Source organism: Phacochoerus africanus, chromosome 2 (assembly GCF_016906955.1).
Source record: "Phacochoerus africanus isolate WHEZ1 chromosome 2, ROS_Pafr_v1, whole genome shotgun sequence".
Lineage (NCBI taxonomy): Eukaryota > Metazoa > Chordata > Mammalia > Artiodactyla > Suidae > Phacochoerus > Phacochoerus africanus.
The window spans coordinates 137,829,868-138,032,444 of NC_062545.1; the positions used below are offsets into that span (position 1 = coordinate 137,829,868).

The following is a 202,577-nucleotide window of genomic DNA, read 5'->3' on the forward strand; positions in this document are numbered from 1 at the left end:
TGATAAGACAGTGGCTGCTTAGAATGAACTAGGGGGAAGTAACTAAAAAGAAGAGACAAGGACAAGACTCTGCTTCCCAGCCTTGGACAATAGAGTGGCTAGATGACATTTCCCAAGATGAGGAAAAGGTATTTAGTAGGGAAGGTGGCAAGTTTATTTTTGGATATGCTAAGTTGTTTAAAGCATCAATTTGCTATATCCTGGGTTTCATACTGATTCCCTTTTCCTACACCCCCAAACTAGATTTGCACACATCCACTGCAAACAGACAAACTCAAGTACCTATCATAGTAATTATGAGTGTACTTTGCTTATTATATATGACATAAGTTGCATAAAAATATTCTTCTTCCCTCATAAAAGCCTTTTTGAAATGCAAAGGTATACAAAGAGTAAACTATTTTTAAGAGTTAATCATTGTAACTATCCTGAGTTGTGCTAGTCAGTGAAAAGCATGATACCACAAACCAAGTCACAACAAATGATGTGCTATGCCCTTAAGGGGTTATTTATAAGTGTATCTGTATAGGTAAATATACTTCAGTATTTTTGCATTTATAGTTGTATGACATGCAGGGATGGAAGTTATAAGTTGAGTTGAATGTATATGTCTACATATGTTTTTGAATATAATATCATTTTTAATTTTTTCTGTTTTTGGTTCTACAAAAGATATTAAAATAAAGATACAAAACGTACTCAAAATGAAAACATACAGAGTTCCTGTTGTGGCTCAGCAGTAGCCAACCTGACTGATATCCACGAGGAGGCAGGTTTGACCCCTGGATTTGCTCAGTGGGTTAAGGATCCAGCGCTGCTGTGAGCTGTGGTGTAGGTCACAGATGCAGCTCGGATCTGGCACTGCTATGGCTGTGGCGTAGGTTGACAGCTGCAGCTCCAATTAGGAACCTCCATATGCTTTGGATATGCCCCCCCCAAAAAAAAGCAAACATATGTAAATAGACTCTTACTTTATCTTGGTAATTATGGGCAACAATTATTACTCAATTGATTAAAATTAATTAAGAGCTAGTAACAGAAATACTTTATATGTCACCTGTATTTCAAACTGTTTCCATTTATTGGATAATTAATCAATTTACTAAATTCTTACTCAAATATGTATATGTAAAGCTAATACAGTTTCTGAAATATAGCCAATCCATGCTGACATCAATGTCCTGATTGTTTTCTTTTATTTCTAGAAAGAACACAAGTGTCATGGCAATGCCAAGGCCACAGGTAGAGTCCAGGGGGTAGTGGCAGTTCCTCAGCTCACTAGAGATGCTGCCTTTGAGTGGCATGTCATTGTGGTGGCAGATGAACCATCTAGAAGGAAGCATTTTGCTTTGAAGAAGAACTCTGAGGGTTTTCAAACCAAATGTGAAGCTATGACTTCCAGTGAGTCTGTGTCCATTACTTTAATGTGGACATCAACATTTTTTTCCTCACCTGACTTATACAGGACTCTGGAAGACCTGATGACTATGTTTGTGTATGTAAGAAGATTGAAGACAACCAAGCTGCACCACTGTATTTTAGAACATTCCGTGAAAAGTATAGCATTAATGTCCATGTACTACCAGCAGGTAAGAGAGCTATTAGAGAAGTGAATAGTAAGTTCAGACTGGAGTCACATCATATATGCTTCTCAGAGAGAGTTTGAGAGAAAGAATAACAGAGGTAGCATGTAGATATTTGTCCCCAGTCCAGTTAGTGAAAGTGAGCGTGAGACGGGAGATGGGAATCCAGAGTTGCCTCTGTTGATCTCAGCTCTCATGCCTTTGTGTGAACTTCTCACTATCCTACAAATGATTCTAGTGTTTAAAGATATTTTTCCTACTGTATAACCCTCTGTATTATATCCAAACCCTGTTGTACACATAAGCACTTAGACATACATATTAGTGAAGAGGTTTGTGTGCACAGTACCATGAATGTTCTGCTTTAGAGAAGACTTATTGGATTTAGAGCAACAGCATGGAAATCTGACTCCATGATATAGGCACATATAAATGGGAGCTGCAATGCGAGCCCCACTACTCGTGTTCCAAAAGCATTTTACTAATATGGCTTTGATACATCCTTCTAAGAGATAGAAACAACAAATGTGCACTTGCCGTATTTCAGCAGGTGGCTTAGTTATCAAAACAAGGGGTCTGCATGATGGCAGATAATACAATAAAGGGAATGTATATACACATATATAAATACGGCTGGGTCATTTGCTATACAGCAGAAATTGGCACGACATTGTGAATCGACTATACTTTAAAAAAGAGATAATTCTATATATGACCAGTTTAGGCTTCAGTGGGCATCTATGAATAAAATCTTGAAAATTTTGGGAAAACAAAACAAAATAAAACAAAAACAAGAGGTCTAAACCAAAGGGTACAACTCATTCTCATCAAGCAAGTCATGGTCAAGAGTCAGAATGTGTACTTACCAACTGGTTAATTTTCAATTTGAGTAGTGGTGAGATCATCGCACTAGTTTTGGTTTTCATTGGACCAGTCTCATGTAAATAGGACTGACTGAATTTGATTCAGAATGATCAATGCCAATTTGATATACTACTGCTTTATTGTATTAGCCTAAATTGTGTGCAAACACCTCAGTGGGTTTCCAAATGCAGTTGTACCCCAGGCCTTGCTCTAGGTGAATCTGAATTCAATTATTTGCAAAGTGAATGGTGTTTTGAACATTTTATGGAAGTTAGCTTTTAAAATGCATTGCTTCTTATATCAGATAATTCTTAAGATAACTAACTCTCTGCTCCTTTATTTTTTCTTTAAATACAGATTTAATATATAGAATATGTTTAAAGCAAGAACCTTTCTGTAGCTAACATCTTCTCTCTAGTCTTTTGGTGATTGTTTCTGGCAGACTGAACAGAATAATAACACTATATCACACTAATAATAACATTATCTTTATAACATGAAGAAGAGACCAAGTCGCAAATGGTTCTGGTTACCATTCCAAGAATTAGTCACCTGGTTCCTTAGTGGCTGGTAAGATGTCCTTGTTATCTGAATTCTGATTCAGTGTCCTCTTCACTACTCCAGGGTCTGCTACAAAGAAGAAAGGGGAAATAAGTGTATGGAAAATGGAGAAGTGGCTGCTTCCACATGATATAGGAAAGCCTATTGATGGCTTTAAATTGTCTCATAAAGGGAAACACAGAGACTATACTAATAAACTCAGTGCCTAATGAGCATAACTACATCTTTTTGCAGGCTTGGGATTTTCCACAGTTTAATCTTTTGTGAAATAAAATGCACCATAATGGCCGTAACATACCACCCTTGAACAACTTCAGTTTTGGAGAAATACTTACTACATTTGTCTTCATAAAAATAATTCTGGACATATCTCTTTTACCTGAATGCTAGTATTTAAGGAAAGAGTCTGTTCGCATTTTTATGAATATGAATATGACATGAAATATTGATCTGTTTTAACTTAATAATGTAAAAGATGGTGCTCTAAGGGCCCAGTATCCTATTTTTTCCTACTTAACCTGAAGCAATATTAAGAGGAAATTCAACCTGACATTCTTTAATATACTTAAAACATAAGATAAAGAAAGCAATGAAAATGTAGCAAAGAACAAGCTCCTCTCATTCAGGAACAAAGGAGTAAACAGAGCCTGACAGAATCTGGTGGTTGTTCTACAAGGACTAGTTTTAGGAGAAAAAAAAATCAACCAGGTAAAATGTATTTTCTTACTGCAGCATACCTGCTTGATTGCTGACAATCCGCAATCTCTCATAAGATTTTCTGAATAAATTATCCTCACTTTGTTTGAAAAAGAAGTTTAACATGTATTTAAACAGGGCAGTTTTGTGGTGGAGAGGAACCGTGCTGAGCTATGCGTTATACTAATGGCATTGGGTGTAGAATGAGTCATCATGGTTTTTATTTATTCATTCATCCTTAGATCCTTTTAAAAGTCTCCAAGGCCCTAATGACCATCATCATTATCATCAGTAAAAACTGCTTTCTGGTGAAAAGGCAATAGGCATTAAATTTAGAGGCAGCATTAAATTATCAGTAAAAAGGAATTGAAATAATACTGCATGCATATTCCAGGACACGATACATCGAAAGTTCACACAGCACCAGTCAAGCACTCTTCTTTGGAAAATCTGAGATTAAGTTGTCCTCTTCTCCTTTACAAGGTAATATCATTTGACTCAGGAGAAAATAAAATATAGGACAATTCCTTTCCAGCATTGAATTTTGGAAGTCAAAAGTATCAGTCGTAAGAAGGTTCTTAATTAATAATAAAATTTTAAGAATTATCAGTATCAAAACTTTATTTTGATCCTTTCCTCTACCCACTATAGTTCCTCAGATGTATTAAATAAACACTGTCTAGTGAGTGAAAAAAATCTGTGAGAAGTGTTTTGAACTAAACCTTAAGTACTTTCTGTCTCAGAAGTATTTTAAATATTCCATTGTCATTCGGCAAACATAATAGAGGCTTTACTTCCCTGTGTAATCTCCAGCAAAAGAACTAAAGCTAATTTCAAAGGGTCAAATCCCACTCATTTGGGGATGAATTTAGTGTGTTATCTGAAAACAGGGAAAGTTACTGCCTAGTGATTAATCCAGAGGGTCGTAATGCTTGGCTGTCCCTATCCCTCCCCTTCCTCATAATCCCACCACAATTTGGGCAGTAGATGCAGTTATGAAGTTATCATGAAGAGAGCAGACCAGAGAAGATGACTTCATTCCAACATTGCAGGTGAGTGCAAAGTGTTCTGAATTTGGAGCAAGGCTGTTAGAAATCATTTTCTGCTGTAAATGGACCAGTCCCTTAAACTCTCCATCTAAGCATAGGGTTGTCGGATTTCTGATTTTGAAGCAAGTGGACAGGTATTTGAACTTACTGCTTTATAAAGACACACAAAAAGCCAACAGACATAAAACCCCATTATAAAGCAAAAGAAATACCCTGTGATGTACAATATAACTTTTAGTACAGGCTATTGGTAAATTTTCCATCTCTATGAATATGGCTCTTTTTAATTTGATCAAACAGTTTTTTAATCCAGAGTGACAGAACTGGCAATTTCTTCAAAGCTTCATTCAGTGTCCTTTTTTATAAAATGAAAATGCTAACAAGGTGAACTGAGATGACATATATGAAAGTGTTCTTATTCATTGTTAAGTATTGTACAAATGCAAATTGTCCTTGTGTTTGCTGCTATTCTTCTGAGATTCATAATAGCTCTAAAAAAGATATCACTGGGGATTCACTCTGTATCACATTCTCTAATAAACAGGATTTTGTTTACCACTATATTTAAAAGCATAGTTTAAAGACACATTTAGTTTTATTGTTGGTCTTTATAAATGAATTTTCCTAATCCAGGCCTATACTGAAATAGAGGTCCTCAAAGAGAACTGACTTCCATTCACACTCCTAATGGCTCCTTAGTACTTCTAAAAAGACGGAAAATAGGAGTTCGCATTGTGGCTCAGCAGGTTAAAAACACAACATATTGTCCGTGAGGATGTGGATTCGATCCCTGGCCTCATTCAGTGGGTTAAGGATCCGGCGTTGCCATAAACTGTGGCATAGGTCACAGATTCAGCTCAGATGTAGTATTGCTATGGCTGTGGTGTAGGCCAGCAGCTGTAGCTCTGATTTGACCCCTAGCCCAGGAATTTCCATATGCCATATGCCTCATGCCACACTGTGGCCCTAAGAAGAAAAAAAGAAAAAAAATGGAAAATATTTCCTTCTTCGATTAGAACCTTTCCTTCTATTGCCATTTGCAAAGAGGCTTATTTCCCTTAAACTCCTCTTTCTCATTGCTTGAGAGGGATAGGATTTCCAAGGTCTAGTGGGCCTGGGCTTCTCTTACCAGAGCAGACTGGCCAGTGCCGTGTCCCAAGTAGCAGACTTATGACAGGCTCCTTCTTGGGAAAAGAGACCTGCAATTCGATGTTTTCCAATATTCTTTTCATTGGGATTCTTAACATCAGAATCCCAGCATTTCCTCTTTTTTTTTTTTTTTAACCCAATGAATTGTATTACATTAACAGTTGTACAATGATCATCACAACCCAATTTTATAGCATTTCCTTCCCAAACCCCCAGCCCATCCTCCCACCCCCCAACCTGTCTCCTTTGGAAACCATAAGTTTTCAAAGTCTGTGAGTCAGTATCTGTTCTGCAAAGAAGTTCATTGTGTCCTATTTTTAGATTGCACATGTGATAGCATATGATGTTGGTGTCTCACTGTCTAACTTCACTTAGCATGATAATTTCTAGGTCCATCCATGTTGCTGCAAATGCCATAATTTCTTTCCTTTTAATGGCCGAGTAATATTCCATTGTATATATGTACCCCATCTTCTTTATCCACTCCTCTGTCTATAGACATTTAGGTTACTTCCATGTCTTGGCTTTTGCATATAGGGCTGCAGTGAACATTGGGGTACATGTATCTTTTCAAGTCATGGTTTTCTCTGGAGTGGGATTGCTGGCTCAAATGGTAATTCTATTTTTAGTTTTTTGAGGAATCTCCATAGTGTTTTCCTCAGTGATTGCACCAATTTACAATCCTACCAACAGTGTAAGAGGGTTCCCTTTTCTCCACACTCTCTTCAGCATTTATTGTCTGTAGACTTTTTGTTGATGGCCATTCTGGCTGGTGTAAGGTGGTACCACATAGTAGTTTTGATTTGCATTTTTCTAATAATGAGTGATGTTGAACATCTTTCCCTGTGTTTTTTGGCATTTCCTCATTTTTTTAAAGGAACTTTGAACAAAGTGTAGAGAGGGCTTCTTTCTGCATTCTTCCCCATACACTGGAGTGTTGTTATCATCTTTTTGTGGGTTTTGTTATGTTTATTGGCATGATTGGGTTTTTCAGGTGCTGAAACCCAGGAATTACCCATTATTATCTTTTTTAGCTCTATAAAATGTTAATGGGGGCATAAGTGAGATGTCGTATTTCTGTGATTAATGGTTTGGGGCTGGAAAAATTATTCTTAATTACTGATTTCAAATGTGAAATAATGCCCCATTTTGTCATCAATTTTAGTGTGTGTTAAGAATCCAGTCTATAAAAGTCCTCTTAATGATGTTTTGACAGTAATTGGATTATTTTTTTACTATAAGACTCAAAGTTATTTGAGATGAGATGTGTAATAGACTTTGTAGACACATAGAATTTTACTAAACTCTGGAAGTTTCTGAACAGCTCAGAGCTTTCTAAATCTTATATGTGCTTCAGTCTTCTGAAGTAAAATTGCAGTTCTGCAATTTAGGTGTTTCAGAATTTTAGGCTAAGAGTAGCTGGCTAGGTAGACTTCAGTCTTCAAATTACTGATCATAGTGACTTAACCGAACATGTTTAAACTAATTAAAGGTTTAAGCTGTGTTTGCAGTTAAAATAACTTCTGAGCTCAGCATTTGGTTTATTTTACCATACTAGGAGCATGGCAAAAGAATCCTCAAAATAGAATGAGTGCTGGCAAATTCAATTTAATTCAGAATCTACAAGTATATGTATATAGAAATGAAATTAATTTGTAGAACAATTGAGTTTCAATCTCTGTGGTTATGAGACTTGAAACTGAAAAACAAAGAGTACTTATTATTATTGATATACTTGAAAAGTTCCCCACTAATCCTACCCTGCTTGGCAGATTTTTACATGGTTTTAAAAAAGTTCTTCTCTCCAAAATTAATTTTAGTTTCCTATCAGTAAATCAAAGGGTATTTTCTGCCAGAGTGAACCATATAAGATGAAGTGTTGTTTCAACTGCACAAAACTCAGAATTCAACTTAACAAAATTCACTGTGATACAAAGATTAATAACCCCTTCCCACTTGTAAGTCTTATGAAAGTGTTAGACTGAGGGTTTAACTCAGTTTGTATGGCTACTGTGTGGGGGCAATACTAGTCATCCTAATACTAATCTGGAAGTTGGCCTATAGAGCATTTATCAACCATTCCTTTACTCATGATGAAAGACAATTCTTATTTTAAGGCCAGATAAGAAAAATTTAAACATAACATTTTTTTCTTTGCCTGTTTGGGCCTCCTCCCTCCCCTGTAATGTGCCCTGTTGTATGATCAGGCCACTCAAGTTGGCCCTTCTCTTGCTCTCTGCACGGCTCCTGCTTGACCGGGCCCTGCTTCCGATCCTTTTAATCATAGCGCTTAATTAGTAACTGCCTACGTGCTTGCTCTCTGCCCCAGCTGTTGGTTTCCCTGGTAACCTGAGTTCCCTTCCCCCTATAAATGGTAGCCTCCTCTTCAGAGTAGGGAGGGTTGCGGCTGTGTTCTATTCTGTGTTGTACATAGCACTATGTCTCTCCAGGACCTTTGCCTTTGACAAGTAAGATCCCCTGTCCATTAAACCATTGAGGTCTCCATCACTGACTCTAGGATCTTTCTTTGGTCTTGACGCAGGACAACTACAAGACTGGCAGGCCTGCAGGGTGCCGCCCAACAGTTGGCAAGCCAGCTAGGAGGCCAAGAAAGCTCCCATGAGTGCCAGGATGTCAGAAAATAAGAAGGGGAAACAAAGTTGGTAGCCTATGCCCGACCATCCACCAGCAGCTGAATGGGGCCCTGTAGCAGCTGAATATAATGAGAGAAGTCTTTTCTTGTTCATTGTATTGATGATGTTTGTGGCTCATCTGACTGCACAGGGATGGCTGGTGAATACAGACAAAATGCAAGGACCTGGATTATCTATCAAATACTTAGGTGTTATTGGCTTGGGCAAGGCAAGTATACCTCCAACTCACCCCCCTTAAACAATTACAGACACAGGCATTAGGAATATTAACCTGGGGTCAAGCTTGTGAATTGGATGTGGCCAGCTACCAGGAAGGGTTGGGTTGACGCCTGTGGCAATGGCAAAGTAATGAGTACCCTTGGGCTTCTGGTGCCAGCTCTGGAAGCGGGCAGAGCCCCAATGCAGCATGATGGACAACAGCTACATGCTGTCTGCAATGTGTTACAACAGGTGGAAGACATTACCAAAGGCCCACCTGGGTCATTGAGCCACACAAAAAACATGAACGGCATAAGGGACCCCACCCACTCATGGTGGACATTGATAGCAACCAAGGAACCCGCTTTACCATCCCTGAAGTTCAAGAATGGGCCAGTAAAAGTGCCACACACTGGTATTTTCACTGGTTCTACAATCGCACAGCTGCCAGGCTCATGGAGGTGATGAATGGACTACTTAGACAATTATGAGATGGGACAGCCCTTGTTCACTCGACGTGTGAACCAGAGGCTAACTCAAGCCCTATCAACTACAACCAAACATCCCAGGAGCAATCATCCCACTCTCAATCATGTTAACCTAGAGGCAACTAGTCAATGCCAAGTTCAGCTGTTGACCACCGAAGGACTGTTGCTAACTCTCAGAAAGGACAATAACTCACTTTGGGCCTTACTGCAGGATCTACCCTCAGGAGAGCACACTGTAAAATGGCCCTGGGACTGACAGGTAAGTGCCAGGCGGTTTGGGGTTTGCTGCCTCATGAGGAATAGGATTAGAAAGGGACTAAGAGTTGTTCCTGTTGTGGCTCAGTGGGTTAAGGACCCAATGTTGTCTCTGTGAGGATGTGGGTACAATCCCTGCCTTAGCTCAGTGGGTTAAGGATCTGGTATTGCTGTGCCTGTGGCATAGGGCAGCAGCTGCAGCTCTGATTCAGCCTCGTTCTTGGAAACTTCCACATGCCATGGGTGTGGCCCTAAAAAGAAAAAAAGAGAAAGAATGAAGGGGACTTAGAGGCCTCGCCTGTCTTCTACCTGCCCCAGCTAAGCTACTAAGGTAATTAATCAGGCTCCTATTGGAGAAAGGCACCATTATATTAACCCTGTGTTCTGTCGTTACACTGCCACTCCAGTGTCTGGCACTGGCTGTGGGGACTAGGAGTGGCCAGGTGAGGTGGTACTATGGGCCAGCACAAAACCACAGGTGGGGCAGGTATTATCTCACAATGCTGTTACTGCTTGTATTTTGGTTAATGGTCATAATTTTCCTGTATTGCACCTGATAAACACCTTACATGTGGTCTGTAGTCTGTTCATGGCCTGGATGTCAATGGTAGAGTCACTGGGAAATGAGTCTGACTGTAGAATCTATACAGAGATTCCATGGTTGTGTTCTGGACTCCCATGAAATAAGTGACTGGATAAGCACCTGGCTTACCCTTAATACTCTGTAGCTGCTGGTCTTTGTATTGCATTTGTGGTATTTGGTGGCAGTGCACCTCTATATACCCAACCCACGGTATTGTCGAAGAGGGGCCAGCCAAGGTTATAAGAGTCATGCAGGGTCAGTATGGGGTGGAGTGTATGGCAAGGCCATTCAGTTGGCTGTTCTCTTGTTCCTTGTACATCCCCTGCTCTACCAGGCCCTGCTTCACTCACATGACTATCCAATCCTCTTTAATTACAAGGTTTAATTAGTAACTGCCTACACACTGGCCCCTTGCTGCAGCCGTTGGTTCCCCTAGTAACTAATGAGCCAATAAATGATAGCCTCCTTCTCCTCCAGTAGCAAAGATTGCTGCCATGTCCTGCCTGCTATCGGCAGTATATGGTGGGGTGTCTCTCCAGGACCTTTTCCTCTGACATGGGGAGGAAATCTTACAATAAACCATTGATGTCTCTATCACTGTCTTGGGCTCTTTCTTAGGTCTTGAGGCTGGGCAACTACAAGGCTGGCAGGCCTGCAGTGTGCAGCCCAACAGTTGTGCATGTTCATTAGCCAGACCTCACCAATGGCAGAAATAACTGCTCAGCCATAATGATCAATTTATTTTTCTGGCACTAGCCATGTAACTCTGTAGAAGATACCATTCCTTTCTCAATCCTATAAGGGGTCATAATGACCTACCACTTGCTTCTGTACAGGAATAACTTTATTACAATGCCTATATATTATTTCCTATAAAGATAGTAATTTGTGTGGAACAGACTGGGTCAGACAACCTGGGGAAATACTGGGCTGCACCTAGCAGAAGTTCTTAGCTTAAATACTTATGACCTTATTAATGTTACTAGCTATATCACTTGTATTCTGCCTATTTTACATTATTGTTTCTTGTATTACCAAATGTGTGACTGACCGCCAATACAAACAACGATGACTAGACAACTTGAGACAATTGACTAAATATTTATATATAAGATCAGCGGTTGTGGTGCAGTGGTTAATGAATCCGACTAGGAACCATGAGGTTGCAGGTTCGATCCCTGCCCTCGCTCAGTGGGTTAAGGATCCGGCGTTGCCGTGAGCTGTGGTATAGGTCGCAGACGCGGTTCGAATCCCGTGTTGCTGTGGCTCTGGTGTAGGCCGGCGGCTACAGCTCTGATTCGACCCCTAGCCTGGGAACCTCCATATGCTGCAGGAGCGGCACCAGAAAAGGCAAAAAAAAAAAAAAAAAAAAATCAGCGGTTGTAAGAGTGTAACTCTAGATAGGGGAAATAGCCACAAGAGGAAACCATTTCCCAGACCATAAGAGACTAGTAAGACAGGAGGTCCAGAGGCTTTGGGCTTCTATCAACAGGGCCTAGTCCAGTAATAGCATAGTGAGTGGCTTATCATGAAATCCTCCCCTGACCTGGGAATGAGCAGTCCTAGTGCTAGGGGACCAATTGATCATGAAATATCTCCCAAATCTTGGTCAAAATTATGATCCAAACAGGAGGGGACTGTAAAATAAAGAATGTTGTCCACCATCCAGTTCTACAAGAATCAAATCATTGGCCACTGCCATTGCTGACCTATATAGCACACACCCTAGAAAGGAATTCAAGGTGAAGTTCAGGATGAGGCACTTTGTGCTCTGGGAAAACTGGCAGAAATGGCCCTTAAGTAGTTAGGTATTTTCAGGAGAAAATTTTATGAACCTGGTTTGTTGTATCTTCCCATATATAGAAAAGCACTAAAACCATTAACTAAAATGCCTGCTCCCTGTGAATAGCAATAACCAAGACTAGTGCTTGATTGTATAAACCCCTTCACCAAAATGTCATATATACTCTTCTCTCTGCTTACCTCTTCAGGACAGTCCTCAGAGTTGTCTGAAAGACTGTCTCCTGGGTTATAATCCTCAGGTTGGTGTGAGTAAAATTCTGTGTCTTATAAGTTGACCATTAATTTTTCAACAACCCTCACAATTGAGATTGGCCTCTCTTTTTGCAGAAAATGTTATGTATGTAAATTTACCAAACAGATAAGGTGGGGGGAGGGGAGGGAAAGGGTAAACTTCCTCCATTATAAAACAGGGAGGTCAAGCTCTTGCCTAAAAATTTTATTGTTAAGATCACTTAAGTAGCAAATGCCTGTGGTGGCATTAGCATAGAATCAATTTTACAAAAATTCAACTTAATTCAATTTTCTAAAAGATGAAGGCTCATAAGAGCAAAGCCTAGAATGGTGATGGTTATAGAGTGAAATTCTGTAATAAGGGGACATCTTTCATAAGACAACATACTTAGTTGGCATTATTAACTCAAACTGGCAATATACCTAATCACCTCAGCCAACGCTAAAGGATGGCAATAAGACACAGGGCAAAAATATGGCATGTGACCCTTCTAAAATTTGGCTTTTCTTCCCACCCCCTTAAAAAATATTACATTATGACTGAAAACAGAATATGGGCAATGAACCATTTTTCATACCAAACTGTTAAGATGAAAGCCTTTAAGATTAAAAATTGGAAAACAGTTGCTGATTGCATAAAGGAGGAAATTTCACTGCTGATTCTTAGTTTTTTGTTAAGAAAGCAGCGATTTTGCCAAGTTTCATAGTTCAAGCATCAGAACTCTGCTGCTGTTCCAAAAAATAAAAATAAATAATAACTAGTTAAATTAGTGTTTGGGGAAATGGATTAGATTGTAATGTATGCAAGCAATTAAGCAACACGGACTTGATTCACTGTGATGTCTAAAATGGCATTTTAAAAAATGAAAGTAGCTAAATTTGGCCCTGATAAAATATATAGCAGCAATGGGTTAGGAATTTTGCGGTTTTGCCCAAAGAGTCCAATCAAACAACCCATATATTAGGTGGCTGTTAACATGCTGGCAGCTGAATTTTTTACATCAGTTTCCAAGGTTGCACAGTAATTACATCTACTGTGAGTCATTTTTGCAGCATATTTTATAAAACTTTTACAGGTTTGCTGGGAAGGGATTATTCAAAGTCACCTTTCATAGATTCTGCCATGAATATTAGACAGTTCTTTGAAAATGTTAGTGTTTACCACTTACATTGCTTCTGGTTTAAGCCTAGTAGGCATTTGAGGGTTCAGTGTACTATATTAGTGGAGCTTCCTTTTCTGTGTAGACCTTCTGTTGCCTAGCATGGCTAGTTTATGTCCCCACTGAGCTGCCGCCAGAGCAAAATAAATCCAGTTGTCTTTTGCTCAAGGCCAACTTAGTAACTATGGAAAGAATTAGTTCTTCTGAGCACTTGTCCTAGGATGTCATTAGAAGGTAGTGATGTGCAGTTTCATGATCAATACAGTCCACAAAGGGTTTACTCATTTGAACGACTAATTTAGATTTAATATTTTTGTCCTTGCTCTTTATTATTATTCTCAATTATATCCAGTCAGTGCCCAGCGATGTACTGAAGACTGTATTGGATAAACTACTAAGCATAACGTTTAGATCCACTGCTCATTAAATCAATTGTGCTTTAGTTTATACTACTTGCATTAGTACATTTTCACACCTGAGTGAAAAGTTCTGGGTTGTTTATTCAAATTAATATTTTAAACTTATATTACTGTTTTATTTCATGGATGGTGTTGTATGTATTTTAGAATAAAAGGCCTGGTAAGAAATGTAATGTTACACCTGATCTTACTGGGAGGTGATGGCAGTATTGCAGTTTAGGATGGAGGAAGATAAATGACAAGGAAGCTGGGGCTCTACAGAAAGCTAAAAGACAAGAGGGAAGGAAGCAAGCTGGTCTTCTCTGCTGGAGTCATTAGCATCCTCAACACAGTCTTCAGAAAAGCTCAAATGAGATGTGATGACTCTAGTTCAAAAGACCTACAGGTGTGGTTGCACAGTAGGACCAACCTCTTTCACTCTGCTGCTCACTCAAGGATCAAAAAATATGTGTACTTTTTGTGATTAATAAAAACACATGTAATTTTGTTTTCTACATTTAACTTTGCATTCTCACATTTTCTGTGGACATTGCAAATTCTGCTGCTATCTCTACCATTGCCAAATTGAATCTTTTTGTCTGACAAATAACTAGTCCTGGCTATTGTGCCATTTGAATTTTTTTTTCAATTCAAAGGAGAATACATTTCAAAGGGAAGCATACTAATACATTTTTGAAAATTTCAAACCTTAAAATTCATAATTAGTCATTTCAGTATCTTTGGCAACACATTTGAAAGCTTCATTCAACACATACTTATTCAACACATCTGTTCTTTAGTGGATGTTCTTCCAGGCACTGGGGATTCAGACATAAACAGGACAGAGATCTTGGCCTCATGGAGCTTATATTCTGGTGGAAGAGAAAGTTGATAAAGAAATGTGTAAGTGCAATGGAGGTAAGTAGAGCAGAGCAAGGGAGAAATACAGGATGGTGACTATTTTAGACATGATGCTCAAGGGAAGCCTTTGGGAAGAGGTGCCACTTGAGCAGAGACCTAAAAGAAATGAGGGCATGAGTGCAGCATAGCTCTGGGAGAAGAGTGTGTCAGAAGGAGTAAGGAGCTCCCACCAAGTCCAAGGCAAGAACGAGATGGGCATACTTGGAAGCAGCAGATTGAGCAAGAAGCAGCAGATGAAGCAAGGGCAAAGCAAATACACAAAAATATAGAAGGAAATAAGAATGGAGATGTAAATGGCCAGATTATGGAGAACCTTCAAGGTCACACTTAAGTATGATTTTAAAATCCAACAGATAGGTTGGATTTCATTCTGAACGTCTTAAGATACCACAGAATTTTTCATGCAGAGGTAACAGTTTCTGATTTAACTAATATATATCTGCCTGTTGTGTGGAGAATATTGGGTTGGTTTGCAGGGTGGAGATATGAAAGAGTGGAAGTAGGAAGATCTGCTGAGAGACGTTGCAATAGTCTATGCTAAAGATGTATATTGGGTGAGGCTGGCAGCAGTTGAGGTGCTAAGAAAAGGTCAAGATTCAGGATATATTTTAAAAGAAGACCTGATAGGATTTGTTGGTGGATTTGGATGAGGAGGGAGAGGAAGAGTTGAGGATGACATCTGCCTCCCTGGCCCAAGCAAGTAGATCCATACTGGTGCTGCTCATGAAAATGGGGCAGGCTGGGGAGGATCAGGTTGGAAGACAAAGAGAAGCATATTAATCAGCACAAACTGCCATAAGAAGATCCTATATACTGAGCTTAAACAGTAGAAAAATATTTCTCATAGTTCAGAGGGCTGGGAAGTTTGGAATGAAGATGCCAGTCACTTTTGGTTTCTGTGATGTGCTTTCTTCCTGGCTAGTGGATGGCCACCTTCTTACTGTGTTCTCACATGGCAGAGAGATAGTGCAAGCTCCCTCATGTCTCTTTTTTTTTTTTGTCTTTTGTTGTTGTTATTGTTGTTGTTGTTGTTGTTGCTATTTCTTGGGCCGCTCCCACGGCATATGGAGGTTCCCAGGCTAGGTGTCGAATCAGAGCTGTAGCCTATGCCAGAGCCACAGCAACGCGGGATCCGAGCTGCGTCTGCAACCTACACCACAGCTCCCGGCAATGCCGGATCGTTAACCCACTGAGCAAGGACAGGGACCGAACCCGCAACCTCATGGTTCCTAGTTGGATTCGTTAACCACTGCCCCCTCATGTCTCTTTTTATAAGGGCACTGATCCTGTCAGAGTAGAGCCCCACCCTCGAGACTTCATTTAGACCTAATTATCTCCAAAAAGCCCATCTCTGAATATAATCACCTTAGGATTTAGGACTTTGACAGAGTCATTTTGAGCAGTCATTTGGAGGGGACATGAAAACTCGGTCCTTAAAAGGGAGATTTGGTTTTGGCCATTTTTCTGCTTTTCTTTGCTTCAGCAAATAGAGGGGTTGGGCTCACATTGGAACAAATTTCCCCAATATAAGGGAGAAAAGGCAGGGTACAGGGAGGCAGATTTCATAGTGGGAACATGAAGTAATTCTCTTATTTCTCAATTTTGAATTGAAATCAGTGGTAAGATCACTAGCTGAGAGTAAGAAGAGACAAGTGTTAGAAGTTGGAGGAAAAATGCAAGAGTGTGGGTGTGGCACTGTTAGCTTAGAAAATAGAAGAATAAACTGACTAGGTAAGTAAGTATGGCAGGACTGTTGAAGGCCCATTTAAAACCAGTGAATATAAATCTAAGACCTTGAGAATTTCTCTATTTTAAATTAGGTTACCTGTGTTTTTTTCCTAACCACCTTTGCTGTTTGGTATAGGCAGGGGTAGGTGGAAAGTTGAGTTTTAAGAGAATTAAGGTTTTACTAGGTGAATAAGAATGGATTTTCTTCTTTTATTGTTTCTAGTTGTCTTTTGCTAAAACCAATTTCACTAACTAAACCCACTGTGTATGCTGGTATGTAGGCGTTCGATCTTTTTTCTTAGTCATGCCATAACTAAAAATCTCAAAAACTGAAAAATAGCTTTCCCAACATAAGCACTATAATTTTTTTTCTCTCTCTCACTTATTTAATTCAAGTTGAGGACTCTATTTTTTAAATTCTTTTTTACCAGTTTTTCTTACATAATACATAACAGCATAAGTCATAGAGAAATAATTATGGATGTTATTAACATTGGTACTTTTGAGTTTCAAAACAACTTGTTAAAAGAATGTTCAGAAAAATATGCTATTCATACAAGGAAGTTTATTTAAAATTATTCAGATTAGACTAAGTGAATTCATCTAACTCCATAATTCCATGAAAACTAGAGTGAATGTAGTTTTATTGAGCATGTGAAGGCAGCAATTCAAAACTGATCAAGCAAATTCAGGGGGTGGGAGTGGGGGAGGGGCTGTGGCTATACAGCCTAACCAAGACATAAAAAGCAGAGATCTTAGTTCATTTGAAATGTGGCCTATTGTTCTCACTTCTTTTTTTTCCCCCCTCATTCCTGCCCTTCTGTCCCCTCTAGAGAGGGGCCAGGATGCAAACTGGGCACATATAAAGAATTGGACACCAGAGTAATATAAAGACATTTGTTGTCACAATTGGAGCCTAGGCATTGGCAGATATTCCCTTTCCTTCCTGCCTTGTTGGAATATGGTGGTATTTAAGTATTACGTAGGGATCCTAAGAGTCAAAGGGAAAGCTTTTTTAATAGGAAAATCAAAGAGATTATAAATCTAGAACACTTGATAAAGGGTTTTTTGTTGCACAGATTTTGGGTCCTGTTAGTAAGTGCCTTTGACTTTTGATTACTGTAGCTTCATGTCCAGGCCTAAAATTCAGAAAACTGACTTGCTCTAGACTATTAAGAAGGGGAGTGTAGAAGAAAACTTCCTTTCTTCGTTGTCCAACTAATTCATCAAAAGCAGAAATGACAGTTACAATTCAGGGGGATACCTTATTCAGAATTAAAAAGTAGGCATCCAATAGAAGTAGCCATTCTGTATGTCTCTCATTATTAACTTGATTATGCTTGCATAGAAGCATCAAACCAAGAATGAACCTCAACACTTAGCACAGTGGAGAAGATTGAAAGAAGAGCCAGGAAATAAGGGGAAGGAGTAGTTAAATAGTCTCTAAGAACTTCTGTTTTAATAGTTTCAGGCAAACTTGTCTGCTTATTTATTATCAGTGGTTCTTAACTTCTGGGGGGTAGGGGCAGTCATGGATTCCTCTGAGAATCTAATAAAGGCTATGGTCCACTCATACACAAAATTTTATACATATACTCAAAACTTAATGTCACAAGTTCATGAACCCCAGAGTAGGAATACCTGCATTATGTTCTTAAAAATGCAAATAGCCAGGAGTTCCCATTGTGGCTCAGCGGGTTAACAACCTGACCAGTATCCATGATGATGAGGGTTGGATCCCTGGCCTTGCTCAGTGGGGTAAGGATCCAGTGTTGCTGCAAGCTCCAGCACAGGTCTAAGAGGCAGCTTGAATCTGGTATTGCTGTGACTGTGGTGTAGGCTCCAATTCGACCTCTAGCTTGGAAACTTCCATATGCTGTGGGTGCAAGCCTAAGAAAAAAAAAGACTAAAAAAAATGCAAACGGCCAGTAAGTTATTTATGATGTGACATCCTGAATTTAATATGAGGATATAATGATGTCTTGGGTACATGGTTTTTTTGTGAATCACTTTTTTTAATTTGAAAGGTTTATATGCTAAAACAGAAAAATTACAACAATCAGAAACTGAAAAGTTTATAGCAGATAAAAGAATACCATCAGAAATATTCCCAGATAGTCTTAAGTCCTAACAATTTGTATTGCCCTTCTCAGTCCCACCTAATGCTACAGAAACTGTTTTTCTGAAATAGATTGTGTAATAATTCTGGGCAATCAAGATCCAGTCTTCAAACTCAAAATCAGAGTAGAGTCTGTCAAGGACCTCAAAAGATAATGTTTTTTCAAATCTCCAAAACAGAGTCAAAAGGAGCCTTTTCTCCAGTGGAATGGACCTATTCTGGTTCTGTAAACTGTGATATTCAGAAAGTTCCAACTCTGTGACAGACATCTGCCTCACAAATGTTTAAATTAACACCTATCTTCAAAACAAAGCACCTGTAAACTCTATTCTCCATTCATGGTCCACTGGGGGCTTTCCTGTGCATCAGACTTCAAATAGCGATATGATTGTTGGGACAAAGGGAAAAAGGATAATCAGATCCAGGCAGATGATCCATGTCTAAAAAACAAAATAAATGTATAAACAGCCTTTCTCAAATGACATGAATGAGTTTGCATTTCCTAGTCTTTATACCACCATATCGGCCTCATGTAAATGTGCCCATTCCATCCTGTACCCCTCCCCCCACAGCCTTGCACATTCAGGTAGAAAGTTCAGTAGTGCTGTCTTAACCTTAAACTAAAGAGAAGGTATTATTATTATTACAACTCTTTTCTCACATATCATCTACTTCAAATAAGGGGATTTTTTTTTTTTGGTCTTTTTGGGGCCATACCCACTGCATATGGAGGTTCCCAGGCTAGGGGTTGAATCAGAGCTACAGCTGCTGGCCTACACCACAGCCACAGCAATGCCAGATCTGCAGCCTACACTACAGCTCACAGCAACACTGAATCCTTAACCCACTAATCGTGGCCAGGGACTGAATCCACGTCCTCATGGATACTAGTTGGGTTCATTAACCACTGAGCCATGATGAGAACTCCCAAATAAGAGGATTTAAATGTTAACATTCCAGATGTTTAAAAAAGTAAACATTTAGTTTATGCTTTAGAAATTAATTTTTGTTTTTTAATTGTAAAATAAACTTGATATAGGCCTTGTATTTCATATTTAATATGAGAAAAATGTCATGGTTTCCTTAAGTCTGGTCTGGGTTTCTGTAAGAGGGAACCAAGGGTCATTAAGCATTCCAGATGCCCTTGACTTCTCAAATGTGAATCTCAATAGAGGTGAAAAAAGATAAAGTCATTTGAATGTTGCCTGTGGAAGGGACCTTAGTCAGACACCAAGTTTGCTCTGTATCTTTAGAAAAGATGGGTGATTCTGTAACAACTTTCAACATAAATTTTACTTAAACTGTTTTAAATGATGCCCAGAAAATATAAACATTTAAAAATTGGTACAGGTCCAAGTAATTCAGTGAAGCAAATACATGATTCCAAGTAACAATAGTAGCATCTCATAAAATAGTGCCTTTCTCATGAAAGAATACATGATTCAAACAAGATTGAACTTCATCTGTACTTACCTTTTTCATAAATATGACCCTCAAGCTGAGTGTCACTTTTACATGCACATTCAAACATGATAAATGTCATCTTGGCATGTGTTTCACATAAGGACAGTCAAGCCCTTGGCTAACCCGTGCAGGCCTGGAGATGTGGTCTCCCTTTGCCCTTTACCCTGGGGATTCCTGGACCAAGACTGGAAAATGTGCTAGAAAAAGCAGTGGACCAAGAGTTGAAAGACCTCATCTATCCCACCTCAGCACTTTCTAACCACATGAAAGTAGATGAAACCTTTCATCTCTCGGTTTCTATATGCTTCTCTGTAAAATGGAGGTCAGTTATGCCTGCCTGCCTCATAGAGTTGTTACAGGAATCAAATGAGATAATGTAAACAACACATTTTAAAAACTGCAGTCCGCACACATACAAGGTAAAGGAAAATCTGTACTCAAACTTTTATAGTTCTCTGGCTCTTATTTGAGTTATGAGGAGTTTCATAAATCCAGTCCTTTTTTTATGGTTAGCTCTAATACTTTATATGACGCAAAAAGGATTGGAAATGTGTGCTATTATCATGCAGGAGATCTGGCACTTTTTCTTTTCCATCTCAATTAACCTCTGCTGAAGGTCACAGACAGGCCAGAGCCAAAGGTCTGCTTTCCTTTTTGATCTTGTCATGCCTTGAAATGTAAAGAGAAGTAGCAGCCAGTTGTAGAATGCTCAGTTTTCTGAACTACTCTGAGGGAAAAAAAGAACATTTTCCTCATGTGGCTCCTTTATTCACGTTTTTCTTAAATGAATAGATTTTTTTTCTGCTATCTTCTTTGCCTCTTTATCTCAATCAAACTTGTGAGTGTCTGATTATAGTCATCAATGGTCTGTGATATTTCTGCGTGATATCTTACAACAGTGTAGGGCCAATGTGTCTCCAGGGCCTCATAGGCTTGATAACGTTAAGGCTACTGTAAGTAAAAGGAACTTACTACTATAATAATCCCAATTTCATAATGGTTCAGGCAATTTGTCTTATTGGTGCTCCTTTCAGTCATAATCAAAATGTAAAAGCGCAGCACTTTTTAAAAAGTATACATTGTTTCATACTGGTTTAACATCTGTCAAGAAGAGAAAATTTTTCTACTTTATGTGCAACAAATTCTATTTGAACACCTACTATGTGCCTGACAATATGCTGAGAATGATGAAATCCAAGAGTAATGGTAACAATAATATTAACTTAGTTAACACCCTACTATGTGCCATAATCAGGGCTATAAGCTTTATATGAATGATCTCATTTAATCCTCACAAGTAAATGTTCTTGTCCCCACTTAGCAGCGAAGAAATTAGACTTATCAAAGTTAAATAACTTGTGCAAGCTCACTATTCAACAAGAATTTATTGATCGTACAAGTCAGATATCAGCTGCGCCATCCTTCCCCTAGAGAGCTAGGTGAGACTGTCTTGAACCACTCAATTGTGCAGTTTTTGAATCCCAGTACCTCCACAAACATTCCTACTAATTCCTGTCTTTCTATGCCTCTTGGGTTCCAGCTATGCCTCATCTCAAATAAGAAACCCCATCCTTTCTGGCTTTTCACAACAAAATCCCCTGCATTAAGCACTGATGTCATCTGCTGACTTTTGGCAGGTTTTGAGGACTCTTCTGAAGGGCTGACATTACTCGTAAATCTTCCATTTCTTCATATTCTCTCTCTTCCTCTCTTCTCTTTTTCCCCAGGACTGTGCAGATTTTTCTTCCTTTCTTCTACAAAGCTCTATCACTCTCCACAATTCCTGGGTCAAACTTAGATTCTAAACCCACTGTGATGCTCTGCAGAGCCAAGGTCTTCCATCTCACAAGCTCTGTGCTTCTTCAGAAAGATGTTGTAATCACACAAATAACGTGGACTCCTGATGTAAATTCTTCTTGGGCATTAAACCCAGAAATAATCATATACAAATACTGATTACACATTTTTTTTCAGTTCAACAACATTATTAAACAAAATAATAAGGGCCAGATTCTACTGATTCTCAGGAAATAAATTGTTTTTAAACTTAACAACTGGGAGGAAGAAGAAAAATAATATATCAAAAACCCATATGTCCTCCACCTTTTCCTCTTGTTTTTTGTTGTTGTTGTTGTTCTGTAGGTCCATTATGGAATTAGTCAGCACATATTTTTCTGTAAAAGAATAAATAGTAATTTTTTATTTTTTAACTTTCAGGCCATAGTCCCAGTTTCAGTGACTTCTTTCCTACAGTGGCAGCAGCCATAAACAATGCATTGAAAAATGGGTAGGGCTTCAATAAGACTTTACTTATAAACACTGAAATTTGAGTGTCCCATAATTTTGCATGTCATTAAATACCCTTCTTTTGTTTTTTTCCATCCACTTAAGATATGAAAATTTTAACATAAAATTTATTTAAATTTATATTTAAATAAAAGCCATCCTTAGCTTCATACCCCAAAAATGACCATGTGGGCTATTTTGCCAACACCTATATCATAATATCTTTTATAGTTGTGAAAGAAACATACCAACCATTGTTAAATTTTTTTCCTGCCCTGCCCTAGCTAAATCTCAGAAGAGTTCATATACATTCTAGAAAAAAAAATTATACTCTTCCCTCTAAGTACAAGAAGCCCATCATTTTTTACCCCTTCCTCTCATCTCAAAAATGAAATATAATAATTTTTCTCAAGAAATAGATTTTGGAGTAATGGCTTAAAATGGATATACTCTTCTTTGGGCTAGTATCTTCTCAAGTGTATACCCTAGAACTCATACTCCCCTTGATTTTAATGTGTTACCAAAAAAAGTATGCTATAGTAGTTACCATTTAAGTTAAGTAATGCTCACAGGAGTAAAGCTAAACATGTGTTCTTTTTACAGACCCTTAGGTTTTCCAGAGCTTTTAATATCAATATCAGTTATGACTAATATCAATTATGGCTCTTCAGTAGATGATAGAGTGTTCAGTGATTCCTGACTATTAGCTATAGTACTCCCCTTTCTTGAAGCATTTCAAGGAACTAATATTCTCAAATCTAGATATCTGATGCTCAAATGTGGTCCATGAACCAGCAGCGCCAGTTACATCTAGGAACTTGTTAAAAATCCTCTCAAGCCACACCCCAGATCTACTGAGTGAGAATCTTCATGTTAATAGGACCCAGGTGGTTTGAATGTACATTAAATGTATAAAACACTGCTATAGACTGTTATTTTGTAAATGGTACTTTAAACTAAAAGAACGGCAGAGATCCAGAAGCTAAAACAAATGACAACATGAATTACTAGAAGTTTTGGCTACTATGAACATAAAATCCATTTCCATGGGTTAAAGTTTAGTACTTCAAACTTCTTACTTATTTTTTAACTTTTTTCTTTCTCATCACGTGCTAATACATGCTTTTATTTCTTTTTCGTTTTTGTAGGGTTAGAGCAGGAGAGAGAAAAGGCAATTGAAAAATACAACTTAACAAAAGATACAGTAATTGATTCCATGTTCTGAATATCTTCAAAACCTTAAACAAAAATCATCATCATCTCAGAGCTAGAAATGTAAACTAGAAAGAAGTCTCTGTTTTTGTTTCTGATTCTTAATAGAAACACTAATCATCATCACATCGTCATCTTTGATATATCCACAATTCTCTCAAGGAGCATCTAAATCTTTATTATTTGTATTACTTTGAGTGAATACAATGATTTTCCAGGTAAAAGTCCTAACACATGTATTTCAGCACAAGCTTGCGTATGTAGTAAGTAGGAGTAACAGCTAAATTTGCCTATTTACAGAGAGTAAAATTCCAAGGGCCTTGTATAAAATTTACAACACAAGCTCTGCCTTCCAGACATATATCTGTTAAAAACCTCCATGATCCATGGGCAAATAGGTTTCTTATATTTATAAGTGCTTATTATGAATAACAACTGTGAGGTTGTTCTGTGCATCACTATTGGCAGATACGGTTTGGAAACCAAATGAGATTCTTAAATGGATTCATATAAATTCTCATTGTGTACCACTAGTTCAGATAGCTTAAGGAACTTCTCTATTGCTATTCTCAAGACCCCCTTTTGTTAATACTGTTTTTAAATTGTACCATATGATAAGAAATATGTTCCTGATTTTATTTTCCAGTTATAACTTTGGTTTTGTCATTCTCTCTCTCTCTCTGATACCTAGGAAAAAGTAGTCAGACTTTAAAAGAGGACCTAGGGCACAATTGAAAATACATTCACATTGTCTGTATTTGTGAAAATCTTTCCAATTTCCAATTTGTTGGTCCCTTTTGTAAAATGGTTCATCATATAAGATTAAAAAGTCCTCTATCTAAGACTCCCAATGGACCATATCCTCATACTCCTTAGAGAAAGTCATTGAGAGTCTTCAGCATTAAAGAGATGCGGGCGATGGAGCAGAACAAGCATCTGGGCCACATATGTAGTTAACATGGATGGATATATGTAATAAAAATATGTCTGCATCCACTGTGCAGTAGTAGCACTGAAAAGAACCTAACTCTAGCAATAAGTCTTTTACACAACTCTAGTGCAATGATAGCCTGTGAACAGTTGACCCTGGCTGTGGCCTATTGCAGAATACTAAAGTGAGGCTTGTTCTTGTGTACATTCCCTGATGTTTAAGGTTTTCAGTTATTATAAAGCTCATCTGCTCAAATAAGATTCCTATAAAACTCGAACCTTTGGATTATATTTGACCATTCTAAAATAGTCAATAACTAGTTGTTCAGGTATCTTAAGGGGGCAAAACTGAATTAAACCTCAAGTTCATAAAGGACAAACATGTGACCCATGTTGATGTTTTTTTTTAATTCAATTTGTCTAAACTAGAGAAGAAACAGCTCACCCACTTTTCCTACCCTCCATCCCCCACCTCAGGCAACCACCAATGTCTTCTCTGTATCTGTGACCTTGATATATATGAAGATATATTTTATATTCCACATATAAGGGAGATAATACAGCATTTGTCTTTTTTTATCTGACTGATTTTAGTTAGCACAATGCCCTGGAGGTCCATTACATGTTGTCATAAACAGCAAAATTTCATTTTTTCTATGGCTCAGTAATATTCCATTGTGTGCGTGTGCATATGCACCTGTGCACCCGCACACACCTCACAATTTTTTTACTCATTCATCCATCTCTGGGCATTTGTGTTGCTTCCACATCTTGGCTATTGTAAATTATGCTGCAGTGGACATGGGGGTACATATATCTGTTCAAGTTAGTGTTTTTTTCTTCAAATAAATACCCAGATGTGGAAATACTGACACATATGGTAGTTCTATTTTGTATTTTTTGAGGAACCTCTATACAGTTTTTGATAGTTCCTGCACCAATTTACATTCCTACCAACAGTGCACAAGCATTCATGTTTCTCCATATCATCACAAACACTTGTTACAGCTAGTCTTTTTGGTAATCGCCATTCTAATGGGTGTGAGATAATAACCTCCTTGTGGTTTTGATTTGCTTTCCCTGATGATTAATGATGTTGAGCATCTTTTCATGTACCACTTGGCCATCTGTATGTCTTCTTTGGAAAAAAGACTACTCAGATCTTCTGGCCATTTTTTGATTGGATTGTTTAATTTTTTCCCTTTGAGTTGCATGAATTCTTTATGTATTTTGGATATAGCTCTTATCAGCTATCTGATTTGAAAATATTTTCTGCCATTCAGTAGGTTGCCTTCTCATTTTGCTAATGGTTTCCTTGGCTGTGCAGAAGCTTTTTAATTTTATTGGAATATAGTTGACTTACAATGTTATATTAGTTTCAGGTGTACAGCAATGTTAATCAGTTACACATTACATATATATAAGGAATATATATATTCTTTTTCCCATACAGGTATTACAAACTATTGAGGCAGAAACTTTTTAGTTTGATGTAGTTCCACTCATTTTTCCTATTTTTTTGCTTTAATTTTTGGTTTCAGATTCTAAAAATCAATGCCAAAACCTACGTCAAGGAGCTTACTGCCTGTGTTTTCTTCTAGGAATTTTAGAGGCTTTAGGTCTTAATCCATTTCAAGTTAATTTCTGTATATGGTGTAAGATAGTCCAATTTCTTTTCTTTTTCTTTCTTTCTTTCCTTTTTTTGCATGTGGTTGTCCAATTTTCCCACCATCATTTATTGAAAAGACTTCCTTTCTCCATTACAATTCTTGGATCCTTTGTCATAAATTGGTAATTTTTGTATGGGTTTATTTCTGGACTCTATTCCATTAATCTATGTCTGTTTTTATGCCAATACCATATGTTTTAATTATTATAGCTTTGAAATATAGTTTGAAATCAAGGAGTGTGCTGCCTTTGCCTTTGTTCTTTCTCAAGATTATTTTGGTTATTTGGGGTATTTATGGTTCCATACAAATTTTAGGATTTTTGTTCTATTTATGTGAAAAATGCCATTGGCATTTTGATAGGGATTGCATTGAATCTAGGTTATTTTGGGTAGTATGGCCATTTTAACAATATTAATTATTCTAATTCATGAGCAAGGAATATCTTTTCATTTATTTTTATCTTCTTAAACACTTCATTAATCTTATAACTATCAATATACAGATATCTTACCTTCTTGATTAAATTTATCCCTAGGTATTTTGTTCTTTTTAATACAGTTGCAAATAGGATTTAAAAATTTTTTCTTTCTGATAGTTCACTATTAGTGTATAGAAATGCAACATATTTTGTGTATTGGCTTTTTGTATCCTGCAACTTTACTGAATTCTTTATTCTAACAGTTTTTTGATGGAATCTTTAGAGTTTTCTATACATATATAATACCATGTGATAAGCAAACAGTGACATTTTATCTTTTCTTTTCACTCTGGATGCCTTTTCTTTATTTTTCTTGCCTGGTTCCTCTGGCTAGGACTTCCAGTACTAAATTGAAGAAGCATGATAAAAGTATGCACCCCTCTTTTTTTCCTGATCTCAGAGGTAATGCTTTCAGCTTTTCATCATTGAATATGATGTCAGCTATGGCTCTGTCATATATGGCCTTTATTATGTTGAGGTATATTCCCTCTATACTTTATTTACTGATACTTTTATCATAAATGAATGTTGAATTTTGTCAAATGCTTTTTATGCACCTTTGAGGTGACTGTATAATTTTTATCTTTAATTTTGTCAGTGTTATGTATTACATTATCTGGTTTGTGTATGTTGAACCATCCTTGCATCTCTGGAGTTTATGATCTTTTTAATGCTTACTGTTAAATTCAATTTGCTAATATTTTATTGAGGGTTTGTTTTTTTAATCTGGTTCATCAGGGATATTGGTCTGTAATTTTCTTTTCCTTGTCTGGTTTTGGTAATCAGGGTAATGCTGGCTTTGTAAAATAAGTTTGGAAGAGTTCCTTCATTTTCTGTTTTTTGGAGGAGTTTGAGAAGATTGGTATTCTTTTTTTTAATATTTGGTAGAATTCATCACTGAAACTGTCTGGCTCTAGGCTTTCATTTGGGCAAAGTTTTTGATTACTAATTCAGTTTCTTGTAAGTAAGTAATTGATCTGTTCAGACTTTCTGTTGCATCATGAATTAACCTTGGTAGGCTGTGTGATTCTAGCAATATATCCATTTATTCTAGGTGGTCTAATTTGTTAGCATATAGTTGTTCATAGTAGTCTCTTATTATCTTTCGTATTTCAATAATATCAACTATAATATCCCCTCTTTCATTTCTGAGTCCTCTCTCTTCTTTTCTTGGTGATTCTACATACAGGTTTGTAAATTTGTCTTATCCTTTCAGAGAAACAGTTCTTAGTTTCAATGACCTTTTCTATTGTCTTTTCAGTCTCTATTTCACTTATTTCTGCTCTAAAATTGTTATTTTACTTCCTTCTACTAATATTGGGCTTTGTTTTTCTTCTTCTGGTTTCTTGAGGTGTAAAGTAGGTTGTTTGAGATTTTTGTTTCTTGAGGTAGGTGTTAATCACTACAAACTTCCCTCTTAGAACTAATTTTGCTGCATACTACATATTTTGGTATATTACATTTCCATTTTTATTTGTCTCAAGGTTTTTTATTTCTCTTTGGATTTCTTCTTTGACACACTGGTATTCAGCACATTTAATCTCCACATATATGTAAAGTTTCCAGGTTTTTTTAATGTAATTAATTTCTAGTTTCAAACTGCTGAGGTCAGGAGAGATACTATGATTTAATGCCCTTAAGTTTATTAAGATTTGTTTTGTGGCCTAATGTATGATCTACTTTGGAAATTTTTTCTTGTGCACTTGAAAGAAAAGTTTGTTCTGTTTGCTTTTGGATGGAATGTTCAGCAAATATCTGTTAAGTCCACCTGGTCTAATGTGTAGCTTAAGCCAGATGTTCCCCTCTTGATTTTTATCTGGATGATTTATCATTGATGTAAGTGGAGTATTAAAGTCCCCTACTATTATTGTAATGCTAGTTCCTCCTTTTGGTCTGTTAAAATTTGCTCTATATATATTAGGTGCACCTATATTGGGTACTTAACTATTTACAAATGCCTCTATATGCCTTTTATTACAGTTTTTGTTTTAAAGTCTATTTTGTCTGATATAGTATCAGCTTTTTGTTTTGTTTTGTTTCTCTTAGCATCAAATACCTTTTTCTTTTTGGTTTGTTTATATTTATTTATTTATTTATTTATTTGCTTTTTAGGGCCACACCTGCAGCATATGGAGGTTTCCTGGCTAGGGGTCAAATTGGAGCTACAACTGCCAGCCTGCACCACAGTCACATCAACACCAGATCTGAGCCACATCTGCAGCCTACACCACAGCTCACAGCAATGCCAGATCCTTAACCCACTGAGTGAGGCCAGGGATCAAACCCACAACCTCATGGTTCCTAGTCTGATTTGTTTCCATTGTGTCACAATGGGAACTCCAAATATCTTTTTCCATTCCTTCACTTTCTATCTGTGTGTGACTTCACATCTAAAGTGAGTCTCTAAATACTGTAGGCAACGTATAGATGGGTTTTGTTTTTTATACATTCAGCCACTCTTTGATTGAAAATTTAGTCCATTTAAGTAATTATTGATAGGTATTGCTTATTGCCATTTTGTTCTTGCTTTCTGGATGTTTTTATAGTTCCTGTTTCTTTCTTCTTTGCCTGCTCTTTGTAGTTTGATGACTTTCTCTAGTGGTATACTTATTCCTTTCCCTTTTTGCTTTGTGGTTACTATGAGGCTTACATATAACAACTTTTATCTATAACAGTCTGAAGTTAATGACAACTGACGTTCGATCCTATTGTAAAGCTCAATATTATTATTCTCCCCCACAACGTTTTATTCTTATGTCACATTTTACATCTTTTTATCTTGTGTATCTCTTAAGTAATTGATGTAATCATGGTTATTTTTTACTGCTTTTGTTTCTTAACATTTATACTAGCTTTATAAGTGATTAATCCACTATCTTTACTATATATTTACCTTTACAATAAGATTTATTATAGTGTTCTTGTTACTCATTAGTGTCCTTTCTTTTCAGCTTAAAAAAGTCCCTTCATGACATTTCTTGTAATGCTAGTTTAGTAGTGATGAACTCAGGTTTTTGCTTGTCTGGAATACTATCACTCCTTCTCTTCTAATGATAACTTTGTCAGGTAGGATATTTTTGGTTTGAAGTTTTTTGTTTTGGGTATTTTTTTTTTTGGTATTTTCTAGGGCCACACTTGTGGCATATGGAGGTTCCCAGGTTAAGGATCTAATCAGAGCTGTAGCTGCTGGCCTTTGCCAGAGCCACAGCAATGCCAGATCTGAGCCACATCTGTGACCTACACCACAGCTCATGGCAATGCTGGATCCTTTACCCACTGAGTGAGGCAAGGGATCAAACCTGCAACCTCATCGTTCCTAGTTGGATTTGTTAAGCACTGAGCCATGACAGGAACTCCCCTGAAGATGTTTTCTGTAAGCACTTTGAGTATATCATGCTACTCCCTTCTGGCCTGCAAAATTTCTTCTGAAAAATCTGTCGATAGATTTATAGAGGTTCCCTTGTATGTAACAAGCCGTTTTTCTCTTGCTGCTTTTAAGATTCTCATATTCTCTTTAAATTTTGCATTGAGTTATAATGTACCTTGCTATGGGTGTCTTTGGGTTCCTCTTATGTGAACCCTCTGGACTGCCTGGATATGTATATCTGTTTTCTTCCCCAGGTTAGGGAAGTTTTGAGCCATTATTTCTTCAAATAAGATTTCTACTCCTTCCTTTCTGTCTTCCTCTTCTGGGAGCCCTATGATGTGAATGTTAAACCATTTGATATTGTCCCATAAGTCCTTTAAACTACCTTCACTTTTTTCATTCTTTTTTCTTTTTGCAGTGGGTGAGTTCCACTGCCTTGTCCTCAAGTTAACTGATCCTTCCTCTGTTTCATCTAGTCTACTGTTGAACTTATCTAGTATATTTTTCAGTTCAGTTTTTATATTCTTCAGCTCTGTAACTTCTCTTTGATACTTTCTTAGATTTTCCATCTCTCTGTTGGAGTTGTTCTTCCCAGTTCAGTGAGCATTTTTATGACCATTTCTTTGAATTCTTCATCAGATAAGTTAATTCTCTCTTTCAGTAAGATTTTTTTCCTTAGTTTTTTTTATTTGGAACATACTTCTCTGTTTCTTCATTTTTCTTGACTCTCTGTGTTGGTTTTTATATAGTAGATGAAACAACCACCTCTCCCAGTCTTGAAGGAATGGCCTTGTGCAGGAAATGAAGCTTGACATTCAACCCTGCCTCAAGTCTTGCTTGTATCTCAAACATTTGTGTTTGTCCAAGCAGCCTACTACACCTTTAATAGCTCCCAGTAAGTAAGTGAGGATGTGCCAATACCTGTCAGTGCCCCAAAAGGGATAACCTTAGCACATAGATTCAGGCTGACTGGAAGCCAGATCTTTAGACATAAGCTTTTAATAGTATGCAAATATATGCAATCCTGTGGGTCTACAAGTTTTGTAAGTCCCAGTGGCCACCAGAGCCAGGCAATCTGGAGGTGCCTGGCAGTAGTCATAGTAACATGTCTTCAAACAAATACAGAATCTCTTTTCAGGGTGATACCAAGCGAGCTGGAGCAACACAGTGGGGAGGCCAAGATGGTGGTGCTCTTGAGAGCACTGAGATGATATCCACAGCCCTCATTCCTTGAGAGCAGTTTGGTAGGCTAAATATATGTCAAATCTGAAGCCTACTCCTCACAATGAATCTCCAAGGCAAGCTAAGAGAAAGACTGTCTGTTCAGGGCCCTAAGGGGGATAGCTAGCCAAGAATTCTGTCTGCCATAGTTGTGAGGGATCCAGGAATATAAACCTCTTCAGCCACTTGAGCCAGGAGATCAAGGAATGTCCCTTGGATAGGAGCTGGAAAAACTGTGGCACCAGACATACAAGCCAGAGTACCTAATACATGTAAAGCTTCCCTCCAAGAGACACTGGTGCTCAAGAGCACAGAAGAAGGTGAACACAAAGATAGAACCTGCCCTCTGAGGTCTTTGGAAAGGACTACAGTTGGCCTCAAGATTCAGGTTTAATTAGAAGCCTGCCCCTCAAGCCATATCATGATGATTAGCTAGTAGGCCTCCTTCACAGAAAGACTGAGCTCTTAGTTCTGTTGCTCTTGATGTGCTCTGGGGGTGGGAGTTGTTTAAAAACACTTTCTCTTCTGATTGTAGTCCTGTGGGTCCCACAAGAGTAAGCCCTGATGACCATCAGAACCCAGTGATATAGAAGCGTTCCCTGGCAGCAGTCACAAAAATTGCAGCACAAGGCAGGGGTATGAACTCTTTTTTGTGTGGCTCTGATCATTACAACCTATGAGGTCAGTATCACCAGTTTTCCTCGCCTCCAAAGCCAAGCAATCAAGGTATCACTATGTGGCAGCCACAAAAGTTGTAGCATCAGACATATGTAAAAGCTCCCTTCCAGGAGATACTGATGTTCTAAAGAACAGCAAAAGGAGAGAACCAAGATGGTACCCACCAGTCTCCATTCCAAGAGTGTTCCAGTGGGCTCTTAAATGTGTGTGTTAAATAAGATGCTGGCCCCTCAGGCTAATACTTTAATATAAGCAGGAGAGCTTGTTACTTCAAGTCTGGGTGCAGTTGGGTGCCTCAGAGTTGAGCCCTGGTGTGGGTGAGTCCAGGTGAGTGAGCATTTTAAGAGGCATTTCTGAGATCACTACAATTTTTTTGGGTCTTGGGATGCAAGCCTTGCTGTTTTTCAGAGTTTGATGTTTTGAAGGCTCATTTTCAAGTATATGTCTTAGAAGTTTTGATGCCAGACAAGGGGGTTGAATGCTTCACTCCTCAAAGGAGAAGCTCTAAGTTCTCTTCCAGTCATGGGGTGTTGCACTAAGTGTGGGGTTTATGGCAAGATTGTGACCCAGTCTCTCTTACCCACTTTGATGTGCTTTTCTTATCATTTGCCCAATATGTAGTCATCACTCAGCTAGCCTGTGGGGGTTTTTTTGTTTTTTTGTTTTTAATTTTATTTTTTTGTCTTTTTGCCATTTCTTGGGCCGCTCCCATGGCATGTGGAGGTTCCCAGGCTAGAGGTCGAATCGGAACTGTAGCCACCGGCCTACTCCAGAGCCACAGCAACACAGGATCCGAGCCGCGTCTGCAACGTACACCACAGCTCACAGCAACGCCGGATCCTTAACCCACTTAGCAAGGGCAGGGACCGAACCCGCCACCTCAGGGTTCCTAGTCGGATTCGTTAACCACTGCGCCACAAAGGGAACTCCCCTGTGGGGTTTTTTAAGAGGAAATTATTCTGTATGTAGCTATAGACTCTGTGTCCATGGGATGTGAGTTTGGATCTTCCTATGCCTCCACCCAAGCGCTTATACCTGGGATACCTTATGTTGACTGAATTAGGACTTAGACAGGATTTTCACCCTTTTACTGACCACCTTACATTTTTTTGGACATACCTCAGATTCTGCTGTTTCCATTACATTATTTTTATTTCCCCAATCTGATAGCTATTCCTCTTTTGAATCATTAAAATATGTTGTGTCTCTCTCAGTGAACATATAATGGCGTTCTGCCTTGTCCTATGTTTATGTTCACATGGAATTAATGAGTACCCAATTCAAATGGTTGTTACAAGGATTAAATAATATATGTAAAATTCTTAGAACAGTGTCTTGCACATAGTACTTGCTATGGAAGTATTGGCTTCTAACATCATCAATTGTAATATTTTGGAGTTTCTGACATGGCTCAGTAGAAACAAATCTGACTAGTAACCATGAGGATGCAAGTTCAGTCCCTGGCCTTGCTCAGTGGGTTAAAAGATCCAGCACTGCCGTGAGCTGTGGTGCAGACAGCAGACACAGCTCAGATCCCACGTTGCTGTGGCTGTAGCGTAGGCCTGGCTATAGCTCCAAAGCAACCCCTAGCCTGGGAAACTCCACATGCTGCAGGTACAGCCAAAAAATAAAAAATAAAAATAAAAACCCAAAAAAATCATTGATTGTAATATTTAGAAGGCCCTTTATCCTTCAGATTTGGAAAGGGATTTTCTTGTGGTTTTTTTTTTTTTCCATAGAATGCTTTTTTAAAAATTTTTTTATTAGGATGTTTGATCTGTTTTTACATTTAAATATTTGATTCACTTTGTCTTTTGTTCATTAAGTATAAATTTTCTATTTCTCCACACTGCCGTTACACAACTTCACAATCATTTATTGTCTTCTGCTTCTCCCCCACTCATCTGACAAGTCATTTTATATACTAAATTCCTGTAGGTAACCTGAGTCTTTTTCATATGCCAGAATAACACAATTCTTAGTTTATATTGTGTCTGGGAATCTGACAGGTAGAGTCTCCCCATCATTGATCTTCCACTTGTGACCCTTGCAGCAAGTTCACAAATGACTGAAATTAGCTTGTTTAGATTAGGGGGATGGGAAGAACAACAAAAACTGGTAGAATATTTTAGGTGAGGATATTATTACATTTACAAACATGTTTGTGTCACTGTGCTTCCCTAAGTACATGACTTGTCTGCACATTTGTTTCAAGTGTATGTCTGTTTGCGCACATGGGTGTCTTACATATTTTGTAGTATTTATTCCTAAATGTTTTACCTCTTTGCTACTTTTTTTATTTTTTTAGGGCTGAACCTGAGGCATATGAGTTTCCTAGGCTAGGGGTGGAACTGGAGTTGTAGCCGCTGGCCTACACCAAAGCTATAGCAACACCAGATCTAACCTGCATCTATGACTACATCACAGCTCAGGGCAATGCCGAATCCTTAACCCACTGAATGAGGCCAGGGATCAAACCTGCGTCCTCATGGATACTAGTCAGATTGGTTTCTGCTGAGCCACGAGAGGAACGTCTTTGTTACTATTTTAATTAGTATTTCCTTTATTTTTATCTTCTAAATGGATATTTGTGTCATGAAGCCTTTTTTTAGTATATTGATTTAACACCAACCATCTTCCTAAACTATCTTATTGTATATTGTGGTTTTTTCAGCCAAGTTTCTTGGGTCTTCCAGGTATATAATCATATCATCTACAAATAGAGAGCTCTGCACCCTCGTTTACAACTTTTACACCTCTTATATGATTTTACGTCTTTCTCTATACAGCTCAATAATATAGTATAATGTAATATTATTATAATCTTATATAACCACCTTCTCTTATACAACTGTGTTGTCTACTATCCCAGGTGACTGTTAAATATCAGTATGATGGTAGGTATCCTTGCCTTGTATCTAACTTTAGGAAGTATCTCCAGCATTTCCCCATTAGGTTAGATGTTGGCTTTGGGCTGAGATATATGCATTTTGTTGTCAGTGAAGTATATTGATGCCTTTTGTATTGAGTGCTTTAAAAAATAGGTGCTTAATTCTGTCAAATGCCTTCTGAGAGTCTTATGGAGATGATGATCATGATTTCCTCCTTAGATTTGTAAGGACGATGAGGATGATAATAAGGATTTATAATGATGAATAATAACTTATTTTCTAATATAGAACCATTCTTGCATGTCTGGCATAAATTTTCTAAAGACATACATGATTCCATAGTTAAGAGTTGGATTCTATTTGCTAATATCTTATTTTTTGCAGTAATATTTAAAATGAGATGTTCCGAGGATTTTTTTTGTATAGTATTTGCCTAGATCCATTATTTCATAAAGACTGAGCAAGATAATAATATTTTAATTCTATAATTATTAATCATTCATTTAATTCATTATTAGACGAACTACTTCTAAAAGCAGAAATTTTCTTTCATCAACTACTTGGTTACATAGAGGTCTAGATAATACTGAAAAGGCAAGTTAAGTGCTCCATTTACCATTTTTTTTTAGAATAATGAATTTGTTTCCCATTATCTCCAAAGGTAACCAATGAGGTTTTATGGATTTCCTTCAGTATGTCTATGAATTCATGAATTTTTAATGTATTTGATGTGTTTTAAACCATTGCCATTATTATTCTTAATCAATACTCAAAGTATCCCATTTTTGGCCAGTGGAAGTTTCTTCGGCTTGGCTTCAGAGCCTTTGATTAGTGTCCCTGCTTTCCTGTGTGTCTAAGTTTCCAGATTCATCTTGTACAATTTTCCTCTTAGGCCAGAGCAGCCAGATCTTCTCACTTACCCTTGCTCAGCCGTTGGATCTCGTCCTACAAGAGAGGCAGTAATATTTAAATGATGAATTCAAAGCTAGGTCATAGGTAATCTTAATAGTCTTTTACATAAACTATTACTGGTTGGTATTTCAGTGCCTTTTTTCTAACGCTTGCAAGGAACTTGTGTTTATACTATTTTTTATTGCATAGTTACCTACTGAGACATGAGAATGAAAACAAAGCCCTTCTCTAAAAACATTAGAGCAAAAAAAAAATAGTATATAAATAAAAATAAAAACATTATAGCAGATCAGAGAGGGCTGAACCAGGAATCAGAAAACCCAGGTTCTAGGCTCAGCAGGACCACACAGGCCTCTGGGTCCATAGAAAGGATTAGCCTATATGAATTGTACACATTTAAAAGATGTTTAAGAGATATAATCAAGAGCACATGTTGATTAGATATGAAATGGGACGGGAGAGGTGAAAATCAAGAATGACTTCCAGTTTATAATTTTGAATAACTAGATGGGTGGTAGAAATACTGAAGAGAAAATAATAATACCAGATTATTAGGGTCAATTGAGATAATATATATATTTAATCTATACATAAATTCTCCAAAGACAGTAATGTTAAGAAACTGATACATACTGTTCACTGAAAATATGAAATATATAGAATAAATTATAATGAGCTAAAATGAGGAGCCAACTATAATACAGTCTTATAGCATGTGAGGTAAGTGGAAGAAAAATGAACTAATCTTACTGTTAACTTAAAAGAGACGGCAGGAATGGATATAGACGATTTCTAATGATTTAAATTTTCCTATATTTTTATTTATTCTCAGGTGCCATTGGTCTTGTTATTTAACTTACCCATTATTTCATCTGAAACAATTGCATCACAGTAAGAGTAGTTAAATACAGCCCTTTAGCACTGTAGATCACTGAAATGTTGGTTGCTTTAAACAAAAAGACGTATCGAACCAAGTCAGTTTCTAGATTGCTATTCTCCTGGGCACTGGTTCATTGTTCTGGATTGTCAAAGGGTCTTGTCACTTCCAAGCTTCTGTGACATGAAGGACTAATTGTCTGCAGCCCAAGGCATTGCATGTCCCACTTTTAAAGACATCCAGCATCTTCTGAAATACCTGATCACTCTAATTCTTCTGTATTAATGGCACAGTAATGGTGTTTTAAATTCCTTTGTTTTTTCGTTAGTAATTCTCACTCACCTGCTAGGGTTTAATCAAGTACTCACTCTACCCACAGATGATTCAAATTATTTCAAACCATCTGTCAGTGATTTTCAGATGCATTTTTAGGCTATTCATATTTTGGATAACTTTCTTTATAGAGCATAAAAAGCATCTCAATCCTGTGGTCCAAACCTATCAAAAGTTCTGATATATAAAGTATTTCCAAATTTCCCCCTGCCTTTAGTGATCTGGCTACTTTCAAAATCCTAGAGAACTCATCTGAATAATTCCTTTATCACAGCTTCTACTGCCTGGTACTGTTTATAGCTTTACATTGTTTACCCTGTCTAACTAGATTGAAAACATTTAAGGACAGAAAAAAAACTAATACCTTGTTTTTACATCCTTGCGCATAACATAATACTCTTTGTATCTTTAAAAATATGACCAATTGGAGTTCCCGTCGTGGCGCAGTGGTTAACGAATCCGACTAGGAACCATGAGGTGGCGGGTTCAGTCCCTGCCCTTGCTCAGTGGGTTAAGGATCCGGCGTTGCCGTGAGCTGTGGTGTAGGTTGCAGACGCGGCTTGGATCCCGAGTTGCTGTGGCTCTGGCGTAGGCCAGTGGCTGTGGCTCCAATTCGACCCCCAGCCTGGGAACCTCCATATGCCGCAGTCCAAAGAAATAGCAAAATGACAAAAAAAAAAAGTAAAATAAAATGTTAAAAAAAAATATGACCAAATACTTAACTGATAATATAATACTGTAGGATAGCACTGGGATTGAGAGAAGAGCCTCTGGAAGTCATCTGTCTGGTATGAAATGCTGCTCTGCTCCATAGGAGCACCTTGACTTTGGATAAGTTCTCTAAGATTCCTGCTCCTTGGTTTCCTCATCTATTAAACAAGGATTATACTGTACCTATTCATAGGGCTATTAGAGGAAGAAACAAGTTAATATTTAGATCAAATTATTGCCATATACAAGTACCATATAAATGCTTGACAGTGATAATAATCTCTATTTAGCTCTGTTTAATTTTAGAGCTTAATTTATTCAATAATGTGACACCACTATATGTAATATACATTAAGCATTATTTCTTTCAGGAAAAAAAAATAATCAGGAGCATCATACCCACATAAATTTTTCTAGAATTAGCAACAACTGTCCCCAAGACATCTGTGAACAGACTAACATTAAGCTAGATCAGCGGGATAGTCTGATTAGCTGCTTGGAGACATGTTGGATGATAAAGTAATGGTGGACATTCAGCAAATTAACACCATTTTAAACAAAGGAATCTACCCAATTGAGAGGCTTAATATACCACTAATGTATAGACCAAAGCAATGCCAAGACTCTATGATGAAAAACACTGTCAAGTTTTTCCAGTTCACCTTTAGCAGCACCATTAGTTGGTCAACATGCTTATTCTAGGAAAGATAGGGAAAGGGGGAAGGAAGAGAAGGGAAAGAAGATATAGAAGGGCAAAGAATGATAAAAAGGACCCAGACACATGCACGCACACACAAAACTATGTTATATGCATCTAACCTTTATATACATTTTGGTGTTTACCTTAAAGTGCTTTGGGTTTTTGTTTGTTTTTATTTGGGTACACATATATGAAATATTACACAGATACTACTGCAAAGAGGACTTAAATATGTCATTACGCTATTTGTTTTTAAAACCATTCCTTATTTTCAAAAATGAAGCTATTTAAGAGAAGTGGGAGTTCCCATCATGGCTCAGCAGTTAATGAATCTGACTAGTATCCCTGAGGATGCAGTTATGATCCCTGACCTTGCTCAGTGGGTTAAGGATCTGGCATTGCCATGAGCTGTGGTTTAGGTCACAGATGTGGCTAAGATCCTGAGTTTCTGTGGCTGTGGCATAGGCTAGCAGCTACAACTCCAATTCTACCCCTAGCCTGGAAATCTCCATATGCCGAAGGTGTGGCCCTAAAACAGCAGGAAAAAAAAAGAGAGAGAGAGAAGTATTTTGTACCTCAAAAATTACATAGATAGATAGGTGGGTAGATAAAAATATCTCCAGCCATCCCTTTCATAGGGCATAAATAAAATTGTTCTCTGACTGCTGGTTAAGGTCACTTTGGAACTTGAAGCTATTTTCATTTCTGTGTATTCCAGTGCCAACAGTAACTGTTAAGTGTTTGGGACTATCATGCAGCAAAGGGAGAAATGGCAGAAGAATTTTGACAAACTGAAGGGATTTGTCACAAGCAGACAGGAAGAGGGAACATGTGTTTCTGAGAAAGTGTGTCCTTAGCTTTCTAGAGGAGGCTGCCAGCTTGAGAACACAGCAAGAGCTGTCTCCCCAGAACATTCACCTTGTCTGTATCGGCTAGCCAGCTCCCCACACAGGATGTCCACCTTCTAACTCCTCCAAAGGAGAGTAATGTCAATCATTGGTCTTTTAAATACAGGCCAGTTGTTTTATATAGAGAGGAAGTTTAGTTAAGGGACACAAGGAAAGCAAAAAACAAACAAACAAAAACAACAACAAAAAACCCCCACAAAAAACTAAAACTCACTGCAAGTGTAAAACATATAAAACATAGAACCTCCATGCTATGAAATCTACAATGAGTCACATGGTAATGTAGGCTTGCACCCAAAAGGCTGAAAGGAAATTCACCAAATGTTAAGAGGTTATCTCTATAAAGGTGGAATTAAGATGATTTTGTTTTTGTCTTTATATGTGTCTGTATATCACAGAGAGAACATACTATAACAAAAAGAAGAATTATTTTCATGGATAACCTAGAGAAGAAACAAGATTAAGATGTAATTAACCATAAAGTTCGGGTTACTTCCCCATACTTAGATCTCAACAAAAATCTTTGCCTTGGACTCCTTAAAATTCAGAGTTCTTATCAAGAAAAGGAAAAGGAATTCCCATTGTGGTGCAGTGGTTAATGAATCCGACTAGGAACCATGAGGTTGCGGGTTCGATCCCTCACCTTGCTCAGTGGGTTAAGGACCTGGCGTTGCCGTGAGCTGTGGTGTAGGTTGTAGACACGGCTTGGATCCTGCGTTGCTGTGGCTCTGGTGTAGACCAGAGGCTACAGCTCCAATTAGACTCCTAGCCTGGGAACCTCCATATGCCATATGCTGCGAGAGCGGCCCTAGAAAACGCAAAAAGACAAAAAGGAAAAAGAAAAGGAAAAGGAGAAGCCAAAATTCACTAAAAACAATATACATTTATTATAGAAAAAGCTTTACTCATTGCTTTTGTTTTATTTATGTTAACCATTTTAGTCAGGTTCTAACTAGGCCAAGAACTCAATTCCTAAAGCCCTTGGTTTGTTGGTTAATATGGCCCACAAGCCCAGATTAACAATTGTGGAAAAATTCCTATTTATTGGCATTGGTTTGAAATAAATTAAGTTGGATTTCTGAGAAAAAGGAGACAGAGAGAGAAAGTCTAATTCTCAGGGTAAATGAAAAAGATATCTAACAAAAGATAGCTTTCCCATAAAATAATGTGTACTTTACTGGAGGTGATAGAAAGTAAGGCTTTGGGGAATGGCCCCTAAAATAAGAAAATAATTAATATTTTAAATTAAAATTAAAAATCTAAGAACCCTAAGGCAATTTCTAACCTTAAAAATCTTAGGAGTTTAACAGCTTCATGAGGTTATTAATAAAACAGATTTCCATTTTTCTTAATAGTTTACACTTAAAAAAAAAAAGAATCCTGTAGAATATAAGTGATTTTCAACTATGCTAAGCCTCTCAGAGTTAACAGTGAGGGCTTTCTTTTTTATGTTGTTTTGTTGTTCTTGTTGCTGTTGTTGGTGGTTTTTTTGTTCGTGTTCTGGTCCAGTTTATATCAAATTTAAGTTAAATCAGTTCTTCAGTCATTCTCAAAATGAGCCTTCTTCAAGGAAGAATTGAGGGTAAGACCTAATCACATTCTCCTTGTATTGCTATGATGAGATTTATATTTAGACCAGGTATATTTTAAGTCTAAGTTTATTTAAAGTTGAATGTAGATGGGTTTAGTGGGCCATGAATCAATCCTGGGTGCCTTCATTTTTTTTTATCATTTATTTATATATATATATATATTTTTCCTTACTGTACAGCATGGTAACCAAGTTACACTTACATGTATACATTCATTTTTCTCACATTATGTGCTCCATCATAAGTGACTAGACAGAGTTCCCAGTGCTACACAGCAGGATCCCATTGCTAATCCATCCCAAAGGCAACATTCTGCATCTATTTACCCCAAGCTCCCAGTCCCTCCCCTTAGTTTTGAAATTTCATTTAAAAATCTTCATTTTGCCTGTGAAATGTCACAGTAAGAAAAAATCCCAAGGCTCATACCAACAAAGGGAGGATGGTTAAGTTAGAAGATCCAATATGAAGGTCTTAGATCAGGGTCGGGGGCAGGTGAGGTCCCCAGAGGCAATAAAGGAGATGGTAAGAGGGTCAGGTGGGCCTAGCAGTAGGAGAGAAGAGTCTGTCAGTGTCCACACACTCCCTTACTCTCAGAAATCAGAATTTCCTCCACTCTTTGAAGAATGTAAATTTTTAGAATATAATTTTTAGGATAGAAATTACATCCTTGGTGAAACTATTGTTCTGCTAATCTTCGCAAGGATCACATTGTTCTTGAGAAACCAAGGGAAACTGAATGATTATGAAGTTGCTTGAGAAGTCTGTCCTGAGGTCCCTGAAGCACTCGCTTGGTGGATTTACCCCAACCTTGCTTTCATGTGTCCTCAGTCCTCTCTGCACTTATGCTGTGAGTCTGATTTCCACTTTGCTTCGAGGGTATCAACCCTGAGGGCTTCATGATAGAGACAAGTTGTGTGTACACATGCCCAACACCTTGAGGAAGGGCCCTCCAGTCCCAGCCCTCCCTGAAGAGGGCTGGCTAGCTGAGAAGTGGACACCTCACCAAGCACCTCACTACATCATCTGACCTAGTCTCCCTCCTTATTTCAAGCAGATTTCAGGCATCTCTGTCTGGGTCCCAGTCTCATTTAACTCACACTAGCACTTCAGCAAAACTGTTGTATCTTTAACTTTTAAAATGTAGGGTTTTCAAGGTTTTTATTTCTTTTTTTTTTTAGAGTGGTGCATCTATTGGAAGAGCTATATAGCATTGCCCAGTAATAAATAACTCCTTGGGGGAAAAAAGAGATGCTTAAGATGGATATTCTACAAAACTCCAGAATTATTGTGAAATCACATTTTTATCTGCCATTTTTAGAGCCCATTTGATTTATCCCAGCTCGGCATATTAGAATAGACATGGGGATACAAACAGCCTGATAGTTAAAATTTTGCCTGCATATGAATCTCCTCTGGCTTCCTTCTCTGCCAGGAAAATTTTTCCTGTTGTCAGTCAACTGATCCTAATATCTTCTTGGAACAGAGCAAACATTTTAAAGTGCAAAGAAAAAGTCCTCCCCCCAGCCCTGGAGAGAAAACTTTTTTTTCCTTAAGCTGTTGATGTCTTTAAGAGAAATGACTTTAGTTGGTTCAGTCTGATGATAGAGGACACAGCTAACTCCATATAAAGGAAAAATGTTGAATACCAGTACCGCTGATTTCAAGGAAGGTTTATTTGGGTAACACTGTTTAAGAAGATAATCTGAGTCATAAATTGCCCGGGGGCTAAATCCCTCTTAAGCAACAGCAGAAGACCAGTTTTGCTGTAATTTTGAATTTTATATCTATACTTTGAAAAAGTCCCACATTAGTATGTATTTTGAAATAATTTATCAGTTTAGAAAGGAACTCAGTCATTCTGACCAGGGACTGCATTGCTTTAATTAACTGATCATTTTAATTAACTGATCAATTCTTCCTAAGAGTTTTGGTCAGAATTAGTCACTCTGAACCTAAAGAAGAAAATGAAGACAAATTTTTATCTTAAACACGAGTAAAGGGTCATGTTTTAAGGCAGACAAAGCAACTCTTCTCAAGACAACCTTATGGTAATTGATCCAGAGTCTTTGAGCTTATTTCAGCTATTGTCCCAGCACACATTATTTTAACTATTGGCTAAACACAAATTGATAGAAAATAGTCACCAGGGAAAATACTTAAAAACCAAAACATACTAGTCATAGTCACAGAAAAGAAATTTAAACCAAAATAAAACAAAACAAAAACTATGTTTGAATGTCTGTACAGCTCTGCAATGATCTTGTACTTTAGAAAAATGAAGTAAGTGTTAGGGATGATTCATGGACTGGACAGAAAAGTGGTGAGGAGCTGGGTGGAGGTGGAGAAAGAAGCTCAGGGGACAGAAATATTGGGTAGAAAGAATAAACTCTTTTTAAAAGTTTTCATCATTAGTTTGAGTTAAAAGGAGTAAAATATTTTTGATTCATTTAAATAAAGCAAGTGAATGGTGCCCAAAATTAGACTATAGAAATTTTTTTAGAAGTAACTAAGGTTATTAGCTCATTTGCAAGATATCTGGGCAATAATATCTATTTAGGCAGGGTTTTCCTGAGGAACAGAACCACTAGGAGATGGATCTATCTATCAATCTGTCTACAGAAAGAGAGAGAGATTTTAAAGAACTGACTTAGGTGATTTAAGGGGCTAGAAAGTCTGAAATCCATAGGGCAGGCCAGCAGGCGAGAAACTCAAGTAGGAATTGATGTTGCAGTCTTGAGTCAGAATCTGCAATGCAGGCCAACAGGTGTGGAACTCAGGCAGTGTTTCTATGCTGCAATAAAGAATTAATTGCTTTTTACTCCAGAAACCTTCGCCTTTGCTCTTAAGGCCTTCAACTAGTTAGATGAGGCCCAACCAGATAATGGAAAATAATCTGCTTTATTCACAGTATACTGATTGTAAATGTTAATTACATCTAAAAACTATTTTGATAACAATATCTACACTGGTGTTGGACCAAATATCTGGGCACCATAGCACAGCCAAGTTTACACATCACAACAGCTTTTAGAGACTACCTTTAATTTCATACATTTTAGTTTCTTGCAGTGTCTAGGATGAATGAGATGCTGTAGTAAGTACTAAATAGAATGTTAAATAGTATATTATTTCTGAGATTTGGGAGTTTGGTGCACATCTGTGTGTTAAAGTCTGTGTGTTGAAGTTTGTGCTGTATGTTCAAAATTATTAGTGGGTGTCTCTAACTTATACTCTCAAAACAACTATATGCTACCACAGCATTTCTCCTGCAACTTTCCAAAGGAATAGAATCTATACATTTCAAATATACAGTTGAATATACCTCTAATAATAACATTTAATAAAACTTCACTCCAGATTCTGAATCATATGGCTAACATCATCAAGGGGGAGGGTACCTAAACATAAAAGAAATAAATGGTCCATTAGAATACATGACTTTAGAAATTGAGACATTGCTCTTTTGTCCTTTGTTTTAACATTAGCAAGATGAAAAATATGAGAAGGTTCATTCAAGCCACTTGCATCACTTTTCAAAAGTGCTTATAAACTTTAAATGCTTTGCTTTATTTCATTTTATTTTTTTGTTTTTACTTACGTTTATGTTTGCAGAGTGAGTCATTTGGTTGGTTGAGTGATTGGTTGGTTTGTTTCTAGGCTTGAATTAAATACTTTATCCAGACTAGAAAAAAGGAACCTATGAATATAAATGGGAATTTAGAGAATTATTTTGAAGAAAATGATCATATATTTTAGTTGGTTTTATTGAAAGTACCATATCTTAATAAGTATAAACAATTTCACTAGCATCCATAAAATAATGCATTTTCTCTCTCCAATATTTACCATTTTGTTAAAACTGGATAAATAGTATATAAAGAAAAACCATCAACAGTAATCATAATACATATGTTAAATAAACCAAACCTATCTTACAATTTATATGATGGAGATAAAGTTTTTAAAAATGCACCAAAAGATCAGAATAATGGGTTTAAATCATTTAAATGATTAATAAAATTAATCACATTAGTAATTTAAGTATCGCTTTAAGTTTGGTACATATATTCAAATCTTTTCTAAATATTCAGACTTATATCCATCCATATTGTAGTTCAAGCCAACAAATAAAAGTATTGTCTTTCTTTGCTAAGTTTATAAATATTTATTTTACTTGAAAATACATATAAGGAAATTTTTAGCATTATCCTTAGGGATTATTTTATTCCCTTCATACTGTGATAATATTTCTATTTTTAAAGTATATATTCCATAGCTGTTATAAAAAATTACCTTAAACTTACTGGCTTAAAAAAACATAAACCATAAGTAAGAAATCTGAAATAGACCTCACTAGGCTATGATCAAAGTGTGAACAGGCCTCCGATCTATCAGGACACTGAGGGGAGAATCTGTTTCCTTGCCTTTCTCAGCTTTTTCAGCTCATCAACATTCCTTGGCTCAAGGCCCCGTTTATCCATCTCCATTCAGAAGCATCAGGCTGACACCATCTCACATGGCCTTCTCTCTGGGTCTCTTACTCCTCTGCTCCCTCTAGCACTTACAAAGATGCATGTGATTAGATTGTTCCCACCTAGAGAATCAGGATAATCTGCCCTATCTCAAGGTCAACTGTAGAGCAACCTTAATTCCATCTGAAACCATAATTCTTGCTTACCTGTGTAACCTAACATACCCACAAGTTCCAGGCCTTAGGACATGGATGTCTTTGTGGGAGGGCCTTTATTCTGCCCTTTTAGTTAATAATTCTTGCAGGTGATGGGCACATAGGATTCATTAAACTAATCTATCAGTTTTTAAGGGGTTTAAATTTTCCAAAATAAAAAGGTAACACATAAATAAATTTAGGTTCCTTTATCACCCAAGGAACTGTGTCCAGAAGAGAATTCTAAATTCAGTTACAACCTCATTAGTATTCAGCCTCTTAGTAAATTTCCATATTTATTTCCAGTGAGCTATCTGAAAAAGAGAAAATAATGCACAATTTTAAAACTTAAAAGTATAAAAACATAGGCATGCATTTTGCCTCCAGCAAACAGCCCTTCCTCAGATTTCATGCCAAAAAAAAAAAAATGTTTAAAATAATTTTTTTAAATACTCATTACAGATTCTTAGAACTTTTAAGTTTAGAGAGCTCTTTCATATCATCTGGTCCAAGTATTCTCTGACACATGACTTTCCTGCCAAATGATCATCCACACTTTACTGAATATCTTCAGGGGTGGGAGGTTTGGGAGTCACACCCTCCGAAGTAGTCTAATGGACAAATGCGATTACTAAAATTTTGTCCCACCTATATGGGCTTTGGAAAATAAGTAGTCTACTACTTTTTTTTTTTTTTTTTTGCTTTTTAAGGCCACACCTGTGGCATATGGAGGTTCCCAGGCTAGGGGTCGAATCAGAGCTACAGCCACCGGCCTTCACCACAGCCACAGCAGTGCAGGATCTGAGCCACATCTGTGACCTACACCACAGCTCATACCAACGGTGGATCCTTAACCCACTAGCAAGGCCAAGGATCAAAACTGCATCCTCATGGATCCTAGTCAGGTTTGTTAACTGTTGAGCCATGAAGGGAACTCCTAAGCATGCTACTACTTCTAAACAGTCTACAAATATTTGAAAGTAGCTCATATGACACCCTGAGGCTAAATACCTTTAGGTCCTCTAGGCATTAGTGACAACCTGAAATTGGTAAAGAATGAAGACTGTGTCCTTATGGAACTTCATATTGAAGGGAAATTTGCTATTTAAATGAGAATTCCTCAACAACTCATTGATTTGAGATATTAAGTAACAATAAATTGGGGGAATGTAGAGAAAATTTTACCCATGCTCTACTCCAAAAGCCAGCCCCACAGATTTTCTGGGATTCTTATATTCCATGGAATGGATATTCCAACTGTGTGGTAAGTAACCACTTTTGTCCTGAGTTAGTCCTGCATATAGCTGCTATGAACATAGATGATTGAACAAAGAGGTCAGTGGAGCCCAAAGTGTGGTACGATAGACTTGAAGGGTTTACTGCCTTCACGAGGATCTTCATTTAATAAAGACCAACTGAATTTCTGCCCTTGTAACTTGAGAGAAAAGCTGATCTCTTTCCACCAATTAGATGATGTGAAAACCAGAGTTCCCACTGTGGTGCAGTGGAAATGAATCCAATTAGGAACCATGAGGCTGCAGGTTCAATCCCTGGCCTTGTTCAGTGGGTTAAGCATCTGGCATTGCCACGAGCTGTGGTGTAGGTTGAGCTGTGGTGTAGGTCACAGATACAGCTCGGATTTGGTGTTGCTATGGCTGTGGTATAGGCTGGCAGCTGTAGCTCTGATTAGACCCCTGGCCTGGGGACCTCCATATGCCACAGGTGCAGCCCTAAAAAGCTCCCCTCCCAAAAACAGATGTGAAAACCAATTTTACCTGAAAAATAAAATTAGAAAATGCAGTAAGATAGCTAGCTTGACAAGATTTGTTGAGAAGCTTACAGTAACAAAACTAAAGAGGCCATGGCCTTGCAAAAATTTAAAGCTTCTAAAGTTTAACACACTTTATTATCACAAGAAAGCCCTAGTTCTAATAGAACCTATAGAACTATAGGCAGACCAGAGCCATGCTATTATATTTCATTAGACAATGCAGATAAATAATAAACAGTTACAGGTATGAAATGAGTGGGGGAAAAATTATGGAGACCCAACTGATAGGTAGGAAGCTCAACTTCTGCTAATCAGGACCTGATCCTGTACAGCTGATTGAAAATATAAACCAATAAAAGCCCTGGTTAAGACATTTTGCCCTCAAAGCCACTCAACGACTTTTCAGAACTGAGATCTTCCATTTCAATGGCACGTTTTACACGTTTATTGACTCTGGGTACAGTAGCTCCTTGTTTCATTTATTCCATTTTCAGAAAGGATCACATCTGTTCCCCTAAATCATACACAACCCACATGCCTGACCAAGTAGTAGCCTTAGTTACTCAGGCCTTTAAACTTAGCTACAAACAGCTACCATACTATCCTGCCACTTGCCACTGCATGGCAATAGCTACCAGGAGTGTTTTCAGAGTACAAATAAGTACACCTTTTATCAACTTTTGCCTCTGTGACAGGAATTAGTTAGGAGTCAAAAAACATGAGCTCAACATATACCATTTTCCTCACTCTATTCCTATGTTTACACCAAAACAGTCGGATTACTGATACAAGAGTTAGCATTAGTCAGGATGATCTTTTAACACAGCACTTTATTTTTTCAGTTTGTGTTCCCCTCTTCTTTCAAATATGCTTCTAAACAATCTTAGAAGTATGTCTGGATACACTCCATTAAAACTTCCTTATAACAGAAGCTACTTTGCTGATGCAGTTTAAGTCAGACTAGCCTGAACAGTCAACTGCCCCTGCTGCTAATCACTGTCAAAAGGAAAGATTGCATGTCAGCCATCCTAAAACCAAAGTTAGTGTATTTGTTAGGTGTTGTTTAAAAATAACAAGCCAACAAGTAAGTTAACATATTTATTTGGATTAGTGCAAGTGTCACAAATTAAGTCACCTTGGCAAATAGGCAGTAGAATTACTAAAGATAGGCATTACATGAGTACTTTCTTAAGATTACGTTTTGGCGAAGGGGATATCTGGTTATAACTCCTTCAAAAAAAGATCTTTTCAGAGTTCCCGTCATGGCACAGCGGAAACGAATCTGACTAGGAACCATGAGGTTGTGGGTTCGATCCCTGGCCTCGCTCAGTGGGTTAAGGATCTGGTGTTGCTGTGAGCTGTGGTGTAGGTCGCAGACACAGCTCAGATCTGGTGTTGCTGTGGCTCTGGTTTAGGCCGATAACAACAGCTCCGATTAGACCCGTAGTCTGGGAACCTCCATATGCCATGGGTGTGGCCCTAAAAAGACAAAAGACAAAAATATATATATTTTCACACAAAAAAATCACATCCACTATCCTGTAAGAAATAGCACATTAGAGCTTCTATCACCCATCTGTCCATCTTTCAAAATGACTCCAAAATCATTATTTTGTAATACCCTGGCTTTTCCAGTGGGTACAATTTCAGCTCACTTGGAAGGGGTTGGGGGTGGCTTGGCTTTCTCTCCTCTTGGCTTTTTAAAGTCCATGCAGAGATGTAAAATAACTCCTGTGTCCACCAAGACTGACCAAAGTCTGCTCAACTAGCCTTATTCTTAACTCCATTATATCATCTCCGTCATCTTTTTCTCTTCTTTCACTCTCATTTTTACTCATTCTATATAAGATTTCTGTGTGCTGCTAAAAATCTTCTATGTATATATTTAATAAATGCATAGATGCACAGAGGAGTAGATGGAAAAATTTTTCCTGCTTAAGAATGAACCTGAGCCCTCTTCTATAACACAACTTCGTGTTTACTATACACACTCCTGAAGACCTTGCTAATCTCATCTCTGGACATTGTCCACCACAGATTTGCTCAACAACCAGTACAGTGAAGTGGTCACCACCTCATGAACATACCAGTTCTTCTTTAGGACAAGTTTTGTAACTATTTGGGACTTGAGAGTCTCATTAGAAAAATGGGATCACACATACCCTTCAGGGTGGTCGTAAAGATTAAAAACAGTAATTTATGAAAAGCTTATAACATGGTGCCCGGCACATACTAAGTGCCCAACATTGTGATTGTTGCAGGAGTGATGATGATGGTGTTTTTCCCAAATCCATGGTTTTGAACATATTGTTTTCTTCTTCCTAAAATATTTCCTTGTTCACGGGGCAAATCTGTATTTTTTCCTCAGTGAGGCCCTTCCTAATCCCTATAGGACAAGTTAGGGTCTTCCTTCTCTGTACTCTAAAACGTTTTTATAGACATTGTTGTACTTAATACATTGTACTCTACTGAGGTCTGATGTCTTCTTTTCCCCACTAGATTGTTAAAGGTGGGGGACATGTCTCTTTAAGTGGCCCTGACACTTAGACTATCAATATAGGGGAAGAACAGAAGGGAATAAAGGGAGGAAGGGGACTGGAAGGGTAGAAGGAAAGGAGGAAGGGAAGGGAGAAAGGAAAAAGAGGAAAGAAGGAGCAAGCAAATGCACGAATCCAGTCTTCTGGCAGCTATTCTGTCCTCCATCATTCCTGGAAGATCCCCAACAGTGATGCATTGATCTCATTTACAAATTCTGTCAGTGCTCTGATGAACAGTTCCCAAGTTTATCACTCAGGGCATAAATAACTCTGGTTCTGCAAGATATTAATTCATTTGCAATGACTAATTTGCCTCCTATTTGATAATAATGCCAACTATTGACTAAGGCAAAATCCCTCAGCTTGCCAACCCCCAAAATCACTTATTCAGAATATGGCTCGTATAGGAAAGATGCAGCTGCTTTTGAAATTGACAGAAATGAGCCAAAATTTGTTTCTTTAGGAAGAAAATTTTATTCCAATGATTCATTTAGCTACAGTGGTGAGGTTTTGGTAAAGACAAGTAGAAAATGAAGGATAAGGAAGCACGGAGTAAGTAAGCATATCGATTTTCATCATCATTTGCTTTCGCTCCGATGATTTTCCCTGTCTAGGTTTTCTAAGTTACAGATGTAGGGTTCTTATTGATCTAGCTTGTTATAGCAGTGAAAGAAACTTCAGTCAGAAAAATGAAATTAATTGTAAACTGGAAACATTTTCTCATAAAGAACAACAGTTTTTTTTCCCTTGATGTGATGAAGATCCTCTTTACAAATATCCGGTTTTTGGACACACTCTTCATTGGCAATAGAACACATGAAAGTGTGTAAAATTTTCCCATTTTGTGAACCAATATTTCAAGCTCTGAAAATGCTACAAATTATAAATTTTATCCGATAGCCTATTAGATGATATTAATGGTAATAAAGATTGCCAAATTTTTTGCTATGTTGAAAAGTTGTGTGGTAACTAAAATGTAAATGAGGCTGCACCACACACACACACATATTCTCTTGCCATCAGTGGTGGGAATGACCAAATGTAGATCACCAGGTCTTCTCTATTCTTTCAGTCCAGGTTCTTTTCCAGGCCAGTTTGTCTGTGGGACCCAAGCATAGCTGGTGAACTGCCACCCTTTGGAGCAGGCTCAGCCCTCCTCTCAGGAGCTTGCTGTACTTGCTCCTTTCTGCTTTCTGCATCCTCGTCTCAGAAATACCAACTAAGGAGCCTTTTATGGTTAGTCCTAGTCCATTATTACTCTTTCATCTTCAAATAAACACTTGTGTTTTCTATCTGTATTTTGTTTGACCTCTTTTCCTAAAAAACTCTTTTATGATTATTCTTGTGACTTTTAACTGTTTCTCTCATATCCTCTTCCTCCTCCCTCCCAGTCTTACTCCCCAAATCCTATTACAGGCATGTTATTTCTACCCCTTGCAGCCCATACTATGCACAATGGTATAGTATGTTTCCTAAGTCACAATTCAGAAAGAGAACAAATTTCTTAACTCTTACTGTAAGCCTTTTGCAGTCTGGCCACAGTAGCCTATCATTTCAGCCACAGCACCCACCTTTTGTACTGCTGATTTCCAACCTCCTCACCCAAACCTTCTCCCTCTCCAGTCTTCTCTAGATCGGTAATGATATGACCAGCCAGCCAGTTACTCAAGTGAAAAAAATCTAGGAATTTTCCTTGAGTCCTCTCTTGCACCCCGACCTCCAATCCATTCCCCAGCCCCTTCACACTACCTCCATAACATGCTCACCCTGTTCATTTCTGTCCATTTGCACTATTGTCTATCTAAGCCACCATCATCATTCAACAGGCCTGTGACAGTATTTCCTATGTGGTCTCTCTTGCCTCTCTAAAATCCAGCTCCCAGACAACATCTGAAGAGAGCTTTGTGAAAACAGAAATCGCATCACATCATGGCCCTTACCCTACTTCTTCCTCTGTGTCATCTGCCTCATGTGAACCTCTTTGACCCCAGCCTTTGCCACTTTATCTTCTCCTACTTCTCCATCAGCCACACTGGCCTTCTTTACATTCTTCTTATACACATTTTCACTGACAGCCTTGACACTAGCTGTTCCTTCTTCCTGTGATGCTATTCCCCCTAAACTTTGCATGGCCACTTATCCTTGGTATTCAAGCATCAGCTTAAATGTCACTATATTTTTTAACTATCAATACAAAGTAGCTGTTACTGCACTGTCACCATATTCTACATGAAATTTATCTGGTATTTCTTTTTGGTTTTCATTTGTATGCTTATTTTTACTTGTTCACTACTGAATTCCCTCATATCTAGAACAGTGCTTGGCTCTCAATAAATGTGTCTTTAATGAATGCATGAAACTTGCTTTCCCATCTCTATGCCCTGTCCACAACACTGGACAATATTCCTGATGGAGAATAACAGGATTCACAACCAGAGGTGAGTTGAGTTAGTATGGAGACAGTAAAGTTGAGGAAGAGGAAAAGAAAAACAGCCTGACTAGATTAGAGTGTCTTTGTTGAATGACAGTTATGAAACAAGGTCAGCTAGGATCTTCAACATCAGATTCAGAAAGTTTGGATCAAATATGATGTTATAGAGGATTCTTCTTAATCCTGAGGAAAGAAAAACTATGAACTCCATGAGGTCAGTGATGTTTGTTTTGATCAATACTATAAGCCCAATTCCTAAAACTGTACTTGACACACATTGGGTGTTCAATAAGTGGTTAAGGACATAAATGAGTAAATGAATGAACATGATCTAATCTTCAGGACTCTTATTTAGAAAGAGTTTATAAGACTCAAAAGAAATAAGACTGTAGAAATTTCTCAAAATCTGGGAAGCGGATTATATTAAAGTGATTTCCTAAAATTCAGTTTGCTGTGCCTTTCCTAAGGCCTACTGTGTCATCTTAGACTGGGATCAAGAGTTGAATATTATGAGTTTCCTGCGTATTTCTTATATGACACTAAAGTTTGCTAATGACTGCCCTAGAAGGGGTAAGATGATGAAATATCCAAAGTAGGATCTATATTTGAGGGAATTAGTGAAAGACAAGTTGCCAGACTTTTGTGAAGTAGGCGAAAGAGTCAAAATGACTATTTTCAACCTGGCAGGCAGAGAGAATTACACCACCATTGGTTAAAACAGAGGAGACTTGTGTATCATTTAAAAAACATATAAGGGGATAGATTTTTACCTTCTGGAATACAATGTAAAGGCATATGTAAAGATGAGCTGTGAGACTAAACAAAGAAAATTATGTGTTCCCAAAACCAAGGGAGTATTGCACTATAGCAAGCAGCAAAGGTACTGCCACTGCGTTCTGTACTGTGAGAGTGCTAAAGACAAATATGTCTCATTTCTTATTGTCAAAACCTTATTAAAGTTATGTTACTCCTGTTTATTTCATAGAAAAAGCACTTCATATGTCTCAGGGAATAGTTCTTTGTGCAATAGATCCTTGAAATTGGCTTCCTCCCAGCTATAACATTGGAGCACTGCTAGAAAGCTGGAAAGGAATGCCAGAGATCTAATTAGAGAAAAGATCTGAGTGCAAATGTCTCCTGTAAATAGTAACATTTTAAAAAGTTGTTCTATTTTCCATAGTTTGGATTTTATTCATAACTTGTAGGCTTCAGAATCTAGAATCCACACTTAGAATCAGATTTTTTTTTTTTTTATGTAAAGATGGGCTGAGGCCAGTGAATGTGGCTTATGAGAAGAAATCTTAAAACTTGACTACTTTCAGCACGTTAGCCTCTGTATTTTGTGTTATGAGTAGACAAAAGTATTCTGACATTTAAAACACCTAGTAACTTTAATACCCAAAAGTAAATTAGCTCTTCCCACCATGATGGACAGATGTTCAATATATACTTGCTGAATGATCATCACGAAACTATAAGTTCCTCTTGCTATATTCCAGTTAATCACTACCATGTGAAAGAAGTAAAAGAAAGGGCAGCTGATAGAGGAAGGGTTGCTCCATAACTTGCACCTATGCTCATGAGACCACTTCCTTTACTGTGACCACTGTGGAGACTGATTTTTTAGTCTGTTGCAAAAGTAAAGGCAGCATATTAAGAGATTCTATATGAACTGCTCTGCTGTTAAGACTTTCTGGGAGTTCCCATCATGGCGCAGTGGTTAACGAATCCAACTAGGAACCATGAGGTTGTGGGTTCAATCCCTGGCCTTACTCAGTGGGTTAACGACCAGGTGTTGCCGCGAACTGTGGTGTAGCTCGCAGACACGGCTCGGATCCCGCATTGCTGTGGCTCTGGAGTAGGCCAGCGGCTACAGCTCTGATTAGACCCCTAGCCTGGGAACCTCCATATGCCGCAGGAGCAGCCCTAGAAAACGCAAAAAGACAAAAAAAAAAAAAAAGACTTTCTGGGCTTTTTTTTCTCTAACTTAAACAAGAAGTAATGTTGACCCCAATTTTAAAAAAAAGAGAAAAAAATGAGACAACTATAATGTAAAAAAAAAAATCATTAAAATATAAATTAAAAAAATTAAATAGATTTACAAGGAGATCCTGCTGAATAGCATTGAGAACTTTAGATACTCATGTTGCAACAGAAGAAAGGGTGGGGGGAAAAATGTAATTGTAATGTATACATGTGAGAATAACCTGACCCCCTTGCTGTACAGTGGGAAAATAAAAAAAAATTATTAAAAAAAAAAAAGACCTAACGAGCGTCTCATCAAAGAGTATTCCCAAACGGCCAGTAAACATTTGAAAAACTAAAAATTAATTAATTAATTTAAAAAATTAAAACAAACAAAAAAAAGAAACTACTGCTTGAAAATTTATGCCACAAGATTTGGGTCATAGATTAGTAAGGTGTGGGACACAATAACTAATCACTTCATTGCTACTGTCAAAGTAGCTATGACTGTATCTTGCCAAAAAAAAGCCAAAAGCTACATAAGGCAGTATGCCTGACAGTAACAATTCTCCCCCGGCCAACACCCAGTAATATCTGGTGAAATCAACGTATCAATGAAGAGAACATATATTTAAATATAAAAGAGGACCAGAATTTGCTTCATGAAGTTCTTTGCTTCATAGATGACCATTCCTACGGCACCTTTCATATAGGAATTTTAGATCAAGAAACTGACAGCTAATGAAGGAAATTTAGTTCAAACTCTTATTTTTTTAAGTTCTGGGTTTTCTTTTTTTATAGGTTTTTATTTTTTCTATTATGATTGATTTACATTGTTTTGTCAATTTCTGTTGTACAGCAAAGTGACCCAGTCTCTCTCACACACACACACACACACACATTCTTTTTCTCACATTATCCTCCATCATGTTCCATCACAAGTGTCCAGAATCAGTTCCCTGGGTTATACAGCAGGATCTCATTGCTTAAAGTGTGCTAAAAACTACTACTGAACAATATCCATTCAAATACTGAAAGAAGGATCTTGAGGTTATTTATGCATGCTGTCAGGAAATATTTGTGTACAACTTTACCTCTGCATGAATATAATTATGTTTCAGTATCAACTATCAGAATCTTACTCAGTTTGATCTGCAAAAAGAAGAAAATTACTCCTTGAAGATCCTCAGATCCTTCAGATAGCCTAAACCACTAATCAGCATACAGCCTGGGGCCTCTTTTGCTTGGTTCCCTCAAGTGCCTATGCTATCCAGGGGATGTCCAATGCAAGAGCAGAGGAAGAGGAAGGAAGGGATTCTCATCCAGAGGCTCAGACCATTGGGCATAAGGTTGAGTCAAATGTTTCAAAAGAGAAAGCCCTTCTCTGTGTCCTTGGCTTGTTGTGAAATGGCTAACTTAAAAAATATGATGACTCTCTTCCTTCATATTAATACTGTAATCTATCATTTTTATAATTTTCCACCACATGGATAAATATCTAGTCCTACACCAGAAGAAAAAAAGTGTTTTCTTTCTGAAGAGAGATGTTCTCAATGTGTCAAGGACAATTGAGCTCAGAAGGCAGAAATTAGATTTATTTAGAGGCAGTTAAATTTATACAAGACTAAATTGTGATATTTTACTTCCCCCAGATTTGGCCTTAAAACCATGCCACTTTGTTTTGAAGTATATTTTTGTATTTATAGATATTAGACCTTTTGTGAATGACAGTTTAATTTTATTAAGTTTATGTATATTTTAATAATTTAGCAATGTGCCAATGGCCAGCTACATTTAGTGAATGAATTTTTTTAAACTTCAAAACTTAACTCTTTTTAAATCTGCTGTGTTAGTATTTACATTTATTCATCAGAGTGGTTGTGCTACAATTACCTGGAAATCAACAGCCCCCTAACTAATTCTGCCTCATGTCCAGTCCTCCTTTCAACAATACCTAAGAAAATATGTTTAGAAAGTGAAAAATAAAAGTAAATTTCATTCATTATGCTTGAGAACTAAAAAACGCTTTTTAAAAAAATTTTAGGCAGAAAATTATACTGTTTTTCAAAAGGCATTAAAAAGTACAGTACCAGAGACAAATATAAGAGAAATAAGTCACTTTCAATAATTTAGTTTAACAATTAACTTTGGGTAATTTCTCAAAGTCAGCCTTCTAGGTCAGGGAGACACAAAGTAATTTAGAGAAGCATAATACCTTTTGCTAAATATTTCAAACCCAGGACTTCTATCTATATTATAAGCAGGTAGAGAAAGAATTATTTAACAGCAGTTCAGGCACTACCAAGCTACGAACACCCATCTTGCACACATCAACCTATGAGTAATGGGGTGTATACTTTCCTCTCCCCACTGCAACAAAGCAAAATTGGTGCTGGCCATGGGAAATTTGTTGCTTGCATCTCTTCTCTATCTGTCCCATTCTTTATCGCCAGGAAGACTGTGCACAGCCAGCTGGTTAGCAGGCTTCTCCAAGGTCGAGAGGTACTCAGAGCCCTTCCGTTTCTTGAGGCTCCCAGTATGTTAAAAATTCAAAATGCATTAAAACGAGGTTACAAAATTTGCAGTATATTTTAAAAGTTCCATCCTGAAAATGAATCTCAGTGACAGTGTGGAAAACCTCATTAGGAGACAACTTCAAGAATCTGAATTTGAGGCCCTCATGCAGATGAGAACAGACCAAATGGCTCTCCAAGCTCTCTCTATAATTAGCCCTGCTATTTACTCCCAGCTTTCCTGCTCTTGCGGTTTTCTAACAGGTTTCCCTGCCACCAGTATTTCACACCTTCAATCCATCTTCCACAGTGCTGCCAGAGTGATCTTTCTCAAATGCTCGTTTGATCGTGTTATCCACTGCTGAAGTCTCTCCTTAGATTTCCAGGCATCTGCAGTATAAATCAAGCTGCTTCACATGGGGACCACAGCCCAGCCTTGCTGACTCTCGTTTCCATCTCTCAGCACTCTGCCTTTCTTCTATCCTGCTCAGCCTCTGTACTCTGCACACTTTCATTTGCTCACACTGTTCCCGGAGCCTCCATTGTTCTTGTTCTCTTCTTCTGCCTGCAAAGTCGCCACTCCTCCTTCGGGATTCAAGCACTCCTTTGGGAGGCTCTGGCCACCTTTTCTTTTTTCTGCCCCTTGTAGCCCAGTTACATTTATTACAGTGTGTCATGACTATTGTGCTTTGTTGCTTATGTATTTGACGCACCTTACTGAACTTGAGGTTTCTTGAGGGCAGGGATTGTGTTTATCCATTTTTGTATCCTCAGCATCTGGAGCACAGAGAGTACTATATTAATTCATATTACAATCTTTTCATGTCTGTTGCTACTGCTCAGTTTATTTGATTTTTCTTTACATGTTTCTTCCTTTTCCTCATTTCACCATTCTATTTTTGAATTTTAAAAAGCACTTTAATCTTGGCTGATAAGAGTTAAAATAGTGTTATTCAAAGGCTTTTTATCATGAAGAAGCAGAATTATGTTTTGAAGGGGAATTCTACATAATTTTTTAAAAGCCATCAGCTTCTAAGCTCCTTGAGAATATAAGCCTCCCTATGATAATTTCCATACATCTCTTCATCTTCTCATACTTAAATCTGCTTGCCTTCAAGCACTGAGAGACAAGAAAATTTTAAGTTTTTATTCGGTTTTATTATTTCTATCTTTAGTTTTATTACTGCAGTATTTTTTTTCCTGCTACTTGTTCATTTCAAATGTATAATGTTTCTGCTACACTATAGATTAAGTGACTTTAATGGGCTGGCCTGCCAACCCCCATACCATTCATTATAGCTTTTCCTGTGAGGAAATATATCTTAAGTTGCAAATAATATGTCTCAAAATTCTCTTGGAATTTAGCACATTGGTAGGTTGTGGATTCTGCACTGAGATTAGAAAACTTGATATGTACTAACTTGTTATTTAGTCAACAAGTATTTATAGATTAACAACATTTGTCAGGATGAGCTTTAGGCTCCGAGGATAGTAAATGAGATGAATTAGGTCCCTGCCTTCAAGGGGTTTGCCATCTACACACAAATTTTGCTAAAAATCAGCCTGCCTCTCCAGTATTTATTGCCCCTGTGAAAACAGATAAATTCTATTTATGATCTTAATGATAGAAAATAGCTATTATGAGAATAATAACAACTTTCATCCTTCTGAGAAACACTTCATAGATACAAGAAATATTTTGTCATGTTTCCTTACTCAGTTGAGTCATAATCATCCAAGAATGTTTTCCTTTTTAATGAGCTTCCTTTCATCTCAAAGAAATTTGTGATATTTTGTTATTTCATAATATCTACATTGATCCTTTCCTGGATGGATTCCTCGAAGTGTACACTTATTTTTGTAGCCCTCATTTTCTTTGGTCTCAATGGATGGATGCATCTACTATTTAAGGCTCTCGTTTATTGTCTTCTACCAAGAGAAAAAGGATAATGGGTCTGGAGATGTATGTATCTTTAACAATGTACAATCCTAAGCATTTAATATGTGAATTAGTGGTCTTAAATGGTTATCCTTTAATCATATCAGAATTATTCTTGGCAACTAATGGATGTATCTGTAAAATGAACTTTGTTCATTAATGATAGAAAGGTTTCTAAAGATCCTTTAACATCAGATAAATAAAGCAATAGATCAAAAGAAGATAGGTATATTTCATAATAATCACTCTGAAAGAGCTATTTCGAGTAGTAATTACCTACTCAGGAATGATGGGGAATTTTTAATGGCTATAAGAATCACTTACCATGTGGCAAGAAAAACCTGCTATTTCTCCAAGCTTAAAATGGAAACATTCTTTAATGGGGAAATAATGTCTTAATTCACTCTCTTAAAATGTTTTAAATAAATTTTAAAAATGCAATGTTTTCATCTATACAATTTTACTCATTACTTTCCTAAGGGTAATATTTTTTAAATTTATCCTCCCAAGAATTAAAACCTGGCAAAATAGTACATGCCTTTTCTGTTTCCGTGGAAGCCTTCCTTAAGACATAGCTTACTCCTGATAAACTTTAATCTTTGCAGCTTTTGATAGTCTTTTCCCCTAAATCTTCAGTTTATGTTTTGTGGCTTATCTAATTGTAGAGACCTCCTTCTCTGCAACTGGTCACAGTACCCAATAAAAAACAAAGAATACAGGTTTTCTGGTGCCTGTCCAGGAGCAACAAAGAGGTCAGCTCCTACTATTAGAGTTGAATAAAGTGAAGGAAAGTAGTGCCATCTTTCTTTATTCATTCAACTAGTATTTACTGAGTGTCTATTCTAGATGAGTACTATGAGCTCAGGGAACTGAAGTGAAGCCGGGGAATGTTAACACACAAGGAAAAATACCGTACAATACAGGACCAAACACTGGAACTTTATGTGTAGTCTCCATCTTAAGGAGAGAGCACTAAACTTTCACAACACTGTTATAATTATTATTAGTCTTTGTCCACTTAGTAGATTCTATTCTTCCTCAGATTTCATGGCTTCTCTTATCAGGGAACTTCTTAATTAAATGAGTTTGTCAAAAGATAGAGCTGATTTCAGAAACACCTTGGAAAACTTCTAAAAATAGCCTTTCATAAGATTTTTAGATCATCTGTAGACCTACTTTCCACTGTTACCCTATCATTTTTATTGAAATAAAAAAGCATAGTTCCTCAGCAATCATGTATTGAATATAAATGATTTTTACTGTTCTCAGGTGACCTCTGTTATAAGAAATGCACCGAATTCCAAGTATGTATACATATGTTTAAGGCATCCATTGAATGAATCTAGCAACACCCCTTGGAATCTTATACAACTAACTCAAAACCAGACTTGTTTGAAACCAGGTATCTCAGTGTGGGTGCGATGGAACCTGAAAGTTATTAATTGTAAGAAGAGTTAATCTACCTCAATGGGTCAATCAGAAACTTGAATTCAGAACCGTTTCCTATGTGTTGTACTTCCTCGTTTTGCACTACTTCTAGCCCTTGAATTCTGGTCACGAAGACCTTCATGCCTCTTCTTAGTGATGTGGCTCCTCCTGGCCTGTCCTGCAATAGACCCAGCTTTGGTATTTTTAGCTCTGATGATCTTTTATATATTGGTTTTGCCATGTAGTTTTAATATGCATTTCTCTGATAATTAGTGATACTGAGCATCTGTTTTGTGTGCCCATTGGCCAGCTGTATGTCTTCTTGGGAGAAATGTCTAGCAAAGCTTAAATTTAAAAAATAATTATCCCCACTACTGATTTAGTAAACTAATTAAAACAAAAGTCACACCCACTCTTTAATGGCTCTTATTTGCTGGTGCAAACATTTTGTGCGCATTCCATTGTTTCTAGATGAGGATGTCTATAGCCATATGTATTGTTCTCTGTCTCTCTGGAAGCTGTCCATTGATTTTTCTTGGTGATTCATGGCCTCTGATTCTTAATTATTAACTCCGTTTTGATGACAGAAATCCAAAAGCTGCAGGATTATCTACTGTGAAACTTGTTCATCAGAATTTAGGCTCATATTTTCCTTAGCCTGTAGTTTTTACTTATTTTCTTATATAAGTCAGAAATAAATGACAGCTATGATCATGGTCTGTTAACTTTTGATAGTTTATTTTGCTATGTTTTTCTGTCCACATTTCTAAGGAAATAACTTACTTAAATGATTGGGAATCTTTTTTCCTCCTTTGATTATAGCTCCGTCAATTATATCTTCAGTTGGTTTCCTAAGTGTTTAAATGTAACAATACAAATATCATCCATGATAAAGCCTTTTTAGAATCCTTTTAGATCAAAAGCCTTACCCAAATATTCAATATTCACTAAAGTTAAACTTCTGCAGGAAGTAGTTTTTGATCTCAAAGTGTGTTTAGGAATCAAATGTCAGACAAGCTGTTTTGTGTCTCTCATTAACAGCAAAACTGTGGTTTAATACAATGATTTTAATGATGAAATATGCAGGGAAAACAAGGAATTAAAATAAAATTTAGTGAAACTTTTTTCCTAACTTATTTTATTTATGGATTTCACTACAGCCAGGTAATGAACCAGATTTCTGTAATATTTACTTCACTCTGAAAATATGTGTAGTATTACATGTTGTGATAGTATAATAAAGTTGGATGTAATATCCTGGGGTCCAAATTTGAAACTTGCTTAACTTTCTTTGCTTCAGTGCCTTAAATCAACTCAGATCTATTAAGTGTGTAGCTTCATTTATTCTGAACCAAATCTAATTTCCTCTTAGGGAGGGAGTGTCTTTAAAAGGCTCATTAATAAAATCCTAATGAGGTATCTTGGACTTAGAATACTCAGGTCATTTTTATAAGTTAGGTATGAAAAGTTCTAAAGTAAAGATAAGATTTCCTATCAAATACACAATGGCAAAATGTTGCTGACAAAGTCAGAATATTCTAAAATAGTTGAAAACTTTCCTAGTACCTTAAACACCAGAGCAATTATGCTGATACTTTATAAAACAAAAGTCTTATTTTCTCATCAGGACTCGAGTTCAACTTACACACCTTTAGAAAGAGAAAGTGGCACTGTTTTGTATCTGTAGCCCTGATGGCCTTACAACTTTAACTTTGAGGAGATAAGTGCTCTATTTCTAGGACCGGGTAAATACACAAATAAAATGCATGCCAATTTTCAAAATGAAAGGACTAGCTACAGAAATGTAAATACAAAAACATTATTAGGGATCTAAGATTTGTAATAAATTAAGGCTCAAGCCAAAATAATATATATTAGACTATGATAAATAATCGTGAAAAGAGCAGAACTTGAACCCAACAATAAAATTACCAAAGGCTATTAGGTGACATCAAATGGAGGATCAGTGATAATAGGAAACCTAAGAAAGGCATAGCAATTTTGGAGGCTGTTAAAATCATCTAAGGTCAGAACAGTTTATTTAATTTAGTAACAAGTCCATATTCTAACTAGGCTCACACAAAGTCTTATGCCCATTGCAGTTTCAGATCGGTATTTTATTATTGGCATCTGAAATACTGATAGAAATAATCACAGAATCATTGATCTGCAAAGACATTATCTGCTCTGCCCCCCTAATCAGGAAGACACCTAAACTACTTAAGACAAAATATCAGCTCTCTAATTTTAGAGGTCTTCATGAGAATTGCAGCTGCTGTTCTTTCTGTTCAAAGGTGATTTAACACATTTACTGGTTTTGCTTTGTGGCCCCTGAGTACAGACCATAAACGACTATTATGTCTAATTAAACCAGCCTGGAAAGTTTTGATTTCTGCAATTTCTCTTTCTTTATTTGATCCTCAAAACTTCTGAGCTGATTTTAATATTAAAAAAAAAAAAACATACTCTTAGGCTATAACCCTGCATGACGAATTCCAGCCCAGAGCAACATTTTATGATCCAGTGTCAAGTTCTTAAAAAATGAAAAATGAGAGGAAAGAGAGGTTTAACCATAACGTGGATACATTTTGGACTGGATGTTAGCCACTTGAATAAGGTGTGTGTGTTTAATCATAAAAACTGACTATATTTTCCTTGCCTGGTTTGAGCATGCAAAACCTGTTATTTTCGTAAGCAGGGCCAAATGTATTTTGTACTCTGAAATTGAACCAGAACTCAAAAGGGGGATGAAAGAGCATTACCCATGCAAGCAGTAGATTTGAGGTAAGTTTTAATTGAAAAGAAAAATCCCACCATCTATTCATTTTTAAAGCATGATCTGCATTCAACACACAAATCCTTCATTATTCATACATGGAAGTATGTGTTTAATGATTAAGTCTCTAAGGATTTATTTGATAGAATAATCTAAATTTCTTTTTTAAAAAAGAGGCAAATAAAATGTGGTTTTTAATTCTTTAAAGGACAAGTTACAAAGCATGTAAAAATATAACACAGGCTCTTAGTTTTTAAAACTATATCTACAATTTGCCTATCCATTGGTTTGTTCATCTGGATATCAGTAACATACAGACTTGATCTAATAATGGCTAATTATGCAGTTGTTTATCAGCTCATTTGAAACATTTTGAGATTCAGTCTAGCTCAGCAAATTACTGTGCTTAAGGCAGTTCTATATTCTAGAAAATTATAATATCCCCAGAAGGCAAAGAATTAATAAAAATCCTCTTTTGTAAAAGATTATCATTGCAGAGCAAATGGAGCAGATCTTCCCTATCCTACCACATTTAATATTCTCATTTTTTCCCTAAAACTTTGATGGAGATGCAATGAGAATATCTCTGTTTTATTAACTTATTAAGGGGCACATTTATAGAATTCATGCACTCTATTGATTCCTAAAGCTGAGGCATTGCTAAGAGCCAATAATCACACAAGAGCAGGATGATTCAATTTGTTATCCTAGAGTGTTTCCAAAAGTCGGTAGAGCCCAAATTTTCACCCAATTCAGAAAGCCTGGTTTTTTTTAACTTGTGAAAGCCTCACTTTATTTGTCTGTAAAAGAGAGGTAATAGCAAAAGGCAACCTCTGAGTGTTTTGAGGAATAAATGAGACAACGCATGCAATGCACCTAATATAATGTCTGCATATAGTAACTAATGTTCGTTTAGGTCATTATTATGGCAAATATTATCATTACCTCTTGTACTTCAGGAATCAAAGATGTATGGATTTAATTTGCCTAAGTATTTATGCAACTTTTCAATATAAACACTTTCACATCATCTTAAAGTTTAACATGAACTTTCTGCTCCAGCACTTTTTAACCCAGAACTGCCTCAACAAGCTAACATCAAACTAGCCTGAATAGGTGAGCTACTACTATATAAGATTAGTCACCTAGCTGTAATCTGGAATCATTCCAACCTTGTAGCAGCTGGGCCTGACAACATAGAATTTAAAAAAAAAAAAAAACACTTGATGCTACTCTATTGATCTGTGTGAAGAGTTTTGAATATTTTCTTCATGATTCAGATTTTGTTGTAGATTTTACCACCTCCATTTCTCCCATGTTGGATCACTGCATCATATTTTAAGAAGAAAACATCTTTAAAAACTATCCAGATACCTTAGCTGAAACATATGAGACTATTTGCTTTATAGCATTATTTGCACAGAATTTATGCACCACTTCATTTATTTTGCCAACTATGACTACTTTTGGACCTCCTGGTAAAATTCAGTGTGCTACCTTTAGTTTATAAATATACATACATATGTATGCATGTGTGTGTGTGTGTGTGTGTGTGTGTGTACACAATTTTTAAAACAAACCACACTTTCATTAGTATATTTGAAAAATTCAGTTAATAAGTGCTCCTCAAAAACCAAAAATCCACCCTTAAAGTAAACTTTGGAATTGATGGTAGCCCAGCTTCCTAATTATTGGCTTCTAGATATCTCTGGGTCTCTTTCTTTTAAAGTTTTTTTTTTGCTGTGCCCAAGGCTTGAGGAAGTTCCCAGACCAGCGATCAAACCTGTGCCACAGCAAGTGACCTGGACCACCACAGCAGTGACAACACCAGATCCTGAACCGACTGAATCACCAGGGAACTCCTCTGCATCTCTTGGTTCAAGAAAACAACTCAATGTAGGGCATTTCAACTAGTGAACAATGGACACACAATTAAGCTTTTTGCTTAAAAATGTGAAAAATCAGAAAATCCAAACAGCAGGGACTAACTATAGGATTTAGCTGCTTTTTACTCTAATTCCCAGTGTTTGACTTTTTTTGATTTTAAAACATGCAAGCAATTTTTCTTAAATTTTAAAATACCTAGGAATAGCCTCTCCATTATTATTCCTCAAATTTTCCTAGGGAAAGTGGGATCCATTTTAGCTGCCACATATGTAGAAGAGAAAAATGAGACCACACAGATTAAAAATCCATATAGGATGCAGAAGCTAATAGCTGTAAAAAGTGGAGACTTGCTGGAAAGCAGTGACTCTGCAACACATGTTTACTCTGTAGGCTAATGAGACTTCTGCATTGTGGAGGAGAATGTTTTGAGCCCTTTCCATTACTAGAAATTGTTAAACTGGGTTATTGTCACTCTACTTATTAAAGAGGTGGTTTAGGAAAAAGCCAGCCTGGAAAGGGCAGGGTGTCTTTCACCAAAGGTTTCCAGAATCCCAATCAAACCCATTAGCAAGGGACTGTGAAAGCACACCTTTTCATCACTACCATCACAGCTGTGGGTGTGTTGTTGTTATTGTTTCATCTCTCCATGTTCAGCCTGCTATAATCGCCATAATTCACCCTAATGTTATGTGACTAGCAGCCTCAGTCGTGGTGAAAATTAAACACCACTCACATAGCATCTGTGACCTTTCACCCCTCAAGGAATGGGCCAGGGTTGCATTGGCTGAGAGACAAAATGCAGAAACTCACACAGTGCTGCCTGCACTCTCTCAACCTAGGGAATCAATGGAAAATTTCACTTTTCAACTGTATGTGTTGATCCCTCAGCAGCCACACTATGAAAGTTAAATTCCTCCATTAAATTTATTCTCATCCTGGGAAGATTTCAAAAGAATTTTGTAAAGTAGTGCCTTGCACAGAGGCAAAGTGTCATTTTTAATAGAAAGACAAAAGTTCTTAAATTTTATTTACATCACCTGTAGATTAACTGCATGTTGGACATATTAAGAGGTTTGGAGAACTTCATGTTTCTTGGTCTTACACTGAAGTCAGTAGAGACAAGACAAGTCTACTGAATGACAACAATTGGCAAGAATGTACAAATAACTAACCATCATCTTTTTCTAAAAAGAATACATTTCCTTCCATGCTAGAGTCCGAAGTTCTGTGAAGCAATTAAGTTATTACAGGATTCTGTTTTTAATTTACAGAACTTTCAGATTATAGCAGCAATTAGTCAGAATTAGAAAATCATTTCCTGACAACTAATATGACAGGGTGAAAAGGGTAAATTTTTAAATATATGAAAAATTAGGCATTTATAAAATGTTGCTATTTATCACATCCATACTTTTAACCATATTGACAATATGTGGCATGATGAGTTTAATTTTCTTTTTTTTCTTTTTCTTTTTTTTTTTTTTGGCCACATTCATCGCATAGGGAAGTTCCCAGGCCAGGGATCAAACCCAAGCCACAGCAGTGACCCAAGCCATTCCAGTGACAATGCCAGATCCTTAACCCACTAAGCCACCAGGGAATTCCCAAGTTTAATTTTCTATAGCATAGTACAAACTCTGCTTGTTTTTCTAATTACCACTTCCAACTTGTCAGCTCAAATAGGAATAGACTCACTTGGTTCAGCTCAATTTCCACAGCTTGACAGGCATTGGTATCAAAATTAATTCTAAAATGAAACTTCATAAAAGAAAATCCCATTTGACAAAAGAACCACTGGGCTTAAATTGCAGTTGCATTTGCATTGTGAAGTCCCATTTTTATTTTTATTGTACATAAAATAACGCCAAGGGGGAGATTGAATACCCAGAGAGAGTTCATTTGAGGCATCCTGATAGTATCTGCCATATGCAAGTAAAGCAGAAGCCATTTTTATGACATCTTCAGAACTTGAAGACTGAATTACAGTTTTAGTAATCATCAGTTCCCCTTCTCCAGTGTCACTTTTTGGTAATATATTGCACAGGAAAGACTTATGGTTCCAGTTTTATAAGCTTGCAATAAAAATATAACAACTGTTGTATTAAATTATTTAAGTTGTAAACCATTGTGAAAAAGGAGAAAAAGTTTTATCGACATGGAGGCTGTATAACTGATTATAATGGAGAGCAAAATGTATTGTGCTGATTATTCTCAAGTTTTCCCCTAGTTTAGCATATTGTAAATCTTCAAGATATCTTTTAAATCAGGGTCTCAGTAGATAGGATTCTTTCATTTGTTGCTTACTTAAAACTGGCCATGCCAACAGAAAAACAAAACCTATATACTTCCAGGTACCAATTTATTTTAGCAGAGTTGTAAGTGCAAATAAAGTGAGGGGCGAGAAAGATAATATAAGGAGACTCAAGGTTAAGTAAAAGATGTAACTGAAAGAAACCTAAATATGAAATGACTACCTTTCTCCAGAGCAATATAAACTCAAGGGATTGTCTAGTCTCCCCAGAAAATTTTATTTTATATTGATTTTATGTTTACTCAATACCCTCTACTTTCTAGTGTCCTATACTATTTTGCTGCTGTACACAAAAGGTACTAAGCTGTTTCCTTTTCTCCAGAGTGCCTCCATTCTTTTAACAGGTCTTCTCTTCCCATGCTATACTTTTTCTAGAACTTCCTGTCCATAAGATGCTGCCTTTCCCTTGAATTCCTAACCCCCACCTAGGAATACTGGAGCATTCTCTGTCTTGGTCAGGATATTGGCATTCCACATTTTTGCTCTTCCACACTCCACTACTTCTCTGCCTCCACAGTTGCTGGATATTGACACATAGCTTCAATCAGCCACTCATTACCCCACCTACCCCTCCACCCCCATCACACACACAAACACAGACACAGACATACACCTCTTGGCCACCTGGAAGGAAAAAGGGATCCCCTTGGCTAAATCAGATTTTATTTCGCTAAAGGAAATTAGAATAAGGGAGCTCCATTATTCCACCTAGTAAATCAGGTCAACAGAGAACGCACAATAACTATGGATTAATAGATTTTTTAGTCTTATCTGCAACAAATAATTCTGGCACTTTAACCTGCTACTACCGATGTTTTCTCTTTCATCTAGACTCAACAGCAACAAGCTGGCCATATTCTCATTTTGATTGTAACGATAATAATAACAGGAGTTCCCGTTGTGGCTCAGCGGTTAGCAAACCCAACTAGCATCCATGAAGATGCAGGTTCAATCCCTAGCCTCACTCAGTGGATTAAGGATCTGGCGTTGCCGTGAGCTATGGCACAGGTCGCAGACAAACCTCGGATCCCACGTTGCTGTGGCTCTGGTATAGGGGTGGCGGCTACCGCTCCAATTGGACCCCCAGCCTGGGAAACTCCATATGCCGCGGGTGCAGCCCTAAAAGACAAAAAGACCAAAAAATAAAATAAAATAATAATATAATTTATATGAACCGGGCCCTATATGTTGAATTATTTAATCCTTACAACATCCCAATGAAATGAGTATTATTCTGATTCCAGAGACATTTAAGTCATTTAAGTCTTGCTCAAAATCACACAGCTAAAAAGTGTCTGAATTATGGTTCAAGTTAAGCACATGACATTCCCATGCTTACTAGCTACACTATAGTAATGTGGAATAATTCAGTCTCTAAGCCATCATCATCAAAAGGAAAGAGTATGATTAAAAGAAGTATGAAAGACCTGGTGTTACTCTCTGGTTTCTCCTATCACTCATTGCCATACTTTTTTTTTTTTTTTTTTTCGGGCCACACCTGCAGCACACTCCAGGCTAGGAATGTTCCCAGGCTAGGGGTCCAACGGAGCTGTAGCTGCCAGCCTACACCATAGCCACAGCAAGGCCAGATCCAAGCCGTGTCTGCAACCCACACCACAGCTTATGACAACGCCTGATCCTTTACCCACTGAGCGAGGTCAGGGATGAATCTGTGTCCTCGTGGATACTAGTCAGGTCTGTTACCTCTAAGCCACAAAGAAACTCTGCCATACATTTGTTGAGTTCAGGTAATGTGCCAGTCTATCCTTGGTCTGAGAATATAAAGATGAATAACATATGGTTACCACCCTCATTATCAATTTAGAAGGAAATGTAGGTGAACAGCTGTAGTGCAGTATGATGCTGTAATTTAAATGCATACAGGGTGTTATGGGAAGACTGAGAAGAAAATAAAACCCATGGAATCAAATGCTTTTACTATACTTATCTACAGCCTATCTCCAGGAGAAGAGTAGAGATTCTAAGGAAGAATCCAGGATAGCTCTATCCTCAAGAAGTTTATGAAAGCAACTGTCTGCTTTCCCTTCCCTAGACTAAGAAGAAAAAAAAAAAAACTTAGCTAGGTCAGCTCCATTCATTTACTTAAAATCAAATGATTGTCCTTCTTCCTTCCACATCTATAGCTTTATGAACCACGAGGGCTCAAATCAGTTTGGAGTAATTTCTGTCAGTAATCTGAAATTGGCTACTTCCCTAACATCTGGAATACATGAAGCTCCCCTGCTTGGTTTAATGAGAACCTACACCTTTACTTCCAATTCCATAGCAATGAGACCTCAAATTAAGTAGCCATGGACCTGTGGATAACTAGTAATTCCCTTGGCCCCTCCAACACATGATCTCTATTTTTGAGACATTCTCCCAAGCTGGCTTCATTATATATGCACAGCCCAGGAGTAGAGAACCAGGCTGTTTCCTCCAAAATACCCAAAGGTTACCATGAGCTTCCTCTGAGAATACTAAAGAAAGCACTAGATACTTCCTATTTTTCATACTATTAAAAACCATGAACTTGAATTCACAGTACAGCAGTCAGTATAGGTACTATCTCTAGCTCAGTCACTATGTTTAACTTCCTAGATGTATAGCTTCATAGGTGAGCCAGATATTGACAACTTTAGCAAAGGAAAGTAGCAAAGCTTCATAAATGATCCAGGATAGTTAAATCTCTTTTCTTTTATCCTGAGTAACCAAAGTTCTTTCTAAATAGCCATTTTAATTATAGTAGAAGTCTATTAATTTTTTTTTTTTTGCCTTACCTTTGGCATGTGGAAGTTCCTGGGCCATAGATCAAACCCATGCCACAGCACTGACAATGCCGGATCCTTAACTTGCTACACTACAAGGGAACTCCTCTAATAATTTTTCAACCAAATCAGGAAAGAACAGGGTGTTTGGCCCCTGGCAACAAAATCTATACTACTACAGTTGTAAAAGATCTAGAAAACAAGATTACCTGACTCACCTTGAATAAAGTGAATAGTCTTAGCAACTTCAACCAGGTTGAGGGCTGAAAGAAAGAGCAGTCTTCAGATCTTTGACCTCCTGTGATGAGATCAAAGATCAGGGCCTATGTGCTACCTAGCAGATCACCATGCATGCCCAGGATAAGGTTAAAAGCCTCCCAACCACTAAGAAAGTGAAGGATAATCATCTAACCCAAGAACTGCTAGGAATAGTATTTCTCCAAGGAAGCCATCTATCTGGAGGACATGGACCTGGAGTTTTTATTTAATAAGAAACATTAGAATATTACAACCAGCACCTCAGAAAAGACCTTGAAAGGCAAACAAAGGAGATACACACAAATAATTTCCAGAAAAGAAACATTTCTACAGTTTATTCTGCAAAGGAAAGATTATATAATTGTCTGAGGAGCCAATCAGAGATCAGCTGGTTTCCTTTGCAGGAAAATGTCATACCGAGATAAATATTCAATAATTACATACAGCAGGCCTTAAAGACAACAACTGTTACTGTTTACCATAGGAGATTAGAAATATGAACATATCGATGAATAATAACCAGGACTGCTGATAAGGCAATAATTTTTCACTTTACATAGACTATCAGACAAATAAGTGATAGTGTCTTTGAATATAAGGAACGATGAATCTGTGTGAGGGACTTAGTTGAAAGTACTGGTTTGTTTCACACCAGCTGTCAAATGGGCCTCTCAAAACTCCTTTAAGTATTGAAAACAGTGACCTGGGGGTGAAAGGCTTGTAGCCCAGGAATGGATCCCTTGAGCCACCCAGATCTCAATCCCTAACGATTTTGATTAATCCATGCTGACAAACCAGATTTGGATCAATAGAAATTATCTGTAACAAGAAACTAATTGTGTATTTAGTAAATTCAGTGAACTTTTTGGTGGCTTTAAATTTATATGGAAAAGACTTTATTGACTTTTGACATCAAAATTCATACCACATAGGAACATTGCCTTGGGTTATAGTAATTTATGGTGTACACTTTTTCTCTTGAGTAGTATGTGGTCTGAAGGCATCTAATCTGTTTACTCATAACTCTGAATATTCTTTAATTGTTATTTCTGGAGACTTTAGATCTATTTACATAATGTAAAAAAGCACAGAACATGTACCTCTTACACTACTTTCATACACCGTCCCTGTTTAAATGAAGCCGCAAATCACAGCCAATTTCAAGCCATGCTACAATCTCAGCTCAAATTGTGCAGGGGCTTAGAATAGTAAAAAGATATCCCTAAAGTTGCATCATCTTTAGGAGACAGGAGACCTCAGGTGTTAGAGAGCTGCTGAGAAGCAAAGTGGATGAACCAATGAACCAGTGCTGAATTTATATTGTACTTTTCACACAGGAAGATTATCTAGGCCTCTAGCACACCTACACGTGAATCCATGTGTGACATCTCACTCTTTTCACTTAATTTCCTTATGGACCATTTTTCTGGAAAGGAAGATGGAAAATTTCAGCTAGCCACAAATGGACTGAGACCTGCCAGTATCATTTCACATCGAGCAGGTGTCCCAGACAGGGTTTAAAACTAAGCTACAAAGGTGAAAAAAAAAAAGAAAATACTATTAGAGCTGAACAGATGGCCCTTCTTTAGAGCTATGGCATCAGCTTAAACTGGATTTGTCTTAGTGTCTAGAATCAAGCCTTGCCTCATATTCTTTGAAATTCAATATTATTAAAAACTTCTTTCTAGCAGAAACTGCTAGCGTATCTAATAGAAAGATCTTACTAATCATTTTTCTCTCAAGGAGGAAAGAAGTCTAAAGGTGAGGGCTTGAGATCACAGGTCTGTGAGGCAATGCTGCAAGGTCTGTATTTATCAAATGCAGGAACCATAAGAAGCCTTCACTTCTTACCCAGGTTGCTCTTTTTGTGGCCCCAAACAGAAATGTTCAAACCATTCTTTGTCTTAAATGGATTAAAAAAACACAAAAACAAAAACAAAAAAACCTTTGAATATTCACCAGAACACTCTTGCACACCTGCATTAGTTATAGTAAGGATTTTAAGCAGACTATCAGTATTTGTTCTGAATAGCTGCACCCTGTACCAAGCACATGGAGGGCAATAGGTGGAAGGGTAAAGAGCCCTTGTTTATTAGAATTTACATGCTGTGTGAGTCTAAATTGTTTAGCTGCCTGATAGAATTTTTATAAAGCCTAAAATAAATATCCATAAACTTAACAGATATGCAGGAGAACTAAAAGCTGCTTGTTTTATTTCTTCAAAGGTCACACTTTTTTACCATGACATAACAGTAAAGAGCATGATAAAATGCCTTCAACATATCATAAATTGTGGAAAATAACCACTGACTTTTCAGGATAGTTTGGGATATAAATACTTGGAGATTAATGTTATAGATGCACTTCAAATATAAGCAAGAAATACTGCCAAACTTATAATTATTCAAATAAATCATAAATGTGATATACATTAAAAATTAGGATATTACCCACACTTAGAAAAATGGTTCTAGAATAGTCCAACTTACTCATGAAATACATTGGGTTGAAATTGTATAAGTCTGAAAACCACTGACAATGGACCCAGGACCATTATTAATATATCTGAAAATCTATTTGATTTTGTCCTCTGGATGTCTCCAGATTATAAACTCCCTGGTTCACTGGCACCACCTAAAGATTCAAGTAATCCCTCAGCCCACTAATGTGTTTACCAACTATCCTAATATCATTTAAAAGAAATAACAAAGTAAAAGCAAACTTAGGAAGATATAACAGTAGTATCCTAGGCTCTCTTCAAGAATATTTATCTAAACTCCAATCCACATCTCCAACCCTGACTTGTCACGAAGCCCCATTCCTGTGCATCAACTATGTGTAGCACATTTCCAGTTGAATTTTCCTTAGTATCTCACACATTATAAAACAAGGGTAAGCAATCTATGACCCACAGCCAACTTTGACCAGCAGCCTGTTTTTATAAATGAAGTTTTATTGAAACTCAGCTATACATATTAATTTACATATTGTCTATGGCTTCTTTCACCCCACAATGACACAGTTGAGTAGCAGCAACAGAGACAGCACAGCCCACAAAGCCCTGTACAGAAAAAAAAAAATTTGGTTAACCTGTTGTAAACACAAAGGAAAACTTAGGATCTTTTTCCCCAACATGTGCCTTTTATCAGTTTCTACTACTATAATTCTAATTTGAGAGCTTATGACATGTTCCTTTTATTACATTGCCTCCATTCTAGTTATACATTGCTGCATAACAGAATTCTCCAAAATTCAGTAACTTACACAACCACCACTGTTTTATATCTCATGATTCTGTGAATCGGAAATTTGAGTGAGATTCTGCTGAGCAATTGTTCTGCTCCATATGGCATTAACAAGAGTCACTCATAGGAATTTATATGATAGCTGACTGATCCAGAGGGCTCAAGGCAGCTTAACTCACATGTCTGGTGCCTTCATGAAGACAGCTGGACAACTGTATTCAGCTGGGTCCTTTAGCCTTCCCTGTAGTCTCCAGTTTTTGCTCATCTAACACCATTATTTCTTGGTGACTTTCAGGATGTACATCCTTCTGGTTTTTGAGTTTGTTAAGGATGCTTGTACTTGCTTCCTGTTCCCCAGAGTTCCCAACACAGTGTCACTTAAGCACTCAAGAAAGGTTGTCCTATTTAATAAACTTTAACTTATGACCTATTTGCTTCAATAGAATATCTTCCAGGTCTGACTAATTTCTGTTAGGTATCAGGGCTAAGATAATCTATCCTTCAGAACCGCACCCTACATGAATTTAGGAGTGCTTTTCTGTTTAGTGCTACTGTTACCTTTCACCAGTCTGGATGAACATGTTGTAACAGAGAAAGACAGAGTCATGTGGGGTGGGAGTGGAGGAAGAAGGATACAGTGTCCTATATGAAGCGGATACCAAATAAATATTAAATGAAGAGGATCAGCCCACATCATGGCTGATGGATTTGTGCGGAGAAGCCAATGAATGCAATTTTTTAACACAGTTCTTTGGATACTTTTATTATGTACAATTAATTCTGGTATTAAAGAGCAAATATAATTTATTTTAAATCTCTTTAAATAAAGTCATAATAAAGGGGAGAAAGTGGCATGGAAAAGAAGTAGATATAATTTGCTAATTTAAGATTGAGTCTCTTAACTACGTCCCACATTTCTTATGCCCTGGATCCATACTTTATTTTGTTTCCCTAGCACCTTAACAGTGCTGGAAACATGAAGGGTATTCAAGAACCATCTTGGTTGTTTAATGCTGTCTACTTACCATGCTAGTATTCTATCTGCTGTGCAAATAAATGAAATAGATGATGTTCCTGCCATTTAGTTGCAAAACTACCTGAAGAAAGAGACTATTTTAGGCAAAATTGTTCCATTTAGGAGTTATATTTTGCAAAATAATTACAAATAAATTTTTCTACAGATAATACAAAAGAACTTATAAACCAGAAACAAGCTCACAGATTTTGAGTTCAAATTTATGGTTACTATAGGGGAAACCATGGGGGAGGGATAAATTAGGAGAATGAGAATAACATATATACACTACTACATATAAAGTAGATAACTAACAAAGACCTACTGTACAGCACAGGGAAATCTACTCAATAGTCTGTAATAACCTATATGGGAAAAAAGAATGGATATATGTATATGTATTACTGATTCACTCTGCTACACACTTAAGACTAATACAACTTTGTAAGTCAACTATACTCCAATAAAATGTTTTTTAAAAGTCTGCTGTAATATTTACTGCTTTAGAAACAAACAAATAAGGGATATCTATTTTGTAACAGAATACGGCTCAGTTTGAGTTCTTAAGATCCAGTACTACCACCTTAGCTTCTGGTATTCCAAGACGGCATCAGAAGGAGCCTTGCCTTCTCTTACAGAAAAGCCTAATGGCTAGCTAATTTGGAAAACGAATTTCTTCCCTGCTGCTCTCCTTAACCACAGAGTCATTTGAGTGCTTTACAAAAAAGGCCTCAAGCCTCCTCGTGTTTCACCTTTTCACTGTTCTGCCGATCATTTAGAGGGCAGACTTGTTCCAGACAGCTTTAATTAAACTGTACCAAGGACGCAGATAGATGTCAATGGAAATGATCCATAACATGAGGCTAAGCATGTATTTAACAGTGTTTCGTCCAGTTCAATCACCTTCTAGCATTTCAGTGGCTTTATATTAGCGTAGCAAAGACTGAATGTGTATATGTGTTTTTTTAATCCATCCCATTAGTGGCCATATGCTTGGGCTTCGATGGATACAAGAACTGTCTGCAATCTGCCAGGGATTTAGGGACATCAATAATTTGTGAATAGTCATGTTGGTACTGGTCGAAGGGTTAAGTGCTCTGCACACCAGGGGCATCTCTTACGGGATTTGAACTCATAGTTGACTATTAGGAACCTTATCCCCTGTGAGGTTTCCGACTACACACTGCTTGTCAGATGCTTCCAGCTGTAGCTGGGAAGCATTATTAGCTCTGGGATGTAAAGATCTGTGTTAAGTACTGATAGAATGGTGTCTTTGAGTTAAAAGTCAGGGAGAGCATGTTGTGGCAAACTCATGGAGGTTTGCATGTTCCACGTGAAGCATACATTCTTTCCTTTTGCTATTCTTTCATACATTCCTCGTGGCTAGATAACACAGCATCCTTTTGAGAAAGAGTGTGTATTTAACATTTATTCCCAAAACTTTCAGGTAGATTAGACTATCTCAGCCAAAGTAGAAAGACAAATGTCTCCTCCAAATAAGAGAAATTGTACCATGAAAAACTTTTCTTCCCATTCTCCCACCCAGAGGGTGAGGAACAAGTGACATGAATTAAATTTGAAGTTTGGCCTACAAAAATTTTTGAAGTACTTGTCTTCCATGAGGATTTCTCAAATATGGTTACTTTAAATACTGACAACAACATAGACCACACAAAACCATTTACTTCAGAAGCTAGCCTGTAACTTCATGTACACCTAAGCATTGACTGTCTTTGTATTGTAGCCCCTGAACTTGGCACAGTACCTGGCAGGTAGTACTTAATAAATGCTTGCTGGATGAAAGGATTGAGGGATGAAGGATGAATGGATGGATGCAAGGGAATGGAGGGAGAAAGAGAGAAAGAAACACTTGGGAAAATACTTCTGTAAGTCTGACCTGCATGCAAGTAGTTGCTCTCTAGTATTTTCTAGAAGCTGCTTTGGATATGGAAGTGGCTATTTAGCAATAAAACATGTTTCAACAGTTTTAATGGATTTCAGACCAAACCCACATTTTTATGACCTCTTAGTATATAGAGACTTAGTTTCTGGATGGGTAAATGATAGGAATAATTATGTTGTGATGACAGGTTTCCATCAGATTATTTTTTCTACCACATATCTAGATGTGGTTTTGGTTTAATATGACTGAATACTCCCAGAGTAAAGCATATCGCAGTTTTTTAAAGAAAGGTAATGATGATTAAGCAGAGAGATCTTTAGTCTTTCTCTCCTTAAATAACTAACTGATCTTAGAGATAGTTTGTCTAGTTTGCAGTTGATATTCTGTGTGTTTGTTTCCAGTAATTCCAGGCTTCTTACCCTGAAGTAGTTTTACCCGCCCCTTAATTGTCCCTAGCTGATGTCTAAAGGTTTTTTTAAACTTCTTAACTGCAGAATGAGGCCTCAGTGGACACCTAGATTGTGTCTGCTTGGGAAAATGCCAAGCACTAATGAGTATTTTGTTTAATGTAATGGAAACTGAAAGTGCACGGTTTCTTCCTTGAGTGATCAATGCCCACTTCTATTGTATGAATGTATCTATACATTCTGAATTCTAGAAGAAAGGTCGCAGGAGGGCAGACCACTTAGTGTCTACCCAGGAAGGATTTTAAGATTCAGAAGTTGTGACTATATGGGGCTTAGAACAGGTAGAAGGTACTGGAGTTAGTACCTTAGCCCCTCCTCCTCTGTTCAGGTATGCTATCCTTTCTTTCAAACCCAAATTCCACATTATCAAACTTCTACATTTTAATTTTTAAAATTTTATGTTAATGTATTCAATTATTATTTTTTTAATTATGCTGTTGAATTCTAGGCCAAGCAATATATACATCTACATAATTATCTATTTCATCACTATTTTATTATTATAAAGTATTTGTTATATTTTATATTTACATTATTGTTTGCTTTTTTCAAGTTGAAATCACAGTATGTCCAACACACATTTTAAAGTAAATAATTAAAACACTATTTTGTAGTTACATAAAAGTGAGATTTGGTGAAAAACAAAGCCTTAAGCAATATGATCAAGCATGTTTGAATAAAAAATAATGATTTCCATGTGCTACTAACGTTCCACACACAACTAAGTGGAAAGTGTAGAGCGTGTTTCTGAGATTTCATTGAACCATATCTGGTTGAATAGATACAGAGCTCCCTTTGGTTGTGTTTACAATTTATAGCCTACTTGAATGTGCTAGATAATTTTCAAAAGTAAAGATTTCAAGCCACTTAAAAACTCAAAAGAGATTTACCTCTCATCTAAAGCTTCCTGGGTTTAAAGATTTCATAAAAGGTCTGTGGAGATGTTAAGAAAAGATGGGGTTTGAATCTGGAGAATGGAAATAATTCCTCAACTTTGAGTGTAATGATTCACTTTCTTTGTTTATTTCCAAACCATCATCTTGCTTCAATCATCTATCATATGCCTTTGGAGACTGAAAGTATGCCTCCCCAAGCCTCTCTGAATTAAAGTTTATAACAGAAACCTTGCCTGACCCTTAATAATTGTTACTTTACTGAAATACTATAATACCTATACTAAGTTGCTTATTACACCAAACATGAAGTCCTTTGACCCTGAAGGTTCAACATTGATCAGCCCTATTTCTGTCAATATTCAACTGCAGTGTCAACAATTTTCAATGTGGAATAAATTTAGGAATTTATTCAGGAACAAATTCATTCTTCTTAGTCCACAGAAATTCAAAATATTTAATTCCTATACAGTATAATTTTCATCCCATTAAATAATTTGCCTATTTCTTCCATACTCTGCATAACTGGAGATTGGGTGTGAGTATATCACAGATGTGATTAAAATAAGATAGCTATAAATGATCCTTACATTGGGTACAGGATTCATGTAAATATTTTCCCTGATAAAATGTTACTCCAAAAAGACTTAAAGCAAATGTATTGCAACTTCGACAAAAATGGTTGAGCTATTTTTTAATCCTCAGATCATGATGGAGGAAATGCTTTTAAAAAGAATATTCAAGTGCTTGCTTTGCCCTTGGATAATGCAATAGCAGGTTCATTTTTTTAAGCTGTCATATTTTCAGATTGTCAAATGCGTATCAAAGAGCTATTCTCTTGGCAAATTTTATGAATTTCAGTTCCGTTTTCTTGACAATCTAAAATTCAATTATTCCAATTATAACTAAAGGTCATTAGTCTAATGTGGCAACTTCATGACAGTTTTAGTTACAAGAGAATTTCTCAGTGTAGAGAGGAAATTCTGCCATATGAGAAATTTTTATTGTACTAAGAAATTGGATGATATTTGAAAAGATTTTTGTTTTCCTCTTGTGTTTCTATTATTTAGTAATAAAATATATAACTTAATATTTCTTCCAACTCCATATTTTTAATGTCAGCATCTCATATTTCACTTCCATGATTAACATCATCAAATTAATAGCAAATGTGCCTTCTGATATTGCTGGTTTTATCAGCATTAGATTTGGTCTTAAATGTTTCTTTAAGGTTGCTTTCCTTTTTTTACTTTAAATAACCTTAACCTTAACATCACTTTCAGATCTAGGGAAAGACATTTTCATTTCAATCATGTTAAAAGCAGAATTTCTGTTAAGATGAAGAAATCTGAAAATTTGGAGACCTGGTAAATATTTTAACATTGGTACCATTTGGTATGATAATGGAGAATTCCTTAGGCAAAACATAACACAGAACCACACACAGTGGGTTCTTGGGGTCGGACACGTACAAGATACTAGAGTCTTTATCCCTGTCCTACCCCCAAGGAAACTGACTTTGCAGTGGTAGATAAATGTATTCAATAGCTATTGATTGTGCACCTGCTCTGTGCAAGGTCAACAGTGAAAACTCATAATTTTTTTTTTTTTTTTTGCATTTAAAGTTCCAGACATTTGTTAGAGATGGATATGGACAAAATGGCACCTGCACTATTCTGGTACCTGTGAACCCTGTGGCATGCTGGCTTAGCACTTAGGCCACCAGACAAGAACGGCACCACTCTGCTTGAGGAATGAGCTCTTCACACTAACTGTTCACAGCACCATTCTGAAATGTCTTTGTCTGAGGCAAAGCTGCCCTGAGGATGTTAATACTGCAATTCACAGACCTTTTGTTAGGCAATAAGACCCAAAATGACCTTTTCTACCTAGGTAAGAACATGTTTTCCTTCAAGAGTTCAAAAATATTCTCTACCAACACAAACTCTCTGAACTTTCAGCTCCCTGATAGAACTGTGTAAAGTCAGCTTCTTCTGAATCTCTGGTTGAAACTTGTGCATGGACTGATTTTTCTTTCTTTTTTTTTTGTCTTTTTGCTATTTCTTGGGCCACTCCCGCGACATATGGAGGTTCCCAGGCTAGGGGTCAAATCGGAACTGTAGCCACCAGCCTACGCCAGAGCCACAGCAACGCAGGATACGAGCCGCATCTGTGGTCTACACCACAGCTCATGGCAACACCGGATCGTTAACCCACTGAGCAAGGGCAGGGACCGAACCCACAACCTCATGGTTCCTAGTCGGATTCGTTAACCACTGCGCCACGATGGGAATTCCTGATTTTTCTGATATTACGTTTTACCAATTACATCATCATCATTTCTTGTCCACCGATCAGAGAGGTTATAGTTGTAGATGACAACTGTATTTGGCATCTAGTATGGTTTCCTTATCAACTCACTTTTGAAGCCCAGCATTTAGCAGAGAATGTTCTTTTCTATATAGCAGATTGTTATTTTCACTAATTATTGTGCTAAGCATGCATTTTACCTGCATCATTTGATTTAATCTTCACAGTGATCTTCTAAGGTGCAAAGAGATAAAAATGACTAAAACACATCATTACAAACTGAAGAACTGAGACTTGAACTAGGGTGATCTGACATCAGAGCCCTTATTCTTAACTATGTCATTTATCCTTCTTCTCTAAGAATGGCCTTTCTATAAATGAAATTATATACTGAATTTTAAAAATCTGTTGAAGAATAAATTCTAAAAACATAAAAACTAACTCCATCAAAAAACTTCCAAGTTGGAAGTTTTTTTATTAGTGTAGTGAAGATAGAGAAGCATATACATTTACTTCCAATTTTCACGTTGTTACACAGGAGCAGAAAATGAGATAAAAGACAATTTCTGTCTTTTTAGACATTTAACATGTTCTTCCACCACCTAATTGTTTGGATGCATATTCTGCAGTGTCCTTCAGCTTCCCTACGACAGTCAAAAGGTTCTGTGTAGCTATTTGAGTACATGTGATGAGGTTTATTTTGAATAAAGGGTGAATGTGACCTTCATTTTTCCCTGTGATATATAAACATGAATCAATAAAGATTCCCACTGAAACTTCTCCAAGGAATGGCATGTATCTCCAATTAGTCTCATAACTTGTTTCACACTGTTTGGCATGCTCCATAATTGATAGATGTTATTTTAATTCAGAACCAGAGAGAGAGAGGGAATGAATAAGCTCAGGCCAGAGAACGGGGTATACATCAACTTTTAGACACATTTTGCTCACCCAAGTCAATCAATGTTTCTTGCAACCCAACATACTTTGACTGATCTCTGTGAGTAACTCTTATCGTCAGTTCTTAACAAATTACAAAAATGACTTTCCCTAAAAAATCCATCAAATTCGGTGACAAAACTTGCACAAGGTCTAGGACATCCAGGCCATCAATTACCTTTCAAGGGTCGGGGTAGATGGAAAATCTCTTAAGTCTCTATAAGAGACGGCTTTTAAGGAGCAGTTTGGCTGATGGAAACTGGCAGACTGGGAGAGAGAAGGCACTTGAAATCTGAATAAAGAGGTACAATGAAAGTGAGAAAAACATAAGGGCAGAAAGTAAAGAAATATTGAGATAATAAAAAACAACACGTTTTTCTTCATTGTTGCCTACATGATAGCATTCAGCTCCCTTCACACAGCATTCAAGGCCCTCTACAACTCTCCCATGTGTTTTCCGCACTACCATCACACTGTGTGCTTTTTTCCAGCAATATGGCATACCTCATGTGTGTCTTTCTGATGTCTTTCCTCCTCTGCCCCCATGTCGTCTGCTTGGCAAAGTCTTACCCAGTTTTTGAATCTTTTATTTTTTTATTTTTATTTTTTTAGGGCCGCAGCCATGGCATATGGAGGTTCCCAGGCTAGGGGTACATCGGAGCTGTAGCGGCTGGCCTACACCAAAGCCACAGCAACACAGGATTCGAGTCATGTCTGCAACCTACACCACAGCTCATGGCCGGATCCTTTAGCTCACTGAGCAAGGCCAGGGATTGAACCTGTGTCCACATGGATGCTAGTCAGATTAGTTTCCACTGAGCCATGACGGAACTCCCCAGTTTCTGAATCTTTAAATGTGCTCTCTTTATGAAAACCCTGCAAGCTCTCCTCTCCCCTACCTCTATTCACCACACCCAACAAGCTGAAGTAACTGCCTTCTCCCCAGGCTTCTTAGTACTTTCAGTACCTTCCTTATCAGGCTGACATTTGCTGGGGGTAAAAAAAAAAGCCTATCTGATTATCTTGGTACACCTAACACATACTCAACATTCAATACACCCTTATTGATTGTATTGTTTTTGTGTGTCCAGGCAGCCTTCCACTCTCCATCTCCTCCATGACACCCCTTCTCCCTCCCTCTTATTTTTAGTATGTTCTTCATAATAAAATGATGATAACTAGCATGTGAATAATACTCTATAAATCACAAGCACTTTCAAATCTGAATTCATCTTCTAGGACTGCCATAACAAAATACCACAGACCGGGTGCCTTAAATGCCTTATAGTTCTAGAAGCTAGAAGTCCAAGATCAAGGTGTCAGCAGGTTGGTTTCCTCTGAGGCCTCTCTCCTCAACTTGCAGATGACCTCCTTCTCACCCCCTCACATAATCTTAATCTGTGTTGTCTGTGTCATCTGTGTCCTAATCGCCTCTTGTTATAAATTAACCAGTCATATTGGATTAGGGTTCACCCATATAACTTTATTTTACCTTAATTACCACTTCAAAGGCCCGGTCTCCAAATCCAGTCACATTATAAGATACTGGAGGTAGGGCATCACCATATCAATTTGGAGGGAATACATCGCAGGCCATAATAATATCCACTACTCGTTTATCCTCACAATTAACAGCTGTAGCCTTTCTGTACCTTTACATTACTTTCATGGTGAGATTCTTTAATATACAGCTTCTATGACTAACTTCTTCAGGCTTCTATAGTCTAGACCTCAAGTTGAAAAGGGACTTTGTTCCTTAATGAGTAAATAAAGACAATGCTTCCACATTCTAGGGTTTCTTACAGAATTAAAATAGTCAAAAGCCAAGGCCCAATGTCAGTACAAGAAGGAAATGGGGAGTTCCCATTGTGGCACAGTGGCCAACTAGGAACCATGAGGTTGCGGGTTCAATCCCTGGCCTTGCTCAGTGGGTCGAGGATCCGACGTGCCGTGAGCTGTGGTGTAGGTTGCAGAAGCGGCTCAGATCCTGTGTTGCTGTGGCACTGGCTTTGGCCAGCAGCTGCAGCTCCTATTCGACCTCTAGCCTGGTAACTTCCATATGCCACGGGAGCAGCCCTAGAAAAGACAGAAAGACAGAAAGAAGGAAATGGAAAAGCTGCCCCCTTTTTAGCACTGAGAAAACAGGAAAGAAAGGTAATACTTTTTTGAAGGGTCATTAAAAGCTTGAGTAAAGATTTAATGAAGGTACATATACGAACCATTTCAACCAGATAAATGCTGGCAGTTAAGAAGGGTGGCTAGTACTTACCCCAAGAGTATCAGCCTACATTCTGACCCTAGGACCTGTGAAATACCCATTGACATGAATGGCTCCTTTGCCGTGAAGAAAAGTGCTACCTTTTCAAAAGGGTCTCAGTTCTAAGCCAAAGTGGGGAATATTGTATGAACTACAGTATATGACTAAAGCCTCTTGAGAGTTCTCCAAATTTCCCTTGTTTCCATGTTAATCAGGGGTAAGTATGGGACTCTTTGGCAATATGAAGACACTATGTTCTACAAGGATCACCCATTTCTGTCTCCTCCCTTGTAAATTACTCTCATACTGGGCTCAGAAAAAGCAAATCACCTGCAATGTGATGCATTTCAGCACTGCATTTGAGCTCCAGGTGAAAGGTGCAGTGGAGGACACATTAATTATGACCTAGATTTGGAGCTGGCCCAACCCTAGGCCTGCCTTGCTTCAGAAGGGGAGTCACTATCCCTTGTTCTCTTTTCACTCAAGTGCTGAAAAGTGGAAAAACAATGCAAAGGTTCAAGACATAATCATAAATGATAACTCCTTCCCAATCAAGATTTATTCCCTTCCTTTTACAAGGTAGGAAAATTTGAAATCATCCTTATGAGAAGGATAGTTTTTGAACTGTTTTGGGGCTGCTGATTCTGCCCTTACCAAACCATTTTTTTTCTCTCCCCCTTTCGTCTCCCTTTCACTTCCTCGGGGTTTTAACAGAAACAGTTTCTATCAATATGATGATGGAACTTATATGTGTAAATAAATGCAAACAGTTAATAGGTGTAACTGTCTTTTAGGACAATTTATACTGGTGGATGTTTTTTCATAATTTCCCAGATCTGCTGCTGCCAAAGAGAATGATCCAGAGATCTTTGGAGCAGTGTATGCACTTAGACTATAGTAGCAAGAAATCCAGGATGCTGTATAGAAGGTAACACTTTCAGGATTTGAAATTTAAGAATATTTCCATTAGGTTATAGACTTTCACACTGATATTTAACTAGCAAGGTTTTTATACTGGGATACACAAATATATATGTATATATTTGATTTTGAGTTCTGGAATCATCTAAAAATACAAAAGTAGGCCAATTTTATTCTCTTTCCTTGATTATATTAACCATGACCTCTTTTTAGAAGAATTTAGGATTTAGTGATTGTATCAAAGTTAGTCTATGCTGATGACTATTTCAGCATCCAAAATACAAAGCTGTGTTAGAAGACTATCAGTGCACAAAGTTACAGGCAGTTATGGGAAAGTAAGCACTTTTTAAACGAGCCTTGATTTCCCTCTTGCTTATATGTATCAGGCTGTGAAAATACCTATTAGAATTTTTTTTTTCAGATCTTTGTTGTATATGTGCATGTCTGCCTAGTGTGTCTCATCCTCCCTCTTATCACTCCTTAGCGTTCTTGCTCTTTTTCTAATCGTTGGGTAGTAAGAGAAATGGACAGATCAGGCTAAGCAAGTAGAGCTTGGAGAGAGCAGAAACAGATTTACTAACTTTGATGATGGCTTCTAGTGAGTCCTTACCACACACATGGCTGCGTTGCCATAAAGCCAGCTGAGCTGATCACCCTAAATAGATTAAAAGATGACATCGACAGATTTTAAGCAGAAGTGATTTCATTCCTTCCTCTCACCAGTTACATGGTTAGCTGGCTCATGCACTGATTTGTTATACCATATAGGGTTGCCTCACAGTCCCTGCCAGCCTTCTGAAGTCTTGATGGCATCAGAAACTGACTTGTCTCCTGGGAATGTACAAGAAAGGAGACCTGAGCTTCTCTCCTTCAAGGACACTCTCTTCAATCCATTATCTCCTACTCATGTATAATGGTCTACTCTATCAAAATACAGTGATTGAATAAAACTTCTATTTCAGATAATGAATACATTGATTTAATAACGGATTTATTCTACATGGTATTATAGTTCCCTAAATGAACACTGAAATGCTAAAATGGAAAAACTTATCATTGGTCCAAGTTAAATCATAGCCACTTCTTTTAACTGCACACCCTAATAAGATACCAACCCATCTGATACTTCTTTAAAAATGTGTTATATAAGTGCTTAACATTTTCCAGCTGTTTTAAAGCCAGCTGTTTTTCCTATCATAAGTACATCTGGCATCAGGCAACAGATTATAGCCATGGACAACTAATTTATTATGTTTTTATATTTTCATATTTTTGGCAGACTAATCCAGGTTGATTTATTAGCCTAGCTTTCAGAGACGAATCTTGAAATTGTTTGCTCTTAACAACCCTTTTACCTTTTTCTCTTCAAAATCCTAGAATATTTTTGGTATATCCTAAAATTTAATTAAGAAACATAGACAGGGAGAATGCATTGAACCTTTATGCCCTGTCCTCTGGTGTCCCTTCTGCAGTTGACTTCCTAGAAAGAATTATGGATTTGTGTACCAATGTTGATTTGAAAGATCTTTGTACTTTTGATCTTTCTCCTTCCTAAATTCATTAGGCATGTGGCACTTGTGTTTGTATCCTATTGTGAGAATTTCATTTTGTCCAAATGCAGTGGGAGTTTTGTAAGTCAAACCCAGCAGGAAAAGAATCTGTTGCCTGCCTTTGCAAAAGAAATATGAAGTTTTAAGCCATAGGGAATAAAGGCAAGGCTATTTTCTGTGGTAATTCTCTTTCTGAACCTTGAGATAGAAAGCCCAAGTCCACTCACCTTCTCAGAGCATCTTTTTAATATGACATCCCCTAGTGGGCCATCCTTTAGCTATTTATGGGAAATCATAACTGCTGTGTTGAATATGCCATATTCTTCCTTTTACTATCCACCCAAGACCCCAAAGTGATGGACATGTTTTTAATAAATCTAATATATAAATCATTCATCAGATACAGTTCAAAACAGAGCAGCTATCAGAACACCCTGAAAGATTCATTAGAACATTTTTTTTCTGCAGACATGTCACCAAGTTAAATAAATGTGTGTCAACTCAAAACTGAGATGAGAAATGGCAGAGTGCTTTATGGGTTGGGTCAAGAAGGAATTCTAGTCTTGTCTCTACTGCTGACTTGTTTAATGACTGTATTGATGTTTATGACTTATTTCTAACTATTCTTCCTTCTGGCCAAAAAACAGACAATGTCTACAGAAGATTTTGAGCTCCTGAGAGAATGGCCCTAAGTACGTTCAGCAGGCACTAATAAAGCCTGGCCTTTATATGCATGGAGTTGGCTTGCCTGGATTCAAGTCCCAGCCCCACCACAGCTTGATACTCAACCTTGGGTGAATGTTCCACTGAAGTGCACCAGGTGGTCTTTTGCTATTATACATAATACCACAATGAACATCTTTTCACATGTAGAAATGATTATGTACTTGTATGATTATATCTGTAGAGAGAATGTCTAAAAGTGAAACTCTTCACTATAAGGTTAGGCAAATTTTAAATGTTCATGTATATTGCTAAACAGCCCTCCCGAGAGGCTATACCAAATTTGTACTCCAGGCAGTATGTGTAGATATTTCTCCACACTTCTTTCTATACTATTCACTGGCAATTTTAATCTTTATCAGTCTCAAAAGTGAAAGGAGAAATTTGACTTCAATTTGCACTTTAATTTTTTGTAAAGACACCCATCTTTTCACATGTTAGTAGCCATTCATTAGCTTATGCATACCTCATTCCCCATTTTCTATTGGCTACCTGGTGGGGTTTTTTAAATTGATTTATAAAGTACCTGGTAGATTAAGATTAACATCTTTGTAAAAGCAGATCATTTTGGAAAATAATTCTGATTAATTTCAGCCATGATGAATATTTATAATTTTGAGAATTTTATGGCAATTGGCATTACTAAATGAAAAATGATAAACCCTCCCCAGGGACGAATAGTGAAAGGATATCACCTAAGTTATTACCACAATAATCATTGAAATAATCCAGATTACATGTAAGGCACAATGCAAAGAGGTCCAAGGTGTGATCTCTGCCATGAAGACATTCACAGTAAAGAAGAGATGATGCATTCACATGAATTGATAATAATCTGAGACAATAAAAGAAATGAGTGATATGACCATCAATACTCTAGGAATTGAGGAAAGAAAGCTAATTTTCACTGGTGTGGCTAAAGAATATTTCTTGAAAGAGGACACATGCTTGAATAGACAGAGAGAAAGATTTCAAGAGTATAAAAGGGAGAAGCAAAGAGAGGAAAGAGTAAATAGACAAAGGTGAATGGGTTAGAGGCTTGGATGAGGGGACAGGGGAAAGTCTATATGGGGAAAGGTGAATTGGAGTCAAACCATTGAAGGGCTTGGGTATCTGGTTTAGCTTGGATTCTGTGCTATAGGAGCAAATGAATGTTTTTGACAAGAGCATTGAAATAACAAAAATAATTTTTAGGATGATAACTTTGGCCAGTGAAAAATAAATGAAGAAATGAATGAATGGAAAATATTGAGTTGGGACAGGGGATGACTATTGCATTTATACTTTCTGTAAGAGAACCAACAATTTAGAGGAAAAGTGGTTTATATTTTCTTTAATTTATAATACATAAAACTGCTATGGAACTAATGCTACATAATGTTACCTGAGAGAAGAAGACTGATCCATACCCAGAATTCTTTGTGTATATGTTGAAGAGTCCAGTGCAGTGCCTTTTTCTAAACCTGTGATTCAGCTTCCATATCCCTCCACTTACTCATTCTAATGACAGTAAGCATTTCTTTGTTGGATCTGGAATTCATAGCAGTTTTTTCACAGACCTAGAAGTCCCAAACATGCTATTGTCATTACACCTCATCTGTCATCCTAAGGAATGGCTTTATTTATTATTGTGATTTGGAGAAATAAGGTGATTGCAGAAGGGGCTTAGAATAATGATAGGAAGGTGTTGGCTTCATAGAACCAGCAATTCCTTTCTTACTTCATTTCCCGCCCATGTTGGTAAGGGATAGGTAATTGATCTGAAAGCCCCCTGCACTGTAAATGCAGCATTCATTCAACAAGTATTTATTAAGCAACTACAATGTGTCAGGCACTGTGCAAAGCACTGGGGAACATATATCACTGACTGGAGGAGAGTTTAAAAAATAGAGCCAGTCTTTGCTGTTACAGTCTGATGGGACAAATATAAACAAAGCCACATTCTATTACTGCTCCTCCTCACAGGTGACAAGGGGCAGAGATCTTCTCTTAAAATTTTCCCACATGTAATAACCCTATTCTGTTGTTAGGGTTCTGAAAAACCCATCTCTAGTTAATTCCATGTATTCCAATGTGTACTTAGATATAATTCACTTCTGACTGGCCTAAGAGAATAAAGGATTCAAATAATAAATATCTGGCAAACACTGCAAAATACCAGACATGCTAGTGGCCATGGGGATCACCATAGAGTAAAACATGGAACCAAACTATAGAATTGCAGAGATACAGTAAGTGCATTTGAAAAAGTAAACTTTTTAATGTGGGAGATAAGTACTAACTAGATAACACAAACAGTATGTGCTCTGGGAACTTAGAAAAGCAAGCATCACTTTCAGAAGGCACTGTGCCTCAAAGAATGGGTTGGGTTTGAATAGGTAGAGGACTAAGGTGGTGTCTGTGGGAGTTAGTGACAGCCCTTCAAGTATCAAGGAGGAAAGCCCAATACAAATTGACTTCTGCAGAAGGAGTGGTCCTGGGCCCCCCAGCATGGCTGCAGTCATGGCGTCTTACAATTTAAATTGGTTTCTCTTTATCCCTCCATCTCAAGGTTCTGCTTTCCTCTGCACTAGCTTTAGTCCTGGACTGACTGTCTCTCTGTGGTAGCTGCCAGGCTTACATCTTGTTCCCTTAACCATCCAAAACATAGACGGTTTCTCTTTCCCAAGAGTTCTAAATGAACTCCTGTAATTTACCCTGATTAAACCAACTTATATCATCTTCCCACTGCTGAGTCGATTTCTATAACTAGGCAGGTAGAATTCACAGATTGGCTAGGCCTGGGTTAAGCCTCCACCCCTGGAACACAAGCAGGTGGGGTCAGCCCCATCTAAACCCTACTAGAAGAAGAGCAAGAAAGTGGTAGCACCCCAGAGAAAAAAGTTATGCTGTAATTAGAAAAATAACAACAATCATGATCATTACTGCAAACACTCTATAATAAAAAACTTAGTATGAACTGGGTACTGTTCTAACCAACTTTTGTATGTTACTTATTTTATCCTAACATCCCTGTGAGGTGGGTAATATTATCCCATTTTCAGATGGGGAAACTGAGGCATGGAGCTGTTAAGTAATTATTACATAGCTAGTAAAGGGCAGATCAGGGGGGGTGAACACAAGCCATCAGACTGCAAGTCCATGGCCTTACCCACTACAGAATATTAAAATTAATTTCTATACACAGAGAAAACAAGTTAGGACTTAAGCTCAAAAATGAACAAAGTATATGAAGAACAACGAGAAGATGGGCAGATCAGAAAGACGGTAATTTTGGTCTACTATCACAGCTATAGAAACAATATCCAGGAAGCTGACAGGTTGTGCCATCTTCATTAAGAGGTCAAGTTCTGACTAGATCCAGGCAATCATCAACTGAACTCCCAAGGGGAATGGAATGGTCACCACAGAAAACTCAACTATTCCCCAAAGGCTACTCCAGCTCAATCTCTCAACAGCTTGTGGTTCACACTTTTATACAATTTACCAAGGACTGATTTCACATCTAATCTGACTCTCTCTCTCTCCTGCTCTGAAACAGCATTCATGCAACATATATAGATCTTAGTTAAAACTAACAATGCGTCTAAAAACACACACGAAATCAAACAATTGCCATTTGGCACTGAGAAACAGCAGATCCAGGCTTGAGTCTGTTTATTGTGCATTTCCTGATGCAAAGAAAAGCAAGCACAGTCAAGAAAACACCACAAAGCATTATATGGCGACAGCTTGTGTACTTCAGAAGAGAAATGGATACATTAGGAAAAGTTTTTCTCCCTTTGATGTAGAATATGCTATCTTTTTTTGCATTAAAATGGGAGTTAACTTTAAATAAATAAAATTCAGCCTGTAGGCTTCAGAAAACTAATGCTCTCTTTTGACAGTGTCATTTCTCTGATCCCTGAAAGCATTATGGGAGTTAACCTGGGCCTTCATCATGCTTTTCCTTTATGGTATGGAGAGCACATTATTTTTTCATCTCTCTTTTACTGATTTCCCCTTACTTCCTCTCACATTTTCTCTTTGCCAGCTGTTACTCTGCCCTTTCTGCTTCTCCAAGCGCTATGAGGGCAAGTAGAGAAGGAGTTTCTCCTGTGTCTTTGTTGCAGGTGGTCCAGGAATGGCTGCCTTAGTGCTCCATCCTCAGAAGAAAACCTCTTCACTGCTTGCTTTAAAATACATATATATTTATGCCAAAGGCCCTAGACCTGCCCTCAAGAAAAGATGAGAATGAGCCTCACATTCCTACGATGAAGCGGTGGAAAAATCTGCAATTTGTACTTAGCACATCTTTAACTGGACTTAACAATGTGCCCCCTCCATTCAGGATACAGCATGCATGAGCCTGGTAGATGATGAAACTGCTGTTTTCTTTTGTGGTTTGTATTTTCCCAAAGAGCCCTGAATAGTCAAATATCAGGTGATTTGAACCCGCTAGAATATGGCAATGAAATGAAGTCTTTTTTCTTTGAAACAAAATTATTTTAGGTAAGTGAGTATGTAGAAATCTCAAATAAGGTGTGGTATTCAACAAAAGAAAAAACACTGATAACAAGTGTTTTTACCCTTGTAATTGTCCATTTTGGTCATTCTTAGTGTTCTAGCAATTGCTTTTAAAAATGAGTGTATTTGAAACATGCAATACTACAACTGGAGAAAGAAAATCCTTTAATATAAAAAGTTGCCACGATTAAAGAGTTTTTCAAAATTTCTTGGTTATTAATAAGATTTGGAAACTTTGAGCTTCCATAGTCTAACTTTTTAAAATGAGAGGTGTTTGTGTGTAAGGAAGGGGGAATTTATGAAACTATATGCAAAACTGTGCATGCATATGCATATGTTTGTGTTCTAGAGAAAGGCTTCTTGGCTTTCATCAGTTCCCAGGAGGGTTTGTGACAGGAACAATTCCCAATGTGCCTGTTTCATTTTTCTTTCCCACACCAATCCTCCCTTTCTTCTTTGCAGTCAATAGTGCTCTATTTATCCCTTCCCAGATGAACTGCTCTTTTTGTTTTCTGATCAAGTGAGGCTGAGCCAGGGGAGCTCAGGAGCTGGAGCCCTGATGGTGCTGGTGGCAGACAGATGGCAAGGCTTCTAGGAGTTGTGCAGTGAGTGGCCTCTGGATGAGCTGTTAGGAAGATGGACAGTGTCACCTTGACCCACCCTGAATAGCATCTTCCAGAAGGGAAATGGGGCATCCAAGATGCCACCCATGTAGCCAAACTTCCATTACACTGAGGATAGGTCAAATAAGACTGTCAAGGGGAAAAACTGACTTGGACAGTAGTTTTCCCTAAATACTGTTATCTTTTTTTCATTCAATTTTATTTTCATTTGATGTCTGGATATATTAGTTTTCCCTAAATACTTCACTGTTATTTTTTTTCATTCAATTTTATTTTCATTTGATGTTTGGGGGGATATTTTCCCCATTTTCCTTAGTTTCTATATCCACTGCAACATCCTAACACTCTAATTGGCTTTCTATGAGACAAACAGGAAGTATTGCTTCTGGCAAGATAGGATTTTCTGTCCTGTTGATTGATGGGTTAATTTTTATTGAGCACAGTGTGCTACCAACAGAACCAAAAATCCAAGACAGAATTCCAGCTCTAGGAATTTATGTTCTAATGAAAAGTAAGACAGACAACACAAGCAATCCTCCCAGTGTATTTTTTAATGAATATTTCCTTCTATTTCTCTCTCTTAAAGTGAGTCTACCTAAGCCAAAAGTACATAATAAGGCAACCATACAGATAAGTTGGGCCCCAAAACATGCTCTTTTTACAAAAAGAGCCAACTGGATCAGGAAGCCAGAGGTGGGGGGGGCAGTTTCATCAAAAGAATTTCACTAATCATATTCGCTGAGTGTTATTCTGTGTTGGAATTTAAGGATCAAACATTTCTCTAGATTCTTTTGGTTCTATTCTATATCAAGTTAAATTATGTCAAGTTAGATTAAAGAAAGTTACATTTTTGGACTATGTAAGTAGTTTAACCCCACACAGAAACCCCTTCACTGAAATACAACTCAATACTGTATGGCTTAATTTCATCAAGGAGCTGATGATTTTAAAATAGTTATTTGAACAATGTTTCATTGTCCCTCATTTCTGTGTCTATGATATAAGGATTCATATGATCATGTCTTCAGGAAGTTAGTGGTCCCCAAAAAGAAGTTACCCATTCCACACCATTCTCTTTCCTTTCATCAAGCACTCAAAGCTAAGTAACCCAGAGTGTTTTCCAATTTTCTCAGAGCGGATTTCAGTGCTTAAATGAAATGTCTCACCTCTGAATCAGACACAATATTTCTGAGCCACCATTTCCTCATTTATAAAATGAAATGTATTGGAGATGATGATCTTTTAAGATTCATTCCAGCTCTGAACCACCATACACACACACACACACACACCCTCTTATATGACTTCTGATCTCATTTATATCTTTATTTAATTGCAACAGAAGCTACATAAGAGCCTGGGCCATGTCTGTCTTGTTCACCCATATATTCCCCTGTTCCTGGCATATAAATGGAGTACACTAAATATATCTTGAATGAATAAATTACCTAATGCTCATAGCAATGTGTTCTGTTGCGAGATGCCTCGAATCCTTCTTTGGAAGGAAGCAAAGTCCATATTATAAATTATCATGACCTATTTGTATATAAATCTTACATCATACTTAACAATCTTACACTTACTCTGCCTGTGTAGCTACAGATAAAATTCTGGCATTTCTTTCTCCTCCCTTTTTTTTGTACTGAAGTCATCCTGTTGCATACTTTTTTCATAAAATTTCAGTTTAAAAATAAAGCTAAAACTCAGGACATGAAACTTGCATGCAGGTAACTAGAGCTTGGGCTGCTGGGAAAGAACAGTGAGGCCATGTCTGCTGCCACCAAACCTACCAGCTAACAGCTGGTCCAACAACAACACAAAGGGAACAAGGCTCCTTGTTCCCTAACCTAACAATGTTAAATTGCCCTGCCCCCCAATAATGGGTCTGATCCTAAAGAACTAGGCAGAATGAGCCAACCACAGCCCCAGAGGCCCCCAAAGCTCACACTGCTCATTGAAAGGGTCCATGGTGAGGGGTAGGGTCAAGACACCTCCAACAAGGTTAAATATGCTGATGTTACTTTTTTCCTAATGTGTCTGAGATTCTTGCCTAAACAGCAATCTTAGCCAGAACACAGACATTGTCTCTAAGTTAGGTGGATGGCAGGGAGTTAAGGGGTGGATCATGAGGAAGATAAAGTAGGACTGGAAATAGAGATGGGAGAGTTAATGTACCTGTGGAATTTATTTTCTGGCCCTAAACCTCTAATACATTTGATGGGCAATGCTGCTATCTAGTGGCCAAGTGAGATGAGCACAGGTTCCAATTAAGTGGCCACACAATTTAGGGGCATTTGTTGTTTGGGATTTCGTGTCTAGCGTTAAGATTATTTTGTTTTTAAATTATAAAATGAAAAAACAGACATTTTGCCCAAGCACATAACTTTGCATAAAAGAATGCTTGTGACTTTTCTCCATTCCTTCACTTTTCTCCATGATGTCCTTTTAGGCAGTGTAGGGCCTTCCCAGCAAACCCCTTAGTCCTTTTACCTGAAATGGCCTAGGAAAGTTGGCACCTCTCATACCCTTTAGGTGATTCCTTCTTAAGAACCACAGGGGAAGGCGTGGGGTGGCAATGTGCCCTCACTTCCATTGGAAGACTCTGACCTTATTTCCTCACATGGCTGCTTCCTTCTCATCACTTAGCTCCGTTCAGAGCCCACCTGACTACAGCAGCACCAATCCACCCCCACCTTCCCAGGGTATCAATCCTCGGCACATTAACATTCTTCTGGCTTCATACAGCTCATCGCCTTTCAAAATTGTTTACTTGTTTCTTTATTTTGCGTCTCTCTCTTTCCCATCATAATACAAGCTTTATAACAGCAGGGACCTTATCTGTTTTTTTCACTGATATCTCTCCAAACACTGGGAAATATTGTAAGTGCTTGGCAGACAGCAGACTCTTAATAAATACTTTGGATGAACGAATGAGTGATTGAGAGAATATCTATCTCCTAAGCCTTTTCCTCCAATAGCAGTATTTTTGGCTAATATCTTACCACTGCTAATGTTAGATAAATGGGATGTGGAGATGTAGAATTTCACTTGGCAACTGTAAGGTATGAAATCTCTGACTATGCATTGGCAGAGGTAGCAGATTATGATTAAAAACTATTAGTACCAGGTTTAATTTAATTGTTTAAGTCTGTAATTATGTTTATCCCTGTATACTCAGCAAAAAGTCCTATAATATACAGGTACAGTTTTTCTAAAACAATAGAAAAACACAGAAAAGATATACAAAAGAGTAAGAAGATAAAGGAAATTTTCATGGTCTTGTTACAAATCTTGTAAATACATGTCAGTTGGTAGTAGACACAATTTAATTGATTTAAGAAGAGATAAACTTAAGAAGATTTTTTTTAAAGAAAGGAGTTCCCTGGTGGCCTATCGGATTAAGGATCCAGTGTTGTCACTGCTGTGGAATGGGTTCAGTCCCTGGCCTGGGAATTTCCACATGCTGCATGTGCAGCCAAAAAAAAAAAAAAAAAGAAGAAAAAGATAGACAACTCCATCATCCCAGGACAGTTTTTTAAGAGCACTGTACCCCTTCTTGGTAATACCAGCATATACTATGTTGTAGTCACCACAATATCTGCCTCCATTATATCTTTTAAAGCAAATATTTCAGTTTCCTTACTTAATTGTAGAACCATCTGTATAAGACCTGTTTTGACAGCCTGCTTATATCAGGGCTTTTTGTTTTCTTTTTGTTTCATTTTTCCTTCCTTCTTTTCCTATATAAAACATAATACGCCAGGCCAGTGCACAAAAAAAAATTCTGAGCTGCTCTGGTGAAAGCCATGATGGGGACACAGAGTCTCACCCAATGGGCCTCTTCCACAATTCTGTTCTCTCTCTCCTACCCTCCTCTCATTATGAAGCCCACTGAATCCCCTCCGTGGGGCTGAAGGATTCCTAAATACAGAAAGAGACCAACAGGAATATATCACACCCATAGTGATCCAAATACTTCTGAAAAATATTTTCATATCGTACTCTTAATTATGGCTAAAGATCATCTCTTATTAAACAAGCTAATGTGTGATTTCCATACATTGTTCATTCAGTAGATACTTTATTTGTGGATTCTGTTCTTAGCATGTGTTGGGCTTTGATAAGTGCAAGGAACACCTGCAAAACAGACAGGGCCTCTGCTTTCACAGAGCTTAGTGTAGTGGATGATAGTGATAAATTAGCACAGGATTATAATACAAGGTAGCAAGTGTGATGATAGGGAAAATATAGAGGGCAGTATGTATGTGTATATATAGAGAGAGCATATCCAACAGGAGTTTGAAAAATCAGGAAAAGCTTTTTGGAGGTGGAGATACAGATAAAGGAGGGGAAGAGTCTGAAGAGAAATTTCCACTAAGAGGATAACAAGCATACATAGGCCTGGGGTGAGAAAGAGTCTGGCTCAATCTGAAGAACTGGAAGGAGCTATTTCAGTGGAGCATCAAGTGTGTGGTGAAAGAACAGGAGAGAAGGGAAAGACAAAGCTGGAGAGGTGAGCAGAGTCTACATCATTAAGGGTCTTATAAGTCACTGTAAAAAGGTGAGACTTCAAGAGTTCCCTGGTGGCTCAGAGGGTTAAGGATTAGACGTTGTCACTGATGTGGCTCTGGTTACAGCTGCGGCACAGGTTTGACCCCTGGCCTGGGAACTTCCACATGCCATAGGTGTGACAAAAAAGAAAAGAAAAGAAAAGAAAACAGTCTAGACTTTTTCAGTCTAGACTGAAGTATAGACTTGAACTGGAAAGCAATATAAACCTCTTGAAAAGAAAATAATCAGGAAAATGAGGTGACCAATTTGGCTGTAGTGTGAAGAATGGCACCAAGACTGATTAATGTGATCAATGAGGGGGATGTTGTAGCAATGTAGATGAAAAATGATGGTGGACTGATTCAAAAAATGACCACTGAGATGGAGAGACAGATAGATTCAAGAGATATTCAAAAGGAAGCCTCCTTGGTTGAAGATGGCGGTGGGGTGAAAGTAAAGCAAAGGAAAAGGATAATGCCCAGGTTTCCAGCTTGAGCCACTGAGTGGATGGAGACCCCATCACTAAAATAGGGGAACTAACATGTGAAGAAAAGTAATCAGTTTTATTGGGACATGTTGTGATACATATCCGTGGGACAAGCAAGTAGAAAGAATCAGGATGTAGTTGTGTGTGTGGATTTGAAACTCAGAGAAACTATGGGCTGAAGATAAAGATTCAGGCATCATCAGCGTATATGTGAGGTCGTTCTTGAAGCCATGCAAACACTTAAGACATCCAGAGGATTTTGTAGAGGGAAAAAAAAAAAAGGGAGGGCCATAGAACTTTGTGGGGAACAATACATGTAAGGGGCAAACAGAAGAGGAGCCCCACATGAAACAGGGAAGGAAGACTAGAAGGTAGAAGGTAAATTTTTGGAAGCCAGAGGAAGAGTGTGTTTCAAGAAGGAGAGAATGGTTGACTATGCTGGATTTTACTGAGATATAACTGAGAAATGTTTTTTGGATTTTTTTCACTAAGCGACCTTAGTGAAAACAGTTATCAGTGGAAGTCATAAAAATTAGAAGTCACATTATGATAAAGTCAAAGGAAGAAGAGAAAGTAAAGACAATAGTGAGACAATTCTTAGGAGGTTTAACTATAAGAGATATGGTAGGAGTTCCCATCGTGGCTCAGTGCTTTACAAACCCAACTAGGATCCATGAGGACACAGGTTTGATCCCTGGCCTCGCTCAGTGGGTTAAGGATCCGGCATTGCCCTGAACTGTGGTGTGGGTTGCAGACGCGGCTTGGATCTGGTGTTGCTGCGGCTGTGGTGTAGGCCAGTGGCTATAGCTCCAATTCGACCCCTAGCTGGAAACCTCCATATGCTGTGGGTATGGCCTTAAAAAGACAAAAATAAAAAATAAAAAAAAGTAAAAGATATATGGTAATAACAAAATAGAAATGTGAGATCAAAGGAGACTGTTTGGTATGGGTTTATGTAGAAATACTGATGGAAAGGAAAGTATTATTTCTATTTTATAGAGAATCAAGGAAGTTAAGCAGTATGTCCAAATTTATATAACTAGCAGAGCTAGGATTCAAACCTAGGTCTGCCTGGTTCCAAAGTCCTTGTTCTTAATTATAAAGAGTGTACAACTCAAGTCTAGGTGCTGGCTTCCCAAAAGAATTTACTATATTAGAGTCATATTCCAAGTAGTACTATGGGGAAAAGGCATAGATCCGGTACCCCAGCACTAATTTTATAGACCAGGAAACTACATCTAACAGTGTCTGGCTTAAGCTTACACAGCTCACTGGTGGCAAATCTCAGCTCTGAAGTTCAGTGTTCTTTGTCTTCTTTTATTCTAACTCTCATAGCATTTCCACTTGGTTTAGAAGCACATTTGGAGCTTGGAGAGTAAAGCATAAAGGACCTTGATAAGACAATCGACTGGGTTATGCGATTTAGATTTGCTGTATGAATATCTATGTCACTCTTTGTGAGGCTAAAATGATCTCTAAAAACTCTGCTTAGCATGCTAAGATGTAAATAAGTAGAACTCTGAAGATATATAATGAATCTCCTATATATTTCTAGTAAAATATATCAAAATCACACTTTCAACTCAGTCTCGATTGGTGTTGTTCACTCAACTCTGCAATTATTGCCAAAATTATCCTCAGGGAAACGAGTGTATCAATTTTGCATTCCTTGTTTAATTTACCCAAAAGAGGTATAAATACAGACTGTATAATTAAGGGGGTTTTAAATATGGGAGAATGTAAAACCATAATGAAATAGAAAACAACTATATACAAAATTCTGCAGTAGAGGTGGTAAACCTTTTTGTAACACAAAGCTCTTCAGTTTGTGCATGTATCAGATTCAGCTCAGTGGCACAGTGGTTTAAAACATGTAAATTCATAAGCAGGTAAAGGGTGCCATCCAGACAGGGTAAGCCCTTGATGCCCACCCAAGTGCCTCCTCAGTAAACACAGCTGCACCCCAAGTATAGATTCAGCTTTCAGCCATCAAACTAAAACACTATATGTGCTCTGGAATCAAACTGTCTAGTTCAAATGCTAGTCACATATGTACTGATTTTGTGACCTGATGCAAGTCTCAGTTTATTCAGTGGTACATGAAGATATTCACAGTACCTATTTAGGCAACACTGTTCTCCATGAGTCCCTTGTATGTCTACATATCTTGTAAGATACTGACTGCCCTTTGTTCCCGAATAACTTCCCAAGGATTTTGTAAAGCAAGCAACTGTGGACGACAGAAATAGCATCTCCCTCAGAGCAAAAGGCAGGCATATTTACTGCCCATTATACAAGATTTAGGTTTCCCATAAACAAAACAAAAAGACAACCTATGAACTGGAAGCAATATCTACAAACGATGCAACCAAATTTAATTTCCAAAATTTGCAAACAGCTCATACAGTTCAATACCAAAAAGACAAACAACCCAATCAAAAAATAGGCAGAAGCAAAAGAAACCCTAAACAAAACAAAAAGACAACCCACAGAATGGGAGAAAATATTTGCAAATGAAGCAACTGACAAGGGATTAATCTCCAGAATTTATAATCACCCTCTGCAGTTCAATACCAAAAAAAAAAAAAAAAAAAACACAACCCCATCAAAAAATGGGAAGGAGATCTAAACAGACAATTCTCCAAAGAAGACATACAGATGGCCAAAACACACATGAAAAGATGCTCACCATCACTAATTATTAGAGAAATGTAAATCAATACTACCTTGAGGTACCACCTTACACCTACCAGAATGACCGTCATCAAAAAGTCTAAAAACAGGAGTTCCCATTGTGGCGCAGTGGTTAACGAATCCGACTAGGAACATGAGGTTGCAGGTTCAGTCCCTGCCCTTGCTCAGTGGGCTAACGATCCGGCGTTGCCATGAGCTGTGGTGTAGGTTGCAGACGAGGCTCGGATCCCGCATTGCTGTGGCTCTGGTGTAGGCCGGTGGCTACAGCTCCAATTCGACCCCTAGCCTGGGAACCTCCATATGCCGCAGGAGCGGCCCAAGAAATAGCAAAAAGACAAAAAAAAAGTCTATAAACAATAAATGCTGGAGAGGGTGTGGAGAAAAGGGACTCCTCCTACACTGTTGGGGGGACTGTAAATTGGTGCAACTACTGTGGAAAACAGTATGGAGATTTCTCAAAAAACTAAAAATAGAATTACCATTTGATCCAGCAATCCCACTCCTAGGCATCTATTCAGAGAAAACTGTGACTCGAAAAGACACGTGTACTGCAGTATTCACTGCAGCACTATATTCAATAGCTAAGACATGGAAACAACCTAAATGTCTATTGGCAGAGGAGTGGGTAAAGAAGATGGGGTATAGATACACAATGGAATATTACTCAGCCATTAAAAAGAAAGAAATAATGGCATTTGCAGCAACATGGATGGACCTAGAAATTATCATGCTAAGTTAGTCAGAGAGTGAGGCACTAATGTCACATGGTATCACATGTGGAATCTAATAAAAGGATACAATGAACTTCTTTGCAGAACAGATATGGACTCACTGACTTTGAAAAACTTATGGTTTCCAAATGAGACAGGTTGGAGGGTGAAGGGATACACTGAGGGTTTGGGATGGAAATGCTATAAAATTTGGTTGTGATGATCGCTGTACAACTATAAATGTAATAAAATTAATTGAGTTAAAAAAAAAAGAATGTTCCTTGAAACACTACTACTAGGAAAAAAAGTGCAAAACAACCTAAATGTCAAAAAGGAAGAGATTTATTAAATAAGTTAGCATATTATTAGTAAGGAAGCCTATAAACTATTTTGGGGGGGGGTACATTATCTTTTTATTTAATTTATTTTATTTTAAAATTTTATTAACATATAGTTGATTTATAGTGTAGTATACAAACTATTTCTTTAAAATTAGGTAAATATATGTGCATAAGGAAACATGGAGAAAAGGAGGCTGCATAACAATATGTATACTATGGTTAGATTTTTTAAAATAAAGCCCTACATAGAGATATCAAAAAAAAAAAAAATAGGCAGGAGTTCCCTTGTGCACAGCAGAGGGTAAGGATCTGACATCACTGCAGTGGCTCAGGTCACTGCTATGGTGCAGGTTCAGTCCTTGGCCCCAGGAACTTCCACATGCTGTGGGTGCAGGGTTGGGGGGATGTGCACAGGAGTTCCCACTGTGGCACAGTGGGATTGGTGGCATCCCTACAGCACCAGGCAGGTTTGATCCCTAGTCTGGGACATGGGTTAAAGGATCCAGCGTTGCCCCAGCTGTGGCATAGGTCACAACTATAGCTCCTATCTTTCCTGGCCCAGGAACACTATATGCCACAGGGCAGACAAAAAAGAGAAAAAAAAAATGCGGAAGACCTAAACAGACATTTTCCCAAAGAAGACACCCAGATGTCCAACAGGCATGTGAAAAGATGTTCAACCCTGCAAATTATTAGATAACTGCAAACCAAAAGTACAATGAGGTGCCACCTCATACCATTCAGAATGTCCATCATCAAAAAATCTACAAACAACAAATGCCGGAGAGGGTGTGAAGAAAAAAGAACCTTCCTACACTGTTGGCAAGAATGTAAATTGGTACAGCCACCGTGGAGAAAGAATGGAGGTTTCTTATAAAACTAAAAATAGTTACCATTGATCCTGCAATCCCATACCTGGGCACATATCCAGAGAAAACTCTGACTTGAAAAGCTACATGCACCCCAATGTTCATAGCAGCACTATTTATAATAGCCAAGACATGGAAACAACCTAAATGTCCATCGACAGATGAATGGATTAAGATGTGGTACATATATAAAATGGAATATTACTAAGCCATAAAAAATGAAATAATACCATATGCAGCAACATTGATGGACCTAGAGATTATCATACTGTGTGAAGTCAGTCAAAGACAAATATCATATATCACCTATATATGGAATCTAAAAAAAATGATACAAATGAACTTACAACAAAACAGATGTAGGAGTTCCCCATCATTGCTCAGTGGTTAACAAACATGACTAATACCCATGAAGATGCTGGTTCAATCCCTGGCCTCACTCAGTAGGTTAAGGATCCAGCGTTGCTGTGGGCTGTGGTGTAGGCAGCTTGGATCCCGTGCTGCTGTGGCTGTGCTGTAGGCTAGCAGCTACATGTCCAATTCGACCCTGAGCCTAGGAACCTCCATATGCCTTGTGTGTGACCCTAAAAAGACAGAAGACAAAAAACAAACAAACAAACAAAACCCAGAAATTTACTCACAGACATAGAAAACAAACTTATGATTACCAAAGGCAAAAGTCAGGGGGTATAAATTAGGATTTTGGAGTGAAGAGATACACACTACTATATATAAAGTAGATAACCAACAAGGTCCTACTGTATAGCACAGGGAACTATATTCAATGTCTTGTAATAAACTATAATGAAAAAGAATCTGATAAAGAACATATATACCTACATATACATAAATGAATCACTCGGCTATACACCATCAACTAAAATATTGTAAATCAGCTACACTTCAATTTAAAAAAAATTAATTAATTAAAAGATAAGAAAGAAAAGATTTAGGTTTCCTAAGCTCAGGGCTCCTCTCCTATTAACACCACACTATATGCTGCCATGGAACTTCAGGGCCAGAGGAACTATGCACATGCACCAATGCACGTGAGTAATATGAGCTGAGGTATATGGGCTGAGTCATGAGTAATAAAATTCTTTGTCTTTGACCCAGCAGTCTTATGTCTTCTGCCAGCACCCAAAAGCCTATAAATAGATCACAATTTCAAATCCTCTGAGTTCTTGACACCTTATAAAATTTAAAGATGAAATGAGTTTGTTCATTGAAAATGTTTAGCATACTTCTTGGTTCTTGGTAAGCACTCAATAAATGCTAACTCTAATTATATTGTAACCATCAAAATAAGAGTATGCCCTTGGGAATGCCATATATGCGAATATGCTTGAAGTCTCCCTACAGAAATTCAAACCTGTGTGTTAAGGCTTTTTATATTTCCAGGTGTATATTTTTATACTTTCCAAATACAAATGCTCACAAGGAGGTGACTTAGAGAACACTTTGCCATCAACACCTCAATAACTATCAGTACTCTTTAGCAGAGCCTGGAAGAGGATATCTTAGGACATATTCACTTTATGTGATTAGGAGAGAGATTTTGAACATGAGGTATTGCCCAGGTAAACAGACTTGAGTAGGAGTCAAAGGCTTCATCCTGAGAATGCTATCTATCAGAATCTGTCTTGCTTGGTGCTGTATTTCCAATACATAGCACAAGGCCTGATACACTGGAGAGGCTCAGGAAATCTTTGTTGAATGAATGAATGCTATGCGAGAGGAAAGTTGAGGGAGAATTTCCTTGCCATCCAGAAGTAGACTTCTGAGTCACTCAAGTGTTCCTATCCTCAAATTATCCTCACCAAACATGACAACCATTTTACCCACTCAAAGGAACTCCATCAAAAGTCTAAGATAAAAAGAAGCAACTAAATAATAAAGAAAACTTTTGACCTACTTTATTAGGCAGTGAAAAGCACACTTCCAGCTCTGTGCTATGTAACTGTCATCAGTGCTTCACCTAATAATTTAATGAGCTGAACAAGTGACATCTTGGGTGAACACATGCCTTTTGCGGGTCTTGTTGCTATGCAAAAAAAAAAAAAAAAAAAAAGCATATAAAAACTGGTCCTTGGTGTTCCCTCATTTTGTTAATGAACCTGACTAGCACCCATAAGGACATGGGTTCAACCCCTAGCCTTGCCCAGTGGGTTAAGGATCCAGTGTTGCCAGGAGCTGTGTGTAGGTTGCAGACGGCTACAGCTCTGATTTGACCCCTAGCCTGAGAACCTACATATGCCACAGGTGCAGCTCTAAAAAAAACAAAACAAACAAAAAAACCACTATAATTTCTTAAAACACAGATACATTCCAACAGCCACTTGGATTTATACAAAGATGATTCCTGTCACTCTTCCTCCTTCCTTCCCAACCAGCTCTTCTCTTATTTTCCTTCTCCTCCCTCAGAACTGCTGAGTTGGGTTCTAGATTCCTATGCTGGTTCCTGGATTCAAAGCAGATCCTTCTGAGCCAAGACATGTCTGCCAGGACCGGCAGTACCATTTTTAGCTATATCTCCCTCCTCTCCTCCCCAACCCCTACCAGAGAAACATTGATACATTTAATGTTCCTTCTTTCCTTTCAGCTGGCAAAGTTTTCTCTGTATCTGATGTTTTTCTCTACTTGCTCCATGCTCTTCTTTTTTCTTTTCTCTTTTTTTTCCCCCTTTCATGTTCCTCTCTCAGGGAAGGGGTGATTGAAAAGAAACTGCAGGAACACCAAGAGGCAATTTTAGAGAAGTAGGGAGCCCAGTAACATGATTCTAAATTGGGAGGGAACAACGGAAAACCGAATATGCTTTAAGCAATGTCGTATTACATTCCTTCTTTGCAGGCCTTTGAAGATAAGTGTTAAAGTTCTTCCCATCATAGAGATGGAAAACAAAGGACTGAGAGGTTAAGCCACAATGCCAAATCTAATAGAGTAGCACCAAGATTTGGGCCCAGACAATGTGATTCCAGGGCCTATTCTTACCCTTGTACTTCTCCCTTGAGCTCAGATTTGAGGAATGAATATGAGTTACATAAACAAATAAATAAAGGAGAGTAAGTTCTTCTAGGCAGAGGGCACAACATTATACGGAGGGCTAAAGAAGTGAACCAGCTTAAGAAGTCTGGGGAACCACAATGTCCACAGGGAAGTAACCAGGAAACAAAATACCTTGCCAACTTCAGAGACTCTTTATGACATAGTTTGGGAGTGGTAAAACACGCTCATATTTAGGAGACCTGGGTTGGAATGACATCTCCATTGCTGGTTAGTGTGTTACCTAACCCTCCTAAGCCTCTAGCTCCACATCTCTAAAACAAATGACACATATTTCACAGTTTAATAGAAATGATTTTAAAAGACAACACATGAAAAAGCTTGTAAACCATAGTGTTCTATGCATTCTCTCACTCTCTCTCCCTCTGTAATGGAAAGTGGGTCCAGAAGAGGGACTCAGGAAGCAACTGGAGAGTAAAGGACATTCGGGGGCCTCGGAAAATCCTGAAGCAACCTTCAGTCTGGAAGTTATTTTTTTCTAGCCTGAAGTCTGGGAGGTTTATGAGGCCCATCCTAACCCAGCAGTACAGAGAAAATAGTTTGCCAAAGGCATTAGTCAAGCAGTTTTCCATTACAGGAAAGCTGCACCTTTGACCCTCTTCATTTTATGGATTTTATGAAATACGATAGAATAGAAATGACTAAAACAATGAAACAGAAGACTTTATATTTTAAAAACTGAACTTTGAGAAAATATGGAGAAACTCCAAAATTTGTTTATCCACTGTAGTCCTGGTGGAGGAGGCAGGGTCAGGCTGAAACACAGACTGAATGACAGCAAGGCTGACTAGTAGGTGACGAAATGACCTATGACAGAAGATGCCAAGCCCAACATAAGAGTCACTTCCCTTGGCCACCACTGGGTTTCAGTACAGGGAATTATTTGGAGCCATTTGTAAGTTGTGCAATACTAGTTGGAGTAAAGGTCAATATGTCAAGTGCTGAGGGCTTTTCTCTATTCCTAAGTTCCACTTCAGGTGCTAAAGAAACAGCAATAAACAAGACAGGCAATGTTATTGCTCTCTTGGACCCTACATTCTAGGACCAAGTTGGATGGGGGTATAAATGTACTAGAAAATTTCAGATAAAGTACTAAGCAACACATAGGAAGTGCTCAGTGATATCTGTCAACTGAATGGATAGATTAATGAGGCCTAGGATTCTCTCAAAAGATCACCTTTATGCAGCAAGGCAGTAAAACCACCTTTCTTCACTGGTAATGCCATTGAAAGCAGTCATTCAAATTCATTCAGTCATTCAGCAAACTGTTCTCATGTGTATAGTCCATGCCGGGCACTATTAGGGGCAGTTGGGGATATGAAATATATCCTAGACACTCAATCACCCTTTTATTGAGAAATCAGCTTCTGTTTGTTCTATCTTCTACTAAATTTCCCCACTTTCAGATTCAGCCTGCAAGAACCTCCTTCTAGGAGGGACATAAAAAGCTCAGTGCCTAAAAACATGCAGAGCCTGGATGATCCAGGCTTCCCGAACAGGAGAAGTAGGACATTTTCACAAGGCAGGTGGTTCCTCACTGGAGTGTCCCATCATGCTGAAAATCTCATGTTGAACTGGTAGTGACAATGAGAGTTAAAGGTCAGGCAGGGCAGTGGTCAATTCTCTCTCAAGCATGAGCACACGTCATTTAATTTGTAGGTGGGTCACCCAACCACAGAATGTTCTGGAAGACTAAGATGTCTAGAAATCCAGAATATTCTAGAAGTTTGCCTTCTATACAGAAGAGTGGAAAATTATCACAGAGGAAGAGTCTTACTGCTGCTATTTCCAGAGTAGAGTAGAGCAACTACACTCCAACTCCTCTTACTGCTGGCACTTTCTAGGCCCACAAACATGCATACAGAGACAAATAATTAGGATGGCTTACTATTAATATATAAGATATGTGAGAAAACAAATCCAGCCAATTCTGTAGTGCCTTTTCTTCTCTAAACCCCACGATACCTTTGAGAAAAGCCTAATCTTTCTTGCCAAAATATAGAGCCCTCTTCCAGGTGCCTGTTAATCCTTCTTTTTATGATTTTTTTTTAACCAAAGAAAGTTTATTGAGCTGACAAAACCGTTTAATTTATGATTTCAAAATTTTGACCAGAAAAGGTTAAGATTTTTAGTTGTTTAAAGGTTTGGAATGTGGAAAACAGCCCAGACAAGCAGCCAGAAAAGGCTAAGGAGGAAACACAGGTTCTGAGAGTGGAAAATAATCTACCCCCAGAGACTGGATAGAGAGCAAATGAAAATCACAATTTAGAACAAGAAAGAGCACATGTATCTACCTGTAAATTGTTGTCAATTTCTTCTATCCCCCCAAAAAAGACTTAATATGTAAGAACAAATGTATATGTCAACTGGGATTGCCTTCTGGAAGAAAGTCAATCCATAAATCTAAGACAAAAATAAGTAAGCCACCATCTTAGGCAATGTTCTTGAAAAACTGATATGGCAAATCTGGGCTTCAAGCTGATAAGCTGAGGTTGGAAACTGGCCCAGGATTCTGTTTGCTTCCCCCTGATTTGAGAAAGGTCTATAATTGTTGTTCTTCCTAACCTCCACCCCTCCTCTCCCTCCCTCCCAATACAGGTCCCCTGCCCAGAGATTAATGTGACTGCCTTTGTAGCAGGTTGAAATATGCTGAGGTATCATACTGGCCTCCTTGGCCCTGTATTAGTTACAGACCCTAAAAGTCAGCAGTTTGGTTTTTCTAGATAGGCTTTGGTTAGATTTCTTACTATTACTTCACTTTAAGTGGTGGGAAACCGTTTTTCATTTGAAAAGTACATACATCATCATAGATCATGAGTGAGAACAGTAACATGACCAGTGTAAACGTTATATCCTAATATTACTAGCCTAGACTTTGATAACTCTGTGGGTTGGTTGTTTTGATTTGTTTTGTTTTGTTTTAGCTACAAAGGAAAACTGATTATGACTTAAGCTTTTCTTCAAGGTGGAAAATTCTATCATGAACCTTAGATTCAGTACTCTGAATGGGAAGTTCAGCCCTTTTTTTGGATACTTGGTGAGGTTGATGGATTCCTGGACAGATGGTGGTGGGAGGCCACCACTACCCATTCCTCCAGATCAGTAGCTCTGTTTCAGGCTGTAGGTGACAGAACAAACTCATTCGTAGAAGGCTGGTTCTAAAAAATGCAACTGAATATTGTCCTAAGGAATGAATCCTAAAGGGAACAAGACAGCCCATGAAGGAGAGGGCTATCTTATCTTCAGAACTAAGGGCCTGACATGGAGGAAATGTTCTATAAACAATATTTTGAATAACCTGAAGTACCCTTTTCCTCACTGGTCTATTTATCAAGCATCTGAGAAAACATCAAAAGCTGAAATCACACCTTTGTTCAAATATCTCACCTTCCCTCACTAATGAATATTTTGCTGGCATTCCCAATGGCTAACAGAAAGAACTGACTGAACTCTCCTGTGCTCAAGCTCTCTTTCATCTTTAAAAGCTGAAGGATCCCTCACCTGTAAAACCTGTACTGGCCTTGGCTTGATATTGGTCCTTTTCTGTTCCATCTTTCTGTTTCTTTTCTGATGGTGTTCCATCACCACATCTTTACTTTCTGCAGAAGATCAGTAACATATCTAAAGGCTGGAAATACAAAGGTCTAGACAATTTACAAACACCCCAGTCATCTCCTGAATAATAAAATGCCCAAGGCAATATAAAGGTCAAGGAAGAGGGTGATTTTCTGTTGATCTGTGCTCCACTGCGTGTATGTGGCATTCTTCTTCTTCTTCTTCTTTTTTTTTTTTTTAAGAATACTCTGTTTGAAATGTGGGTGCTCTACTTTTATCCTACCCAGAAAAGAAGCTTTTTTACTTAAAAATATTTGTTTACTTGATAGAAGCAAAAAAAAAAAAAAAGGACAAAACCACTAATAGCTTATATTTACTTAATAGCCTTCCTAACCCTCTACTCAATTTGTTTATTTGCAGCTATTAAGTATATTTTGCTTGAGTGTCACCAAGATGGTGAGCACACACTCTGCCCCTCGACACCCCCCTTGAGGCCAGACTTGATATTCCACTGAATGAAAGAAGGAAGGATATAAATTCACAAAGCACTGAAGATTAGCTTAGACCTTTTGAAGAATGTTCCAAGAATAACACAGTAAAATTTCATCAAAACCCACCAACCACCTGGTCTTCCTTTCTATACAACAATTGTTTTCAACAATAACTGACTTTGGATTAACTGGGACGGAAACTCAGTTTTCCTAGTTTTAAAAACTCCCCAGGTTATTACAATGTGAAGTCAAGATGGAAGACCATGCTAGTCTCTGCAGGTTTAATTTCTTAACAGGTTTAACAATTTAACTCTCCTCTCTCAGAAATTATATCCTCATCCCCTTTATCCCACACCACAAATGAAGATTCCTCACTAAGATCCACCCTCCTTTGAAGGCTATAGGTAAGTGGAAAAATAGTTTTCCCCATGACAAATAATTTCCTTCTGGTCATATGTAGAATCAGTATCTTTTAAAATGAGCAAGGTATGTCTCCTTTTATTGGCTCCAGGAGGCAGAACTTGTACATATAGCAAAGAACTTGGTGTAGCGTTTTACAAAAACATCCTCAGACTAGACGTGAAAGATGCACTCACTGATTCTCAGGCAGAAGGATTTGCACTTGAGTCCTGCTAATAGGCAGCTATATATCCTCTTTGCAAATAATCCAAGAGAAGAGATTTTATATTCCTTCAACAAACTTCTGATAGTGTCAATTTAGTTGGTCTGAGAAGAAAAGAAGCCATCAGATTGGATTCTTTTTTTTTTTTGCATTCTCTTTTTCTTTGTTACCTTTCTCCTGAATTAATTGCCATATTTCTATACTTAGGAAAGGCAATGAGCTTTAGCAGAAAGGACAAGGGGCCACTCAGAGTTGGGGATTGTAAGACTGCAAAGAACAGAATCCTATTCTGTGGCAGAGACTAGCATGGTCTTCCATTTTGACTTCATATCATAAGATTCTCAACTCTTGTGCAGAAGAAGGCTGGAAGACTCTAAAAACATCCCGGTGATTTTCATTCCATGGGTGTGGGAAGGGGATCCATGCATTCATAGTTTCAAATGCTGCACTACACCTGACCTTCAGTGGCCTCTGGCTTCTCCTTCCTCTTCATGTGCTGTTTTCCTGCCTTACAGAGCTAATTCCTTTGCTGATTTCTACACTATGAATGCTTGTGGCTTTGGTTTGCCAGGGCACCAATTCTGACCCCCACTCTGCAGAACTTTTCAGAATTGTCTCTCAGTTCAAATTACAGAGCAAATATGTCTGCTCACTGTACAACTAATATACTAGTTCTTTGTTCAAATGCTGGCCCCACCACTTCTAGATGTGTGACTTTGACCATGATACTTTGAACAGAAAAACAACTGAACAACAACAAAAATTCCACTTCATTGGGCTGTTGTGCAGATTAAATGCACATTTACATATTGCAACTATCACACTTCTGGCACCTACTAAGTTAGTCTCCTTCTTCCTCCAAAGACAGTAGTAAGCCTAAAAGCATTTGCTATTTCTCACACACACTGACACATGCGTTACCCACTCCCCACCTATAGAATATTTCCACAGACACTCACAATGTGGTCTAATGAGTCTTGTTGCTTCTCCCTTTCGTCACTTTTGGAAACAGCCATTTTTGTAACTTAGTACAGAGATAGAAAAGAAAGTTTCTGAAACTCAGAATAGCTTCACTTACTTTTGTTAGTCTCTCTGGTTGAGAAGAAAATTAAAACTAAAAGCCAAAATGAAATTTTGGTTTTGACTGTCTGGGGATTTTAATTTATCTATGCTGTGTTAGTTTGGATACTATAACAAATTACCACCCAGGTAGTACAAACAACAAACATTTATTTCTTACAGTTCTGGAGGCTGAAAGTGGAAGATCTAGGTGCCCATAGATCCAGTATCGGATGAGAACCCATGCCCTGGTTTGCAGATGGCTGCTGTCTTGCTGTGCCCTCCTGTGGCAGAGATCTGGGAGCACAAGTTCTCATGTCACTTCTTATAAAGGCACTAATGCCATTCTTAACGGCTCCACCCTTGTGACCTAATTACCTCCCAAGGACCCCACCTCTAAATGAAATCGTATTGATGGGTTAAGATTTTGTCATATGAACTTTGAAGGGGATATTCAGTCCATAACCAGTGCCATCTGTCAGTCCTGTGGCCTTTATTTTTAAAATAGAGACTTTGCATGTATTCTAGGTTTTCATTTTTACTTGTTTTAAGTTTTGTAAGTCTCTGAATGTAGACAAGGTTAAAAATGGGTAATAAGTCTTAGGTTATTTTCCCTCTTTTTTTTTTGCTTCATTTCCTGACATGTTTCCTGTCTCTTTGTTGGGTAAAATTAGCATCTTCCCTTAGTTTTTAAGAGCTCCATAAACTCTCAGTCCTCCTCAGCCATACTTTGGGTTAGTTTGTCTTGTTGCTTTTTGCTTTTGGTCAGTGGAGAGACTACAGCTTGTCAGGATATGCCTCTGCAGGATGGGAACTAGAGAGAAAATTCTGACAAGTAGTTTTTATTTGATAAGCTCTCTCATGTTAAGTCGAGTCCTCTCTTTGCCTTATCAGGACAGGAGGTAGAGAAGCTTTTTAGATCTTTTTTCTTCTAGGAAACTTTGCACATCTGGAGCAAAAGCCTCCTTTCTTATATTTTGCCATATTGTTCAAAGCTTTTAAGAAAAAAAAAAAAACAGCAAAGATAAAATCAGTTTTCATTCAGAGATAGCTCCTTTTGGAAGCCCTGGACTGAAGAGAGATTTTCAGGAGGCAGGAGGTCACTTTCTTTTGAAGTCAGACAGCTGTCTCTTTATCATATTGACAATTTCTGGCTGGGAAGAACATCTGAAAAACATATTTCCCAACATGAAAGTTGAGGCAGCTCTTTACCCTGCCACTTCCTGTTCTAGTCTCTACAGGAGTTCCTCCAAACAAACCTCATGTTATAAGAGTGGCAGGCCTACTCTTTCCATCCCATTCTGCTTTACAGCCTTTTAAAGGTCTGCCCTCATCCTCCTCTCTCTCAACCCCACTTCTATAAGTGTTTTGAATTTTATGCTTTAGAGATGAGAGAAAAGTCTAATGTCTCAATGACAGCATTTGAAGGGCATTTTGGCCCCTGCAAAAATAAATAAATCATCAGATCTACTTTGAAACTGGGAACTGAGTGGGACTGTAGACCGTATGAACTTTGCAGACCTTGCTCAGAATCCTCAGTAAGGTTGAGTGATGCTTTAAGAAGGCATTTTACATAGATATGCCATACTCCTGCTTATGACCTTGAAAGGAACTAGGGACACCATTTTCTCTAGTCAGAAGGCCCAGGGATAGACCTCTCTGCAAAAAAAGAAAAATAATTTATGGAACAAATATTCAAATAATAACAACAAGCAATTTTATTGAATATCTGCTCTGTAGCGGGTACTATACAAAGTGCTTTTATAAGCATTACCTCATTTAATTCTGGCACCAACTCTATGATTTCTCCATTTACAGATGAAGGAACAGAAATAAGTGAAGCAGAGGCAGACATGTATAAGCATTGTTTGTAGTAGTCATAAATGAAAACGACCTGACTGCTCATTAGAAATACTTAGATATGGTTTTTTAAAAAGTAATTTGTAATATAATATTGATTTTAAAAGCAACCCTTTTTAAAATAGCTAGATAGAAATGAGAGAAGGACTGAAAGAAATTTGGTTATAATTTAAATTGAACACATAGTATGAACTAGGAAGCCCAATGCCTCTCAAAGAAAACTCCTGCCCTCGGAGTTCCCGTCGTGGCGCAGTGGTTAACGAATCCGACTAGGAACCATGAGGTTGCGGGTTCGGTCCCTGGCCTTGCTCAGTGGGTTAACGATCTGGCGTTGCCATGAGCTGTGGTGTAGGTTGCAGGCGCGGCTCGGATCCTGAGTTGCTGTGGCTCTGGCGTAGGCCAGTGTCTACAGCTCTGATTCGACCCCTAGCCTGGGAACCTCCATATGCCGAGGGAGCAGCGCAAAGAAATAGCAAAAAGACAAAAAAAAAAGAAAGAAAAAAAAGAAAACTCCTGCCCAATTCTAGACCAGTCTCTTGATCCATAAGAAGCTTTTTGTACATGTTTTACTGGACAGTCAAGCATAGCACCCTCTTGTGATGCTAACAGAATGTCTAGTGAGGCAAACACATAGGGTGACGATATAATTTATCATCCAAATCAGGACTCTTTTAAGAGTGAAAGTGGTGCTATCAATAACTACTCTGGACAACAGGCATAACCCCAGGAGTATCCTGAGCAGACCAGGATACATGGTCCAGTCTCATGCACAGGAGACCCTCCAGTGGACAAGTTCCTGTCAATTCCACATATGGCTGTGATTCTGAGTCAAGGTTCCACCCTCCCTTGGCTCCAGGGCTCCATCCTGATTTAACATCCTGCTACTTCATCTCTGTGTTCATGTTTTATATCTTTTTCCTTCTCATTCCCTGACTGACTTCAGGTACCTCTGCCCCATCAAACTCCCTGGGGTTAATAGCCTCTTTTATGTCTCCAAGGGGATGAGCTCATCCTCCACTGAAGACAACAGAACCACAGACCCTGTTTCACTATCATCCTCTGTAAATCGCAACATGACCACTACCATCTGCACAGATTCATGCAGGGCAAAATAAAGCAGAAGCCTGGACTCCCTGAGGAGAAGGAGGCTGGCTCACAATCTTCTCAGCTTCACTCCAGAAGACCAGACAGTCCTAAGCTCCAGGGAACAAAAGAGAAAACCAAAAGAAAAAAAAAAAAAAAAAGCTGAGGAAATCCAGAAAGTAAAGCAAATTCTATTTCACTCAAATTGCCTCTCATTTGTCAGGAAGAAAGCACAGAGCCCTGACCCTAAAATAAAAAATCCTCATCCTAGCCTCTTCAAAATGAAACAGAATGTAGATGGGAGACTGATCCTCTCCTCTCTTTCCTCTCCCACCACCATCCCATGTCATAGTAGTCACCAAAAGCCTTTGCCTCTGCAGTTACACCCTCATTGCAAGGTTGAGAGTGGACACAGCACAAAGGGTCAAATTTAAGGAAAATCATCCTGTGGTGGGGGATGAAGGAGGTAAGTGGACAGGCAGAGTGATCAGTGCTTTCCCTTCTCACACATCAACCCCTGTGCTTTATGAATAATCACAAACACAAATGGCTGAGCTGTCTTCCATAGCTTCAGCCTTAACTGGGTACAGAGGAAGATTCAGAGACATCTATAGGTCACAGTTGGAACTGGATTAAAATAAAGTGGTATATGCTAATGTGTCAATGCTCTAATTTGGATGATTCCATCAAACACTAAGGTAAATTTATTGGCAGTTAATTGGACTAAATTAACTAGGAAACAATTTGTCATTTGTTTATCAGTGTGCAAATTATTCAGTGTAGGAAGAAAAGACATTGACATTTATTGAGCATTTACTGCATGACAAGCCCTGCACTGATTAACTCTACATTCAGATGCCATTTGATTTCAGAACAGGCCTTGGAGGTAAACAGTATTAAATTCATTTCACAGACAACCACAGCTCATAGGTGTGTCAAGTAACTCAATAAAGTTCCCACAGGGAAGGAGCCCAATGGAAGAGGCAGGCTCAACCTTAGATATAATGAGGCTTTCGCCCACTTCCTCTGCATTTCCACTACAGACAGCCAGAAGCTTTCAAACACATGAACTGACTAAAGAGGGCTACCAACAATCATGTCTCCATTACAATGAGGTTGTGGAGTTCCCATTGTGGCTCAGCGGATTAAGAACACAACATACTGTCCACGAGGACGTGGGTTTGATCCCTGGCCTCATTTAGTGGGTTAAGGATCTGGCATTGCTGTGAGCTCTGGTGTAGGTTGCTGATACAGCTCAGATCTGGCATTGCTATGGCTGTGATGGAGGCTGCAGCTGCAGTTCGGATTAGACTCCTCCCAGGAACTTCCATATATGTCACAGATGTGGCCCAGTTAAAAAAAAAAAAAAAGAAAAAGAAAAGATTAACTATATTATTAGGTTGTAATATACTCTTCTTATCAGATATCAGATGGGTTAAAAAAAAAACACCTGGTAGTTTTAGACAAACAGGTAAACATCTTTGTGAACTCTTAACTGCTGAGTAACAAGAAAAAATAATTAAGGTCTAGTCTGGTATAAAACCTTGATCCAGAGCAACCGTTCCAGGTCCCTTTGTTTAATGTTTTGCCTTTCTAGATAAAGGTACTTGGTGATTTCTGTTTTCCACTCCCTTCCTGGCTCCTCTCCAAGATGGCACCTGAACATACAGTATACATGGGGTTGGGTTTTTATCTCTAAACTTTGCAACTTCATGGTAGGCAGGTCAGGGGCCTCAAGCATGACATCCCCTAGCTCCCTGGTCTGTAGGTCCTGGTCATTTGTCTACCAAATTGCTGTGGTCCAGCTAAGGTCTGCTGCTTACAGCTTGTTCTCTGCTTTCTCTTTGGCCAGACCCAGTGATGCCTCCTAGCTACCTAAAAGCCTCACCTCACACTCACTGGAGGTCTTGCTGGAGACCCTGAGTCTTCCTATAAATCTCATTTGAGCTCCATACCAGTGCTGCCCTGAGCCTCTCCAGACATACACACTGACATATATAGACACAAATGTGCCAGGTGCCTCAGCGCCATTGGGATTGTCAGTGTTCCTCCCAGATAAACAGCCACCCCTGGATACCTTCAGCATATCATGAAAGCTGGGTGAGACCCATGGGGAATTCTGGCCCTCCCGGTATCCCCACTTGAGCCTTGCCATCACCTTTACTTTGATGTGGCTGTCCCCTTCCTCCAATATCAGCATAGAATATTCCATCAATTCTTCAGACTTCTGTACCCACTCTTAGGTTTATTCAGCAGCCCAGCCAGCCCTGGAAAATATGCTCCTTAATATTTTTATATAAGGCAAAAATGAACATCAAGAGAGGTTTTCTGTGGTGGGAGAAATAAGGACCTCAAAAATGGCAATCTCTGGTTTGACAGATGACTGGAAGGGGAGACAGGAAAAGCATAATAGGTTATCAAAAGCAGCTGGAGGAAGGGAAGGCCATGCATTGTTTCTACTTAATGTATTAGAGTGGTTTTTCTCTCTCAATGAAACATCTATCTTTTTCTTAGTGCCAACAAGAACCCATCACGAGGCTTCAACAATTATCAATTCAGGCTGATTGTATTCATCTATATCCCCACCCACAACTCTTCCTCTTATATTATTTTTAAGAAAACCCTAGACATCATATCATTTAATCTGCAAATTTTTCACAACCTATTTCCAAACTATAAGGTTAAATTTTTTACATATAAATTCAATACCATTATCACAATTTTAAAATTAACAATTCCTTAAAATCATTACATTTCCAGAAAGAATTCAAAATTTCCATTGCCTCATGATCATCATAATTTTATTTTATTTGTCTTTTTGTTTTTTAGGGCCAAACCCGTGGCATATGAAAGTTCCCAGCCTAGGGGTCCATTCAGAGCTGTAAACGCTGGCCTAAAGCAAAGCCACAGCAACTCGGGATCTGAGCCGCATCTACGACCTACACCACAGCTCACAGCAATGCCAGATCCTTAACCCACTGAGCAAGGCCAGGGATCAAACCCATGTCCTCATGGTTCTTAGTTGGATTCATTAACCGCTGAGCCATGACGGGAACTCCCATAATTTTATTTTATAGTGAATTTGTCTGAACTGGAATCCAAATAAAGTCTACATGTCATTATTTATTAGTAAGTCTTTTAAGTGTTTTTTATAGGTTCTCCTCCCTCCTCCCCTCTCTCTCACTCATTTTGCAGTTTGTTTGCTGGATAAACCATTTGTGGTCTGTAGAATTTCCCATGATCTGGACATTATCACTTCTCGGTGGTACAGTTTACCCCATACTTCCTAGTATATAGTAGATAGAGCTAGACACTATTTAGCTTCTTTTAACATCACATTTGCAGCCTACTTCAGTGCTATTTCCACTATGAAATCTTACTATTTCTCATATGTTGCATTTTTCTAACATTAATGTTTTTCAAATCTTACAACTACTATCAAAAGGACTAACCATTTTAAATCAAATATTAAGAAAAATTATTTTAGAACAAAAAACTGATAACTTTTGGCACAAAAGGTATATTCACATTGAGAATAAAAAATGTCCCAAACCTGGTCCAGGGCAGAACTTTTTATGTGATGTAATTTACAGCCTCCTCTGGGATATAATCACTGTTAAAACGCTTGAGCAATTTTCTGATGGATCTAAACAAGATTAAGGGCTTCTGGGAGACCAGGGTTACCCACCCAGCTGACTGGCTAGCCTAATAATCTTTAACCAGACATTATTTTTTCTTGTATTCAGGTCTAACAATTATTAACCATTCATTCACTTTTCTCATAAAATCCCTAAAGGGAATCTTGAATCAGCACATTTAAAGATCTCACCCCTTGTAGCTAGCTTGAAATAAAGTTTTGGCCCAGCCTTATAATCCATTTGTCCATGAAGTTGTTTTAGCATCACTTAGAAAGAAATATTGTATTTTTTTTTTTACTAATTTGTGTGGCTAAGACTTTTCACTGAAAGGAATTAAATGTATATATGAGAATCTTTATGTTTACGGAAAATTGGTTGATTTGACTAAGGGAGGGAAATTTCTTCTGTTGTTTTTTTTTATTGAAGTATAGTTGATTTACAACATTGTGTTACTTTCAAATGTACAGTGAAATGATTCAGATATATATATATTACATATATATATAATTTTCAGATTCTTTTCCCTTATGGGTTATTACAAAATATTGAGTATGGTTCCCTGGGCTATACAGTAGGTCCTTGTTGGTTATCTATTTTATATATAGTAGTGTGTATACATTAATTCCAAACTCTTAATTTATCCCTCCTCCTCTTTCCCCTTTGGTAACCTTAAGTTTGTTTTCTATGTCTGAGTCTGTTTCTATTTTATAAATAAGTTCATTTTTACCAATTTTTTAGATTCCACATACAAGCAATATATATTTGTCTTTCTCTGCATGGCTTACTCACGGAGTATGATAATCTCTAGGTTCAGCCATCTTTCTGCAATGGCATTATTTCATTCTTTTCTATGGCTGAGTAATATTCCACTGTATATTTGTACCACATCTTCTTTATTCATTTCTCTGTTGATGGACATTTAAGGTTGCTTTTATGACTTGGATATTGTAAATAGTGCTGCTATGAACACAGGGGTGACTATATCTTTTGAATTATGGTTTTTCTCCAGATATATGTTCAAAAGTGGGATTGCAGGATCATAAAGTAACTGTATTTTTAGTTTTTTAAGGAACCTCCATAGTGACTGAACCAATTTACATTCTCACCAACAGTGTAGGTTTCCTTTTCTCCACACCCTCTCCAGTATTTATTTGTTTGTAGATTCTTTGATGATGGCCATTCTGACTGGTGTTGAGGTGATACCTCAATGTAATTTTGATTTGCATTTCTCTAATAATTAGTGATGTTGAGTATTTTTTCATGTGCATCTGTAAGTCCTCTTTAGAGAGATGTCTATGTAGGTCTTCTGCTCATTTGTTATTAAGCTGTTTCATTTTTGATATTAAACTCTATGTGCCATTTTTATATTTTGGAAATTAATCCCTTGTCAGTAGCATCATTTGCAAATATTTTATCCCACTCTATAGGTTGTTTTTTCATTTTGTTTATGGTTTCCTTTACTGTGTAAAAGCTTTTAAGTTTAATTTGGTCATATCTGCTTATTTTTGGTTTATTTCTATTACTCTGTGAGGTGGATCAAAAAAGATATTGTTGCGATTAATGTCAAAATGTGTTCTGCCTATGTTTTCCTCTAGGAGTTTTAGAGCATCCTGTCTCACATTTAGGTCTTTAATCCATTTTGAGTTTATTTTTGTATATGGTGTTAGAGAATGTCCTAATTTCATTTTTTTACATGTAACTGTCCAGTTTTCCCAGAACCACTTATTGAAGAGACTCTCTTTTCTCCATTGTATATTCTTGCCTCCTTTGATGTAGATTAATTGACCACAGGTTGTGGGTTTACCTCTGGGCTTTTTATGCTGTTCCATTGATCTATATTTCTGTTTTTGTGCCAGTACCATACTGTTCTGATAACTATGGCTTTTTAGTATAGTCTGAAGTTGGGGAGCCTGATTCCTTCAGTTCCATTTTTCCTTCTCAAGATTGCTTTGACTATTCAGGGTCTTTTGTGCTGCCACACAAATTTAAGATTTTTGTTCTAGTTATGTGAAAAATGCCACTGGTAATTTAATAAGAGATTGCACTGAATGTGTGGATTGCCTTGGGTAGTATAGTCATTTGACAATCATCCAAGAGCATGGCATATCTTTTTATCTGTTTGTGTCCTCTTAAATTTCTTTCGTCAGTGTCTTATAGTTTTCAGAGCACAGGTCTTTTGCCTCTTTAGGTAGGCTTATTCCTAGGTATTTTATTCTCTTTGATATGATGGTAAGTGGGATTGTTTTCTCAATATCTCTTGATTGTTCTTTCTTAGTGTATAGGAATGTAGGATATTTATGTGAATTAACATTGTATCTTGCAACTTTACCAAATTCATTGATGAGCTCTAGTAATTTTCTGGTAGCATCTTTAGGATTTTCTATGTATAGTATCATGACATCTGCAAACAAGGACAGCTTTACTTCTTCCTTTCCCCAATTAACACTCCACTTACATCAATGAACAGGTCATCCAGATAGAAAATCAATAAGGAAGTAAAGGCCTGAAATGACACACTATACCAGACGGACTCAACTGATATTTATAGAGCATTTCATCCAAAAGCAGCAGAATACATATTCTTCTTCTTCTTCTTTTTTTTTTAAGGGCTGCACCTGCAAAATATGGAAGTTCCTAGGCTAGGGGTAGAATTGGAGCTACAGCTGCCGGCCTATGCCTAAGCCACAGCAACGTGGGATCCAGGCCACATCTGCGACCTGAACTACAGTTCACGGCAATGCCAGATCCATGGCCCACTGAGTGAGGCCCGGAAGTGAACCCACAACCTCATGGTTACCAGTCAGATTCACTTCTGCTGCACCACAATAGGAACTGCAGAATACATATTTCTTTCAAGTGCACATGGATAGTTGTGGATAGATGACACACTGGGCCACAAAGCAGGCCCTGGTAAACTTAAGAAAACTGAATCATGTCAAGCATCTTTTCCAAACATAATGCTATGAAATTAGAAAGCAACTACAAAGAAAAAAAAAACTGTAAAAAACCCACAAATACATGAAGACTAAACACTAAACTCACTGAAGAAATCAAATAGGAAATCAAAAAAAAAAAAAAAACTACTAAACTCACTGAAGAAATCAAATAGGAAATAAAAAAAACTAGCAATAAATGAAAACAAAAATATGACAGTCAAAAACCTTTGGGACACAGCAAAAGCAGTTCTAAGAGAGAAGTTTATAGCAATACAATCTCACCTCAGGAAACAAGAAAAAGTTCAAATAAACAACCTAAACTTACACCTAAAGCAACTAGAGAAAGAACAAACAAAACACAAAGTTAGTAGAAGGAAAGAAATCATGAGAATGTGAGTAGAAATAAATGAAACAGAGACTGAGAAAATATCAATGAAACTAAAAGCTGATCATCTGCAAGAAAAACAAAATTGATAAACCAGACTAATCAAGAAAAAAGGGGGAGGGCCCAAATCAACAAAATTAGAAATGAAAAAGGAGAAGTTACAACTGACACCACTGAAATGCAAAGGATCATAAGAGACAAGCAACTATATGCCAATAAAAAGGAAAACCTAGAAGAAATGGACAGATTCTTAGAAAGGTACAAATCTCGGAGTTCCAGTCGTGGTGCAGTGGTTAACGAATCCGACTAGGAACCATGAGGTTGCGGGTTCGGTCCCTGGCCTTGCTCAGTGGGTTAACGATCTGGCGTTGCCATGAGCTGTGGTGTAGGTTGCAGGCGCGGCTAGGATTCCGCGTTGCTGTGGCTCTGGTGTAGGCCGGTGGCTACAGCTCTGATTCGACCCCTGGCCTGGGAACCTCCATATGCCGCGGGAGTGGCCCAAGAAATAGCAAAAAGACAAAAAAAAGAAAGAAAGGTACAAATCTCCCAAGATTGAACCAGAAAGAAATATAAAATACAAACAGACCAATCACAAGCGCTGAAATTGAATCTGTAATATTACAATTCCCATAAGCGGAGTTCCCTTCATGGTTCAGTGGTTAAAGAACCCGACTAGGATCCATGAGGATGCAGGTTCGAACCCTAGCCTCACTCAGTGGGTTAAGGATATGGCATTGCCATGAGCTGTGGTGTAGGTTGCAGATGTGGCTTGGATATAACATTGCTATGGCTGTGGTATAGGCCGGGGGCTGCAGCTCCAATTCGACCCCAGCCTGGGAACTTCCATATGCTGTGGGTGCAGCCCTAAAAAGCAAAAAACAAATAAAAAAATTAAATTTCTACAAGCAAAGTCCAGGATCAGATGGCTTTACAAGCAAATTCTATCAAACATTTAGAGAAGAGTTAGCACCTGTCATTCTGATACTAATTCAAAAAATTGTTGAAGGAGGAACACTCCAAACTCATTCTATGAGGCCACCATCACCCTGATACCAAAACCAGACAAAGACACCACAAAAAAAAAGAAAATCACATGCCAATATCAATGAATATAGACACAAAATTCCTCAAAATATTAGCAAACCAAATCCAACACTGCATTAAAAGGATCGTACACCATGACCAAGTGGGATTTGTCCCAGGGATGCAAGCATTTTTTAATATCTACAAATCAATCAGTATGATACGTCATATTATGAAATTGAAGAATAAAAACTATAATGATCATCTCAATGGATGTAGAAAAAGCTTCTGATAAAATTCAACATCAATTTATGTTTTAAAAAAAAAATCTTCAGAAAGTGGGCACAGAGGGAACATACCTCAACATAATAAAGGCCATATATGACAAACCCACAGGTAACATCATAGTCAATGGTAAAAAGCTGAAAGCATTTCCTTTAAGGTCAGGAACAAGACAAGGATGCCCACTCTCACCACTTTTGTTTAACATAGTTTTGGAAATCCTAGCTGTAACAATCAGAGAAATTTCTTCTTTAGGTAACATAATTCAGACTTAGCTGCTATCATGGAATAAGGAGATCTTCCTTCAGATTCTATGAGTAAATTGGTGCCTTGGACTTGGCATCCAAGTGCCTTGAGCAGACATCTCTTAATAAGTGGAAACTGGCTTACCCCCATGATTTAATTGTTTTATCAAATGCATCATAGATAAAGGTAGACTCTAATGGATCTAACAGGTGAAGGCTGAATTGTTAAAAAGTGAATTTTACATCCAATTTTTTAAAAATACATTAACTCATTGGGAAATAAAGACGAATGCTTGGATAAATTTTAAACTTGAATATAAGTAAAAACTAAATGAAAATATAATACAAGGATAGGTTGTATATACAAATGTGTATTTTAGAGATTAATTTTTATCATGTCTTTGCAGTAATTTTATTGACATCATCTGGAAACTATTTTAATTACCAAGGAAAAATAGAAAAGCTTCCAAATATACATATTACAATGGAGTTGAGCCCATACTCCTATTCCTTTCAGAATGCCTGATTATGCCAATCAGCTTACAATGGCTAAAATTAGACCAGCAGATGGACCTCAAGCTCTGAGCAGGGCCACCAAGAGTAGGTTGAGCCTCACTTGATCCTTCAGACTTGACCAGGTAAAAGTCTTTACATAGAATTTATACTGATACGCAAAACATCTGCCCCATTCTAGGAGCCAGCCCAGGTAATTGATACTGGCTCATCTGCTTTCATCAGCCCTGAGTTTACACCAAAAGAGAACAGGGATTTTATTATTAAGAACAGGATGAGGGGGAATAATAATTATTGCTTCACAGAATTTTTAAAGGGATTAAAAGCAATACTGTATATAAAGTATTTTGCACAATGTTCAGTGAACACAGCAGGTACTTTTTATTTTTTAATACACTGAATTATTAATAAATGTATCAAAATATTAATGAACATACAAAGTTAATAGTATTAACTAGATCCTTTTCTTTCCCAAAGTTGAGAGATCCACATGTGCTCAGGATCAGGAATTATCAATGGAAAAAGAATGATATAACCAAAATAATTATGTCTGCCTAGTGCCTTATAGTCCAGAAAAAACTTTAACACGCATTCTTGCACTTGAACCTCAGTTCACCCACAACCACCCAAAGTGCTCTGTGGAACATGAATCCCTGGGAACTGATGAAGAAGGATGTGATGTTGCAACCACATTCCTAGTGGAAATCTGACCTCTGCAGGTTCTGACTTTCCGGTGTCACACCCACAGTCCAGGCCTCCCTCTACATTTCACAGTCCCAAGATTCCAATGTGGATGACTGAGTAAAGGGATTCCCAGGACATCAGACTTCTAGTGTTAAAACCAGGAAGAGTTACAGGCAAACCAAGAAAAGTCAGTCACCCTAATTCCAAGAGAAATGAACACCAAACTCCACAGACCAAGAGTGCACAAAACATTAGTCGTCACAGCCATAGGAAACATGCTGGTTAGCAGACACTGTAGAACTCCAAGGTTACTTGGTGTAAGAACTTTACATGCTGCTCAGTTTAGGAGGACAGCTTCTCAAAGCTCTCAGCTCTCTAAGGGAGGCAGGGAGCAGGCTACAAAATTTTTCTCACCAGGCCGCTGTCAAGGGGTCAGCATTGGTGTTAATCTCCCTCTCTGGTTTAATTGTACTCTTTGGGAGGCTTGACCCATGCGTCTCAGGATGAGCTGGGTGATTACCCACCTCAGGCTTCCCCTCACAGAAGTAGATGTCTGCAGCAGGGACAAGCAGCCCTGCTACAGCTCCTTTAGAATAGCTGTGATGAGAAACTGCATCACAGTGTACCATCTCTAAACTTTCCCTTTTAGAGAAGCCTAAAAATTCCCACTCATGTTCATGCATTAAAAAAAAACTGACATCCGGAATTCCCATCATGGCTCAGTGGTTAATGAATCAGACTAAGAACCATGAGGTTGCAGGTTTGATCCCTGGCCTCGCTCAGTGGGTTAAGGGATCTGGCATTGCCGTGAGCTGTGGTGTAGGCTGCAGACGTGGCTCAGATCCCAAGTTGCTGTGGCTGTCGTGTAGGCCAGTGGCTATAGCTCCAATGAGACCCCTAACCTGGGAACCTTCATATGCTGCGAGTGCAGCCCTAGAAAAGACAAAAAAATAAAAATAAAAAAACTGACATCCTTTGCTTTCAATGCTATCCCTGACCCCAATTTTAGAGTCTATTTCTGGAGTTCCCAGTACATTTCTCTGCCCCTTTTGGTGTAGGTGAGTTCACCTAATTAACTCCAGAAGAAATGCTGAATCCTAAAGATGTACAAGCTCAGATGGAGCTTATATATTTAGGTGAGTCTCCTGCCACTCAACTTGGCAACATCTCGGTTCCCATCCAGAGAATCTGCTTCTCTCTCCCAAGATCAAAAAATCCTGTTTTCAAATTCTCCCCAAGTTGGTGTGTGAGTGCAGGTGTGTGTCTGTGTGTACTCTGGTGGGAGGGGGGGTATAAATCCCTCCAAGGCTTCCTATAATGACTAGGAATGTCTCACAAAAAAGGTTGATCTCTAGTGAAAGAGTGAAGGAGAGGAATTTGGGTAGTGGTCTGATAGCCATTGCTGAAAAACAACTGAAAAGGGCATCAAAGAAAAAAGCAGTTCTGTCATCAATGCAGCTACCAGGGGAGCAATTTCCACAAGATGCTGGAGGGTGAAGAGCTATGAGACAAATCTACAAGCCAAAGACCCAGGAAGACCCTAAGGCTGTAGGGAATTTTCTACCTATCATCTTATTAGACTATTTTAGAAAAATAGCTATTCACAGGGGGAAAACAGCTATATAAGCTTCTGAGAGACTTCAAGACATATTCTACTCACCAGAGTGAAACCTTCTTACTGTATATAGAAACAACCTCAGCTGAGGATCAATTACTCAGTTGCCAGACATCTTTAGCATCAGTCCTCCAGGTGCATGTTCCAACCCTCCCCAACCTTCTCTGTCCCATGGGAGGCTGATTTCTGTTCTTTGCATCATCCTAGCTCCCTTCTCCTCTGCCTTCTGGTTGAATTCGGCTGATAGAAGGCATGTGCAAGAGATGGGGAGATGTGAGGATGAGAGGAGAAGGAGGCAGAGTGAGGCCAGAGGTCCTTTCTTGCATGGGCAAAGGTTGGCAGTTGCTCTTTCTCTCCAGAGAAGAACACAGCTCCCATCATCCTACAGCTATGGCTCTCTCAGAGTTCTCTTACCTTTTCCTTCCTCTGCCTTTACAAGCCTTGGTTGGTGAAGACTCCCAGCTGCTGCTAGCCCTGGAGATATTTCACCATTCTCTGCTGGTTTCCCTTAAAGTTGTAGTCACCCTTACAAATAGCCTCTTTGTTAAACTCCCCTAATAAGCCCCTATGAGTGTGCTGCTGCTTCTTGTTGGGATTTAAATACTCTCAGCATATCAAGGATGGTACTAGTCTGCATGAGGCAATGCATCAAAGTACAAAGGCCAATGCAAGCAAGTGAGAGACAACACAGAGGTAAGCTAGCTAGAACTACCTTCCTCTTCTTTCCTGCTTTCATTGATCGGCCAATCAATGCATACACTGAAGGGAGAGTTTGGTAATAAACAAGAGCTATAGGGGATCCTTGTGAGATTTTTGTCCCAGGATCCTAAATTCCTGGCCTTAATGACCTCTGAATGAAATGATCCAAAGAAGCTTTTCCAAGTACATTTAAAAGATTCTTGCATAAATCACCATTTGAAGACCATGAGCACAAAGCCCCCAGGCTTCCTGGAGCCTAAGGACTGATAATGTGAACCTCTGTGACACTGCCCTATTACCTCACCATCAGACAATGAAAGAATTGTGCAGGAGCTGATCACTTACCTTGTGACCTCCCCCTCTTTACCTGGCTTTTTAAATTGCTTTACAATTTTGTCCGGGAAGTCCAGGCTTTTTGTGGGGCATGAGCCACCTGCCTCCTTGCATAGCCTGCAATAAACCTTTATCTGCTTAAAAAAAAAAAAAATCACTTTGCAGACCCTGAAAAAGCTAATTAACCTTCCTCTTTTTTTCCAATAGAGGAGCACATCTGGGTTTCTCTTATTGTCTTAAACATAACTGAGTGGGATAGCCAGACAAACTGAGAAGACTGAAACCATGTGGGGAAAATGGAGATTTTCAGAGATCCACCTAGCAGGTCATCATAGCCAGAAGATGAATGTTTTAAGAAATGAGATGTGAGTCTCAGAAGTGGGCCTGAAACAAAACATCAGCCTAAAGGAGAAGGGACAAAGATGACACAGTGGTAAACTCCTGAGGACTAGAGAGCAGGCAAGCTCAGAGCAGGCAGTTAGCAAAGATCCTCACTACAGGTAAATGGTGGTATCCGTGAAGGCACACAGTCAGCAGCGGGGAGGGCCAACAGCTGATAACATTTCCCTATCAGATACCTACCCTGTGGAAAACATGAGGAAAACAACTAAAGCTCATCCTGGTAGAACCAACAGAGAGGGCCAATTCAGAGACGGCATAGTGCTCCTTACTGACTACCTTTTTTTTTCTTTCTTTCTTTTTGCCATTATCTTGGCCGCTCTCGCAGCATATGGAGGTTCGCAGGCTAGGGGTCAAATCGGAGCTGTAGCCGTCGGCCTATGCCAGAGCTACAGCAAAGCGAGATCTGAGCCGCATCTGCAACCTACACCACAGCTCAGGGCAACGCCAGATCCTTAACCCACTGAGCAAGGCCAGGGACAGAACCCGCAACCTCATGGTTCCCAGTCAGATTCGTTAACTACTGAGCCACGACGGGAACTCTGTCACTGACTACTTATTAAAGACCACATTAGATCACCATTCCTGAACAAGCAAAGTCCTTAAGTGCAGATTAGGAGCTCAAATGCCAGAGCCAGAGGAATAGAAATAAAGCAAACACTGCAACAAAACTGATGTGCCATAAATAAAGTTAGTGTTGAAATGTATTCTACCCTGCCTAGATAAAAGGCCACAGTACAAAAGTATCCTTTCAGCAGTCTTCACAAAAAGGAAGGGTATTCTTATCTTACTTTCTGCATTTATTTAAGGAAAATGAGATAAAGCCCAACATTTTTCCAAATAATGACATATCAAAGGAAAGGAATGACTCTCTGCTAGTAATCTAACCAGGTGTTTTCTTCTTTTTGTTTTCTAGGACTGCATTTGCAGCATATGGAAGTTCCCAGGCTAGGGGTCTAATTGGAGCTGTAGCTGCCGGCCTACACCACAGCCACAGCAAGGCAGGATCTGAGCTTCATCTGTGACTTATGGCAATGCCAGATCCCTAACCCACTAAGAGAGGCTGGGGATCAAACCCGTATCCTCATGGCTACTAGTCAGGTTCTTAACCTGTTGAGGCACGACGGAACTCCTGACCAGCTATTTTATATGCAACTTAACAGGTGTGAAATCAAGATTCTGAATTCCTATTTTCCTGCTGAGGTCAGTTAGCTCTCCTTCCCCCCCTCCCCCACCATCCCCACCCTCCAAACTGGCAATCGAATTTAGATAGGATGGTGGTCAGGAGGCAGATGAAGTTGAAGCATCAAGCAGATGAGGAAAATACACAAAAAACAAGCATGTGGCACATAACTAACAAGTTAGAAGTATTTACTAATTAAAGATAGAAGATACTATACGATCCTAAATGAGACATGAATTTTAGTCATTTTGGGAAGGAAGAGCAAGAGTGAGAGATCTGAAGAATCTTACTTCTTAAAATGAAAGGAATTTTGGGAATTTGATCTTTCTTAGAAGTCTGACCTTGAATCCTACATCATCATAAGGGGTTGAAACCAGCTATAGCCACCTATTATGTATTGGCTTTGTATTAACACAAACAGAGTACTTCTGTTCACACACAAAAAAAAATTCTTTTCCCTTACATGAAAGACTCTTTCTGGGAATTCTGAAGTCAAACATATATATGTTAAATATATTTTTATATAAAATATATATAAATGAACACATATCCATAAATGTATTTATAATATATAAAATGAATGTCTAAATATCTATACTTCAGCCATTCATTGAAGAGTAATTGGCTATCATGTTCAAAGCCCTGTTTTTGATGTGGGGAATGCAGAGATGAGTAAGACATCTTCTTTATCAATTTAGCTGGAGAAGCTGACTGATTCAATATATCAAATTAAAATCTAATGTTACAAGTGCTATTAGAGAACAATCTAGTTAATAATTAGGTACCCAGTGTCTGCATAATACCATATACATACAATTTTTTTTTACACTAACCACTATAGTGTAACAGAATGTGGTAAAGTGCTTTTAAATCTTAACCCAGGACATGTAGAAGTTCTCCAAGCCAGAAATCAAGCAGTTGTGGCCTGCATCACAGCTGCTACAACACCAGATCTTTAACCTGCTGTGTCACAGGGAACTTCCCATACAAGTATTAAAGCTCATAACACATTACTCAAGACATATGCCTTCAAAGGCTCTCCCTTAGCCTCTCAAAGAAGACGCTGTAAAACTTTTCAACAGGACTACAATACCTATTACAGTGCCCAACAAGTGTCCAGTGTTTTAATAAGAATTAGATAATGCTATGAAAATTCTCCGAAAAATATAACATGTAACATACAGAGAGCTGTAGCTGTTTACTCAGTGGAGTTGAAAATAGAAGAACTGATTTAAACCCATTAAAAGATAAGACAGCCAACTCATTTTCTTTTTTTAATAATAGCACTGAGAAGAAGATAGGTAATACACTAACCCGCCTAGGCAAAATGAATCAAAATGGACCAAAGTCTACTAGAGACCTGATGATCAGATTTTTAAAAGATCACTCTGTTGAAACCCAACCTCATCCCCAGGAAAACTGTAAAATTTTCGTTATTCTAATAATTGTGTTATGGTTTAAAAAATTAAAGAAATCACTACATTCCAGCTTGCTTAACATTGCCACAGTGGAAATAAATGATAATACAGGTTTTACTGAGAATTTCCATTTGTTAAACACAGCAGGAAAGCTGGTGGCAGCTGAGCTTTGCCAATGAGAAACCAATTTGGGTTAGACTGATATGAAAATTACACTACTATAGTGTAACAGAATGTGGTAAAGTGCTTTTAAATCTTAGCCTTAGCAATTTATTGAAAAGAAAGAGATGACTTTTTGGAAAGGAAGTGATGAGAGTAGTGAGAGGAGTTAATGATGAAAGATGGAAGAAACAATGTTGAAACCAACTAATTCCATCCCTCAGTTTTTGCACCTGTGTTTTACTGCTCTAAAAGGGAGAACACAAAAGCTGGAATTTTTTCTCTTTTTAGGCTTGGGAGAAAGTGAATAAGAGAAAGAGAAATGGTAAGATAGAAAGAATAAGGGAGAGTTGTGAGTAAAAATAAAAGAATTGGTAAAGAGAAGCAAAGAAAAGGCATAGAAATCTGAGAAGTTAAAAAAAGGAGGGATAAAAGTAAGAAATTGACCAGGAACTAGACAGATTTGGTCCCTCTGTGTGAAGTCTTTTTGCCCCTTAAAATTGTGAAACAAGTATCCTGATAAAGGCTTAATATTTTCTTTCTTCTTTTTCTAAGGGTTTTTCTAAAACCCTACTTATTGTTTGAGAATGTTTAACGCTAACCACAATTATCCCCTCCTTCCCACTCTACCCTTTGATATTTTAAGTTTTCTTCAGGCAAAAATTTCAAGATCCACGTAACTTGAAGTTTGGAGCATTGCTGTGTTGGGATTATTTTTTCCAGAACAAGAACATCAATTGAATGTGGTGAGACAGAGCATCAAAAACGGGCAGTGGCCCAAACTGTTGAAGTCTGAATCATCCAAATATTTTAGAAATGGCATCTTCCCTAAAATTGGGATAAATATAGCTGTAGGGTATAGAGCCTTTCTAAGAATGAAATGAGTTAACATTTATTAAGGCCCCAGCAGGGCTAGACAATTTCAAGAGTTGGACAGTTGGATTCTGAATTTGATTCACTTTAAAATAAGCATTTGTACTTGAATTGTTTCAGTAACTGAAGTATCATAAACCTAAACTTTCAGAGTTCCTGTCATGGTGCAGTGGAAACGAAACTAACTAGGAACCATGAGTTTGAGGGTTCGATAGCTGGCCTTGCTCAGTGCGTTAAGGATCTGGCAGTGCCATGAGCTGTGGTGTAGACTGCAGACGCAGCTTGGATCTGGCATTGCTATTGCTGTGGTAGGCCAGTGGCTACAGCTCCAAATAGACCTCTAGCCTGGGAACCACCATGTGCCTTGGGTGTGGCCCTAAAAACAAAACACAAACAAAAAAACCCTTAAATTTTCTTTAATCCAGAGAAATGTTTGTTTTCAATACCTTTTTATCTCATTCCTTAATGCCTTAGAGATGTAAAATTCACAAAATAAAAGCTACTTAATAGAGGTGTTCAAAGAAGGAGTAATGGGAGCTTTTCCCTAATGAAAACCTGGTCCAAAATCTCCTCCTTTTTCAAAGGAAAATCTGCTCTTGCACTCATTTTCTGGCATCATGACATTATAATCCTTCCTGTCAAGAAATGATCACCAATCTTATATTTTGTAACACACATTTAAACAGCACAGGCATGATAGCATCTCTCCAACTCCATCCCAGCTCTCCCCTAAGCAGATAGTGTAGGGAGATGCTTATACATCTAGCTGCCTTGCTGGAGAAGTGCTGTAAAAATTAATTCATGATAGCAATTTCCTCAAAGGAAAGGGTAAAAAAATGTGCCATGTAATTTAATTTTAAAACTGACAGGAAATCAGGAGCTAGTTTGTGAGTAACTCTGGGAAGGCTGAGGATTGCGGTGAAGGCACAGATCCTCCACCACTCTAAATTTGGTAAGGTTGACCCCTGCAAGAGAAGACTTGTAAGACCTTTGTAGAGCAATATCTTACTTTCAGGCCTCTGACTGTCAGTCCTCTGCTCTGGTTAATATCATCAAGGGAATCCTTGCCTGACAGAATGTAATTTAGGATCTATTAAATATGATTACTTGGCCTTGAAAATGATGGATATTGGACAGAATTATAGAATCACTTTACAAAAGAAAGGTCTCTTTTACATCCTTTCTTGTGGAGCCTAAATGAAGTTTGGGGAAATCCCTCGGTGGGTTGTGGCATTTATAGGTTGGGTTTATGAAAAAGGGAATTGATATTCATATTAAAAACTGTAAAAATTGTGCAAGGTGAAGATAGTGAGCATGCAGACAGCTGTGACGTGTGTCTGAAGGGTGAGTGGCATGTTGCCCAACTGATTTACTTGCTTTAATTATATTAGTAATGTGAAAGTCACCATGATTCGAAACAAGCTCTTTGAGTTTTTCATTCAAATACTAGCCCCCAGTGACTACATTTTATGGCCTTCCCAATTTCCAATTACTTAAATGTTCATAGCTGAAATACTTTAGAGTTCATTGCTGGGTTTGCTTTGGAGGTGGCCTATGCTTGAGTTTTTATTTAATTACATTTTGCCCATGGTTATAAAAGTAATATATAGTCATTGAAAAACTGCAAAACAAAAAATCACAAAGAAGATATTAAAATCACTATAATTCTGCCACCTAGAGATTGCCATTAACATTTTGCTATATACCTACTAGGCTTTTCTTTAATATGTATGTATATATCTGTATTATATTTTTATTACTTAATTGATACAATGTCATATATAATGTTTTTAAAACCTTTTAACAATATGACATTATGACCAATTTACCATATTTTTAAGTATTATTCCATGATAAGGTATTTCGCAGTTATAAACTACTCATTGTATCTATGCACAATTAATTTTTTTTTTTGGCTGGAAGTTCCTGGGCCAGGGATCAAACTCATGCCGCAGCAGCAATCCAAGCCGCTACAGTGACAGTCCTGGATCCTTAACCTACTGCACCACAAGACAAGTCTGGTTGTACCATTAAGTTTTAAACTGATCTGCAATTAATGAGAATTTAGGGCATCTATATACATTTCTCAATCATTATCAGATAACTCTTTACACACATCCCTAGTTATTTCCTTAGGCTACATTTCTAGAAGAGTTGTTATATCCAGAAATTTTCAAAATATTAAGCCTTCTTACATGTGACTGAACTGCAAATTTCTTCTATCATACAAAGTCTACATTACAGTAGTTTTTCACCAGTTCTTCTGACAGTTTATCTTGACAGGACTAAAACAATGGAAGTTTCAGATAGACTTGAAATGACCACCATTGCATTTCTGGTTGCCAGTAAATTCTGTGTTAGGGATAAGGTGGGAACAGTATTAGAATTCCAAATTATCTCAAAGTGAGGAAGTAGAAAGGGAGGAATGGGGAGTTATTGTCTAATGGGTACAGAGTTTCAGTTTTGCAAAAGGAAAGGAGTTCTAGTGGTGGATGGTGGTGATGGTTACACAACAATAAGAATGTAGGTAATACTACTGAACTGTACACCTAAAAATGGTAAATTCTATGTTATGTGTATTTTACCACCAAAAAAATGGGGAAGAAAATGAGACAGCACATGGGGAAAAAAATCTCCACTATTTGTGTTGCAGAGTAGCACACTGGGAAAAAAAGAAATAAGCCCCTCTTATTCCATGATGTTTTCCTAATGTTACGGTAGAAGAAGCCATAATCATAACAAATAACTACATGGTACTTTAGTTTACAAGTGCTTCTATGTACATAATTTCATTGCTATAACAGCCTTGCGAAATACTTGATTGTCCTCATTCTGAATATGAGAACTCTGAGACTAAGGTAAAATAACTGCCCAGAACAATATAGCTGGCAAAGAGTAGAAACAAGACATCATTCCAGGGCCCCAATTCCTTGTTCAAACTGTCTTCTATGAAAAAATACCAAGAAGGCAGCAAGACTCTTGCACCAGCAAAACTATCAAGTGTTTTCACTTGACAAGTCAAGTGTTTCATACATAAACTGAAAAGGGCAAACACTTTAAAGTTGCACTTAGAAAAGACTTAGCTTAGGAAAATAACTCCTTTTTGTAACACCTTTAATTATTTAATAAAATATTAATTTACTAATATTAACAACAAATAATACTCCACTGTTTCAATCCTTGTTTTGTGTTTTTTGCACTTTCAGATATGGATTTAACCAATTTTTCCCTCTTAAACATAACACCCTAAAGGGAGAAACATGTTACATGACTAGTTATTAGTGTAGCCAGGCAAACTGTAGAGAGGAAAACTGAGAAGTATACAATTTAGAGTTACTAGTCACCCTCTTCACTACCTCTTATCCTGCTAAAATACAAAAAGTTACATAGTTCCACATTAATTATTAGCATAAATATAGATTTTTAAGTTAGTTTTTCCCTTTTTCTCATGTTTTCTTTTTTTTGGTTACAGGAAGTTTTTTTTAATATTTATTTTTTCCATCATAGCTGGTTTACAGTGTTCTGTCAATTTTCTACTGTACAGCAAGGTGGCAAGGGCTTAATGTCTAAAATATACAAACAACTTATACAACTCAACAGCAAAAAAGCCAACAACCCAATAGAAAAAAGGGCAAAAGACGTGAATAGACATTTCTCCAAAGAAGATATAAAGATACACAACAAGCACATGAAAAAACAGCACTGATTATTAGAGAAATGCAAATCAAAACTCCTATGAGGTACCACTTCACACAAGTCAGAACGGCCATCATTAATAAAAATAAATTATTAATAAATTATTAATAAATAAATTATTAATAAATAATAAATGCTGGCGAGGGTGTGGAGAAAAGGGAACCCTTCTACATTGTTGGTGAGGATGTAAACTGGTACAACCAATATGGGAAACAGTATGGAGGGTCCTCAGAAAATTAAATATTGAACTACAGTATGACTCAGCAATCCCACTCTTGGGCATATATCCAGACAAAACTTTCCTTGAAAAAGATACATGCACCCATATTTTCACTGCAGCACTATTCACAATAGCCAAGACATGGAAACAACCTAAATTTCTGTCGACAGATGAATGGATTAAGAAGATGTGGTACATATACACAATGGAATACTACTCAGCTATAAAAACAAACAAAATAATGCCATTTGCAGCAACATGGATGGAATTAGAGACTCTCATGCTAAGTGAAGTAAGTCAGAAAGAAAAAGACAAATACCATATGATATGACTTATATCTGGAATCTAATATATGGCACTAATGAACCTTTCCACAGAAAAGAAAATCATGGATTTGAAGAAGAGACTTGTAGTTGCCAAGGGGGAGGGAATGGGATGGACTGGGAATCTGGGGTTAACAGATGCAAACTATTGCCTTTGGAATGGATAACCAATGAGATCACTGGGAACTACATCTAGTCACTTATGATGGAGCATGACAATGTGAGAAAAAAATGTATATATGTATGTGTGACTTCCTCATGTTTTCTTTGCCTATTTTTGGATGCAGAATCTGATCGAAGATTAAAAAGATGTCATTGGCTCATTTCTGTTCAACATCATCTTGAGTTGTAATAGATGATTTATCAGACTTTTCAATATCTTTTAGAATTTTGCCTTTAGATGATTTCCAAATAATTTAATCTGACAAGGAGATGTTTTTGGTAAACAGAAATCTGGTCTGTGAGATTTATTTTGCCTGTCAACCCATTTATCTTTGGAATTACAAGCATCATACACATGATGAACATTTCTTGCTCTCATATATTGACTAACCATATGCATTCAATATTCATTGCCGTGGACCTGCTATGTGCCTAGTACTGTAAAATAAATAAGACAAAGCACCATATTAATAAAGAAACTAACACACAAATTATAAGAATGAAATGGAGTGTAATACTAAAATTATGTGCACATACTCTGGGGGTCACAGAAGTATTATTTTTGTCTTTGTGAGTAAGAAAAACTTCACAGAGGAAGAATCATCTGAGTTGGCACCAAAAGGATGAAAAGGTTTTCATAAGGAAAGTGGGAAGGTTTATGCACACATATTACTTTATCCCTTGCTTTACAATTAGATATTTTTTCTTCAGTTATTATTAGTCTGGAGCCACACAATATTGGATGCTCTGACTATCACATTAAAAACCTCTTTAGATTAATAGCCAATTCATCATTCTTTTGTAGAGTCTGCATACTCTTTAAATTCACTAAACTATCATCTTCCACTAAGCCTGTCATTTAGTGGATTGATAATTTATTTTCGATCAATAAATCTTACGCTTGAGGGTGTAGCAACTACTTTTTTCTCTCAAATGTTTAGACCTAGCTATGAAGTATTAACTGGCAAAAAAAGCCTCGGCAAGTGATGAAAAAGAGAGAACAGGCTGGATGGAGAATGAGGCAGTGAGAAGCCCAAGCCAAAAGATACAAAGACTTCCAGCACATCACCCTGACAGCAAACAGTAAAGGAGAGGTAATGTTCTGGTGCACAGCTGAGAAGGCATTTTTCTAGGATGAATCATGCCTTGAGTCTCAACCATACCTGTTTTAGATGGTGGAATAGGAGGAATTTCACCTCTTCCCATCAATACCTCAGAAATACATCTACAAATGGAACAATCCTCAGGACATCTACTGAACACTGGCAAAACTCCAACACCTGAAAGGACAAGAGTGATCACCACATAACCAGGTAGGATGAAAAGAAAAAAAAAAGAGGCAGAAGCAGGTCAGGACCTACACCCCAGGGAGGCAGCTGGAGGAGAGGATAAGCTGTGATACCTGGGAGAGTCCCCTTACCAGCAGGGAGACAAACTAGGACAGGAAAGGAGCTTTGGAGGCTTGGAGGAAAGCACAGTAACAGGCCTGTGGCAGGCAGGACAGAATGAAACATAACAGATGGCCTGCACAAGTACCCTATGAGACCCAGCCTGAGACTCATGTCCCCAATATGGACAAGGGCTGAGTGTTGGATTGTGGAGCTTGGAGAACATACCTAGGGATAGGATGGCTGTTGGCTGTGTGAGACAGCCTGGAGGAGTGGAAGGTTGAAGAGCCACAACTAGGAATATTCAGGGAGGGGCCCACACCACCACAGAGGCTAAGTGCCATTGTTAGGTAGTATGCAAGGAGTGTGGCTGCCATTGCAGCCTCCTTCCCCACACAGGGCCCTGCCTCTGTAGGCTCTGGAGGAGGCCCCCACCTGGGCTGGACCATGCTTCCCTATCACAGCTCTACACCCCTCCTGCCAGAAAAGGCTCACTAGCACCCTAATCACTGCCCTGTCACACTGAATAGGCTCTTGGGCACCTGATGTCTCAGGAGAGATTGCCAATGGGTTGCCCACACATAGAGGTGGGGCTGAAGCCACAGCTGAGCCCCAGGGGCCCTGAAACTAAGGAGGAAGAGCTGAAACCTCTCCTCCCAGCTATGTGAACCACCAATTTACATCTCCACTGCCAGCCTTATAAATTCAGCACTGGTAGAATATCTCAATGGGCAACAAATGCTCCCAAAGCTGAATGGGGTCTGGATTTAGCACCTATGGGCTCTGTGGTCACATATACTCAGGGGATGGACTAAGCCAGAGTCTGAGTTGAGCTGCCTCCATAGTTCCCACAGCAGTGCAAGAAAACTGCAGTCCTGGGTCCTGACCTTAGTGGATCTGTGCTGGTAGCCAAGTGAAACCAATGCCTGAGAGACATGAGGGCCAATTACTGACATAACCATGGTTAAAGTGGGGCCAAGAGCAATGCCAACAACAGTGTCCTTTTGAGCCCACACAATGAGTGAAAGGTAACACAACAGCACACTTACAGGTGAACAGCTCCAGCAGAGGAATACTCAATGGTTCCTCTCCCAGGAGGAATGCTACAATCCTGCCTACCTCACACTACAGATCAGAAATAAATCCAGCAACTAGATAGACCCTGTATAGGGCTATGACAACCACAAAGCAAAGAGGAGGCCCCATTCAATACCCAGTGCAGGCTTTGGTCACCACAAAATCATTCACACGTCCTCTCAAGGGCATAATGGCCAGAATACACTGAAGTAAGAGATGGCAATGATCCAAAGTAAAAACAGCCCTTGCACCAAAAACATATTAAACCCAGGCAGGCTGCCTAAAGTCATACTGAGCTCAGAGCCACCTCTAAATACACCCCTTGACATGACCCTGTGACCAGAGGAACAAGACCCAGCTCCACCCATCATGGGGCAGACACCAAAAGCAAAAGGAACCTTGCAGCCTGTGGAAAGGGGACCACAAACAGAAAGTCAGACAAAATGAAATGACAAAGAAATATGTTTCAGACAAAGGAACAAAATAAAAATACCACAAAGCCAACAAAATGAACAGGAAATAGGCAATCTACCTGAAAAAGATTTCAGTGTAATGATAGCGACAATGATCCAAGATCTCACACAAGAATGGAGGCATGGGGAAATTACAAGAAGTTTAGGAGTTCTCATTATGGCTCAGAGGTAATGAACCTGACTAGTGTCCATGAGGATGTAGGTTTGATCCCTGGCTTCACTGAGTGGGTTAAGGATCTGGCATTGCCATGAGCTGGGGTGTAGGTTGCAGACCTGGCTCAGATCCTGCATCAGTATGGCTGTGATATAGGCCAGCAGCTACAGTTCCGATTTGAACCCATAGCCTGGGAATGTCCGTATGTCATAGGTGAGGCCCTAAAAACAAAAAAGAAAAAAAGTTTAACAAAGAGCTAGAAGATTTAAAGAACAAAAACAAACAATACAATATCTGAAATGCAAAATACACCAGAAAGAATCAATAGCAGAATAACTGAAGCAGAAGAATGAATAAGTAAGCTGGAAGACATTGGTAGAAATCACTGCCACAGAAAAGAATAAAGAAAAAATAATGAAAAGAACTGAGGATGAGGACAGACTAAGAGACATCTGCAACATTAAATGTACCAGCATTTGCATCATCGGAGTCTCAGAAGGAGAAGAGAGAGAGAAAGGGCCTCAGAATATATTTGAAGAGAGTATAACCAAAAAGCTCACTAATATGGGAAAGGAAACACTCAAGTCAAGGAAATGCAGAGTTCCATACAGGATAAACCCAAGGAGGAACATGATAGGACACATGTCAATCAAAACTGACAAAATTAAAAAAAAATAGCATACGAGGAACCTCCCTCCCCCAAAGTTATCAGCTGGTTTTTCAGCAAAAACTCTACAGGCCAGAAGGGAGTGGCATGATATATTTAAAGTGATGGAAGAGAAAAATGTACAACCAAGAATACTCTACCCAGCAAGGCTCTCATTCAGATTCAATGAAGAAATCAAAAGCTTTACAAACAAGCAAAAGCTAAGCAAATTCAGCACCACTAAATCAATTTCACAATAAATGCTAAAGCACCTTCTCTAGGTTAAAAGTAAAAGGCCACAACTAGAAACAAGAAATTTATGGGAAACTTTCCCACAGAATGGGAAAGCTCACTGATAAAAGCAAACATAAAATGAAAGTAGGAAATCATCCACATACAAATATAAATATTATATCAAAAGCAGCAATTATGAGGAGAGGATGAATGCAAAATATTGAAAATTCATTTGAAACTGAAAGACCAGTAACTTAAAACAATTATATATATACATATGTGTGTGTGTATATGTATATATATATAGTGCTATATCAAACCTCATGGGAGCCACAAATTGGAAAACAATTGATGCACACATAAAAAAGAAAAATCAATCCAAATACAACACTAAAGATAATCAAAAGAGAAAAGAAAAAGTCCAATAAAAACATAGCCAAAACAGTAAAGAAAATGGCAACAAGTACATATATATTGATAATTACCTTGAATGCAAATGTCTTAAATGCTCCAATCAAAAGACAGAGACTGGCTGAACAGATACAAATACAACACCCATACATATGCTGTCTACAAGGGACCCACTTCAGATCTAGAGACACATGCAGGTTGAAAGTGAGGGAATGAAAGAACATATTCCATTCCATACAGTGGAAATCAAAAGAAAGCTGAAGGAGCAATACTCTTATCAGACAAAATAGATTTTAAAATAAATAATATTATAAGAGAAAAATAAGGACCCTACCTAATGATCAAGGGATCAAAGAAGATATAACAATTGTAAATATATATATATATATATATATATACACACACACACACACACACACACACACACCCAACACAGGAGAACCACAATATATAAGGCAACTGCTAACAACCATAAAAGGTGAAATTGACAGTAACACAATAGTAGTGGGGGACTTTAATATCGAATTTACATCAATACACACGTCATCCAAACAGAATCAACAGAGAAACACAGGCTTTAAATGACACATTACACCATGTACACTTGATTATTTATAGAACATTCCATCTAAAAACAGCAGAATACATGCTCTTAAGTGCACATGAAACATTCTCCAGTATAAATCACATCTTGGGCCACAAATCAAGCCTCAGTAAACTTAAGAAAACTGAAATCATACCAAGCATTTGTTCCGACAATAATACTATGATACTAGATATAAATCACAAGGGAAAAAACTGAGAAACCCCCCCCAAATCCATGGAAGCTAAGCAATATGCTACTGAACAACCAATGGATCCCTGAAGAAATGAAAGAGGAAATCAATACCTAGACACAAATAACAATGAAAACACAATGATCCAAACAAAACCTATGGGATTCAGCAAAAGCAGTTCTAAGAGGGAAGTTTATAGCAATACAATATCACTTTAGGAAACAAACAAACAAACATCCTAACCTCACACATAAAGCAACAAGACAAAGAAAAACAAACAAAACCCAAATTTAGTAGAAGGAAAGAAATCATAAAATTTAGAGTAAAAATAAATGAGACAGAGACAACAAAAGCAATTTAAAAAATCAATGAAACCAAAAGCTGATTTCTTTGAAAAGATCAACAAAACTGATAAACCTTTAGCCAGACTCATTGAGAAAAAAAGAGGGAGAGTGCTCAAATCAAAAAAATTAGAAATGAAAAAGGAGAAGTCACAACTGATACCACAGAAATGCAAAGGATGATAAGAGACTACTACAGGCAACTATATGCCAATAAAATGAACAACCTGGAAGAAATGGACAAATTCTGAGAAAGGTACAACCTTCCAAGCCTGAAGCAGGAAGAAACAGAAATTATAAATAGACCAATCACAAGAACTGAAATTGAATCTGTGATTTTTAGAACTTCTAAAAAACAAAAGTCCCAGACCAGATGGCTTCACAGGCAAATTTTATCAAACATTCAGAGAAGAGTTAATACCTATCCTTCTGGAACTATTCTAAATAACTGCAGAGGAAAGAACACTCCCAAACTCATTTTATGAGGCCACTATCACCTTGATACCAAAACTAGACAAAGAAATCACAAAAATGAGAAAATTTCAGGCCAATATCATTGATAAACATAGCTACAAACATCCTCAACATCATACTAGCAAGCAAGATCCAACAATACATTAAAATGATCATAAACCATGACCTAGTGGGATTTGTTCCTTCCAGGGATGCAAGGATTCTTCTTCAATATCCACAAATCAATCAGTGTGATACACCACATTAAAAAAAACCTGAACCATACGGTTATCTTAATAGAGGCCAAAAAAAGACACATTTGACAAAATGCAATATACTTTCATGATAAAAATTCTCCATAAAGTGAGCATAAAAAGAACTTACTTAACATAATAAAGGCCATATGTGGCAAACCCCCACCTAACATCATTCTCAATGGTGAAAAGCTGAAAGCATTTCTTCTAAGACAAAGATGTCCACTCTCACTTTTTTTTTGGCCACACCCATGCATGAAAAAGTTCCTGGGCCTGGGAATTAACGCATGGCATAGCACAATCCAAGCCACAGCAGTGACAACACTGAGCCACCAGGGAACTCCAACTCTCACCACTTTTATGCAACATAGTCTTGGAAGTCCTAGGCACAGCAATCAGAGACACAAAAGAAATAAAAGGAATCCAAATTGGAAAAGAAGAAGTAAAACTATCACTGCAGATGACATGACATTATACATAGAAATCATAAAGATACTACTAGAAAACTACTAGAAATCATCAATAAATTTAGTAAAGTTGCAAGATACAAAATTAAGTCACAGAAACTCCTTGCACTCCTATACACTAACAACAAAAGATAAGATAGAAAAATTAAGGAAAACAATCCCATTTACCATTATATTGAAGAGAATAAAATATCTAGGAATAAATCTACTTAAATAGGCAAAATACCTGTACTCTGAAAACTATAAGATACTGATGAAGGACATCAAAGAGGACACAAGCAAATGGGAAGGTATAACATGTTCTTGGACTGGAAGAATCAATACTGACAAAATGACTATAATACCAAGGCAATCTACAGATTCAGTGCAATCCCTATGAATTATCAATGGCAGTTTTCAACGAACTAGAACAAAAAAAATTTTAATTTGTATGGAAACCCAAAAGACCCTAAATAGCCAAACCAATCTTAAGAAAGAAAAGCAGAGCTGGAGGAATCAGGCTCCCCAAATCCAGATTATACTACAAAGCTATAGTAATCAAAATAGTGTGTTACAGGGGGGTTAAAAAAAAGACACATAGATCACTGGAACAGGATAGAAAGTCCAGAAATAAACCCATGCACATATGGCCAATTAATCTATGACAAAAGAGCCAAGAATATACAATGGATTGGGGGGAAATGGATACATATATATATATAACTGATTCACTGTGCCATAAACATGATGCTAATACAACATTGTAAATCAACTATACTCTTTTAAAAAAGGGAGTGTACAATGGAGAAAAGACAGTCTCTTTAGTAAGTGGTGCTGGGAAAACTGGACAGCTGTGTAAAGAATGAAATTAGAACATTCTCCTATACCATACAAAAAATAAACTCAAAATTGATTAAAGACCTAAATGTAAGGCTAGATACTATAAAACTCTTAAAACATAGGCAGAACACTCTTTGACATAAATCACAGCAAGATATTTTTGGATCCACCTCCCAGAGTAATGAAAATAAAAACAAAAACAAACAAATGGGCCCTGATTAAACTTAAATTCCTTTGCACAGCAAAGGAAATCATAAAAAAAAAAGACAATGCACAAAATGGGGGAAAATCTTTGCGAATGAAAAAACTGACAAAGGACTAATCTCCAAAATATACAAACAGCTCATACAGCTTTATATCTAAAAATCTAATTTAAAAATGGTCAGAAGATCTAAATAGACATTTCTCAAAAAAAGACAGATGGCCAAAAAGCACATGAAAAGAAGCTCAATGTCACTAATTATTAGAAATGTAAATCAGGGGAAGAGGTCTAAGATGGTGGACTAGCAGGACGTGAGGCTCACCTACTCCCACAAAAGCAATGAAAATACAACTACATGTGGAACTATTAGCCCAGAAAATTTGTGAAAAACTGACAAAAGACCTCAAGATTATGACAGAGCAAGAAAAACTTTACAAAACCAGATAGGACAAAGAAAAAAGAAGAACAAGAGATAAGGGAAAGGAAGTGAGACAGGACCTTCTTTTTCAGGAGGGAGCTGGAAAGAGGAATAGCTCATACGCCCCAGGAAGGTCCCCCACCAGTAAGAAGATGAGCCAAGAATGAAGAAGGACCTCTAGACAAACAGTGTGAAGAAGTTAACAAGGAGACAGTCCTCTACAAGCAGTCAGTGGTATGGGCAATGGGCAACTGAAGGAGGGTGCAAGCAGGTGATGGGAACTAAAACTCTGGCCTTAGAGATTAGCCCCAAAGAAGGGGCTGGGGCTGGCTATGTTGGGGAAAAAAAAAACAGAAGTGGCCATGCAGAAACAGCCTGAGGGCCTAGAGTATAGGGCAACCACAATGGAGAGCATTTAAGTAGAGGCAACCCAGTCAGGCTTAGAGACTAGATACCATTGTTTGGAGGTGCTGGAAAGAAGGGGTAGGATCCACCACTACAGCCTTGTTCCCTGCATGCACCTTCTCAAGCTGCAGGACAATGCCTGCTTCAGCTCGGGGAACCACTTGGCAGCAGTGGCTGCCTAGCAATGGCTAGGAAGCAGCACCACCGTTAGGGCTACAGTCTTCTTTGGAGCAGATGAAGTAACCACCTGAGGGAATAACACAGGTACCCAGTTCCTGCTGGTGTCCCTGCACTAGTGGAGCCAAACCTGCAACAGAAGAGCTACTGACAGTGGTGCACATCCCCCATGAGAGCAGTAATCTGCTCAGTCAGGGAAAACACAGGTGTCTCAGCTCTGCCCAGAGACTCTGCAGGGGCTCACACCAGCAGTGCCTGATCAGCGCCAGAAGAGCTGTCAGCGGCAGCAACCAGTCCTACAAGAAAGGGCCACCAGTACCCGCTCCTTGCCAGAGCTGTGGGGTTCCAAACTGAAGAAAAGCACAAGATACAGGGTCCCTGCCAGTGGCTTTGTGAAGGCCCATGTCAGTGGCACTTGTTTCACACCAATGAATCCATATTCCAATCCACAATGGCTACAGAGAGCACTCCTACCAGCAGCAAGTCAGGGGAAGGGACTGCCAGAAATACAAGTCCTGCAGCTACAGAGAGAGCCTTTTAGCAACAATCAGGAAGAATCCCCCCACCCCTGGGGCTTTGAAGAGAGATTGCTAGAGTGGCCAAGCAAGGGGGGGTGCTGGCAGAATGTAGCTACAGAGAGCAGTCCCTAGAGCCTTCCTGGCAAAGGGAGGGGCAGCAGAAGAAACTGCTGACATTGCAAGCTACAGAAAATGGCCCTGAAAGCTACCTGCTATCCAGAGGGGATGCAAGAGAAAATACTACCCCCCCCCCCAGAACTACAAAAGCAATCTAGTGAACCACTGCCACCTGTCTCACAGATCCTATCACTAGAAGCCACCCAGCTCTGGGAGAAGAAGTGTGATACTGCTGCTCCCAACACATGCTCTAGGTACATGTGAACTGCTACCACCCCTGAGAACACCAGGACTGGGCACTTGTTTCAATATCTACATACCAAACTGTCAAGGGGATGATAAACAGAAACGTAGATACTATGAGATGACAAAGAAGCAGTTTTCAGACAAATGAATAAGACAAAAACACAAAAAAAAGAACCCCACTAAATGATGAGGAGATAGGCAATTTACCTGAAAAAGAATTCAGAGTGATGATAGTAAAGATGATCCAAGATCTTGGAAAAAGAATGGAGACACAGATCAAGAACTTAAAGGAAATGTTTAACGGAGCTAGAAGATTTACAGAGCAAGGTAAATTACACAATAGCTGAAATGAAAAATAATCTAGAAGGAACCAACAGCCAGTTAACACAGGCAGGAGAATGAATAAGGTGAAAGACTGGTGGAAATCACTGCTGCAGAAAAGAATAAAGAAAAGAGAATGGAAAAAAAAACTGAAGAGAGTCTAAGAGACCTCTGCGACAACATTAAATGTAACAACATTCACATCATAGGGGTACCAGAAGGAGGAAAGAGAGAAAGGGCCAGAGAAAATATGTGAAGAGATTATAACCGAAATTTTCCCAAATATGGGAAAAGAAACACTCACTCCAGTGGAGGAAGCACAGAGAAATCCATACAAAATAAACCCAAGAAGAAACACAGCAAGACATATACTAATCAAACTGACAAAAATTAAATTCAAAGAAAAAATATTAAAAACCACAGGGGAAAAGCAACAGATCACATATAAGGGAACACCCAAAAGGATCACAGCTGATCTTTCAGCAGAAACTCTACAAGCCAGAAGGGAGTGCAAAATATATTTGAGGTAATGAAGAGGGAGAAACTAGAACCAAGAATACTCTACCCAGCAAAGCTCTCATTCAGATTTGATGGAGAGAACAAAAACTTTACAGACAAGCAAAAGCTAAGAGAATTCAGCACCTCCAAACCACCTCTACATCAGCTACTAAAAGAACTTCTCTAATCAGAAAAGGAAAAGCTGCAGTTAGAAACAAGAATATTACAAATGAAAAAGCTCACTGGTAAAGGCAAAGATAATATAAAAGTAGGAAATCAGGCTGGGGGAAAAATGTAATTGTAATGTATACATGTAAGGATAACCTGACCCCCTTGCTGTACAGTGGGAAAATTAAAAAAAATTTTAAAAAAGTAGGAAATCATCCATTGTCAAATATATCTAAACTTGCAAGCATGAGAAGAGAAGAAAAATGCAGAACACTGAAAATGCATTTGAAATTAAGATACTAGCAAGCAAAAACAATTCTGCACACATATAGGTGGATATATTAAAAAATAATGAGAACCACAAATCAAATTTAATGGTCACACACATAAAAAAGAAAAAGCAAGCCAAACATAACACTAAAGATGGTCAGCACATCTCAAGCAAAGACAATTAAAAAAAAGGAAGGGAAAAAAAGACCCAAAATAGCAATCCCAAAAAATTAAGTAAAAATGATAATAATTACATACTTAACCATAATTAATTGAATGTAATGGATTAAATGCTCCAACTAAAAGACTGGCTGATTGGAATCAAAAATAAGACACATATACATATGCTGTCTACAAGAGGCCCACTTCGGATCTAAGGACATATACAGATTTAAAGAGAGGGGATGGAAGAAAATATTACATGCAAATGGAAATTACCAAAAAGCAGTAGTAATGCTTATATCAGACAAAATGTATTTCAAAATAAAGAAGATCAAAAGAGACAAAGAAGGACATTACATAATGATTAAAGGATCAATACAAGAAGAAAAAATAACAGTTATAAATATACATGCACCCAACATAGGACAAGCACAATATATAAGTCAACCACTAACAGCCATAAAAAGAGAAACTGACAGTAACACAATAATATTGGTTCACTTTAACACCCTATTTATAGCAATGGACAGATCATCCAAACAGAAAATCAATAAGAAAACACATGCTTTAAATGATACACCAGACCAAATAGACTTAACTGATATCTATACAACTTTTCACTGCAAAGCAGCATTATATACTTTCTTCTCAAGTGAGCATGGACCATTTTCCAGGATAGATCACATCTTCGGCCATAGACCAAGCCTTGGTAAATTTTAAAAAACTGAAATTGTTTCAAGCATTTTCTCTGATCACAATGTTATCAGACTAGAAATCGACTACAGGGAGTTCCTGTCGTGGCGCAGTGGTTAATGAATCCGACTAGGAACCAGGAGGCTACAGGTTCAGTCCCTGCCCTTGCTCAGTGGGTTAACGATCCAGCATTGCCGTGAGCTGTGGTGTAGGTTGCAGACACGGCTCAGATCCCACGTTGCTATGGCTCTGGCGAAGGCCCGCGGCTATAGCTCCGATTCGACCCCTAGCCTGGGAACCTCCATATGCCGCAGGAGCGGCGCAAAGAAATAGGAAAAAAAACCAAAAAAAAAAGAAAGAAAGAAAGAAAGAAATCAACTACAAGGAAAAAACAGCAAAAACCACCAACTCCTGGAAGCTAAAAACTATGCTACTAACCAACCAATGGATCATTGAAGAAATCAAAGAGGAAATTAAAAGATAAGTAGAGACAAATGACAATAAAGATACAACAATCCAAAACCTATGGGACACAGCAAAAGCAGTTCTGAATAAGAAGTTTATAGCAATACAATCTTATCTCAGGAAAAAAGAAAAAATTCAAATAAACAACCTAACCTTACACCTTGAACATCTAGAGAAGAACAGACAAAGCCCAAATTAGTAGAAGGGAAGAAATCATAAAGATTAGAGCAGAAATTAATAACATAGAGACAAGGAAACAGTTGAGAAGATCAATGAAACCAAAAGTTGGTTCTCTAGAAAGAGCAACAAAATTGATAAACCATTAGCCAGACCCAATAAGAAAAAAAGGGAGTAGTTCCAGTCGTGGCACAGTGGTTAACAAATCCAACTAGGAACCATGAGGTTGCAGGTTCGATCCTTGGCCTTGCTCAGTGGGTTAACGATCCGGCGTTGCCATTGCCGTGAGCTGTGGCGTAGGTCGCAGATGTGGCTCTGGCGTATGACAGCTCCGATTAGACTCCTAGCCTGGGAACCTCCATATGTCACAGGAGCGGCCCAAGAAACAGCAAAAAGACAAAAAAAAAAGAAAAAGAAAAAGAAAAAAGGGAGAGCATTCAATCAATAAAATTAGAAATTAAAAAGGGAAGATAAAACTGACACTGCAAAAATACAAAGGATCATGAGCGACTACTATGAGCAATTGTATGCCAATAAAATGGACAACTAGAAGAAATGGACAGATTTGTACAAAGGTACAACCTACCAATACTGAACCAGGAAGAAATAGAGAAAAAGAATAGACCAATCACAAGTGCTGAAATTGAAAATGTGATTTACAAACTTCCCAAAACACCACCTCACCCTGTCAGAATGGCCATCATTAGCAAGTCAACAACTAAATACTGGAGAGGGTGGTGGAGAAAAGGGAACCCTCCTACACTGTTGGTAGGAATGTAAATTGGTACAACCACTATGGAAAACAGTAGAGAGATACCTCAGAAAATTAAATATACAACTACCATATGACCCAGAAATCCCACTCTTGGGCATATATCCAGACAAAACTTTCCTTGAAAAAGATACATGCACCCATATTTTCACTGCAGCACTATTCACAATAGCCAAGACATGGAAACAACCTAAATTTCTGTCGACAGATGAATGGATTAAGAAGATGTGGTACAAATACACAATGGAATACTACTCAGCTATAAAAACAAACAAAATAATGCCATTTGCAGCAACATGGATGGAACTAGAGACTCTCATACTAAGTGAAGTAAGTCAGAAAGAGAAGAACAAATACCATATGATATGACTTATATCTGGAATCTAATATATGGCACAAATGAATCTTTCTACAGAAAAGAAATGCATGGACTTGGAGAATAGACTCGTCGTGGCCAGAGGGGAGGGGGAAGGAGTGGGATGGACTGGGAGCTTGGGATTAACAGATGCAAACTATTGCATTTGGAGTGGATAAGCAATGAGATCCTGCTGTATAGCACAGGGAGCTGTATCTAGTCACTTGTTTGGTTTTTGGATTTTTTTTTTTTTTTTTTGCCATTTCTAGGGCCACTTCTGCAGCATATGGAGGTTCCCAGGCTAGAGGTCTAATTGGAGCTGTAGCCGCCGACCTACACTAGAGCCACAGCAAGGCGGGATCTGAGCCGCGTCTGAAATCTACACCTCAGCTCACGGCAGTGCCGGATCCTCAACCCACTGAACAAGGCCAAGGATCAAACCCACAATCTCATGGTTCCTAGTCAGATTGGTTAACCACTGAGCCACGATGAGAACTCCCTGTATCTAGTCAATTGTGATGGAACATGATGGAGGATAATGTGAGAAAAAGAATGTGTAAAAATGTGTGACTGGGTCACTTTGCTGTACAGTGGAAAATTTAAAGAACACTGTAAACCAAGTATAATGGAAAAAATAAAAATCATTAAACAATAAATAAATAAATATAAAAACTTCTGAAAAACAAAAGTCCAGGATCTGACGGCATCTCAGCTGAGGTCTACCAAACATTCAGAGAAGAGTTAACACCTCTTCTTCTGAAACTTTTCCAGAAAACTGCAGAGGAAGGAACACTCCCAAGCTCATTCTATGAAGCCATCATTACCCTGATACCAAAACCAGACAAAGATACGACGAAAAAAGAAAATTACAGGCCAATATCACTGATGAACATAGATGCAAAATCCTCAACAAAATATTATCAAACCACATACAAATATATATTAAAAAGATCACATATCATGACCAAGTAGGATTTATCCCAGGGATGCAAGGATTCTTCAATATCTGGATCAATGAGATACACCACATCAACAAACTGAAAAATAAAAATTATATGATCATCTCAATAGATGCAGAAAAAGCTTCTGAAAAAAATCAATACCCATTCCTGATAAAAACTCTCCAGAGAGCAGGCATAGAGGGGAACTACCTCAATATAATAAAAGCCATTATGACAAACCCACAGCTAACATCATTTTGAATGGTGAAAAACTGAAAGCATTTCCACCAAGATCAGTAACAAGGCAAAGATGTACTCTTCACCAATGTTATTCAACATAGTTTTGGAACTCCTAGCCATGGCAATCAGAGAAGAAAAATAAATAAAAAGAATCCAGATTGGAAAAGAAGTAAAACCATCACTGTTTGCAGATGACATGATACTATACTATATCTAGAAAATTCTAAAGACACTACCAGAAAACTATTAGAGCTTATGAATGAATTTGGTAAAGTCACAGGATACGAAATTAATACACAGAAATCAATTGCATTTCTTTATACTAATAACGAAAGATCAGAAATAGAAGTTAGGGAAACCATCCCACTTACCATCACATCAAAAAGAATAACATACCTAGGAATACACCTGCCTAAAGAGACAAAAGACTTGTACTCTGAAAAGTATAAGACGCTGATGAAAAAAGTCAAAGAAGACACAAATAGATGGGAAAATATACCTTGCTTTTGGATTGGAAGAAACAATACAGTCAAAATGAAAATACTACCTAAGGCAATCTATAGATTCAATGCAATTCCTATCAAATTATCAATGACATTCTTTACAGAACTAAAACAAAATATTTTAAAATTTTTATGGAAACAAAAGACCTCAAATAGCCAAAGCAATATTGAAAAAAAAAATGTAACTGGAGGAATCAGGCTCCTTGACTTCAGACTCTACTACAAAGCTACAGTCATCAAAACAGCGTGGTACTGGCACAAAAACAGAAATATAGATCAATGGAACAGGATAGAGAGCCCAGAAATAAACCCAAGCACCTATGGTCAACTAATCTATGATAAAGGAGGCAAGAACATACAGTGGAGGAAAGAAAGTCTCTTTAAAAAAATGGTACTAGGAAAACTGGACAACCACATGTAAGAGAATGAAATTAGAATATTTTCTAATGCCATACACAAAAATAAACTCAAAATGGATTAAAGACCTAAATATAAGGCAAGACGCCTTAAAACTCCTAGGGAGTTCCTGTCGTGGCTCAGCAGAAAACAATCCAACTAGTACCCATGAGGATGCAGGTTCGATCCCTGGCCTTACTCAGTGGGTTAAGGATCCAGCATTGCTGTCAGCTGTGGTGCAGGTTGCAGATGCAGCCTGGAGCCCAGGTTGCTGTGGCTGTGGCATAGGCCAGCAGCTGCAGCTCCAATTTGACTTCTAGCCTGGGAACTTCCATACGCCATGGGTGTGGCCCTAAAAAGCAAAAACAAACAAAAAACTCCTAGAGGAAAACATACACAGAATGAATGCTCTTTGACATAAATCACAGCAACATCTTGTTTGACCCACCTCCCATTCTACAAATAGAAACAGATCATGGACAAGGAAGACAGACTTGTGTTTAACAGGGGGGAGGTGGAGGGAGTGGGATGGATTGGGAGTCTAGGGTTAGTAGATGCAAACTATTGCATTTGGAGTGGATAAGCAATGAGATTCTACTCTATAGCACAGGGAACTATATCCAATCACTTGTGATGGAACGGATGGAGGATAATGTGAGAAAAAGAATGTATATATATGTAGAACTGGGTCACTTTGCTGTACAGCAGAAATTGGCAGAACATTGTAAATAACCTATAATTTTAAAAAAAGAAATGCAAATCAAAACTACAATGAGATATCACCTCAATCAGAATGGCCATCTTCTAAAAGTCTACAAACAGTAAGTGCTGGAGAGGGCATGGAGAAACAGGAACCCTCCTACACTGTTAGTGGGAATGTAAATAGTGCAACTACTTTGGAGAACAGCAGGGAGGTTTATTAAAAAAAAATAAATGTAGAATGTATACATGTATGTATAACTGGGTCACCATGCTGTACAGTGGAAGATTGACAGAACACTGTAAACCAGCTATAATGGAAAAAATAAAAATCATTATATTAAATAAATAAATAAATGCAGAACTACCATAAGATCCAGCAATCCCCCTGGGCACACATCTGGAGAAACCCATATTTCAAAAAGATGCACGCACCCCAATGTTTATTGAAACACTATTTACAATAGCCAAGAAACGGAAGCAACCTAAATATCCATCAACAGAGGAATGGATAAAGAAGATGTGGTACACATATATAATGGACTACTACTCAGCCAGAAAAAAAGAATGAAATAATGCCATTTGCAGCAACATGTATGGAACTAGAGATTCTCATACTAAGAGAAGTAAGTTAGACAAAAACAAATATCCTATGAAATCACTAATATGTGGAATCTAATAAAATGATACAAAAGAACTTATTCACAAAATAGAAACAAACTCAAAGATTTTGAAACCAAATTTATGGTTCCTAAAGGTGAAACATTGAGGAGAGTGATAAATTAGGAGGTTGGGATTAACGGATAAACACTACTATATATAAGACAGAGAAGTTACAAGGACCTACTGTATAGCACAGGGAAATCTACTCAATATTATGTAATAACCTATATGGGAAAAGAATCTGAAAAGGAATTGATATTGGTATATGTACAACCTATTCACTTTGCTGTATACCAGAAACTAACACATTGTAAAGTAACTACACTCCAATAAAATTTTAAAAAATGAAAACAATATATGAGGTAAATAAGTAAATATTAAGCTTAACTATTAACTTCTTGATTTACCACCACACTGGTAGTGTCAGGACACCCAGCTCCAGATGACACCACTTATGTGAACACTATCTATGGGGGCCCTGAGCAGTCCTGTGCACATCTATTTCATTCAAGGCATTTATCTCCATCTTCCTTGTACACGATTCTACTTTAACTACTGCATTTTCTCTTCCAGTTGAACTATACTTAGAGCAGAATTTTAAGAAAATGAAAATTGCTACTGATTATTTATGCTGAACATTTGTCCAGTTATTTTGGCTGAACAGAATTTTTAGAACAGTAGCAATGACTTTCTAAGATACTGTATCATTCATTACCTGCCATAACCTCTTATTGGAGTTGATATAACATGGATCACTGGACAAGAAGAGTCTCTATTGTGTAGTTGATATTGATGTTTCTAGTCAATTGATATACACCAGATTTGTTCAGAAATCATGCCAGAAAAGAAAAAAAAATAGAGTTCCCATGTGGCTCAGTGGTAACGAGCCCAACTAGTAGCCATGAGGACACAGGTTTGATCTCTGGCCCCACTCAGTGGGTTAAGGATCCAGCATTGCAGTGAGCTGTGGTATAGGTGGCAGATATGGCTCGAATCCTGCACTACTGTGGCTGTAGCATAGGCCAGAGGCTACAGCTCCAATTTGACCCCTAGCCTGGGAACTTCCATATGCTGCGGGAGCAGCCCTAAAAAGATGAAAAAAAAAGAAATCATGCCAGTTTTGAAATTCCTGATCAACTATGCTAAGTACTCTCTTTTAACCATTAATTAAATTTTGGAAAGGAATTTGATACATCTCTAACTTCTGATGGCAAATCCCAAGCCATAAAATATTATTATCTAAAATCCTGAATAGCATTTACCTTTCTTGTTCTTTGCTAATAAATATTTCAGGTAATTTTAAGCTATGGCTGGTTTGGGGTTTTGTTATATTTTTCTACATATTCGAAACAAATGGATAATAGACGAATACTTAGATGGTTTTTCTGTACAACCTTACTTTGTTTTACAAAGTTTTATTTTAAATACCCTCTATACCATTATGTTCCTTTAATTCTGATGTGTCTTCCTGGGAAGAGCTTTAAATAATAATATTTTCCCTGATTTAGGTTTTTGTCCATCAGAGGCTATGAACTTTTTCTAAGAAAAAGAAATTAATGTGAAGAGAGTGGTTTGAACATTGAATATTCACTTATAAGAATGAGTTTTGCAGGATTTTCCAGCTCCAGGATACTGTTTTGTATAATGGCAGAGTGAAAACAACAAATTGTAGTTGTAGGAATGTTATCTGTATTATGTCAAGGAGAAAAACATCAAATTTATCCTGACTCAGATCAAAAAGAACAGTCCACAGAATTCTGACAGAGGTGAAAACTTAATCAATTACTTGAATTGTGAATTATAACTTTCATTGTTTAGACACCACTGAAATGTCTTACTGTGGGGCACATCAGTTTTGAGGTGTTTGTGCAGATCCATGTGTAATCGCCCAACTATAATGCCTCTGAATGGGGTCCTTCACACAGTCACCTGTGCCCTGAAGAAGCAGGAAGTCAAAAACTGATGATTCTTACATGACTTCAAACAGAGGATAACAGATTTTTCTGTCAATAGATCAGCCTCTTTCCAAATTTTGGAGGAGAGTTTCCCCGCAAGTTATTTAGGAACAAATGAAGCACTTAGTCATTGCAAAATGAAATCAATCATGGAATTATTTTTTTTAAGTCAGTAAAGGAGTGGCTTTTTTCCTCCACCCAGGAAAATATGTCCATTTTCCTGTTATTTATTATGCAACTACATGGAGTGCCTAGAGTTTCATTCGCAACACACAGTAATGTTTTAACACTACAGGACCAATAACCCACCTAATACCAACTTGTTCTCTTCTTAAGACAATCTAAGGATGAACAATAAAAATAATAATATCGGAGTTCCCGTCCTGGCGCAGTGGTTAACGAATCCGACTAGGAACCATGAGGTTGCGGGTTCGGTCCCTGCCCTTGCTCAGTGGGTTAACGATCCGGTGTTGCCGTGAGCTGTGGTGTAGGTTGCAGACATGGCTCGGATCCCGAGTTGCTGTGGCTCTGGCCTAGGCCGGTGGCTACAGCTCCGATTGGACCCCTAGCCTGGGAACCTCCATATGCCGTGGGAGCGGCCCAAGAAATAGCAACAACAAAAGACAAAAAAAAAAAGAATAACAATATCTTTTTTGGTTTTTTTGTTTTGTTTTGTTTTTGCTTTTTTGCTTTTTGAGGCCGCACCAGCGGCATATGCAGGTTCTCAGGCTAGGGGTTGAATTGGCGCTATAGCTGCCTGCCTATACCACCAGCACAACAGTGTGGGATCGGAGCCGCGTCTGCGACCTACACCACAGCTCACAGCAATGCCAGATTCTTAATCTATTGAGCAAGGCCAGGGATCAAACCCGCAACCTCATGGTTCCTAGTCAGATTCATTTCTGCTGCACCGCAACAGGAACTCCAGAATAATAATATCTGAAAAATAAAACCTTTTATTGATATCAGGTTGATGACTAGCTCACAGCCATGGCTTCTTCGATACCTCTCAGCAAATGCCAAATCTCACCTGAGTTGCCTGTTCTTTTCAGATGTTTCTCTAATGTTGATGGACTCATTAAATCTCTTATCTAACAATAATAAAAGCTAACTCTTGTTGAGCAATCAATATGTATAGTCCCAAACACATGTATGTATTATCTCAATTAATCTTCAGTACAATTCTATGAGGCAAGTACTATTTAACAATCCATTTTACAGATGAGTAAAGTTACATTGAGGCACAAAGTAGCTTGGTAACAGCTTGGGGTTACACAACCAATAAGTAGTAGAGAATGTGTTTAAAGTGAGATTGTCTGAGATTACTGATACTCAGCATCACACACACAAAAATCTAGTCTTATAAAACAGAAAGAAAATTAAAGAGTTTTCCTAGCGCCATATGAGGATCATATTGGAATTTTTCCTAAAATATTTTATTTTAGAAAGCAGATGATGCACCATCAAATTATATATGCTAAATTGGGGAGAAAAAATTCCCCCAGGCAGTGACCTTTATTACTGAGATTTGATTTGGAAGCCAACTTTTATAGCTCAGTTAAAAACTGCTAAACCCAGGCACTTACATAATAGAAATGCTGACATGACCTTAATTCCAGAGGTGCAAATGGTATAATTAAATTTAAGAACAATGTATCTCCTCCACTCAGTCATTAAATAGATTGTAATAATCTGACACATTTGGTAAGTACTACATGAAAGTGGTTAACAATGGTATGCAAATAAAATGAGATTGCACTATTAACTATTGCACTTTGGTTATGTTTGCCAAATATTAAATTAAATTACAATACAGTCATTTAGGAAATATTATGGCAATATATTTTAAATGTTCCTGAACATGATGCCAACATACAGAGAGGAAATGCTAGAATATATAGGATATTGCCAAGTGCGTATGCGTAATTTAGATAAGTTATATTTACTGTTGGTAGAATTAAACTTAGTTAGAAATACATTCTTTTGACCCAAACTTCTAGAGTTGCCCCCGTGGTGTAGTGCATCTGGTCTAACAGCATATATAAGGATGCCAATTAAATGCCAAAATCAGAACATTCCTCCATACAGATGTATATTTGGCATTGTTGAGGAAAAAAAATCCATATGTTTGGCATTATGCAACTAAATGCATAAATCCAAGTGAAATCATGAGTTAAATATACATACAGGGAATTTAATCAATGTAGACAATCCAGTTGGACTCATTCTACTTTAAACAAAACAAAGCTAAAACCACTCTCTTCTTTCTCAAGGGCAGGGCTAGAGACCTGGATTTTCAATTTATATTGTCAAAAATCTTCATTTAATCTGATTGCCTATAGAACCAATAATGAAGTGTGCTAGTCATTTTGGTACAACAGAGAATCCAGTAACACAAAACATAATTCCAACAATTATTTTAACTAGTCCTTCCGTTGTTTTATTTCCTTATATGCTAATATAGCAAATAAGAGTTAATAAATAAGAATGTATCTAATAGATTTTCCAATTAACAGTTGGTCACAATAACTGCAAATATATTCTTTTTTTTCTTTTTTCTTTTTGTCTTTTTAGGGCTGCACCCACAACATATGGAGGTTCCCAGAGGTCTAATTGGAGCTACAGCCGCCGGCCTATGCCAGAGCCACAGCAATGCCAGACCAGAGCTGCATCTGCAAACTACACCACAGCTCAAGGCAACACCAGATCCTTAACCCACTGAGCGAGGCCAGGGATCGAACCAGCAACCTCATGGTTCCTAGTTGGATTCGGTTCTGCTGCACCACGATGGGAATTCCCGTAACTGCAGATATTTTCAAATGTCTTAAGTTTTATACACAGGCAACAAGCCATGAATATGAACATGTGTACTTATGTAAGAGATATAGTACAATGCTGTAAAAATTGAAAATCACTGCCATCATGAGATAGATAAAAACAATCAAGGGTTTAAATTGCATAAATTCAGCGGGATAGATATTAGAAAAATGGCTCCAATTTCCCCCCACTCCTAATGATGTCTCTATACAGCTCCCCCATCACAATGTGACATTTATTTGTCCCATACTCCCACCCCTTGAATTAGGCTTTGCAACTTGCTTTGGCTTCTAAAATGTGGTGTATCTGATGACGTGTCATATTCCACTGAGGCCTTAGAGTTGTGACGTACACTCACTCCCTCTCCTGCTTCTTCTTTTGCCATGAGAAAAACTCTGGCCTGGCCCGCTGAGGAATGAGAGACCCTGTGGAAGAGAGCCAAACTGTCCCAGATGGAGCCATCCTAGACCAGCTAGCCCCCAGCTGGCCCACCAGCTAAACACAGATGCACAAGCAAGTCCAAGAACAGCTGAGCCTGACACAGACCAGCAGAACCCACTCAGCTGATCTGTAGGCTTATGAGAAATAATAAATGGTTGTTTTAGGCCAATAAGTTTTGAGGTAGTTTCTTATGCATTAATTCAAAACTGATACAATTAGTGCCAGATAATATTTTTATATCAAAACAATGCATATATCTACAAATAGTAATAACTCTTGAGATTATAGACATTTAATATTTTTGATGTACTGTCACAGACATGGCTTGTGTGATCGGTTAGACAAACATGATTATCCTCATTTTTTTGTTGTTGTTGTTGTTGTTGCTATTTCTTGGGCCGCTCCCACGGCATATGGAGGTTCCCAGGCTAGGGGTTAAATCGGAGCTGTAGCCACCGGCCTACGCCAGAGCCACAGCAACGCGGGATCCGAGCCATGTCTGCAACCTACACCACAGCTCACGGCAACGCCGGATCGTTAACCCACTGAGCAAGGGCAGGGACCGAACCCGCAACCTCATGGTTCCTAGTCAGATTCGTTAACCACTGCGCCACGACGGGAACTCCCCTCATTTTTAATTGAGATGCAGAAAAATTAAATCATACAGCCAGCTACTGCTGAGGAAAGGACTGAGGGTAAGATAAAGAGGAGAATTCAGGTCTTTTCTCTCTAAATTCACATCAATTTCCAATGATCCTTATGATCTTAACTGGCTTCATTGTGATTTTGACTTCAGGATTAAAAACATCAGCAGTCTAGTACCCCAGCTAAAACAGCAAGTTCTATCATCACTATTAGGAAAACTAGGGTATCACTGACTCCAATAAACCTGCTAAAACAAAAAATTAGGAGATCCAAAAAACCTGCACATAATTTAATATTAATTGTTGTTGTTGTTGCTGTTGTTGTTGTTGTTGAATATCTTAGGCTTCCATGGTACCCTTCACTGGAAGAAAAAGGAACACAGGGAAAATTCACCCCTTTCTTTGGTGTCAACTTTTGGACCACTTAATAAACCAATTAAATTAAAGATTCAGAAGTGTACCAATCTTCACACTGAGATAACCACTGAGCAATCAATGATAATTAAAAAAATCAATGAGTCTTCTGTAGTAATTAAATTTGTCCACTTAGATATAATTGATATTGTTCGCAACTAATTATCCAAGTGAAAGCTCTGAGGGACTTTTAGAGACTAAGGATTGAGCCAAAGATTCTTCCTAATTTGAAATTGGACTCAATGCCATGTTTTCTCAAAAAGTGATTAAGTCTTCCCTGGAAACACAGTATTGAACAAATTTAAATACAGTCAGGAAATCAGTATTTCATTAGAAGCAGTTTAGCATACTCTCCAGTACTCTGTTAATCACTTAACCCCTGTTTTTTTGGTGCCCTTGATGCCGGAAAGATGTTACTGGAATCTGGGTTTTTGTTCACGCAGTCAAAGAATGAACTCCACGAACACACAGGCAGCAAGCAAGCAAAGTCTTTATTACAGGAAAGCAAATAGCTCCCAGGGCTCTCTATTGTCCTATAGGGGTTTTTATCCCTTAAAGATGGGGGTGTACCAATGTGGGGTCCAGAAAGATGTGGTTTTCTCCCATTGGCCTTGCCCAGTTACCTCTATCAGTCCTTGTCCAATAAGGGTTTAAGGGGTGGAAACGTCCCATAAATTTTATGATTTCTTTGTCCTTCTCTTCCCTTAGACTGAGTCACCATTCCTCTCATTCCTTTTCTATCAGTTGAGGAGTGGGTTAGAGATTAAGGTCCACGTGGGGGAAGGCTCACTTCCCATAGTAAACAATGCCTGTGGGGAAGGCACACTTCCTATAATAAAACAGGCCTGTGAGGAATTACTCTCTGGAGCCCTTAAACCGCAAATGCTAATCAATGGCCGTATCAAGCAATGTATCGAAGCCCATTCTCCTACACGGACTACCTGGGTTTGTATTCTGCCTCACCCTCATCCATAAAACCGAGATAATAACAGTATCTCCCTCATGAAGCTGCTGTAAGCATTAACTTTCAATTAGTAAAGTTCAAAATGTGAGTACTGTATTAATAATCTTGTCTCTTGGAACTTTTTTTTTAGACAGAATGGAAAAATAGTCACCATGTACAAGTTTATTCCATTGTTTTACTCTCACTTGCACCTAATTCCTGGAGGCATTTTGCATTCAAGGGTTATGACAGCCCTTTCCCATGTCTTAAGATTCAGTTGTTCTTCTTGGGATAAACAATGACTGAAACAGGGAAATAGGAATTCACATTTGCTGTGTGGTAGATCTGATTACAAGTTATTAAGCCAATCCTTCCTTCCCTCTCATAAGCAATTCATTTCTCAGCACCAGAGGGGAGGAATAATAATAAAATAAAGCACGGGATGATCTTATCACTGATGCTTAGCATTTGTATATTCACTTAAAAAGGTGTCAGAGCAATTTACTACATCCCTCAGGCGGCCTAAATGACATGTTAGCAAGTTATATAGATATGCTATTACCTATTTATTCTGATATTCAATGCAAAAATGTCAGGGAGATCCCCACTTAAGTACACTAAATTACTGACTCCTGGGGCTGGAAAGTACACTGAGAAGCTATTAGCTATTGAACCCATCCCCCAGATAAGAATTTATGGCCCGTATACACGCAAACCTTTCCAAATTCTAGAGAAAGCTATTAAACTATCTTCTACATTATGATCCTCACTCTTTCAGGAAATTCTTTCCAAGGTATTCTGGCTTCAGCTTAAGTACATGTGCATTTGTTCTATCATCTGAGGGAATAAAACAGCTGGTGACCCTTCTGACCTATGCAGCGTTTCCTTGAATTCTCTCCTTCATCCCAGACCTGCATTTCCCAGTACCAGCAGAAGAGCTTTAGCTGAATGTCATTCATTTATCCTATAAACTGTCTTCCCATGTGAGATTAAATTTAAAATATCCTATGCACTCTGATTCTGAAAATACAAGAATCATAACCAGAGCTTTGCAGTTTAGATATGCCTTCTCCAACCTTCTGAAATAACCATCAGCCAAATCAGGGTTAAGGAAAAAGAAGAGCCACATGGTCAAATACTTCTCTGTTGTTATCGCTAATAGTAAGTTAAGCTATCTGACCAGGATCAAAAGTTGAGCCAGAAGTACAGCAACAACAGACCATATCAGCACAGCTTATGGCACACTGTAGTTCCTAAGTAAATGTATAATTGAAAAAAAAGTAGATGTATAAACGTAATAAAATTAAAAACAAGCTTTTGGGTTTCTAAATATACTTCTAAATTAAGAAATTCTGGCTTTAAACAACTGGAAATAACCTGATGTTTCGTGTGAAGAAAAACCAGATTTTTTATTTTTGATCATACTAAGAAGGCTTTATAAAGCATCTGTTTCAAAATGGCAGACTGAGACAGCATCTACTTCCATTTCTTTTCAATGTCATTAAAATTTCTATTTATTAAAACACACACACCGTACTAGAAAACAAAGATCCAGTATCAGGCCAGAAAGTTTCAATAAATACTAGAGGAAAAAGTAGGATAAACAGAGAAAATAGAATGGGGAAATCTATAACCCAAATCCTCAAAAGACTAAAAAAAAAAAGTCATTTTCTCCCATGTTGCTGCAGCTGCGTCATAAGTCACAGGTGTGGTTTGGATTCAGTACCTGGCTGGGGAACTTCCATATGCCATGGGTGAAGCAAGCAAGCAAGGAAGAAAGGAAGGAAGACTTTCCTAGGAAGCCCTGAAGCAGGCCCAATTCAGGAATGAATTAATAAGGCTTGAGATACTGGTCAAGGCCATTAATTTACAAACTTCATCAGAAAAAACAAGGCAGGTTGGATTTCTGCTCTTCGTCTTTCCCCATTTTCTTGTAAGCAGCAGACAGAAAGCCAGAATCTGGTTTTTGTTCAAGAAGAAAACCCTAAACTTTTAAGAGTTCATTTTAGCTTTCAAAAAGTAGAAAGATAATTCAGGCAACAAAAAAATGTTTTAAAAAATTCTAATCAGAAGGTGATAATGTAAGGTCTACACATATGAAAAACTGCACAGAGCTACACACACGCACAAGTGATTATAACCTGAGCAAACCGTAGGATGTTCATTTTCGGTTTTGATATTGACAGGGATCAGAATATGCCACCACAAAATAAACCATTTTGGCATACTGACTATTTTGAGGTGAAGGCACTTGAGAAATAGCAGACGCACGAAGGACACTCTAACATCCCCCTTTCTATCTAAAAGCAAGTTATAACATTTCCCATGAGAAAGGTGCCCTCCCTATACAAGAAGAGAACATGCTACCACCAGAGATTAGGAATCAACCTGTACAAACAAACCTACTAAGATAACTCTTCCGTTAGTTTCTCCATTATATTTCCTATTCACTTTCCCAAAATTTACTACCCTTTGGAAGCTTAGCTCTCTTTTCCTTTGTCTGGTCACTTTTTCACAAGTTTATTATTATTTGTTAAAATGATACATAAATTCTCAGGTCTATCCCTTTCTTTTTTATTTCTTTTCATTGAATCTATTAAACAAGAAAATTTTTTAAAAAAACAGTAATTGAAGAATAATAACACAGAGTGTTAAGAAATCATAAATACGATTTTTGAAATTAAAAAATTCAAGTTCTGAAAATAACTAACAAAATAAAAATGAATTGGACATTAATGAAAAGACAATACAAAGAATAAACTAGACAGCACTAAAGAGCAAATGAATAATAACGAAGGTAAATGCAAGGAAATTTTCTATTATGTGAAATAGAGAATATGAGACAAAGTTGAGAGGCAATTGAGATATGGGGAAAGGATCAAGGAATTTCAAGATCTTTTGGCCCAGAGATAATAGTAGGGAAAAGAAGAGAAGAGAAAGAAGAGGAGGAAAAGAAGGAGGAGGAAATTTTTCTGACCTCAAGAAAAATATGAGTCTTCAGGATAAAGATACCTACTGAGGTAACTGGATAAGCACAAGGAAAAAATAAAATGGATCCACTTTTCACACAAAGGAAAAATCCAAATAGAGATTAAAATTAAGTGAAACCATATTAAATACTAGATGAAAATATGAATAAATTCCTCCATAACCTAGGACTGAGGGAAATTTTTCCTAACTATAACCCCAAATCCAGAAGCATTAAAAGAAAAGACAGATAATTTTGATTACATACAAATTTTAAATAATGTGTGTTTGTATGGTTTGGGAGGGTGGTTTTTGTTTTGTTATGGCCAAAAAATATACCACAAACAAAGTAAAGATCAAAGGACACATTGAGAAAAAAAAAATCTGCAACTTATATCACACAGGGTTAAAATTTAAATGGTTAAAATTCCACAACTTATATTACTCACGATTAAAATTCCTAATAAATAGCTTCTAAAAATATTTTTGATCCTGCTGTACAGCACTGGGAACTATGTCTAGTCATTTATGATGGTGCATAATAAATAATGTGAGAAAAAGAATGTACATATGTATGTGTGACTAGGTCACCTTGCTGTACAGTAAAAAATTGAAAGAACACTGAAAACCAGCTATGATGGAAAAAATAAAAATCATTAAAAATAAAAATATTTTTTGAGAAGATATAAACCAATGATCCTGCTAAAAGAAAAGAAGGAATAGAGATATGAACACACATTTCACAGAAAATAAAATGAAAATTGTTTTTAACCATATGAAAGGATAGTAAACAACACATTATAAAACAAATACAAATTAAAACTACAGTGAGATACCATTCTGACCTTTGCTCTTGGCAAAAATTCAAATGAAAATTCAAATCTTTAACAACACTTTTGGAAAAGTTGTGGGAAAACAGGTACTCATAAATATTGTTGATTGAAATTTAAAAAATGATACTATTCTCTGCAGAGAGAAATTTGACAATACCTAGCAAAAATACATTCATTTACCTTCTAACTCAGCAATCTCATTTCTATGACTCTACTCAAAATACACACTCTCAAAAAGACAAAAAAAGTAATGTATTCCCAAGGCTATTCATTGCACCATTATCTGTAACAGCAGAAGACTGGAAACACCCAAATGTCCATCAATGAGTTGATTAATTAAAGCAAACATCCGAACAACAGAGTACTATGCACGTGCAAAAAGGAGAGAAGACTATCTCTGCATGTATTATTATAGAAAGAACTCCAAATTATAATATCAGGTTAAAAAAAAAGCAAAGTAAAAAAAAATACCATTTATCTAATAAAGAGGGGAAATTGGAGTTCCCATGTGGCTCAGTAGTTAACGATCCGACAAGGAACCATGGGGTTGCAAGTTTGATCTCTGGCCTCACTCAGTGGCTTAAGGATCCAGCATTGTCCTGAGCTGTGGTGTAGGTCACAGACTCAGCTTGGATGCTGTGTTGCTGTGGCTCCAGCATAGGCCAGCAGCTACGGCTCCGATTAGGCCCCTAACCTGGGAAACTCCATGTGCCGTGGGTGCGGCCCTAGAAAAAAAGACAAAAAAAAAAGAGGGGGAATACAAATATATATTTTTGTATTTGCTTAACTAAAAACAAAATTAATGGAAGTACAAACCATAAAGAAATGCTAATTTATAGGGGGAAAGAAGAAAAAATAATAAAAGAACAGGGATAGAAGCTAAATTTCTCTAAATATACCCTGTTTAACAGATCCGACTTTGGAATCATGGAAAAGACTTGTATAGTTGACACCAGCCAGTTTCCTCAGTCCCAGTCTCACCATAACAAAGCATTGGATGTTTTACAAATTTATTAAAGCGAAAGCACATTTTCAGACAGGGAGGACCCGTGTGTGCCAGTTAAAAAGAGGACATGACTCACTCTGCAATAGTATTATTTATACCCCACAATTCAACCTGAGTGGAGACCCAATTTGATCTTCTGATTGGTCTTGGGCAGGATACCTTATTTGCAGGGGGAACAGGATATATGGTGGCTGGATGAGGAATGGGCCACATTCCTTCTCTAGCAGGGAGTAAGCAGCCCAGGCTGGTCAAGGTGGGGGTAGGGGCAGTACAATGAGACATGGCCAGAGCCTTTTGGGTTTAATCTCCTTGAAGGGGCCTTGAAGCCAATGACATAGATAGTAATGACAAAGTCAGGTAAAAAAAATTTAAAGGTATTTCTAACACTTAAAAACAAAATGATAAAATTGAAACCTAACTGTATATCAAGTTGGTGACTTAATGCAGAGAAAACATATCTCAAATGACTTTAAAACACGGTAATTTGACTCTGTATCCCTGGTGAGAGCTGATGGGGGGGGTGTAAAATCTTCAAAAATTCTAAACTTTCTCAGTAATTACATTGTTAATATTATAATTCAGGAACTAATATACATATACAGAAAGAAGGACAAAGTGAGTAAATGATCATATTAAAGTCTGAAGTACAAGAATATCTGAGGAGAAAAGAAATATGAACTAAAATAGGTTTCATAAATCCCTGAAATTTAAAATTCAAGCTAGAAACACCAGTGAGGAGTTCGTGATGTATTTCTCTTTTTAGAAATGTGTGTGCTTCCTAGCTCCCTCCACACAAAAGGCTGAGTAATAACCAACTCCCTAACAGTGAACACCACTTGTAATCAGACTGCGGCCTCTAAATATGATATCTCCTTAAAGTTGCCAGGAGTCCTTGGAGAAAAAGCAATTTGCTAATCCTGGACAAAAAGTGAATTGGTAAGAGCCTGGATATTCTGTCATCAAGAAAGCAAGAAGGCTATCAAAAACTATTGGGGATCATGCCAAAGGGTTCATGGGCTAACCTGAGGAGGTTTCCCCTACCTAGGGACAGAAAAAGGAATAATTACTGTGGAAGAGTGCTAACACAACAAATATGTTGAAATCTATGAGTTGATGATAAAAAAAAAAAAAAAAAAACCTCACTGCTAACTTCTGGAGAATGCTAAGGAGCCAGCTCATAATTCTAAAATCTGGTAAATAAAGAACCAAGCATTTAACCTGACTTTTTGTGTTAGATACTTCAGTGCATCACCCAGATCCCCCTTTACAACAGAGACACTCATTCAGCTGCCAGAAGTATCCCCAGGGGTTGTCTTTGGGTAAAGGAAACTATCTTACCTAAAGTTACATCCTCAACCCAAGGGCAGCCCACAAAAAAGTCAACATGATGGTGGGAGGGGACATAAAGGCATAACCTCCACTCTGCAGAGCTACCCCAGCTTGAAGCTCCCTGTGGGAATGAGTGAGTACTCCTTTGGAACTCCATCACAATTCAACTCTTCCCTCACTCTCTGGCAGGAGCTATTCCCTGGTGTTCTGCTTTTTAAGCCTCTGACGTGCAGTCTTCATCTCGGAATTTGTTTCCCAGGGAACTGACCTATGATACTTTCTCCTAAGAAATACAACCCAGGGTAACAAAGTAGTTAATGACGTGATAGCACAAAAAGAGAGATTAAATGGGTCCGACAGAAATACACACTACAATGTATGAGTATTCTCGCAAAAAAAATTTTTTTTAACCTAAATTAGACTAAATCTCTAGATCCAAATATCAGTTTATTAAAAAATACAGAGACAGAGGGTCACATTAAATGATACCATGGGGATGAGGACACAATTAAAAAAAAAAATCCAGAATGTAGGACTCAACTGGATAACTAAGTTTCTTCAATAAATATTTTACAGGGGAGAAAAAAAAGAAGGAGAAACATATCAATAAATTACAACAAAGGGACTTTATTTGGTCAGGTTTCTGATTTAAAAAAAAACATAAACATTATGAATATAATCAGGGAATTTTGAAATCTCATTTGATATTTGATAATATTAAAGAAATGCTAGAGTTTTTCAGGTGTGATCTTGATATTGTGATATTGTGAGTAGCTTTTAAAAGATTTTTTATCTTTTTAGAGGTATTATAATGAAATATTTACCAATGAAATGATTTGATGTCTGGGACTTGCTTTAAAATAACAGAAGTGGTGGTGGCAAGGAAGAATGGATAGAGGTACGGATAAAACAATATTGGCTGTGAGATGATAATTATTGATGATAGTTGATGATACATGGAGATACATAATAATATTCTTTCCACTTTTATATACACTCGAAAATTTCAGTACACTATAAAATATTATAGAACAGAATGAATGAAATGCAGTGCCCAAGATTCTCCACTGTGTACAGTGATGATTTCTGTTACGTGCCTTCAAATAATACATAGTAATATGTGGTATTGAACTATAATATAATAAAAAAGGGCATAGTGATAAAAATCCTTATTGACTTAAGGTTAAAACACAGAAGATCACAGAAATACATGGAATAATTGAAAGGTAAATTAACCCTAATGTCCTATATAAAAAGATGAATAAAAACAATGGCCATTTTGAAGGGAAACATAATTTTAAAGACACTGAACGAGCTGCAAAATGAATATTTCAATAGAACATTTTATTTTTTCACTATGGAATAATTAGAATAGAGCTACAGAAAAAAAGGAAGGCCTTCCATGAAAGGATAGCTGATAATATACAGTCTACCCAATTAAATCTGTTTATTAATTAAATAATTCTTTAGTGTAACTATGTCGCAAACATTTTTATTTGCTAAATCTGCTACTTCTCTTTACCTTGTTTTTTTCTAGCCTTATTGAGATATAATTGACATATGATATTGTGTAAGATTAAGGTGTAAAATGATGATTTGGCATACACATATATTGTGAAATGCTTTCACTTGTTTTTATAGTTGATTTTTTTCTTTCTTATCACCATTTGACTGCCCGTCCTAAAATGTTATCCATATGGTACTTCATTAAAGCAACTATTATTTAAAACCTCTCATGAGAAGCCAAGGGGGATTTCTAGCACTATCACCTTGAAGATGGCAGTTCTGGTACAAGCATTTAATTTTAAAATATCAGCAGAAAAATTATCCCCTAGAGAATGAGGAATCTGGAAAGTGTTTTTGACAATCCACTATATTCTTATACCAGCAAATGCTGCCACTTGATTCTCTCTCCTCCTCTGCTTTTTTCACAGTAACCCACAAACTGTATTAATCAACCAGATAATGGCGGTGGTGAGTGGGGGTTGATGAGGGCTCCACTGTACTGACCGCACTAACTATACTAGATATGGTTTGAGGTGGGAAAAATGGGAACCAGAACACAGTCCCTCAGTCCCAACCAGAGCCTTTTAAAGATGATCCCACCTCTTCTATGTCTCTACTACTATGGACTCCTATTGTTTCCAAAGAACTTTTCCTACACTTTCTTTGCCACTCAGAAAAGCTCTGAAAGATAAAGAGGTTAGGCAACTGGCCAAAAGTCACACACCTGGGTGAAACCTGTAGTCCTGATTTTCATCATGGGATTAATCATAGCATAATTTGGATAAGGCTGGGGTTTGGTAGAGTTGAGGATTCTCTCCTCTGGAATTCCTGTGACTTGACTTCAGTTCCAGTCCCAGCCTTTGATCCTTCTAAGAGAGGGGCTCACTATGCACACAGCCTCAGACTCTCCTCAACACATACTTAATGAACACTGGGCTAGCTATGAGTAAACTGTGGTGGACAACAGAGAAATGGTTCTTGTGTTTGTCGAACACACAGTTTAGGGGGCAGTAGGCAATTAGATATGTGATAACAATGAAATGTGATGAGTACTATGGCAGAGAGCTGTCAAAACATAGTCTAAGAGCCTCTAACCTCCACATTGGGGTAGACTCCCTGAGAAAGGGATGCTTATGATGAGATCCACAAGACTAATAAAAATAGTATAAGTGAAGGGAAAGAGGGTGAGAGAGAACAGAAAAGTATTCCAAACAATGAGATTAGATGTGCAAAGACCTGGAGGAGAGAGGAGGTGATGGGGAATGGGACAGTAGGAGAAACAGGGCAGGAATAAAACATGGGGACGCATGAACCAGGTCAGCAATTTTGTACTTTTTCAAGACAATATTGTCAATATATTTTTTATGTATTTATTTAAGAAAGAAGTTGACTAGCACAGAAAAAAAAATGAAGGAGTGGACCCTCTGGTACCTCCCTGTGGTCCTAAACATGAACATGCTTCGGCCCCAAACCTGCAAAGCCTCTCAACCAAATAAAAGGCCTGCACCTAGCAAGACCTGCCCTCCTCAGAAGCAGTTTAATGACCATCTATTGTTACTGAAGCAAACTTCTTGGGAGGCTGGTCCCTCTTCCCACTCACTACCTCAATAGGTTTCTTCTTCTCAATTAAAAAAAAAATTCAGGTCTAAGTGAAGAGTTCTACTAAGAACAATCTCCTCTATCTTGGTACATTTACATGTTTTGTCTTAGCAATATTCTCAATTGGCTGGCTTTCACCAATTCTGACCTTGTGAGAGAGACAGAGGAAACTGAAGAATTGGCCGGGGGCCAGAAGTGGAGGGTTTTGTGCAGGGTGTGCAGGTCACATTATTTCCTTGGCACAGCTCACTCACTGGGTGGAGTCTAGGTCCATACACAAGAACATGTCATGCCTCGTAGCTGATACGGAAAGGAATAGCAATGTGGACTGGAATAACAGTCCTCCAACCTCCCTGACCAGCAAATCAATGAGGCTTTGAAAAACATGGATTCCTTGGTTCCATTCCTGACTCATGAAATCATCAGAATTTAAAGGGATAGGACTTGGGAATTTGTATTTCCAAAATTCTCCTTGCACCTAGTGTTAAAACAATTTTGGGAATCACTGGACTTTATTGCAAAAAGCACAAATTTCAGAGCCAGTAAAACTTGAAGTCAAACTCCAACTGTAGCATTTGTTAGCTGTGTGGTCTTGCACGAGATTTTGTTTTCCTCTCTGAGCTTCAGTTCTCTGGTTTAAAAAAGAAGGAGAAGGAGGAAAAGGGGGGAGGAGAAGGAGAAGAGGAAGAAGCAAAGAAGGAAGGAAGGGAAAGAAGAGGAGGAGGAAGAGGAAAAAGAAATAACATGATTCACCTCTTACTTCAGAGGACTGAATGAGATGGTGACTTACAAGTACTTGACACAGTAGTCCATAAATGGTAGTAGTCACCTACCTTACCTTGTTTTGACCTTACCAGGATACCAAGCTAATTCTGGTCCCAGCCCAATTTGCAGCTCTTCTTTCTGCCTTTGTGTATTTCCTAAGAACCTATTTTAGCCTCTTCCTACAGACAAACAGCTTCTATGGGGAATGACATGAGTTAATAATGGTCATTGCCTGCTGAGAAGAAGAGCTGAGGTTGAAGCCTCAGAAAACAAGTCTGTCTGAACACTTCCTATCTCAGGCACAAAGACTCCCAAAGAGCCTTCCCTCCTGATGACTAGATAAAGTTGCTATATAATAACCAATATATTTGACTTTTCTTGGACACCAAGGTCAACATACAAAACTACTTCTCAAGTGTCAGTGGCTACTATACCTGTGCCCCTCTAATGACCAGGAGAATGACTTCCAGGCCCCTCCACTCATAATTAAGAAAAAAAAGCTATACATGGAGACATACACCAAAATTTTCCTTTAACATAAGTACTTGGATTGTTTAGCACATGTCTGATAGAACTCAATTTTTAAATTTACATGATTTAACTTTCTTCATAATATCTTCATGAATTAAGCTAAAGCACACTTTTTTATTAAAAACAACATCTTTTCCTAATGGTAAAATTAGCATATGTTCATTAAACACAATTTGGAAAGTAGTGAAAACACTATATAAAGAAGAAAATTAAAACTCATCTCTAATTACCACCTAGAGATAATAAAATTAACATTCTGATATATTTGTTTCATGTTTTATATAATCATCTTTTTTAAATTGCCATAACTCAGTATATATAATTTCTGAATCATGCTCTTCCGCTCAACATTATATTGTGAATACTTAATATACTGCTAAAAATTTTCAAAACTGGCATGTTTAATATTGACAATATTGTAGCATATAAATATTCCATAATTTCCTGTTGTTGACATTTGGGTTGCCCCTCTCCTTTTTTTTTTCTGTCATAAATATTAACAGCTAACTTTCTTATTTGCAGTGTACCTTTGGGAAAGCCAATGTACAAAGGTTAAATGGCTTGCTGCAAGGTGAGGTCTGGAATACAAATTCTATATTCCAGTCTTATTCTTTTTCTCATAGACCACAAATATTAATTTGTTTTAACACTATCAATCAATGCTTACACCATACTTATCACTTCAATACATTTTATTTCCTGCTCTTCATTTTTAAAACATATATTACTGACAGTGTAGGAGGGTATGAATGACACTGAAATAGAGTCCCGAAGGGGGGGGCAAACATGAGTGAGGGACTAACTCAGACACCCTACAGCTCCCATCTTCATTTCTACCTTTTCTCATTGTATCAACTTCACCAAGTGAATTATCTAATGATGACATCACTTCTTGGTTTTGACTCATAAAAAGAAATAAAGCTTATCTGATGCTCAGTATCCCTACCAAGACATGGGTCCCTGTATTTCAGTGCCTCCCCTCTTCTTCTTTACCAGATTTTCCATCTCTTTCTCTGTCTTTCTCATACACACACACACACACACACACACACACACACACACACACACACACACAGTCTGACTGGTTTTTGATTTCTGTAGAAACCGTTGGTATTTTCCATGCTGTTTGGTCACACTGCTGAAAAGGGCTGCTTATAGTGTAACAGCTCCCTGTGGCCATTCTTCTTCCATGTTGCTTCAAGTTAAGTTTAAAGGGATTCAGCATAGGATTGTGGGGAAAAAAAACCCAGTCCTGAGAACCTGGAAACCCAAGTTCTAAGTTTTTGGTTGAGGTCTTTTACTAACTTGCAGTCTGAACCTGGGCAAGTTGCCTCTCTTTGTAGTCTCAGGTCATGTTTATTAGATGATCTTGAAGATTCCTTTTAGTCCTCACATGACATACTTTTGAACAGTTTTATCCTTTTAGATGTTGTTTCAATCTCAAACCTTCCCTCCTTAAAAAAAAAAAAAATGACTTGTTAAAGGTGGCTTCTTTCTGGCCATCAAACAACTTTGATTCCATTCTTTGTACAGGAACAACCCAAGACAATGTCTATAGGAGGGTTCCACCCCAGAGTTTTTGTTTGGTTTTGGGGTGTTTTTTTTTTTTTTTTTTTTGCTCTTGATCCAATCAACCAGAACTTCTCTCCTGGGTCCCATGCATAAGAAGGCCCTATACTGGCCTTCCTCCTCCATACACGAATGATGGTGATGGGTCTGTGAGACCAAGGCTATTTGACCACCTGTAACCTTCTTTCCCTCTTCTAGACCAACCTGTCCCTAACCAGGATGTCAAGAATGTGCTGCTTATGAAGCTCTGAGCCTGCTTCCAGGGCCTACCTGGGTTCCTGCTCCTTTCTGTGCCATTAAGGGCATACCACCTTGCCCGAAGTGTACTTAGGAGATAACTGTTTGTGTAATTTGTGTTTGGAATTGTAGACAGAGCTTAGATATCTAGGCTGAAGTCTGCACATATATACATAAATTTCTTTGAGGTCAATATGAATAGAAGAGTAGGTGGCCCATTTAGTGGTAGGGGATGTGTGGAAAAGCCATTTGTTCATTCACCTCAGGCTCACAAATGTTAGGGAAGGGCCTGCTTGTGGATACACTATCTTGTAAAGAGAGGCACAGAGCAGTCAATAAGAGTGGTTCTTCAAAGATTCTGTGAGTTATTTGTGGCTACACAAACTCACTAACTGGAATGAGTGGGCAGTAGAAAGAAAAGGGAAGCCACAGACTTTTCATCTTTAGCTCTACCCAGACACAAGTTTTGGACATAAAGGTAATTTATAACTTCTTACTGGTCTCTACATTGCCAACTACAGTTAGGATCCTGTGGGCACAAATTGTGATATTATATTAATAGTGAGGCGTGAAGGTGGTCCCCCAAAATGGCTATCTCGCTGAGCCAGCCCGGCAGATTCCCACCTTTTTGGCTTTTTTTCTTTTCTTTACTTTTTTTTTTTTTTTTTGGTCTCCTTATTTAGTCCTTTTTGTCTATTCTCCATTCTCTCTTTTCGTCCCTTCTCAAAACTCCAATCTTTTCTTTCATCTCTACTGTCTATATCCTCCCCAAAGGACTCAGTTTATTGACATGTCCTCTGAAGAAGGGAAGCTCTTCATGGGAGGGCTCAACTTCAACTCAGATGAGTAGGCTCTGGAAGACCACATCAGCAGTTTCAGACCTATTTCTGAGGTGGTCATTGTCAAGGACCAGGAGACTCAGCGATCCCGGGGTTTTGGCTTCATTACCTTCACCAATCCAGAGCATGCTTCAAATGTAATGACAGCCATGAAAGGAGAGTCTCTGTGTGGACCACGCTGGCAAGTCAGCCCAGGGAACAAGAAGGGGTGCCTTTGGGGCCCGTGGCCGTGGCTACTCTAGAGGTGGAGGGGAGCAGGGCTATGGAAATGGCAGATATGACAGTCGACCTGGAGGATATGTCTACGGATATGGATATGGAAAGTGCAGAGACTATGGTAGCAGAAGCCAGGGTAGTTATGACAGCTACTCAGGAGGAAATTGCAGGGACAATTACGACAACTGAGATGAAGCAAGTGCACCTAATGTAGATACACAGGAATAAAACCTCTGATCCAGGACCATCCTTCCAAATGGCTGTTTGTAAAGAAACATCTGTTCTAGTACATCAACCTGTTTTTTTGAAGTGAGCTCCCAAAGTAGCTTGTTAAAGATGTTTAAAAAAGCTCCATGTTTAGAAAAATTTTTTCCCCCGTTTAAAGACAAATTGAGACATTCATAGGGTCTGGGTAATTTTTTTCCCCCTTTTTACCAGTTTTCTAGTTTGGGCTCTCAGGATTATTGGTTCTGGCAAAAAAATGTTTGGCCAGACTGATAGATTTTTTTTTTTTAATACGCATCTAGGAACATTTTTAAAACCTATACACAATGTTTAACCATGGTTAGGAAGCAATTTCTGACTGTAACTGTAAGAAATCCAGAATAGGATTACTTACAGGTGTTTTTTTCCTCCAGATATTTGCCTTGATTATATAGAAGTTTCTAAAAATATTTGTGTATGTATGTCACTTTTCTGATACTGGAAGAAAAAAATTCAGTTGTGTCTAATGTAGTGTTTAGGATGTCCTTGACAGAGTTGATTAAAAAGATAAAACCTGAAAACAAACAAAAAAAAATAGTAATGACAATAGATTATTGAGCCTAAGCTGATTCCTATGTTGACATTTCTCTATTTTTATTGGTTCATTTTTTTAACTCCTTCCCTTGCCAAAATAAAGGTCATTAACTAAAGCAAAGGAATCTCTTTGGGCTAACCTAGCCAACCCTCAGTTAACGCATACACCTGAGATCAGAGTTGTAAGAAATGGTCTATTAAAAAGCACGTTAATGGAGAAGAGACTTATGGGTGCCAAGGAGGAGGAGGAGGGAGTGGGATGGATTGGGAATTTTCGGTTAACAGATGCAAACTATTGCCTTTGGAATGGATAAGCAGTGAGATCCTGCTGTATAGCACTGGGAACTATATCTAGTCACTTATGATGGAGCCTGATAATGTGAGAAAAAAGAATGTACACATGTATGTGTAACTGGGTCACCATGCTGTACAGTATAAAATTGACAGAACACTGTAAACCAGCTGTAATGGCAAAAATAAAAATCATTATAAAGGAAAAAAAAAAGAAAAGAAAAATAAGGCAAACAAAAGATTGCAAATTTGTGACCAATAAAAAAAATTTTAATTAAAAAAATAAAATAAAAGCATGTTAAATCCAAACCAATTTAACTATTTCTCACATCACAGTGTTTTTCAGAATTAGTAGTCATGATTATATAAATTTGATAGTGTAAATTATATTCATATGATATTTCAAAAGGCCCAAGATGAAAATGTATGTTGTCTCTAAAATGGTTTTAGTTGTAGGTCTACCCAAGCCAAAAAAAATAGCTTGGGAAAACTCTACCCAGTTTACAAATTAGCTGGATGACATCGAACAAGTCATTTATCCTCTTGGGGACTCAGTTTCTTTAACTATAAAATAAGGAGGTTAGATTAAATGCTTTCTAAGGTTTCTTAAAAATCTAAGGTTTTATGTTTGCCTATGATTTTATAAGCAGTTATTCCTAGAGCTATTTAGCAGAGAAAATTGCAAAATGTTAAAAACCTTTAGGACTTAGTAAATAAAAAGACCATTCATCAGGAAATGGGGTCAAGTTAGAGAGCCAAGAGTGCAGTCGCCTGAGCGGCTCTAGTTTAAAAAGAAATTATTAGAATTAAACACAGACTTATGCAGGCCACGGAGAAAGAAAAGAAACAAGAGCTCCATCTTCTCCTGTTGTTATCCTGAAAGAGGAATCAGATGATAAAAGAAACTAACACATATAATACTGAAGTATAAGGTGGCTATGGTTGTATCTGCAACAGCTTCTTTCCTAGTATTTTAACCAAGTCTAAAAGTTTGAATGCCAACGCTCCATGGGTATTTCCAAGGATACTCACTGCATACTAATTTTCCCTCCCTTTCAGTATCAGAAATCCCTTCCAAAATCATACAAGTATGATTCTATGCTGAAGCTGGCATTAAAACTTGTTGTCAAGTCCCCAGATCCTGTTAGGTAATATGAAGAAGTCAGACATTCAGCTTTGTTATGAAACTAAACTATAATATATCAGACATCAGACAAGAGTATAAAACTACTTGATCAGAGGGTTCAGCCCAAGGTTACAGTCAACCACTCCAGAGAATACAGAGGCCCCCAGAAGGAGAAGTCCTTACATCCTGTTTCTTCCCAATAAAGAGGAAGTCAAACACTACACAGTTTGCCTTGTAAGTCTAATCATATTAAGAGAAACATCTCATACCTGACTTCCCATACCTTGTAACTGATCAAAATGCAGGAAATTGCAGGGGCAGGATGGGAAGAAAAGAGTAATGAAAAGACCTGTAAAATCTCATTATCTGGCTAACCAGCTCTTGATTAAATAAAAACTGGGTGTATTTATAATAGTTATATTAAAATTTGAAAATGTGGGTTATGGGAGTTCCCATTGTGGCCCAGCAGGATAAGGACCCAATGCTGTCTCTGCGAAGATGCCAGTTCAATCCCTGGCCTCACTCAGTGGGTTAAGGATCCAGCATTGCTGCAAGCTGTGGCATAGGTTGCAGATGTGGCTTGGACCCAGTGTTGCTGTGGTTGTGGCATAGGCTGCAGCTACAGGTCCAATTCAACCCCTGGCCCAGGAACCTCCATATGCCACAGGTGCGGCCATAAAAAGAAAAAAGAAAATGTGGGTTATAAATATATATTGTCAATGAATTTTCTATTATTTTCTTATGTTCAGAAAGTTATGTTTCCTAAGAATCTAATTTGTTTTGTACTTATATTTCGGAAAATCTGACTCAATTTCTTCTATTGAAATCTCCTGAACACAAAAATGTGCTAACAACTGTGAAGAAATAGACACTCAATATCTGCCCATTTTTAACCTGCTTTTTTTTAACCTAAATAAAAATGCCATTTCTCATTAGAAGTTTAGACATCCAGCGCAAACCACTGAAATACAGGGCTCCTGTGAGCACTGAATAGAGAAACTTTTACAGTGAAGGGCTGATAAGGAGGAGAAGGGAGGTTTTTTCACATGACATTTTGAGCAACTTCAGTTATATCTGAGCTTTGGGAAAGTTTCACAAAGAGTTGCTTCTTCAGGAGCCTTCATGGTGCATATAACATTGTGTATTATAACCTCACAAACAATTATATAGTGCTTATTATGTGCCATGCCCTGTGAATGCTTTACAAATATTAATCTTTGATTTTTCACAACAACCCTATCATCATGATCATCTTACCACACCCACTACCACCACTACCATCATCCCTGCTTTAACAGATGAGGAAACTGAAGCATAGGGAGAATAAGTCACTTGCTTCAGGCCCACAACAATTGAGCACATGTGTCCATGCTCCTAGCCACCATGTTCCGCTCCTCTCCGAATAGCTCATTATTTGAGGCAAAGGTGGAAGCAGAGTTAGAAAATGCCCTGGGTGCCAGAGCATGTCACTTCCCTACAGTGGAAACACTGCTTTAACTTCTAGCAACTGCCACCTCTTTAACCTGGCGAATCTTTATCAGATCTGTACCTATTAGATGTCCTTAAAAGATATGATGAAGTAAACACCAGAGAAGAATTTTAAGAGTAATCTCCAGAATGACCTTGTTTAAGAAACAGATTACTCAACAGAACAAAGGGTGGGAGAAAAAAATGTAATTGTAATATATACATGTAAGGATAACTTGATCCCCTTGCTGTACAGTGGGGAAAAAAAGAAAAAAGAAACAGATTACTGAGCTAAAGGAGAAAACCATAAAATATTAATGGTTTCTACAGGACCCATACCCTCTTATCACTTTTGTCACTTGCCTAAAAATCAACAAAATGGTTTTGTTATTACTGTATTCATAGGATAATATGAATGACTTCTAAGAGAAGATTTGAGGAAAAAGAAGTTGTCAGTTCCTACAAAATATATACTTTGGTCACGGACCTTAGGAAGCAAGGTCTTCAACTACAGCTAAGCAGTACAAAGATTTTAATCTGAAGGATTATTGTCATAATAAAGACTTTGAGCCTATTCACCATCAACTAGAGAATGGTTAAATTAAAGAATATCCATTAAATAGAACACAAAGCAATAAAACATATTAAGTGAAAAAAGCAATTTGTAGAACACTCTTATAGTATTATGCCATTTTTGTGGGAAAACAATATAAGAAACATTGATATATTTGCATAAAATACAGACAGGTTTGGATATAAATCTGAAAGAATATATGCACATCTCTTAAGAATGGTTACCCCTGAGTAAGTGCTGAAGGGGGAGGGGAGGAGGATGGTGAAAAGGAGATAAATCTGTATTTTATAGATTTCCACTGGTTTATATGAGGGGAGATTCACCAAGTGCACATGAATTAAAGCACAAGCAACCATATGGAAACCATTAAACTAGAGAAAGATTAAAGAAATAATCACTTATAAATAAGCTGTGTAATAAGTTTGACAAACTGATTCATGAGGTATAATCATATAATCACTTTATGCACCAGTTCTTCCATAATTATGTAGAAATTACTAGGCTAGCTTTACCAGATTTTTACTTCGCTTAATGCTATGGATTTTGACGTTTCATTTTCACTAAAACTTAAAGAGGAAAAATTATCCCTTACAAAGACTGATAAGTCAGGAGTTAATGTACTTGTCTTTCATTTTCTTTCAGAAACTCGAATACACCTTTACATGGACCATCACCATATTTCAGACTGATTGGATGACAGTGCGGTGTGATAAGAACAATATAGCACAGAGTTAGAAGACCAGTCCAGATTCTAGCACAGACTCACTGGGTAATCACTGCCACTTTTAACACCTATGAGTCCCTATTTGTTCCTCTTTAAAAGAATCTGTGATTCAAAAAAACAAGAGAATGGTACCTCTCTTTGCTGACAAGAAATGAAATACATCTCCAATGCTGGCAAAAGCCTTGTGAAGCAGCTTACTAAGCAGTGCTGAACATGACATCTGCAACTGTTATAGCATCCTCTTCTGGTCCCCAGAACTTGTTTCTTGTTCCTTCCATGTTCTGTTCAAGTGTCATCTGTGCAGTTAGGAGAATCACAAGAGTTGGCCTGTCACCCCCCTCTGCCTCCCTTCCCTGCTCCTTCTCTACTCTGAGGTATGAGAGAAATGCCAAACCTAAACCATCCCGTGCTTTGCTACCCAGGACAATCCAACCCAACCTGGGCATTATGGCCAGAGTGACCTTTGTAAACACATGTCTAACAATGTCATCCCCTTTAAAAGTCTTAATACAGATTCCCACCATTTACAACCAAATCCACACTCTTGGCCTGACTAAAAGCCCTTTATTCTCATGTCTCCAGTCCATGATAGCCCCAGTTCACTTTTCCAGCCTCCTCTCCTGCCTTCTAACTCCCACCTGATATCCACATACAGTATCTTCTAGGCATATGGAAATGTCTCCAGTTTACTGTTTATAGGTATTCTCTTAACAGAAACCCTAGAGACCATGAGTGTTTCAGAATTCAAAACTTTTTAGATTTTCAACAGGTAATTGCATGCTTTATGCATACATATGCAGTATTACATCCCAAAGGGTCTAAGGCTTCAACTCGTATCAAAAACATAAATATCTCTGCAGCAAACCTAGACCATTCACATTAAGTGTGATAAGGTCATAAATGATCTCAGTCAATTCAGGTCGGGCTTTGCCACTAGGCCACTTCCCTTGTCTCCTCCAGATCTGTAATTGCCCTCTTCCACTTGCTCTGTGCCCGGGACACTGACCCACCTGAGCTTCAGGGCCCCTACTCCGCTGCTCCCAGGCTTCTGATGGGATACAGCCAATCCAGGGGCCTGGGATGTTTTGTCTCCTAGAGACAGTCATCTGTAGGCTCTTTGGGCAATCTTCTTGCCATGATTTCTTTCTTCTGGCCTCAAAGAACTATTCTCTCCTCTTATCTCCTAGGGACACATGTCTCAGGATCCTAACAGCCCTGTTGTCCCACTACCACACTCCTACCCCTTGTGCCAGCACTCCCACACAACCCTTGCAAGTGGTCTCAATTAAATCCTCTTCGAAGGATCCCAGTGTGAGAACATCATTTGTTTCCTCATGGATCCCTGACAAACACAGCACCAATGGGTGCAGATTGAGTCAGGTTTTCCTGACTATAAGATAAAGAAAGAGCTTTCAGCTTTTAGAGCATTTTGAAATTTGGAATTATGTAAACTGTTGTGAACTCATACATTCTACTGTTTCTTTCTTCTGTTTAATATATACTGTTCCTTCTACCTGGAATGCCCTTCTGTTCCTGTCCAATTGCCTAATTTCAATTTAGTCTTTAAATACTAAACTGCAGTGGTGAACAATTCCACTGACCAATCCCCTGTCGACAATCCCTCATCTAATAGTCCTGGACACTTATAAAGTCTCTGGAAGAGCTCTGGAAAACTTATGTGAGTATGGGGCTTGAAGGGAAAACCCCACCCAAGCAAGTGATGGAATCACAAGTACTATTACTGTAACATATGTTAAATATATGTTAATGAAAGGTTTAACATTTCTTAATATTGCTGTATAATTGAAGAAACACGGGGTGAGTGAAGACATAAATAAAATCTAGTGCTTTTTTTTTTTTTGCTTTTGTTTTTAAAAAAAATTTTTTAGGGCTGCCCTTGCAGCAAATGGAAGTTCCCAAGCTAGGGGTTGAATCGGAGTTGCAACTGTCAGCCTGGGCCACAGTCACAGCAATGCCGGATCCAAGCTGCATCTTCAACCTACATCACAATTTACAGCAATGCCGATCCTTAACCCACTAAGCAAGGCCAGGGATCAAACTTGCATCCTCATGGATACTAGTCACACTTTAAACCCGCTGAGTCACAACAGGAACTCCTAAAACCTAACACTCTTAAATTTCATTTATTTACCCTCTTGCGCAAAGACTCACAGATAAAACAGAAACAGAAAGTTTTGAAAAATACTCATCCTTAGTGTGTGCAATGCACTCTGGCATTTCCTAGCTTATTGTAGTCAGTATCACTTTTTAAGAATACTGATCACACTCTAGAAATGGGTCATGCAATGCACAGTGTGAAAGACTAAACGACGTCCATGACAAATACTTCCAGGCTTTGTCAAACAAAGAATCATTTTTTGCCATTTAAACTTTCAAGTTGTTTCCCCCCATTTTCAGTGACTTGCTGTCCTGGGCAGGGGCAGGAATTCCTGTCCTAAAATTGGATGACATCTGGCTAGAACCACAGGACGTGTGCTGAGACAGAAACCAGAGTAGCTGGCAATCTGGGAGTTAGGACTGTCTTAGCCAATTTTGGATATTTGGTCACCTTATCTAAGATTACAAGTAAACTCACTTTTTTAAGTCTCTCAGAAGGCAGCTTTTATTGTGTAATTTTAAAAGAATTTTTTCTGCGTTGTTTAATTATTTGGGTTAATTTTAAAACAAGGGTTTATGAAATGTGAGCTAGTGCCAGGAAAATGTGGATCAATTGTTGCCTCCCTAGAGAAAATAGTGGTGCTTTTAATAATAGATCCTAGTACAGTATCTATAACTCTTCTAGGACTTAAAAGGCAAGCAAATATGGGTTGGATAGAGAGGTTTTTTGGTGTGTATGCCTACAATATTACATAAAGCCTAAGAAAAAAAATGTTCTAATTAGACTCTGATTTGTACCGAGCAGGCATTCATTTAGATGCCCCTGAAAGAAAAGGAGTTAATTATACAGATACTGTATCATTTAGGATTAACACTGGCTACATGTGACAGAAATCAAAATTAATGGTGGATAATAATCTTATCTTAAATAAGACAGTTCTTGTCTCTCTCGTAAAAGACAAGTAGGCAGTCCAGAACCGGCATGGATTAATGATGTCAAAGGACCAGGATTCTTTCTTGCTGGGACTCTTATCAATGAATATAAACTCTAGACAGCCAGGAGGAGGAAGGGAAGAGCAATGGCATGCCTCCTTTCTTTAAGGTCATGTCCAGCAAATTACACAGACCCATTAAACAGAATATCACCATATGGCCGTACTTAGCTGCATGGAAGGTAAGGAGGTGCAGAGTTTCTAAGAGAAGCCCAGCTAACAAAGGAGGAAGGTGGCAAAGACAGATGTTGGGGAAAACAGATTTCCCCCCACAAGTATACATGTCCTAAAATTGATAAAACTTTAGGCTTGATTTCTGTAGCCTTTGCTCTCCTTCTCAAATAGTCAGTCTTCTCCTTATTCTAGGGTAAACAGGAATTTCAAAATAGTTTACTGAGCTTAGTTAATTATTTTGCCTCTATATGGCAGAGCCTGCCATGTCAGGGCAGTGTGTGGATGGCTGGAACTAGAGCCAATCAAACCCTAACCACAAGGCTGTAAAACTAGGTCTAGCTAGGAAAAAGAGGGAAATGAGTGCCGGGCAAGAAATCAACAAACATCTTACCACAATGTCTAAGAGGCGGCTCTATGTTAACATGTTCAAATCAAAATTCTTTATTTCTCTCTCAAATTCCACCTCCAATGCACCACCATCTGACCAGCTATTTAACGCAAGAAAACAAGTGTACTCCTTGAGCCTTTTTCCCCTCACTCCACACATCCAATCAGGACCAGCTACATAATATGTGGGGTCCAATGAAAAATGAAAATGCTGGTCCTCTTGATGAAAAATCATTAAGAATTTCAAAATAGCAACAGCAGAGCATTAAACCAAACTGTGTAGACCTTCTACATATGGGGCCTCCTGCAACTGTGCATGAAGCCAGACCTGCATCCCACATATACCCATACATTTTGTAAGTTCTACCTCTGTGATATTAATTTTATGTGTCTACTTGACTAGGCCACAGGGTGCCCAGACATTTGGGTGAACAATATTCTGGGTGTGTCTGCGAGGATACTTCTGGATGAGGTTAACATTTGAATCAGCAGACTGAGTAAAAAGCAGATTGCCCTCCCTAATGCTGGGGGGGGGGCCTCCTTTAATCAACTGAGGGGCTGAACAGAACTAAAAAGAAGAAGAGAGAAGTCCTTCTATCTGTTTGAGGTGGGACATCAGTTTCTGTCTGCCTTTATTTATTTATTTATTTACTTGTCTTTTCAGGGCTGCACTCGTGGCATATGGAGGCTTCCAGACTAGGGGTCCAAGCGGAGCTATAGCAGCCAGCCCACACCAGAGCCACAGCAATGCCAGAACCGAGCCACGTCTGTGACCTACACCACAGCTCATGGCAACGCCGTATCCCTAACCCACTGAGCGAGGCCAGGATCAAACCTGCAACCTCACGGTTCTTAGTTGGATTTATTTCTGCTGCACCACCATGGGAACTCCTCTGCCTGCCTTTAGACTCAAACTGAAACACAGGCTCCTCCTGGGTCTTGAGCCTGCCAGCTTTCCACTGGAATTTATACCATCAGCTCTCCTGGGTCTCCAGTTTGCCCACTGCAGATATTGGGACTTCTCAGCCTCCATATTTACATGAGCCAATGCCTTAAAATAGATTTATTTATTTTTCTATCTCTATATACATCTTATCAGTTCTGCTTCTCTAAAGAATCCTAATATGACCTCCAAAACAATTCTTAAATTGGTACACCTCTCTCCATCTCCATGATGACATCTCTGGATTTCTGGCTCTGGACTAAATGGTATTGGCCTCTTAAGTGTGCCTGCTTTCACTTTTGCCCCCACTTTAGTGGTGTTTAATCAGAGAAACAAAACCACAAGGATGGATACACACACAGACACACAAAATATCTGTATGCAAAATTTCTATGTAATAAATATTTAAATATAAAATATAATATTTAAATACACAACATATAAATATAATAAATAAAATATGTTTAAATATGTAAAATTATAAGTTTCTAATAAAATGTATTTAAATATTAATAGTATATAAATACACTATATAAATGTTTATATAACTATAAATATTTATATAAATATATAAAATATATAACACACATACATACATACACGAATTTGTTTTAGGTCTTTGACCTTACACAACTGTGACAGCTGATTAAATAGGCTCTGGCTGGGACATCAGTTTCAGTCTGCCTTTATTTATTTATTTATATAGAGACATGAAGTTCAAATGAAACCTGTGAGGGCAGACTTGAACCTACAAAGATGGACTTGGAATACTGTCAGTCTCTCATCACCTCTGAGCCTCCAATTCTGATAAGGGTATGTGTCCCACAAAAGAAGCTGATGCCCTTAGTCATGGAGCTAAATACGCTCCTGGCCTGGGACTTAGAGCGACTGAAGAAGAAAACCTGGCAGGAGTTGAAGGTCTTGTGGGCCAGATGTTGTCTGAGGCCAGTAAGGTAAGCCAGCAGATTACAGCAACATGGGTGCATTGCAGTTGGACCATGTGCCCTGTTCTGACCTTCCAAGTGTAAAAGCAATAGGCTATTGCTTCCTTTCTCCTTTCCAAATAGCATACAAAATGCTCCTTGAGAAACTCATCAACCCTGAGTCATGCAGGGAAGGAAATTCTGGGAAACATAACTTGGGTTTAGTCAAATTGACACCATACAAATCCTCCACAGCCCTTCAATTAATTCCAATATGGCAGCAATAGATAACATTTAAAAATCCAAATCAGACCATTTTTTTCTTCTTTTAAATCTTTCAAATGCTTTCCCCTGCATATAGAATAAAATCCAAACCCATAATCATGGTTTACAAGGCTGCCTGTTCTCTGAACTCATTTCATTTTATACCGTTTTATACCACTTCCATTCCTGAGCTAGTAAGCCATCTACCTGATCTTCAAACACATGAAGGTCATTCCTATCTCTGTCTTCACATGGCCTTCTTCTGTGTGTCTATGTGTCACTTGGGGTCCTTTCCTTTTCTTATAAGGCCAACCATCACTGGATTTAGGGTTTACCTTAAACCCAGGATAATCTCATATCAAAATAATTCATCTGCGAAGACTCTATTTCCAAATAAAGTCCTATTCACAGGTTCCCCAGGTAAGGAAATGAACATATCTTTTGGGTGGACACAGCACAACTCATTACAGGGCTAACAAAAGTTTCCTATTATGCCTACTTCTTCTACTGAAACAGGGTCACTCAGAGATCTGAACTTGGAACTATTAATTAGGACCCCTAGCAAACGCTATATGCCACAAGAAATACAGACATCATCAGGTAATACAGAAAGGAGGATCCTTACATTCCCTGAACTATTGAGGAATGACAGTTGGGATGCAGACAAGAATTAACTCAAAGTTTGCAGGATCCAGAATTAGGAGTTTGTGTGATCACAAGGCTTCCAATGCATCCCCTGAGGTATAGTGGGTAGCTGACTGCTTAACAATACGCAACAATGTGGTAAATTGCCTGGATTTGTAAGTCAAATTTTTGACAAGGTAACAGCTGGAAGGAGAAATGACCTTTGCAGTTGTCTTAAAACTTCAGCAGCTTTTGGAGTTCCCGTCATGGCGCAGTGGTTAACGAATCCGACTAGGAACCATGAGGTTGCGGGTTCGATCCCTGCTCTTGCTCAGTGGGTTAACGATCTGGCGTTGCCGTGAGCTGTGGTGTAGGTTGCAGGCGCGGCTTGGATCCTGTGTTGCTGTGGCCCTGGCATAGGCTGGTGGCTACAGCTCCAATTAGACCCCTAGCTTGGGAACCTCCATGTGCCGCGGAGCGGCCCAAGAAATGCCAAAAGATAAAAAAAACAAAACAAACAAACAAAAAAAAAACAAAAAACAAAAACAAGAAAACAACTTCAGCAGCTTTTGCCACAAAGCACTCCATGATGTTATCAGAAACAGTTTGGGAAAAGCTGCCTTGTCGGAGAAACGTCACTATAGTAGGATTTTAAAGCAAAGCACTACAGGAGAAGCTCAGAACTTCCTGTGAAAAACAGGAATTATCCTTCCCACTCCTTGCTCTCAAAGAAGTTATTCAAAGGGAGGATACCTTCAGGGTTAGAAATAAAGGTACGAATCCATCCATGCAGGTTGTGGAGTTCAGACACCCAAGTTCAGATTTCTAACTACCAAAGCTCCCTGACTAAAGGGTAAGTGACTTCCTCACTTTGGGTCAGGAAACACACTAGAAAAAGCCCTTGGCCTTAAACACAAAGCATGACTACTGTATTTTTACCTAGTTGGGAAGACAGGTCCTAAATAAAAGATCAGTAATATCTCACATATTTGTTCCTAGAATCTAGCAGCCACTGGAGACAGATTTAACATCCACAGCGCCACGTGGGGGTGGCTAAGAAGAGAAATACCTCCATATATTTTGGCTCTTGTGAAGACAGGCATTTTTTGGTAGAATGTGCCTGTGAAAATCTATTACTGTCCTCCAGAAATTAAGATCCAGAAACAGGAAAGAGGTCACAGTGTCAAGCTCTCCTGACCCTGTAAACAAAAAAGCTTGGTAGATAGCACAGATCTGCCCTCCCTCCTTGGTTAGCCTAGACCCTGGTATTAAATTAGTTGGGAGTTACCATTGTGGCTCAGCGGTAACAAACCCGACTAGTATCCATGAGGACGTGGGTTTGATCCCTGACCTCAGTGGGTTAAGGATCCAGCATTGCCGTGAGCTGTTGCGTAGGTCGCAGACACGGCTCGGATCCTGTGTTGCTGTGGCTGCGTGGGCAGCTGCAGCTCCTATTCTACCCCTAGCCTGGGGATTTCTATACGCTGTGAATGCAGCCCTTAAAAAAGAAGGAGGAGAAGAAGGAAGAGGAGGAGGAGAAGAAGATAAAAACTAAAAAAGTAGTTGGAGGGAGAGTTTTTCCACAATGACCCCCAAATCTTCAGTAAAGTATTTAGACACACACACAGACATAAAAACTCACAATTGAGTGTGAATGAGTGTTTTTCTAGAAAATTATGAAGAAGTTCTATGTTCAATGTGTTACTGCTAAAAAGAAGATAGATAGCTCTACAGGTTAAGGACTACAGAGGACAGACCCTATCAGGAGCAGCTATGAGAACTCAAAGGTGTCATGGAGAACTGGGTTTTCATCCTGGTTAACCAGATGTTCAAGGAGTAGGAAGCCTCCAGCTGACAGCATGGCTATTCTAATTTTGCCTCCTCCATTTCATTATCCAATTAACTTCTGAGCGAGCTTTCTAAGACACAGACACAGATCTAAGGATGCCATACCTGTGATCAAGATTCTTCAATAATTTCCCATTGCCTACTAGATTAAAAAGGAGAGGGAAAGAAAATCTTTGCAAGTCATTTAAGGCCTTTCCCAGCTTCCCAAAGTACCTGGTAAGCAATGAGTGCTTTAAACATGGGGCATGAATGAACAGGATGGACTCCCTCTTTTCTATCAGGCCTCCACGCAAAAATCACAGAACTTCTCAGAAAAGTCACCCCTGGCCATCTACTAGAATTCCAACGAGGTCTTTCCCCCAAATTTTCATAGCCTCCTTTATGCTTATCTTCCCTCCTCAGTTCTTCAATATCTAACATATTATATATTTTACTTATTTAACTTACTGTCTTTCTCCCTCAGTAGGCATACATATTTATATATAATATCAACTATAATCTCTACATATTTATATATAATGTCAATTAGAATCTTTAAGTACGTGGAGATTTTTGATTTTTTAATGTGTCCACTACTTTATCTCTAGTATTTAGAACAAGGCTTGGCACATAGCAAACACTTAATAAAATACATGTAGGGTGGATGGGTGGGTGAATCATTAAAACCTCAGCACAGAGAGACCATTTCCACCTGAAGCCTTCAGGAAGATTTAGATAATCCTACCTCCCACTCTTTCCCTGTGCATGTCTTCTCTTACCATATTGTACTTCTTTGTATGTTGAGTTGGAAGTCAAGGACCTCACTGTTTCATTTCCATATACTTAGAAGTGAGTCCTTTGTGCTTGGTACATGACATGTCATTGAATAAATGAATGATTGATTATATCTCTATTTTACTTTATTTATTTATCTATCACTTGTTAGGACTGCACCCACAGCATATGGAAATTCCCAGGCTAGGGGTCAAATTGGAGCTGCCAGCCTATGCCACAGCCAGAGCAACTCAGGATCCGAGCCCTGTTTCCAACATACACCATGGCTCATGGCAATGCCAGATCCTTAACCCACTGAATGAGACCAGGGATGGAACCCACATCCTCATGGATACTAGTAGGATTCATTTCCACTGCACCACAACAAGAACTCCTATACTCTTATTTTATTTTTTAATTTTTACTTTTTTTTTTTTTTTTTTTTTTTTTTTGCTTTTTAGGGCCAGACCCACAGCATATGGAGGTTCCCAGGCTAGGGGTTGAATCAGAGCTACAGCTGCCAGACTGTGCCACAGCCACAGCAACGTGGGATCTGAGCTGTGTCTGTGACCTACATCACAGCTCACAGCAACACGGGATCCTTAACCCACTGAGCAAGGCCAGGGATCGAACCTGCAACCTCATGGTTCCTACTCATTTCATTTCCATTGTGCCACGACAGGAACTCCGTATTTTCTTATTTTATTTTATTTATTTTTATTACTCAATGAATTTATTACTTTTGTAGTTGCACAATGATCATCACAATCCAATTTTATAGTATTTCCATCCCACAACCCCAGCGCATCCCCCCACCCCCAAACCGTATTTTCTTATTCTAAAGATGTGGAAACTAGGACTTAGAATGGTTAAATAACTTTTAAGGACACTGGTAAACTGCAGAGCTAAGATACTAACTCAAACATGTCAAGACATTCCTTTCTTTTTTCTTGTCACCACTACCATCTCTCCCTATAATGGTCTATCTTGTCCCACACTTTTCTTTTTGTTTTTATTTTTCTTTTTTTGTCTTTTTAGGGCTGCACCTGTGGCATATGGAGGTTCCCAGGTTAGGGATCAAATTGGAGCTGTAGCCGCTGGCCTACACAAAAGCAACACCAGATTTGAGCCAAGTCTTCGACCTACAACACAACTCATGGCAACGCCGGATCCTTAACCACTGAGCGAGGCCAGGGATTAAACTTGCATCCTCATGGATGCTAGTCAGGTTCGTTTCCACTGAGCCACAATGGGAACCCCCCTGTTCCATGTTTTTCTATTACTCTTATTGAACCCATTACTAAGTCCCTGTTCAAATCCCACTTATTTAGTGAAATCTTCCAGACGATTCACAGTAATTTCTACCCCACCTCCCCCTCTCACTTTTTTTAATGGAACATTCCTGAGATAGCCCTCAGGGTAAACGGGGGAGGTTATGAGATTGGGTATGTGGCCTTGAAGAAAGGCTTATCCATATCGCATTTCCACACTTCATAGTCAAGCCCTTGGTGGAAAGGGCTATTCGTTTTGCAGGTAATGCACCTCAACCTCGGGTAATAGTCTATCATGATCTACAAATCTCTCCTAAGATTTATGTAGCTGGTAAGGGATGCAATTGTTTGCATGGTTTGATTGAGCTGAGCTTCCACGAGGAGCCGCAGAATGAAGCAAATCTAAGCAAACAGCATCCCCATCCTGGGATTAACACTCAGGATCCCCAAAGCTTTCCCCCTCCCCCTCTGTCTCTGCTTCATTGGAAGTAGGGGCTTCAGAAACCTTCCCCAAATGTGGCTCCTCCCTCGTTGCTTCATGAGAAGCAAAATCTTGTTTCCCTTAGCCATTTCTTCATGTTACCGCATCAAAAATAGAGACTTTTCATTGGCCCAACTTCTCCCTTTTTAAATAGAGGTGCTTATGCCAATTAGAAATAACAATTTTTGGAGTTCCTGTCGTGGCGCAGTGGTTAACGAATCCGACTAGGAACCATGAGGTTGCGGGTTCGGTCCCTGCCCTTGCTCAGTGGGTTAACGATCCGGCGTTGCCGTGAGCTGTGGTGTAGGTTGCAGATGCGGCTCGGATCCCGCGCTGCTGTGGCTCTGGCGTAGGGCAGTGGCTACGGCTCCAATTAGACCCCTAGTCTGGGAACCTCCATATGCCGCAGGAGTGGCCCAAGAAATAGCAAAAAGACCAAAAAAAAAAAAAAAAAGAAACAACAATTTTTGTTGTCAACAGTCCTTGAAAAGTAATGTAAAAAGATACTTACAGGTGTAAAAAATGTGCTTGTTACTTGTTCTCAGGTCCTCATCTCTTAAGCTGAAACAGCTACAATCAGAACCTGCAAAAATCCACAATAAATTCTTCTCTGATAACTTGGGGGTATACTTAAAACCTTCAGTACCCAAACATCTTATTCACTAATAACGTGCCATCCTAGTTTGTAACTGTATTACAACATTTAACCCTTAATTGTGTTTACATACAATGTTGAGATAACTACAACTGAGGAAGCAGTAAGAATTAAAAGAGCAGGACTACCTGTGGTCATACCCCACCTCCATCAGCTGGATGACATTAAGCTTCTTACCATCTCAATCTCGTTTTTCCTCATTTTAAAATGTGGGCTTATCACTTCATAAGGTTGTTATATTTAATATAAAACAGTAATTAATAAATGATAATAGCTCTTTGTGGGCTTAATACGCACAGGGCATTATGCTGAGCACTTTACATCTATTTCATCTGTTAGAGCTAACTGAAGCAACCAGGATGCTGAGCACAGGGCTTTGTGTTTTGTAGGGGAGAAATAAAATATTGCCTCCTATATCAGTAAACAAAAAATTGCCCAAACATCCCTGTAGGTAGCCACCTCCAAGGCTGAGCTGGTGATCCCCAAGGGAACTCAGGAAGGAAACAAAGGATACCTGCCATCTAGCAGCCATCAAAATGCAACTACTCCTAACAGTGAGCCCTGAGGAAACTCAGGATGTGAAAACATAGGATCCTGGCCCCAAGGAGCTGAGCCATATATCAAAAAAATGATTTCAGGAGTTCCCGTCGTGGTGCAGTGGTTAACGAATCCGACTAGGAACCATGAGGTTGCGGGTTCGGTCCCTGCCCTTGCTCAGTGGGTTAACGATCCAGCGTTGCCGTGAGCTGTGGTGTAGGTTGCAGACGCGGCTCGGATCCCGCGTTGCTGTGGCTCTGGCGTAGGCCGGTGGCTACAGCTCTTATTAGACCCCTAGCCTGGGAACCTCCATATGCCGCAGGAGCGGCCCAAGAAATAGCAAAAAGACAAAAAAAAAAAAAATGATTTCAGCAAGCTCAGACCTTGCATCTTCCCAAAGAAAAGCGCTAAATTTCTTAACTTGAGATATTTGGCTTTCTGTTACTAGCACCAATCTTTGTTCTTACAACCTGCCCTTTGTTGCAAAACTTCTATATGCCCTGGCTCCCCCCTCGCATCCTTGGAAAGGTTTTTTTCAGGGTTACTTCTGATGCTGCCTCCCTGGCTTAACTTCTTAGTTTTGTCCACCGTTTAAAACTTAATTCTCAGCTTTTAGGTTATGCATATTTTTTTAGTTAACATAGACAACCAATATAACCAAGATAAATCAAATGAACGCAACTCAGAAAAGAAGCTAAGAAAGTCTGCTGCTTTCTTAGGATATTGATAGAGCAGGGAGTGGAGCTCAGGTACATGACGAAAAAGCCCAGATCCCTGACCCCTGTCCTATGTCCTATGCCCAGGAGAGTGTTGACACTGAAAGGCCCTGATACATGACTGATACATGATATTCTGTTTATCACAGGTTCTCTGCGTTAGAAATGAACAGAAGAGTGGACTTTAAACAGCGGCTCACCAATTTTCAGCAGAGCTTTGAGGCCCTCTGGTCAAGGCAAGGTGGTTTCCCTAGCTGAGGTTTAAGGTTAAATGGAAAATGCAACCTTCTTCACCCCTCCACTCTCTTCCTCCCTCAAGTGCAGAGAGGGGTAACCGACGCTGGACTATGGGACGCACCTCTGGAACCTCTTTTCTCCCTGAAGCTCACAGGCCAAGCAGAAGCGACTGCGGCCCTAAGGAGGCAGAGGAGGCTGTTTCCAGCCGGACCGCATCCCGGAGCGGCTCCTGGACGCTGCGCCTGCGCACTCAGCCCGTCGCCGCGCCGGCCTGAGGACGTGCGCACGTTTCCTTCGCGGCTCCCGGGCACTGAGATGCGCGGCACCAGGGCCCGTGCCAGCTCCAGGTGCGTGAGGAGGAGTTCAGGAACCCGGGTGTGAGAAGGAGCGACCCCTGGAAAGGGTCGGCCCTGCCTCGGTCCCTCCCAGGTGCCCGGGGCCCCAGAAAGGGGGCCCCACGACCTCAGCTCCTTTGCCTTTCCCTCTTCTCGGCCTCCAGACTGGGGAGCGGGAATCTCTGAGAAGAAGGCACAGAAATTATACTTTCCCTGCAGTGGATCGTATCACATGTGGCATTTTCTCTCTCGCTGTAGCCAAAGCAGTTTTCACCCTTGCCTTTCCTTTCCTGGTGTGGGATTTTCCAGTCTCTGGATTCTGGCTCGATTCCTAGGTGCTTACCAGTTGTGGAAGATTGGGGCGACAGCCAGTTGTCAGGGTCCCGTGTCTTTTGCAGATGCCCATGGGAACAAAAGGTCAGGGTTCAGGGCCAAGAGAGTGGGCCGGCTGGAGAAAGTGGGGCAGAAGAAACTACGGAGAGGGAAAGGCTGTGATAAATGTCGCCAGAGATCATTCTCTAACTGAAAGTTACCTAAGTTTCTCTCAGTTCTTGCGTTTCTTGTTCATTTATTTTTGTGCCATCCTCACTTCATTTTAATGATGTTCGTTAGGACCGGTAAACCAACAGGCTTTCAGACCTGACGGATCCCTAGAATTTTTTGAGCTCAGTTTTTACAGTCTTACAACAGTGTATCTTGCTGTTAGGGTAATCTTGGGATTGAACCGTTGAGATTTACTATTTTTCGTTTTCACTTTAACATAGGAAAAATGACAATTTTTTTTAATACTACCGACAAAAAAAAAAAGTCATTTGAGAACACAGAATCAGTTGAAGTGGCATTTGGTGCTCTATCAAATTAACATGCATGTGTTTAAATACATGTGGGACCACACTTGGAGCTTGGGAATCCCTGAGCTGTCACTTATAAATAGCTAGTGAGATCACTGCTTATCACCAATTGTCCTAACAATATAGGGCTTCTAGTAGGTGCTTTCCCACATGGTGTGGACCCAAGTGACAGTAGTAGCCAGTCTTAGTGCTGGTATTAGGTGATAAGCCCTAGTCTCATTTTGGCACAGTAACTGTAGGTAGTAGTTACCTGTTAAAATCAGAGATGGTTGTCATGTGTGCTGTTCTAATGCAGGATTTTTTTTTTTTTTTCAAGAGTGTTCTGTAAAAACTTTAAAGAGAAGAAGAAATACACAATAGGACTTGAGAAGTTTGGCTCCAGGCCAAAATCCTGTGTGTGATCTTTCAGGCCTGACCATAGACAATTACATGGCTTTGCCTGGCTGGCCTCATAGGGAGAAGCTGTTCTGCCCACACCAGACTGGTACATGGCCAGTGCATGGCAGTTTTCTGGAGGGAGTCAAAGTCAAGGACTCACCCCTTCCCTCCCACTAGCTGTGCTCATACTGTACTGCATTTCTGGCTCAGATACTTGTCTTGCAAGGGCCTTGGCCAAGGTACTTCCCAGGTGCCTCTACCAATACCTCCTATTGCAAGGAGAGGCAAGGGGGAGGGGGCATCCTTGACTGTACTTTTCTCCATGTTGACTCACATTCTTTCCACTCACAGCCCTTCCTTCCTGCTCCCCTGGCCCACAGATCCATAAAGCAGCAGAAGCCTCTGCAGGGAGATGATTGTGTGCATTGAATCCACCTAACTCTCACCTAGTGTTCTGATTAATGGACCACTGGGGAACCAATACTTTTTTGCCTCTTACTTGCACTGTGGCATTAAGTGAATAGAGCCTTAATTATTACTTTCAGTTTGACTCATTGTCCTAATTGATCACCTCAGCACCTGACCTCCTGACAGGAATTAACTAAATTGCCAAGTTCTTAGCAATTCACTTAATTTTAATCCTCATAGCTATGTTAGCATTTCAGGATCTGGAGGCTCTTCACCTGTAACTTCTCTAACTCAGTGTTGTGAAAATGCGTACTAATAGCATCAATAGCGGATTGTTGCTAACATGGACATCTGGGCTTACAGTATATTTTATAAATTAATATAGTGGCTTGTAGTCAGATTATTTCTGAGGCATATTACCTTTGGCCTGTAATTAGATCGTTTTGATAAATATTTTGGGCTTATATAGGCCAATTGAGAAAAATTAGTAATCCTTAGTAATCCGGTTTCATCCTGTGGGCCCCAATCTTACCTAATAGATTACTTGGCCACTTTGAATAAAGTGATTGATTTGTTGTGGGTTCCTGTCTTAGTGCTGTGTGAAGAGATATGTGAAGAACAGGTTTCACAAATTTTTTAGTTCTTCCTACAGAAGTTTCCCAAAACAGTATTTATCCTTATTGTGTAGGTTATGCAATCTGATATGTTATACTCTGTTAAACAAAAATGCTGATCATGACCGCTAAATTGATGCTACAATCCATTAGTAGGTAGTGGCATACAGTTTGAAAAACACTGTGATAAACAACTAGTAGAAGATAATGTGCTCAATAAATGATTTTTTTTTTCTGTTTTTCAATCAGATTGCTGAAGAGAACCACAATGGGTGTGTTTGTGATTTTTGTGTTTATAGTGTCTTCTAGGAGAAAACAGTAAATAACAAACAGCTCATGTTGGATATTCATCAAATCAGCTGGTAAAAGAACGCTGTTTCTGATAGAGTTATCAACTTTGATCTCAATTAGGAGATACAGCATTAGAATGAGAGAGCTAAACAGCTCTGTTAAATCTCTGCCTCCATTATTTAAGGTAATGCAGTGATAGAAGGATGAGAAGAAAATTGGCTTCTCTGCTAGGAGAATATGTGGTATAAAATGGGTGTGAAATTTCCTGGTAAATTTTGCTTGTGTCCTACAGAAGTGTATGAAGGAAAGTATCCTTATATTAACTCTGAGACCAAAATGACCTTTTTTTTATATTGCCTAAAAAGTAAACCACACTCAACTTTCAATTACTTAGCCATAGATAAGTATATAAGTAGCCAACCTGTCAACCTCATTGCCTCTGTACTTGGCTTTTGGAATTTTACAACAAATTGGAAAAGAGAACTAGAACTGTAAATTTAGTTAGTTTATCTCTTAGTTAGAAACCCTAAAATGATATTAAGTAGATAAGGATAAAGTTTTAAATTTTAATTAGTATTTAGCTAAGCATTATCTTACATTTATATAACACTTCCAACTTCCAACACGTTCAGATGGTTTATCTCCATTGATTCTCACCACTTGATATAGTTGGTGGGCCAGGAAGCACTTTCCCCGATTTAGAAATGAGGGATCTGTAGTTCCTTCTTGCCACCAAGATCACTTTGTGGCAAATTCAGGACTAGAATTTCTGGGACATTTTCTCCCACTTGTCCATATTATCTTTGTTGGTCCAAAGAAACAGTAAACTGAGAGTAAACAGTGTAAATGATGTGGCTAAGAACTTTGATAACCTAAACATTCCATTCTCAAATCATGTCCAAGGTATGCTTTAATTGAATACAAATATATCTTATTTTTAGTATTATATTTTATTTCTTATACTCTTAACCTTTCTGGCCCAATTTTTGAAAAATGACAAAACAAATAAATAGGAGTTCCCGTCGTGGCTCAGTGGTTAACGAATCCGGCTAGGAACCATGAGGTTGCGGGTTCGGTCCCTGGCCTGGCTCAGTGGGTTAACGATCCAGCGTTGCTGTGAGCTGTGGTGTAGGTTGTAGACACAGCTCGGATCCCTCGTTGCTGTGGCTCTGGCATAGGCCGGTGGCTACAGCTCCGATTAGACCCCTAGCCTGGGAACCTCCATATGCCGCGGGAGCGGCCCAAAGAAATAGCCAAAAACAAAGACAAAAAAAAACAAAAAAATATGACAAATCTACTTAAGAGCAAACTAGGAAAGTTGGAATTAAAAAGTCTATTTAATTTAAGAAATTCAACTCAGTCCCCCCGCTTTTGTTTGTTTGGTTTTTTGTTTTGTTTTGTTTTGTTTTTGATTGTATATTGAAGTCCCCAGGTCAGGGATCAAATCCAAGCTGCAAATTATATAGATTTTTAAGTATTTCTTTTAAAGATTCATCATTTCTCTGTATTTATGAAATTAGTTTAATGATTCTACAGTGTTTAAAACAGTCATTAACTTACTTTACTTTTTTTGGCTCTATCCATGGCATGTGGAAATTCCCAGGCCAGGAATTGAAACTGCATCACAGCAGTGACCCAAGCTACAGCAGTGACAACACCAGGTCCTTAACCCTCTAGTCCACCAGGGAACTCCTTAACTTTTTAAAAAGGAAAAGTCCAGGTTTCCTATTACCCTTGCTATCTTTAGCCAAAAGACAATTTATATTATTTCTTTTTATACGAATAAGTAATTTTTAAATTAATACATTTTTATCTTTAATTTTTAGACATCTGTGGAGTTTAAGAACACTATGGAGCTCATCAGAGTATATCACTGAAGAATATGATGGCTGAAAACAATTTTAAAATGCTAAAAATTCAACAGTGTGTAGTAGCCAACAAACTACCTAGAAACAGGCCTTATATTTGCAATATTTGCTTCAAGCATTTTGAAACACCATCAAAATTAGCCAGGCATTATCTCATTCATACTGGCCAGAAGCCATTTGAATGTGATGTGTGTCATAAAACCTTTAGGCAACTAGTTCATCTGGAGAGACATCAACTAACTCATAATCTGCCTTTTAAATGTAGTATTTGTCAACACCACTTTAAGAATCTGAAGACATTTGTGAAGCACCAACAGCTTCACAATGAAACTTACCAGAATGATGTTAAACAGGTCAGAAGATTGTTGGATGCCAAGCAAGAAAAACCAGTATATGGGATGTATCATAGTTTTACCACAGAAGAGAGATGGGCATTGCACCCACACTCCAAGTCCGATCCCACATACAGCCCTACAAAGAAAAAAAAGAATATTCACGCATGTACAATCTGTGGCAAGATGTTTCCGTCACAGTCAAAACTTGATAGGCATGCACTTATTCATACTGGTCAGAGGCCTTTTAAATGTGTCCTGTGCAATAAATCTTTTCGACAGTCAACTCACTTAAAAATCCACCAACTCACACATTCAGAAGACAGACCTTTCCAGTGTTGTTTTTGTCAAAAAGGATTTAAGATTCAGAGTAAACTTCTGAAGCATAAACAAATCCATACCAGGAATAAAAGTTTTCCAACTCTGTCATTAAAGGTGAAGAGTGCAGAATCATGCCCCCTACCTAAATTAAATGCAAAGCAGGATGGTTCTGAAAATGGTGATATAGGTGAAACTGAGGAGAATAACCAACTCGATGTCCACTCTATTTATATTGTCCCTTTTCAATGTCCAGAGTGTGAAGAGTGTTTTGAATCAGAGCAAATTCTCAAGGGACACAAGTGTTTTCCTGCCAGAAGTGGCAAAATTCCAAGCAGGCTCAAAAGGAGCTACAACTATAAAACCATTGTTAAAAAAATCTTGGCTAAATTTAAACATGCTGGAGGTAAGAAATTTGATAATTTTCGATCTGAGAAAAAAATATTTAAGAACAGTTTCTTGAAAAAGTGTGATCTTATTTCTGATGAGCAGAGCTCTGAACAAACCCAGAAAACATTTATGGGTTCTCTTGGCAAACATGGGACATACAAGACAGCTGTCAATAAAAGGAAGAAAACCTTGGCTTTGCCATTTTCTTGGCAAAAGCACTTCCAGAGCCAAAATATGGGGAAAAGTTTTAAAGGTATCCTTACACCAGAAAATGTGTTAACTATGGATAATTCTGTGATTAATAAAGACATATCTACCTATGGGTCATCAGGTGAGGAATTCTTTGATAACTGTGAAGTGCTTCAGTGTGGTTTTTCAGTTCCAAGTGAAAACATACATACTGGACATAAGATATGTCCTTGTGACAAATGTGAGAAAGTGTTTCCTTCTGTATCTAAACTACAAAGACACTATCTAATTCATACTGGACAGAGGCCTTTTGACTGTAATGTGTGTGGGAAATCTTTTAGACAGTCAGCTCACTTGAAAAGGCATAAATTAACTCATATTGATAAGATTCCATATAGAAAATCTCTTTGCCAAGTAGAATTTGAAAACTTGAACAAACTTTTTGTTCATCAGGGTGATAATGTTAACTATAATGCTTCCCAGCAATGTCAGACTCTTGGTTTTCAAAAATATGAGGTCTCAGAGTCAGATCAAATATCAGAAGTTAAGGCAGAATCAGAGGATTTCATTGTTGGTCCCCCCTATAGGAACAGGCAACCCTATCTCTCCAGTGTGCATCTAGAATCAGAGCAGAGTTGTCATAGTCATTGTTGTAGTTATTCAGGGCGTACTGAGAGGAATGATGGCCTTCTTTACCAATGCAGTGTTTGTTCTAAAAGTTTTAGGTCCCCATCTAAACTGGAAAGACACTATCTAATTCATGCAGGGCAAAAGCCATTTGAATGTTCAGTTTGTGGCAAAACTTTCAGACAGGCTCCTCACTGGAAGAGACATCAACTTACTCACTTTAAGGAATGATCACAGGAGAAAATGGTTGACCTTGTTCTTTAGCCTGTTAATCGTTTAAAATATATATTTTTATCAGCAGGCCTGCATTAGATTGAACGATTTCATAGGCAGTTGTTTGTCCTGCATGGTAAGAGGTAAGATACAGAAATTTAATGCAATGTTTTAGAAACAACCAGATTAATTATTAGAGGGAAGAGCATGATTTGATGCCATAAAGCAAGCATTTATTTTATTTTAATATATACTTTGGCTCTATTAAAAATGTTGAAATCCGTGATATGGTACAAACAATTCAGCCTCATTTTTAAAGGAATTATTACTTAAGATCTGCCATCTCCTTTTATATTATACTCAGAAGACTGAGAGGCAAAAATTGGTTTTGGGCCACAGCAGATAGCCCCACTGTATTTCATGTATTTTATACCTATGGCTCAAATTCCATTGCAAGATTTTTTTTTATAAGTTTAAAAAACAAAGACAATAAAATGAAAATGGATGAGAAAACTGTAGCATTATTTTCATTGGTCTTTTCTAAGCTATTTATTCTTAGGACTCTAGTAGCTTCACCTCCTGTTCTACAAGTGATTCAAATTGGGTTTTTTTTTGTCCAGCTTGCTGTTGTATTTCCCCCAAAGGTTAAAAGTAGGAGAGAGGGTAGGCGTTTAACATGTTTACTTATCAAGAATATTGTCCAAGTGCCATCATCTTTTTGATGATATGTGTGCAGTGTTATCTTTTCCAAGGAATAAATGCAATTCATCTACTTGCTTATCAGTGACTGATAGCAGTAACTGAAGATTTAAGACTCACCTGTTCCTCTGAATCTCCGTAAAGACTTTTACATTGACCTTAGTAAAACTTTCTTTTAATAAACCTTTAACTGAGTTGTCCTATGACTTAACTAAATCTAAGTTTGATCAAATAGCAGTGACTAGATCCACTTCTAGTTTTTATTCCTCTGTTTTTTTGCGAGACTCTGATGCTGCAGTGAGTTACTTGGACTGTTAGTAAATTGTTATTTTAATTCATAAAGTAATCCTATATAGGAATAAGATACTTATAGAATTGGGGGAGTCATTCTAAACAATATTGTCGTGATTTGGGAGATATTTAATCTTAAACTGCAAAAGATTTATAATCACAAATTGTCCTTCATACTTGCCATTTTAAATAAAATTCTTAAGAATGATAGTTCCTAACGATAAGGGAAAATGTTATCTTTCTAAGGTAAAAAGAACAGCGGATAGTTGTACTAGCACACTTAGATATACATAGTGACAAGCCCCCTATTGAGAATGAATAAATAAACAATTTTAAGTTTTACGTCATACGTTAAAAACTGTCTTTCTGTGGAGAAAGAGGGAAGGAGAAGTTAGTCTGCTTATTTTACAAGTGAATTTTGAAAAACTTGGGTTTAATTTCTAGAGATTAAACATAAAAGTACAGATAAAATCCCAATGAAGTACAATGTGCAGGAGAGTCATGTTTTAAAGGATAATTTCTCTTAGGTTTCCTTGAGGTATGTTCCTCCAGTGCAAACAAGGTGACGGTTTACAGAATTTTCTTTACACAAAACATTTCAAGAACATACCCATTACATAAAAGCAAGGAATAACTAGTTCATGTTTTCCAAGAGTAAAGGTTCAAGGTTTTTTCCTTTAATAGCTCTGTAATTATGTATTTGGGGATTTTCCTAAGCTATTTATGTAATTTTATTTGAAGTAAATGTCTCAAATACTCCTTTCCCAACCCAAACAGGGAGAATTCTGTCGATGTTGTGCTTGTATGATTATTAAACTTTATTTGCCTGATACTACTACATTTTTTTGGCCCATGCCTTTTTAAGCTGTTTCATATTGAAAGTTGGAATATTGTAAAAATTTTGTCAAAGATGTACCGTAGTGCTATTTGAAGTACCCGTAACAAAGTACTTATTTACTTTTTACTATCACTGCAAGCTTCTTGTGGACACTTTATAGGAGTGAAAATAAACTATACATACATCCATGATAAGATTAAACATTAGATGTTAAATGATGATTTGCTGCATGCTAGAACTGTTGTTATTGTTGAATCAATTACTTTGGTTTTCTCAAGAAAATAAACTTTTAAATATCTTTAAAGAGAATTAGAAGAATTTTTCATCTGGGGAATTCCAGGCTATAGCATGATTATTTAGTAACAGAGTTTAATTAAGTTAGTGGGATTATTGTTTCTGTTTCGTACAGCAATAGGGCCTATAATTTTAGTACAAAATAATGTGTTGAAGGAAAGTAGATGGTGGTAAAGATTCTTGAAAAATTCAAATTTCAGAATATTTTTAAAATAAAGTTTCAAATTACAGTTTGGACTTGTTTTAAAGGGAAAATCACATAATATTGGAACGAGGTACTGATTGCCAAATGCTTTCCTGAGCCTACTCCAATCTACCATCTACAATGAATTTTCTAACATGGATCATTTATTTCCTTGTTCATACTGTTTCTTCCATAGCTCCTTATCACCTACAAAAGGATATGTCAACTTCCTTGCATGTCACATGATCTATCTGCTTATCCACTTATCATCCTCTTGGTTTTCCTCTCTAGAATTGTATTAAACATACAGTCAGCACCTCCAGTGCATAGTCCTATTATCCTTTCCTCCATCCTGTCCACCTAGTATTTAAATTAGATACAGACTCATACCCTATTCGAAGTAGAGATTTGGTCAAAGCAGGTTTTATTTTGTTTTTCTTCCAGGACTATGAAAGAAAACTGAAGTGTTTTAACTCGTGGAAAACAAATTTAAACTTACATTATGTAAGATAAGCAATCAGAAGTATAGACATTTTTCAAGGATAGCAAGTCTTTGAAGTCTGTTTATAAGAATCCTTTGTTAGAAGTAACAGTGGCAGGACTGTTTCATGATGCAAAATATCTGCTCCTTAGAAAGAGTGAAAGGAAGCATTGGTTTCCTTTCTTGTTGAGATTTTTCCTATTGCCAGGTAGAAGGGCTTGGAATTTCAGAGTTAACTGTTGGAATTCTATTAGCACTGTTCTATTAGAGAATAGAGTTCTATTAGAGAAAAGAGAGGGAACAGAAATGTAGGACAATAGTATTATTAATCAGAATATGGAACATGTCATATTTTGCATCTATATCAGCTAATTTCTATTCATTCTCTGAAGTTTTGAACTTAAAACAGTACTTCCTCTGGAAGCCTTTTTTATTTATCCAAGCACTCCAGCCGTTGTGTTCCCAGTGCTTTTTGTTCATAACCTCTGTTACTCATTAGTGTTGCTTAGTGGTTTTCAAACTTTAGTGTGCAGTGGAATCATCTAGAGGTCTTGTTAAAAGCATAGATTGCTGAGCTGCACCCTCAAGTTTCTGATTCAGTATCTGGGGCTGGGCTTGAAAATTGCATTTATACAGATTAGCTGTTGCTCAATTGACACTACACTTTGAGAACCATTGAGCTAAACCACATACTTCTGGAAAGCAAGGAATGCATCTTTTTATATTTCATATTACAGTATAAAATAATGTTTTTACATCCTCGAAATATTCTGAATATATGAAGGAAGAAGTGAATGGAGTCATTATTACAAACTTAACATTCCCTGTTAATCTGTCACTTCTCTTAGAGCCTTTCATTCACTCTTGAAATGAGTTTGCCTTCTAATGTGAGATCAAAGCCAATCCAGTAGTCTCTAAACTTCCCTCCTCCTCCCTCAAAAACATCTATCTTTACTTCTGTTTCTCATCATAGATCTCTTAACAATGTTCCTCCACCTTTCTGATGTTAGTTTTCCTTGTTCTCTTGCCTCTTCTGGAAATTTCATCAATAGTCCCTCATTCTTTTTCTGACATTTTTAGTTTTTCCCTCTCAATAGTTCCTTCCCCTCTGCCTAAAAAAGTAAAATTTCATGTGTTCCCTATTCAGTTATGGTTTTGGCTGAAAGTGGAAGAATGCCTGACTCAAACTGCTTTTTGCATTAGTGACCTTTATTGGCTCACATGACTTGAAGTCCAGCAACTAAACTCCAGGGTTTTTTTATTTGTTTGTTATTTGTCTTTTAGGGCTGCACCTGCGGCATATGGAGGTTCCCAGGCTAGAGATCTAATCGGAACTGTTGCTGCCGGCCTACGCCAGAGCCATAGCAATGCCAGATCTGAGCCGCATCTGTGACCTACACCACAGCTCACAGCAACACCAGATCCTTACCCCACTGAGCAAGTCCAGGGATCGAACCTGCAACCTCATGGTTCCTACTCGGATTCATTTCCGCTGCGACACGTCAGGGACTTCTCCAGGGTTTTTAAATCATAGTTGAACTGACTTGTTCCTTCCATCTGCTCTGCCTTTCACAGTGACAAGGCTATTTCCCTTGTGGGTTTAGGATGCTTTGCAATTGGGGCTGTATGATTCCTTCATGGGGGCGGAGGTGGGGCAGGGAGTGAGTGAGAGATCCAGAAACTCCCCCAAGAGCAAGGAATGACTTTCCTAGAAGTCGAAGTGAAACATACCTCTTCTCACCTGTCAGAATTACTTCACAGGATATTCTTGAACCAACAACTGACAAGGGAGATCTGGAGCTGAACCTGGGGCTTAGCCTCCTTCTTTGAAGCACAAGTTTGCCTGAGGATAGTACAGAAAATTGTCAAATTTGAAGCCATGTTTGGAAAGAAGGGAGGAGTGGATAGGCAACAATTTCCACTGCACTTGGCTTAAAAAGAGAGGACAGTTGAGAGAAACAATTTTAGTTTTGCCTATCATTTTTATTTCACCTATTATCATTTCAGTTTGTGCCTTTTATGTTCAGAATTGAAAACCCATTTTACACCTACTTCCTCCACTGCCTCTTCGTTCACTAGCTCTTAGCCTTTTGTACCTAGTGTTTCCTCACCACCTCTTGGGAGTTGTTCTATCCATGACCATTGTAGAGGGCATTATTAGTTTCAACCACAACATCCCCTCTCACGTATATCAGTCAGGTGGTCTGGGTAAGATTGACTTTAACTGCAGCTCCAGCTATGGTTATGATTGTTCTATCAGAATATTCATATCTCTCTTTCCACCATGACTGTAAAGGGGTGAATAACCCAAGTCTAAGCCAGTGAATGCATAGCAAGCAGTACCTTGGCCAGAGTAATTGGTTTGGAAGCAAGTACTGACCTAAGTTGATCTGATCAGATTGAAGCCTTATTTCAGAGATGGAGGAAGGAGGAGTGTGGAGAAGCTTTCTACATTTTGGTACCTTGAAGAATGACTGTTTAGTGATGAAGTCAGAACACAGAGCAGGGCAGGGTGAGAGGGGTAGGTGGAGCAGTGCCAAAAGAACAGAACTAGAAGCCTGATCAAACTGTCTGAAGCCTAATTTATTTCTAGTCTTATTTTTTTATACCTATAGATTTCCTTTACTTTAAAATAAATTTGAGCTAAATTTTTCTTCTTCATATAATAACAAAAAAATCCCAACTATAATGGTCACCAGTGGTCTCCTAATTGCCAAACCCATGGACTTTTTGAAGTTCCATTCCTTTTAGATATCTTTGAAACACTTGACACTATTGACAATCTTAGCTTTTGAAAGTCCTTCTTAATTGCCTGGTTTGTTTTCTTCCTTCCTTATTTACAAAGTATTATAGAAAGCTTGTGAAAGAAAAGGAAAATTATAAAATGAATACATTATAACTTTAGAAGGTCTAATACCATCATTCAAAAACTTGGCTAAGAGAAGTGATATGAAAAGAGAGAGAGGGAAAAAGAGAGGGAGAGTTAGAGGAAAAGATTAGGAGATTGCATTTTGTCATAAACCTACTTGGCATTACAAATCAGAATTTTCACATAGATCACTAGAAAGCTACATATGAGCTGGAGCTTATTAGCCTAATATCCTCTTGGCCGCAAAACCGTAAGTTATAAATTTAAATATATAAATTGGCAGAAGTTCCTGTTATAGCTCAGTGGGTTAAGGACACAAAATTGTCTCTGTGAGCATGTGGGTTTGATCCCTGCCCTCACTCAGTGGGTTAAGGATCTGGCATTGCCACAATCGCAGTGTAGGTAACAGGTGAGGCTCAGATTTGGGGTTGCTGAAGCTATGGCATAGGCCAGCAGTTGTGGCTCCAGTACAACCCTTAGCCCAGGAACTTTCATATGCTACAGATATATATTTTTTTAAAAAGGCAAATAAATTGCTCATCACCACCTGGAACAACTTCTCTTGCCACTTCAGGCTGTCTATCTAATGGAATCCTCTTTTAAAACCTACTCCATCTCCTGTCTGCTCTATTGTTGCAGAGTCCCACTATCCTTTTATTTACTTAGGATGAATTTCTCTTTACCTTTTCAGTGTCCTCCATGTCTATTCCTTCCTGTTCGATTTTACTGCCAGATCCCAAATTTAGGCATTGCTTTTGCCTTAGATTTGCAATAGTCCTCCAAGTGGCCTTCCCATCCCCGTGTTACCTACTCCAATCCATCTAATAAACCACTGAAAAGTCATCTCCCAAAAGTAGACTTCCAATCAGTGGTTTCCCATTGCCTTCTACAATAAACAGTCTCCTTTCCCTAGCTTGTAAGGTTTTGACATGTTAAGCTTTATAACTAACTCCCAACATTCTCCCAACATGACCTGCTTTCATAGCTTTCTCTGTGCTGACTATACTAGAAATATTGTCCTTGTTTTTGCTTGTCAAAAATTTATATACTAGTCAAGACTCGACATAAAACTATTCGGAAAATCTTATTTTACCTCTTGTTTTATAGACCATATAACCCAGATATTCCACTCCTAGGTTTTTACTTAAGAGAAAGAGAGCAAGTTCCCACTGGGGCTCAGTGGGTAAAGAACCCAACATAGTGTCTGTGAGGATGCAGGTTCTATCCCTGGCCTCGCTCAGTGGGTTAAGG

At 38.2% G+C, this 202,577-nt stretch overlaps 1 protein-coding gene, 2 long non-coding RNA genes and 1 pseudogene across 6 annotated transcripts; 2 read left to right on the forward strand and 2 right to left on the reverse strand.

Annotated features, from left to right (window-relative positions):
• Nucleotides 1-21,994: 21,994 nt before the first annotated feature.
• Nucleotides 21,995-37,652, reverse strand: LOC125119592 (uncharacterized). The gene is made up of 3 exons (XR_007133124.1): nt 37,483-37,652; nt 35,558-35,582; nt 21,995-22,078 (listed from the first exon to the last, which is right to left on the reverse strand). It is a non-coding gene; the product is annotated as an uncharacterized LOC125119592 (long non-coding RNA).
• A 35,235-nt stretch (nt 37,653-72,887) lies between these two features.
• LOC125119591 (uncharacterized) lies at nt 72,888-189,459 on the reverse strand. 2 transcript variants are annotated; one of them, XR_007133122.1, is made up of 5 exons: nt 188,820-189,459; nt 187,223-187,294; nt 80,871-80,984; nt 74,191-74,262; nt 72,888-72,981 (listed from the first exon to the last, which is right to left on the reverse strand). It is a non-coding gene; the product is annotated as an uncharacterized LOC125119591 (long non-coding RNA). The 2 variants fall into 2 exon arrangements; XR_007133123.1 differs by lacking the exons at nt 74,191-74,262; nt 80,871-80,984 and having other exon boundaries at nt 188,820-189,452.
• On the forward strand, nt 170,689-171,298 carry LOC125119590 (RNA-binding protein 3-like; annotated as a pseudogene).
• Nucleotides 189,088-197,802, forward strand: ZNF770 (zinc finger protein 770). 3 transcript variants are annotated; one of them, XM_047766781.1, is made up of 3 exons: nt 189,088-189,203; nt 191,742-191,917; nt 193,560-197,802. In XM_047766781.1, the coding sequence occupies exon 3, from the start codon at nt 193,616-193,618 to the stop codon at nt 195,686-195,688; it is 2,073 nt and encodes a 690-aa protein (XP_047622737.1). In that variant the 5' UTR covers nt 189,088-189,203; nt 191,742-191,917; nt 193,560-193,615; the 3' UTR covers nt 195,689-197,802. The 3 variants fall into 3 exon arrangements, with proteins under 3 accessions (XP_047622737.1, XP_047622738.1, XP_047622736.1); XM_047766782.1 differs by having other exon boundaries at nt 191,742-191,804; XM_047766780.1 differs by lacking the exon at nt 191,742-191,917.
• Nucleotides 197,803-202,577: the final 4,775 nt, after the last annotated feature.

Excerpts from the sequence above, each read along its gene's own strand:
- ZNF770 (XM_047766781.1), top strand. The coding sequence starts at position 193,616 with ATGATGGCTGAAAACAATTTTAAAATGCTAAAAATTCAACAGTGTGTA.